This window comes from Mirounga angustirostris, unplaced genomic scaffold (genome assembly GCF_029215605.1).
Source record: "Mirounga angustirostris isolate CCGP_5_RB_7025 unplaced genomic scaffold, mMirAng1.0.hap1 SCAF_16, whole genome shotgun sequence".
NCBI classification, from domain to species: Eukaryota; Metazoa; Chordata; class Mammalia; order Carnivora; family Phocidae; genus Mirounga; species Mirounga angustirostris.
This window is the reverse complement of record NW_026991724.1, coordinates 7,351,560-7,639,917: the sequence shown is the minus strand read 5'-3', so window position 1 is coordinate 7,639,917 and position 288,358 is coordinate 7,351,560. Positions and strand designations below refer to the sequence as shown.

General features: G+C 43.1%; 2 protein-coding genes across 2 annotated transcripts; one reads left to right on the top strand and one right to left on the bottom strand.

Moving 5' to 3' along the window:
* Nucleotides 1–73,259: 73,259 nt before the first annotated feature.
* Nucleotides 73,260–80,381, top strand: DYNLRB2 (dynein light chain roadblock-type 2). The gene is made up of 4 exons (XM_045890697.1): nucleotides 73,260–73,334; nucleotides 75,538–75,613; nucleotides 79,104–79,271; nucleotides 80,139–80,381. Exons 1-4 carry the CDS (start codon nucleotides 73,332–73,334, stop codon nucleotides 80,180–80,182), a joined length of 291 nt encoding a protein of 96 aa, XP_045746653.1. The 5' UTR covers nucleotides 73,260–73,331; the 3' UTR covers nucleotides 80,183–80,381.
* A 38,684-nt stretch (nucleotides 80,382–119,065) lies between these two features.
* On the bottom strand, nucleotides 119,066–274,223 carry CDYL2 (chromodomain Y like 2). Its single transcript, XM_045890692.2, has 7 exons — nucleotides 274,052–274,223; nucleotides 168,234–168,822; nucleotides 146,391–146,608; nucleotides 138,811–138,983; nucleotides 132,543–132,753; nucleotides 127,889–128,032; nucleotides 119,066–125,203 (listed from the first exon to the last, which is right to left on the bottom strand). Exons 1-7 carry the CDS (start codon nucleotides 274,073–274,075, stop codon nucleotides 125,045–125,047), a joined length of 1,518 nt encoding a protein of 505 aa, XP_045746648.1. The 5' UTR covers nucleotides 274,076–274,223; the 3' UTR covers nucleotides 119,066–125,044.
* Between the last annotated feature and the right edge of the window lie 14,135 nt (nucleotides 274,224–288,358).

The window sequence follows — 288,358 nt, the reverse complement described above, 5'->3', positions numbered from 1 at the left end:
TTATCCTTTCCTTGGAATGTTCTTTTAGAGTCTATGTTGTATACTTTAGAAACCTTCACAAAGAGAGAAAGAGCTGATCTGAGAAACAATCAAAAGTTCCAAAACCAAGTGAGATGAGGAATGAAGGTGTAAGCCTGGAACTTTCTTCTGTGATGCAGAACGAGTAAGGTTACAACCCAAATTTTCCACCACAGTACTCCTAAACTGGGGGACACACACCTCCACACTTTGGCCAAATTAGAATGATGAGAGGATTCCTAGAAAAAGCATGAACTTTCTTTAAAAGATTGTGTTTGCTTTAAAAAAAAAAAATTGCATGCTACTCTATAAAATATAATTTTAATATAAACATTTTTTTCTGAGTTTTAAATCACATTTGAAGTCAAGAAAGATACAAAGTATACAGCATCATATAACCTTTCCTGTAACTCTTGGCAGGAGTCAAAACCCAGATTGAAAAAACCCAGGGCTACTAAGTCAAGGAAAAAGCAAAGGAATTAGCAGTCTGCACACAGAGTCCGGCTGATATCAGAGCACAGAAATTTGTAGAGGAGCTGGTCATTCTCTACCTGCACTCACTCCCATGGGATATCATACACTGTAATGGTTTTAAATGCCATCTATTTCCTGGAAATTCCCAACTTTATATTTCTAGCACAGACCTCTCTCCTGAAACCTGCTTGACTCTAGCTACTCAACACATCCACCTGGAATCCTAATTAGACATCCCACATACAACATGTCCAATAGAAACCCCCAATCCTCCACCCCAAAGTCTGCTCTTCTCATAACCTTCCCCATCTCAGTTGACAGCAGCCTACCCCACCAGCTGCTCCTGCCAAAAACCTTGGAGCTATCCTTTTTTCCCTCTCTTTCTCTAAGACCTGAAATCCAGTCTAGCAGTCAATCCAGTTGGCTGTACCTTCAAAATATATCTAGAATCTCATTGCATCTCCCTACCTCCTCTGCTGCCACCCTGAACCTACTATCCTCTCTACACTAGCCCTGCAATTGTTGCCTAACTTCTACCTTTGTCCCTCTGCAGAAGCTCCTCATTATAGCAACCTGAGTGGGCCTTTCAAGACCTGGGTCAGATTAAATCACTCCTCTAAGGCGCCATGCTTGTGCTCCATTCTCCCATTTCCCTCAGGGTAAAATCCACACTCCTTGGGTGGCCTCTCATGGTCTGAATTCTCTTAACCTCTCCAGCCTTATCCCCCCTCATCTCCCCAACTATTGCTCCAATCCAGCCATTGCCCTCCTTCCTGTTCCAAGAGCATACCAGCTACACCCTAGCCTTAGGGCCACCTGGGGGCTGTTTTCTTCACCTGAATGCTCTTCCTCCAGGTATTGCATGTCCATCCCCCTCACCTACATCATGTCTTTGCTCAAATTTTACCTTTTTATTGAAGGCTACCCTGACCATGCCGTTTAAAATTACAAGTGCCCTCCCACCTCTGATCTCTGCTCTACTTTTTCTTTCTCCACAGCACTGATGCCTAATTTACTTACTTAGTTTGTTTACTGATTACTGTATGTCTCCCCCATAGAATGCAAACTCTACGAGGGTAGTGGTAGTGGTGGTGGTCTTTCTTTGTGGGCATATCCCAAACATTTAGAATGGTACCTCAAACACAGCCAATGCTCAATGAGTATGTGTCCAAAAAATGCACTGAACAGTTCCACATGTTTTTTTTTAAGATTTTATTTATTTATTTGCCAGAGAGAGAGAGAGAGAGAGTACAAGCAGGGGGAGCGTCAGGCAGAGGGAGAAGTAGGCTCCCTGCTGAGCAAGGAGCCCAGTGCAGACTCAATCCAAGGACCCTGGGATCATGACCTGAGCCGAAGACACTTTTGAGATTCTCTCTAGAAGTGCTCCCATACCTAAACACGAGATGGGTGCGTTGAAGATTTGGGATGGGCCAGATAAAAACAACGGAAGGTCAGGGAAACGAGGCTGTCAAAGCTGATGCTGAAGTGACTACACACAGGGTCACCACTGAGCAATACCCCCGCCAACATTTATATAGTGGTTTGCAGTTCCCAAAGAAAATCTGGAGGCCCAGAATAAAGGGCTGACATGAGGAAATGAAGATCACCAGAATGACAATAAGTGTACTCAGAGGGGAGTGAAGGCACAGGGTGGGGTTGAGATGGAGGTTACTTAGAAAAGCCATTTCCAACCAATTTAAAAAACACCAACAAATGACAATGGTAGAACTAAATAAAAGGTAATCATAACTATATCAAGGGAAGCCCTAAAAGTATTTTGAGTTATCAGTAAAAGGATATATAATTGGAATTGAGTATTTTCAGAATGTAAAACATAAATAGTATCATATAAAAAAAATTTACCTTGAATAGTGACCTAAACATGCTGATTAAAACAAAAATATAATAGGGGCACCTGGGTGGCTCAGTCAGTTAAGCATGTGACTCTGGATTTCGGCTCAGGTCATGATCGCAGAGCCCTGGAAACCAGCCCAGCGATGGGCTCTGCCCTCAGCGGGGAGTTTGCTTAAGGATTCTCTCTCTCCCTCTCCCTCTGCCCCCCTTCCCCCGCTCTCTCTCTCTAAAATAAATAAATAAATCCTTAATAAAAGAATACCATATTTACATATCATCATAGGAAAGACTTAGAACAATATACAATGGTTTGGGGAGTGTAATAATTATCTTCATCCTCAAGGTAAAATATATATCGGAGAATCCTTTCAAAGGAAATTGATAAAATGAGTTGAGACCTTTAAACCATTAATATGTTTTGGCCAGGAATTCTACTTTTAGGAATCTATGCCAAGAAAAAATTAAAAATGTAGACAGAGATTTATGTATAAAGATTCAGTATAATGGAAAAATTTTCTAATAACCTAAATATTATAATGATTATATAAATTATAGCATTTCTATATAGCAGAATGTTATGCAACCATCAGTAATTGCATTTATGTTAAATGTTAATGACATAGGAAGTGCTCATGATATAAGGTCAAATGAACTAAAACAGGGCTAATGCCATATATGACATATGGTATCAACTAATATGAATTCATTTCAAACCAATTCAAAAGTGGATTTTTTCATTTAATCTCCATTTCATTAGGGTTATCAAAAAAACTTCTTAGATTTTTTAAAGAAAAGCAAAGACAGCCATCCTTTTTTTAATGCAGAGAAAAATAAATGATATGTTAGAATTATATAACTTAGCCCAGTTATGCACATAGACCCTACCTAAATGGTTAATGGCTCACCATACAGCTTTGCAGGAAAATCATTTTCTATTTTAATGCATACTCCACTGGTCTGGTCTCAGTTTCCGGGTTTTCAAATGAAGCATAGCCCATCTAGATTAAAGGTCAGCAAACCTTTTTTTGAAGAGTCAGACAGTAAATATTTAGGTTTTGTGGGCCAAATGGTCTCTTTTACAACTATTCAAAGCCAGTGTTAGAGCATGTAAACACTACGTAGCCATGGCCACATTCCAATAAAACTTTATTTATAAATCCAGGCAACAGGCCAGATTTGGCCCAGGGGCCAGTTTGCTGACCCCTGGACCAGATCACTGATAGTCTTTGATTAACTGACAGCTCAGACCCTGATGCAGAGTTCTAAACACCCACAGGCACCTGAGAAGACATGCTGTGTACCAATGTGGGAATCCCATGGACTTTTGTGTTGGAAAAATCTGGGTTCAAGATTTAACTCATTTCCTGGTTGCATCTCTTGTTACAAGATACTTCCATAACTGAGTTTTGGTGTCCTCTTTTATAAAATGGGATAGTAGCACCATCTACTTCACAGGGTCATTCTGTGGCTTAAATGAGATATTTGAAGTCAAAGCCTAAAACTCAGATTTGGTAAATGAGGAGTTCTCAATGACTGGCTGAGTCTTATTAGAATAGCTCTGAAAAAGTGGGCAACACAGAAACCCCAGGTGCTGAGTGATTCAGAGCCCACAGTGTAATAGGAGGGAGAGCTGATTCTGCAGCAGGAAACAGTTGAGATAAGCTAGGTTATGATATAGTACAAATTACCCTCAAGTCTCGGTGGCTTAAAACAATGAAGTCTATTTCTAGCTCATGCTACTTGTCCATGGCTGGTCAGCTGGGGGCTCTGCTCTATACTGTTGCCCCTCTAGGTCCCAGATTGAAAAAGCAGCCACCATCTGGAGCTTTGCTGGTTGCAGGGGCAGAAAGAAAAAGAGGGTGGCTGAATAATGCACTGGCTCTTAAAGCTTCCACCCAAAGTGATATGCATCAGTTCCATTCCCCTTTCATTGACCAGAACAAGTTATATAACCACATCTAACTCGGGGATGGGGATTAGGTGTGGCATGGGGGGGCTTAGAAATGCTTTGTTCCTGAAAGGGGTCAGGGGGATTTGAAAATACCTGGTTACCTGCACTAATAACTATCATAGCAAATAGGAGAATAGTAGTTAACATTCATATGCATTTGGTATAACCTAACAGTGCCAACTGCTTTACCTACAACTTGGGGAAACTAAGTCACAACGATAAAAAACAGAGCCAGAGCAAATGGAGCAGGATTATCAGGCCTTGGTTTCCCTATAGCAAAGCAAAATCAGGGAAACAATGTTTCAAACGAGACTTGCTTTTCCTAAATGCTCTCACCAATGCTCTCCCTATCATCTTCCCTTTTGTAGCTGGGCCTTACCACCGTTAAGGAGGCTGCGATCAGAATCCATAATCTAGAAATCATGTCTGATCCTGTGACTGTCTGGACATGTCTGGACACTGTATTCTTGACATGAATACTGTTGTAACTTGAACGTCCCCCAGATTTATATGCTGAAGCCCTAACCCCATGTAACTATATTGAAGACAGGACCCTTTAGGAGGTGACTAAGGTTGAATGGGGTCATAAGGGTGCGATCCTGATCCCACAGGACTGGTGCCCTTATAGGAAGAGGAAGAGACACTAGAGCTTCCTCTCTTCCATATGAGGACGCAACAAGAAGAGTGCAGTCTGCCTCCCGGGAAGTTAGCTCTCACCAAAAACCAGACTCTGCCAGAAACTTGATCTTGGACTTCCAGCCTCCAGACCTATGAGAAAAAAATCTATGTTGTGTAAGCCACCCAACCTGTGGTATTTTGTTATGGTAGCTGGAGATGATTAATACTAAGATCTAAAGTGGACAGGCCTTCTCTTCGAATTTGATTTTCCAATGTGAACTAAGGTTATTCAAATCTACATTATGACATTCAAACACAGGTCCTTGGAAAACCAAAGCTAAGGTTAGGTTGCTAAGAGAAAGACATGGCCTTTGAAATCAGAAAGACCTACGCTCAAAACCCAACTCCACTTACCAGTTGTATAAGCTCTCTAGGCCCTACCTTCCTTATCTGTAATGGGGGTAATCCTCTCTCTCTCTCTCATGGGACACCTCTCTCTTTCAAGCATAGGGACACGAAGTATGGGGACAGGTTTTGTTTTCTCTCCTTCCCTCCCTCATCATGGTCTTTGGTGTCACAACTGAAGGCTGAGAGAAAGAGTGAAAAATTCTTTACCCAAAGAAGTCTCACCCATGAAACATGCTAAGGAGAGGTTAATCTTGGCACACTTCTTCCATGTTGCCTACCCAAGAGCCAATGGTGCCTCATGACCCATGCCAGGGGCTAAGCTGAATTTGTGGGGCTGAGGACCTTTGCCAAGGGCTAAGCTGAATTTGGGGGCAGGTGGAGGTGAACAAGGAAGGTAAGGCATGTGGGGAATCTAAAGTTTGTCTGAATTCAGGCAGATGGATGAAATGAAGTGATTCAGCAACCACTCTTGTATCTCTACCACCTTGGATTTGGTTGTAGCTGGAACAGGAAACAAGGATTATATTCAAGGCCTGTTTTAACATTCTCCTGGACAACATGTGCGAACATGAGTGACCTCACCTAAGAGCTTTCAAAGAAAGATTCCACTACTCATCCCTTCTCCTGTGAAGAACATCCTGGAGTTAATTACAAGACGGTTCTAGAACCACATGGCCTGGTACACAGTAAATGCTCAACAAATATTCCCCTTTCTCTCTTTTCCTGTCTTGGGTATACCCCCAAGATTTCAGGAATCTCAAAAGTGAACATAATTAACGTGACAAATCTGAACCTAAGGTGGAGGAGGAGGAGGAAGAGGCGAGGCAGCCAATGTGCAGTGAGCAAGCATGATGGTACGAAGTGTTTCCCACATTCTCTCATTCGTACCTCACAACTATCCCATGAGAAAGGTTAGTATTAGGCTCAATGTACCAATGAAGAAACCAAGATGCTAGAAAAAGAAGTGACTTGGCCACAGCCCCCCAGTCCTAGGTGACTAGGTGATGTTCACACGTGACAAAGTTGGCCCTGGATCTGAACCCCAAGCTCCCTCACTCAGCATCTTGTGAATGTGCCTGGGACCTAGTGTCTGGCCTGGTTTGTTGTGTTCCATGTGATTCCCTCTCACAAAAATTAGCCAGAAAAGGACAAAATCCCAGACTATTTGGACCTCACATTCCTACTCACTGGGTTTAGACCTGAAAAGAAAATATTTGCAGGAGTGATACAGGGACACACAGAGAAGGGATGGGTGGGAATGGACTTGGCGATAGAGGCCGGGATTCTAGCATAGCATCTGCTAGCAATGTTCTCTGAAATGCTGACCAAGTACCTGGACCTTAGCAGCCCCTTCCAGGAAAGGGTAGCTGAATAAAGGACACACAGCCCCCACCTCCAGCATTTTATCATTGGCTCAGTCTTCCAGATACGCTGAGCTGAAATCTTTGGAGCCTGCATTTTCCAGAAGATTGGCTCAATTCACAACTCTGTTTGCTGGTCCACACAGCCAAAACAACAGCAGCCACGGGCTTTCTTAAGAAAGCTGAATGGAGACCAGGCCAAACACAGAGAACCAGTCCAGCCAAATGGAAAATCACATTCCACAAGTTCCTGGAGGGGGAGAAGGGGGGAGGAAGCCACTGCTTCCAATAAGGACTTCATTCCAGAAATCCCACATAATGGCCTCACAAGCACCCTGGTGTGATAAAGAGATGACTATTTCGGGTGAGAGAATCGAGTCCTCCTCGGGGGAGTGGTGGGTGGAGGATGAGGCAATGTTCTTTCCAAGACAAGTTGAATTCAACTTTTTAAACAGGAATATTGACTCTTCCGTTTCCAATGTAATGACTTGAACCTGGTGAATACTTGGCCCCTGCCAAAAACCTGTCAGTATTCAGCATGTTTTCAATTGGAAAATGGCAGGAAAACAGGGGAGCAGATCTTTATTAGAGTCTGGAGTTCACACCAGTATCTGGTCTTTCAGTGTCCCTGCTGCCAACACAAGGGAGCATTAGCCCTGCCTCAGAAACTCAGAATTTGGAATGAGAGGACACCAAAGCTAATTTTTTTCTCAGTAGATTTCCAGATTTTTTTTAAACTGTCTTTTCATTTTCAATTTTTAAAAAAATATAAGCAATTCCCCTATGTTTGCATTACTCCCTCTCCTAAGTCCCCCACTCCTAAGTCTGTACCCACTCCACACATGGCCCAGTGGGCAGAGTTGAATGCTGCTTCCATGTTGTGTCCTTCTAGTGGGGCACATAATCCCGTGGCATCACCGTGTCTTCATGTGTCTATTTCCTCCTAATTTATAAGCCCCTCTGACCTTCCTTCTTTCTTCCTTCTCTCTGTTAACCTATGACATGATAGGAAGACCATAAGCTCTGAAGTCAGACAAAGCTGGTCTAACCTCAGCCCCATCATCTATAACTCTGGGCTACATGGTTTTACATCTCTGTGACTTTCCCAATCTGTCAGAGTATGAAGGACTTCATGCCAGGCCCCTTTTGTGGACTAAATGAGAAAATGCCTGTGAGGAGCCTAACATCATGATCTGCTCTTCTCTCTTTCTCTTTCCAGGCGCAGAACTAGATGCTACCCTTGCCCTCAAGGAATCAGGCTTCTGTGGAAAGATGGTCATCATGGCTCATGATCTAAAACGGGACACACAAAGAAACTGATGAGAGCTCATCGGGCAGGGAACCTATTAGAAGATGAACTAATCAATCTAAAAAGGTATCATTTGGTTTGCTTAAAGCTTTCCACATTCATTACTTTGATCAAAAATAACAATACATAGGGGCACCTGGTGGTGGCTCAGTCAGTTAAGTGTCCAACTCTTGAGCTCAGCGCAGGTCTTAATCTCAGGGCTGTGAGTCCATGCTGGGCATGGAGCCTACTAAAAAAATTTAAAAATAAAAAAGATAACAATACATAACGAGAAAACAAAGAAAGGGTGCACAGAAAAGGGGGACAGATGGAAGAAAAAGAATTACATTCAAGTATTTATATATTTGCATATATGTGCATACATATATATATACATATAAACTTGTTTTATTGTTTTCTTTTGTTTTCATGCAAAAAAGATAACTATAATTGCTCCTTCTCCATGAATCAGGGCAGCTGCAAGCACGTGCTCATGTATCATACAGCACACCGTGAATCCCTGACACAAGGGCATTTCCCCTACGCAGTCCCCTTACAGGACTTTTCCACAAAACATGCAGCTAAAATTAGGCAACACAAGAAGAAAGGATTTTGTCGCTGTTGCTGTAAAACTAGTACACAGTAACTGCAGAAAGACTCACACACACACACACACACACACACACACACACAGAATGAGAGAGAGAGAGAGACGACATAAAATTCTGCCTCCCAGATGACCACTATTCCCATGCTTGGTGTACAACCTGTAAGAACTCCCCCTTGCACCTGGGTGCACAGCTCTACATCACACACACACACACACACACACACACACGCACACACATACACATATACAGACGTGTGCACGTTCATATTTACGTTCATATGTACTGTCCCTGCCAGAGCTGTCTTCAGAGTTGAGACATGCGTTAGAGGGCCCCAGGGGCAGAGCGGGGGCACCACCACCTGCTGATATCCATGACAGGTCTACAACAGAGACCAGGAAAGTTGTTTTGTAAAAGGTGGGAGAATAAATGTTTTAGGCTGTGTGGGCCTGAAGGTGTCTGTTGCAACTACTCAGCTCTGCCACAGTAACATGAAAAGCAGCCCTAGACACACGTATTGACTGGAGCACTGGGTGTTATATGCAATGAATCATGGAACACTACATCAAAAACTAATAATGTAATGAATGGTGACTAACATAATAAAATAAAATTTAAAAAAATAAAATTAAGAAAAAAAAGTAGCCCTAGACAATGCGTAAAGCAAATGTTCCAATAAAGCTTTATTGACAAAACAGGAGGTGGGCTGTAATTTGCCCACCCCTGGCTTAGAACATGCCATGAACTGAAGGGCCTCAGAAGGGTGAGGGATTAAAGCACACTGCCCACTGGAAGGCAAACTTCATTTTCAGGGGTCCATGTTATTCTATTTTAACAAATGTTTCTGGTTTAAAGTACATCCCCCAATAAAATAATGACTACAGATAATTAGATTAAGTGAAATTCCCATTTCTCCCCAAACAAGCATTATGAGAGTGCCAATTCCGCCTGTCCTCTAGCTCCCATTTCAGAGAGATCCAGAACAGAAGTTATCACAGACATGTCAAAGCAAGGTACTAAACTAGGGATAGGGTAGTGTTCCATTCATGTAAACTACCCTGGATCACATGCAATCAGCAAATGATTTATTAAAGGCTACAAGATAAATACTGATAAAGTCTTCAAATAGAGAGGCGCATGACATATGCACAGGAGGAGAGAATCGGAATGATTAATAGGAAAGCAGACAGGCTGCAAATACAGAAAACCTTCTCCACCTGTGGGGAGAATCCTGGAGAAAGCATTTCCAGTCTCCAAACAGCCTTCCAAACTACAGTAATAAAATACATTTCTAATAACAAAAGCCGTTTCACACCACTTTTTCCCATAGGTTTTGAGACATAATTCATGAGTCCTTCCACCGTCCAGATCTGTGCTTGTACAGTCTATTCTCAATAGGCATCTTCAAGACAGAGAGACTCTGCTTCTCCCCTCTGAATCTTAATGACCAAGCAAATCTGAACACGCAGCCACGGGGCTGGGAGGTTTTGCTGACACGACGTACATCCTGTCCCCTCTGGTCGCCCTCTCTCTCTGGCTGAGCTGGGTCTTTCAGGGATCAGCGCCTGCACTTAACTCAGTGTTCTGCTCAGCTGCGCACTCCAACCTTGCCCTTTCTTACAGCTTCTGTAGAGATCCAAGACGTCTTCTGGGAATTTTAGCAACGTGGGGAGGTCACACTCCAATTATGCCTTCCTCTTACGGTTTTTACCTCCACACCCTGCCTTGTCTTTCTCCCCACCTCACACCAGCAAGCACACACTCAACCAAACCTGTTTGCTGGGCAGCTACTTAAAGAAACACACCCCTTGTGTGCCTGGCTTTGTGCTGGGTCCTAGAGATAAAAATAAGACACAATGGGTGCCCTTTAATAGTGTGTAGCCTATTGGGTGGGGCAGATATGGAAACAAGCCATTAGACATAATGCAATAAACGCTGTTACCAGGGTACATAAAAGAGTGCTAAAGATAAGCACACACAAGCACAAAATCATGTGATAGCAAAAAGTCTGGAAGGATACACTTCAAAGAGGTAACACTGGATGCCCTGCCCCACCTCATTCCAAAAATGGATGTGGGGAGTCAGGATTAGGTGAGGAAGGTTGTCAGAGAATCTGAGACTTAGATTTAATGTTCGACTTTTTTTTTTTTCTTTTACAAAAAGGTAGTGGTATTCTTTTTCTTACAATGTAATTTAATGTAATGTTTAAATGTTCTAAGCGCAGGAGGCCAGGAGGGGATGAAATGAATGAGGGGTCAGGGCACAAAACTCAGGAGGCATCACCCTAGACTCGTAGGGGTGGACAGGGTGGGTACAGGAGGGCAGCGGCCTGGTTAAGACCTCAGGATCGAGTGACGCAGAGATAGGCCTTGCAGAGGAGGGGGGCTTTCCCTGAGAGAGAAGAGAGCACTAGGCAAACAGGAACACAAGTGTGTTGGAAATAACAATGAGTGATTACAAATGTCCAGAACACAGGATGAGGATGGGAAGGAGAAAGAGAAAAACACACATGACTGTGCACACACACATCTTAGAGCTAGTAGTCTTTTCATTATAGGCTCAGTGTCCATGGCTCATCAGCAGTATTAAGGTCAGACTGAGTGACCAGCAGCCTGCAGCTCCTGTCTCGTGGTTCCAGTCCAGATGCCTTCATGAAGCTCACTGCCACTGCTTTACTCCATTACTCTAAATGGTGTCTATTTCCATGATCCTGAGATCCAACCCAAGGGTGCCACTCAGACCTCTTGTCTCTTCTTCCTCCATCCCTTCCTTGAGTTTCTTCCTTCCCAGGACCTTCTGACAAGGCTAAGTCATGCGATAAAATTCTCTACTAAGTATGCAGACACTGCTCCAAGTGCCCCACATATATTATCTCATTTACATTTCCCAACAAACTGCCAAGTAGGTAATTGCTTTTATTCCCATTTTACAGTTGAGGTAACTTCAGATCAGAGTGACTGAGTAACCTACCCAGAACACATAGGAAATAAATAATGATGTCAAGACTCAAACCCATGGCCAATGCCTGATTTTATGTTAACTAACTGTGCTGCCTGCTGATGTTAATTACCTGGGGACATGGAGGTAAATACAGTAGAGAAGAGGTAAAAGGCTCAGTTTGGGGTATCTGAACAAGTAGTCCAGGTCTAGACATGACAAGCAAAGGTGGACGTGAACAGCTCAGAAAAATGAGTGGCTACAGAGGGGAACTAAAGCCCAATGTCAGCATCATGTAAGCTGTAGGGAAACTATCTCCAAGGTGGCTAACATCCTTTCTCAGTTTCAAATCAGAGGATTTTGCCTGCAGTATGTTTCTGTTCTCAGGCAATTCACAGTTTATTAGGAACTCTTACACCTCAAACTGTGGGAAGTGGTTTTACACTCATATTATGGAAGCTAATTGTTGGGGTTTCATTTATCAAAAATGGGGCCATTTAGATAAGGAAGAGAGAAATGAAAACTAACCAAAGACAGAGAATCAACTGTTTGACTCCTGTGAGCCACTGGACAAGGTTCCAAAATCGGATCAAAGCTGTTAGCAAACAATGGCTTGGCCATCTAGAAATAAGGAATGTTGCTTTCCTTGGGCCAACTCTGAATGAACTCTGTGCCTGCAGGGGCATGAGATTTCTACTGAGAGAAGGGGGAGTTGTCCTGCCCAGCTCCCAAAGATGAACCATGGGGACATCATGACAGTCAGCAGGGAGACCTGGTCCTGGGAGCAGAAAGCTTGGGCGCTAAAACCTGGAGAGTCACTGGGCCTCTGGGTGATGACAGGGAAATACCGCCATCTGGTGGCCCCATGACAGATGAGCTACATTCCTGTCCATTGTCTAGGGAAGGGACAAAGTTAACTTCAGCAGGAAAAAAGTCACTGGGAGCATTTGGAAAACAAAGGTCAACCATGCCTTTGTTGACCGCATGGGAGGTAAGACCTGGCCCAGGCCCAGTCTGTTGGACCGGTGGCTATGAGAGAGAGAAATGACAGTCTAATTTAAGGCATCCATGGCTGAAGTCCCACCACATGTGGGCACTCCTGGAGACAGCCATGCATCCCTCAGTTGGCAGGATGAGGGGCGTGCTCTTGACGCAAGCTTGGAAGGCCAAAAGGGGACAAGATCTAGACTAGATGATCACGTGGAGGGGAGAGAAAGTAACCTGACGACGTTGGTGATGGTGGCTGCAAAGAAAAAGCACCTGAGATCTGCCATTGATGAGGAATAATAAATTAATACTTAATAATAACAAATAATTAAACAAGCATTTAGAACTAACTCTCACGGGATCCCTGTAAGAGGCAATGTGTTATTACCATCTCCATTTTACAGATGAACAAACTACAACCCTCAGAGACAGAGATGATAGAGAATAATCTAGTCTCTGTCATTCAGGTCAAGGACTAAAGCCAGAACTTACAGTCTCATAGCCCTAAGAATAACCCCTGGGTTTCTCACATGATGACCCAGAGACCATCTGCTCTGGACACACCTGGATATTAAAACACGGAATCTGTGACCTCACCCCAGATATACTGGGGAGGATGTGAATTGGTATTTTAACAAGTTTCCCAAGTGATGGAATAACCAGCACACTAGGTGCTATGGAATGAATTGTGTTGCCCCCCCTCCCTGGGAAATTAGTATGTTGAAGCCCTCCCAACCCCACAATATGATGGTATTTGGAGACGGGGCTTTGGGAAGGTAACTGGGTTTAGGTGAGTTCATGAGGGTGGAGCCCCATGATAGGATTCGTGCCCTTGTAAGAGAAGGAAGAGACACCAGAGCTTCCTGTCTCTGCCATATAAGGATAGAGCATAAAGGATACAGCAGGTCAGGAAGAGTTCTCACCAGAACCCCACTATGCTGGCATCTTGATCTTGGACTTCCAGCCTCCAGAAATGTGGGCAAATAAATTTCTGTTTTTTAAGCTACCCTGTCTGTGGTGTTTTGCTATGGCAGCCTGAGCTGACTAAGACACTAGGCTATCTCCCTACACCATCTCATGCAAGATGCTTGATAGATGCCTGTTAAATTAATTAATGGCCAGGATATCCCACTGCTCTGTCCCTCAGAAGAGATTTGCTGAGGACGTATGTGTACAATTCCCATGATTTAGCCTCTTTTCCAACTTCCAGGTGATGCTTACTGGAGTCTGTCTTCTTCCAAAACCAGGAATAGGCATCCTTCCTATATCACTAAGGATGGGGGTGGAGGGAAGGCTTCTGATGGCTTTACTCTGTGTAGTGCTTTATAATTTACAAAGCACTTTTGCATTCATTATTTCTTTAGATGGTTGGAATTGCCCTGTGAGGTCCAGAGGCCAGATAATTATGATCTCAGTTTAACAGATGATAAAGCCAAAGCTGATGGAATCATGGGACCTTGCCCATGGCCATCTCACCAATAATGTGGGAACTTGGCTCAACCAGAAGGCAGAAGATGAACTAGGAGAAAAACTTGAGGTCACCAAGGAATGAAATTAGAGCAGCCGACATAGCATGGAAAAGGGGTTTATCTATGAGGGTACTAGCAGCAAGGACATTCAACCCAAGTAGTTGAAATGACAAGGAAAAGGCCTTTATGAAAAGACGACATACAAGGTGTAGGCAGGGACAAGGGACAAAGCACAGAACGGTGGTGTCCCCTGGGATCGGCAATAGGGTGAAACCACTCCCACTCCTGAGACTAATAAAGCAAGAGGAGGAGGAGGCAGTGTTCCAGACTAAGGAGGGGGGCATGAAGTACAATACAAACATCAAGGACACCGAATATAGAGGCTGTCTTTGAAGAACCACTTCTGGCCTCAGCCACCTCATTTTCCCACTGTTTCTAAGAAGTCACCTGGTGGCCTTACGGGAGAACCCCAAGGGGGTCTGATTCTCAGCCTGTCACCCTGGGAGTGGGCACTGGGAGCCCACTATCTAGTGACCAGGACGATGCGGGCTTACTATGCTGGTCATCCTTGAGCCCAGCCCACCCCGTGCAAAGCAGAGAGTTCAATGGTTGAGAGTTGAGACAACATTATATCTCTATTCAGATGAAATGGATTCTTTTTTAACACAGGGGGAAAAAAAGTGTATCCCTACTACTGAGGTTGTTTACCTCTGCCGGACTTTCCTTGATAAATTCTTTCTAGTTACACAGAGCTTTTATTTTTTTTTTTAAGATTTTATTTACTTATTTGAGAGAGAGAGAGCACACAAGCAGGGAGAACACCAGAGGGAGAGGGAGAAGCAGACTCCCCGCTGAGCAGGGAGCCCGATGTGGGGCTCAATCCCAGGACCCTGGGATCATGACCTGAGCCAAAGACAGATGTTTAACCAATTGAGCTACCCAGGCACCCCCATGCAGAACTTTTAAAGACAAGGACACAGTATTTTTTAAGTTACCTCTAAGGCAAGGCTTATCACTTTTGGCACCATTGACATTTAGAGCCAGATGGTTCTTCATTGTGGGGGTTGCCCTGTGCATAGTAGGACATTTAGCAGCATCCCTGGGCTCTACCACCAGATGCCAGCAGCACACCCCTCCCACCCCAGTGTGACACCCAAAAGCATCTCCAGACACTGCCATCTGTCCCCTGGGGGGGGGGGGGGGCAAAGTCACTCTCCCTCCCCTTGAGAACTCCTGTTCTAAGTGATTATAATTTGCTGAGCTAAATACCCCCACTGGCAATGGGAGGAACAGGACTGGGGTAAGGTGAGTAATGTTTAAATAAAGATCTTGTCTATATTTCAATTTTGACATTTTGTTCATCATGGATTTTTTATATTAATTTTGATCTTTTTTTATTGCATTGCAAAATTATCCTCCTTACTGAGTGTTCTGGCACTCCCTTAAATTTTGCATCCGAGGTATATGCCTCATTTGTCACCCCTTAGTTCCAGCCCTGGGCAATGTTCCATTGGAGCCATCAACACAAGGAAGGAGAAAGTTGTTCCCTTTCTTCAACTGTCACTCATACATGCATGCATTCATTCATCCAGTACTCCTAAGTCCCCTGGTACATGACTAGCTCGTTGTTAGCAATGGCTACATAGTATCTCAAAGTGTGGGTCACCAAGATTTACATTAGCATTTCCTACATAATGGGAAAGAGGCATGAACAGAGCTGCGCTGGGAGTTATGGAGAGAGCATAACATAAGAGAACTACTAAGAGCCAATGGACCAGTTACAAGAGCAAAGCAATAGTCCTGGGCAGAGATGATTGTGGTTTCAGTTTGTGGTTCTGGCTGTGGACATGGAAAGGATTGGAAAGAGGAAGGAGACAGAATCAACAGGTATCAGTGATTAATCAAATGGAGAGGATGAGGATGGACTGTCCAGCTTTGTAACATGAGTAAGTGGGTGCAGGCCATGACAACTGATGAGGTAGGGAAGCATGGAGGGTCCATTTGGGAGGTGCTATGCATCAGGATGGCAAGACAGGTATGGGGGTGGTTAGGTGAGATGCCCCTGAATACAGCCACACAGAATCGTCTCAAGAGGAAAGCCAGCCTGGAGGTGCAGCCACAGGAGCTGGTGGTATTTAGATGTAACTGAAGCTAGGGTGTGTATGAGATGTGCTAGGTAGGATGTGGAGAATGACAAAAGGGCCTAGGGCCAACCCTTAAAGAACTCTCAAGCCTAAAAGGCAGGTGGAGAATCAGTAATGGATGCTGAAATTAGTGGGCTGAAAGAATTATGCAAAACCGGGATATTTGCATAATCTCAAAGACTCTCCCTTCAGGATAATTAATTGCAAACGGTAAAAGAATAATTTTAAGCTGGAGAGATCTGGCAGATGCTACTTTAACCAAATAATCAAAACTAACCTCACAGCAATGAGACATACCCATATCATGTGCCTGCTAGTATGATACACCAAGAAGGACCCAGCATCACCTCTGCGATTTCTTGCCAAAAATGCATAACCTCAGTGTAATTGTGAGCAAACATCAGGGAAACCCATACTGAAACACGGTCCACAAAATGACTGGTTGATCTTCAAATGTACCAAGGTCACAAAAGATGTTATCTCTAGAACCAAAAGGTTTTGGTGTCCCAGGAGAAGGGAGGCTTAGGTTATGATCCCCCAGAGAACAAACTGGATTTGCATTCTCGTAAAGTGAAACTGGCATCTTTTCAGAGCCTGGTCCCCTGATTCCAGAAAACGCAAAGAACCTGAACAGCCAACAAGAGAAATATGTAGTGAACAGATCCATTTATTACTTCCAGCTTACTTAGCAAAGGTCACCGGGTGGCCTTTGAAAGATACACAAAAATGCTGTTAGATCTTGCCAGAGGTGAGTTTATCGGACAGCCAGTTGAAGCCTATAAAACGTTGCTAGTCGGTTTCTTTCATTCTGAGGGGGAAAAAAAATAAGACCACTGGATTTAAAAACTACTTGTATGTTTTTTCTTTCCTAATATGACATAAAGGAGTCCTTTTCTTGTACAGAGAGACATCTGCAGTCAGACTACTAGAGTGAAAGTGTGAAAGTGAAAGTCAAAGAGTAAAAATCGCCAAGTCCCAATTATCCATTCATTTCTTCATTCTAGATTTCAAAGGGTGGTCAAGGAGCGGGGTGACTAAGGATATAACCTATTTACAAAAGGGCATGCCTACAGCTGCAACCATTTTCCAAAGCTCTGCTCATGTCACATATACTAGCAACTCTTTAGCCAAAACAAAGTGCATGGCCAAAACTAAATTCAAGAAGCAGGAAAGTAGAGTTCACCCACCATGAGGTCTTGGCAGGAATATGGCTATAAAATACTAGTGCAGAATACTGAAGAATTGGGACCAGATGTATAATACACCATATTAAGGTAGAATAGTGGATATCACTATGAAAAGAAGAACAAAAAAAACCTGACTATTGATCAGTAGTAGTTAACATGGTAACATGAAAGCAGACTTTATATGTGGGGACAGGGAACAGGGTTTATATGGACCAACCCAAACAATGGCATTTGGACTTGCGGTTTCTACTACGTGAGTGAGGTTAGGGTTGATGATGGAGGTTTCAAGGCCTACATTATAAGAAATGTTCAAAGGGAGAAAGAAATCTTAGATAAATACATTTTCCAAGTTCCACTTAGATACGCAATTAGAGATCTAAACTAGAAGGTTCTCTGGAGTCCCTTCCAACTCTACTTGGCATGGTTCCCAGTTGTACCAGACATTAGGCTGCCTCTCAATCATAATGGTCACAGCACGCTGACTCATAGCTAGTACCCCCAGCAGCAGGCATGGCATGGCAGAAAGAGCCAAGGGCTTAGAATCAAGCAAGATGGGGTCACACTTCAGCTGGACTTATGACTGTTGGGTGAGTCCTTTGCCTGTCTGGCCCTAGTTTTATCATCTCTGAAATGAGACAGATGGACCAGATGATGTTTATGTCCCTTCTGGTTCTGAAAGCTTATGATTTTATGACAACATGGCTGCATGGAGGGATCTGTAACGCTCTGGGTGCAGAAGTGGCCTAGGTAAGGAGCACAGTCCTGAGGAAGCAGTGGAAACTGTTGATGAGTTGCAGTGGCATGTGGTCGGGCCATAGGGGTCCATGTGCTTCCAAATGATCCCCTTATCGACCATACAGAGGTCTATGTCTTCCCCTAGACTCCACCTCTGGGGTTCAGACATGGTCTCTGGAGTGAGATAGGTCCTGGCAGAGCTTCCAGCTCTCGACCTCACTCTCTCCCGGATCTCATGGTGCCACAAAGACCTGAGTTTCCACAACTCTCTCCCCCACAAATGAGACTACAGTATCACTTTTTCTAGCAGCCCAGCAGATAGGAAAAAAATAACAATACAAGCAATAAGAGGAATTTTTATACAGAAATGTATTTTGAGGCTACAATGTAAAGTCCTTTTAGCAGGAGCCATAATTCTCTTAAATAATTGTTCCCATAATTGGCTACTTGTGGGGACAACTAATTGTGCATGTAATCATTCGCCTGTACAACTCAGCACCAACTAGTAATTAAAGACAGAGCTGTCCTTGCTAAATTTGGCTCCAGAAATAATAGTAATATTTCCAAGTGTCCATTGCCTCCCTGCCAAGGCACTCTAAACCCTGTTCAAACAAGTTTGCTATTTTTTTTAAACATCTTGGAAAGGGAAGACCTGCAACCTTGCCCAAAGCCAACACACACTCAGAGAAGAATGCTTCTGGAATAATCTTCTGCTTGTACTTATTCTACCAGCATATGCTGATGGTATGTTGAGCATCTTCTACATACTGGGTCAGATCCTTCCCTGAAATAGTATCTTCTTGCTCTTCTCAGCCCTTCTCTTTGCACACACTCTCCGAGAAGGGCAGGAAAAATCACCCAACTTTGCAAAAGACCCACCTTACGTAACTTCCTTCAGGCCACAAATCAGCCCTGAGAAAGCAACTCCCACCCACAGCACCTCCCTAACCCCTGCCTACCACGGGGTTGCCATGTTTGGGAGTCTCTGTCACCTCCCATCTGGAAGCTCCCAGCAGCCTCGTAAACATTTTTTTAAAGATTTTATTTATTTATTTGAGAGACAGAATGAGAAAGAGAGAGAGAGAGAGCATGGGGGGGAGGGTCAGAGGGAGAAGCAGACTCCCCACTGAGCGGGAAGCCCAATGCGGGACTCAATCCTGGGACTCCAGGATCATGACCTGAGCCAAAGGCAGTCACCCAACCAACTTAGCCACCCAGGCACCCCACCCCAGCAGCCTCTTAGCTCCAATTCCATGCTTGTGCCTCTTCAGCCCAATCTCCTGTCCCAAGAAAGCAGGTAGTAGTCTTAAATTCAAAAGCAGATCAAGTTATCTCCTATATGGTGGGTTGAATTGTGTCCCCCAAAAAGATATGTCCATGTCCTAATCCCCACTACCTGTAAATGGAACATTTTTTGGAAATAAAGGTCTTTGCAGATGTAATTAAAGATCTTGAGATGAGATCATCCTGGATATCAGATAGGCTGCAATCCAGTGACCGCTAGCCTCATTAGAGAAAAAGCAGGGAGATGACACACAGACTCAGGGAAGACAGCCATGTGAAGACACAGGCAGCTGGGGAGTAATGAGGCCCAAGCCAAGGAACCCATGGAACCACCAGCGACTGGGAGAAGCAAGGGAGGATCCTCCCCTAGAGCCTTCAGAGAGAGCAAAGACCTGCCGACACCTTGATTTAGGACTCTGGCCTCCAGAACTGTGAGAGAATACATTTCTGTTGTCTGAGCCATAAAGTTTGTGGTGATTTTTTTGTGGCAGCCCCAGGAAATGAATATACCCAACTTAGAATCTTTCCATGGCTTCCCTTCCCTCGGAATAAATTCCAAACTTCTTGCTTGGCCCCTGACAACAGCCCCAACCTCAATTTATGCCTCACTACCACCCACCCCTTTGCCACACCACTCATGACTCTGGCCTTCTTTCTTTTTGTGGAACACACCAAGCTCTCCCACCTCAGGGCATTTGCATGTGCTGCCCTCCAGCCCATAGCACCAACAGCATTCAACAACCCTCTCCCCTGAGCTGCTCTATCTCATCCTTCAGGCTTCAGCTCATATTTCTCCAGCAAGGGGGCCTTCTTTGCCCAGCTTACCTTGGGGGTTACCCTGAGTTAGTCAGATAGATAGATAGATAGATAGATAGATAGATAGATAGATAGATAGATAGATAATCTCCTCCTGGTGCTGTTTCTCTGGAGGATCCTCCTCTCCCCTGAGACACTGTCAAGATTTAATGAGATAATTCACTTGGACTGGAGGATTGCATGAAGGCAGAGGGGCCTCATCTCCTCTCTCTATTTCTGCTTCTTCAGTGATGGTGTGTGGAATGAATGATGCATCAACATATTCTCTATAACCAAAAGCCCTCTAGGAATAAATAACGTGTCTGAGTGGTGTGAAGAGAGGCCCCCATTTGTTTCCAGACATGAGTTGTTTCTATGCCTCCAGTGAAGGCTATAAAACAGAGCTGAAAGAAGTAGAAGCAATAATACTAACAGAGGTGAGAGCCGGAGGGAGTGCTGAGACCAGGCACTACATCTTGCTGACTAGGAGTATCCCACTCTAGAGAGGTGGGATGCAAGGTTTCATCTTGGAAACCCCCTCTCCTCTAGGTTCCTATGGCTAAGCAGGAGACACTAAGCACCAGGCCCCTTGGGGTTATGATGCTAAACAAGACAATGATCCTGCCCTGGAAAAGCTAAGTTGATTTGTGGACAATATAGGGACAGAGACCATTACAAGTCAATATAGACATTTCTCTCATAGGGGATTCCCAGAGGATGAAGGATTCAGAGGAAGAGTCCTGCTAATACCACTAGCACTCCCCTGTCTCTATGCTCCCCTCGCCATCACCCTCCAAACTCCCCTTCCCAACCCCAAACAAGCCTGATCTGAATCCCACATAAGGCTCAGGGATTTTATCATAGAAAGCTGTGAAGTCCTTGAGAAGTTTTAACTTGAGGAGTTTTAACTTGCGGAAAGGAGGACCTGACTGAACTTTTCACTATGAAATTATTATAATGGCCTTTACAGCCCTTGATAATATGCCTAACCTCTGGCCTTTGATAATATGCCTAACCTCTGGCCTTTACACACAACCTGTTCCCCCTCACCCCTTTTTAAGCCATTTAGACCTCCCCTCCACCCCTTGAAAGAGCCATGCTTCCTTCTGCCACAGGACCTTTGCATGCTCCACTTTCCTCTCCCTCATCCAAATCATTTTTCTCTTGCCTTTTTCCCAGATAAATGCAAGGAACCTGGTTTATAGGCCATTAGAGCCACAGAACCTCATATTTGAAAATATTTAATTTACATTCTTAAAATAAACACTGTCTATGTACCGCTGTATTGAGTTTAAATTTCATCAAAACCCTCAACATTTGGTAAAAGAACATAAAGTTTTAAAACCAGGGCTGGCAAACTTTTTTGTAAAAGGAATTAAATAGTACATATTTTCAGCTTTGAGGTGATATTGTTTCTACATTTACTATTCAACTTTGCCTTTGTAGTGTGAAATGGTCATGCGCAATATAGACGTAATTGGGCATGGCTGTGTTCCAATAAAACTTTATAAAACAGGCAGTAGGCCAGATTTAGCAAGTGGGCCAGAGTCTGTGGACCCCTGTTTTAGAAGAAAAACCTTTAAATATCTAATGGTAGTCCATCTTAGTTTTGATTTCTCTCTAATTCAAGCTAGCTATCAAATCACTAAATTGGCAAACAGTTCCAGGATGAGGGTACAAATGTACATCAGCAGCTATGGTCTGAATTGAGAGCTCTAAGAAGAAAGTTTTGAAAGCAAAAACTTGCAAGAAGAAAGTTTTTCTTCACATTAAAAGTTAATATTTTAAATGATTTCCCCTTAAATAAATAGGTAATCTTTTGAACCAGCTAATCCTTAACAAATTAGAATCTTTACACCAAACTGAACTGAGTGAGCATCTGTGTTCCTACAGCCATGTCCCTTCACCCTGAACCTCTTTAAAGATCCATTGATTACTGCCAAGCTTCCATTGGTGGGATTAATTAATTTATGAACTTGTCATTACAATTCATTGATTAAAATGTCCCTTCTTAAAGATTTAATTATGCCCAAAGATAAAAGATCTGCTAATTATTGTCCTTTATCTAATTGAAGTTTTATATTACAAATAAAGTTCAAAGGTTTAAGACAGTTGCCCTTTCAAACAGTTGGACAAAGATGAGAATTTAATTAGAGGCAAAACACCACTTTCTCTGATCTATTCTAATGGGAGAAAGACATCAGTCTGGCCAAGATGTCTGGTCAGGGTGGGAAGACCTGGAAAATCTGTCAACCTTCTTGGTCACTTAATGGTTTGCAGCAAACAGCTCCTAGTCACATGAGTTGTAGAAACACTCTGGGTTGTTGGCACAAGCAGAGATCTCCATTGTGTCAAGAGCAGGAATTCTGCCAACCAAAACTATACTATGTATTTATTTTTTCTTAAAAATACTGATGCATGAAAAAGTCTCCCGAGATTTTTTTTTCTTCCTAAAATATTCTGGAAAGGAAATCAAACTTGTTCAGTAAACAAACCACTGTGGGGCGCCTGGGTGGCTCAGTCGGTTAAGTGGCTGCCTTCGGCTCATGTCATGATCCTGGGGTCCTGGGATCAAGCCCCACATCTGGCTCCCCGCTCAGCAGAGAGCCTGCTTCTCCCTCTCCCTCTGCCTGCCACTCTGCCTATTTGTGCTCTCTCTTTCTGTCAAATAAATAAAATCTTTAAAAAAAAAAATCAAATTAAATAAAAAAATAAACAAACCACTGAGAGGCAAGGAAGCCTACTGAAAGCACCCTAAAGTCAGATGGGTCTGGGTTCAAATCCAGGGCAAGGATTAGCAGAGGGCCCTCCTTTCCCTCTTGCTCTGCCCACACAAGTCACTTGGATTGGTGGGGGTTCACTGTCCCTGCTTGATGACTGGGTAGTCAATCTACTGAAAGAGGCAAGCTCTGGGAATTTATATTCTCTTCTCTCCCTCCTCCTTTCCCTGTCCTTTTCCCTCTCCTCCTTTCATTTTCTCTCTGATCCCAGAACAATGTGGGGCAGCAAACTGTTCTTTAATCCCTAATCTTCCCTTGAGTGGGCTCTCCCAACATCTTAACTCAGGAAAAGAGAAGGTGTCTACAAACCACATTTTTCATTCAGCTTTAAAGAACTAAAGGTAGTATTTTATCTTTATCTGTTTGACTCTTGTGTCTATCAATTAGTTCTGAATTTGTGAGAGCAAGAAAATATTGTTATTTATTGACCTGCTAAAAATCCCCAAACTTAGCAGCTGTGTTACTTTGGATATTTTGCTTAATCCCTCTGAATTCTAGGTTCCTCAACTGTCAAAGCAGTGATAGTAGAACACTTCTTTCATAGGGTTGTTGGAAGAATTACAATGCATTTTAGCCACTTAATACAGTAGTAGGTACCTAGTAAGTGCTCAGTACACAATTACTATCAATAGCATGTTCCCCACAAACTAGGGGAACAAAAAAGAACAGTGGAAGTTCCCAGATCTCAAGAAGTTCACAGTGTTACTTCCAAATGCAGAATGTTTTCATACTGATTATTCCACCAAAGTCTGCCCCTTAAGGGTATGTGATATTGAAGATATAAACAGTTCATATTTCACATCTCCTTCATCTTTGCAGTGGTGTCCCTCTGCCCCATTTCCTGAGGCTGGAATGGGGTGGAGGCTCTGAGAAGGGACCACCTCTCTGCACTCAATGGAGAACTCACTGGGTATCAAGTCACAAAGGCAGGTTTTTGTCTAGGGAAGTTAGGCAGGGAGAGGATGAAGAGAAGAGCTAAAGCCCATTAAAAATGGATAAAAATGTTAGTATATTCAGGAAAGAGTGAGCTGGATGGGGTGAAGGGGCATGAGTAGCTATCCTATGAAGTCACTCCCAAAAGAAAAAAAAAAGAGAAGACTGGGACAGGGGATCTGACATATGCAGCAGCTTTAAACTGCCACAAGACTATCAGTGTCAGGGACAAGTAATTCTGTTCCAATATAGTGCAGACATTATCGTAATTGGAGCTGACTTTTAGTGAGCTCTTACTATGCACTCCACATTACTTGTCTTGTTTAATATTTCTAACAACTGTCTGATGTGTGTTCTCTTTTATTGTACACGTTTTACATGAGGAAAGTAAGGACCAGAGAGGTTAAGCCTTTTGCCAAAGGTCACAGAGCTGGTAGGTAGAGAGGCCAGGGCTCTACAGTCAATCTATCTGACTCCTGGACCCCACGTTCTAAAGCAGATTCTGGATCATTCTGTGGAAAAACATTTTATGATGGATATTTAATCAGCTCATCAGTGGCTTTGTGACATAGTGAATTCCTAGTCACTGTCCAATAAAGAGGCTGGACCACCCAAGGGGTGAGGTGGTTACAAATGGCCCAAATAAAGTGAGGTTGGGGTTTTCCAAAACCTTAACTAAGTTCTCTTCCCAGCCTGAGAGTCCATGACTCTAGGAGCATTCCTCATTTTTTCTCCCAAGAAAATCACAGGACTTCACTGTTAGAGGTACAGTGCAGGGAATATAATCCCCCCAAAGGAAAATACTACCAAGAGCATCATGTCAATCATTAGGCAAGGAGACTGAATATTCTCTCACAGTGGAATATTATTCAGCCATCACAGATAATGCTGTAGACACATGAAAATTTACCTTCAATCTTAAGGGGAAAATTTATGATACAAAATAGAGTATTATATACATAGTATTTTATACACATTTATAGACTCACATACATATAGGAGGGGAGATGAATAAAGAGAAGGAAGGGAGTAAGAGAGAAAAAGACTCTATCAAGTTTATCATAGTGATTTATCTCTACAGAACAGAGTATTGGGGGGTTGTCTATCTATATTTTCTTTATTTTTATTACCTACATTTTCTGATTTTCTATAATTACCATGGATTTATTTACTAAGAAGGAGGGGAAAATTCTTAGGTTTCAAGATAGGCAATTTCTTATTCTAAGGATACAAAACAAGCCAGATTTGGAGCCTATTTTACTTAGTTTGACCACTTAGCCACCGTACCTTCCACCATGTGATTTATTCTTCACACTTTGCAAACCAGGATGCGAACACTTCACTGGTGACCGATGCCCAGGACTCCCTCCAGCAGCCAGTCTGACAATCATGCTGGCTGCTGCACCTTGCCTTGCACTTGCCTTGCACTTGCCTGAGTGGGCCCACCTCCCTGAGGATAGCTACCCAAACTCACTCCTCTGGGGCTTTCTGTCCCAGGAGCCTCGAGGGTGGGCGCTGCTCCAATCTCCACTCTCCAAAAATGGTAGGAATCAGGGCTCAGACACCCCTCTGCAAGTCCGATCCTCCGCATGTGGGGCCCTTTCCCTAGATCTTCCAGAATCCTGCTGTCTGCAAGCCTGTCCCAGAGCAGCCTAAGAGTATCTTCAGCCTTTTTGCTTTGCCAGCCCAATCCTTTCCCAGTTAAGATTCTTGCTGCTAGCCCGAAGCCCCTGCCCCCTCCCTCTTTGTTTTTGTCCCAGTCTTGCCTTTTGTTTGCCTCTTTGCTTTAGTTTTGGGTTTGCTTTGGTTTTGAAAGTTTCTTAACTCTGAACCTAACCCTTCCCCACGTGAAAGATGTGGAAAGGCTTCTATTGTTTACCTACAATGGGATGTTTGAGAAAAACTATAACTAAGTCACATGGAGAAACTCCAGGCAACATTAAGGATTAGGACAGCATTATGGGGCAAGTTGGAGAGAAAGCCCCCTCCCAAAGCAACACAGGGCCAACCGTGCAGGTTGACTCTGCGTGAACTTGCTCCAGCGGCCTGGGCTGGTGGTCAGAGTGGGGACATGATTCCTACTGTCCCCAGATTGTATGGTTACTCCCTGGGCTGCTCTGCTGGGGCACCAGCACTGAAGCAACAAGAATGTTCTGACCAAAGAGCATCCCTGGACCCAATTCTGAAAGGCTACAGAAGCATCAGAGGAAGCCTGTCTGCCAGCATCTGTTCACAAAGCTCTCTTTCTCTCATTGCAACGTGGTGCTGCCTCTGCCACAGCTCCACACTGGCCAGGCAGAAGACCTCTACAACAGGACAGGACCCACCCTCACCCCCTCAGAAATAGGCAAAGACAACCTGGGAGAGCAGTGGCTGTACAGTCGTTTGCCCTGCCCTGCAGTCTGAACTTCTGGAAACTTCTTGACTTCAGAAAAAGATCAATGCCCACACAATCTTCCCCATTGGCTGCCCACAACTTCTGGGAAGCATAGCAGATGTGCCTGGGCTGTTTCACGTCACAAAACTGCCACATGTGTTGGGTCTATTTTTTTTTTTAACCCACAAGAAAACAACTTGATAATTGTTATGAGTTTAAGAAACAGCCTTATTAATGACATCAAGCTATTGAACGGCACTCACCAACTGTCGATTTACACTATGTAATGGAATGTGAAGCTCGATTTCCTTGTGTCACATGTATAACGATTAAATTATCAGCAGATGGAAAGTCGTTCTGAGCTATAACAAGGTCCTATAAGGTGCTAATTAATTTGGCACCTTTCTAAAAAAAAAAAAGAACTCTGTCACACTTTGATAGGAAATGTTGCCACTTGGGGATACTTTCTGGTCCTCAGCATACTTAGGACCTATCTGGGATATTATTTTTCCTCCTTATTGTTAGTTCCTGAGAGGTATAATAATATCATAAATATACGGATTCTCCCAGTTGGGTCCAAAATCCATACGGCAGCAAACCCTTTCAATTCTAAAATAGAAGAAATCACCTTTTATTAATGATACAATGATTACTAACAACTGGTGAGAAGGTCAAAAATTGCAGCCCAGCAAACATGACTACAAGTCTCCAGAAACTTTTAGCTCCCTGTAAGTAATCCTGTGGGGTGGAAATTCAGAAATACTATGTGGTCACTCCACGGACTTGACTTTTCTCCTTTTCATGATTTTAGAATTTGCCAAATTCTTTTAATCTGCAGATTGGGGTAGAGGCCAAAATCACAAAGTGCTCAGGCTTAGCAAGTCATAATTTCTCAGTCTGCAACGGCCCAGTAGTCAATCTCTACAATCTCTATCAGTTTGCCCTTTTCCCCCTTCAAAATAATTGGCATATTTAAAATTACTTAAAAAATTTTTAAATGCGACCATTGCATTATAGTTAGATTTTTACAAGGTGCCTTTAACATTTTTGAAATATACATAGTGAAATATTCATAGATGAAATGGCAAGATGTCTTGGACTTGTCCCTGAATAATCTAACAGTAAAGAGAAAATAGAAGATACAGATCAAACGAGATGGTCCATAAACTGGCAATTATTGAAGCTGGGTGTGGAGTACATGATACTTTGATATATACTATTATTTCTTTTTCTGCATGTTTGAAGTTTTCCATAATGAAAAGTTAAAACAAATTCATCAACTCAAAAAAAAATGAGAGAGAGAGAGAGACAGAGAAGGAGAGAGGATCAAGAATTTGATTGTGATGCTTTGGATAAAGATTGATGGAATAAATTTAGGGTGATTTCTTTTATAGTCAAGATTGTTCCAAGGTGTATCTCAGAAAAGAATATTAGGCATAGGAGAGAGAAGAAAAGATGGCAGAGGAGTAGGGGACCCTATTTCAATTGGTCCCTGGAATTGAGCTGGATATCTACCAGACCACTCTGAGCACCCACAAAATCAGCCTGAGATGTAATAAAATAGATTTGGATCTCTACAAACAGAATATCGCAGGCAGTTGGTTTTGAGAATGACTAGGAGGAGGAACCCCCAAAATACAAAACACTCAGAGATTATGACTTACGCCACAGATTTACAAATGGATGCAGATATAACCAAGATGTTGGAGATGGAATTCAGGCTAGCAATTGTGAAGACAATAGCTAGAATGGAGAAATCAATTAATGGCAACATAGAGTCTCTAAGGGCAGAAATGAAAGCTGAATTGGCAGAACTTAAAAATGCTATCAATGAGATCCAATCCAATCTAGATAATCTAACAGCTAGGGTAAGTGAGGCAGAAGAACGAATAAGCGACCTGGAAGACAATTTAATAGATAAAAAGGGAAAAGAGGAGGCCAGGGAAAAACCACTTAGAATCCATGAAAATAGAATCAGAGAAATAAGTGACACCATGAAGCATCCCAATGTCAGAATAATTGGATTCCCGAAGGGGAGAGGGGAAAGATGGCGGAGGAGTAGGGGACCCTATTTCAACTGGTCCCCGGAATTGAGCTGGATATCTACCAGACCACTCTGAGCACCCACGAAACCAGCCTGAGATGTAAGAAGATCTGGATCTCTACAAACAGAGTATCACAGGCAGTTGGTTTTGAGGTATGAAGGGGAAAGCCGTGATCCTGCGGGCAGATATAGGAGGATAAACGGCGGCAGGAGGGTGCCTGGACGTGGGGATCCTACACCGCTGGTGAGTGACAGCCTCGCGCACTGCGGACGGGGCACAGATTCACAGACCGGTAGCGTCGGGAAAGAACTTTAGGGCAGCCTCCGGGGTGGAAAACCAGACCGGCGGGGTCGCGCGCACGTGAACTGCAGCCTCCGAGACAGAAACCCGGTGCGCCGGGGTCATGCCAGTGAACTGCAACCCCCGGGGGTGGAAACCCCAAGCAGCGGAGTCGCGCGTGCGCGAATTGGGAGCAGCTGGCGGTTTTAGAAGCACAAAGGGCAGAGACGTGCCCCAACCTGGAGGCAAGACTGGGAGCGCTGCGGAGGGGCGCACAACCCAGGACGCTGCAGTTTATAGCAGCACGGACAGAAACGGAGACAGTGTGGCCTGGAGAGCTCACTGAAGAACAGACTGAGGTCTCTGTGCTCTGAGGCAGAGGGTTGGAAACGGTCTCTTCTGCTCTGACTCGCAGAAGAGACGTGGAAAGCCGCCAGGGAAAGGCGCCAGAGAATAAAAGCCCCAAAAACTGATTCCAACTGAGCCTATCCCCCGCCACAGGGGCGCAGGGCAACTCCGCCCAAACAGGGTTGCATGAGTAACAGTGCGGCAGGCCCCTCCCGCAGAAGACAGGCTGGGAAAACAAGAGGCCAGCAACCCTAAGGTCCCAAGAAAACAGGTGCATCTTGCTTGGGTTCTGGTCAATAATTTCGACTATATACATTCCCTCAAACACCCATCAACAGAATGACTAGGAGGAGGAGCCCCCAAAACAGAAAAGACTCAGAGATTATGACTTATGCTGCAGATTTACAAATGGATGCAGACATAACCAAGATGTCAGAGATGGAATTCAGGCTAGCAATTGTGAAGACAATGGCTAGAATGGAGAAATCAATTAATGGCAACATAGAGTCTCTAAGGGCAGAAATAAAAGGTGAATTGGCAGAACTTAAAAATGCTATCAATGAGATCCAATCCAATCTAGATAATCTAACAGCTAGGGTAACTGAGACAGACGAGAGAATAAGCGATCTGGAAGACAGTATAATAGATAAAAAGGGAAAAGAGGAGGCCAGGGAAAAACAACTCAGAATCCATGAAAATAGAATCAGAGAAATAAGTGACACCATGAGGCATTCCAATGTCAGAATAATTGGAATCCTGGATAGAGTGGAGAGAGAGAGAGGGCTAGAAGATGTATTTGAGGAAATCGTAGCTGAGAACTTCCCTAATCTGGGGAATGAAACAAACATTCGAGTCCTAGAGGCAGAGAGGACCCCTCCTAAGATCAAGGAAAACAGACCAACACCCCGGCATGTTATAGTAAAACTTGCAAATCTTAGAACCAAGGAAACCATCTTAAGGGCAGTTAGGGAGAAGAGATTCCTTACATACAGAGGGAGGAACATCAGAATAACGTCAGACCTATCCACAGAGACCTGGCAAGACATATTCAGAGTACTAAATGAGAAGAACATGCAGCCAAGAATACTTTATCCGGCAAGGCTTTCATTTAGAATGGATGGAGAGATGCAGAGCTTCCACGACCGGCAGAAGTTGAAAGAATATGTGACCACTAAGCCGGCCCTGCAAGAAATATTAAAGGGGGTTCTATAAAAGGAGAAAGACCCCAAGAGTGATCTACAACAGAAATTTACAGGAACAATCTATAAAAACAACGTCTTCACAGGCAACATGATGACAATTAATTCATATCTTTCAATAATCACTCTCGGGCGCCTGGGTGGCTCAGTTGGTTAAGCGACTGCCTTCGGCTCAGGTCATGATCCTGGAGTCCCGGGATCGAGTCCCACGTCAGGCTCCCTGATCAGCAGGGAGTCTGCTTCTCTCTCTGACCCTCCCTCCTCTCATGCTCTCTATCTCATTCTCTCTCTCAAATAAATAAATAAAATCTTTAAAAATAATAATAATAATAATCACTCTCAACGTGAATGGCCTAAAAGCTCCCATAAAATGGCACAGGGTTGCAGATTGGATAAAAAGACAGGACCCATCCATATGCTGTCTACAAGAGACTCATTTTGAACCTAAAGATACATCCAGACTGAAAGTGAAGGAATGGAGATTCATCTTCCATGCCAGCGGACCACAAAAGAAAGCTGGGGTAGCAATTCTTATATCAAACAAATTAGATTTTAAACTAAAGTCTGTAATAAGAGACACAGAAGGACACTCTATCATTCTTAAAGGGTCTATCCAACAAGAAGATCTAACAATTATAAATATCTATGCCCCCAACATGGGAGCAGCCATATACATAAGCCAACTGTTAACCAAAATAAAGAGTCATATTGATAACAATATGTTAATTGTAGGAGACCTCAATACTCCACTCTCAGCAATGGACAGATCATCTAAGCAGAAAATCAACAAGGAAACAAGAGCTTTGAATGATACATTGGACCAGATGGACCTCATAGATATTTACAGAACATTCCACCCTAAAACAACAGACTATTCATTCTTCTCAAGCGCACATGGAACTTTCTCCAGAATAGACCATATACTGGGTCACAAATCAGGTCTCAACTGATACCAAAAGACTGAGATTATTCCCTGCATATTCTCAGACCACAATGCTCTAAAACTGGAACTTAATCACAAGAAAAACTTTGGCAGAAATTCAAACACTTGGAAGCTAAAGACCACTCTGCTCAAGAATGTTTGGGTCAACCAAGAAATCAAAGAAGAACTTAAACAATTCATGGAAATCAATGAGAACGAAAACACATCGGTCCAAAACCGATGGGATACTGCAAAGGCAGTCCTAAGGGGGAAATACATAGCTATCCAAGCCTCACTCAAAAAATAGAAAAATCCCGAATTCACCAACTAACTCTACACCTTAAAGAACTAGAGAAAAAGCAACAAACGACGCCTAAGCCACGCATTAGAAGAGAAATAATTAAAATTAGGGCAGAAATCAATGAATTAGAAACCAGAAACACAGTAGATCAGATCAATGAAACTAGAAGTTGGTTCTTTGAAAGAATTAATAAGACTGATAAACCACTGGCCAGACTTATCCAAAAGAAGAGAGAAAGGACCCAAATTAATAAAATTATGAATGAAAGGGGGATCATGACTAACACCAAGGAAATAGAAACAATTATTAGAAATTATTATCAACAACTATATGCCAATAAACTGAGCAATCTGGATGAAATGGAGGCCTTCCTGGAAACCTATAAGCTGCCAAGACTGAAACAGGAAGAAATTGACAACCTGAATACACCAATAACCAGTAACGAGATTGAAGCAGTGATCAAAAACCTCCCAAAAAACAAGAGTCCAGGGCCTGATGGATTCCCTGGGGAATTCTACCAAACATTCAAAGAAGAAATAATACCTATTCTACTGAAGCTGTTTCAAAAAATGGAAACAGAAGGGAAACATCCAAACTCATTCTACAAGGCCAGCATTACCTTAATCCCCAAACCAGGCAAAGACCCCATCAAAAAGGAGAATTTCAGACTGATATCCCTGATGAATATGAATTCCAAAATCCTCAACAAAATCCTAGCTAATAGGATCCAGCAATACATTAAAAGGATCATCCACCACGACCAAGTGGGATTTATCCCCAGGATGCAAGGGTGGTTCAACATTTGCAAATCAATCAATGTGATAGAACACATTAATGAACACATTAATAAGAGGAGGGAGAAGAACCATATGGTCCTCTCAATTGATGCAGAAAAAGCATGTGACAAAAGACAGCATCCATTCCTGATTAAAACTCTTCAGAGTATAGGGATAGAGGGAACATTCCTCAAGTTCATAAAATCCATCTATGAAAAACCCACAGCGAATATCATCCTCAATGGGGAAAAGCTGAGAGCCTTTCCCTTAAGATCAGGAACACGTCAAGGATGCCCACTCTCACCACTATTGTTCAACATAGTACTAGAATTCCTAGCAACAGCAATCAGACAACAAAAAGAAATAAAATGTATTCAAATTGGCAAAGAAGAAGTCAAACTCTCTCTTTTCGCAGACGACATGATACTTTCTGTGGAAAACCCAAAAGACTCCACCCCCAAATTACTAGAACTCATCGAGCAATTCAGTAATGTGGCAGGATACAAAATCAACGTGCAGAAATCAGTTGCTTTCTTATACACTAACAATGCAACTGTAGAAAGAGAAATTAGAGAAACGATTCCATGTACAATAGCACCAAAAACCATAAGATACCTCGGAATAAACCTAACCAAAGAGGTAAAAGATCTATACTCAAGGAACTACAGAACACTCATGAAAGAAACTGAAGAAGACACAAAAAGATGGAAAATATTCCATGCTCATGGATCGGAAGAATAAACATTGTTAAAATGTCTATGCTACCCAGAGCAATCTATACCATCAAAGCCATCCCGATCAAAATTTACAATGACATTTTTCAAAGTGCTGGAACAAACCATCTAAAATTTGTATGGAAACAGAAAAGACCCCAAATCGCCAAGGAAATGTTGAAAAAGAAAAACAAAGCTGGGTGCATCACGTTGCCCGATTTCAAGCTATATTACAAAGCTGTGATCACCAAGACAGCATGATACTGACACAAAAACAGACATATAGACCAATGGAACAGAATAGAGAACCCAGATATGGACCCTCAACTCTCTGGTCAAATAATCCTTGACAAAGCAGGAAAAAACATGCAATGGAAAAAAGACAATCTCTTCAATAAATGGTGCTGGGAAAATTGGACAGCCACATGCAGAAGAATGAAACTGGACCATTTCCTTACACCACACATAAAAATAGACTCCAAATGGTTGAAAGACCTCAATGTGAGACAGGAGTCCATCAAAATCCTAAAGGAGAACACAGGCAGCAACCACTTAGACCTCAGCCGCAGCAACTTTTTCCTAGAAACATCGCCAAAGGCAAGGGAAGCAAGGGCAAAAATGAACTATTGGGACTTCATCAAGATAAAAAGCTTTTGCAAAGCAAAGGAAACAGTCAACAAAACCAAAAGACAACCGACAGAATGGGAGAAGATATTTGCAAATGACATATCAGATAAAGGGCTAGTATCCAAAATCTATAAAGAACTCATCAAACTCAACACCCAAAGAACAAAGAATCCCATCAAGAAATGGGCAGAAGACATGAACAGACATTTTTCCAAAGAAGACATCTAAATGGCCAACAGACAAATGAAAAAGTGCTCAATATCGCTCGGCATCAGGGAAATCCAAATCAAAACCTCAACGAGATACCACCTCACACCAGTCAGAATGGCTAAAATTAACAAGTCAGGAAACGACAGATGTTGGCGGGGATGCGGAGAAAGGGGAACCCTCCTACACTGTTGGTGGGAATGCAAGCTGGTGCAGCCACTCTGGAAAACAGTATGGAGGTTCCTCAAAAAGTTGAAAATAGAGCTACCATACGATCCAGCAATTGCACTACTGGGTATTAACCCCAAAGATACAAATGTAGGGATCTGAAAGGGTACGTGCACCCTGATGTTTATAGCAGCAATGTCCACAATAGCCAAACTGTGGAAAGAGCCAAGATGTCCATCGACAGATGAATGGATAAAGAAGAGGTGGTATATATATACAATGGAATATTATGCAGCCATCAAAAGGAATGAGATCTTGCCATTTGCAACGATGTGGATGGAACTGGAGGGTATTATGTTGAGCGAAATAAGTCAAACAGAGAAAGACATGTATCATGTGATCTCACTGATATGAGGAATTCTTAATCTCAGGAACCAAACTGAGGGTTGCTGGAGTGGGGGGTGGGGTGGGAGGGATGGGGTGACTGGGTGATAGACACTGGGGAGGGTATGTGCTCTGGTAAGCGCTGTGAATTGTGCAAGACTGTTGAATCTCAGATCTGTACCTCTGAAACAAATAATGCAATATACGTTAAGAAAAAAAAAAAAGAAGAAGAAGAAGAAGGTAGCAAAAGGGGAACAATGAAGCGGGGGAAATCGGAGGGGTAGACGAACCATGAGAGACGATGGACTCTGAAAAACAAACTGAGGGTTCTAGAGGGGAGGGGGGTGGGAGAATGGGTTAGCCTGGTGGTGGGTATTGAGGAGGGCACATTCTGCATGGAGCACTGGGTGTTATGCAGAAACAATGAATCATGGAACACTACATCTAAAACTAATGATGTAATGTATGGGGATTAACATAAGAATAAAAAAAAGAAAAAAAAAATAGAGCTACCCTATGACCCAGCAATTGCACTCCTGGGTATTTACCCCAAAGACACAGATGTAGTGAAATGAAGGGCCATATGCACTCCAATGTTCATAGCAGCAATGTCTGCAATAGCTAAACTGTGGAAAGAGCCGAGATGCCCTTCAATAGATGAATGGATAAAGAAGACGTGGTTGGTATATACAATGGAATATTATTCAGCCATCAGAAAGGATGAATAGCCAACTCTTACATCAACATGGATGGGACTGGAGGAGATTATGCTAAGCGAAATAAGTCAAGCAGAGAAAGTCAATTATCATATGGTTTCACTTATTTGTGGAACATAAGGAATAGCATGGAGGACATTAGAAGGGAAAAATGAAGCGGGGGGCGGGAATCAGAGGGAGAGATGAACCATGAGAGACTATGGACTCTGAGAAACAAACTGAGGATTTTAGAGGGGAATGGGGAAGGGGAGATTGGTTAGCCCGGTGATGGGTATTAAGGAGGGCATGTACTGCATGAAGCACTGGGTGTTATACGAAAACAATGGATCGTGGATCACCACATCAAAAACTAATGATGTATTGTATGGTAACTAACATAACATAATAAAATTTTTTTTTTTAAAAGGATATTAGGCATATAAGACTCAATCTGGGGCAATCTTGACGCATTTGAGTAAAATAACTCTCAGGTGATGACTGACCAAAAATATTCTGAAATAGTCAAATGGTACCTACTGTTTGTGGACATCACATGTTCAGACAAAGTGGCAATAGGGCAGTGCGCTAAACTGAAGTGAACAGCCACCACAGGCTGGTATGGGAACAAGTGTGATCTATAGAGGAAAGCAAGCGACATGAGCAACAGAGGGATGCAGGGTCATATCCTGGCTTTGGATCTTCCTGCATCTCAGCTTGCAAAGACAAGAGAGAGAGAAAGGTCACAACGTCCCAATGAGGTAGGTAAACACTAACATTCTAATTTTGCAGGTGGAGAAACTGGGGTTCAGGAAAGTGAAATTTTTTCCCAAACCCACAGAGTTAGTAAGAAATAGAGCTCCGTTTGTTCCTCACCCCACCCTTTCTACATCGCAACTCCTTGAGCTGCCAATTTTAAGGATGAAAGGAAGAAATGAACAGCCTTTCCAGGCATTTCCAAAAACAGGGACAGAAACCACTGTTCGTGAAATCAGCTTACAAGCCCAACTCTAACACACCATAAATAGAAGCTGAGGTAGGTGTGGTGAATTACTGTGTTTAAAACTATTCCTACATTCGAATATGATTGAAAGGGTTCAGCAGAAAAAAAAAGTTGGCCTCCTTCTGAGCTAAGGTTTGAGAGAAGAATCCATCTGGTAAGTGATGGAGGTTATAAAATTCAGCATTTAGTGAAGTAAGTTCTTTCAATGTTAATTGCTGACTCATCCTAAATGAGAAGTAAGAACTGGAAGACCATGGCACACACCTCATTGTGTCTTGGGCCAAGCCAAGATTGTCTCTTATTGTAAAATGAGAAGCTTGAGATATTCTGCCTCCCAAGTGAAACAGCTATCTGGGAAGAAAAGATGTTTCTAGAAGTCATTTATCAAGCAACAATGGAAGAGTAACACATCATCCTCTAGAAAACCAAGGAGTCCAGTATTCCTGAATAAAGTCTATGGAAAACAGGTTAAACAAGATAATATATGAAGCTATATACTATATCCTCCCTTGGAAGAATAATAGAAGCGTATTAAAGGCTCTGATAAGTCCTGCACTATACTTACTGAATTTAGAGTATTTCATCTAATGCATGAAATAACCAAATATGTTTTGTCATAGAGCCATATTTCACAACACTTACTAGTATCCCATGAAACTACAATTCCTGGAGACATCTTTCATAAAAGGCAGAGGTATGTTGGTGGAATTCCTAGAGAGTTATATACAGAATCTACTTTGTAAACCAAAAAAAAAAAAAAAGTCAGGAATGGGTATTAAGCTCCTTAGTCCCAGATGCTATATCCAGGTAGACCTATAACGCAAAGTCAAGTTGTAATTCAAGTTAATTTCATAAAGAGATAATAAGTAGTATATAGACCAAGTGGTAAACTTAGACATGTATTCAGAAGAGGATGGGCTTGATTCTGTTGTAGTATTCAGAAACAACTACTTGAAGGAAATAGAATTTGAAATTAAGTATTAAAGGATAGGTTAATCGAGGTAGTAGGGGAAAGGAGGAGGAGACAAAGACTCATTTCAAGCGACAGAATGATATGCTTAGATTGCTTATGGCTTTACTCTCAATGAGCAAGCCATGTAGAGGACTCATTTTAATTATTAACTGTATTAAGTCTGGTAATTTTGTAAAATGGCAGAATTCAGGTGAAAACAATTCTGTTACTCAAAAGCAATTACAGAGAAACATCTTATTTTTCAGCCATGCAAAATGAAGAAGAGCATACAGTAAATGTGATTGATTTCCCCCAGCTTCTGTGAGTGTGCGCTAATAGATTAAATTGAACTTCTGATTAGGGGTATTTTCTTCTGTCACTTCTTCTGTGTCTATCACACTTATAACTTCATCCCAGAAGGCTGTTAAGTGATTCTTATGAGCTAGAATTTTCCCAGTAATTTTTACTTTGTAGAGTTTACTCAGACGGCCACAGTCTTGTGGGTACTGTTTCCAAATTAATTCTGGCCACTCCAGGGCAGTATTTTTCCAATAGAAGAGCCTGGGCCAATCACAATGCCCACTGTATAGTTACTTTGCAGAGGTAATTTCCTTAGAAATTGTCTCCACAAGCCTTTGTTTATATGTTCCTTCTGCCCGGAAAATCTTACCCACCTCAGCTGCCATCCCCATTTTACCTGATCAATTCCTATTCATCCATATGACTCAGCTCAGGCATTATATATTCTAGAAAGTCTTTGTACTTGCAGACAGTAGAAATCTATCTTAAACTAACTTAGGGGGGAAAAGGTGGAGGAGGGAAGCAATTCATTGGGTCATATAATAAGATGGACAGGCTTAATGCCTAGCTTCAGGCATGGTTGGATCCGGGAGTTTGGATGATACTAGGCTTTGTCATTCCCTCCTTCTCCTGGGCCTGCTTTCCTCAGTTCTCTTGTTTCGTTCTTAGGCAGATGCCCCCATAGTTCCAGACAATGTCATCACTGGAACAGGACAGGAACATTCTAAAATTTAAGGGTGTATTTTCTGATTTTAATACAAATCTTTGTAGCCAAATTTTAATTACCTTCGATTGACTGGGGGGTGGGGGCGTATCTCTTCAGCTGTTTTAATATATGTTCCATTCACTGACAAACTTGCTCCAAATGATAGAAAAGATGACCAGTGGCCACTCCAAATTTATATCCCATCAGATTATCAACCCTAAGAAAATGAATCTCTACCAATGGCTGTATGGGAAAATTCCTAGGGAAAACAATTATTTGTCTGGGTCACATGCCGGGGTTGCTAAGTCAGTCCCACGTGGAACAGGATTTATTCCCCTCTAGAAGGAGGGCTGTTAGCTGCAGGGAGAGACACAAACAAAAGCTGTCCTTGATGCCTGTCCTGAACCACCTCACCTGGTACACAGCCTCTCTCCCCAGCTCTCACACAATCCTGCGCAGACCTCCCCTTGTGCAGCTAACACAAGACATTGCTGTCGCCTGTGTGTATCCAGCACTAAATGGTCGTGTAGCACATATTCGTAGAACGAATGCACGAATGAATAAATCCCAGCCATGAAGCACCTGCCAAGCAGAGGAATCAGTAACCAGAGAAAGAGGGTGATGGCCCTCCTATAACAAGATGTGAGTCTGACAAAGAGATGGAGAGAAGGTGCTGTTGCTGGATGTGTTGAGTGTAAGAATGGAGGAGCCTCCACTAGTGCAAACCTTCTCTTACTTACATGAAGATGACTCTGTAGCATGGAAGCCACTTGCCTGTCCTTATCCAAATTGTGTCATAAATATGTTTTTCTACATCCCCCAAAAAATTAAAAATAGAACTACCCTACCACCAGCAATCACACTACTGGGTATTTAGCCAAAGAATACAAAAACATTGATTTAAAGGGATACATGCACCTCAATGTTTATAACAGCATTATCTACAATAGCCAAACTAGGGAAGCAGCCCCAGTGTCCATCAACTGATGAACAGATAAAGAGGTGGTGTATATATATATATATATATACACATATATATACATATACAATGGAATATTACTCAGCCATAGAAAAGAATGAAATCTTGCCATTTGCAACAACATGGATGGAGCGAGAGAGTGTAATGCTAAGTGAAGTAAGTCAGAGTAAGACAAATACTATATGATCTCACTCATACGTGGAATTTAAGAAACAAAACAAATGAGCAAAGGGAGGAAAAGAGAGAGAAAAACAAACCAAGAAACAGACTCTTAACAACAGAGAACAAACTTATGGTTACCAGAGGGGAGGAGGGTGAGGAAAATGGGTAAGATAGGTGATGGGGATTAAGGAGTACATGTATCATAATGAGAAAAGTAAAATAATTTAAATGATGCTTTCCTACTGTCCCTGAAAGTGCACTAATACATATCCGACCACGTATATAAATTCAAAGTTTAGAAAACACCATCCCCATGGCACTCGGCCCCCTCACTTTTGCCACACAACCACACAACCACTGGGTGACCTCTTACCACTTCCTTTCATGGACACGCAAATTATCAGGAGTACATGACACCTTAAATTTCCTTCAGTATGCAGGCCCATCTTACAGGTAAGGAAATGGACTCGGAAAGTTCAGTCTGGCCATGGTTATACAGCGGCTTTCCTTTTGAAGGCTATTCTTGTTCCTTGTCCCTGTGAGTCACCATAATCACTACTATAGTGACTTAACTGTTAACTATAATTGAAGATTACCCATGTAAAAGAGTGGGACTGTGCAGAAATGTAACAAGGGATCACATAGTTGACTGCCACATCCTGTGCTTTAAAAGGTCCTTAATTCCATGAGCTCCAGGCTTTGTTCATGTGGTTCATCTTAAACGTATATGGCATAATAACATTTAACTAGAAGGTAAATGTCATAAGGGCAGGACTTTTTGCCTATTTTTTTTTCACTGAGATGCCCCTAGAGCCTAGAATAGTACTTGCCACACAGTAGGTCCTCAAAAAAGTACCTGTTGAATGAATACTTACTGAGCACTGCTTTAAGTACTTTACATGGATGAATTAGTCCTCACAAACTGCCTTTTAAGATAAGTGCCAGTATCCTAATCTTACAGATTAAAAAACTGAGGCAGAGAGAATTAAAATAATTTACCTGAGATTACATAGTTACTAAGCCTTGGTGGCAGGATTCAAACCCAAGCAGTCTGGATCCAGAGAATACACTCGTAACTAGAGAGGAACCACAGATGACAGACTGACAGATGTACAAGTTACCCACTGCCATGTAACCAAGCACTCCAAAAGTTAATGGCTTAAAACAACTATTTTATTTTGCTCACAGTTGTGTTGGCCAGGAATTCAGAAAGGGCTCAGCCAGGCAATTTGTCTCTGATTCATGGGGCCTTAGGTAGGACAACTGAGGCTAGAGGGATCTGCTTCCAAAATGGCTTCTTCTTTCCACATCTGGAATCGTGGCAAGAATGACTGGAAAGTGGGGCAGTGCTGGAGCCCTCTCTCTCTACATAGTTTTGAGCCAATCCGCATAAAAGTTAAGGATCCCAGAACAAGATCTGAAGAGACAGGAAATGGAAACTGTCTTAGCCTAGGTCTGGAAGCTGGCACAGTGTCACTTCGACCATATTCTATTGGTCTAAGGAGACAAAGAACCCATCCTCTCAATGGACCCCTACCTCTCACTGGGAAAAATGGTGAGAATTTATGGCCATTTCTCATCCACCAAAACGGAAGTCCCACTTAGTTTGGAGATAAGTGTCCACTAACTTCAATGAAGCATCGATGGTATCCATGTGTTAGAACGTTGTTTTGTGACCAGACTTCACTATTACAGAATCTAAAGAAGCATTTTCTGATCATAACACAAATCTTTGGAACCAAACTTTAATTACTTTGATTGAGAGGAGGGGGGGTCTCTTCAGTCATTTTAATGTGTGTTTTATGTTTCCAGATGCTCTATCCTAGTTTTAGAAGGAAATGTTTCTCATTATCATAAAATTTACATGCTCATACATGTCACTGAAAGACTTATTCTTTCTAGGTGATAAACAATTCAGTAATTTGGAGGGAAAACGTCACAGAAATAATTGTGAAAAGGTACTACAGAAGTCTCCAGAAGAGAGGCAGCATGGTAAAGTAGAAAGAATGAAATTCAGTTCTGCTCCTAATACACCCATCTTAGGAAGTTCGTGCAGACTCTGGGGACCTAAGTAGAACTATATGTAAAAGACTTTTGTGCACAGAATCCTCCACTATGGCACAAAACTCCTATCTTGCTTCTAATCCTAATTCTGCCAATAACTCCTTCTGTAAACTTAAACAAAAGGTATTCACCTCTTTGGATTTGATGATGATGATGATATTGGCAAAGGTAGACCACCATGGGTGACGCCATATTTCCTAAACTCTCCTGTAGTTAGGATATGGCCATGTAATTATTTCTGCCCAGCAGACCATGAGTAGAAGCAACAGTACCCACTTCCAGACCAAGGCAGAGGAGAAGCCAGGCCTATCTAAATTCAAAGCCCAAATTTTTAAATTTTTCCCACTATGGTTTCCTTCATTTCTTTATCTAGATAATTAGGAGTTTGTTTCAATTGATCTATAAAGCCCTATCAAAATCTAAAATATTTTGTCAACTATTATAGTTTTTCTAAACAAATCTGGAATTCTGAAATTGGTGTTCAATGTGTCAGAGGTTTACACTGACAATAGGTATAAGAGTAATTGGATTTATATTGATTAAAAAGAAATTACACATAATTTTTTTTTTCCCAACACAACCATGTTCACTGAGCTTAGGATTTTTCTTTGCTGTTTGTTTGATTAATTGATGATTATTAAGCACTCTTAGGTTCTATAGATTCCAAGGCAGTGAGTTTGAATTGAAGGAGTCAGATGCAAATGATTCAGATTTGTTTCATCTTTGATCAAAATTCACTGTTCTTTATAGACACAGTTCCTACAGATTGAAACCTAAAATTCATGTGAATGATGTGAGCGTGACCCAACTCTTGGTTACTATTAAAATACCCACATTTGTTTTCCAGTATTTGTTGTGTTAACCAACTTGTTTGAATTTCAGATTGGTTAGTAAGCATGTGAGTATCTCTTGAAAAATTCTGAGTTTTGACCACTCTATCTCAGAAGAAGAGAAATCCAATGAGGTTTGGAACTCATAAACATTAGGCCATAAATGAGGATAGGAAGGAAGAAAGTAGGATTAATTGAAGTTCTACACATGGAATAGTCAACTCCCCTCCCTCATGTTCAGAACATCACAAAGGTAAGTGTTTACCTGCAATGAGAACAGCCACACACACACACACACACGCGCGTGCACACACACACACACAGGCAATAACAGCCACAAGGACTTTTCCTCTAAAAATACTGCATAAACAGAGAAAAACCAGGGCAGCTAGAATGAGTGTGGATGTGGACAGCACTCCACAAGCATTAGGAGGTACAAAGCAGGATGTCCAGATTCTTGCCCACTGTCTCAAAAGAAAAACCCCACAGTCAACCATCCCACCCATCCCATAGTTCCCACTCAGTCTTCCTGTAGCCTCATTCTTAGATATGAATAAATGAGAACCAATATGCCTACAGCTTGCCTGGAAAAGATCAAGATAAATAAAATAAATGTGGTAACAGAGAAAACAGAGATAGGTACCCCCAAAGAAAAACCCTGAACACTATCTTCAAAGACATTGGGAAAATATTTATATCCATAAAACAAGAATGGGATGTTCCACAAAAGGAATATTCCAAGAACATAAAAAGACAGAGTAGAGGAAATCCCTCAAAACAAAGTAACAAGTAGAGAAAATCTACTGGAGAAGCATCTACTGATATCTATGCTTAAAAGTAAAGAGGCAAGTATCTTGAAAGATAACACACCTGAGAGTGAACTATGTGTCTCCGGAGAGAGGGACTGAATGAATTACCTAAGGGTATTTCATCTTTTTTTTTTTTTTCCCCCAAGCAAACAGGCATTTGGGCAATTAGAATTGCAATTTGGGAGGGGCACCTGGGTGGCTCAGTCATTAGGCATCTGCCTTCAACTCAGGTCATGATCCCAGGGTCCTGGGATCAAGCCCCGCATAGGGCTCCCTGCTTGGGGAGGGGCCTGCTTCTCCCTCTCCCTCTCCCCCTGCTTGTGTTCCCTCTCTCGCTGTGTCTCTCTCCGTCAAATAAATAAATAAAATCTTTAAAAAAAAAAAAAAAAGAATTGCAATTTGGGAGACACAGATTCAGGTAGAAACCTGAACTGTCTTCCAAGGAAGAGAAAGGGAGCAGAGACATGAAGGTGAAAGGTCATGAGAGTGGTTCTCACTTAGGTCCTACATGCAAAACAGGGATTGAGACTAGGTTACCTGGGATTTGCTGGGTTAAAAAGCAAACTTGTCAAATAGAGTTGGCTCCATTTTAAAAAAAATTATAGTTGACACACAATGTTACATTAGTTTCAGATAAGAGTACTTCAACTTTTATGTTATACACTTCTATACTATTTTATAAGCATTTATTAATTTGAATTAAAAATATAATCCTTGCATTCATTCAGCCTCATCAAACAACTTTTAAGAGACCGTTGCCACATAGACCTCTTAACAAAGCATAGAATATGGTGACCCTATAGAATAGACTCCTATTTCTGTTTATCAGCTGGTCTTTCTGAGGACTCTATTAGACTGAATTAATGAGTCAGAGCAGAGCTTCTTGAAATAGGTTTGTTGGGTTTTTTTAAAGATTTTATGTATTTATTTGAGAGAGAAAAAGAGGGAGGGAGGGAGAAGCAGACTCCCTGCAGAGCAGGGAGCCAGACGTGGGGCTTGATCCCAGGACCTCAGGATCATGACCTGAACTGAAAGATGCTCAACCAACTGAACCATGTAGGCACCCCTCGAAATTGGTTTTGTCTATACACTTACCATACCAGAATTCCTAAAGATGAGGCCCTGGAGACTGCATTTTAACAAGCCTCTCAGGTGATTCTGTGCACACCAAAGTTATGCAAACATCAGGGACCAGTTCCGTCTGAGACAACTGCCAATACTGCACCAGCAAGGCACTGCCCTCCTCAGGAAGACGGCAGCCTCCCTGGTAGATACCTGCTGGAGCTTCAGACGGCAGCTCTGAAGCACAGATCAAATTCATTATTGCTTGGCAGTATCACCAAATCTAGACGTGCGGACCTTGAACTCTAAAGGTATTGGGGGAATGAGGGATGCTCAAACATGCACCCGATTTGGATTTTCCAGATGAGGAATATAGCAAAAGCATAATTATAATGTTCGAGATAGTTCTAACTCCAGGTGACCCAAGGTCCTCACCTTGTGGCGGGACGGCTAAATCACAAACTTCCCTTCTCAAGATCAGCACCATCACCTGACATTCTAACAGAAACAAAACAAGCTCCCCCAGCCAACCTAGCCTGGAATCCAAGCTCTTTAGATGCTGAGCTTTTGTTTACTCCTGAATAAATTCAATAAAGTGCAGTAACCATTATAATAAATGTAGATGTCACTAATTACAACACTAGATTTTAAGTGCAACACTAGTGTCTCAAGTGGCCTGTAAAACTGAGTAAAATCACAGCCAATTCAAATTTAATTAAAACTATCAGTTTAATTTAGTTTGCTTTTACAATAAAAACTACACTAACCCATTAACTGCATTCTCAATCTCCCATTACGCAGAACAATCAGCAGCGTGAGGGCCTCCACTTTGGTGAATGGTGCAATGCATTCATTTACCTTGTTATCCAGCAAAGTTTCTGTTGTTCTAGATCCAATAAACGACCAATTTTTGTCTTTGAAAATGAGGCTCTTAGATTCTTTTAGGTAATTCACCATGTGGTTTGAATGGGCTTTTGTCCAGCTTCTTGTGCTTTTGAAAATTCATCCCCAAGGCACCTTCTAAGGACTTGATCATGGTATCCAATCTTGAGGTGAACTTTCAGTGGCCAAGAAGGGGTCCTTGGAAACCGAATGAAAGAACATGGGGAACCTGGACAATCGTGACCTGACCCTAGTCCTGTTTCTACAAGCTGAGTTTCCTTGGACAAACTTCCTCCCTTTCCAGAGCCTCTATTTCCTTTTGCTGGAGGAGATCAGAGCAGATTGGTGCTTTCAAAGATGCTACTTTCATGATCTTTGTCACATCCAGGTAATACCTTCTGGGTAGCAGCAGGCAACAACAGGCTTGTCCTTACATGTTTTGGGTAAGGGCTTGCCTTCACTTGGTTTCTGCCCTGAGGGTCACGTTAAGTGAAGCAAATGCCCCAATATAGGCTTCACACTCACCAGGGTAAATTTGGGTGGAAGCCTTCAACATGCTTGAAATGAGGACGTAAGTAATTCAGTTGAATACATAAATGATCCAAGCCAGTTCCAGTAGTGTGTGTGCACATGCACAAGTTGTATGTATTATGTTGTATGTCATCTGCAATTCATATATACTGAGTACAGTATCTGTAATTCATATATACTGAGTACAGTAAGTTTCCAAGGTACCATCTGCTTCAGCCTCATCCTGAACAGTAATATTTATGAACTCATGCAGTTTCATGTACCATTTCTGCATTTTTTTCCAACAGAATTAAAGTAAACATATAACAACTAAAATTACTTAAAATGTTTAGCTAACATCATCCTACATACCCCAGGGGATTATGCATCACATTTGGAGAATATTAGCCTCCCTGACCCCTGAGATCCCTTCCTGCTCCAGGGATTTGCAAGTCTATGAAAAAGAATTTTATCACTTGACTCAGGTGAGCAAATGAACATTCACAAAAATGAACTGGTTACAGGGCTTGCCTGCTTCCGAGCAGAGAGGGTAGTTTCTGTAGAGAGAGAAGCACTGATCAGAAACAAAATTCAGGGGCGCCTGGGTGGCTCAGTTGGTTAAGCGACTGCCTTCGGCTCAGGTCATGATCCTGGAGTCCCTGGATCGAGTCCCGCATCGGGCTCCCTGCTCGGCGGGGAGCCTGCTTCTCCCTCTGACCCTCCCCCCTCATGTGCTCTCTCTCTCTCATTCTCTCTGTCTCAAATAAATAAATAAAATCTTTAAAAAAAAAAAATAAAAAAAAAAAAAAAAAAAAAAAAAAAAAAAAAGAAACAAAATTCAGAAGGTCATACATTTTATTTTAGAAGGAGAGAAAGGCTTCCAGTAGTTTAGCAAATTCATGACAAATGTACAGTTTGGTTGAATGTTGAGAGAAAGATAAACCCCTAGGAAGGAAGAACTAAAGTATAAAGAAAAAGTAGGCCTGTAAAAGGCTTTGCAATCTTTTAACCACACAGAAGAGAGAAGCCTGGGGCTCAGAGGAGCCCGAGCACATCTGTTCGGGCCTGAATAGAAATTTCCCCAGGTACCCTCCACTCTGGGTCATCCCAGCTCAAGGATGCCTCTTATGGTGATGAAAGTATAATGAGAAAAACTGATGCAAATGAGGTAAGGAACCATGGGAGAAGAATCCACACGTGACCTGGTTGGGTCTACCTCATGGGGAGATCTGGGAAGGAAGAACAGGGAATTATGCTGCCAAGAATGAGGTCATTCAGAGAAGAATTTGAGATTTATGCAGGAGGGTTGACTTAAGGCTGAGTTTTATAAGGCATTCAGAGACCTGGGCCGTGGCTTCTCCTGGCAACAGTGACTGAGTCAGTGTTGTGATAATCAGGTACTGTAGATCCATTCTGAGCCACTGCATGGCTGCACACATAGAAAGGGAAATGCTCTCTGTCATGGTAGCCTGTGTGTGGCGGTAAGAGCGAAGCAGAGCATCATCATCCAGGATGTGGCTGAGCTAGGACAGAGAGTCAACAGTAACCTGTTGAGACTGAATATACAAATGACCTATAGCCGGACTATTCACCACAATAGAACTCCCACCCACAAGCTCTGCAGCAGTCAGCCCAGGAAGCCAAACCACAAACTGCAGCTCTCAATCCAAAACATACAGGGCTTGATCAATAACATCCAGCTTCCCTAATTCTTCTCTCCTAGTTGACTCAGGACCAACCAGAGAAAGCCAAATATGCTCTGGAAACCAATCACATAGGCTGCCCTGCTTTTAGCCCACCTCCTGTTTCCCCATGGGAACATCCTCCAATAAAGGCATACTTAAAACACTCTCTTGTTTTTACTATACAACCGTCCTTCTCCCGTGCCTGCTTGGGAGCCTCTGCCTATCACCAATTTGGGTTTCTGCTTGTTCTCATTTGGATGGGTCATTGTTTTAATTCTTCTGCCATCTGAAACTGCCTAAAATTTTGACATGGGCCCACATCCATTCAAAGTCCACTGGTTTAACTAGGAGATAGATTACTTGCCTTTGGTAATCAATCCACACATAATTTTTAGGTTATCCTTTCATTCATGACATACAACATAATACATACAACTTGTGCATGCGCACACACACTACTGGAATTGGCTTGAATCATTTATGTATTCAACTGAATTACTTACGTCCTCATTTCAAGCATGTTGAAGGCTTCCACCCAAATTTACCCTGGTGAGTGTGAAGCCTATATTGGGGCATTTGCTTCACTTAACGTGACCCTCAGGGCAGAAACCAAGTGAAGGCAGGCCCTTACCAAAAACATGTAAGGACAAGCCTGTTGTTGCCTGCTGCTACCCAGAAACTGAATGACTGTGTTTATGTGGGACTCAACGTACAAATGATTTTCTGAGACCAAGGATCAGTAAACTATGACTGTGTATTTGTCCCACTACCTGTTTTGTAAATAAAGCTTTATTGGCACACAGCCACACCTATTCATTTACTTACTATCTATGAATGCTTTTACCCTACAATGGCAGAGATGAATAGTTGCAACAAAGATGATATGGCCTACACCCAGATCCATTCTTTTCTGACCTAATCTGTGCCTAGGAGCTCCCCCAGACAGCATCTCCCAGAGCCCCTTGCCTGCTAGCATCCAAGTGGGTTTGCTCAATGGGAAGTACCTGCAGGAAATCAGAGGGTAAAAGGAGAGAGAGGCCAGAGTATTTCTTCCCTGCTTTGCCAAGTCCACAATGGTATCTGTGTCTTTCCATGAACATAGTTCCTTCCAGATGGCTTCCCCTCTACATTGCTACACTGCCAGTTTTCATTAGCTTCCCATAATTTTATGTACATCCTAGGGGTTAAATGATCTTCTTATTACTGCTAGTCAGTAGGGAACTCACTCACCATCCCTCATTCATTTTTGTAACCCTGCCCATATCTCAGTCCTTTTGTCCCTCCATTTGAATCATCTGGGAGCAACCCTGCCCATATCTTGGTCAATAAAGTCCCACCATTGAACCTTCTGAACTCCATTTGAACCATGTATCTTGCTGGGACCCTGACGAATACACCTTTTGTCTATATTTCAATAACTCACTTAGTTAATCAACTAGCCTAACCCACTCAGGACATAAGGTCAAAACACATTCACCCAACACATGCATGAACACACAACATTGTATCAGAGAAGAGGCACTTAAAGCCTGACATTTATATTCATAAAAATATCTTTTAATCAGCCTTGCTCACTCCAATTCTGGTAATTTACTTTAAGGAGAAGCAGCTCTTTCCATGAGCAATCAGAGTTTATGTAAGACCGTCCATCCATATGAGCAGATGAACATCATTATAAGCCCGCTCTCGAGATTGCAATGTTCCCAAACATTATTGCTACGCAGTCAACAGTTATAATGAGTCAGGAGCTCACTGCTCACCAATAAGTGGCACTGGCCTTTTTGTTCTCTTCTGAGTCAATCTCTTTATTGTTTCACTCCTTTGGTAGAGATTGTTTTAATATGTCCCATTCCTGAGCAAATTCTCTCAGCTCATCTTCAAAATTCTGAAATTCCACTTGGGTTCCCACTGGGCTCTGTTTGTTTATAAGGTCACAAAAGGTTTCTTTAAGCTAAATCAAGCTGGGTAGCATTGCTGTGCCTGAAGTTTTCTGTAAGCAATATCTGTAGCAAGATGAAGTGGGTTTGAAATCATTTGTAAGAGATTGAGTTCCTTGTCCACACCGGCCCTAAGGACATTTCTTGCCTGGTTTTTTGGGTTTTTTTTTTTTTTTTTTTTTTTTATGTTGAATGACATAATGGATGTGAAAGTTCTTTGTGAACCATAAAGACCTTTCTAATGTAAGGGATTATGATGATGATCTCAGAGTTTGGGAACATCCTGTCTCCTCGGGTTTATTTTATTCCCCATTTTTCAGGGGTCATCAGATTCTAAAGGAGACCAGAACTTTTTTCCAAGAGTTCCTTTTATATTTGGGATAGGGTAGAACCTAATTAATAATACAATTATTCACTTATTTATTTACAAAATGTTTATTGGATACCTTCGATGTGCCAAATGTTGGCCAGGGTGCTGGGGGTAAAAGAGACTAAATAACACAGTTCCTGTCCTTCAGGGCTTTAACATTCATTTGGTTCTCACTCTGAGCCAGGCACAGTGCTAAATACTTCACTCACATTATCTCAATTAGTATTTATAACTATACTAAGTTAATTACATTACCCACATTTTACAAATAACACGTAATAACAAAAACAATGATATCAATGATGAACATTTATTGAGTGCTTACCATGTGTCAGGTAGTAAACTAAATGCTTTACAAGCATCTCAGTTAATATTCAAAATTCCCCTAAGAGTATTATATTGTCCCTATTTCCCAACTAACAACTAATATTTATTGACCACTTAATATTGGCAAGTATGATCTTAAGCACTTTACAAGAATTATCTCATTTAATTCTTTTTTTTTTTTTTTAAAGATTTTATTTATTTATTTGAGAGAGAGAATGAGAGAGAGCGTGAACATGAGAGGTGAGAGGGTCAGAGGGAGAAGCAGACTCCCTGCCGAGCAGGGAGCCCGATGCGGGACTCGATCCCGGGACTCCAGGATCATGACCTGAGCCGAAGGCAGTCGCTTAACCAACTGAGCCACCCAGGCGCCCCGAGAAATAAATCTGAAAACAGATGTTGTCTTTATTTACCTTATAGTCCTTTTTTGTTACATGATAGCTCCCAATTTCAAAAGAGACTTCAATTTATCTTAATTTACTATAGGATTGACACTATTAGTAAATATGGTCTCTGAAAAATCACTAGCAGAGAAACACAAAGGGCTTAAAACATTTAATTCTCCTTAACTCACTGCTAGTATCAATGCTTTCCAGGTAAATCTTTATTCTGTAATAGTTCAGATTAATCTGAGATTCCCTCCTGAGTATTCCTAGAGAGGGGTGCAGGAAATATGGAATGTCTGTCAAGTATAATGATATTCTGAAAACTATTCCTCAAAGCACACGTGTGTGTGCATTGCCCCTCCACAAACACACACACACACACACACAAGAGCTTTTTTGGTAAACCCTGCATCAAGCAAGAACTCAATACATGGCTATAGAACAGAATGGAATGAGATAGAAAATAATAGAGAAGAATAATATAGAATAAAAAGTCATCAGGTCAAATGAAACGAAACAACATAGGCTAGAATGTCTAGTAATTAAATACAACAGAATAGACTGGAATGGAAAACAAAGGAAGAGAGGAGAAGGAAAGAAAACTGATGCCTGACATCGGATTGTTTGGGTATATTATCATTTCCGTATACTTGCAGAATCCAAAAGGAGGGCTTGACTCAATAGCTGGTCCCTGAGAGCCACAGCAGCTCACGCTGGACTGTGGATCCAAATAGGGCTACTCAACAGTGAAGGAGTCTCTCCTCCACCTCAAACCCTCTGTTCAGAGCATCCAACACCAAGAATCTTCTTTTACTTCCAGGTAGGAGAGGAATTGGGAAATCCTAAATTAAACCTAGTTCCCTTTTAAACTCTGTCTTCCCTGGAGGTCAATAGCTTCCATGTTCAGGGTCCTTGCTGATGCTGGGCATGAGACACAACCAGAACAAACAGAGTTTGTAGTAAAATCACATATAAAGAGTTTTGGCTTTGGGTAGTCTGTCTATAGCTTTCAGAAATCCTATGTTGAAGGACATAGATATTTGCTAAGAGGTTATGTAAATGTGTCTGGCTGTTAGTTGTCTAATACCCTCAGAGAAGGCACAAGCATGTCCAAAGAACATTATTTTAACAGTTCCCCTGGGTCAGCTTTGGTGCCAGGACTGGTATTCTCCCAAGAAGGGCTCTATCCTGCATCACCAAGGCATCCTTGGAGATCATGTCCTTAAACAGTAGGCTGTAAGCCTGGATATCAAGAAGGAAGACTGAGCCCAAGAAACCTAATCTATTTAAGGGTGCTGGTGGGAATGACGAAGTCTCTGGTGATTAAGAGAGTCAAAGAGTCTCCATGACAGGACCACAGACATCTCACCAGCTCCCCTCATATAGATGTGTATGTATCAGTTCTGTTTCTCTAGAGAAGCTTGACTAATACACCATTGCTTTGGCCTTTCCCCTATTAATATATAATGTATTAATGTTCCACCTATTAATTCATATATGTGTATGTGTATGTATATGCACATTTTTAGAAAGTCTGTATAAACATGGGAAAAATTCTGGAAAGATACGCAACAGATACAGTGGTTTCCTCCCCCTCCCTCCCCTAACCCCTCAGGGAGTAGGGGGAGTATTACAGTTTAGTGGAGAACTTTGTTTTGTTTTGCTTTTTATAATAATCACTGAAAAACACTAAGTGCATTCTAAATGTTCAGAAAATGCTAGTGTGCTACATATACAATGTCAATTAATACACATAACAACCCTGCAAAAATGCTCACTCTATTTTGCAGGAACTCAAACCAAGGCCTTGGGGGGGTAAATAACTATCCCAAATATGTAAGACTTTAATGCTGCAGAGCCACAGTTCAATCCCAGGTCTGTCTGATCCAAAACTGTGTTCCGTCCATGATGTACTTTCTCCACAAAGAGATGATTTTAATATAAATAATATATACACCTATACATGCATATAAACATATATACATATATGTATAAAACACATGCATGCATGTATATGTAAACATATATAAAATATACACGTGTATATAGATATATATGTATTATAATAAAAACATACATATACATATGTGTATAGATACAGAAAATATTTTTTTTTCAATGTACCTATACTACTCCTACATTTTTTAAAGAATACCATGGAGGACATTAGGAGAAGGAAGGGAAAAATGAAGGGGGGGAAATGAGTGGGGGAGATGAACCTTGAGAGACTATGGACTCTGGGAAACAAACTGAGGGTTTAAGAGGGGAGGGGGGTGGGGGGATCGGTTAGCCTGGTGATGGGTGTTAAGGAGGACACGTATTGCATGGAGCACTGGGTGTTATACACAAATAATGAATCATGGATCACTACATCAAAAACTAATGATGTACTGTATGGTGACTAACATAACATAATTAAAAAAAAAAAAAAAAGATTTTAGTATTTACTCCCAAACAATAAAATAAGTAAGATCTGGGAAAGGGAAAAAGAGAAATTCAGTGAGGAATAGTAGTTTCCTATTTACTGTTTTAGTCTGCATTTCCCCAAACAGAAGAGCCTGAGACAAGGACTTGGGTACACATCACTTGTTTGTGAGGTGATCCAGGGAAATAGGAAAAACCAAGATAAGGAAGCATGTTGGGGTCACTGTTGCAGACAACACAGTTCGATTCTGCCAGGATCTCTGAGAAGCAGATAAAGTGCCTCTCAGAACTGCCCACCTGAAGGAGAAGCAGGGTCATTTTCCACTGGCTTCTGCCCCAATTCGTGGAGGGTGGTCCCCAGGGGTGTTACCTCCAGACCTGGAGAGAAAGCTTGAGGTGCGATCTGCCACTTGAGGTGTGTCTCATCTGAGGCTGACATACAGGCAGGCAAGGGGATGTGACACAGGATACCAAAGGAATCTGTTACATGCACCATGTGAAGATTACCTCAAAGGGGGATCTTTTTTGTTTTGTTTAGATCATTTTTTGTTGTTTAGTTCATTTTGTTGCTTTTTTCTAAGGAAAAATACAGGAAGTAGCACAGACTATTCATCTGAGCCAACCCTGACCGGTAAGGTGTGGGCACACAGTTCTGAATGGACACGGCTAGGGGAGGTGGGGCGCCCAGGCAGCAAACAAAGATGCAGGGGAAAGATGATCCACAAGAGAGCAGGGCTGCCTTGCAGAGAGGCCTTTCAGACCCTCGTGATGAACCTCACAAGCTCCCTTGCTCTGCAGTGATGCTCAGAGAAAGGAACAACCAGCAGGGAGAGTTTCACGTCAAATTGCATCTGAACTTTCAACTACATTCCTCCTAACAGCTGCCTGGGGTAAGGATCCTGGCAAGTGCTTGTAGATTTTTATTCATGTGCAGACAGGAGAGGAGGTGAGGAAACAATTCGGAGATGAAGAACTCCAAATTATGAGAAGAATGCCAACTGTCAATAATCAAAATAATTCTTCTCTGCATAATCAACATCACATCGGCACAGCTGCTGACAAAGAAACAATAAACTCCAAGTAAAAATAAAAATCTCTCTTTTTTTCATGCTACCTTACAAGGAAAATCTGTACTGGAGCAAGGCTTTGTGAAGTATTTCCTAAAGCATGCAATCAACATTTTCTTGAAATTACAGCTGGCATCTTGCATCTAGCAAATGTCTTTCTTTCCATATTATTATTTATTTATACCTTGTAGAGATGCTTTAACGCTCAATTGCTGAGCCATTTGCTTGACAATTGATTGTGTACTGCCTGATGGCACACCTCACACTGGAATGCTGAGAGTATGTTCCTACACGTATGTCGATGTTGTATGTGATTTGGATGGTGTGACACTTGGCCAGTGCTAGTTATGCAGGAGTCTCAACCTCGCTACACATTTCATAGCATGGCATCAATTGCTTTGTGGAGAGAGACAAACTCAAGATTCATAAACTGAACATCAGGGAATCCAGAGTCATTAGGGTGTAAAGTGTGGGCTCTGGAGTCAGACAGCTTGGGTTTGAATTATACTCTGCCATTTACTAGCATGTAACCTTGAGAACATCACTCGACTTCTCAAGGCCTCAATGTACTCACCTGTAGAAGGGGAATAAGAATGCTCCCTCGGATGTTTGTGGAAGAAGTTAAGTAAAATAATGTGTGTGACAAGATCTGCACAACACATGGCCCATAGTAAGTGCACAGTCAATGTTAGCTGTTATAACTGCTCGGGAGTTGAGCCATATTTCATCCTTCTATCTTGAATTTCCTTCCATAAAATAGTAATGGCCTACTCTCTCTTTGTTCATGGAAGGATTTCTAATTTCTAATTTCCCCCCTAGTTATTCACTGGGTATTCAGTTGGTAATGAATTGCCAAAACAGCTATTAAAATCTGGGTCCTTCACGGCTTATGGGCAGAGACACAAGAGGTAAAAAGTGCCTCAGGGCAATGAACACACATCTCCCAGTTCAAAGAGTAAGCTTGCGCAGGCTGATTTATTCCCTCTTTTCTGAACACATTCTCTTCATCTCCCTCACATATGATGCAGGTGACTTCAGTGTTGCGCAGAACAGGGCTGAAATTCAGAAATGATGGAGAGCTATTCCCCAAGGAAGAGGTTCTCTTGAACTCCATCAGCCTTGGTCCCTCTTACCCCTCATCTCCCCAAAAAACGCTTACAGATCGTAAAGTGCTCCTCTTCTTCAAAAATGCGTTAATGGCATTCCACTGCCCTAAAATAAAGGCTGATTTCACAAATATGGACTAGCTTCCATGGTATGCACTACTCTGTGAGGGCACACAGTGCTCAAAGAAGCAGAATCAGGCAAGAGTGGAGACAGATGTGAGCCCACGAAATGAACTAAAAATCTTATCCCTGGTATAATAATCCTACACATCCCTGAGAAGAACAGGCCACTCAGAAAGTGAAAAAGAAAAACAAGCCACATCACATCCAAGTCATGACCCCTCTGTTTCAGCCACATGCCCCAGCGGCATCACAGGGAATTGGTAAGAGGACTTGCTCTTTCTAACATCATGTACATCGAGGGGACAGACAGTCCTCCAGGATCCCCTGGGCTATTTAAGATCCTAGGCTCTGAGGCTGGTCAGTCCTGGCATGGATCCCAGCTCCTCGGGCAAGTTCACTTATCTCCATAAGCCTCGGTTGTTCCTCTGTACAATAGAGATATAAATAGCACCTGCTTCATAGAGTTTAGTGAGAATTTAAGACGACAGACAAAACAGTACTTAGAGCATCAATAAATATTAGTATTAATTCATACAAATATTATCATTTACTAATGGTCATTCATAAATTTCTTCTCATATTCTAAAAAATGATAAAAACCATACTACATATCCAGAACTAAGCACAGGGCCTCAAACCATATACAGAGGAATGAGGTGAGAGATGGAAGAGGGGTAACCAGGTTCATAGACTGATGCTTAAATACTTTATTCTCAGACAAGCACCTCAGCCTCAGTCACAGCTTATTTGTTCTTATTGTATGTGTTATTCTAACAGGCTTAATTATCTGGCTTCCAGTTCCAGAACCAATTCGAGGCAGCTACACCGATGGGAGTAGAGTACTGCTGCGAGCAGGCAAACCATCTGAAGACACATAAGATGCTCTATCCATACCTCCAGCCTCTGCTTCTCGTGGGTCTGCACCTCCATTCCCTTCAACGTCCCCCATACCATATGATTTCAGTTCTCTCTGTCACCTAACTCTCTCTTTTAAATCTACTCCATTCTCCATTTTTCATACCTCCTTAAATCAAAATTAAATGCAATGTTGCATGTGTGGCTTGACCAAAAATCGTTCAAGTCCAGGTTTTATGAGGAGGTCACAAATGCAAACACTTCCAGAGGCAGTCAGATAGAGTAAATGACTGAAGAAAGCAAGAATAAGACAAGAGGGCGCCTGGGTGGCTCAGTCAGTTAAGCGTCTGCCTTCGGCTTGGGTCATGATCTCAGGGTCCTGGGATCGAGCCCCGCATCAGGCTCCCGGCTCAGCAGGGGAGTCTGCTTCTTCCTCTGCCCCTGCTCGTGTTCTCATTCTCTCAAATAAATAAAATCTTAAAAAAAAAAAAAAAAAAAGAATAAGACGAGCAACGGTGTCTCTTCTGTGAGTAAATGAAAGTGCCTGGCCAAAGGCATTCCTGCATCCATCACAAGAATAGCCAACAGTCGGACCCAGGTGATTGTGAAAGCCAATTGGGACATGGCATTTGGGCCCAGTAAGACTGAAGGAAAGAAGGGATATTTCAAGTTTGCAGGACAGGTGTCTTCATCCCTCTTTCAGACACAAACAAGGAAACATGAGCCACAGACAATGAAATATGAGTCATCTTGCTCCTGGCTGCCATCTTACAACTGTGAGAGAAGCGGCCCACATGGAAAAAGTCAGGATGGAAAGAACCGGTGTCCCTGATGAAGGCATGAATTGCTGAACAACCGACCCTAGAGAGAGCACAGCCTATCTCTTGACTTAAGAGAATAAATGTTCCTACTGTTTAAGGTGGTGAGAGTCGAGGTTTCTCAACCTGCCCTTAATAGTGTCCTAGAAAATACAGAACTAGTATTTTAACTTTTCAGTACTGTGATAACCCAATAGGATTGGGAGCTCCTTGGCTGGGAGCAATACAGAACTCTTCAACACTTGAAAAGTGAGATGTGCTCTAAGTACAAAATCAGAAAGACTTAGTACAAAAAGTACATGTCAACTATCTGATTAACAGACTATATTGTTTACATCTTGAAAAAATATTACTTTGGGTAGGTTGGGTTGAATATTTTTAATCATAAAGTTAATTGTATTTGTTTCTTTTTGCCTTTTTTTAAATGTGGCTACCAGAAAATTTGAAATTACGTCTGTTCTCATCTTGTATTTCCATCGGACAGTGCTGATCCAGTTGTTGTATTTCCTCCAATCAGCCTAAGGGTATTAGGTCATACAACACTATTTACGCATATTTCACTTACTATCAGCAAAAATGTCTGAACTTTTCCTACCCTTCTGTATGCTAAATCATTTTTTCTCCATTCTTTCCTCTGTACAGTTATTTTCTTGGCCCAAGTGAGGAACTTACATTGATCCTACTTAGCTTATCTGAAGTGCGTTGCAATGGCCCAATGGTTCACCAGAGGGCATGCTGGAAATTTGTGGGGGCCAGCTTGGGTTGTCACATACGGGGAGCAGCGCTACTATTATTTAGTGGGCAGGGGCTTGCATGTCTCTTAGCAGATAAGACAACTGTCCATTTTCCCCATGCCATGATGAAAAATGTGTTCATATATAACTGGCCAGAATCAAACTGCATTTTAGTTATAAATATGGGGAGAGGGGAGTTTGCATGGGGTTAATTTAAATGAATTTTCTAGGAAAACAACTGTGTAAATCAAGACAGAGGTCTACTTTGTTTTGTTCAGAACTTTAGAAGTTATTACCATTTTAGAAAATCACATCATCTATAACAATGCCATTAATGGTGTCTGAGTCACTAGCATGGCTCAACTGCCCAGGTCCACATTGGAGCTGCTACAGAAAGGCAATTCTATGCATATGTATTAATGTAGTTAGTTCACCTTTATTTCAAAAGGTCCCACAGAAGAAAAAAAAAATCAATCCTATTCAGTTGAAAATTGTCTTACTTCTCTTAAATCCCAACTAATTCATTAGATCAGAGGCAAGCATCTAAGTACAGTCAGTTCTGACATAACACAATATATGCATTCCTAAAATGCCAGCTCACTCCACAAATCACACAACTGAAACCACAGGGCCTATGGGGAAGGTGGAACGAGGGGCACAACACTCAGGAATTTTGATAGTGACATAAAGAAAGAATGTAATAAAAGCAGTTGCATGTTAAATGGTTAAGAAATACACAAGTACTACCTAAAACGTGACACCTGACCTTGAAAAAGACCTGAGGTTTGCTTGTAGAAGTATGAGCAATGGAAGGGTTGAGGCTTGTGGGTTGTTGGGAGGGGTGGGGAGGGGAAGCAGGGCTGTCTGAATCAGAGGGAAAGGTGTCCACCAGCCGTGGATGAGTGTAGGTCACCACACTGGTGAAATGAGGCAGCTGGCTGATGTTTGGGCTGTGCTCATATGGAAGTTTTGTGTTTCCTATAAGCAAATTTAGGTACCTTTTTTCCTAATCTCTGCACCAGCATGGAAATTTATAAACTGTTTGCATGCTGTATGTATATGTGTATTCTATGCATAAACAGAATACTGTTTTTTGTCCCCCAAGAATGAATCTTTGCCCCCTTGGGGACACTATTGCCCCACCCCCGCCCGCTGAGAATGCATGGGATCAAGGTATAGAAAGAGGATGATAGGAGCACAGAGGGGGGTGACTCACTGCCTACAGTCAGGGAGGGCAAAAGAGGAAATGACATTTGAACTAGGTTTTGTAGGATGAGTAAGACTTGCCATCTGGGAAAAGGGAGGGAAGTGGTTCTAGAAGGAACAGCTTCCAGGCATGTTTGCTAAATGTTTGCATAGCATGGTATGCTCTGAGATCTACACATCCACAGAAAGAGTGGGGAATTCAAAAATACAAATTTTAGTACAATTTTAGATACAAACTGACTCTCATGAGGTATCAAATCCTAGAAACCTTTTGGAGGCAGGTGCGTATAAGGAGCAGAAACTGGGAAAAACACTGAGTTATTAAAGGTAGGTATTAGGTTCCTTTAATTTCAGCCTATGTCTCAGATGGAAAGACTCCTGAGTAATAAATAATAGAGCACACTTTGGGCACAGTTCATTCACCACACTCCCAGACACATTTCGAATACCATTCAAAGCGAGTAGTGAAAGCTCTGATTAATATACAACACAGAGCTCTCTATATATACTCTCAAGGGTAAAAATACTGCTGAAAAGCCAGTTTTTTTTTAAAAGCTGAGCATCTAACACCATCTTGTGAATGATAATAAATAGCAGGCTGAGCCAGAAGGTAGACTGGCCCTCTGTCTGGGTCTGCAAGTTTTATATGCACAGAACTAACTACAGACCTATTCTTTGGCCAACAGAGCAGGATCGTCTTCTAGTGAGATAGTATTTCCTATGAGACTCCTGGTATTTCCCAATTCTGACTTGGTCAAAAATAGCAACCCCAACTCCCATGGGTTGTTTTCCTTTTCTTTTTTTCCTTCATATTCCCCATTCAAGCTCCATTAGGAATGTGCATCCATTTGCTATTAAAATAATATGGCAGTCATTTTCCCTAAGGCCAGAGAAGTTTAAGATTTTTCCATAACATCGAGTCCCTCCCTGGCCTCATGGAGCTTGTCATCCACTCAGAGACAGGCACAAAACCACACAACTAATTTCAAATGTGATCGAAACAAGGGAGGATTAAGTAGGATCAGACACATGTAACAAATGTAACTTAGAACCCATAACTTCACGTGCAAATCAGGACACTTCATGCTGTGCAGGGCACCGTGATAAATACAAATGTATGTATAGGTGAGGAAAAAGAAAGAGCATGGCATCCTCATGAAAGAAATACAACTAGGTTTGCCCTCTCTAATTATTGTAATGAGAACTCCAGCCATCTGAGTGAGTACTGTCCAGCAGGAGATTTACTTACTGGTCATCATGGACCCAAAGAGAATTATGCAGGGACATTACAGCATTGTTGGTAGAAGAAAAAGTAATAATCTAAGTACCCAACAAAAGGAGATGAGTTACATGCATGAGGCACTCTATACAGTATTCAAACAAATGGATGACAGCTACATACAGTAATGTGCAACTACATCCAGAAAATATTGTTGGGTAAAAAAAAAAAAAGTAAAATGCAGAACGACATGTAGAGTGTACTTCCATCTGGGTGAAATTTAAGGAGAGACACACAGGTTCGAGTAAACTTCCCCATACACAAACTGTCTCCAGAAGAACACAAAACATAATGTCAGTGGTTGCCTCTGGAGGGGAACTGGGTGCATGAAGGTCTGGAGGGCCGAAGAGACAGGCCACTCATTACACCTACTTTACTATTATTGGAAATTTGCCACATCTGATTAGAGAAAAATGATCTCAAACAGTATAGGGAGAAAAGTAGTGTTAACCAACAAGAGAAACAATTCACTTTATCTGCCCTCCATCCCATGTGTTAGCTTAACAGAATTCTCTAAACGTTTAGAAATAAGGTCAGAGGAATTAGATGGGTAGAGACCAAGGTTCAAATGTGATTGGGGGGAATCAGGAGAGTCAAGAAAGGTGGCAAAATTTCACATGAGCAACAGACAAAGATACATGGGCTGCTGATCACAAAAGCTAAAGGATGCCCCTGGGCTGGGAAACATGATTTTAGGTGATAAATAGACACTGCTGGAGAAAATTGATTCACATAATGAGAAAATTATTCCCTTTTCCAATCTTTTTTTATTGCTCAGATATAATCAAAGAGGAAGTCTGAGTTTGGCACAAGTATGTCTTTATGACCTCTAGACACTTTCCTGGAGTTAAAATTTGATAACGTGTTTTGATTTGACTGTATTTCTTTTCACTCCTATCCTTCTAAGAGAAAGCAACTCCGGTTTCCCATTTACGACTTTGAAACAAAGCCTCCTTCTAAAATAAGTGTATTTAATTTTGATGTTTTAAAATGAGCCATTTTAAAGGAAAACACTAAGTAACACAAGAGATGCAGGGGGATGGCAAAATTTGTCAATGTGCTACATGAATGACAGAAGTTGAGCAAGTAGCGCCCCGAGAGAAAAACCCTTCTCAGTCTATGGCAGAGAAGCTGCACAATTGTGTGGTTGTGATTTGTTGCTGATTTTTACTTTCATCCCACTGAGCAACCACTGAATAAAAATGCGGGAGATTGTTCAGGAAGCTGCAGTTTTGTTCTCATAGCCGAGGGTACTTAACAAGAATATCATTAGTTTCCAAGAGCCGATTCCTTGGATGACTAAGAATACCGAGAACCAAAAACACAGGCACAAACTCCGAAGGCCTAATTAAAAGTGTGATTCTTGCCCCGGTGTGTAATGCGAGCCCTTTGGTTAGCATCCCAGGAGAGAAGAAACACCTCAACTGAAATCAGATTTTCCCCCTTTCTTCCTCTCCAGTTCTACCATTTTTTCATTAGCTAATCCCAATTAGAGGGCTTTTTTACTAAAGCCATAAATCTCTGCCGTTCCCAATAAGCATAAATTATATGGTAAATAACCGTATTCTTTGTCTCTCCAGAAAAATAAACTCCCTTTCTTACTTTCTTTTTTTTGGCAGTTCATGAGACTGAATTGCTAAGTCAACATTCATGCTTTCTGATTTGGGATTTCACCCTGCTTCTCATCTATCACTCGTCTATAAAAGCCACACTTCTTTTAGGAAGAAAACTACTACCAATGCACTTCTCTAAAATTCATCAAAATAAAAGTACACTTTTTCTTCCTATTTCTGAGTGATTCCAGGTAGTGGGAAAAGCTTGATCGTTGTGTTAAAAGCTACCTCTGCCATTTCCTGGCTAAATGGACAGGGACACTCACGCTGACTCAAACCCAGGTCTGAATCATCAACTGAGGACACCGGCTTCATAGAATTTTGTCCCAAAATAAATGAAGAACTTAATAGACAATGTTTAGCACAGAGGCTAGCACAGAATATGTGCTCATTAATATTAGTCGTTCATATTGTACAAACCAACGTGGTGATTTTGTTGTTGTTGTTCCTTCTGTGGTCAGCAGTTGCTTAACCCAACATTTTCTGTGTTAAACTAATTAACAGAAACATACCTTATCTGTGATTGATTTTCAAACTCATTTATTACTCGTTTCTCTATGGTTTAATTTAATTAAATTGAGCAGCATATCAAATATTGATTTTAATAAAATCTTGATTAAGACTCGAGCAATTATCAAACCACAATTTTCATACCGTTCCTGCATTTCAATGGAGTCAACCTGAAAACCAATTTGCTTTTAAAATAAAGAAGTGATTTTATATACATACACACACACACACACCCCTCAGGCCATTTTCAAAAATAAAGGAAAAAATGGCCTCCCGCTCTTTTCATTAGCAAAGATAAGCAGCAATATCTGACTAGGGTTCTAAAAAGCTGAATCCAGCTAGTCATCTCATCTCCAATCAGGAGTGGAAGGGAAAAAACAAACTAGAGCCAATTCCTTTGATAAACATTAATTTAGCAACTACTACGTACAAGCCACTATCCTACACTGTCCAACACAAGTAGAGGTAACCAAGAGCTAATCATATAGCCAATTTTAATGTGTGTGGAAAAATCCATCAACACATGCAAGTCTTTAATTTTATTGAATAATAACCAGAGAAGTACGTGTATTTCAATTCTTGAAATTACTCTGTGTAATTTATGTGTATAGACTCATTCTTAAGAGAATATAATGTAAATGTGATGGCATAAATTATCAATAGTATCATAATTAGCAATTAACCATCAGTAAAAGACATTTAATAAGTTAAATATTTGGTTTGATAGTTAAGGGCTAAAAAAAATGTCTGGCCAATAGCTATCACAGCAGCACCACCTAGAGGATTCTGAAAAGTAGCACAGGGTCAATCCCCCCACTTGCCATTCTTCCTATTTAGGTGAAGAGAAAGGTAGCCACTGACTTTCATCATTTTATGTCATTTAAAGCATTTCAAATCTATCCACATCATTTAGCATCTTCTTAAATCTTGAAATTTTTATGCAATAACTAAATGAAATTGAATGTTCTCAAAATTACAGTGCTATTAGACAAAGGATCCCAACTGTCCTCCTAGGGAGGCGGTACTGGGTGTGTGCTGGAGCATCTGGGGCCGGGAACACTATGACCTGAGCCATGGCTCTCCCCTCCCTCCAAAACACACACACCTCCTTATTCTATCTTGATCCCAGACACATCTGCGTCAAAGACTGGACATTTGGTAACATTTCAAAATCATATTCCTGAGCTACTGGCCAGTGTTTATTTACAGGAGGTAAGAAAAAATTAACTTTCTATTGTTAAAACTGTTTATACTAGCACATCCACTTACTGATTCCCTTCCACTGTCCAAAGCTGAATCAATGTTCTGGGGTGGATTGACAGAAAAATAACAAAACATCTTTTTTTTTTTTTTTTAATAGTTCTCATTCTCCTATTATTTTTGTAATTTTTCTGAACCAGGGAGCTACTTTGGAGTCCTGTTAAAAGGCCTACAACTGAGATAATAAAATATGTCTGCTATTCATAGGAACTGGCACTCTCCTTACATTATTTGGTTTCAGAACCTCAGCCAACTTCGCAGACCCTCAGCTGACTGCAGCCTCACAGGGGAATGGTGAAATTGCACATGTAGTGTGGTGGGGCCAGGGAGGCACAGGAGGAATGCTTCATTTCCACTGGAGGGCACTGTCTACCTCAGTCAGAGGGAACTAATTCACAGTTTGCCAGGCAAATAGTAGACAGAAATCCGACTTAACCTGCACTCTGAAGTCAGGATTCTGAAATGAGCACACTAGTAAAGGGCAGATGGGGCAGTGGCTCATTTGCGGTGATTCTCTAAATTTCAGGTACATGTACTTGGGTCCAATTTACCAAAGGAATATGAAGTTTTGCCTAGAGAAATCTTTTCCCCATTCTATATGCTAAAGCCATCACTAACAGTCATACCAAGCTGCAGTAATTTTAGTTCTTTCAAATTTCTTTTCTTGTACATGTTTTACCCTCTATTCTACCTCCACACCTATCACCTCACAAGTGTCTGGTTCTCCTTTATGACTCAGCTTAGATATCACTAACTCCAGGAACCCTTCCAGGATTCCTTTACATTGGGTCAAGATGACCTCCGATGTGCCTCAACCTATACTTCTACCATGAGGAAGATTGATATAATTACCTGTTTACTAACTATGTCCCCCATTAGGCCATAGGTGCCATTAAAGCTGGGGATATTTCTATCTTATTCACAGTTATATTCCCTGCATTCCAACGGTTCTGGCTCAAACCCTCCATCAATATTATTGAAGGAATGATTGCTCTATATGATTTATTTTGGGGAGTACTCTGATGTTCTGTCCACAGCCTCCATTTCTTTGCCTTCCGAATGTGTGCCTCAATACCCACTGTTATGCTTCCTCACTTACCTTGTTCTCTTGATCCCTACAGTGGTCAGAAAAAAGGCCCAAGATTCCACAAGGTAAGCTGCTTCTTGCTATCTGGGATTATGGCAATTCTGCTTGGCCATCTCTTCACCATCTCCAGAACTTATTCTAGGATCCACAGACAACCCATCTCAATTCCTGAGTCAGCTGCAAGAGAAGTGGTCAACCAAGATATTTACAGTAGGGATCTTTCTGGGGTGCCTGGTGAGTCAGTTGGGAGGGAGATGAGATCCCCTCCTCTTTCCAAGCAGCTAACAAAGTCCTATTCTCTATTCTATGCAGTTGACATAATAGCAGAGAAGGAAAACAAGGAAGTTCAACTTTGTTTCTGGCTCAGCTACTTACTGTGTCCATGGAAGGACTCTATTTTCGAACTAGAAGAGCATAGAGGCATCCAGGTAACTTGAAGAGTACACAGTAGGGACCCAAATACAGAGTCATAGCCATCCCAGGAAGTTCCACACTGGTATGAAATAAGATTTACAATTCTGGACTTTATTCTGTCAGTTGACTTTTTTGCCTCAAAGTCTACTCAGGAAGTAAACCTGCCAAGCTCAATGGGTCACTGTGAGGGCAACTGAGACAGGGCATATAAAAGTGTTTGGAAAACTATACCCAGCCAACAAAAAGTGAGAGATTATTGTTAATAGAAAGACCACAGACTGCCCCATCATCCCATAGCCATTATCCTAGTTTTTAAAGGTCTGCAGAGAATCTTTCACTGCTAACATCCTTTGGTTTAATTGGAAAATAAAACTTACAGCCAAATTAGCCAAACATATATGAAATGATAATCAGTAGATCCTGAGAGATCATTTAGGGTACAATAAAGGGGGAAAAGTATATATAGTTGTGTTGTTTTGTTTACCTCCATACTTAAAATTGTGTAGACAAGAATACACATGCTGAGTGCCAGAAGTAAACATTTTTCAGCCAGTTCCCTTAGATAAAGCTCATAGTCTTTAGTCATTCAAAAAAAAAAGTTTTTTAAATTACTGGAAACTAGCAAAACACAAGATGAGAATTTTCCAAAACAGACAAGTTATTAAGCCAGTTTCAAGACTCAGAACGAACCCCTAGTGGGATAAATACAAAGAAAACCACACAAAATGAAACTTCAGTGTATGAGTGATCCCGTCTCTCAACATCCTCATTGACATTTGGTGTCATCTCTATTTTGTGTTTAAGCCATTTTCATAGATGTGTAGTGCTATCTCATTGTGGTTTTAATTTGCATTTCCCTAATGGCTAACGATGTTGAACATCTTCTTATGTACTTAGTTGCCATCTTTATATCCTCTTCACTGAAATGTCTTTTGCCCATATTCTAACTGGATCATCTGCTTTTTTACTGTTGAGTTTTGAGAGTTCATTAATTCTTCATTCTTCATTAATTATTTTAGACACTAATTATCAGATACATGGTGTACAAACATTTGCTCCCAGTCTGTAGCTGGTCTTTCATTCTCTTAACAGGGTCTTCCCATAGTTACTAACTTTGATTAAATCCATCAGTTTTTCCTTCTATATATTGCACTTTTGGTGCTAAGTCCACAAGCTCTTCGCCTAACTCTGAAGTATTAAGATTTTCTCTTGTGTTGTTTTTGTTTTTTTTTTCTGAAAGCTTTACAGTTTTGTATTTAAGTCTGTGATCCATTTTGAGTGAATCTGTATGTAAGGTGTGAGCCTTAAGTCAAGGACTTTGTTTTGATTTGGTTTGGTTGCTTGTTTTGTTTATAGATGTTGAATTTCTCCAGCACCATTTACTAAAAAATCTATCCTTCCTCCACTGAATGCTTTTGCACCCCTGTCAAAAAATTAGTTGGGTGCTTTTGTGTGAGACTATTTCAGAGCTCTCTATCCTGTTGTTCTGACCTGCTTGTTTATCCCTCCACCAATGCCACACACTTTTGATTACTGTAACTACGTAACGGGTCTTGAAATTGGGTACTGGGTTTCCTCCAACTTTATTCTTTTTCAAAAATTGTTTCTCCCATTATATTTCCTGTGCTTTTTAATATAAATATTAGAATGATTTTCTCTATATCTGTAAAATATCTTGCTGGGATTTTGGCAGACACGGTGTTAAGCCTATATATCAATTTGGAGAGAACACACACCCTCCCCCCTTTATTTTGACCTTCATTTTCTTTAATTGGAAGTTTGTAGTGTTCAGCATACAAGTCTTACTCATGTTTTGTTAGCTTTATACATGCGAGTTTCATTTCTAGTTGTTTTTGTAAGTTCCTTGGCATTTTCTATATAGTCATTTCATGACATCTCCAAACGGGGACAGTTTTATTTCTTCATTTCTATGTTTGCCTTTTATTTCCTTTTCTTTCCTTATTGAACTGGCTAAAAGTTTCAGCCCTGTATTAAACAAGAGTAGTGAAAGAAGACTTGTTCCTGATTTTAGGAGGAAAGCATTCAGTCCTTCAACATTAGGTATATCATCTGTAGCTTTTTTGTGGATGCCCTTTATAAAATTATAAATGTCCTCTTTTATTTCTAATTTGCTGTTTTTTTAAAAATCATGAGGGTTAAATTCTGTCAAATTCTTCAACTGACAAAATCATGTGGTTTTTTTTTTCTTCTTTAGCCTGTTAGTATAGTGGATTATGTTGACTGAGTTTTGAATGGTGAGTCTGCCTTGTATCCCTGGAATAAACTCCAGTTGGTAATGGTGTGTAATTTTTTTATACATTGCTAATGCTATTAGCTAATATTTTGTGAAGGATTTTGCATGTACATTCATGGAGGATATTTGTGCATAATTTTCTTTCCTTCTTTCCACTTACTTATTAATTTTTGTATACTGTTCTGTCTGGTTTTAGGATCAGGGTAATGCAAACCTCATAAAAGGAACTGGGAAGTTTTCCCCCTTCTATTTTCTGGAAGATGTTGTGTATATATCATGTTAATTATTCTTCAAACATTTCAGAGAATTTTCTAGTGAATCTCCAGTGAAGATTTCTTTTGGGGAATTTTCAAATATGAAAATTCAATGTATTTAATAGTATGGGGCTACTCAAATTACCTATTTCATACCGGGTGAATTTTTGTGGTAGGTGGTGTTAAGGAACTGGTCCACTTCATCTAAGTCATCAACTGTATGCATGTGGAGCTGTTTACAGCATTCCCTCTTTTTTATATCTTCAGAGTATGTAGTGGCATCCCACATTTCATTCCTGCTCATCTGTGTTTTCTCCCATTCTTATCTTTGACCACCTTGTTAGAAGTTTGTCTATTGATCTTTTCGAAAAACAAACTATTTTTTCTCTATTGTTTTTGTTTTAAATTTCATTGATTTCTACTCTTATTTTTATGATTTACGCTCTTCTGCTTACTTTGATTTTGCTCTTCTTTTCTAAGCCCTTCATGTGAGAGCTCGCATTATTAATTTGTTTCATCTTTCCTAATGTAAGCATTTAGTGCTATAACCTTCCCTCTCAACATTGCTTTAGCTGTATCCCACAATTTTGATATCCTGTATTTTCATTTTCATCTAGTTCACTGTTTCTCATTAAGATCTCCTCTGTGACTCATGGATTATTTAGAAAGTATTGTTTATTTCCCAAGTGTTTGGATATTTTCCTAATATCTTTCTGTTATTGATTTCTAGCCTGACTCCACTGTAGTTGGAGAACATACTCTGTATGAGCTCAATTCTTTCAAATTTGTTCAGGTGTGTCTCATAGTGCAGGATATGGTCTATCTTGGTATATGTTTTGCGGGCACTTGAAAAGAATATGGATTCTACTGACGTTGATTGTTCTATAAATATCAACTTGATCTTATTTGTTGATGATGTTGACTTTTCTATCCCTGGTGATTTTCTGATTCTTCTATCAATTTTTGAGAAAGAGGTGTTAAAATCTTCAAATATCACTGAAGATATGCCAACTTCTTTCAATTCTGCCACTTTTTGCTTTATACAGTTCACAGCTCAGCTGTTTGGTGCCTACATTTTTAGATTTGCTATGTCTTCTTGGTGAAGTGACCATGTTATCATTATTGGTCCTCTCTGTACCTGGCAAATTTCTTTGGTTTGAAGTCTGTTTATCTAATATTAGTATAACTACTCATGCTGTCTTTGGATTGTTTACATGACATATCTTTTTCCATCCTTTTATTTTCTATATGCCTATATTATTATATTTGAAGTCAGTGACTTGTAGACAGCATGTAGTTAGGTCATGTTTTTTAATCCACTCTGATGATCTATACCTTTTTATTAGTATATTTTGATTGTTTATATTTAATGTGATTATCATATGCTACAGTGGAGGTGGCCGTCCAGGCTCCCCAAATGGACTTCACTGAAACTGTTGCAAGGTGTGGGGAGGTGCCTAATTAGTTAATACCAAGAAGGATGAAAGAACTGACTTCTTACTAAGCCTTCTCTGATATTATCTGGTGCAGGATGGGGGGAGTTACAGTAAAGTGAGAGTGGAAGTCTATACTCTCCACCTGGCCTTCCTAGTCTTTTTCTGTGGTGTTTGGCTGGACAAGTATGGTTATTTTCTATGACTTTCCATCTTGCTGGCTGGTCCCTTCCTGGTCCCTTGGCTAGAGAATAAACTTTTTTTAATTTTTTAATTTTAATTTTAAAATTAATTTAAAAAGCTTTTTAAAATTTCCATGTCTGTCAGATTTTTGGGTTACCAGCTTCTTCAGCTCCAAGTCCAGAATATATGCAACAAAAAGAAAACCCAGGTAACTTATGATCGTGTCATTCCTTGGGTCCCAAATTCCCTTGGCAATCTAATTCTTTCCATATTCCAGAGTCTTCTTGTGTTTGTATAATTTCCAGGCATTTTAGTTATGTTTAGTAGGAGGAATAGGGAAAAGTACATCTACTCCAAATTTCCAGAAACACAAATCACTGATCTTTTTTTAAAATTAATTCTAACAATCTGTCTTTTAATTGATGTGCTTAGACTATTTACATTTAATGCAATCACTGATATATCAGGATTTAATTCTACAATTATAATATTTGCTTTCTAATTGTTCCACTTGTTTTCCATTCCACTGTTTGCCCTTTTCCCTTTTAGATTATTTGAACAATTTTTAGTATTTCATTTTAACATATCTATTACGATGTTTTGCTACATCTGTATGCTTTTTTACTGGTTGCTCTAGGAGCTATATACCTCATTTTTCAGTCTACTTAGAATCACTACTTAAATACTTCAAGTGGAATGTAAGATCCTTACTCTTAGATAAATCACTTTCCCTCCCCGACTTTCTACTGTAATTATTTTACATACTGTATGTATATACTTTGAAAACTCTGAACAATGTTACAATTTTTTGTTTTCAACCACCAAACATATTTGAAAACTAAAGAGAGAAGGAACAGACTATTACAGAGACTGGCAAATTTTTTCAGTAAAGGGACAGATAAATATTTTAGGTGTTTGAGGCCATACACTATGGATGCAATGATTGGAATTGGCCATGTGGACGCTTCTGGAATACAGACAGTGTTCTATTTCTTCACCTAGTTGAGAGTTACACAAGAGTTCATTTTTTAGTAACTCACCACCCTAACTTTTGTGCATCTAACCTTTTTTGTGTCATACCTACCAAATTTAACCTAATTTTGAAACTAAATAGATCAGAGAGCTTGAAAAAAACAGATGAAAGACTTTGGGAATGGATTATCAGAAAAAAAGAAGGGGTACATAAAGTATGTGGGATTTATTGCTCCCTTCAGCCCTTCCTTCTTTGAGCAAAATTAACAGATGAGAAAATACTTAGTTTGCCCTCAACTCTGAGATACTGACAATTTCTACTAAGTGCAATTCACTGAGTAGGGAACTGCTTACTGGAGCTAGAAGTTGAAAAATAAGACTTATGGGAGCACCTGGCTGGCCCAGTTGGTAAAGCATGCAACTCTTGATCTTGGGGTTGTGAGTTCGAGTCCCACACTGGGCACAGAGATTACTTAAATAAATAAAAATAAAAATGGAGCTTGTGGGAAAATGAGATTAGGGATCAATGAAGAATATATTCAATGTGAATAGCAGGAGAAAGGGAATAAGAGAAGAAAGGGAAAGATGTCCTTTAGTGAGAAAGTCAACAATATGAATTCTGGATATTTTTCCTAGGGAGGGCATGAAGGAAAAGGAGGTTGAAGAGAAAGTGGTTAAGAAGAGAGGAAAGAAACAGGGGACAGAAGTAGAGAGGAAGAGGCTAGAGAAAGAGATGCGATAGAGGGAGAGAGAAAAGGAACGAAAGATAAAAGGAAGGATGGACTAAAGAAAGGAAAAGACACAAGAAAGAAACGTGGCAAAATGACCCATATTGGGCATCTGGTACAAGCCAGGCATTTACCTGTATGATTTAAATCTCACATCAACTCCCTAAGGTAGATACTATCTTTCCTCTTTTATAAATGAGGAAATGAAAGTTCTGAGGATTTATTTTACTCAGGGAAACACACCTAGGAACATCAACCACAGCTGCATGCAACTCCAAATTCTGCGCTCAAGGAAACCATTTAATTCCAACAGGGAGAATTCCTTTATGGCAAGTCAATGTTTATGTGACACTTGACTCCTGGAAAGAATTACCCTAGAGGGTGCCCTTGTCCTAATAAGTAGAAAATAGTTGACCTTCTGAAACCTTAAACCTATAATTCTGCAAATCTCTGGCATCAGGTTGTATTATGTGCAATACTTATTGAGATCACTGACATCCTCTAATTCTGCCTTACTACTAGGGGGCATTTTCAAAGAATCTAATGAAAGAATCTAACATTTCACTTTCTGAAGTGAAATAAGTACTAGAAGTTCTGTTTAAGTTGACAAAGAATGTCTTATCTTATGACAAAATGGGCACCAAATATATTCCATGGCCCAGTTTATAGTATTTGCCAACTAAACACGAATGCCAAAGATAGATAGATGTATGGGGTGGTATAGAAAATTCCAAGAGATGACTCAAGATTATCAAATTACCTAGATTTCTTCAAGCTAAGCAAAGAGCACTAGCAAACTACCAGTGGGAAAGAGAGACCTCAGAAAAAAATCACCTCATTTTGACAAAATTCTTTGACAAAATTATGTGAAGAATAGTGGACTTTGTCTCTGTATGTACCACAAATTTGGGGGTCACTTCAGAGTACTTGGAAAAAAAATATGCATTAATTCTTTCACTTAAGTTCAAAGTTACTTCGCACTTACTGTAGGTTAAAAGGAGGGGTAACAGGATGGCAGGAGGAGGAGAAGGGAAAGGGATAATTCACAAAAAGGCATAAAAATTAAACCAAGCTACCTCCAAGGAATAATTAGAAGTGAAAATCAATAAGGAGAAAATGGCTCATATTCTCCTCATTGATTTCCTGTGCACAGTGAGTCAAACTTGACTGTTGGTTAGAAGTCAGTTTGGCTACTTCTTATTACTTTTTCAGCAGTTGGGTACTCCTGTCAGTGCCTTTCATGCTGGAGTCTTGCTTTGCTCTAATCACAGCTGTCAGCTATTGAACGAGTTTGACACCTTGACTCCACAAACGAGGGGGGGATTCACACTCTATGCATATGCAGTTGATTCCTTCATTAAAGCTGACTGACATAAAAGATATGGTGCACAGCCACTGATTTTTATAAGCAAAACAAATGGCTACACAATCAAGTAGGAATATTCTTGATCAGAAACACCCAGAGAGCCCTAGAATTGGTCTTTATAAAATTCAGCCATTTTTATTACTGAAAATACCTATACTTTTACTATTTAAAATGCTAGATATAGGCACAGTCAAGAGCCAGATCTGTACACACACACCAGACTCCTCCCCTACAACCTCAGCTGTCCACTCCAAATAATCTTGGTTGGAGATCCAGGTGTTGGTCAAAAGGAGGATTACTTAGCTATTGTGATCTGGGGTTTTGGGAGGCATTTTTAAGTTTCTTGGAGGAAAAAGGACAGAATGACAGTGACCATTATCTCCTCCCCCAGCACCAAAAAAAGAAAGCAGAACTAGAGCTTCTCACAGTATTGTCATAATGTCACGAAATGATAGACTCTTAAGTTGAAATGGACCAACTTCAAAATTGTTTCAGAGCATCCCTGACAGGGGCCCATCCAGATTCTAGTTGACATTCTTAACAATAAGTATGACTTGTTTGGCTGGAAGGCTGCTTTTGGGAAATGGAACCACAAACCCCATCAGTAGCACAGGGAGTCCTTACAGCATGGTCCAACGGGGATGAATTCCCAACCTGTAACTTGTATCTAGCAATCAGTGTTTGCCCTCTTCAAACCCCAAGGCGTTATGACTCCAGCCACCCCATGTTCCTGCTGCACTTCTGACAATGGTTAGTCTCTGCCTCCCAGGCCACAGAGACATTACCAATGCCCTTCAAAAGGTCAAGTGACTGCTGACCATCCCTAACTGGCCTTTTCGTTTCCTCCATCAGTTCCTTAAATAGCTAGTGAAATGCTCTTCTATGGCAATTTGTTGAGCCTCCAACACTACCACCTGCAATTTCTCAGCAACTCAGAACTGACAGATAATGACCAAAAAAAAAAAAAAAAAAAACCCCAAGCATAAAACAAAACAAAACCCTAATGAATTAAACAAATACACTGGTGAGTAGAAACTCTTCAACTGAGTGGAGAGCAGTAAGGGGACACTACCACTTGAAGAGAGTCAAGATGCAGCTTACCCTACTGTCTGGGGGGTAAGGAGATATAAATCAACAAATATATACATATATGGTTGTACTATTCAATGCTGCGATATATTTTAAGGGAAAAAAAAAAAAAAACTATCGGTGGGGGACAGTGCGAAAGGAAGTACCCTGAGCGTCGCGAGGCCGCTGAGTCTGTCACCAAATCTCTAAAGCGGCCCAAGCCCAGAGTCAGACGGCCCCATCCCCTGCTTATTGGCTCCAGAGCGCGTATCACACCGGGACAGTGTTGCTTCGTGTGTCGCATTTGGTCTGTCTCCTCGGCTACAGTGAACTCAGGCCCAGAGCACCCGGCACGTGGCAGGGGCTCGAGAAAACGTTCTCGAATGAGGAAGTGGCTGTTACATTAAAGCGTACCTCAAGGAATGAATGACTGAATGGACGAACGAATGACCAGGCCTATGCCCACTCGGCTCCTCAGGCCCACGACCCCGCGGGCCCTGGCGCACCCAGGTAAGCGACCGAGGGCCACCGGCCTCAACCTCCGCCTACGGCGGCCGAAAGGCGTCAAGACCACTTCAGGGCGGAAGAGTCGCCCCCGGCTGCCGCGGGACCAGCGTACGCGCAGGCGCGGGCACCGACACTTCCGGGAGGTCACATCCTCCCCCGTCTCCTAGCAACGGCTGGAAGCGTTGCTGACTTCCCGGGCAGCGGTGGTGCCGGACTGAGTCGAGTCTCGCCGTCCGCACAATGGTAAATCTGGAGCCTGCGTCTGCGACCCGTCGCTTCAGGGGCGCCGACGTCGGGGGCCTTCCCTGTCCGGCCCCCGAGGCCGACCCCGGCCCGCCCGTCCCGGGGTCGCAGCGAGGGCTGGGGGCTCCAGAAGCTTCTTGGAGAGGCGACGGGGAGACCCGGGAGGAAGGAGAGGGCGACCTTAGAGGGGAGACGATACCTAGATGGGGAAAACTATCTTGAGGGATAGTTACCTATGGAGTTGATTCCGGGGGCTGGAATTTGCGGGGTGTAGATATCGAGAAAGGGAGAGATTGGGGGGAAATGAAAGATGTTGAGGGGGTGAGAGACGTCGATAGTGAGGAAAAGTTTGAAAAGGAAAAGACGAGATGGAGAGGAGCAAAGTCAGATCCTGGGAAGGAAGAAAGATGCGACAGGGAGAGCAGGGGAATGGGGAGAGGGGAGACGGAGGCGACACTGAGAAAGAAGAAAGGAAAATAAAGAGGAAGAGGAGGAGAGAGCAAAAAAATGAAAAAGAAGGAGAAGAAAAGGAAAGGGGAGACTGGGGATAGTTTGAAAAGGAGCAAGGTGAGAGAATTTTAAGAGGAATGAAAAGGGGATTGGAGATGGGGATTCAGAGATTGTATTGGGAGGCATTTATAAAACAACTGGAAGAGGAGAGGGAAAGGCTGACAGCAGAGAGGTATTTGGGAGAGAAGTTAAAAAAAAAAAAGATAAACGGGTGTGAGTGGTGGTAAGGAGCTGTGGACATTGTCCTTAAAGACGGCCAAAATGTAATACATTTTGGATCCCCTGTATAAGTATTTCGCTGTAGTGCAGTGTTTCCCAAAGTGATATGCAAACTCTAGTTGCTATGTAAGGTAGCTCGGAAATAACAAGTAACACAGCGAATCACATCTGAAAAGTTATTCCTCTTCCCCCGCCCCAGCCCGTAGACTATATCCAGGAGAAAGCCCCCAGCACTGTTAGGTCCTTAACACCACTGTCATTTGGTAATTTCCATTTTTCACCTGAATATCAGAGTTCAGGCTCAGACCTTTCTTTGGGGTAGAATTTAATCATATGCTCTCTCTCCATTTTGTTTGCTTTTATGGTTATTTCTGTTTATGACAAACAGTAGCAGATTTCCATTTAGTAGTGGTAGTGATGTATAGTTTCCCTGTAAAATGTGTTTAAGTTTTTAATAGTGAGATAATTTAAACAGCATGCTAGGTAAATAATAGAGATGGTATTCATAATGGCAAAAAGTAAGAGTCCAGTACACAAATGCCTGAAATTCAGAAGTACCTGCTGTAGTGGTGGAAAAGAGGACATAAGTGTCCCTGCCCACATCAAGTGCAAAAGAAAACTATCTTTTTGACTAAAGTAGGATAATGTTCACCTCTGTGATGTTGGAAGGAAAACATAAATCACAAACCCTCATCAAGAAACTGCAGGATACTGTTTGAATTCAGAAAATCCAGTGACCACTCGGGAATAATATGCAAGTTTGAAAAAGATTATTTGTGATTTTAGCATTGGTAGAGGGGAATAAAACTGGTACAGTATAGTCTGTGCATAAGATTAATTCAGAAAGCTGAGTTAATTAAGGGGTTCCAACATGATCATTTATGGTTGAACATTCAGCTTGCACTGAGACCCAGGCTCTCATTACCAAGAGAATCCTGGAATATGTTGTGTTTACAGAATATCCTGAATTTAATCATCTGAACTCCCAAGTAGGTAATATTTAGGACTAAAAATCAGATATCTCGTGAAGGGATACTTTTAGACAGAGGGAGGTAACCATATATCTCTATAACTATTTGAAGGACTATAATACAGAAAAGGAATTTTTCATATGAATACAGAAAGATCAATGAGCAAAGCATGAGTGGGAGAAGATTTCTGTCCAATTTAGAGAATGCTTTTCCAGCAAATAGAGACATTAAAAGTTGAGTGAACTCTTGTGAGGCAGTGAGCTTTCCACTCCTAGAAGAGTTCAGGCCAAGAGATGTGTCAGGGTTGTATGTAGGAGTCTTATATAGGCTTGGATACAGGACTTGACCATTTCAAAGCTCTCTTCCAGAGGTCTGAGATTATAGTATCCAGTATTTTAGGTTAAGGAGATTGGGGGGTAGGTGTCTCTCTAAACATTATTCACTTTAGGATTGGGGTTACCACAAAAACCCCCTTTGGTTAATTGCCTTCCTGATCTCTTCAGGCAGAGGTGGAGGAAACCCTAAAGAGGATCCAGAGCCATAAAGGGGTTATCGGAACTATGGTCGTAAATGCAGAAGGTAAATATGTAACAGGATGCCTTCTTGACATGCATAAGCCAACCAAGAACCTGTTTGTTGTGCCAAGCCTAGGACAGACATCTTAGCATCTGAAATAAAAAGTATCATAATCATAAATATATCCAGTCACAAATACACACTTAAAAGACATATGGAAGAAAAGGCAGGGATGTGTTACGGTGATCATCTCTGAGTGTTGGAATTACAATTGATTTTTGCTTTACTTTCCTGAAGTTTCTCAGTATTTTTCTTATCCAAAGGCAACAAAATATCATTTTTAATACCAATTAACTTCATCTAATTAACCCCTACTAGGATAAGATTATATTAGGATTCAGGGCACTCGTCTGAAAGCCAAATTAATTTTTTCCCAAACATATAAACGAAAGGTTTATTTTTATGGTCAGATTATTAACAACCAGAGTGTATAACAAGCATGTTTATTAATAGCATATGGTATAAGTTGTGTGACCAGAATTCATAAGCTATTCCATTTCAGCAGCCTACTCAATTTTAGATGAAAGTACCATTTATTATAGCGCAGCTTTGCTGCTTTCAGAAGACCCATGAACCTTAATACTGAAAATATTTAACTAAGATGGTGTTCATGTGTTCTTGTTTACTACTAGTGGTTTTAGTGTCATTTTCAGCAAATCATTTTAACACATCTTCAGGTTTTATTCATGAAGAGGTAGGCCTTCTACCACATTTATACATTTAGATCTCCTCATATGATGTGTTAACCAGAGTCCTTTGGTTTCACCGTTACTGAAACATAAGCATCCTATCCATGACGATAAGGTAGACTTATCGGTTTCGCCCACTGCAGAGTGGTACAGGTTTTTATTAGAATAGATTCTTTGTTAATGTTGGTTTCTCATTTATAAAACCATTCATTGTTTACAATACTGCAGCACTGACTGTTGAATTAGATACTGGTGAATATACATATTTGTGTCCCAGGCAGTCATAACTATTACATATTCTTATGTATATATAAGCCTGATTTCTGTTGGCTCTTAATTTTAAGTGTTCTTGACATCTCTAACAATCTATCACTTGAATTTCACTAGATTTTATTAGCCATCCAGCCAATTCCTTATACTTTTGAAATACAATCAACCAAAATACAAATGTACAGTTGAAGACTACCAGCTTACTGGGATCATAGAGAGTCCTATTTTAAAGTACTACCATAAATTCAGCAATATCAAATTCATATTCGTTGTTCTGGAAGTTCCATCGTAGGGATTTATCCTACCCCTAGACACAAATGTGAAATGGCATGCACACAGACATATTCTGTAGCCTTGCTTATAAAAGTCAAAGATTGGGAACAGCCTAAATGCCCGTCAGGAGGATTTATTAGTTACATGTTCATAAGGCATCCATTCAACAATCATGTTATGCAGTCACAAACCTGAGTGGCCCAGCCTTATGTGTACTGAATGGGATAATTTTCCAAGTCTTGAAATGAAAATAAAAGTACAGAATAGAGAACAATACAATTAAGGAATGAAGAACGCAAACACAAACATACTTGAACACACTTAGAATGTCTCTGCAAGGTTACCAAAGAAACCAATGACTACTTCTCAGAAGAAGACGTAGGTGAATTTTCTACCATGGGCTAAAATTGCTTTCTTAATAAATTATTTTTTAATTACCTCACATGGTACCAAGAAAGAGCTCAATAAATATTTGTTGATTGGTTTTTTTCAAGCGGTCTGTAGTGGATATGAACAACTCCCAGGGTTTCCACGGCGTGCACTTATTATTCAGAAAGGCTAACTGTTTTATTTACTGACTTGGATCATGAATAGACTAACTAAATAGGCCTGAGCACTGGATTCATAATCTTGTCATCTATATTTTAAATAATTTATTCTGGTTGTATTTCTTGTTTTGACACTGAGCAGTGCAGACTTTGTAGGTAGTCACTCTTCAGGATGCAGAATGAAACTAGTCCACGGGATGTGCTTTCAAAAGATGGAGTGCTTGCCACATTTCAGTCTGCTGCTTGTTAAAGACACAGGCCTTGCCATGTTTCATCAGCTGTGAATGACATAACTGACTTCAGGGCACAGTGGCCAACAAATAATTATACAGAAATGAACACATCTGATATAAAAACTTATTTATTGAACAGGTTCTCCTGTAAATATTGTCCTTGTCTTGTTTGGCAAGACCCATTCCGGAGGTAATGGTTTTCTTAAAAGAGAAAAGCAAGTAGTCTGTTTCATGGTCAGAATGGATGTTCTCAAAGAATATGAAAAACTGGGAAAATCCTTAGTTTGTAATTACTGTTCCACACCTGAAGTCCTCTCTTGTGTAACAGTTTCTGGAATTGCATTCTCTGAGGGAAAGCCCAGAGCTATGTTCGCCTCTTTCACTGCTTGGCCTTAATTCAGGTACTTGTAGAATCTGAGCAACCCCAAACTCACCTTTATATGTCCCCCTAAATAAAAGGCAAGTTGGCAAAACAAATCCTTGCAATTCCCTGGCTATCTGGTAGTTCTCAAAATCATCTGAAGGCCCTCTCAGATTCAACACAACTCCCTAGCACAGCACCTGTTCAAAAATAAGCCCCAAGCACCAAGCAACCTGAATTGAGCTAGATTGATTTGAACGGAATTGAATTATACTTGCATATTTGTCTAGCTAGATTTTCCCAGTTAAATTAATAGGTTCAGATTTAAATGCACATAATGGAACAATAGAGCACACAAGCAACTAAATTTAATAATGCTTAAGCCAAGAATGAGCGCAAACCAAGGAATGCCCAGCAAAACCAGAGTGCCCTCACTGCTGTGTCCTCTACTATAAAATTTAAGGTATGCAAAATACTGTATGAGGAGATACAAAGAAATGTTGTTTAAAATCCCTTTTTGATACACTCTTCAACGTGGGCTGTGATATCCCTTTCTATTTCTAGCCTTAGGGGAGGAAACTAGCACCAGGTCACAGACCAAGCATTTCGAAGCACAATGGTTGTAGACCAGCCGCTTGGAGGTACATTTTGTAGAGTAATATGTTACCTTAGTTCTGAAGTAATCAATTCACAGCTTCCAAAAAACGTATGCACCAAAACGTTCATCACACCATTAGCTACAACAACAGTAACAACAAAAACAGTTCCTAACAATCTAACAATGGGGGATTGGTTATATTATGTTTATAAAATAGTGGACAGCCATTAAAACTAATTTGATGGCATTATCACTGACAAGAACAGCTTGTATATGCTATCATTTAAATGAAGAAATAAGCAAGAGTCAATTTTGTTATGATAGTTTGACCAAGTATATTTTAAAACCCACGTAAAGACAAAAAGATTGGCAAGGAATAAGCTAAAATTGTTACCAGTGAGTAATCTCGGCCATAACTTTTTCTTCCACTTTACAACCACCAGTATTTTCCAGTGTTTCCATCGTGTGCATATTCCTTTGATAGTCAAAAAATGTTAACCCAAAAGTGAATCTCGTAACAGGCATTCCTATCCGAACAACGTTGGACAACTCGACAACGGTTCAATATGCAGGTCTTCTTCACCAGCTGACGATGAAAGCCAGGAGCACGGTCCGTGACATTGATCCTCAGAACGACCTCACTTTTCTTAGGATCAGATCAAAGAAACATGAAATCATGGTAGCCCCAGGTAATGTGGCATTTTGTTTCATATTTAAAACATCTTTCTGCTTTACCGGATAGAAGCTTTGTTTCAATGAACTGGAAGTATAGATTTTAACATGCAACATGGCTCATAATGTTCTTCAATTACAAAATGAAGATGTTTGAATCTGAAAAATCCAACCTGGAAATTTTGTGAAATTAGGGACAAATGTAACCTTTGAAGAAGTTGAAATTTTTGCCCATTTGCATTTATCAGAAATCAAAATTTTTAGGAGATGTAGGTCCCACATTAGGTGAACTTAGGACACCGAGACTTTCAGGAGAGTGGAGAAATGTCTCCTGTCCAAAGGATAAAATAGGGAGTGGATCAAAGGCCTGTAGGGTCTTACACCTTCCCTGGGAGAGAACCCATTCACTTGGTCTATGGACAGACAGCAGCCATAGAAATACTTCTTTCCCTGAAGGAATTACATGCACAGTATTAGCCAATGTCTGTATAAAACAGGACTCATGCTCCAAAATCTAGTCTAGAACAAACTTCTCTATAGAACATCTATAAAATCAGAATGACCCACAAACTGAAGCTTTTTCTCCACCTGTGTCCTCACTCTGGCTACACAGTAAAAGCACTTGGAGAGCTTTACAAAAACAATTACTGATACCTGAGGCCTCACCCCAGGCCAATGAAATCAGGACCTCTGGAACTGGGCCCCAGGTCATGGTAGCTTTTGAAAGCTGGACGGGTGATTCCAAAGTGCAATGAGGATGGGAAACCTCATTGGTCTATAGAAAGTCCAAGTGATGTTTTGAAGAGAAAAGCAGGTTAGCTGAAGTATTCATTTATTAAATTTAATTTTTCGGGTGGGTTAATTTTGTCCACCTCTCTCCACAGATAAGGAATATCTTCTGATTGTCATTCAGAATCCATGCGAATAGCCTTGCTACGGCCCAGCTTGTCCTGTGACTCCCGGCCGAAAACCTTTACTCTTTATTACTAAAATTATATTCCAATCGAACTGACCTTTTGGATATTGTTTTCTCTTTTTACATGTAAACTACTGTGCACGTCTCATTTAGTCCCTTTCGAATGTATTGTAAAGTTGTGATTTAGCTATGTAATAAATGAATTCTGGTATGTGGGTCTCTCTTTTTTTTCTACAAAACAAAACTGAAGGATTCTCGTGAGAAGACAGGCTTCCTTGCGACAGTCTTTGCAGTCTAGAGATACACCAAGAAGCAGCGGGACTGTGTCATTTTGCCCATTTCCTTAGCATGTGGGGAGATCCGGTGGAGCACAGCAGGAGCGACCAGGGAAGTAGGAAGTCCTGACCCTCTGGGGGCACTAGATGCTTTCCCAGGTTAAATAAGGGAAGTAAAAAGTCGGAGGCTTGGTTCTGGGCAGGGTCAGCCCCAAGGCTGAGCGCCTCCTCCCACCTGCCCAGCAGACTCCTCAGAGCACAGCCTGCGGGACCAGCAGTGGGTCTGGGGCCAGGTGCACACTTGGAGGGCTGACCAGAGAACTCCAGAGGGTGTATTTTTACTAGGCATTTCAAACATTCAGAAAATAATGAAACTAATAATAGAACAAATATAACAGATTTCCAAGCCCCATTAGAACAGATGTTAATATTTTGCCATATTTGCCTTCTATCCTCTCTTTTCTCAATCAAGCCTTTTATTTTTGAGATAACTGGGGACTCACATGAAATTGTAAGTAATAACACAAAGATCCTGTGTACCCTTTACCCAGTTCCCTAAACTATGGCATGTATCTAACTTTCAAGTCATTTTCCCACACTTTTTATTTTAAAAGACTTCAAACTTGCAGAAGTGTGGAAAGTATAGTACAGCCAACTCCCACATAAGCTTCATTCACATTCACCAACTCCTAATATTCTACATTTGTTTCATCTCTCTCTCTAGATAGTCTATCTATTAGATATATACATAACCAGAACCCCAGTTTCACATTTAAGACAGTTAATATTGATATAATATCATCTAATACACAGTCATATATTCAAATTTCCCCAATGGTCCTAATAATGTCCTTTAAAGCTTTTTCTTTTAAATCCAGAATTTTTTTTTTTATTATGTTAGTCACTATACAGTACATCATTAGTTTTTGATGTAGTGTTCCATGATTCATTGTTTGCGTATAACCCCCAGTGCTCCATGCAGTACATGCCCTCCTTAATACCCATCACCGAGCTAAACCATCCTCCCACCCCACTCCCCTCTAAAACCCTCGGTTTGTTTCTCAAAGTCTATAGTCTCTCATGGTTCATCTCCCCCTCCAATTCCCCCCCTTCATTTTTCCCTTCCTTTGCCTAGTGTCCTCCATGCTATTCCTTATGTTCCACAAATAAGTGAAACCATATGATAATTGACTTTCTCTGCTTGACTTATTTCACTTAACATAATCTCCTCCAGTCCCATCCATGTTGATGTAAGAGTTGGCTATTCATCCTTTCTGATGGCTGAGTAATATTCCATTGTATATATGGACCACATCTTCTTTATCCATTCATCTGTTGAAGGGCATCTCAGCTCTTTTCACAGTTTGGCTATTGTGGACATTGCTGCCATGAACACTGGGGTGCATATGGTCCTTCTTTTCACTACATCTGTGTCTTTGGGGTAAATACCCAGGAGTGCAATTGCTGGGTCATAGGGTAGCTCTATTTTTAATTTTTTGAGGAACCTCCACACTGTTTTCCAAAGTGGCTGTACCAACTTGCATTCCCACCAATAGTGTAAGAGAGTTCCCCTTTCTCCACAACCTCTCCAACATTTGTTGTTTCTTGCCTTGTCAATTTTTGCCATTCTAACTGGTGTAAGGTGGTATCTCAATGTGGTTTTGATTTGAATTTCCCTGATGGCTAATGATGATGAACATTTTCTCATGTGTCTGTTAGCCATTTGTATGTCTTCTTTGGAGAAGTGTCTGTTCATGTCTTCTGCCCATTTATTGACTTGATTATTTGTTTTTTGGGTGTTAAGTTTGAGAAGTTCTTTATAGATCTTGGATATCAGCCCTTTGTCTGTAGTGTCATTTGCAAAAATCTTCTCCCATTCCGTGGGTTGACCCTTTGTTTTGCTGACTGTTTCCGTTGCTGTGCAGAAGTTTTTTATCTTGATGAAGTCCCAAAAGCTCATTTTTGCTTTTGTTTCCCTTGCCTTTGGGGACGTATCTTGAAATCCAGGATTCTATCAAGGGTCACATGCTGCATTTGTTTGCCGTGTCTCTTAATTTTTAGCTATTTTTAGAACCCCGTTCTCTTTTTTCCACCTCTAGGTGGGATCAAATTTGTATTTCCTCTCCGCAGAGTCCCCAGTGCCACCTGCTCCCCAGCCTGTAGCCCCTCCCAGTTGGACCCAGATGCAGCCTGTAAGTAGAGGAAATTCAGCCCAAGAGAAGGTCTCAGTCACAGGCTTTCCCTTCCTTCCATGCCATGACTTGGAGACCAGATATACCACCTTGGACCCAACCTCATCCTTCAGCCCAGCGAGGTGTGGATACCATAACTCACTCACCCAGGGACAGCTTCAGCATCCACTGGCAGTTCCAAACATAAACAAGGCCTTGTTAGAATCCAAATGGCAAGAAAATGCTTTATTGAGGGAAAAGACCACAGAGATGATCTATCCAACCCCTCAATTTTACAGGTGAGGATTTCACCTGAAACATGGGTCAGGTGTCTTCCAGGAATTGGGTATATGGGCTCGTATCGGACTGATCTTGCCTATGGAATTGGTGCTTATCATCTCTTCAGAGGGCTTATGCTCTTGTGAAACCTGCTCCACACTTCCCCCCAAAAAAAGTGTTTTTAGGAAGTAAAAATTAGCTCATTGTTATAAAATGTGCCAGAGGTAACATTTTATTCCAATACCTAAATCTGTCATCTCCCCATAGCTTCCCAGCCCACCCAGAGCTCATCAGCAGGTGCATGGCTGAGTGGTAAAGCCACTTCCTTCCTTCTGGCCCAGCCAGAAATTTCAAGCCCCATTTGAGATGTAGCAGTGGGAAATCTCTGGCAGGTGCAGGTGACACCATTGCAAGTGCCAGGGCTCTGTGTGGGCTCTTCCTGGGAAGAAGACTCTTCTGTCTTACTGGGCAGGGAACTCTGGCTGCACTTCTGCATCCAGAGGACACCGTAACCCTTTGTTGGAGACAGAGACCATGGCAACAAAATGTAGAACCGGCCAACACCAATTGCAACGAAGGAGGATATGATCTTGGGGAATTTGTACCACCCCTCTCTGCCTTCCAGCACACAGACATTCACATTCCCCCCTTGGATTCATAACAGCATAGTTAATTAGCCCTATTGAAAAGATGCCTGAACCCATAGACTAAAGAGCAACAGCCATACAAAACCACTGCCAAAGCTTTCGTTTCCTGTGAGAAGTACAAGCCTGGACACATTGCGGCCTCCCCTTAGACCAACTTGCTACAAATTTTACCCAAACAATAGGAGAGCTATTTGCAGACTCTCTGGAGGAACATATCCCAGCCATAAATATTAATGATAATGAACCTGGAAAGGCCAGCTTAATAAAATAGCTGAAAATGCATTTACACATCGTTAGCGTTACAAACTCCCAAACTTCATCACTGAAGAAGAGGACCATCCCCGTAGAGAATGTGTGGGAGCCTGTCCAAAGCTCCAGCAGGTACTGCCTCTCTCAGTCCCTTTTGCAGGGTACATTCTGGCTTTTGAGCTAGATTGCCTATCATCTTTAAAATCGAAAATTACCATAGACTAAGACTCGGATTTCTGCCCTCTTTCTTAGTCTTCGACAGATTACAATTATCCCTAGTCTGTCTTTGACATGGGACAAAATATTCTTACTTTTCTGACATTAGAAAAGAATGTACTGCCCTTATATAGGACACTACAGCATGTTTAGGTGAAATGGCCAAAGATATTCAATCAACCAATATTTGGTCTTATATTCCATTTCTTTAAAAAAAAAAAAAGTAGATCATGTTTGAGGCCAAAACTGAGCTTTCAGAATGGTGCTAACATCTCCAATCAGAAGCCTTACAAATGATAAACTGGTACCTGAAATCCCGGGAATCATGGGGCTAAAAGTGCTACCATAGTAGGAAATCATCTCTAGTAATGGAAACTCAGGCATCTGCATGGCAGTTTGGAATATTCTTAATATCTTGAATATTTAAGGTTAGTAACACATTAATGTATATTTCTTATGAAAATTTGGTATAGAAGGTTGAGTTAGCCATGTACCCAGCCATTCCTTGAACACAGAGAAAAGAAGACTGAACCCCGTCCTTTCTCCTGGGTTCTTCCTCTGGGAAACCTCCACGCCTTGTTTCCCTTCACCATATGACCTCAGGACTCACTCTCTGGAGGTCGCCAACCTTAAACATTCCTGCTACATGCAGAAATGATTTTAAAATTCTCCTTCTTATGTGGTATATCTATACAATGGAATATTATGCAGCCATCAAAAGGAATGAAAGTTTGCCATTTGCAATGACGTGGATGGAACTGGAGGGTATTACGCTGAGCGAAATAAGTCAATCAGAGAAAGACATGTATCATATGATCTCACTGATATGAGGAATTCTTAATCTCAGGAAACAAACTGAGGGTTGCTGGAGTGGTGGGGGGTGGGAGGGATGGAGTGGCTGGGTGATAGACATTGGGGAGGGTATGTGCTATGGTGAGCACTGTGAATTGTCTAAGACTGTTGAATCACAGAACTGTACCTCTGAAACAAATAATACATTATATGTTAAAAAAAAAAAAAGAAGATAGTAGGAAGGGAAAAATGAAGGGGGGGGAAACCAGAGGGGTAGACGAACCATGAGAGACTATGGACTCTGAGAAACAAACTGAGGGTTCTAGAGGGGAGGGGGTGTGGGATGGGCTAGCCTGGTGATGGGTATTAAAGAGGGCATGTACCGCATGGAGCACGGGGTGTTATACACAAATAATGAATCATGGAACACTACATCAAAAACTAATGATGTAATGTATGATGATTAACATAACATAATAAAATAAAATACTAATTCTCCTTCTTTGGTCAACCTTACAACATGAGGTGCAATACGGTGCAGTTGAAAGAGCATGAGGCCTAGAGTCTGACTTTACTACTTACTGGTTAGCAGGGTCCACACCTCTCTGGACCTGAGTTTACTGGCCCACAAATGTGCCCACCTGCTGTGGCCTAGCACTCCAGACTACAACACAGCATAGATGCCAATTATTATTATGAATAATAGCAATATCAGAAAATAAACCAACTTTACCAGAATACGAGCCATTTAATACATCTCACTGTGGCCTCTTCTAATATTTAGCCACATGCATAAATAGATTTAAAGAGTTGTAATGCTATTAAGGACACAATTCTGTCAAATTCCTTTATTTATCATTTAGTAAGGATTTCCACATTCCTATGTACGGGTTTTTCTTAATATTGGCCAGAGGAGGCCAATGAGAGACGCTCCCTTGGTATTTAGATTTGGAAAAGAGTCAGAGAGGAAGTCCCCATGTGGCTGGACTGATGCACAGGTGTTGGAGGTGCCCCTATTTCCAGCAGAGAGTAGCAGAGAGAGCCAGTTCTCAGGAGCGAGGAATGCATCTGCCACGCTTTATAACACAAATTCCCTGCAAATGTTCCAGGTCCTCAACTGCAGTTTCGCCTTGGAGTTTATGAAGCACCTCCAAAGCCTGCTAGTAAGTTTCCCTCTTTTGTGTACACTACCAGAGGGGGTTTCATCTGTTGCCCGAAACCAAAGCATCCTTACCTAACCACTAAACTATATCTGGCTCACCCCTGGCCGCTTTCATCAGACTTAGTCCAGGAGCCCAGTGGCTCCCTAGGAAGTGTATATTCATCAGAGGCCCTGAACAGATGGATTGTGGTCACCCACTCCCTTGCTTCAACACACAGCCCGTGGCTTTGGCTAGACAGGAGGAGAAGCCGTTGCTGGACTCCTCAGGAGGCAAAGCTGTGGCAGGAAAGAGGTACTGAGACATCCCTCTCATGAGGTGCAGAGTCTCTACTTCATTTCCACCTGGTGAGTGGCCTCTGCCTCTGAGGTTGGCTACAAAGAGACGTGGCCACCTGGATTCCAGGCAGATGCATTCTCCAAGCACCACTCCGGGTGGCCCCGGGTGTCTGGGGTGGCAGAGAGCCATATGGGAGACAGAAGGGATAAAGAAATACAGCCCAGACCCACCTGACAACCAACTATCCCCTTGGGCCCAGAACTCAGTGTGGAGTCGAGGAAAGGACATTGTTTTGTAGCCAGACACTTCTTTGACTCCCAGCCCTGCCACCAATAATAATAATATTAATAATAAGAAGTTATTATTATTTTTGGAAGAAGAAAAAGAGGAGAAGGAAGGGGGGAGGAGGAAAAGAAAAGATAAAAGAAAAAGGACAGGAGTAGCAGAGGTCAACATTTGTTCCTCACTTACTATGTAACAGGCATGTTGGACTGGCACAACAGACAGGAACAGCAAGGCTGAGAGAGGTCTCACAGCTTGCCCGAGGTCAGTCAAGCTTTTAGGTGTCAGTGGAGGCACTGCAAACCCAAAACTTGACTCAGGCACACACTCCTAACCACTCCCTTCCATCGCTGACTCACCAGACCTGTGCCAAGGAAATTAAAATTGCTGAGCCTTAGAATCCTTATGTGTATAGTATGGACCATAAAGAAAAAAATAATATAAAGCACCTGGCACTGAGTAGATGTTCAACAAAGGGTCTTGGCAATTATCACCATCACCCTCATCAATACCACATCATCATCATCACCCTCATCAGTACTACCTGGAGAAGCACTGAGTGCTGGGAGATGCCCACCACAGCTGTTATGTTATCATTATAAGTATAATCAGTGTCACAATGTGGACATTTGACAATATTCCATGGAGGTCATTAGATAGAGTAGTTGCTCCTAATCCTTTAATCAATCCCCTCAAATCCCCAGCGATCAACCATCCGTCTGGGTCTAGAGGATGTCAGACCACCATCCCCTTCATGGAATGTCATCAGATCCAGAACAGCTCAGGGGACTAATCTCATCAATAGTGCATCTTCTGTTGTGTGTGTTCACCAAGCCTATGCTTTATCTGCCCCCCACATTCTGTCTACACTTGTAACCAGTTTGAACCATTCCTTCCTTCCCCCTCCCCACTCTGCCTACACATATAACCAGCTTTTCTATTTAGCCTGGATTGATAAGTCAATTCAAACCATAAGACTGATTTTCTGGAAAGTATTCACTGACTGCATTCACTCAACAATCCATTCAAGAGAAGCTATGCATTTGACAGTCTGTGGGGCTTAAGAACACAAACTCTGTCTTATTCCTACACTCCCCCAGCCTCTGACCTCAATGCCTGCCAGAAAATCTGACACAGGGTCTGTGGGGTAAATAGTCAATATCTATCCCTACCCAACCCCATCTTAGAAACACTGTTCCCTGGATCACAGGATTGGCTGCAAAGGGGTTCACCAAGTTAATGAGCACCTTTGAAGTAGACATAATCAGCTACATCCCCCAAGAATACTCAAGATGGGATTCTGACCAAGTAGAAGTTTTAGAACTTCTCAATTCAGATCGCAAAATGAATTAAGGCAGGTCACTGACTCTCGTGGGCCTCCTTCTGCATCTGGTCCTGGACAACCTCCTGCTTCCTGACTAGCCCCAAGGAGCTCTCTGGGGCCTCCCCATCAATGCCGGGGGAGCAGAAGGCCTGGCTCCTCACAATATGTTCCAGCACTCACAGCTGCACCCTCTGTGGGGCAGGAATGGGAGGCCTGTATGGGCAAGTCCCACACCTCTGGGGAATGGGCTGGCGCCAGCGTCACATTACAATGGCCCAAAGGGTGCTGTCAGCCAGCTCCTTTATCCAACATGACCTTCAAGTTGTTCACAAACTCTGAACCTTTCAGTGGGCATTTGATCACATCTCAGGGAAGTGGGGAGAAAGTGAATGTCTAATGTCTCTAAGGGAGAAAAAAAGAAAAGCACAACACCATCAGTGATGTCAGGAGGATGGGAAAGAGGATATTATTTGAACATGTTTACCTGCCCTTGCCAAGCCCAGCAATTTCCGGGAGATGCAAGCAGAGATTAATAACCTTTTATGAAATCTCAAATTAATAAAAATACAGGCTCCATTTGAGAATTTAGAGAAGGTGTGCTTCTTATTCAGGGAAGTATTAACCAGGTAGTGCCCACTTTGCAAGCATTGAACCAGGAATTACTTTATGCTAGGCACACTCTGTGCCCAGAAGCAGACATGGGTGATGTCATCCTGCTCCCCAAAAGCTCCTGGTCTAAAATGGAGATATGAGTGCAGAATACATTTTCAATATAGTGAGATAATAGGAATCAGCGTAGCATGTGTAAGGGACGGTGATAACGCAGTACGGATAAGGGGCTGATAATGGCTTGGTGTTTAAGGAAGGCTGCCTTCAGGCAGACATACCTGAGCTGGATGTTAAAGGCAGAAGAGGAGTTTATAATGCCAGGAAGAGGGCAGGAGTGATCTGGGCAGAAGGAACTGCAGAGCGAGGCTTCTTCTAGGCCAGCGGTTTTCAAACCTTGCTTTAAGAACAGCAATCTTCATTCCCACACAGCCTGAATCAGAGGCGAGCAAAGCTGTTCCCTCCCCATAAAGCACGGCGGGATCCTCTTCCAGTCTGTCCTCTTCTCCTGCCCTTCACCACCCCACACATCCACACAATGCTCCTTAGGGGGCTGAGCCCCGACCTGCTGCTGAATCGGGATCTGCATTTAGGAAGATTCCCAGCAGACTCCTGTCCTCATTAAAGTTTGAGAAGTGCCTGCTCCAGGATGCAGAAATCTGTTTCCCCCCAACAAGTACCCCCGGGGGAGAGGGACTATGACTGGGCAGGCTTAGGAACACTCCGGCTCTACTATCTTTCTCTTCTTGAAATTTTCTTCCATTGTCAAGCCCAAGCCACTCAAAGCCACCGCTAAGGACAACTAGGGAAGAAGTACAATGGTGTCACCCCAATCCTGACTAAAAGAAAAAAACAGGAGACGCTCTGTAAAATCCAACCAAAGCTGATTCCCCAGTCTGGTTTCCCCCTCCAAGCATTTGGGGATCCCCAGGGTACCTTAGCCTTCCAATAAGCCAGTCCAGCTAGTTTCCATGTGGCATCTCCATGATCATTACCTTCACCTGCTCCAAACTTCTTCCCTCGGCACTGCCATGTCCACAGGACGATGGGGCTCCTATGGGAACGACTGGTACCTCTGGGAACCACCACCCTGGTGGGCACTACCCCCTCATCTGCCACCACCATCTCCTCCCATGCCAGGCATAATGCCCCACCCAAGAGGTCTACTCAGAAGTAGCGGAAGGAAATGCCTCACTCCCCTTTCTGGAGTCCTTCTGCTTGGGCTCCGGGTGAAGTCAGCCCTTCAGTTTTTACAGACAAATACCTTACCTGGGTCCAGACCCCGTTCAATAATCAGATAGTTCTTCCACACAGAGAAGTGAGTCTCCCCTGGCAGATTTTACTATCCCCATTTTCCTGATAAGAAAAATGAGGCTCCCGTGAAGGCGGTATCTTGCCCAGAGTCACACTACTCAACTCAAAGCCCCGTGAGGTCAGAACCCAAGGGTAATTTATCACCACAAGCCCGTGCATGAGGCAGAGTCAGCATTTAGTCTATCCGCGGCTTAGAAAGCCTAGATGGAGAATACACGGATTGTGTGTGGTGTAATCCACACTGTCGGTTTGGAGGGGCACATGGGGGCACACACTTTAAATCCATAAGGGCAGATTTATCACTGGACCCTCCACCTCCCAGATGCATGAAACATCTACAGTCTCTCTCAGACCTCTTCCTTCCCAGCACTTGCCTGAATATCAATTCCTAACTTGGGGTTGCAATTATTATTTCTGTTGCTGTCAGTACCGAAAACAGGCTGTTCTACTCTCAAGATGAGGATAATCGGCTCCAACACAGGCAGAAATTCTGTCGCATGTGTTTGTGTATGTGTGCGCACACGCATGGAAAGATCTTGAGAAATACACACCAGGCATCAACAAGGATGATTTCTCAGTGGGCAGGATTATGCTTTATTCTATTGTCTCCCTTTTGCCCTTCTTTATCTTCTGTTTCTTTCACTTTTTTCTGTAACTTCAATTTTTACTGAAGCATGCATGATATGCATATAAAAAGCACACATATCAGAAGGACCTAGTTTGATGAATTTTCACAAACTGACCACACCCATGTAATGAGCACCCCCCCGCCAAAATAAACTAAATGCAACCATCCCTTCCTCAGGTCTCTAATGCACCCAAGGAGCACTAAGAGCCTGGCTTTTGTCACCAAAGGTTAGCTTTTTCTCTTTGTGTGCTTTATATACATGGACTCTGACTCTTTTGTGTCCAGCTTCTCCTGACCATCCATGGTGAGACTCATCTGTGCCGTGTGTGAGTGGTAAATCACTCATTAACATTGCTTATTCCTTTTCTCAAGTAGAGAAAAAATTACTTAAATTTTTTTTTTCCCTTTGGTGGCAGGAAGGAGTCAGAAGGGTGGAGCCAGTTCTCTCCTCCGTGCAGGAAGTAGGTCTGGGAAACCAGGGCAGGAGTATCTGAGAGCGATCGTAAAAAGAAGCAAGAAAGGTCAACGCTTGCAGCCATGGATTCCCAGGCACCAACAGGTATCACCATGTCATGGAAAGAACATCCACGTTGAAAGCCTAGGTTCAAATCCTGACCCAGCCACTAACCTCTCCAGGGAGTGCCAGTTCACTCTCTGAGCCTCAGTTTGGTCATCTGTACAATGGGAGATCTTAATTGTTCCCTGTAGAAGATACTGTTGGCTCCCACCCAGATCCCCTTGAATACTTTATTATAATTTCTATGTACTCTTCTGCTGGCCTGCGAGGTGGGGTTTGCTCCCGCCTGCCCTGGGGCTCCCGAAGCCACTTTGTAAGCACAGAGAGAGAACCCTCAGTGTCTGGGCATTTGCTCGTGCTGACCCTCAAGGCCCTCAGCCAGCGGTGCTGGGTGCAGGGGTGTGCAAGGCCAGCCCCTGCGCACCCAGGGGAGGTACACTTCGCCCTCCAGAGGCCCCTGCAGCAGACTGCAGCCCCCCGCCAAAGGGTCTTGGCCTGAAATCCCACCTTTACTGGGCAACTTCTCCTTCCCACCCAGCTCCCTCTCTCCTGGCTGGTTTCCCATGAGCTCCTCCTGAATTCATCACATGCACAGGAATCCTTGCAGAGGGCCCACTTCTAGGGCACCTGCCTTCAGACACGCTAAGGGATGTTGTGAGGTCTACGTGGATAATTGTGTATGAAGCACCTGGCCAACGAGAGTTACTGGCACCTGTTGAATCTCTTCCTCATGTCAGCTGCCGGCTGGCCTGGCTGTGTGGCCGCACGCCTTGAATCCTAAAATCCCTGGGGTTAGAAGGAACCATAAACATCCAGGACTCCTAGAGTCCTGAATTACCTTGAATCACTGCCATCTCTCCCTGAAGAGTATTACAGTAGCCTCTAAATGCAATAACCAGGGACAGCAGAACCACCCCCCTCCACAACGCCCGCTTTATTGTGTTACAATCAGCGTGGCCATCTTGAGTGGAGACAAAGCTGGGGAGAGCGGATATTAAAGCCCCGGCGGCTGAGCGTCCCCAGATCGGAGGCCAGATTCCCCACCAAGTGCTCCACAGCATCTGCACCCCCTTGACCCTACGCGGGCTGGCAGGGAAGGCAGCTCTGTCCTTGGGCAGTGGTGGGCAGCCCCGTGTGTTAGCATTCACTCCTCCCAAGAAGGGGATCTTTCTGTACCATAAGCTAAGAAGTGCAAAAGGATATCAAAAAGAGAGAGAAAAAACATGGCATGCATGGAATTATCCTCTCTTTCAAAAAGAAAATTCGTTGCTTTTGAATAATCCATGGCATTGATCTCTATTGGGGGAATATTTTAGAGTCACCGCCCACCCCCCAACAGGATGGGACCATGGGAGCCAGAAACTGACAAGGGGTAGGTGTTTCATGTCAACAGTGGCCGTTTCTGTGCCAGGCACTCCTTTAAATGTTTAACTGTCTTTTTTTTTTTTTTTTAACATATAATGTATTATTGGTTTCAAGGGTACGGGTCTGTGATTCATCAGTCTTACACAATTCACAGTGCTCACCATAGCATTCCCCAATCCATCACCCAGCCACCCCATCCCTCCCACCCCCCTCCACTCCAGCAACCCTCAGTTTGTTTCCTGAGATTAAGAGACTCTTATGGTTTGTCTCCCTCTCTGGTTTCGTCTTGTTTCATTTTTCCCTCCCTTCCCCTATGACTCTGTCTTGTTTCTCAAATTCCTTATATCATTGAGATCATATGACAATTGTCTTTCTCTGATTGACTTATTTCGCTTAGCATAATACCCTCTAGTTCCATCCACGTCGTTGCAAATGGCAAGATTTCATTTTTTTGATGGCTGCATAATATTCCATTGTGTATATATACCACATCTTCTTTATCCATTCATCTGTTGATGGACATCTAGGCTCTTTCCACAGTTTGGCTATTGTGGACACTGCTGCTATAAACATTGGGGTGCATATGCCCCTTTGAATCACTACATTTGTATCTTTGGGGTAAATACCCAGTAGTGCAATTTCTGGGTTGTAGGGTAGCTCTATTTTCAACTTTTTGAGGAATCTCCGTACTGTTTTCCAGAGTGGCTGCACCAGCTTGCATTCCGCCAATGGTGTAGGAGGGTTCCCCTTTCTCCACATCCTCTGTTTAACGGTCTTTGAAGGAGATATGTTCACCTGGGATTTACAGATGAGGAAACAGAGACTCCAAAAAGGGAAATGGCCTATCCTGACCCCCACAGCTGGTGGTGATAGAGCTGAGGAGCCTCCAAGGCTGGGTTTTCCAGCAAAGCTACTGGCAGGAGCTTAGGCACAAAGGACGTTTTAGTTTCCTAGGGCTGTTGTAATAAACACCACAAACTGGGTGGCTTAAGACGACAGAAGTTATTCTCTTGCAGCTCTGGAAGCTAAAGTCCTCCTTTGTCTCCTCCTAGCTTCTGGTGGTGGCTGGCAATCTTGGGCGTTCCTGAGTTTGTAGCTATGTCACTCCGATCTCTGCCTCTGCCATCCTGCGGCCTTCTTCCCTGTGTGTGACTCTGTCCTTCTTCTCTCCCTCCTACAACAAGCCATATACCACTCTTCTTTAAAGGACATCTGTCACACCAGATGAAAGGTGCACGCTGCTCCAGTATGCCCTCATCCTAGCTAATTACATCTGCAATGACCCTTTGTCCAAAGAAGCTCACATTCTTAGGTCCTAAGGGTTAGTACTCCACCATATCTCTTGGGGGGACAAAATTCAATGCACAGCAGAGGACAAGCAGGCAGAAACTCAGTTTCTAAACAAGGAGATTCTGACAGAGTGAGGAGAGGCTTGGCCTTCTCCTGCACCCAGGGACCCCAGGATGGACACTCAGTGCCTTTGACCTCAAGTCAACATCTCCATTCGGTCCCCCTGCTACTAAGGAGATGGCCCCAGAGGAAAAGACGAGCTCATCACTGCACTGCAGCAGGAAGGAGTCAGAACATCGGGAGGGAGAGCGGATCTCTTAAAACGCGGCGCTCTCTCTCAGGCAAGACCTCTATGAACCTGCCCTGGCTAAGACTCTACTCTTATGAAACACTTCGCATTAAACGGAGACAAGGCTTCTCAACTGCAAGCATAGAAACAAACTCTGGATGATTTTAGCTAAGAGGGGATCTATTTTCAGGATAGGGTCTGGCTCACACGACAGCTGGGAAGGCTGGAGGACCCGGCGGAAACCAGGGTCAGGAACGAGGGAGTCTAAGAGGTAGCCAGGACTGCATTCAGAATCAGAGCCAGCCCGGTGAGGACAGGGGTGCCACTGAGCATGGCTCTACTGAACGGACCCACCGCCAAAGGCCTGGGACATCACTGCTGAGGCCCCCACAGCTACCGGCCAAGATCCTCCACTGTCCTTGCTTCTGGGGGGCCACTAGCTCCAGATTCAAAGTCATTGGTTGAGCTAGCTCACACATCTGAGGTCTAGCTGCAAGGGACTCTAGGAAAGCACATTTCTAGCTTTTTGCTTTTTTTTTTTTTCTTTAGCTTTAAAAGAGAGAGATGGTCTCTTGCTCCTAGGACAAGCCATATACCAAGGAATTCCACAAACACGAGAAGGACGTTCAAATGGTGGGCAAACAATGGAATGTAGCTCTTAGGTAAGATGAAAACTGCTTCCTGAGAAAGCAAAGGGAAGATGGGGATGGCAGGGCCAAAGCGGTTAGAAATGGAGCTCATGGCTCACAGACTTGAGATACTGGTGCCAGAAATTTCTGAGGGGCCATAGACACAGAAAATAGAATCATGATTGCCACGGGCTGTAGACGGGGGATGGGGAGTGGCTGCTCATGGACACAGGGTTTCTTTTTCAGGTGAGCAAAATGTTCTGGAATTAGTGGTGATCATCACACAACCAAACTATATACTTTAATAGGGTGTATTTTATGTTATGTGAATTATATCTCAATTAAAAAAAAAAAAAGGAGTCTCAGAGAGTGATCCAGGCCCTTCAAATTTGCAGGAGGAAGAGGTCTCCTGGTTATAGAAAAATAGTGGGATGGGCATTGAGGCATGTGTATATGGGGAGAGGTGCATTCCCTCAAATTTTCCCATGATGGTAACACAATCTGATAGACAGGTGTTTGTCTGGGCGAATGGAGCAGAGTGGGCCAAATATGTCAGCAGTCCCAAACAACCCATTTTCTTCTTGGAAAATATTCCACCTCTCTGCTCATTGGATCACCATGAACCCACACATTCCTGCTATTTCTGCTCAGGATTACAGAAACATAAAGCCCAGTGGTGATTTGAGATGGAAACTTTTTCTCTAACAAACTCATGTGAGAGCAGTCAAACGTAGGTCATACACTACTAGAATATGGATTATACCATAAATGGCCTAGACCGTGTGTCAGGTCACCCCACTGAATCCTCTCCCCAATTTTGCAAGGGGTGGGGGGTTATTATCTCCCTTTTGCAGATGCAAAAAAAGTGAGCCACAGACAAACTAGATGATTGGTATCTCAGTTTAAAGCCCTACTTCCTTCACCAGCATGGCTTTCTTGAGTATATTTAGAAAAGGATATAAACTTCCATGAGGGTAGCTGAGGTTGGGGGCAGGCAAGGCACCAAGAAAAGGGGGCAAAAGAGTAGCTACAGGAGACAACAAATGACTTTTAAGAACAGGAGTGTTTAATTTTCAACAATTTACTTTATGGGCTGTGCCATAAACCTTTAGCCAAGTTTGCTGGACAAAGGTCCTGGGTGAGCATGGACTTTTTTTTTTTTTTTTTTTTTTGGCAAGGACTGGTTGACTGGTTGATAAAAGAAGATGTTTTCCATTTGGATCCATGCTGGCAGAAATAAAGCAACAGAGATAAGATTTAGAGATGGGGACTTCCCAACAGAAGGCAGAAATCTGATCGAAATTTGAACTTGAGGTTGGAAAACTGCCTTGGCACTAACAGGCATTGCAGGTGACTATAACCAGATCTTAGGGTACAGGGAGCCCCATTTGTTATGATTTCACACTTCTTAACTCTCATATTAGACTCTGAGCCCTTTCAAGGTAAGATCAAAGTCTGAATTGACCTTTGTAGTGCCACTGTCTAGCACATGGTAGGGACTCAATAAAAGTTTGTGGAAGTAATACATTTGGGGATAAGGCCCCAAGTGAACAGATCACTATATAAGTCAGAAACTATATTTGCCTACAAGCAAAAGAAGTTGATTTCAGTGTTTAAATGGGTAGGAAGTCTGAAGGTGAGCAGATGCAGTCTAATGTCACGATGCCACAAATGTGCTTCTACTGTTCTGTTCTTGCATCTTTATCATACACCTTCATGGTCGCAAGGTGGCTGCTGTGCCTCCAGACATCATGACCTCGTCCAGAGGAAGAACAGGGGTGTGACCAGTTGTTTTCCCTGAGCCAGGCTCTAGTTGAAATGGGAAGCTTTTTCCAGGAACTCCTATCTACATTTCACTTGCCAGAACTGCCTACAAGAGGTGCTGAGAATTTAAATAGAAGAGAGTTAAGTAAATAGATGATGAGAGCCAGATACAGTTTCGGCGGGTGATGGTGGGGGGGAGGTATCTCCCTTCTCATTCTTTCCAACTGAACTGGGAATCTATTTGGAATTCGAGCACTGTTCACATCACTCCGAGAGTGATAATTGCCATGAAAGAGAATGGCAGAGGCCTGCACACAAGAAGATCTTGGCCTGGACAGATGAAGTTGCTTGAAGGTGCACAGCTGGGGCTCAAAACCAACTCCAGGGCACTTAGAATCTCCCTGTCTTTCTGTCCCCTCCCCGGGCCAGGCCCATGGGATTCTCAGGGCCCTGGGAGAGGGTGGCCCAGGAGGGAGACATAAGCAGGCCCTCGTTCCCTTGTTGGCTTGTCCTCTAGGCTCTGTCCTGTGAGATCCATGCATGCGCTCCTCAGGGGCCAGGCCAAGCCAGGCCTTGCTGGCATCGTGCACCGTCTGGTGGAGAAGTCTTACATCAAACAAGTTCAAGGCCTCTCAGCTCTGCACCCCGCTAGTGCCTTGCAGCCAGAGATGGAGGGATGCTGCTGGGGCCACCGAGTCTCTGACTCATCACCGGGGGCTGGCAGCATGGAGCCCTGCTGCAAATTCCACAGGGGCAGCCCAAGCTCTCAGGGAGCACGGTCTGGACCGGGCCAGAGCCAGAGGTACGGAGAACTCTCGGGGCCTCCCCCTCAGCCCTGCCATGGTGGCTCGGGCATGGTTCACAATACTGCTTTATGAGAAAGCGGACGGCACTCAGAGAGTGGGGGACTGCCTCTCCTGTGACTCATTCCCAGACCCAGCGTCAGCAGGAGAGGGGGCGGAGGTGAACGCAAGGGCAGCCTTTCCAACCTTGTCTGGGCTCTGTGTGACCAGCCACCAGGACGACGTTTTACATCGCAGCCTGGCACACCCACCTATGGATATGCATACAAAATGGAAACAAATCTGCAGGAAGCCTCGTTACCTTTACTACGTGCAATACCCTGTGCTTTATTTTATTCTATCCTGGTTTTTCCTTCCTTCCTTCCTTCCTTCTTTCTTTCTTTCTTCTTTTTTTTTTTTTTTTGCAAATGTTGGTTCTGACCCACAGAAATGCTGTCAAGAATCCATGAGGGGGAAACCTGCAGTTAGAATTTCGGTGCCTTAGTACAAGGGCTTCGCAAGACAACTGAACTGGGTTTGAACTTGCTGGCGTGTGAATCCAGCCAAGTGACTTAGCCTCTGGCATCCGACCACTTTTCTTAACCGCTAACACCAGGATCCAAGTTCCTGGCCTTCCTTCTGGACCACAGCATGGCTTCCTGATGGGTCTCCCTAAAATGCATCCTGAAACCCCCTCCTCACACATTCCATGTGTAGCCTGTGGCATATTTCTAAGTGCAGGCATGCCAGCCCTTACTCAATGCCTTCATGCTTTCCCTTTGATCTCTCAGTAAAGACAAAGCTCCTACCTTGGCTGACAAGCCAACAAAGCCTGAGCGGTTTGGCTCCTGCCCACCTGTTCCATCCCCCACCTCTCCCACCCCTCCCCACCTTAGTCACACCCTACCCTACTCTCCCTCCCCCTTCTCACATCCCCTTCCAACCCATTCTCTGGCTCCAGCTACACCAATTCCTCCTGAGGGCCTTGTCAGTGTCCTCACTATGCTGCCTCTTGCCACAGGGCCTTTGCATGTGCTTTTTCCTCCTCTTTCCCTGGTTCACTCCTACCTATCTGTCCTTCAGATCTCAACTCAAAGTCACTTTCACCGAGAAGCCTTCCCTGACTTTCTAAGCTAAGTCAAACCCCCCAGATATCCCTTCTGGATGCTACTCCCCACCCCCAGAGTGGTTATCAAGTTTGCAGTTTTACACTATTTAGAGAGTCATTAGGTTAACCCATTGGACCCCCATTGGACCCCCAGACCCCACCTCAGTCCCACTGATCATTAGAATCAACCACAGCCATTTCAAACAGCACAGAGGCCTGCCTCCCCCAACTCTATCATAACACCAACCCCCGCCCCATTCCAACTCAGTCACTCTGGGACATGACTGGACATCTGCACTTTCTACCAGCAAAGAGAACCACTGGGCTTGACCTTCAATTGCATGATGGCGGGGACAAGGTCATCTTTTCACACCACTGTATGCCCCAGTGCCTCCCTCTGCTTCTGTGTTTGTGGAAGGAAAGGAGGGAGAGGAGAAAAGAGAGGGGAAGGAATTGTGCAAGTTCCAATGCAAAGAAGCGGTGGCTTTGCTCTTCTCAGTACCGGCCCCTGGAAGATTCTAAGGGCCTGTTGAGGAATGGAGCGGGCTGACACCATGAGGACCTATTCTCTTGATGTCCCAGTTCACCAGCCCTGCAGCCTCCCCCAAAGCAGAGAGGGTGCCCCCACAGGTGGTTGGACAGTGCAGGTTGAGGGGGGATGGGGGAGGGTACAGAGCCTGGAGCAGCTGGAGGAGAGGATGGGATTTCACCTCTGTCCCCCTCTGACCTGACTCTGTGTCGGGTCCTGCCCAGGAGAACTGCTGGGTAGGGACAGAGCCAGTCCCTCAGCGAGGGGTGCTGGGGGGCAGAGCACGACAGTCCTTGACATGACAGACTTTGTCCTCCCCAAGCTTGTAGTATGGTGGGGAAGGAACACGTCAAAACGTTTATGATGGGCGCCTGGGTGGCTCAGTTGGTTAAGCGACTGCCTTCGGCTCAGGTCGTGATCCTGGAGTCCCGGGATCGAGTCCCGCATCGGGCTCCCTGCTCGGCAGGGAGTCTGCTTCTCCCTCTGACCCTCCCCCCTCTCATGCTCTCTGTCTCTCATTCTCTCTCTCTCAAAAAAACAAAAAAACAAAACAAACAAAAAAACGTTTATGATAACCAATGAATTAAACATTACAACTGTGCAAAAAAAAAAAAAAAAAAAAAGCTGTGCGGAGCGAAGAGTAAGGAGCACGGGCCTTAGAGCCACTCAGACCTGGGGCTGCAGCGCACCTGCGAGCTACGGGAAGCTTGGCCGGGTGGACCCCCTCCCCAGCCCCAGATTTCCTAACTCTAAGATGGAGATAATATGTCCGCATCCAGTCGTTTGTGGGGCCGAAACGGGATCACGGGTCTAAAGCACTTAGCACTCTGCCTGGCCTGGAGTGAGCGCCCCGTTGCCGGGAGGCAACAGCTCCATTCCCAAGGGGAGATGTGGAAACTAAGGCCCAGAGAAGGGGGGTGTGCCTGGGCATTGGGGCGGCATGGTCAGCTCTGTGGTTTAGGAGCACTGTTCTTTGGCTGGTTTCTCCTTCTCTGCTGCATCTTTAAAAGCCCGTTACCTTCTTTTTTTTTATTTAAATTCAATTAGCCAACATACAGTACATCATTCGTTTTTGATGTAGTGTTCAACGATTCATTAGTTGCGTAAAACACCCAGTGCTCATCACACCCCGTGCCCTCCTTCATGCCCATCCCCCCACCCACCTCCCTTTCCACAACCCTGTTTGTTTCCTGGAGTAGAGTCTCTCATGGTTTTTCTCCCTCTCTGATTTCTTCCCATTCAGTTTTCCTTCCCTTTCCCAATGATCCTCCATGCTATTCCTTATATTCCACATATGAGTGAAACCATATGATAATTTACTTTCTCTGCTTGACTTATTTCACTCAGCATAATCCCCTGCAGTTCCATCCATGTCGATGCAAATGGTGGGCATTCATCCTTTCTGACGGCTGAGTAATATTCCATTGTATATATGGACCATATCTTCTTTATCCATTCATCTGCTGAAGGATATCTCGGCCCCTTCCACAGTTTGGCTATTGTGAACGTTGTTGCTATGAACATTGGGATGCATCTGTCCCTTCTTTTCACTACATCTGTATCTTTGGGGTAAATACCCAGCAGTGCAATTGCTGGGTTAGAGGGTAGTTCTATTTTTAACTTCTTGAGGAACGAGCGCTGTACCAGCTTGCATTCCCACCAACAGTGTAAGAGAGTTCCCCTTTCTCCACAACCTTGCCAACTTTTGTTGTTTCCTGTCTTGTTAATTTTAGCCATTCTAACCAGTGTAAGGTGGTATCTCATTGTGGTTTTGAATTGTATTTCCCTGATGGCTAGTGATGTGGAACATTTTTTCATGTCTGTTGACCATCTGTATGTCGACCATCTGTATGTCTTTGGAGAAGTGTCTTTTCATGTCTTCTGCCCACTTCTTGACGGGATTATTTGTTTTTTGGGTGTTGAGTTTGATAAATTGTTTATAAAAGCCCATTACCTTCTGCTCTTCTTGAAACTTTACTCATAGGGGGTCTCATCCCATCCCATGGTTAAATTCCATCTATAGGCTGGTGACTCCCACATTTATATCACCACCCCTGGCCTCCATCCTCAATGCTAGGCTCATCCTGCTGACTACTTGATATTTCCACTCGGCTGTCTAGTGGGCATCTCAATACAGACACAGCCGAGAGAACTGCCTGGTTGGCCCCCACCCCAAGGCTGCTGCCTTCCCATTTCAGGAAAGGACCTCCTTGATTCCTTGCTTTTCTTTGCAGTCCACAGCCCATCCATCAACAAGCCCTATTGGTTCTGCCTCAGAAAGACCCCCAATCTGCTCACTCCTCCTCACCCCACTGGCACCATCCTGGCCTCCATCATGGCTCACTTCCTGTGGTCAGCAGGGTAATGGCCTCCAGAGATGCCCACGTCCAAATCCCTGGAGCCTCTGGATGTGTCACCTGACATGGCCAAAGGGACTCTGCAGATGTGATGCAGTTAGGGATCCTGGGATGGGGGGATATGGCCCTGGATTGTTTGGGTGGGTCCCATGTAATCAGGAGGGTCCTTACAAGAGGGAGGCACGAGGGAGGGTCAGAGTCAAAAAAGGAAATATCAGGGGAGAGATTGAAGATGCTACAGTGCTAGATTTCAAGACACCAAAGGGGCCCGAAGCCAGTAAATGTGGGTGGTTTCCAGAAGCTGGGAAAGAAGGGCAAGGGACAGGTTCTCCTCGAAAGCCTCCAGAGGAACCAGCCCTGCCTTCACCTTCTCGCTGATTTTACCCAGCGAGACACATTTGGGACCTCTGACCTCCAGACAGTGGGATAACAAATTTGTGGTGCTTGTTACAGCAGCAAGAGGACCCTCACCCACCTCCTTACTGCCCCCTGCTAACAGGTGCCCCAGGTTCCCTCTGCTCCCTCCCGTCCACTCGCTGCTGGGCAGCCAGCCTGGGCTGTAACGTGCATGCAGCACATCGCACCATCCGGGACATCATGCCCCCAGTGGTGCCCGCTGTACTTAGAATAGAATTTCACCTCTTTACCGTAGGCCAAGAAGCCCTTCAGTTCCTGGCCCCTGCCAGTCTCTCTGGCCACCTCCTCCTTCCTGGGACCCCCGGCGCGCCGCCCCCAGCTCCTCCAGGTTCTACTTTGCCCCAAACACCTTTCTGTTCCTTGAGTAATTCAAACTTGTTGCCACCTCCAGGCATTTGCTCTGCTGCTTCTTCTCCAAGAATACTTTTGTCATTTTGTCATTAAGGGCTTGTCCCAGGGTCTTCTCTGACGACACCCTCATGTTGAAGAAAGAAGGTCTTCTCACCTTAGCAGATCTTGGTCATATTCCCCCATTTTATTTTCCTCACAGCATTTACCAGGAACTGAAATTATCTTGTCCATTCAATTTTTTTTTTTTTTTTGGCCTACAATTGTGGGCTCGTAGGAGGGGACTTGTATTTTGGTCTCCCCTCTACATCCCCGAAATTGTCAGCTCCCTGGGAGCTACTAATTGTCTAATTGCTTCTCACTGCTCTATAATGATGGCTGGGGTAGAGCAGTACTCAACATCTGTCTGGTCTCATGTCTGAATGAATGAATGAATGAATGAATGAATGAATGAATGAATGAGGGAAGGAACGACCGAACAGCGAGGTGCCTGGCACGGAGGCAGTGCTCAGTACAGGTTTATTTAATATTATCCTTATCATGATGATCACCAGCAGAAAGCTTGTTGCTAATAAGGGAGCCCTGTACACATGGGTGGCATCGTCATTAACTTCATTAGCCCCCTCTAGGGGGATAGCTAGCGGGGATAGCTTTGAGTTTCTGCAATCCCCTAGAGTCCAGTTGGAAGCCACAGGGGCCTGTGATGGGGTGCAGGAGGTCTGGGCCAGCAGAGACCCAGTCTGGTGGCCAGATGTGAGGGCAGCAACTTCCTTGGGGGAGACACTTGTGTTATCACAAGTGCTAAGTCAGAGAGGCGACAAATGTGCACTCTCAGCATGTGGGGACACGGACACACAGACACACACACACTCCAGCCCCACCAGGGCCCTGCCAGGCAGATCCAGCAAATGAGGAACTTCTGCAGGGTGGATTTGTAGGCGCCTCCCCGGGCGCCGTCTGGAGCGACCCTCCTATCATTAATACCCCATGCAGCTGAGCACATGCTTTTTATTGGGATGAGTATAAATAAACAGCAACAGGAGCCTTGAAAGAAATGACCCCCAGAGGAAACCTGATCCTCAGGCAATTAGAGCACTTCTGTTCAGATAATTGCCAACTGAAACAGCGAGCCGGGTGTCAATCCTCAAAAGGCACCAGCAGGCCACCCCAGGCTGATCTGATCGTGGCCCCCTGCCCGGCCTCGCGCTGGGATCCCTGCCTGGGTCTGCTGCACGGGCAAGGGGCACAGACAGCGTTCCGGCCTAACGGCATGTGCCATTTGCAGTGAATCGGGTTGAGCATGGCTCAGGCAGGGGTTCTCACCTAGAGGGTGGGCGGGGGGCACTTCCTCCCCCCCGCCCCCAGGAAAGTTAGCAAAGTCTGAAGACATTTTTAGCTATTCCAACCTGGACTTAGGAGAAGCCAAGGATGCTGCTAAACATCCTGAGATGCACAGGACACCCCTGCCACAGACTGGCAGCTCAGAATGTCAGCAGTGCCGAGGCGGACAGACCGTGGGCTGGGGCGATGAGAAACCTACAAGGGCAGAAGTTTCTGATATGCCCAGACACCCGCTGTGGGCCACAAATGCTTTGTCAAACACAGACCTCAGTCATCGAACTCTAAAAACATCATTATGAGGTTTAATCACCGTCCTCATTTTACAGGTAGAGAAACTGAAATTTAAAGTGGTTTGTATACATTTTTAAGCAACTTGCCCAAGATCTCATTGCTGGTCAGCACAGACCCCGACCTCAAAGTTGAACTGATACCTCAAAGCCTTGAGCTTTCACCTCCAAGCTGGACTGTCATCACAAACTACCTCTACCCTGTGCTAGTCACGCTCACATGAGCATCCTCTGAGCCCCGCAGGAAGTGTGGCATGGTGGGAAAAGCAGGACCTTCGGCTTGCTGTACACTGGAATTCAATTCCCTCCTCTGCCATTTCACCTGCCATGCAACCTTGGGCATGTTAGTTCATCTTTCTGGGCCTCAGTTTCCTCATCTGTAAAATGAGCTGAGAATGTGGCTCACCAGAGGGTTTTTACAATATTGTATGTAATCATCTTTGAGCAGTGCCCAGTTCGGCAAGGACCTCAACAAACAGTAGCTATGATTACGATCGCCACTAATGGTTTTGGGATTCAGAGCCACAGAGGTGCCGATTTTCATCAGAGGGTGAGGGTGGAGGGTAGAAAGGAAGAAGTCTAAGGGGGTGTTGCTGTAACTCCCAGGACTCTGGCCCCCAACTCTCCTCTGCGCTCTTTCCTTTGGGGAAAGTGTTGTATTTTGTTTACTGGTGAAGGTACCATTGATTCTCTGACTCACCAAATACCCAGACCTATAAAAATAAAGTTCTAACAGTATGAACAGGACTAACCAGCTCTAGAGAGGCAGGCTGAAGTGTGTGTGGCGGAGCATTTGGGTGGCTTGCTGGGCTACCCGACTCTGATCTCCACCCCCCCAGCCTTTTCTCAGGTGGAGGGCAAGAGAATGAACACTTCTTCACAACCTGCTCTGTGCAAGTGCTTTGACACAGCTCATCCAGTGGCAGAGGCATAGCATACCTGTTTCACAACTGGGGAAACTGAGGCCTGGGGAGGTGTGTTAATTTGCCTACAGTTGCACAGCTGGGAAATGGAGATGTGAGCCCTGACTCCAATGCCGGGCAACTTTAACCACTTCCCTTCAAGCCCAGTGTGCTTATAGGAGCTGCCAGTAAGACTGATGGGTGCCCTAGAAGCTTCTCTCTGGCTCCTCTCTCTGTCCCACTGGTATGTTGGCCACAATGAGCACATTTCCCGAGCTCCAGATCAGCTTCCTGGCCTGGAAAGATCAGTGTACCCAGAGGGGACTGAAAATCAGGACCTTCCAGAACAGCAGGAAAAACACTTCCTACAATGATACTAATGTTCTAGATGTACACCATCCAATATGGTAGCCACTAGCCACAGGCGATGGTGCATTTGAAATGTGTAACTATGGAACTGAGTTTTCCATCTTATTTCATTTTAAATAATTGAATTTTTTAATTTAAATAGTCACAGTGGCTTCCATATTGGACAGTGCAGAGAAAATGTAGGACTCTTAGTCTCTGGGCTTTTTGCTAACCATGTGCTTCTCAGAGCTCCCATCTATAGAGATTTCAGGTTTAAGATCCACAGCCCTCAATTTCTCTGGGTGCAGGAGTAAGAAAGCCTCTTGGATGAGTTGAGTTCTTAGAGGATTGCCCCATTTGTGTTTCAAGTCAGTCATAGGTTACTCAGCCAATTCGCATACACAGGCTGAGACCCTCCTGTGTTCCAGGCCTGAAATGGCTCTACCCCGGAGGAGCCCAGGGCTAAGAGGAGCAGTTACAGAACAATAATAATCATGATAGAATGATAGTGATGATGATGAGGGTAGTGATCATGACAAAGGTGATGATGGTGGTGATGATGGTGGTGATGATGATGGTGATGATTGGATGATGATGATGATGGTGGTGGTGGTGGTGATGATGATGGTGATCATAATGGTGATGACAATGGTGGTGATCATGGTAATCATGATGGTGGCAAATAAGGCAATGACGGTGATGATGACTAAGGTGATGATGATGATGATGACAAAAGCAATAGAGATGAGGGGAGAATATGGACTTGGGGTCACTCTCTGGATTCAAACCAACATTCTGCCATTTACAAGACCATGGGCAGGTCATTGCCCTCTTTTTACCCTCAGCTCTCTCTTTTGAAAAATAAGGTCGATAAAAGCATGTCTCCCTAAAGCGGCCGAGAGCATTAAATAAAATACGTACTGTGCACAGCATAGACTGACACATAGGGAGGATGGAATAAAAGTTAGCTTTTACTGTTATTCACTAACATTTATTTGGGGTATACCATTTCCCAAGTTAGCGTCTTACACAGTCGAGGCCTTCACACGAACTCTGCTCTCATTCCCATTTGACGGGTAAGAAAACTGAGACGCAGATAAGTTTAGAGGATTTGCTCAGATTCTTAGAGCAAGTGGCAGTGCTGTGATTTGAGCCCCAGTTTACATGACTTCAAAATTTTTAAAGTTGCTTAACTGCTACAAATTAGAGATGACAGCAGCTCTCCACATGGCATGCGGAAAGAGGAAGAATTTGGTGCACCAGCTGTGCAACTGGGACCAGTCATTTCTCAGATCCTCAGGTGCTTCCCCGGGGAAACAGGACAATTTCAGTCCCTGGATCTTGTACAGATTATATGGAATCACATGGGTAAGAACGACAGTCCGTGTAACCAGTGTGGCATGGAGCTGGGACACATGTGATACCGACTAGCAGCTCCCAGTATTAACCAGCATTAAATCATTGAGCACAAGCCTGGCACAGAGCACTCTGTATGGATGCTCCCCCCGGGATCTTTCCTCCACGCCCCCAGCCCCTTTAATGACCAACAGCACTAACCTCCAAACCCCCCCATCTGAGCGGTACCAAGGAAAGTGTTACTTCCCTGTATGACTTCTGACGGCCTGTCGAGGCCATGGCGAGGAGGAAAGCACCCTGCCTGGTCACGCCGTGCCTCTGCCGCAGGGACCTCCCTGAGGTTGGGGGTGACCCGCCACCCTCAATTATCACCCCGGGGAGTCGGAGTGCAGAGGCTCCATGAGAAACCCTGAAATTACTGACAATCAGCTGGGGTCAGAACTGCCAGGGAGCAGAGAGGGTATTTATAAACCTAGCGCCGTCTGAGCCCTCGGGAACCTGAGAGGGGAGCAGCTTCCCCGCCCCACAGGGAAGCCAAAGAGGAAAAACACCAACACGCTCTGAGCTTGGGCTCCAGTCAAAAGCTGCAGAGGGCACATCCAAGTCCTCTTCTAAATTTAGAACATTCAGCCAAACCCGTTCTCCGGCTCACCCAGCATCTCTCCCTTTGGCTGGACTAGGACTTTCTTCTGAGAGCCAGGGACACAGATGGGAGCCCAGATCCCAGCCCACTTTGTCTCCATTTTAAAAAGGTCCCATCACGCTGAGCGCCGGGACCTCTGGGGCCTTTCTCCCACCTGGGACAGCACTGACCGGCAGGAAGGGATTTGAAGGCAGAGGCCAGAGTTCAGAAGGCGGCACTCATGGCTGACTCTAAGTGGCCTACAATCTTCAGCAAGCTTCTGGAGCCTCCTCCGTCTCCATCACTGCCTCTCTGTGTGAACAGGCCCTCAGGCAAGCAAGTTTGCCTGCACTAGCCTTCATGTCACCATCTCTTCTAAAGGCACAATGGGACTCCCAGGAGATCTCCCGGTCCCTGAGCTTCAGATTCTCTACCTTTCACAGGGGGAAACCACCGCTCAGAAGAATCCTGCAAGGATTAAATCGATGGGAAGGAGAGAGTACTTAACACGGGATGCACTCAATCCGTGTGGCTGAACCAAGACGGGAAAGTGGAACCTGAAAGTCCCTTGTACTGAGTTCAACAACACATTTATTCAAATACGACCTGTGTGTTCCAGGCTCTATTTTTAGCCTGGAGATAAAAACAGGGGTAATGGTAATTATAACCAAAAGGGATTTCCCTATCCTGGACCCCATCTACAACTGAGTAGTATCTGGTCTATTTTTAAATGTCTGCTGCTCTTCTAGTACCACGATCTCCATTAATAATTGTAGTAACAATAATTCATAATGATAATAATAACTAACAGCTATTGAGCACTTACTACGTATAGACATGGAGTTGAGGGCTTTACATAAATTATCTCATATAACTTAATTCAATTATTAACAGCTAATGTATATCAAAAGCGAGATTCATTCGACACAATAAAAAATATAAAACAGCAAGAGTGGTACCAGAGCTCTTATTCTCTCATTTAATCCTCACATCCGCCCTCTGATACGCTACTCAACACCCTAGCTGGGCCCATAGGGAGCATTGTGCGTGAACATGTCCCTCTTGGATACTCCATGGAGTCCGCCATATATCCTTCGTGGCCGGGTCTAGCTTCATCTCTCTACAGGAGGGTCACGGTAGTGCCCCAAATCCCACTGCCCTGCAGCATGCCCTCTAGTGTGACGTCATTCAGTGCTTCAACAGCCACCCTGACTGGGAAAGTACCTGTCCCCATTTGTCTACATCCTGTGTCCCTCGTTACAAAATACTGCAGCCATGGGCTCTCAGTGCCTCACCAAGTTTTGACGTGTAGCAACTCTCTAATTCTGTGCTCAGGTTTTACTGTAGCTGCCTTGCCCTTGGGAGTTCAGCAGGAAAGTGTGTTCCTTGCACACGGACCTCTGTTCTCAGACCAAGTTCCTTGGTCTAGATTCAGTCTTTCCTCAGAATGGCTTTTCTCAGAGGCCTCTAGCAAATCACCCCATGAAGCCACCGTTTCATCCTCTCGACTTGCCCCGACATTTGACTCCCGACAACAGTTTGTCCTCCCAGCTGGGACTTCCACTCAGAAGACGGAGCTACCGGCCGACCACACAGAAGCTCAGATCTTTCAGTTATCTTCTTAGTACCTGGTTGGTTTCACAATGACTCATCCACAGCTTCTCTCTGCTATTGTCAGGAACTGTGCATTGTTGAGGCAACTGGTTAGCATTAGGAATGCTTCTGTGCTCATGATGATTGTTTGGTAAGGGCTCGATGATTGAGACAGCATTTCCGTCATGCATCATGCATCCATCAGGAAGGTAAAGTGTTCATGTGAGGTCAGACTCATGCCTTCACCTCTTCGGTTCCATGTTTCAACCCCACGGGCTAACTGGAAGGAAGGTAAGTTTCTCAAATATCAACCAGGAACTCCAAAGCAAGATGTGCTAGAGTTCTGCACATGTTTGGAATGAAGAAATGTCCCTTGGTGTGGACCAGTCATCAAAACCTGTGAAAACAGCCTGACCTCTGAGACCAGCCGACACAGCCGTACCAAGATGGCAACGGGCTGATGAAATGTTCTTGCAGAAAATAACCCAGGCCCCTTGGCTCCCAGCCTGTGAGTCAGCTGCACTGGCTGCTGCTTGTTACTCACCACAAAACTGCACGTGCCTTGAAATTTGGTGACATCTGGAGTTTCCGTCTTAATCAGGCTGCTTCTGGCATTTCCTTTCCTGGCATTGAGCTGCTTCTGGGTATTTTTTTCAAACATGTATATAGGGAATTCCATAGTAAAACCCCTAAACTGAGTCCTGCTAAGGCCACAGCTTAAAATCCCATGACTTGCACATTTGTCTCATGGTTCGATGCTCAGGTTTTGTTGTAGCTGCCAAAGACTGGCCAGAGACAGTAAAGGTAGGGTGCCAAGCTATAACTAGGCAGAGCAATTTCCTTCCAACCCCCCCACGCCCCGCCACCGGCCTTCAGACCCAACTCTGCCATGTACCAGGTGTGAACTTGGCAAATCACTTCTCTGGGTTTTTCTCACTTTATCTAAAAACATGGGGGAAATGGTATGAGACGTAAAGCACATAGAAATTTAATGCTTAATTACATATTTCTAACATATAAGGACATTTTAAAAAAGCATAACCACAGTATCATTACGCCATCAAAAAATTAGCAATAATTTCATAATATTCATAATCACACACACACACACACACACACACACTGTTTTTTGTTCAAATCAGGATCTGAAGTAGTCTATACATGGCGATTGGTAGATAATGTCTCCATAGTTTCCTCCTCTCGTTTATATATTTTTCTTTGAAATTCACTTGGTAAAGGAATCAAATGCTGCAACACTTTGTTGTGTGGTTTTCCACATTCTAGATTTGATTAATTACACTGATGGAGTTTTGTTTACAATATTTCTTTCCCCTGTATTTCTTGGACATTGGAAGTTCAATTTAGAAGCAGGTGGTATTGTGTTCTGCCATGAGGAGGGAAATAATGTCTCGTTGTCTCCCTTTTGGTGAAGTTACCAGGAACGGTGATCATTATCTAAATCTAACAATTCATTAAGGGTTGCAGCTCAATCCCTATTAAGAGCACAAAAGGGGCCTGAGACCAACAAAGTATAAGGACCACCATTATGGAGTAAAGGCCCCCAGGGTTTAAGATGACATGCTCCAAATTCAGCATGCTATTTACTAGCTGGGACTTAGTTCTAGACTTGGAAAAGTTCCTTAAACTCTTTGAGCCTCAATTTCCTCATCTGTATAAAGAAGAGCATAATATTACCCAACCAATTGGGTTGGGTGATAATTAAAAACCAGTGTGTGGCATCCAATGCATGGAAGGTAATAAAGTTCTCCCTCCCTTGATAACAATATAATCTAGAAGCTGATAGGGAAAACCATTCTGAGTGAGGCCCAAGGCAAAGGATCTATGGTAGACAGAAGAAAGAGAGACAAAGAACTGCACCCCCTCACCTCCTTCCCCCTCCTCCACATGCTGTGACCTCCAGAACTAGTGTGGGCTTTGACAACCAGAACAAGGTTCAAGGTTCAAGGTTCACCATTTCCCAGCTGTGTGGCCTCTGAGAGCCTCAAGTTGCTTGGGGGCAATAATATACAACTCTTGGGTTCATTGTGAGGATTAATGATATAGCACAGACAGTACACTATGGGGCCTGACATACTACAGACAGTCAATAATGGTAGTGGCTGTTTGCATACTGTGAATAATAACTGTAAGAGGAATAATTATTGTTGCTCTAGGTGGTGGTGGTGGTGTGGATATTACTGAGGATTTGGGGAAGCCTAACATCTCTCAGTTTCTTAACTGAGAAACACAAAGGGTAAAGAAAAAAAAAGTGGCCTGTCAGGATTGATTAATGGGATATGACTCTCCAAGTTGAACCCCCTGATAAAACATGACTAGAAGCCGCCACGGGACCCCCTACCTACCTGCCACCCCAAGTAAACCTATTCCTTTTCCCCTGAAAGAATGGCAGCTCTCTGCCTAAGGGGGCATACCCAACCCTGGGGGACAGATGCATATTTTGTCTCTGACACCCAGTCTTTCCTTGGAAAACAAGGCCCAGTAGATGTTGGGCTTTCACTGATCGGGGGCACCTTCCTCGCCCATTGAGACATTTAAACAAGGGGTAGAAAGCAGTGGGCACTGTTGCCACAGCACCCTGGAGGTGGCATTTCTTCTAATACAGGCAGAAGTAGGAATATGGGAAGGGGGACAGAGGGCTTCCCCTGCAGTAATAGAAATCCAGAAGGGCCTTCTGTGGCTAAAATCCCCCAAAATGACACCATCCAATGCTGGCAAAGCATATGGAGCAACAGGAACTCCCGTTCATAGCGGTGGGAATGCAAAATGATATCGGTGCTTTGGAAGAAGACCCCTGACAGTTTCCAATGAAACCAAACATAGTCCTGCTATGCCATTCAGCAACTGCACTCCTACCTTTACTCAAGGGAGTTGAAAACTTGTGTCTACACAAAAACCTGTGCCTGAATGTTTGCCAAGACTTGGAGGCAACCCAGATGTCCTTCAGTAGGTGAATGGATAAGCAAACTGTGGTACATCCAGACAAGGGAATATTATTCAGCAATAAAAAGAAATCAGCCACCAAGTCACAAAGAAATGTATGTTGCTGAGTGAAACAAGGCCATTTGAAAAGGCTACAAACTGTAGGATTCTAACTCCATGACACTCTGGAAAAGGCACAGCTATAGCCATGTAACAAGTTACCACAAACTCAGGGACACAAATTTATCATGTTACTGTTTCCATGGGTCAGGAGTTTGGGCCCAGCATAGCTGTGCTCTTGGCTCAAGGTCTCACAAGCCTGAAATCAAGGTGTCCATTGGGGCTCGGGTCTCATCTGAGGCTTGAGTCCTCTTCCATCCTCACTCAGGGTGTTGGCAGAACTCAGGGCCTTGTGCCAGTAAGACCAAGGTCCCTGTTTTCCTGCTAAGAGCCATTGACTGGTGGCTGATATCAGCTCCTAGAGACCTTCCTGACATGGGACTCTCTCCATTTGGTCCTTTTAGGCCAACAGGGGAAAATGTGCTTTGAATCTCCCACTTTTTCCATCTCTGACCTCTAGTCCCATAAAGGTTCACCTGATTAGGGCAGGCCCACCCACACTGAAGGGCAGGGCATGACCATCAGGGGGTGGGAACTTTAAGGCAATCTCAGAAACCATGGCCCCAAATCATTAAGCAGCCTTCTTAAACTAAACAGCTTTGGTCTCTATCTGCCCAAAACACCAAGAACACCCAAAGATGAGAAAACTATTTACTTTTACACACCCAGGATCAAAGCAGGAATGCCTGTATTTAGAAAAGAGAAAGAGCTGCACAAAAAAAAAAAAAAATTTTTTTTTTTAGATAAAACAGCCATTCTTTTCTTCCTCCTATAAGTAAAGAAATATCCACCAGGAGGATTTAGTTTTATTTACTCAAATTTAATTGAGTACTTACTGTTTGCAGAAAATAAAGGGATCCTTATGGTATATTTTCCTGCCCTCAAGGAGGAAACCGAACAGAGAATCTCATTCATTCATGTGTCCATTATTTTATTCATTTATTCATTCAGTGAACATCATCTTGGCATTTTCTCTGTGTGAGGCACAAAAGCCCCAGAAATTTAAAATTGGTGTTTCCCCTCAAGGGAACTCCCAGTGTAAAAGCAACATTTTGAGTTGCAATATCCTTTAATATGATTTTCCAATGCTTTAACAGCAGTATCTAGTCTGACAGCTTGAGTACAGTACACAGACATCAGAACGTGGGCCGCATGGTGCAACAGAAAGAACAGAAGCCTTGACATCTAAACCCAAATGGATCGAGTTAATGTCCCCAGTGAGGGAACAGGTGCACATGATATGCCTCTGGATATGAGGCACTGGGAAAGACAGAACATCACTTCTGTGATTGTTCTTACAAGACATGCATAGCCTGAATTTAATAACGGGGCAAGGTGAGACAAACCCAAACCTAGGAGCATTCTACAAAATAAAACAAGCCTGTTACACTCTCTTCAAATTGTCAAGGTCAAGAAAATCTCAGACAGGAGAAGGACTGGTTCCAGATTAAAAGGAGATGAAGGGAAAGTAAATACAATGTGTGATCCTGGACTGGATTCTGGACCAGAAAAGGATATTCATGGGACAACTGGTAAATTCTAAATCATTGGATCATAATATTGTTATTAAAGTTAATATCCTGATTTTTATAATTATGCCATGCTTATATAAGATGTTATCCTTGGGGGGGAATCTAGGTGAAGGGTGGGTGAGATATTGGAGGGTACCATTTTTGCAACCTTTGTGTTAAGTCTGGAATTATTTCAGAATGAAAAGACAAACAAGTAAGTTGGAATTCTTGCTCATTGCTTACCACTGTGTGTCCCTGGGCAAGTCGCTTTGCCTCTCTGAGCCCCAGCTTTCTCTCCTATTACATGGAGGCATTAAAAGAGATTGGACATGAAAATACCTTATGAATAAGGAACTAGCCTAACCTAAGTGCACATTATTCAACAGCAGGTCAGGATGCTATTTCTGAATCCTTAACAAAACAAAACAAAACCTAGAAGTACCGAAGCCAGGAGGAGCTGAGTTATCACCCGATGTCACATGGTGATGGAGGGAGAATTTGAACCTGGCTCTATGTGATTCCAAATGGCACGGTCTTCCTGCCACCCTGGGGCTGTTGCTATGATGAACAATGCACAGTTTATGGCTCTGGGAGGAGGAGAAGGGGGAGAGAGACTCCACCTTCAAACAGGAAATATGGCCAAGGGTAGACACCGTCTTAAAGACACAACAGCAGGACTTCTAAAAAAAAATTCAAGCACAGATCTATTCCTCCAGGAACTGGCCCACAACATCTGAACTTTCTCCGCTTTCTCAGTCACTGCTTGTTACTATCCAAGGGGCTAGCTAGGAGAGTGGCTCACATGCCTCTCTTTGGAGATGAGTATGAACAAGTGTGTGTGAGCAGGTGGCACCCTGGGATACTGAGTGTGCCACGAGGCTGGGACCCACCAGGTCCCCTGTCACCTGGAGACAGCTCATTTGCCATCTGTCCTGGCAAAGCCTAGGGCTCTATATCTGACAATAGGTGGAAAATCGCAAGGACCAGCCTCCCCCTCCCCACCTCACCAAATGGGCATGGCCCCAAGTGCTGGAGGAGCGCTGCGTGTGTGTTCGTCCGCACATAGGGGCTGAACCTGTGGATTCCGACCATCCTACAGCCGCAGATCATTTCTAAGGCCCTTAATCCAGGAGGCTATTAAGTTACAACCCCCAAGTCACCATCTGGCTAGGGGATTTCCCATGTGGGTGGGGTCTCCTGGCACTTCTCAAATGACACAGCTTGGATGTCAGTCTCTGATGTGTCAAAGGGACCGTGTCTGCCTCCCAGTTGGCCCCCATTCTTAACCAGGTTTCCACTGCTTTTATGGGAAAGGAGAGAAGGTAGACATCAGGGAATCAACATTTAGGGGACACACCTGCTCCCCTCTTCCAGGCGCCTTCTGCCTTTAGCTCACATAGGCCTCAGGATAAGCTGTGGTAGGAGTTACTGCGTCCACGGTAGAGATTGGGGAATCGAGACTTGTCATTCATTGAAACTACATGAGACATTTCAATCTCAAGGTTGTCTGACTTCAAATCATGCTTTCTGCCACAGCCTGAGAGTCTCTACCATTCTTGCCTTTGATCTCTGCAGTTGCTTCTCAGTGAAATCTCCCCACATTTCTTACAAATCGACAGTCCTAAAGGAGGAATTGTTGATTCATGCACACACTGCCGCTTTCCGCCCACCTGGTGCCCTGGATGGCCTCCTCCCCGTCCTTGGGCAAGAAGGCAGTTGTCCTATGAAAGTGCACAGTTTCCCACCTGCCCTCCCTCCTGGATCTCCCACGGTGGCTCACGTCCCTATTGCCAATTCTGTCCCTGGGTGCTGGCTCTAGGCCAGCCACTCCAGCTTGGTGCCCGGATCAGGCTTGTCCCCTCCCTGATGCTGACATCTCCACCTGGCTCTGTGCCCGAAGGGCTCTCACTCTCACCCCAGCTTATGAAGGCTCCCAGTCCATCTCTGGTCCAATGCCACCACATCTGCATTTCCGGGAAGGAATCTGCAGGATGGAGAAGTACAGACCTCCCTGGAAACCTCAGAATCCAAGAGCTTCTGACGCGGTCGCTCTGTGGAATCCTGGAGGGAAGGTGCACCAGGTCTCAACCGGCTCGCATTTCATCCTCACGACCCTGAGAGAGACCAGGACACACGGCCAGGAAGGAGGAGGACGTGCCAGGTGTCACCACCAGGGAGGTTTTCTGGGGACAACACTCCATTTGGCTACCAGCAGAGACAAGTTCTCATCTGAGAGACCAGAGGGACTTGACCCATCCTGCCCGACTTTCTCCTGAGCCCGGGGTGGGGGGGAATGTATGTATGTGGGTATCTATTCATCTAATCTCAAATAAATCTAACACAAATATAATCTCACGCATATATGTAAAGCTCATTTCCTCACTACAGAGTGACTATGTGCCAACTTTTCAGAACATTTTATATTTAGATAAAATCTCATTTATATATATACATAATCTCATTTATATTTTTCATATATTTGTATAACTTTTATATATATAAAACATTACACATATATGTAGATCACATTAAATCGTTTGTATCTATCTGCCAACCGTCCTAAAAATTATATAATATTTCATTTATATATATCTTATATATATAAAACCTTCCTTATATATAAGAATCTCATTTAATCATTAGTGACTATATGTTAGCAAATGTTTTAAATACTATATATATAATTTCACTTATATATATCTCATTATGCAAATCTCATTTAATCATTAAAAAAGATATATGCCAACTGTGTTAAATATTATATATACAATCTAATTTTATATATTAATGTCATTTACATAAATAAATCTCATAGATATAAAATCTCATATATAATACAAAGATATATGTGTGCATGTGTGTGTGTGTGTATGTAAATGTCATTTAATCATTTAAAAAAACCCTACAAGACAGGCACAACTGTAATCCTCAAAGACTGAGCAAGGTCAAATATCTGCATATGATACCAGGTCTCAGCAGAGCTCTTGGGGCCCCCACTCAGACCTGCTCTCCTGAAGCCCAAAGCTCTACCTGCCTCAGAGGCAACTCCAGTTTTCAGCCATCCATGCCCCCCAATCCCAGGCTTGCCCTTGACCCCACGCTCTCTCTGACTCCACAACCAACAACCAGAAAATCTTGGTCTGCCTTCGAAAGCAGCTCAGGACATCACTCCTTCACTCCTTCACCACCTCAACCACCCCACCTCTGGTTCAAGCCTTCATTAAGGGAAGATGGACAATTGCATGTCTCCTACTGGCCTCCTTGCCCTCACCCCACTTTTGCCTATTGTCATAGAGCAAATCCGTTAACGCACAAGTCAGTCCAGGTCACTCCTTCCCAGATCCTCCAGGGGCTCTCATTTCACTTATAGGGAAACCTTGAGCCCCTATCACAACTCATAAGGCCCTACGACATATGCCTCCCATACAAGGGCTCCCCATCATGTTGAAATCACCACTTACAAGAGCCTGAATAGTTTCTAGGGGTAATGCATCTAACATTTATTAAGAAGGGTTTGTAAGAGCTTCTTTGGAATTCTACTCATCGTGACACACATACTGGGCAAGTAAGTGAGGAGGACTCCCCTTTCATCTGAAATCAAATGGGGCTTCAGTGGACCCCAAAAACCTTAAGGGACACAATGGATTGGCATCTGACTCATGCCTGAGAAATTCTGTGGACAAGAGACCTAGGCTGACTGGCTACTCCACCAGTGAGGCAGTCGCCGATGTTCAGGAATTACTGTGCACCCCTGTATCTGCTTGGGTAGAAGGTGCCCCAGTGAGCCACATGTGGTCCACGCATGGCAGAGAGCAGGCTGGGGACTGTCCTGCCCTAAAGGGGCCAACAGACTTCATCTGGAGGAACTGGTAGTGGAATCAGACTCCTAGGGGCTGAAGAGGGATCAATAGGCTGATGATATAGGGTTCATTTAGCAATTATAAGAGACAGGCCATCATCAACTGAAGGAAGGTATCAAGAAACCCATACAAGTCCCCTGTGGGAGATAGTCGGCTGTAAATATCTGTGAGGCCCAGAGAATGAAAACCCCTCAGGCAACAGCACCATTTGGTCCTTGTACAACCTTTCCTGGTCCCCGCCAATACAACAGAAAAGACAGTGAGGTTCGGCAAGAATAAGTGGAACCTTAACCTTGAATGAAGTCAAAAACATTGATTCTTAACTGGGACATGGCCATTTTTTAAATTATCTTTTTAAATTCAAGTATAGTTGACATATAATATTGTATTAGTTTCAGGTATAATACCATGATTCCACAGTTATGTACATTACACATTGCTCACCATGACAAGTCTAGTTATCATCTGCCGCCGTACAGTTATTACAATACCATTGACTACATGCCCTGTGCTGTACTTTTCATCCGTGATTTTTTTTTTTAATTTTTTTAGAGAGAGAACGCGCATGAGCATGGGGGGAGAGACAGATGGAGAGGGAGATAGAGAATCCTAAGCAGGTTCCACACCCAGCATGGAGCCCGCTGTAGGGCTCGAACTCATGACCCTGAGATCATGATTTGAGCCAAAATCAAGAAAGAGTCAGACGCTTAACCAACAGAGCTACCCAGGCACCCGAATTTATTTATTTTATAACTGTAAGTTTTTGCCTCTTAATCTCCCTCCCCTATTTTGCCCATTCCCCACCCCCATAATTATTGAGTTGAGACTGTGTTTGTGACTTTATTTTTTTAAGATTTTATTTATTTATTTGACAGAGAGAGAGAACACAAGCAGGGGGAGCGGGAGAAGGAGAAGCAGGCTTCCCGCTGAGCAGGGAGCCTGATGCGGGGCTCGATCCCCAGGATCATGACCTAAGCCGAAGGCAGACGCTTAACCAACTGAGCCACCCAGGCACCCCTGTGTTTGTGACTTTAAGGAACATTTACCAGAAAGTTCCTGCAGCCTACTTGTGTTTTCATCTCGGATTAGGACTATCCCATTAACCAGACTTAAAGGGACAGTGAGAAAAAAAATAAAGTTCCTTTTGGGATTACACTCTCCTCCTGCTTATTCACTACACTGGTGAATCATTTAATTGTTGCTCTTGATGTTGGACCAGATGCAAGTCCCAACCCCATCTCTGTTTATTTCCTCTCATTGTTGGTGAAGAGGCTCTTGAGCAGAATGTCCCATCAAAGTTAGCCTGCGAGAGGCAGTCAAAGGAACAAGGTTTGGCTTATAGACGTCACATTCGGAGTATCCGAAAGGCCTTCTACGCTACTGGAAGGATCAGAGGCAGTTAGAAGTAAAGGACTTTTCAGGAGTGACCTTGACCACTTAGGATGGAATCAGGACCTTGCAGAAAGGCCAAAGAGGCTCACAAAGCAACAACGGGGACAATGATGACACCAGAAACAACAGAAAGAAAAAGGGCGGGAAGGCCAGCAGAGGGAAGATCCTGGGCTCCAACCAAGGCTGGCTGGCCCACGGGGACTGAAAGGTGACCCGAGGGAAAATGAGCAATCACTAGTGCACCCCCTTCTCCACTCTGAGGGTGTTCATAATTGGGCAGGAAGGTGTTCTCTCCAGTACTGCATTGTGGACAGTTTGAGAAGCATGGCAGGATTACCCACCTTTCCCACATTCCTAGACCCTGAGCCCCTTTGCGACAGGGACTGAGTAAGCTCCGCCTTTTAGCACCTGCGCAGGTCCTGCAACAAAACAGGAGGCTCAATCCTGCTGCTGGATGGACAGTTAGACGTTGACCTTGTGCAAATCCCTTTCCCAGGATTCTGTTGCCACGAACTCTGAAAAAGCTCCTTCCCTGCAATGTCGCTGGAGCCAGGCCTTGGAGGTCAGCGGTCACCCCCTCAGCGTCCCTCTCCTAAGAGCCATGTTGTGATGATCGAAGCAACAAGATCGTGTGTGTGAAAGGATTTTACACAATTCCACAGTGACAAATATTGTGGTAAGCCACGTACGGCAGCTGGGGTCATGCAAGGTCAAGCTCTATGGGGGTTTATCTTTGGTGAGGAGTGAGCCCTGTGCAAGTAACCTTCCACCTGTACCAGGGAAGGGACGAATGCTGATATCAACCCCCCTGAAAAATAATCCCTGGGCCCCCCCATTCTACAGTCCTCTGGGGTCATGCTGTTGTTGCCCAGTGGCTACCGGCCTGAATCACTGAAGCCTCAAGTCAGGAACCCAGACACCACCTAGAGGCATCAGGTGTCTCAACCCCTTCTCTATTGAGAAACCACAGGTTTGTGAGTTTCATGTACACAAGCAAATGCAGACGAAGTTTCAACCTTTTTATTCAAAGCAGCTTCTCACAATGTATAAATACTGCGTATTAGCACACATGAAAAATACAACTTCTAAGGCACCCAGAAATGTGTTCATACACGTTACAGGACCATTCACAAAGAGAGTGTACAATTTGCTCTAGACAGTCAGCATTTGATAAGTCAGAAGATTATTATCCCTCAGTACTGCACCCAGTCTCAGGAAATATTTACAACGCAGTGAGAAAGGGTCAGCTGTACCTGCTTTTATAATTCTATGAAGTACTCATACTTACAAATATTCAGAACTAGTTAAAGACTCTCCCATGATAACCTGGCAAAATAAAACAAGTAGCCTAATTTGCAAAGGTCTCCTTGGATTTTGGTGTGTGTGTGACACCCAGGATCAAATCCACACACTCCTAGGGTGGGCTGGATAAGTTTTTGGTCGCCTGCTTCATTATCAGAAGTTTGGTAATAAGCCTTACCACTAGAATGCCACTTCTTCAGCATCAATCATTTCTCAACCAGTTAATGGATTGGTGACTTCATCATGAATGAAAAATGGAGCATCCCTTGGTGTGAGAATTGAGGGAAATTCTTCTCGTGCCAAACAGGAATTGGAATGGGTCAATGAAGAACAAAAGGAGGTGGAAATTTAGCAACTTCAAGATGCTGCTCAGTGTAGACACATTTTTAAAAACTCACGCTGGAAGTTCCTACTCAGATGGAACAGTCTACACTGGTGAGATCATCTGGAAGAATGCCAGACCTCCACCTTTTATGATATGGATAAGGGCTGGGACTGCACAGCAGAAACACCCACCTGAGACAGCGAGTTTCAATCTGAGAAACTCATCTTTCAGAGCCTTCTCAAGGTGATAACAAATCCCTCCGCATGGCCAGCCAGGTCGGTGGAAGCGAGCAGCTTCTCTGTGCCATAAAGCGTGCACACCTCTGTCTGGATGTGCCCACAGTCTATGAAACACGTGCTTTGTTGGATTAATGGAATTCTTTGGTCCTTAAGTTTTATGAAAGGCAGTATTTTCACAATCCTGTCAATGTGGACACCAGCAAATAACTTCCAGCTGGGACTAATGGCACAGGGACAAGTTTAATACCAGATGGAACACTCTACACCCTTCAAACTTCCCAGAGTCCCCTGAATGAGCGAGCTCCAGCATCAGGTCAGGTGCTGGGCCAATGAGGCATGGTCAACCCGGATAGACACCAGGTGAGGCTTCAGATCCGACATCTGTTCTTTGGACTGCGCACACACTGCAAACACGGGAAGCAAATCTCCATCTTGATGATAGACCTTATAAATGCTTACTAGAGATGCACTCAATAACCTGACGTTTAGCCATACGAGAGCCCTGGTCTCCAGTCATCTTTAAAGCCTTAGTAAGGAGAATCAGTTGGTAGCTAGGGAAGTGTGGCCAACCGAAAGGAAAAAATTTTAGAAAAAATTAGAAAAAATTTAGAAAAAATTTAAGTCCAAACTCCAGATGGTTTTATTAGATCCCAGACACAGTGGATGCACCACCAATGAGCTCCATGACTTAGACTCCACTAAAACAGCCCTGGGTGACTGGCCTCAGCTGATGTGATGCTCTTAATCTAGTTTGCCTTTGCCCTGCTAAACTCAGTTTTAAGTATGGCTTCACACACATAGTTCATTAATAAGACACTCAGGACACATGGGAATGCTGATTATGTAAGTGAAATGGACTTCAGATTGTCTACACAGTAAGACTCACATGTAAACTTTGTTAACACCTCTCAAGGAGTGCTGACCTCAGCCGGGCTGGATGGTGCCAGGTCATCCACGAGGGACCTGGGGTCAACCACCAAGGTCAGGAGTAGGAAATGCCATTTGTTCAGAACAAATGATGGACCAGCAGCCCTCCCTGTGACCATGTCTAAACCATGTGAATAGTGCGAAGGAGGCTCCATAAAACCTATCCTTGGTCCATTCGTATGGCCAAAGGCAATCACCAAGCTGCCTGTCTGGCTCCTGCTGCCATCAGCTCAACCAAACTCTTCACATTAGCCATGACTTTCGGACTGCGTTGAGTCCATCAACATGGCTTACGTTGCTTGGAAGAAACAACAACCCGTATTACCCTTTTTTTTTTTTTTTTTTTTTTTTTTTTTTGCAACAAGCTTAAGGCTCTGTTCACAGACTCCATCAACTGCCGCACAGTGAGACTTTACGGGGAGGTCCTAAACTACATATGTAGTTGCAAAGGTTGCAAAATTTACTGATCCTAATGGTAAGGCTTATCCACAAATTCAGTACATTTTCAAATTATACTTCAAACTCAATTACTCTGAGAAAAAGAAAATTAACCTGCTCTCCAAAAATATAAGAGCAGTAGATTCTAATGAAAAAAATAAAACCATTGGCACCAAACCAGTATGCTATTTTTTGAAAGAACAAGTGATGTTAATGGAAAAGATTGCCTAAAACGCATATCCTAACTTACCACAGAAATATAAAAGTTTATATTCTGAAAATATATACTGTATTAAAGTCTGTAAGCATTTCAACCAAAATTTGCAGAAATAACTGAGCAACACTTATCTACAACAAAAATATACATGCAAGACAACCCCCAAATGGTTTCCCTTAAATATCTACAAAGGCAAAGTGTAGATTTTTAAAGATTATACAAAACCATTTACAGAGAATAAAATAAAATACTTATGAAATCTCATTTGAGTCTTAAATACTGTGTATATTAGTGAGAGTGTCTAAACTAATATGTACAACAGATCTAAGTGTCTGAATACAGAAACACAGAAGAGAAGCAATTCTGCATTTTAAATATTCACTTAGGAAGATTTGAAGATGTTTCTATTTGTTTCTCTTTAAAAAATTTCCACAGAAACTAGATTGGAAAATTGCATGAATGTGACTCAATTTCAAATTAAAAAAAGTTTACAAAATCTTTTAAGCCAACAATTAATGGGAAATGCAATTCAGCATTCAGTCAAGGCTTTTTTTAAAATGTGGATATTTGGAGCTAAATTGATCTCTGCATTGATCAGAGTCCATTTTAATCATTATTTTCCCATCCTCATACTAAACTTCATATGGAAGAAACATATTATCATGCTTCAGAGAGAACATTTCCTAGTTTAATCTACACCAAACAAGTATAACATTTTAAATCAATTCTCTACTACCTTCTCAGAGCTAGCCAATTCCATTCTTAGAGGGTAATTCTTAATGGTTTTTGCCCACAGACATTATTTAAAAGCAGGAAGGGACACGTGGGTACATCAGCAGTCTTGTGTGGTTTCCAAATGATGAGCAGCTCTGACCACCTTGGCAAAGTTTGCAGAGTCCTCTTGGAATGGGGCTGCTAACTCCAGTGGTCCCATTACAGGACGCTGGGTGCTAATCACCTGAGGCTGGAGCGGAGCGGGGAGGGGAAGTCTAACGTGGGGCTTGCGGGACGGCAAAGAGTGCGTTACCTACAAGGTTCCTCGACTGAAGAAGTACCCTCACTTGCCACCCACGGCGGTTCTTCCAACTCCAAGGTGAATTCTGGGCTTGGGCTGCCAAGACCAGGCAGCTCCTCAAAGACCTGCCCAGGCTCTGGGAAGGGACAGAGGGTGGGGGTGGAGGCAAAGCAGGGTGAAGAGAGGGGAGAAGCGATCCTATGGATGGAGAGAAGGCGCTGTGACCAAAGATAAAAAGTGAAAACCTGAGCCCCCTGTCTTGAGAAAGCTCTTAGGGTAAACCCAGACACATGCACAGATCTGGCATTTTCCATCCCAGGTCAGTTTGCTAAAAGTTACCTGGATTTCATCTCCATATTATCAAAACAACTATCCAGAAAGTGGAGAATTCAGCGATGCAGTCTACCCTGCAGCAAGCAGATTTAACCTACTTTGGCCCAATTTGTGGAACATCCTCCTTGAACTGACTGTGTAGAAACAACCAAAATACAGACCGTCTTTCAAAACACCTCCTCTTATACCCAGAACCTACAAATTAACAGCAGAAATTCTACCCTAGTAACAGTTTCACATTCTTACCCTATCATCAGAGATCCTTCCAATGGGGAAGGATAGTAAGGAGAGGGGCTTTCTATAGAGAGAACCAAGGCCATCTTGGGGATCGCATCCAGATGAACTTCACATTCACTATCTACAGGACCATGTCTCGAGCCTTAGTGCAGACACTCAACCCACTCTTGAAACGCAAGGCAGACAGAAAACTGTGGCAACAGCCTCCCTGTTCTCAGCCAGCCTCCCCTCCCTCCACCATGCTCCCAGCACTCCCTGGTCCACTCACTGTCTCCAACAAGGGCCAAGACAGGCTGGCGACCACAGAGGGAAAGAGAAGAGGAGGGAGGCAAGGAGGTCTCTGAGAATACTCATGGGCTGTGATGGATATGGAACAATCCCACCACTCCGATAACCTAACTGACCCACAGAAGGGTGACGCCTCATGCAGAACATGCTCCTGTCATTTCACTGCTCCAAACCCGAGGTCTACCTTTCTCTTCGTCAACCCAAACCCAAACCAAGTCCCGCCCCTTCTCTTCAGCTGATCCATGGACTTTGGGGTGATGGTCTAAATGCAGATGTGGGCAGGCAGCCCAGGGACCCTGGCACAGGAGGCCTCATCCCTGGTTATCTCACCCTGATGTAAGTAAACAACTAGCAACAAGATCGTCTGCGCTTCTAGACACGAAATGATTCAGACCAACTGACAGCTCAACAGAGTGGGAGCTCTTCGCCCACCTCCCCTGGAAGGCCAAAACCAGACAACGCTGTCCACATGGAAGAAATGGACTCTGAAATCCAAGTTCAGTCATTTGCCCCAAAGACAAAGGGCTCACTCTAGACAATATGCAATCCCTAGGCAGGGCCTATTAGCTCTTCCTGACATCACGAATTAGGGAGTGGGTATGTCTCAGTACCATTCAGGCTGGAGGCCCCTTTATCTCCTTCAAGGCAGCAGAGTGAAGAGAAAACTCTCCCATAATTTCTCCTAAGAGCAGGTACTCAATTATTACAGCTGAGAACCGTTTTACATGAAGAGGATCTGGTGCAGAGCTATTCCTTTTATCCACGGGGATCCTTCCATTTACATCTCTCCGAATTTTATTTCTGCGTGGTTCATTGCTAGAATGCACCAAACAGCATGAACCTTGTACGGGATTTGGTCCAGGGCAGTATGAAAATAATATCTGTGTCAACGACAGATATCATAATATATAAACAAAAATAAATAAATTAAATAAGTTTGATTAAAGAAAAAAATCTCCTAGTAGTTCATGTTTTTGTAAAACTAGCTTTACATATAATACACATAAATTATCAGAATTTTCACTTACATTGTTTTAAAAATATATATTTAACAAAACATTCCTAAACGTACAATATCTGGGTTTGCAAATCACTCAATTGGGTTTTAAGACCAAGCCCTAAAAGTCACACAGATTTGCATCAGAGAGAAGACTGAGGCTGGCTCTACACAACTGTTTTGCTCAGCGGTCTGGAAATTCCCTAAGATTGATTGTCCCCTGTCACCGGATCTGCACTTAACCGGAGAGAGCCATACAGCCACGTCTCCAAAGCAGAGGCACTGTGTAGACACAGCCTGAGTCAGAAGGATGGGGAAAACTGGCCTTCCCCCTCCTGGACCGGGATGGTGCATTTCAGCGAGTGGGGAGACGACCAACAGTACCTGGCAGAGGCCTGGGAAGATATAGCCCTCGATACCTCTCTGGCCAGTGGAGGGACGGGGGTGGGGGTGGGGGGACCCGGGGGAAGCCAAGTATGCTGCGTTTCCCATCTGTTATACAAAATCAAACCAATGCGGAGCAACCAAAGGACAGGAGAAAATGGACACAAGAGAGACACCTTGACAAACGCCTTAGCCGGCGCACACCGTGCTCGGATTTCTGAAGCACAGGGCAAAGATGGAAGTCAGGTGCCCTCGAGCGCTGGGGCAGTTGGGCTGGGGCTCTTCAGACTTCGTAAATTTTGTCCTGCAGGTAGCTGAACAGGGAATCCAGGCCCTTGGAGGAGCTCCAGAGCTGCTTGAGCATGAGGCATTCTTTCTCATTCACATCTTCAAGCACGGACTTCAGGAAGCTCCGAACGAGGCATTTCGACTCTTCTAACACCTGAAGGGAAACGCATAAGCCTCGTTAGCCGGCCCCAGGGACTCTGCTCCAGAAGAACGTACTTGGCCTAGGAGGCACCAGTTAACCTTCCGATGTCCAAAGCCAGAGGAGACTGCCTGCTGTTGTCCAGAACTTCCCAGGCCCCGTGTCCCCAGCAATGCCAGGAATGGGCTCCAGGCGCGCCAAGGTGTTGAGCCCTCAGTCCCTGGGATGGCGCAGTGGGGCCTGTGTGACCCCCGACCACGAGAGCTTTGTCCTTGACCCAAGGGTGACATACGCTCAGTATCATTTTCTATGGGTGTCATGAAAAAGTTTGGGAAACACCGCTCTCACCTCGCATGCTTCGTTCTGATTATCTGCGCCCACGTGACAACAACGCCTACCGTAAGGACGGCTGGCGTCACAGAGTAAGAGAACGAGCTGAGGGCTGTCAGAGTATGCAGCGGGCTCACCCCAGCAGCAGTGTCTCTTGTTTAGGCTTAGTAGGAAGAGCCACGGCAAGAGAACTAGCGATCGTTGCAGTAATGAGTAATACCAGCTGCGGTAACTGTAGGGATGCCTAGTAACAGCGAGGACAACAGTAATAACCCTAGAGTATTACAGCAGCAACAGTGGGAGTGTTAGTAATGCCACAGTGAGGACGGTCGTGGCCATGTGGATGCCACAGGGTTATGGCAGCAACGCAAGAACGACCGCGATATTAGGACTACGGTAGCGACAATGGTGGTAACAGGGAAAATCATCACGGTCGTGAGTGACAGCAATTGTACTGCTCACAATCCTAATAGCAACGCTGTTAGAAGTAGATGTGAGAAGTACTTTCCCTGCTTTCTCTCATTTCGTCCTCATGCTAACTCCAGAAAGAGGTAGTGATTTTACCTCCACATTATGACGGAGGACCTGAGCCCAGCGGAGTAAAGGCGCCCGAGCTGCCCAGCGCATGTGGCCTGAAGACGCCCGGCTGACCGGGGCGGGCCAAGCACAGACACCGCGGGGGACTGAGGCACCCGAGCATCCTTCGTCCTTCCACCGGCCTCCGCCCTCCTCTGCTGATGTCAAGGCTTCGCTTCACACTTTCCCAAGTACTTTCAAAGAGAAAAAGCAGGACAAGGGCTTTCTTGCTCAAGCAGGCTGGAAGGAAGCTGGGATCTTCCTACTCGGCCCGGGCTGGAGGCTAAGGGGAGTGAGAAGGGGCCGGCGGACCAAGGCCGCCTCCCGCCTCACAAGAGCTCCCCTGAAGAACCCCAGCTCCCAGGTCCCAGAGCAGAGTCCTTTCTCGAGCAACTCACCCCCAAAGCTCCTGAATTCACAACTGGAGAGAGGAGAGATTTCCTTGCAGTATTTCTTCAACAGCTTGCTTGCCTCTGTACCTCTAACTGCCCATGACCAGACTCCTTCATGGAACTTTGAGGCCTTTCTTCCACCTTCCTTTTCAACCTTATTGTCCCTCACTCACCCCGCGAACCTGCTTCCACCACAATAAGCCGCTGCCTGAACTCCATGGGGGTTTTCGCACTCGTGTGCCCTCACTCAAACCGCTTCCTCTGCTTAGAATGTCTACGTGCTTCTCCGTGCAGCTGATCCTAGGCTCATCAACCATCCCTGTGTGCCCAGGACACGGGGATTCCTGAGACATGGATTCCAGCGCTAAAACCAGGAAAGTCCCAAGCAAAATGGGACGAGTGGGTCACAGCAGTTATCAGGAAGATTAAAAGACAATCCGCATAAAGAGATTAACATAGGGCAGGGCCCATAATACGCGTTCACCAATGATGCGGACCTCTCCCTCACCATCACTGGCACTGTCAGGTTTCCTGGGAGCGGAGCTTACACACAGTAGGTGCCCAGTCAAGGCTGATGAGGCAACTTGGGAGAGGCTCGGCGGCTGGGGCAGGGGGGAGGGGGAGAGGCATGGCGGCCGGGACATTGGGGGCAGGGGGTCAGTGCAGACGGAGAGAAGGAAGGGACACTCACGGGTCTGACCCCAAAATTCCAGCCCAGCACCTCCCTGACTCCGAAGCACAGACAGAAGCGCCCCCCACCCCGACCTTATTCTGCCAAATCACCTTTCTCATTTCCTAGACTGGCCCCGTGGCTCCAGGAGCAGCCTTTACTCCACCTTTCAACAGGGTATTTCCATACTGCGCTCAGAGTGACTTTTATGAGATAAAATCGACATTTAATTAAAATCCGGCGCCTCTACAGAGGTGTTATTTATTTATCTATTTTCCGATGTGTCCTCAGAGTCAAACGGCGACGGTTAAACGTGCCATGCACTCGGTGGGTAGAAGAAATGAAATATGAGGACGGCGTGTGCTGGCTTCTCTCATCTCCAGGACGGTTTAACACCCTTTGTCCTTATGTGCCTTTGTTTTTCGTATTCTTTGAAAACTACAGATGTTTTGTGCTCCCGTGTGTGTCTAGGACTTTCTTTTAAGGCAACGCGCTCTACCCCAGGGTGTAAATCTCTTCTGTGAGGTTTTCAGGCTGGACATGATGGAGAATCTCTAAGAATACCGACTGTCTGTCTCCGGATGTAAGCTCTCGACCCCGAGAGGAGGCACTGACGGCTTTACACATACACCCTGCATGACCTATGGCAAGTCAGTCCCTCTCAGCCTCATGACCCTCATCTGTAAAATGGGTCTGTTGCACGGACAAGCACACAAAGACACAGGAACTCACCACTGCGCTGCAGGAGGCCATCTCCTTGACCCGCAGCATGACCTCCTGGCTGAAGGTGGTTGGCCAGAAGACCTGGGACACAAGGCCCCTGCTGCATGCCTCCTGGGCGGTGAGCTTCCGCCCACAGAACAGCATCTCGTTGGCCTGAAAAAAGCAAAGGCAGGGGAAGGCTGAGGGCCCAGAGTGCCTCCCACATCTGTTAGCAAGGCCTGGGCTTGACGTGTACACCACTGTCCTGGTTCTCTAAGGCATGGCTATCAACTGGGGGGTCAGATAAGCTTTGGGAACTACCTGCAAACATCTGTGTCTGTGTGCATCTTTCTGAGCAGAGAGTCCACAGCTTTCCTCCAATTCCCAAAGGAAGCCACGTACCGACTGTGGGTTCGTCTGCCCAACACCCCTCCCCACATCTGGCAGCAGGCCCACAGGAGTGAGCAAGCACCTCAGGCTGGGTACATTTCAGTGCTGACATCCCAGCCATGACGACTGGTCCACAGAGGAACAGCTATGTGCCCTGTGTAATAAAGCTCTCCGCGAGGCTTCCCAGCTAGAGGCGATGGGGTTGCATGCGAAAGTCAAGGAGCCCATGGCCACCCACTGCTGTGTCCCCACTCTTTGGAGAGGTGAGACCACAAAGAAAGGAAGGCTGGAGAACAAGAGTCCTGACTGAGCTGGGATTCCTGGATCCCAGCAACCCCAAAGAAGGCTCCACTTATGCATATGCAAGTTATGGCAATCACTGCATTCTTTTCTTCCCGTTTTAAGCCAGTTAAAAGTGTCTCCATCACTGGCAGCCAGAAAGGTCCTAAATAATACCATCATACCAACGCAGAGGCACACATCTCTCCTAGTGACCCAGGGCTGTGCATACCTCTGCCCAGTTGGAAAGGGTAGAAAGCACCCTCCCCACCTGACCATCTCCCTCCCCGCCTTCTGCGGTTTCCTCCACACCCTACTCCCCAAAGAATTTCCTTTTGCTTTGTAGTTCACAGCTGTTATACGTGTTCTGGGAGGAGGCTGATGGATAAAGTCCTAGGCACAGATAGCACAATGCAGTCACCACTAAAACTTACCAAGTGACTCTCCAGCTGATAATTAGGGTGTAATGGTCACCACCATGTGATGGGGTCCCTATCTCCTTCAGGATAAACCCTCACCTCCTTCACGCAGCAGACAGGCCCTTCCCTGACCTGCCATCCAGCTGCCTGCCCCTATATGCTGAGCCGCTCTTGGATCCATGTGGAAACGCCAGGCTCTCTCAGCTGCTGGATCTCTACGTGTGTTTTCCCCTTTGTTCTCGTTGTCACTGATGGGTCATGAAGACCCAAAGGACAATCTTTCATGCCAGAGTAGAGAAATTTATCAGGTTGGTAATGAGCCTACAGCATGCATTTGGTTAGAGGTTTGGAGACAAATCTCTGTCATTATGCTTATTTAGAAACACCTTGGTCTCGGGAAGGAGAAATGAAAGGAAGGAACGCTACAGAAGCAGCCAAACAGGACACGGTTGGCAAGAACATGTCTCAGTCAGCAACATTCGTGGAGTTTCAGAAATGATTGAAATAAAAGAGACAGAAAGAGATAAGACTGTACAATGTTCACATCTTTGCAACCACAAAGGACAGGGAGGAACGGGAGTGGCACTGACTTCAGGCAGAGCACGGTGGCCGAGATCAAAAGGGCAAGTGTTTGCTTCCTGGGCTCCCCGCCTGCCTCATTTTTCTGCCATTGGTGAGACTGTGAGTGACCTCAAGCAGCCCCAACCCCAAGTCCCTGAATCCGAATGGCCTCCCCAATTCCACCCGCTGGCCCAGCTGCATAGACAAGGTGGGGCTGGTGGGTGTGGGGCTGCTGGTGGTCTCCACCGATCTCGTATGTTCTTCCTGTTTCATGCTACCATCAAAGAGGGACAAGCCCACATTCAAGGGGTAGAAGGGGGGTTCCCATCCTTCCAGACTCACCTGGGAGGTGCCCCTGTCAGGAGCTTTCTCTAAGCACCCCTGAACCTTATCACAGTCCAGCAGTAGGGCCACTGGTGTAATTTTCCCACCTCCCCAGGTGGGAAGGCCAAGGTTTCAGGACCAGGGCAGAGGAAGGCACAGGCTGCAGGATCAGAGGCCCTTGCTCTGCCTTCTGCTTTCCTCTGGGACCCTATGTAAATCTCTTTGCCTCTCTGAGCCTGTTTATTCATCTCTAAAGTGGGTACCAGTTACCACTCGGGAGGATCCAATGAGATAACGAAAGAGCAGGGCAACAACACACCAGCCATGCATCCGCGGCCACAGATGGGACTGTCAGGGATGGAGCCCCCCTGTTACTCATCTTTGTACTTCTAAGCAGGTAAGGCAATGCCTGGTGCCTACTGGAAGCTTACTTAGGTTTGTGGGCGCAAAGAAGGAGCAACACCTGCCAGAATTTCACCTCAACTGTCCATGCGTCAGTTTATCTGTAAAATGGAGAGCAGTAGGACCTACCTTTGCAGGTGCTCAGAAGAGTGAATGAGACCAGCCCGTGGGAAGTGCCCAGTAAAGTGGCCGGCAAGTAGGAGGTGATCAGTGAAAGCTTAGAGAATCTTGCTGGGACAACCTGCTCAGCCCTTGGTCATCAGAATGCCCATGTGGTTTTAGAGTGTAATGCAACCAGGGGACATATTTTTCAGAATGGAAATCTCAAAGAGACAGCAGGGAGCGTCAAAATGATCGGGCATCCCCGCGCAGAATCCCAGTACCAGCAACACTTTAGTGAGGACCCACAAAGCCCTGAGTGAAGCTGACACCTGAGGGTTTCACCCACAGACCTCAGCCTGGGGTGCGGAGAGGGAGAATCTCAGGAATCCTAAGGGTGGAAAAGACACTGAACTCAGTCCGCTGGGTCAGGAAAGCAGGTGGTGAGTATGCTGAGCCCACAGGCCTTTGCAGTCACCTGGGAGTTACCTTTTGGAGTTGGGGGATGTGAACATCAAGGCCAGAGACCAAACAGGAAATGGAACAAGAAGGGCTGGGTCATTAAAACACTCTGAGCTTTGCCAAATACCTCAAACTCAAACCAGAAGACCCATCAAAGGCTTTGTAAGAGATGAACAGATAAATTATTGGAGGGTCAAGGAGAAGTCAGGAATGGCAAGGATGGAGGAAAGTGTTTCCAGGAGCATCTGTTACAGCAGAGTGAGCAAACAGTGTTAGAGCTGACCACGGGCCCACTGGGTTCAACAAACAGGAGGTCACAGGTGTCCCTTGCAATGGAATGTGGCAGGTTTCTTCTTCAATATTAGAACGCCCACACCCACACATGTGGGTGCTGGGACTTTCTAGAGCTGGTCTGGAGGACGCACCAGATCTGCTTGCCCCCCTTCTTAGAGGGACAAGCTCTTACAAGGAGATGCAAATTGATTTCAGACAGTTCTGTCTTTCAGAGACCCCCAATTTCAGACTCATTCCTTGGATGTTGGTCCTACTTTATGACCTGCTGGTTAAGAGCACAGACTCTGAAACCCGATAATCTGTGTTCCGATCCCACGACTGCCACTCCCACTTTGTGACCCTGGACAACTCACCCTCTCTGAGCCTCAGTCTCCAATCTGTCAAGCAGAGATAATGACTGTCCTCCCTTCCCGGGTTGTAGGAGGATGTACTGAGTTAGCGGCTCTCAAGCGCCGGCCATGGTGTGTGCTTTCTAAGTGGGCCCTGACCACACTACCCTCTGGCTGCTGGTGCAGGATTGACTGCAGCCTACAGTGGACTCCACCACTCGCTCAGCACCACTCTGACGGCTTGCTGACACGTGGCATGGCGAGTTCCTTACCTTCTCCAGGTAAGCTTGCCCTCTGTGTGATGGAGACCATAACGCAGGTTCTCCAGGTGGGACTGCCTGTGATGATCAAATCCCTTCCTGCTTCTGGGACACGTGGCAAGACTACATTTCCCAGCCTCCCCTGCAGGTAGGTGTGGCCACACCACCGAATCCTGGCCTGCGAAATGTGAGCGGAGGTGAAGAAGCCCCTTGCAGGCCTGGCCCAGGAAAACCTCCAGGCTCTCTCTTCACATCCACCAGCTGAAAGCAAAGGTAGGTCTACCAGATGGAAGATGCCTGGGCCCCCAGTCAGTGTGGACAGCTACATCAACACGGGACTGCGGCAAGAACGAGAAAGAAACTTTTGCTGTTTGGACCCTAGGATTGCGGGATTGTTACAGCACACGGTCCCCTCTAATACATGGTCTTATCAGGTTGTTGTGAAGAATAAATGAGATAATGTAGGCCAAGTGCTTAGGTAAGCAAACTGAACTTAGTTTAGTTAGCTTAAACTATTATGTGCTTTAACTAGTTAAGTGCTTAAGTAAGTGAACTAACTGAATTAAGTTAACTTAGGTGAACAAAGTACACCTTTGATAAGTGAATGTCCCTGTTGACCTCTCGACCCTTGGCCACACCTGCCACTGGCATCTGGCACCAGTGGTTGAAGGCTCCGAGATCAGCCTGACCTCAACCCAGCTCCCCTGCAGAGATACTCAGCAGATTCCACAGGGCGGGGGCACCCCTGAGCTCCTTACTCATCTGAAGGGCCATATCCTAAATCCAGGACAGAGAAGGGGTCTTGTTGGGACCCAAAGCCACTTATCCCAGCGAGAGACCCTGCCCGAGGAACGAGGGGGCTTACCAGTGCGACGCCCAGGATCTGGGGGAAGGTGTATGAGGAGCAGCCAGCGGGCGTGAGGCGGATGGTGGCATAGGGGGTCTGAAACCAGGCCTTCTCGCTGGCCCACACGATGTCGCAGAGGGGCAAGATGGAGGCACCCAGGCCCAGGGCAGGCCCATTGATCGCAACCACGATAGGCTTCTTAAACTGGATAAAGGCCTTCACAAAGTCCCTGGGAGAAAAGAGAAGACCCTTTTTAACAGGTGGGCAGGCCTCCCGAGACCTATTCGATACCCTTTAACCTGCCAAGGCTGAAATAAGTTTCCCTGGTGCTGTGAAGCACCCTCAGGTGGTCAGAGGGAACTGGGTGCCAGGCAAGCATCTCATTCTCCTGAACACCGAGCCCACTGAGCTGCAGCCATAGGCCTGGCATACTCGGTGGTCGGTGGCACACTTTCCGAAAGAGATTTGTGGGGTGACCATATGTCCCACTTTTCCCAGAGGGTCCAGAGTCATGCCCATTGTCCCAGCACTGCACCCAGTTAGCATTCCCTGGATATTGACAAATTTTAAATATCCTAAGAAAGACAACCTGAACATCAAGGTCTAGAACCAGAAAGAGAACCAAAAGGAGGGCATTACAAGGAGGCATATTTGAATGCAAGGAGACAAAGCATGTTCTAACAGCACTGGCTGAAGGTGGAATGGCTGGCATTGGGAAGTATGAACATCTCATTACTCGAGGTATTCCAGTTTTGGCTGGATGACCACTTTGGGCGATGCTGTACAGGGAATTCAAGCTTCAGATGGTGGGCACAGGTGATATTTAACCTTTTTTTAATCCTATGATTGATTCTGAATCATCCAAAGGGATGCCAGGCCCGTCAAGGGTGGTTCTAGAATGCTGACAAGGATCTATATATTATGGTGGCTTCGTCCAAAACTGGGGAAGGACACTGAGCTCCCCTGGAGGCGTGAGGCATCTGGGGTCATGGCTCTGCAATTAGTAGACATTTTATCCCCCTCCCCTTCCTCATCGACCAAAGTTCAGAGTGCATCTGTACCTATTAAGCAGAGCCAACTCCACTTTCTTTGCCCTAGAATGCTTTTCACCTCCCCCATAGCTGCTATCTAAGATCCATAAAATGTTAATACTCATCTGGACATGGAGGAAAGATCCAAGATGTCTAGTAAAGCCTGCATCCTTCATTATTCGCAGGTGGAAGACTGGAAACTACCAAGAACTCACAAGAATAAAATCCATACTCACGACCATGACCTTGGTCTGCTTCTGCTTACTCCCCCAGGCTCATCTCTTATCTCCCTCAAGCGTGCTCACAATGCATGAGCTGCAAGGGCCTTCTGAGAGTTCTCGGAAAACACCAGTATCACAATTTGCAATTATCCTAATTATTTGCTTGCTTACTTGGTTTTGGATTTTCCTCCCTCTTCAGCTCCTTGCAGAAACCCACAGGTCTGCCTCGTGCATGGCTTGGTGCCCATACCTACTGGAGTTCACCCTCAGTAACTGCCGGATAGATAAAGGAGTCTTCCAGGACGAGAGTGAAAACTGCAGATGCGCGGCAGGGATGCACTCGCCGCTTGCCACACCTGCTTTCCCTTCACTCCTCTTCCTGAGTCTGCTGTTGGAGCACATTTCCCCACCTCTCTCACAGTTGGCTGTGGCCACGTAACCGAACGCTGGCTGATGGGATGTGAGTGGAAACCTAAGCCCACTTCCAGGCCCGAGCACAGAAACCTCTCACCATGCAGCCTGCAAACGCTTTCACCTTGAAGAGCACGGCTGCCTTGGAGAGCCCGTGTGCTGAGCCACAAGATGGAAGGAGTCTGGGTTCTTGAGTCACACTTGGAGGACAGCCACAGGCTGATCAATAGCATCCGTTTTAGGTTCCCAAATATAAGAAGTAAATTTCTATCACAACTGAGCCATTACACATATTCAGGGTTTATTCATTACAGCAGCTAGTACTTCACTAATACAAACGTCTGGCTGATTTATGCCTTCACGGCTGCTACCATTTCCCTGCAATCCTTACCAAAACATGTGGGCATCACAGTGATACGCTGGGATCGGATTCCACTGTGAGAAGCCTGGGGTGGGGGGTGTCTCACGACCTGCGTGTTGTCATCTAAGTACGCATCCTTGCCCATGCTCGAGGCAGCCCATCTCCTAACTCCTGTACAGTGGTTTGTGAGTAGAAGGCAGGGCTCTCTCAGCCAATGCTGACCCCCCAAAAGGACACTGCTGCACTCTGACACCACAGCCCTCTGATTCCTCTGATTCCAGTGGCCCATTTCCTGGTCTGACTTCCTAACTTCATGGCCTCAGTCACCGGCCTTAACATGTGCTTTTTAACCAAATGCAATTTGGAGCCTGCACCATATGTGGGGTTTCTTGGCAGGATCCTTGGAACCACAGGGTCTGAGTGATTTGGGACCAACATTCCACATCTAAACCCCTTCATACAATTCCAGTACCTTGAATCTCCAAGTTGGAAAGGAATTCAGGAGCCATCAAGCCAAATCTTCCACTAAGTGCAGGATTCCCTCCCTAGCATTGTGAGGATACGCCATCCTCCAGCCATTGTGGAATACTTTCAGTAAAGAGGGTCCTTCCTATCAAGATGCCTCCCCACTGTGGACCTCATGAGGGCCTCTCTGACACTCCCACTCTGCTCCAACCTCCACACCACAGCCCTTGAGGAATTCATCTCCACCCTCATGACTTTATGGGACCATACTGTTCCAGAGCCCAGAGCCTTCCTTCTGCAGTCTCCAACCTGAGCCCTGTGCAGAGGGATCACACATCCCAAGGAGGGCTAAAGGGACCGGGTGTGCCCAGCTCTACCCCTGCACCCCCACGCCATCCTATTTCGGTCCACGCTGCCTTGCAGGCTCATGTCCTGGATATGAAAATGCAATGCACAGACCATTCTCCCCATCCTCTTCCTCTCAAGCAGAAGATCTCTATCACAAGTGCCCAGTGGACACAGAAGCCTGACAGCAAACAGGATATTGCATTACAGATGCTGCCGCTCAGATATCTGATCCTGACTTGGGTGGCGGGACAGTGCGGGGGAGATGGCTTGTCATCTTCTTCAGCATCAAAGTCCATCAGTCATGCTGACTCCAGCCCCCGCAGCTTCCTCCACTCAGCCTAGCCCTGTGCTCTCTGCCTGCCTGAGTGTTGGGCTGCTCCGATGTGGCAGAAGGAGCAAGAACTTGGGGTCAAGTCTCCACTCTGTCGTCCCTAACTAGTAGTGAGATCTTGGACAAGTTACTCACTCTCTGGAATCCCATTTTCCTCCCCGTCAAATCGGAAAGCCAACGGTTTGTCCTCGTCGGGCCATATGGGAATTGAAGGAGACAGTGCCTGGCCCACAGGAGCCCTGGGCCACGGCTGCTTATAGTATTATAGTCAGTGCACCTGCTGGGGTGGGGGAGCTGCTCTCTCCATTCTCAGGGGTTGGTGATCCGCCCTCCAGGCCCAGAGGACTCTCCAAAGCAATGACCTGTATACAAATGCCACCTGGGGCCAATGGCCTTTCCTGTGTGACCTGGCTACCTATTCCCTTTAACCAGAGCGCCAGGGTGTAGCTCTCCCACTGCCAAAGTTTCAGAGCCAAGTCAGCCAGTACGAGACCTCTGACCACCAGATACACATGGTGATGGTCATCCTGGAGCTGTCAGATGGGGGCTCTTAAAGCCCACTCCACGGTCAGAGCAGGCTTAGCTAGAGCTTCTGGCCGGACATAACAGTACTAGCAATGAAAATAATTCCTTACCCCTGTCCTGAGGACTAACTATGTGCTGGGTCCATCCAAGTTTTTCACATGGGTTATCTGATTCATCTTCATCGGCAGACCATGCCATCACCTGTGAGGGGTTCAGGTGAGGGCAGCCTCTCTTTCAGGACGGGGCTGACAGCTTTGTTTGGGTCCTGGACAGAAGCCTGTGCTGAATGAATCATCTGAGCTCTTCTCACATCTGCTAGTTCATTCAACAAACATCTGCAGAGTGAATACGGCGTACTGGGTCATGTGTGTGCATGTTTTTTCTAGGAAGCGATGAGGTTGGGGCAGGAGCAGTGCTGGGGGTGCTGTGGCCGTGCAGCGTGCCCGGATCCTGGAGGTCAGCCCAGCCAAGAGCATGCAGGTCCCCAGAGAACTGCAAGGGCTGTCTGTAGGTTATAAGGTTCTGTGGCCAAAGTACGTTTCAGCCATGCTAGACTTTGAACAAAGTTCTTTCACAAGAGACTTCTCAGACTGCAAATATGTTCCTATGCCTGGAAAATCCGCAGGAGCAGGGATAGAACTTGCAGCATAGCCCAAAGTAATTTATGGACAGTGCCCTTCACTCATGATACTTCTCTGGAAATCTGAACATTCTCTGGGAAATGCTTCTCTGCCACCTTGCGTCCCAAACTCTGGAGCGTGGGTGCTGGGGCGAAGCACTCGAAATTTGGTGGAGCTGGAGCCTCCCCTAGGACTTGGTGATGATGGGCAAGGTGCGTTTTCTGACCCCATGGGCACTCTTCACTATGAGGGCCATACTGTACACACCCCCATCCGTCCTCGTGAAGCTGCTCATCCACCCTTGGTCCTTCCAAAACCAAAGACGAGCTGGCCGCACCCCACACTCCCTGATTCGGTGTCTTCTGGGGTTGTCAAGCAGCTGGGTTTTAGAAAAGCTCCCTGTGGATTCTCTGTGCTGTTCGGGCTGTGAACTGCTGGTCTAGGGGGCATCCCCCATTCCCTCTCCCAGTGTCACTGCAGGCTCACAGATTAGGAACTTCCACTCCCTTTGAGCATTGGGAAGAATTCCCTCAGCTACAACCCCCTCTACTCTGCCTAAGAGAAACTCACCTTCCTGATGAGATAGCAAATGTCTTAAATCCCACTGACTGTGTTTCTCAAGACGTTAGCTAATGCAGTCAGCATCTCCTCAAATCTGGGACTCCTGGAAATCCAGCTAATGCTTCCGCTGAAGTTCAGAAACCACATGACGGCGATGGCCAAGGCTTTCCTCAGGCCCCAGAGATGGGCACCCCATCTCTGATGGTCCCACAAATGAAGGAAGCTTACGGGGGGACCCTGTTGCCCCCCTCGCCATGTGACGAGGCAGCTATTAAAAGGGATGGCTGAGTCCGAGCAGAGAGTAAACTGCTGAGGACGCAGCCAGGGCTGTCTGTAGCCAGGAAGCTTGGGAGCAGCGTGCAACCACGATGCCCTTTCCAGTAACAGCATTCAGCCTTTTTGTGTCTCTTTGGGCACGAATTCTGCAACGGGAAGCACGCATGTGTTTTAGAGCATACTTCACTGGATGCTTCACCCCGAAGAGGGGACTTGGAACCCCACCTGTGACAGCATCCCCATATCATCTCTTGGAGACCGCATCCTGGGGAAGGCTCTCATAGCCACATGACAATCAGCATCATGTGATGCTGCCAGGCACAGTGAGACTGGAGGCCCCAGCAAACTCCTCCCATGAGGCCTGAGGCTCCATGACCCCACATGGAGAAGTGTTCCTTTCCCAGAGACCAGGTGGCATTACCACACTGTGACTCTTGTCGGAGCTTGGGGCAAGGTGCAGCAGCAAGCCTGAGTCCTTCCCAGGGCGGAGGCTGAGTGACAGCCCTTGCTGGAAATAACACTTACTTGCTTTTGATAAATCTAGAAGTAATGGGGAAATAACTACCCTTCAGGGTCCTGAAAAAGATACCGATTGTCGGGATTGTTGGGATGTCAGCCCCAGGATCCCAACTTTTGTTCCAAAGGCAACAAGAGAGGGGGAAGCACTCCTCACCCCACTGGGTCTGCAAATGCACAGCTGCCCGGGGTACCCCTTCCATCCTCTCCCCAGTGCTGGGCCATGTCAGCTTCGGGACACAGGAACACCCAGAAAATCGACAATCTCACCATCAGGCAGAGGGCGAGAGTAGCATGGATAACACCTGCACATTACCAGCTGCTGGGCTTAATATAAAGAAATAAAATCTCTTTTTGATCCAAAAAAAAAGTAAGCTAGAGAACAAAGACACCCCTAATTTTGGCAGAAAAATACAGGATGCCCAATTAAAATCCCAATTTCAGATAAACAACAAATTTTTTTTTAGTGTAAATATATCCCAAATATTGCACGGGATAGACTTATGATTAAAAAAATGGTGTTTGAAATTCAAATTTAACTGAGCAGACTGTATTTTTATGTGCTACATGTGACAAGAACGAGGCAGGTCCCAAAGTGTCCAAACATGAGCAGAGCTCACCTGATGGCTTCTGCAATCCGGGTACTCTCCTTTCTCCGGTCACTGGACAACCGGCCAATTAGGTAGGAGTAATCTAGGCCACTGCAGAATACGCTGCCCACTGCACTGAGAAGCAGCAGTTTGCTGTCATCCGTGGCCGCGTTGCACAGTGCTCGCCGGACCTCCTTCATAATCTGCAGGCAGAGATGGATTGGCGGGGATGTTAAGTGTCTGCTTATACGCCAGTGGCTTTCAGACCTCAAGCCCGCCATAGGCCTCACCCTTGAGGGCAGAGGTGAGTACATCTTTTCTTCCTGTGCAGGAAGACTCTCCCAAATTCAAGCCACATCCAGACTAAGCAAAGAAACACCAAAACCAGAGCTCCCCTGCAGCATCCCCAAAGCAGGCAGAGTGCTAAGAAGGTGGCAGTGGGGTCACTGGCCTCAGACTCGGAAGTCTGGCTTGGAGCCGTGTAATCCCTGGTAAATCTCTGCAAATCTTCTTCCAGCATTAGCCCTTTTCAAGGTGTGGGAAAAAAATTCCTGTGCACAGCCCAGGTGAGGTATGTTAGCCTTTTTTAGAAGGCTAGGTTTAATTGTACTCTTGCTCATCCTTAATTCAACTAAGACTTTTGATTGGCTCATAGGTAGCACGTGGGAAGTGGGCTTTGGCATCAGAACTCATAAAATTTTCAAGGTGCCGCGGAAAACAACCATCAGACACAGATTCTGTATCCAGCTAAACTATCATCCAAAAGCAAGGGTAAAAATGAGGCATTTTCAGCAAAAGAATGTTTACCACTCTTAGACCCTCGCTGAGAGAATTTAAAAAGGATGCACTTCAGAAAGAAGAAAACTATATTCAGAAAAACGGACATGCAAGGAATAACAGCCAACAAAGAAACGTGGTGAATGTGCTGATAAATCAATATAAGAATGACTATAAAATCATCAGACAGATATTGACCAACTGAGGCTGAGGGTTTGCACAAAGGAAGAATGGGGTCCAGGTGGTAATAGCACATTAGTGAGAGAAGGAATGACAACCACATGCTGGGGTTCTAGGTCTGGGCGTGGTGGAGAGGTGAGGGTGATGTTTAGGCTTCACTATGTGTACAGAACTTAAGGATAACTTCTTAAAAGTACATGGATTACAATGAATGGGGAGGGAGTTAAAATAAAGAAAGCTCAATCAGTCCAACTGAAGTGACAGAAGGATGGAAAAATAAGTGAATAAGTGCAAAAAAGGCATGGTAAGAGAAAACAAGGCATGCACTTGCCTGGGTGGAGCTGAGAGTCCAACTGGGGAGACAATAAGTGAATAGGCTTTTAAGGGATCGTTATTAGTTTTTCAATAGGCATAATCATAGGGTACAATGGGAAACTATTATGGGAGCCATGTTTTTAAAATTATACTTTTTAAAGAACCCATTTATTAAGCACTTGGAGGTGCAAGGGATTGCAACAGATAATTTCCACGTATTTTACTCTGAATGAAAATCCCATCTAGGAGGGAATGGTATCCTAATCTTGCAGGTAAATCAAGGGAGACTCAGAGAAGGGCATGAAGCTGCCCGAGGTCAGCAGCAAGAGACAGAACCATGATACGAATCTCACCCCCAAATCCCTTCTCTTTCTACCACTCCATATTGTAGGATGACTTAAAAAAATGGGTGAAAAAAAATAGGGCTGGATGTCAATTTGAATGGAGAGTCTCTCAGCCTGTGCTCTGTGAGGATGGGAGAGGCACTTTCCATTCTAACAGGGTATGAGCCACAGATTCATTTTGAACATCAAAAAAGCAGAGGCCACTATCTTGTGGGTCCTTTAATCTATCTGCCTCCAGAAATAGACACACTCTGAACAATCCATGAACTCTATTTCTCTGAGAGGCAAATAAAAGAAAACCCCACTGTAAAGACGTGAGCTGACATTCCGCACATGACTCAGAGAGTTGCCTCTCTCTCTGAGGCCACATTTACTTGTCAATTAATAAAGACAAAATCAAACAAAACAGCCACCTCCTTTATGAGTTAAATGGAAAGTAAATTTGTGTTTCATTCATGTGACAAAAGTACAAACTATATATATATATTTTTTAATTTAAAGAACGTTATATCTAGTTAGTATAGCTTTCTTTTGCCTTTCTTGTGTCGATAACCCAATTTGGACTGATGGCTGAGGTTCCACCTCCTTGAAGGACCCCAAATTGTATAACGTACCTGGTTTGTTTAAAGTAAAACATTCTAAAATGATTACTCCCTTGCTCTTAAATTCCTCTGCTGCACCCACATAACTACCTCTCGATGGTCACTTGCTAGGCTGTAACCGACCAGTGCCCTCAGAGGCTGCTGGGGAATGCCTCTATAACAAATGGTCCAAGACCGCTATGCATTTTGAAGCCCTAAATATGTTCTTGAGATTTACTGCCCTTGTGAGACCCTTGCTAGCTGTCACTTACTCCAGAAGTCGGTATCCGCCAGAGAAAACACACGCCCCTGCTACTTCTACCTTCTGATCTGCCATGGGTTGGAACCAGATAACCAAATTCATTAGAAGTAGGTTGAAAGGGGGAGTAGACCACAGTCCCTCTCTCTACTTCATCTTTACTTGCTGAAATCAGCCACCCAGGGCCCATCTCACCTGTGACCACCTTCCTGAACGCTTTCCCAAATATCCCTGACTAAACGCAAACTCTTCCTTCTCCCAACACCCCATGTGTCCCCCTATGACCCTTGTTACAAGCCCCCTTGTAGAATGTGAACATCCTTGCCTTACCCTACCTCCTGCTTAATGATGATCCCCTCCATGGGAGTCATACCCTTATGGAATCCCCTCCCCGTGAGTGTAGACTGGATCTAATGGCTCATGCCTAACCACAAGGTACAGCAAGAGTGACAGGATGTCCCATTCAAGAGGAGACTGGGATACAAAAAGACACAGCTTGTCTTGGCTGTCCTCTTATGCTCTCCTTCCTCCTTGGAGCTCTCAGTCTGGGGAAGCAGACCATGTCATGAGGAGCCCACACGGAGTAGCCATAAAGGGGGGACTGATGTCTCTGGCCAGCAAGGACCTGCCAGCAGCCACTTGGGTGAGCTTGGAATTGGATCCTCTTCCACACCTTCAGCAGAGACCGCAGTCCCAGGCAACATGCCTTGACTCCAGGCTTTGAGAGACCCTGAGCCAGAAGCATACAACTAAGCCATGCCAGGATTCCTGACCCAGAGAAACTGTGAGATAATGTTCATTGTTTTAAGATGCTAAGTTTAGGACAATTTGTTATGCAGGAATTTACAATTCCTTAAAAGCTAAAACAGATGAGACTTCTACTTATCTGTATAACCCTTGTAACACCTAGTCCAGAACCTCACACATAAAAAAATTTAATAAATGTTTATTGATTTGAATGAGTAGCATAATATTTACCTCTTCAAGAAGCTTACAGTGTAATGGGGGGGGGGGAACCAGATATTTAACAAATTATCACACAAATACATGTACATTAAAAACAGTAACAAGTTCCAGAAGGGAGGGGCGCCTAGTGCTGGGAAAGCTCCTGAGAGGGGCATGTAACCTGGGCAGGGATCTGGGGGGTGGGGACGGATCCCATGGAAGTGGTGGTTGAGCTGAGACCTGAATGAAGTGCAAGGCCACTAGGCAAGGATGTTTCAGTCAGAAGTACAGGTATATGCAAAGGCCCTGGGGCAGGTGTGAGCATGAAAGAAAGCCAGGCTGACTGGAGTGCAGGAGAAGAGAAGGGGGATGTGTGATACGAGGCAAGGAGGCTTGCACAGGTGGGCAGGTCAGAAAATACCAGCCTCGCAGGCCACATGAACAGTTTTAATTCTTAATCAGAGCAACTAGGAATCACTGAGGTGTTTGAAGTATGTGCGCACACGTGTGCGTGCGTGCATGTGCGTGTGTGTATGTGTGTGTGTGCGTGTAGAAGGGGTGACCTGATCAGATTTGCATTCCTGGCAGATCACTGTGCCCACATTGAGGAGAATGGACTACAGGGTAGGAAAGATGAAAGAGCATGCTTGTTAGCAGGTTATTACAACAATCCAGACAGAATATAATAGTCCTGATGGAAACAGAGAGAAGAAAGCCTATTAGTGGGCTATTCAAAGATGAAAGTTAATAGGTCTCAGGGGTGTGTGGATGTGGTGGGTATGATCAAGAGGGTATGAGGTGTGACTCCCACATGTCTGGTGTGTTCCCTCAGACAGGGGTGGTGCGGTTCACTGAGGCTGGGAGCACTGCAGAAAACCGGGAGTTGAGAGAGGGCTTGGCGTCTTCAATGGGGAAGTGGATGGGCTTTTAATCACCAACACTTGGGGCAATCTATTTTGCTGGTTCTTTCCTAAAGGGGCATTTTCATTATTTTCCTGGTTCTGTGCTATGTCCCAGACAGGAGCAATATTACCACATACCCACTGGCCTCAGAATCTAGTTAACACACTCAGTAATATATGAATTTCTGCCCATGAGGCCAATCCAACCAATGTCCCATATACAACTAGAAAAAGAAATTCAATTATGACATGCAGGGTGGCCTCGTCCCAGTTGCTCCATGAGTAAGTAAGGCTGGGCCTGCTGGAGGCCGTTAAATCACCTCTGCTTCATCTTAACAATGATGGGAACACTTACTGAACACTTCCTATGTGCCAGGCATTCTGTGAGTCTCTCTGCAGACATTATCTCTAATGCCACAAGCAAGATACACTATAACTTCTACAAATGAGGAAGCTCAAAGAGGCAAGGTGACTCCCCAAGGCGAGCTGGTGGAGGCAGGAAAGGAACCTAGTCCACCAGACTCCAAAATCTATATTCCTCTGCTAACATCACCTCTTCTTTTCACTGAGATCTTTCTTTCAGGGTTACTTTACCCAGTTGGCCAGCTTATCTATAGAGTCAATCCACTTTGATTGTCGAGACGGCTGAAAACACCAGATCAGTATTTTTTCTCCATTTTCCTCCCATTCTGTTACTGACAGACACCAATTAGGAATGGAACCCCTAATTCACCAAACCTCCATCTCAGGAATTGGAAGCCACACATGTTCCGTGGTGAGTAGGCAATGGTTGACACATAAAGCTACTCCAAAGAGACAGGATGAACTGGGAGACCCCATATTGATTCAATTTATTGAAGGAAAATGCTGTGCCTTTTAAAAGCATGCTTTCAAAAAGTACTGAAGGGGAAAAAACTCCAAGAAGAGTTGGTCTCGTACAGATGTTTCACAATGAGCTTAAAATAACAAGGCTTCCAAGTGTATAAACGTGTGAAGGGCAGCCTCTGGGGTAAACCACCGAGGTCTATGCAGCAGAGAACCCTGAGGTGGTTCCTGAAGGTGTAAGAGAGAGACCCCAAAAGACCATGCTTAGAGGAGGGGCAGCAAGTGACCAGCAGCCCCACAAACTGCAAAGGCTTTAGCTACATCTCTTGCCTTAAGGCAATCATTCCTGACTATCACACACACAGTCCCTTGAAGGAACTATAGTTTATGTAAATCATAATGATAAGACATGTGATTACGAGTCCAAGGACACAGCACCTCCCGCCCCACCCCACTTGCTGGGCCTCCCCAAGTGTACCGGATACACTGGGCAATGCCTGACCACCCTGCCGAGCCCAGTCTGGGCAGATGGCCACTCCTTGACTGTGTCCCTGTGGTTAACACACCTCTGTGGTGAAGCCTCTGTGTCTTCACTACTACTGTGGAATCAGTGCAGGATATCACAGGACAGGGAAAGGGAGGTGGGGACTTTGCTGTCTTCCACGGGCCAGGTGCTGGGCTGAGTGTGAGAAACAACATGGTGGGCACAGGTGGCAATGGTCCTGCCCCTTAAAGCTGACGGGACCCTAGGCCTAAGTTCTCTAAACCTGCATTGTCTCATCTATAAGAGGTGGATCACAAGAACCCTACATCAGAAGGGTCCTGGGAGAAGGAAATGGGATAAGCAGCAAATACAAAAGAGGAAGAGCTGCTGATAGATGGTGCAGTCAAGGTTTTTGTCATTGACCCCTCCACCGCCCTGTGGCAGGTCGGTCTAGTTGGGGAGGGCTTCTTGAATGAGTCTTTTCCCACATTTGCACCATCAAGAATATCTTAAAAAACATTAATCATTTTTTCATTGCTCCCCCTCAGTACCCCAGATCTTAAACAGTGCTATGTAACAGCATTAAGTATCCATTGTCTCCCCGTTCTGTTCACCTAAAATATAATTATGATTAGCATTAAAAAGGTAAGGTGGAAAAAACAGGTAAAAGGGACTTCATCAAAATTTTAAACATCGTACATCCAAGGACAGCATTGAGAAAGTAACAAGTCCCAGAATGAAAGCGTATTTTCAAATCATATGTCTGACAAAGAAGTCTTAAAACTCAACAGTCAAAAACAATTTAAAGAATAGGCAAAAGATGTGAATAGACATTTCTCCAAAGAAGACAGACAGACAGACAGCCAATAAGCTCACGAAAAGATGCCCAATATCATTAGTCATCAGGAAAATGCACATCAAAACCTCAGTGAGATGCCACTTCACGCCCACTCCAACAGCAAAATAACAAGAACAGATAATAACAAGTGCTAACAAGGATGCAGAGACACCAGAGCTCTGGGCCAGTGGGAATGGAAAATGGCACAGTCACCGTGAAAAACAGGCCGGCAGTTCCTCAGAAAGTTAAATACAGAGTTAACCTATGACCCAGCAGTTCCACACAGAGGAATATAGCCAAGAGCACTGAAAACACGTTCACACACAAACTCGTACACAAACATTCGCAGCGATACTCGTCATAACACAGTAGTCAAAAATGGAACCAATACAAATGCCCATCACTGAATGACTGATGGACAAAATGTGGCATCTCCATACAAGGGAAGGAAGGAAGCACAGATGTGCACTACCCCATGGTTGAACCTTGAAAACACCATGCTCGGTGGAAGGAGCTGGTCACAGATCACATATAATACACTTCCATTTACATGAAATATCCAGAATAGGCAAATCTGTACAGACAAAAAGTAGATCTGTGGTCGCTGGGGACCATGTGAGGGAAAATGGGGAGGGGATGGCAGTGGGCATGGGGTTTCCTTTGGGGGTGATGGAAATGTGCTGGAACTAGATCGTGGTGATGGTTACATGACCTTGAGAATATACTTAAAAAATGTACATGTTAAAAGGGTGAAATTTATGATGTGAATTCTATCTCAATTGAAAAAAAAGTGAGTGAGCTGAGTGAATAGGATTCCTTCCAAAGCAAGGAAATTTGACACACTTGGAAAAGCCCAAGATATGGTGTTTGGAGTCTGGGGCTGCCCTCTGACTAAATCTGGGACCCGGATCAGTTTTCTGAAACTCTCCATTTACTGAGGTCTTCATCTGTAAAATGGGATAGTATCATTACTTGGTCATAAAGATCAAATGGATAATGTATGCAAAGTGATTAGCACATGGTGTCCCAGAGTCAAGTTTGCATGTGTGTTGGCTATCGTCACTGGCTCCCTGATGGAATAAAGAGAGAGCCAGTGCCCCATTCTGAATGAGAAGCCCTCTCCAGCCTGACCCTCCCCTCAGGTCCCCCCCGTCTCTCACCTCGGGGGTCAGTGCGTTGTTGTCCGAGGTCTGGCTGGACAGCAGGATGTGTGTGAACCCCTCTTCCTTGCGCACGACAATGTCCCGAAACCTACAGTTGCTTTCGTTCTGGCGGACGCTGTACCTGAGCCTCTTGTCAAAGACATAGTCCTTCTCTGCTTCCAGCTTCCTCTTCACGGGGCTGTGCAGGTTTAATCCCCCGTTGGTCAGAGCAGAGCCTTCCAAAATCAGATAACCAAAGTGAGAAACTGACATAGGAACAACCACACAAGAGGGTGATCACAGAATGTTCAGGCTGGATGTGGCTGGGACCTCCATGCACCCTCTGTTCTTGGGTGGAGAAGGGCCCAGGGCTTAACTGCTTCATCTCCAAATGTGAACTAGGACAGAGAGCACTCTCTGTGGAGGGCCCCAAGGGATGACCCTTGATCCCCCTCCCACACATCTACCGTGAGCCTCCACCCCTGCTCATGCGCCTTCACCAGCAAGGAACCCACTACTTTGAAAACTGATGGCCACAAAACAAAACAAACAGACCAACCAAAACACTGCAGCTTTATTCATAATCACCAAAAACTGGAAGCAACCAATATGTCTTTCACTAGGTGAATGAATAAACAAACTGGTACATTCATAGTGCGGAATATTATTCAACCATAAAAAGAAATTTGTTATCAAGCCGTGAACGTACACAAATGAATCCTGGATGCTATTTCTAAGTAAAAGAGGCCAGTGTGAAGGGCTACGCCTGGCACGATTCCCATTACACAGAATCAGCCAAATGATCAGTGGTTTCCAGGGATCAGGTAGAAAAAGAGGAGATGGAACGGGGGAAACACAGGGGATTCTGAGGGCGGTGAAACGACAATGATGAATGTGGGACATTAAACCTTTGTCAAAACCCAAAGAACTTTGCCGCACAGACAGTGAAGCTTAAAGGATGCAAATTAAAAAAAATAAATTTACAAGACTGGGGGAATCCAAGGATGGCACGCAGCATGTGATCAAAGAATCGAACTGTATGACCAACGTGTGAAACCACCTCACTGAACGGGGTAGGAGGCCCTCGGCACCTCAGAAACCCTAGGAATGACTGGAGTCTGTAAAACTAAAGCCAAGATAGCCCATAGAGAAAGTTTGTGCTCCAGCTGGCGAAGCCCATTCCCATGGAGGTGGATGAGAGTTCAGATTCTGATACCATTATTCACGTGTGCTGGAACTGAACGGTTAAATGAATGGATGGCAGATGGTAGGAGTAACGCTTCTCACAGTTGGAGTGGGAGTTTACAGATCAGCAAGGGGAGGGGGCTAGAAGGATCCATGTGGCTGTGGGTTCAGAGTGGAAGACATCAGCATGAACTCACGTTTAGCTTAACACAGATCCAGACGGTTACATGCGGACATAGTTACAGGTACATGTGTGTACGCAGGGCACTACACACACGTGTATTTCCTCCAACTGTCAGCTGAGAGGGCCCAGAACCATCAACACCCCAATAGCAGCGAGCATACCGAGGGCCCAGATGTTGGTTTCTGATACCATTCTCAGTAAAAGGAACCAGGACTCCCTGAAGAAATGGCAGATTCCAGGCCTGGGGCAGGAAACACACAAGATAAGCTTATAGTGGTGGAAAGGAAGGAAGTAGTAAAAAAATAAAAAATAATAATCTCTGCAGTGAAGAGACATGTCAAAAGGACAGAGGAGCCAACTGAAAGAGCTCCCAATGGCCAAACGTGCAACAACGTGAGCAACACAATAGACTAGAATTGCATTTATAACTGAAAGTATAAAATCAATACCCATGAGTCCATACTGATGTCAGTAAATAATCAAATTCATAAATAAATGGGGGGAGAAGAGACAAATACCCATGCAAAAGAAGTCCAAACAGTTTCTGTAGATTCTCTGCCTGCAGAGAGGTGGAGCCTAAGTCCCCAGTCGTTAAGTGTGGGTTGAGCTGGTGACTTCCTTCTGCACCACACAGCATGGAAAGTTGGGGGGCAGGGGTTGTAACTGGATGGTGGAGAAACCTGACTGGGGCAGACGGAGAAGCCAAAGCCCCTCAGCCAGGTGACAGAGACCAACATCAACAGTGATGAATCACAGTGATAGCGTGTGCCCTCAACACAATGTGTGGTCTTCCCCTCCAAAAAAACCTACATCCCCCATTTCTAGGCATGAGAAAAAGATCGAACAAAACCAAACTAAAGGGCACTCTATGGAATACTTCATCAGTACATTTCAAAACGGTCAAGGTCATCAAACACCAGGAAAGTCGGAGAAACCATCACAGCCCAGAGGAGCCTGAGGAGACATGACAACTCACTGTAATGTGAGATCCTACATGGGATTCTGGAACAGACATTAAGCAAAAACTAAGGAAACCTGAATAAAGTAAGGACTTTGGTTAATGACAACATATCATGACTGGTTCATCAACTGTAGCAAATGCACCACTCTAAGGTAAGATGTTAATAATGAGAGGGAGCTGAGTGTGGCGTATAGAGAAACTCTCTGTATTACCCTCCCAATATTTCCGTAAGTCTAAAACTGTTTTAAAAAGTGAAGTTTACTTTATTTTAAAATTAAGTTAGTAATTTTTTAAAGACCCCACAAAACAGTTCTCAGGCAATTCTGACATGCAGGCAGGTTTGAGAACCTGGACCAGTGGTTCTTACACTTGAACATGCATCAGGATCACCTGGAGGACTGTTAAAAATCCACCTGCTGGGCCCCACCCCAAACTGCTGCCACTGCTTCAGCAACCAGGCTCTGAGAACCAAGGTCCAGACAAATCAGGGGGTCATCCATCACTAGGCGCCTCCCTGATGTGCAGGTGAGCCCTCTGCTTGAACGCTGGTGAAGGTCTGAAGATCTTGCTGAGTGTCCCCATTGCTGCTGGGGGTGGTGGGTGACTGCCCCATGCAATCGGTGACCTGGGCGCTGCAGGGAGGTAGGAGGAGGGGGTACAAGGAAACACAGAGAGGAACTTACTACTTGTTGGAGCCTTCCATTTAGTTTTTGGCAGGGACGCTGGAACCCAACCAGAAGCTGGCCCCCCAAAGCCCACCCTGCCCCCTACTTGGGAAAATTACTGCGTGGACAGAGTGAACATGCCCTGGTGGCTGATCCTCTGAGATCAGCTTATGAGTATCAAGAAAGAGAACATATATAAAAGACCTAGGACATAGTAAGCAATGTATGAATGGTGGCTCTTACTTGCTTTATAATCATTATTGCCTGGCTCAGCACAAAAGTAATCCAGCAATATTTTCTGCATGAACCCTGTCTCCCCAACAATACCGTAAGCATCTTAAGGGCAGGATCACTGTCACACACAACACAGCCCAGCATACCTGTGCACCAAGAAGTCCACGGGAATTATTCTGTGGCTCCTGGAACCCTGAGTCACCCTGGGGGTGGACTCAGATCCTTACTTAGCCTCGTGGGCCTCAGCATCTCAAGAACCAAGTCCAAGGCAGGGAGCAGGAAATGACTCCCCGGAAGGACCCCTCCTCCTGCACGCCGGGTCCCCACCCAGGTGGGCGCCCAGCCACAAAGTGGCAGAGAAGCAGCGGGGCCTGTGTTGTTGGGCAGCTTCCCTGAAGCCTCCTCCTTTTGTACTTTTCCATTACTCAAAGCAACTGGGCTTTGTCAAGCCCCACGATGCGGGTAAAATGATTCAATGAACTCCGGAAAGTAAACGCCAGCATTTAATTAAAAGGCTGGTGTAGAGGGAGCTGTGTCTTCAGGGTTAACCTCAAAACCTTCGGCTCCTCGGAAGAGCTTCCTAATTGGAGTTCGCCAGGGTTTCTGCAGCAGCCCGGGCAGATCCATGCCCTGGCCTTGCTGGAAGAGGTTGGCATATCGTAGTAGGAGCTGCTCTTGGAGGGCACTGGCTCCCGCCTGTGGGAAGTCAGAAGCTCAGGGCTTGTGCACGTCAGTGCCTTCCAGGTCTGGGAAAGGTTTGACCAAAATCCTCCCGCCCCCTCCCCCAATCAAGTCAAGGCACTAATTAACAATTGCATGAGAGAGGAGGACAGGAGGCTTACCTTTTGTGAGCAGTTCTCTAGGTTGTCTATAAATTTCTCAACAGTCCTGTGAAATTGCTGGTCTTTGTCTATTTTGCAGGTAACGAAAAGTGAATAACTGGCTGGAAGTCACAAAGATTTTAAGTGGTGGAGCCAGGGCTGGAGTCAGCTCTCCCTCATTTTATTTGTTCATTTGAAATCTGATTATTTAGCACCTCCTATGGGCCGGCTAGATGCTAGATGATGGAGATCCAACAAAAATCAGAGAGCTAAGGTCCCTATCCTCACAGAGTTTGCTTCGGGTCGGGGAGATGAAAAGTCAACAAGTAAACTATTACCTAAAATTGGGACACATGAGAAAATATCAAGTGACGTGACAGAGAATAATGGGGGCAGGGGTCTCTGAATTCAAAGCCTGTGGTCTTTCTGCAAGAGCACAGGATAAAGCAGCCCCGAAAGGACCATCTGACCAAATAAACCACAAAACTACCTGAGGAAAACAGACCTCTTTATTCTCTATCAGGCCACTGGGCTCCCTCCTCTGATGGTGACTTGAAGGATGTACCATCTCTGGGCCAAAAAGAGGAGGAGAGCCTCCTTGAGAGCCTGAATTCACATCTGAACCTAAGTGGGTAACATGGGCCCTGCATTTTAGGAGATTCGGAGCAAAGCTGCCCCCCAGAGACCCTCAGGTGCTGGCCTCACACACAGCTGCCCTCAAAGCCTCTCCCCCTCTGTGGCATCATGCTTCCTGAGACTGTGGCGGGCTGACCGGGAAGACACCATGGGAACAGAACATGCTGGAAGCATGGAAGTGGAGGGCTTTGCAGCCAGATAGCATGGAAATTCCAGCCCTGTATTTGCTAACTGGGAGAAGCTGGGAAGCCACATGAGCTCTTGAGCATTAGCCTCCTTGATGAGAAGATGGGGCTAACAGGACCTGCTTTTCAGGGTTGTTTTGAGTTCAGTTAAAGAACCAATAGGGGATTAGCAAGTGCCTAGCTCATCTTAGGCACTTCACAAACGTTGGCTGAAGGACCCCAAATCATTCCAAAAAAGAGGAATTAACTGCTGAGCGCTCTTCCTCCCAGCCTCTAAGGCTGAGGCACAGACCCAGGCCAGGATGTGGCGTTCCAGGCAGAGAGAGCTGACCGCCCTGTGAATCCATAAATCAGGGGGAAACCCAACAATGGGCTAGCCTTCAGCCCCCCACACGCCTTCTCATGAGCTGCAAGGCTGGGCGGCTCACTCATCCACACTCTGTGCCCTCATTACCCATGTGCAGATTGGGAAAAAAACATTTCTGCCTCACAGGATTGTTGCCAAGTAAAGGAAGTGATGGCGGCTGCATTCCTGGGACAAAGGACAGTTTCCTTCCTTCTTTTCCCTTCAAACCTTCCCACATTCCTTCCTTCAGGGTAAGTACAAAGGAGTTTTTGACGTTAAGAAGGTTCCATAAAATCACGCTCTGACACAGCCCCTCTGCTCCAAACACGCGGAAGTGGCAGATAAATACCGGGCTCGTAAACAAGATAATCATCTCTGTGCATGAGAGGCAGAATGTCGACACAAAGCACTACGTGGGGCTGGGGGCTGGGAGTGCTGGGCAGGAAGCACACTCAGGGTGGCAGAGACCAGTGTCCCACACAAGACGGGAGAGGGGACCCAGGCCCAGGGCTTGACCCCAGGGGATGGCCCGAGGCCCCCTCTGTGAAGGCAGGCCAACAATAAGAAAACCACCTGCTGCCCACAGCCACAGCTTTGTTGGGAGCTCCAGGCCAGGTGGAGGCAAACACAAACTATCAGAGAGGGAGGGGGGGGAAGAGAGAAAGCAAAGAAAAGCAAAACACAACTTTCCCTCTTAACACGAGCCTGTACACCAAAATTCCAAAACCTGCAGACATCTAACGCTTAGACACCAAGCCAACAAAATCAACACTTATGACATGAATTACTCCAAAGAAGATAAAATGAGTATCATGAAACAATCTGACAAGGACTTTAAAACAGGAATGTCTCGAATGCTCAAAGTGACAGATGAAAGGAAAAAAAAATAGATTCACTGAAAATAAACAAGAAATTCTCAAACAAAAACAGAAGAAAAAAAAGAGTGGTAGTAAGGTAAAGAACAAATGAGAAGAAAAATGGCAAATGGGAGAAAAATATTTGCATATCATGGATAAAAGACTAAGATCCCCAGATTGTAAGAAGTTTTAAAGACAAGTCAGAGGCCCCAAATTCCTCCTTTAACAAAGAGTGGACAGAAGATATGTGCAGGCACCTACAAATATTACATGAAAATAGCACTTAAACATAAAACCTCAACTTTCTTGGATAATGCAAATTAAAATCCCAAAATAATGGAGTAAGAATTAAAACTATACTGAGACACCATTTCTCACCCACCCACTTGGCGAAAGTTCAAAATCCTGACACTCTGCTCTGCTAGAGAGGATGTGGGGAGTCGGCCATTCTCTTAATTGTGGGTGGAAGGCAAAATGGCATAAAAGCAATAGAAGGGAATTTGGCAACATGTGACAAAGCTGTTTATGCGCTTACTCTCAAGCCAGCAATCCAATTCTAGAAATGTGACATCAACATAAACCTCTAACAGTACAAAAATATATGTGCCTACGATGACTCCTTACAGCACTCTTTGCAATTGCAAAATATTGGAAACTATTTAAATATTGAAGCGTGGGTTGGGGACAGAAACTAGGGTGCATCCACAGGATGGAATACTATGCAGCTGTAAAAAAGAATGAACATTCTCTCTATGAACTAATAGGGAGTGGTTTCGAAAATATATCTTCAAGTGGAGAGAGACCAGGTGCAAAAGTACTTTACGTTTATTGTAAGAAAAAAAGGGAAAGAGATAAATCTGATTTTTTTTCTCAGAAAGAAACACAGGAAGAATATACCAGAAGATGATGAAAATACAAGTGGGTACAAGTCATTTGGCAGGGAGAATAGAGGAGAAGGGGGAGGGGAAGAGATGACACTGTTCTGAGTACATTTTTCTGTTTTAAGTCTTGTAAGTATATTAAAGCATGTCAAGAAAATAAAATCAGGGAGGATGAAGAAAAATAAACTGAATGCAAAAAGAAAGAGAGGAATCTAATCCTATCTCAAATGAATAACATAAGCACACTGGGGGAAGGTAGAGAACCAATATGAGTAACTTTTGAATGCAAAATTATGACTTATACATCCTCAAACAAACCTTGAACTCTCCCTAGTGGGTTTGTTTTCACAGCGCTTAGGGTGGAACAACTCCAGAACTATTTTATAGGCAGTATAGGGTTGAGCAAATGAGTAAATGTGTGATGTTGTGGAGAGACAGGGTTCACTCGATGGAAGAAGGGTCAAATAAATATGGAATGGGGATGGTGAGGAAGAAATCAGTGGGATTGGAATGGAATAAATTTGGACCATAATAGAAAAAACTGGAAAATGGATCATAGATTAAATTATTGTATCAATGTTAAGTTTCTGAAATTTCTAACTGTACTGTAGTGGCTTAAGAGAGTATCCTTTTTCTTAGGAGATACCCATACTGAATATTAAGGGATAAAGAGGCATGATGAATGTAATCCATACTCAAATGGTTCAGAAAAAGAATAATAATCTGTATATAATTTATAGTAACTTATCAATTATAGTAACTTATGAGTGTGTATGTACGCGAGTCTATATCTAAACATATATACACATACATATACATAAACATATGGAGAAAGGGCAAACATGATTAAAATGTTTTAAAAAACCCAGTGAATGTGAAAAGAGCCTCTTTATGATGTTTTCTGTAAGTTTTAAATTACTTTAAAGCAAAAAGTCAAACACACTTTTAAAAACAAATATCCTGCAAAATAAGAATCAAACTAAAATTCCATTCATGGGATAACTCTAAGAAAAGAATATTTGAAGAGGTAATAGCTGAGTATTTTCTAGAACTTAAAAAAAAAGGGCAAGTTCTTAGTTTGAAAGAGCACTCTGGTTACTAAGCAAGATGAAGACACAAATGATAATGAAACTGCAGAATGTCATGGGTAAAGAGAAGATCTTAAAATGTAGCCTGGAGGGGGAAAAAAAAAAATCACATTATCACAAAGGGTTTACAGACTGATAGCAACAGCGACAACACTGGCCTGGGAAGAAAAGGGAACTTCTGCCATCAGAATGCTAAGAAAACCAGTACCAACCAAGACTTTTATACCCAGCTAAAACAGCATTTAAAGGCCTGAGTATGTGGGCATTTTTCAGATACCCAATGCCAACAGCATTTATCTACCAGAGTCTGAAGGAATTACAAAGAGAAGCTTCACCATGTAAAACAGTTAATTCAGAGGAAGACATAGGACTCAAGAAACAAATTTGGTCTTAAAAATGTTCAAGATATGGGGACGCCTGGGTGGCTCAGTCGGTTAAGCGGCTGCCTTCGGCCTAGGTCATGATGCCAGGGTCCTGGGATCGAGTCCCACATCAGGCTCCTTGCTCAGCAGGGAGTCTGCTTCTCCCTCTCTCTCCCTCGGCTTGTGCTCTGTCAAATAAATAAAATCTTAAAAAAAAAATTTTTTTTCAAGATATGAAAAAAAATTTCATAAATGCAATCACTTGCTATGAAAATAATAAGCAAAGTCTTTGGTGTTTAACAACATTGGGTGTACAAAACAAAAACAAGATGTCCTATGAGAATTTAAAGCCAAGTAGTATCCTCCTTGCTATATCCAATAGGAGGACATCCTATTTGTTTGAAAAAAATTCATAGTTGAGCATGTACGCTAATATTTAAGAATACAAATTCAATATGTGGCTGACTTCCAAGTCAGCCTAGTGCGAGGGAACCTATAAAATGTGCAGTTCAATAAAAAAGCTTCAAAATGTCAGGGAATGGGGATGGGAGAAGGAGCAGAGAAACAGAATGCAAAATAGAAAAAAAATCCAAATATATTAATAATTGCATTAATCTGTAAGAAGATTAGGTTAATATATTAAAAGATAGAGATGATCAGATTGAACAAAAGATGAAAGAATCCAGATGGGTGAAGGATTCCTTAAGGAGAGACCTTTAAAGACAGAAAAAGTCATCTCAGCTCAGCTACAGGGAGGAGGAAACTGGGCCAATCAACTGAGAAATGGAGGGACGACTCCAAAACTATCAAGAAATGTTGTGCAGCTATCAATCACAGGAAGGAAAGGTGTGTCAGGAAATGCACTGCAGTTTGTAAGATACACAAAGAGAAATAGAAAAACAAGGCAAGCTGCATTGGGATGGGGGAGGGCAGAGGTAAAGGGCTGGAGGGGGCCACAGAGGACGGCACAGATGAGCAGTGGACCACAGGAGACTTCCATCACACAGTGTCAGCTTTCAAGAAACACGTCCAGTCCAGGCAGGGATCGGGGTCTCTGCCCAAATTCCCCACCAAGACTATGTCAAACCTCAGGTGCAGAAGGGCACAGGGAGGAAGGAAGGGAAAGTTCAGACAGATCACCAGAGGATCCCAACTGAGGGACGCACTATCCATGCTACTTCCACACTTACATGGTCTCTCTCAGGAACTCAGGCAACTCTTTGATTATCACGGGCAGCGGGGCTAGGAGAGATCTCTACACCTGCCCAGAAACATCCAAAATGGAGACTTCAGGGTCAGTACAGCCTCATCTTCAAAGTCCTTTCTCTCGATGGCTCACTATATGCAATACCTATATGTTGTTGGGTACTTAGTATGCAATTCACACAGCTTACCTCATCTAACTCTAACACCAACCCTGTAAGACACAATTTTATCCCCATTTTACAGAAGAGTAAACCAAAAGCCAAGGTCATCATGCCAATCAGACAGTGCCAGGATAGGGTTTAACCTCCAGCATCTTGATTTCAAACCTGATGCTTAAATCAAGCACCAAGGCTCAAATCTAACACTAGTCCTGGGCCATCCCACCGGTGTTGGCTCTGCTTTTCTTTAAGAGCCCAGTCTTTAGTGAACAGAGCAGGAAGGAAAATTTGGACATTAAACCTGGACAGGTGTCATGTGATGCTATTACCAAGCCAAGCTCATTTTGCTGTGTTATCATCATCTGTACACCTGCTTGATGCCCCCACTGAACTCTCTGGGGACAAGCCTGAGAGTTACTCACTTCGCAGAAGTCTGCAGGACTGAGCACAGTGCCTGGTAAACAGCAATTGCTCTATGAAGTGCTCATCAGGGAAATGAATGAGTGAAAAACAAATGGAGCAACTCCATTGTACCACGTGCCAACTTCGTAATTAACACTCCTGACGTTGGGATGCATTCCATATTCATTTCTCAATGTGCTGGTCATACTCCCACACCTTTGTACTAGTCTCGTGCGTGAAAACATTTGTTTTTTTGAAATCAGACTGATCTTACACCTAGATGACTCATATCACACCTGGCCCTTCTGCTTCATGGCAGCCAAGCGAGATCTCACCTTTCAGAGACACCCAGGGAAACAACACAATGTCAGTGCTATGAACTTTCCTTCCCTTGCACAGAAACTAGTAACACCATTCGTGGTCTGAGCCATCATAACACAGAAGGAAGAGGTCAAGAAACCGGAGCCCCTCTCTGTTCTGGAATAACCATGTGCTAAAGGCCTCACTCCTCTCAAAGCTGCTCTGCTGTTACCTGCTTGGGAAGTCTTCCAGAGCAGCTCATCCCTCTTCTTGTGGCTGTTTGTACATCCTTCTTCTTTTTTTTTTTTTTAAAGATTTTATTTATTTATTTGAGAGAGAGAGAATGAGAGAGAGCACATGAGAGGGGGGAGGGTCAGAGGGAGAAGCAGACTCCCTGCCGAGCAGGAAGCCGGATGCGGGACTCGATCCCGGGACCCTGGGATCATGACCTGAGCCGAAGGCAGTCGCTTAACCAACTGAGCCACCCAGGCGCCCCTCCTTCTTCTTTTACAGCCTTTACTCTCCCTTCTACCATCCACTCAGCACATAATTAGCGAGTGCCTAAGAGATGCCTGGCACCTGGGACATGGTGATGGGCAGAAACAGACAGGGATCCTGCTTTTCAACAGAACGTGCCGCCATGATGGAAATGTTCTATGCCTGCACTGCCGAATACAGTAGCCAACAGTTGCACACAGCTATTGAAATTTTAAAATTTATGTTTAATTTTCATTAACTGAAATCTCACCACATGTGACTGGTAGTCACCATATTGGACAGTGCAGGTCATCATGCTGCAAGATAATTATCTTGCATACCTTGTAAATCCTGACATACCTTTTCTGGACTGTCTGACTCCCACCTCACCTTCAGACAGAGTCATAAAGACAAGGGCCGTGTTGGTCATTCTTAAATCTCCAGGACAGTGCAGCCCAGCACAGAGAAATTGTTCAGGCATTGCTGAACCCAGTTAATGAGTGGATTAAGGAATAAGTGCTAGACATATAATAGAGGATCTACAGAAGTTTCCATCTCCTAACCCAAGGAGAGGGAGTGAGAAAAAGAGGCTGGAGAGCAGGATAGGGGTCTGCTACTGGCCCCATGGAAAGATTCAAGCCCAGGCATCACCCGTCCTGCCCATTCTCCCTATTATTCCAGTCGTGATCAGTGCCTCGGGAAGCAGATAGATTCAGAGAGGAGGGATGGCTGGGACCACCTTAAGGGCAAGTCACACTGGACCACCTTCAGCTACAAATTATGGCAGAGGGGTGGGTGGTAAGAAGGCTTAAAATAAACGAAAGAGAAGACTCATCAGTTCCACAGTTGAGCGAAACCATCACTTTGTTGACTGCAGGGTTAGGGTTTTCCAGCTGCAGTTCTTAGAAGAGAAAGTGATAGTTCTCGTGCATGAGAGCCATTTCCTGGTCTGTGGTTGACTCACCCAAGATCCCTAAAGCATTGTGGACGGTTCTGACAGCACCCCGAGAGGGGAAGGCGGGGGTGGAGGGGTGCAAGGTTTACACGTCCAGTGCATCAGAAGGAAGCAGACCCAGCAGTTGGGGACAGCAGTGTCTTTCAACAGAAGCATGGCTGGGCAGTCAGGATCTTCAGAGGGGTTGAGGGGGGGACCTGAAGTTGAAAACACCCTCTGTCACTGCACCCACTAGTGTCGCAAAGAGTTCAAAGTACCCAACCTGCCCCTGAACTCAATACGTGTGTGTTATTTCAAGCTGGTCACAGTCCCAGCCCCTGTCCCCAAGTACAGAATCCCTGAATTCAAGGGCAAAGTCCAAATTGATGAATTTTTAAAAATCATACTTAGTCATGTTAGCCATCATCTGGCATATTATAATGATGCCTGTTGACATGTCATGAATTTTAGGAAAGCTGAGGTTCCAACATTACTTAGAATTGCTCGGAGGGATAGAGCCTCCGCAAGAGGCAGAGTTTGTCCTTGACTCACAGACCCTCTGTCTCCAAGGCCATCCTTGCCCAGCTGCCTCCAGAGTTGACGGCAAGTTTAAATGAGAAATCTAATCCTTTCTGCAACTGGGATTTCTATTAAGGAGTCCACTGCGTATTCTCTTCCATAGCAAAGGACTACACAAAACACAGAAATGCACTCTGAGAAATGGACCTGCGGTACCCTTGACGGGGGGGCAGGGCTGGGAGGGGCAGGGCCGGGGGCGGTGGAGGGGGGAGCCCAGGCGTTTAATTAAGAGCCTTCGAGACAGCAGAATATTAAGGGAGAAGAAGCGTAGCAAGGAGGGCCCTCGCGGTAGATGGTGAAAGCAACTGTCAGAAAGACAAGGGAAAGGGGGTGGCTGCTGCAAAGAACCTGACAAAACATTAGCTCTCCATGTCACGTCCCCAGGAGAAGGGAGCGAGATGTGAGAACGCGGGACAGCCCGAAGTGGGGGGGTGACACTGACATAGTGAATGGGGGGGCGGGGTGAACCTGGTGCAGGACCCACATCTTACAGCAGCGAGGGATTCCCACTTTCTCCCTTTTGTCCGTTCATGCATCCACTCCCTCATTTGGCAGGTGTTTCTTAAGCACCTATAACAGGCCCAGCACTGCGAGGTGCTGGAAACACAGCTGTGAGCAGAATAGAGACCACACCTGCCCTCGTGGAGCTCAGGATCTCATGGAGTGAAGGAAGCAGAGAGCACCTACATGATCAGGTTGTGACCCTTACACGCCGAGGTACGTGCTGTCCATGAAGAAATAGTGCTCTACACGTGCAAACAAACTAGACTCCGACCTACACGGGGAATCGCTCTTTGGGTGAGCCACAAAGGAGGAGGAGAGGTCGATTGCCCACATGAGGGCTGGTGGGAGGGCAACACACACACAGAGCACAGGGAGACAGGTGTGGACAGGGCGCCAGGCAGGCTGAATTGGGTAGGCTTTGCAGGCCTTGCAGAGTGTGGGCTCTGCGAAGGACTTCCTCAGCCTCTTCCAGAAAGAATTCAAAAACACCCTCCTACTGCAGGCTCCACCTGTCTGGTTCTCCGGCCAACCCTGACAGCACAGGGAAATCCCTGGAGCTTCAGCCTCCCCCGCGGGGTAGACTACAATTGGCTGGACTGCCACATTCCTTGTGATATGGCTCCAGGCACCCACATGTGGATCCTTGGCTCTACAGCCCCGTGCCTTCCGTCAACAGCCCCACCATCCCTGCCTTCTTCCCAGCTCATTCTGGCTCCTTCTATCAGACTTCAACTTATGCCTCACCTCCTCCAAGAAGCCCTCTCTTTGGAAAACAGTGTGGAGATGCCTCAGAAAATTAAAAATAGAGCTACCCTATGACCCAGCAATTGCACTCCTGGGTATTTACCCCAAAGACACAGATGTAGTGAAAAGAAGGGCCATGTGCACCCCAATGCTCATAGCAGCAATGTCTGCAATAGCCAAACTGTGGAAAGAGCCAAGATGCCCTTCAACAGATGAATGGATAAAGAAGATGTGGTCCATATATACAATGGAATATTACTCAGCCATCAGAAAGGATGAACATGGATGGGACTGGAGGAGATTATAAGTCAAGCAGAGAAAGTCAATTATCACATGGTTTCACTTATTTGTAGAACATAAGGAATATCATGGAGGACATTAGGAGAAGGAAGGGAAAAATGAAGGGGGGGAAATCGGAGGGAGAGATGAACCATGAGAGACTATAGACTCTGAGAAACAAACTGAGGGTTTTAGAGGGGAGGGGGTGGAGGGGATGGGTTAGCCCAGTGATGGGTATTAAGGAGGGCACAAAACAATGTTATACAAAAACAATGAATTGTGGATCACTACATCAAAAACGAATGATGTATTGTATGGTGACTAACATAACATAATAAAATAAAATTAAAAAAAAAAAAGAAGCCCTCTCTAACTCCCTGCCCAAGATGGCTTAGGCATCCCTACCTATAGCTACTTCAAGATCATCTGCTTATCTCTCCATGGTACTAGGAACTAGAGTTATTTGTCTCAATAGTGCCTGGTATATCACAGTCACTCGATGAGGATTGGATGAGTTAACATCTATTAGAAAGGAGTGATACGCACAATCTGTTAAGTGCTCTAAAACGCAAGTAGGAAAATACAAAGATCCAGTTAGAAAACCGGGAGAGGTTTGAAATAACAGGAGCTAGTATTTATCAAATGTCTACCCTAGGGCAGGTAATATTCTTAGGGCTTTCTGTGAAGGAGTTCACTTATTCTGTACCCTAGTCCCATGAGACAAGACTGTATCTGCCGTTTATGAATGAGGAACTTGGCCCAGAGAGGCTGAGCCACTTGCCAGAGGCGACGCAGACGAATGCCTTGGTCTACCCACCACACTGAGCGTTGGTGGCCAGACGAGGTTCGGGCCACTAGCAGGGAGAGAAACACCCCCGGCAGGAAAACAAGAAGAGGCTCATGCTCATTTGTAAACTGAAATCACAACGACGGAGCTTGGAAAAGCATGACGAAGACTTGGCAAGAACTAGGGTGGGCGAAAGGGTGTCTCTGGAGGCAGCTTAAAATGTCTTATCAGAGGGAGGACAGTCTGGACACTGGAAAACTCTGGGCAGCTCAAAGGGGAAGCAGATCCACATGCCTGACACAAATGGGTTTTTAAGTTAAAACAAGATGTTCTCACCATTTCCAGTCTTTATTTGGATGTCACCTTCTCATCGAGGCCTCAGATTCTTGTTCTGTGTGTGTGGTGTGTGTTCCTTTTAATCTGAGGCCCACAGGGGCATCGCTCACTACGAGCCATTCCTGGAACGCCAAGTCAGCATCTGTGGAACCACTACAGATGTCTCAGAGGCAGGCCCCAGGGGTGCTGACCAGACTCATGCCCCAGGACACAGGGAAATGTGTGCTGGTTTGAACTTAAATCGCTGCAGTGCCTTTTTTCCTTCTTAAAACTGTTCATAGACCTCTTTTTCCTTCTTAAAACTGTTCATAGACCTCTGAGAGTGTTAGCATCGCTGGGCCTGGCACCACGCCCCAAGTCCTACCCTTGGCTCCCTGTGTCTCAACCTCTTTGACTGAGCCTCTTTGACTGACCTAGAGGCAAGGCCAATCATGGCAAACCTTGTTGTGTGGCTATGTTGTTCCATTGCTAACTCAGAGAAACGCTGAGGGGAATGAATACTATCCGGTATGCTGGACACAAAGAAGGAGCTCAGCACCGCCAATATCATAATCATCAAAGAAGACTGGCCTTTCGTCCGAGTGCTGGGGGTGTGGGGATAAGCCATGGGCCTGGGGGGTCCACCCCAACGGGGAGGAGGAGCTTTTCACCAAAGTTGGCAGGCTGATTTTCATTTCTGTTCTGAGACCCTCTGTAGACAATGCACCCCCTCACTGCTTGTACCCTCCAGGGGGGACAGGGTGGAGGGAGCTTCCACTGCTCACCCACTTGCTTGGGTTCACCACTGATGAATGGCGGCTTGGGAACAGTTCCTAAGACTTGTTTTGAGGTAGTTGAGAGGGGAAAAGAATATCTGAGCTGACAAGGAAAGTGATGAGTCGATTTCCGAATCTTGACATCAGATTCTCTGGATGCCAAAAATCAAATCCAGGAGTGGGGAACTGACCACAATGTTGATTTCCCCCTTGGACTCGCCATGGGTCAGGTGACAGTCAGATTTTCCATCCCCGTCTGGTGCTTTCGCTCCGAGGCAGCGGCCAAGTTGGAAGGTCTTCACATTACCCCGTAAGAGAGTTTTAAGTTCATTCATTAGCACCCATCACTTACTTGCCACACTTTGAAAGACAAACCGGACAAACCCCCTAGGCTGCAGTTGTTGCTGTTACTGGTTTGGAAAACGACCCACTTTTGAACCACAGAAAGGTTGGTCGGAGTCTGCGGGCCTGGGAGTGGGTGTCTAAAGTGTGTCACAAGAGGACCTGTACCAGGGAAAACAGATACCTTCGTTAACAAGAAGCCGCTGATGTGATTCACTCCGTGGCTGGGAACCGCAGACCGTGACACTCGGAGCCAGCTTCCCCTCGGCCTCTTCCGGAGGCAGGCTGGGCACTTCAAGAAGCAGTGGTGATTCTAAAGGTCATGAACAGGGGTCATGTTCAGGACACGGAGTGCGAAGTTTCTTGAGGTCACAATTTTGAGGAAGTATCTGGGACTGTGAGCACTATATCCTTAAGTAGAATTGACCTATGATTTTCCTTGCTCTTCCACTCCTTGTCTGGTTTGGAAATCCAGGTTACACTCACCTCGTCAAAGGAGTTGGAGTGTCTCCTTTTTCTTCTCTTCTCTGCAATCATTTGGATAAGACAGGGATTATCGGTTCTAAAGTATTTGGTAGACTCGCCTATAAAACCATCTGGGCCTTGTGTGCCTTCTTCCTGCTATTTTTATGAGAGCTTCGTAATGATGGAGTTAATGATTTCTTTAATAGTTATGGGTCTATTCAGGTTTTCTGGTCGTCCTTGAGTTCATGTCCTTAAGTTGTATTTTTTTAGGGAATTGACCATCTTATCCACGGTTTCAAACTTAATGGCACAGAGTTAGTCACACTGTCTCAGGCTTAGGAGTCTATCCTTCCAGTAATAAGCAACAAGGGTAAGTCCAAGTGCCCCATCAGCACCCCCGCCCTCCCAAATCAGGGCATGCGTTTGTCAGGGATCAGGGTTTTAGGAACTGTCTTATACTGCTTGCGAGCTAGAGGGGCAGTGGTGGAGAGGTCAGCTCCGTAGTCAAATTGCCTGGATTTCTCTCCTAGTTCTGACCTGGGCACACGTACCCTTAGTTTCCTCCTCTGTAAAATGGGTAGAACCACCAAAGCTAGCTCTCACGACCGTATGAGGATCATAAAAAGTACTTCATAAACCCCAAGGCCTCATCGTAGGGGAGTTCTCATCCTCTAAAACTTTGAACTTAACTTTTCATTTCACAAACTTTGAACTTAGGATTCTTGTGAATACCAACTCAAGGTCCAGAGCAAAAGCGCTTCCACTCTGTCCATTACCACCAACTGGTATTCACAACCACCATCTGTCATTTTTGTCTCAACCCTCTTGGTGCTCATTAGTCTAGAGCAGTAGATCTGCAAGTGGGGTCCCCGGACCGGCGGCAGCATCTGGGAACTTTCTAGAAATGCAGACTCTCAGGCTCTACTCCACATCTACTGAATCAGACACCTGGTAGGTTGGCATAACAACCTTGTGTTCTGACACCCCTTCAGGGGATTCTGATGCCGGCTCCATGTGTGAGAGCCCTAAGTTCTTAAAAACCACAGGACACTACCCACGATCCTCCTGAGTCCTGAGGTGCTTTTAAAACATGCTTACTCCCCGATGATCAGTGAAGGGCAAAATGATAATCATGCAGGCAAAGGAGTGGGAAGAGATAAACAAACATTATAGAAGTGAAAGCTGAGATCATTTTAAAAGATCAATGGACAGAAATGGCAAATGTTGCCTGTTTGTGTGCGGTGACTCATTCAATGATAGGAACCATTCTGAAAATACTGAATCAAGCAGCATCTGAGCTGCAGTCCCCGCACAACAGGCAACAGTTATCGGGACGCAAGGAAAAGGATTCTCAGAATTCCAAGAAAAGCGAACGTAGGGCCACAGGCTTGGCATCAACACTGGAAGCTCACTGGCTTCACGGACATTCGGGAGAAAGCTGGGCACCTGTGGGTTGTGCTCGCCCTCAGGGTGGAATGCTAGCTCGCAGTTAGGGATGTTTCCACAGGTTAGAGGCTCATCCGAATCTAAAAAGTACTGATGCTTTGGCCCATATCAGACAAGAGTAAGCTAGCCAGTTCTCCTGGACCAGGCCAGGAGAGAAGCCAGCCAACTCAACAGCTTTTCCATACGGATGAAACCGGTCTATTTTAGAGAAAAATAGAGAGGGAGAGAGAGTGTAAGAGAGAGAGAGATGCCTGGTGGAAAAGTGCATCAGCAAGAAGTGATGTCAAGTTTTAAACCTTTGGAGGACCAAATCACATTCCCACTTCCATAAGCTTAACATGTAACATGTAACTTTGGCTCTACCAGCAAATGGATCCATGAACCACTGCTGAGAAACCAAATACTTCCTCTGCAATGACTGTATAGTTAAAATTCAGCATTTAAAATGCATAACCCACACCCTGCCCCTGAGATCCAGATTCATTGGATTGGGGTGGAGCCCATTTTTAACAAGCTCCCCAAGAGATACTGAGGCAGATGGTTCCGGACCACAGAGCCATTTGTCATTACCAGAGGAGTCAGAATCGAGAGCAGTACTCAGTCGCTGCACACATTTCACAAACATCGCTGGGGAAAATGCAGGCTGAAACCAAAACACCACCCGCCAGAGCCCCAATTTAGCATTTGTTCCCACAGCACAGATCAGGGAAGTCAGCAGTAAATGAGTAACGTGTTACATAAGTTGCTTTTCTGTATGCAGAACCTTAATTCACCAATGAGAAGTTAAAATCATATAAAAAGCAACAGCCCACCCCCAAAACAAATGCTGGGAAGGCGAAGCCAGGATCTCCCCAGCCCCTTCTGGGAGCCAAGGATAATCCCTTCTCTGTGCTGCAAACCCGACTGGATCACCTTGTGCCGCTAGGCACCAGATCCTTTGGTGGAGGTGGGGAAAGGTGGAGTGAGGGAAATGGGGAGGAAGACAACAGTCAAGTTTCCACATGGGCATGGACACTGGCCTCATCGAGACTTTTCTCTGGTTGAAAACATAAGTGGAGCCCTGTTTTACTTGACTACACCTCTGACCCCTTGCTGGCAAGTTCTGGAACCACAGAACTCCTCTGTCTTGAGTCTTATCTAAGAACCCCGAACCACCTTCTCTCTTTGGTGAAGGATTCCCAGTCTTTTCTTTTCCCCAGCTATCCTAAGACCTAAGATAGTAAGCTAGTTCTAACTAGAATGTTAAAGGCTGACAGTGCTTGGAGAATTTATCAGCGCAGTGACCACCGAGGATGTGAATGTGGGCATGGCAAAGCTATACCATGTATGTAACATACATGTTACTTCTTCCACTGAACCTCTCAGGAACCTCTCAACACTGACCTGGAGCCATCCACTCTCATCTTACTGGGAGAAGTCCTTACCTATCTTTTTATTGCTCCAAGCACCTAGTGTGGTGACTAACCCTTAGGAAGTGCTAAAAAAAAAAAAAAAAAAAAAAAAAAGCATTGAATTGACTTAAATTGACATCTGATGTGAGCCTTAATTGCCACCCCCGTTTTGCCACAGAGCACGTTTCAAAATGCATTAGAGTCACCTGGGGTGCTTGCTAAAAACCCATCTTCTGGGCTCCACCCCAGACTTAATAAGTCAGACTCTATGGGACCGTCATTTTTAACAAGGTGCCAGGTAATCTTAGACACATAAAACATGAGAACGGCAGCTTTAACCTTACAGGGGAATCTCAAGGACACCAATACCATGGGATGTAATTAAGCCAAAGAGCCCTTTGAGAATGCCCAAAACAGAACAAAATAGAAGTAGGTAGCTTCCTCCTCTCTGTCCAGGTACATGCCCAAGTAGAGAGCATTCAACATCGGTGAGAAAAATGAGGCCAATAAGAGACCAGAGACAAGAAAGGTCTAGAGAAGCATTCTGGAGTTAAGAATGGGATTTAACAAGGCCACCTCGGATCCCAGCAGGCTCATCCTCACCCTCCCACCCTGGTTGTGGGGTACCGTGCCCCATCGGCAGATCATGAACCAGAGGGCATCGACGAGGCCCAAAATGGAGAGCAGACGGCAAGGAGCTCTGCCCCACTTTGGAAAGTCATGTGGAATGAGAGGTGCACCTCCATCTAGACTGCTCTACAAGCCTGGCTTCTCTGCTTCACCCTGCAGGCTGGTGGCTACAGTCAGCAATGCTTCTCCTCACACTCTTGGGGCAGCTACATTTTGAGCCGGGCAGAGGACTGCTACCCGCCAGGGTGCGGGGCATCATGCGCAGGTTCCTTGCATCCACACCCAAGAAACCTCAGAAGTTCCCCTCACCAGCCGTCCTCCCCGAGACAGGGAATCCCTCTCCCGTAGGCAGCTGTCAGGGGAACGTCAAACATGGATGTTTATGCCAGGCCTCATTGACACAAGCCCACTCCTCCCCGAGAGATGAATTTTTAAAACAAACAGTTTTTACATATGTTAGCAGGCAGAGTCATGTCAGCATCAGGGATCCCCAGACGGAAACGTGAGTCAATCTGGGGCAGACACTGCTAAATAAATCTTGTTTGGGTGAAATTCCTCTCTCTGGAGAAAGAGGAACCTCAAAGCAGATCGCTCAGATTCCCTGGCAAGATTCCCTAAAGACGCCCCAGCTCTCTGCAGCGAGGCATGCCCTGAGCACTTTGCACTCTGAAGTCACCATCGCTCTCCTGTGCACTTGCCCCCTCCTGGGAGTTCTGAGCCCATCCCACCTGCGTCCCACACCCCTACGCCCACATACACTCAGGTTCCATCCAGGGCATCAGATGTCCCTTCCCTGTTGGGCCCGGGTTGTGCACGCTCATCCCGAGGCTTAGGTTCTGGCAGCTAAAGAGAAGAATGCCACCACCTAGACACACGGGTGTCTGAGAAATGAGCGAGGGGAGGGAACGCGTACAGATGGCTAACCTGGAAGATCCGGGCCGCTAAGGCTTAGTCAAGGAGTAATTTCACTATTAGGGATATGTCAGGTTTGGGAGCTTTAATTACCTGCGTCATTGCCTCCTCTTTCCTTAACTTTGCCTGTGGGCACCTGGTAAAACGGAGGAATTCTGTAACCTTTGCTGGGTTGCTTCCAGGGTGGAAGAAGAAGGTGCAAACCCAACGAATTAGCAGAGGATGTGATCGGGGCAGCATCCAGAACCTCTACAGACATGGGGCCAGATCCCCCAGGCCAGCAACAGATGAGGCGTGAGAGGCTCCAGCTTAAGGACGGGTTTGGAGAATTTCAGTCCAAACTGGGTCTGAGAAGAGGGGCAGACCCCACCTTTCTGGGCTACACTGTGGAAGGCTCAATGAGATTGAAAGCATGCTCTTCCCTGGGAAGTGCATGCGACCCCAGAGAGACACTGGCCCTCTGGGGACATGAGTCTCGGGTCCCAGCGGGTGAGGACTTGGGAGCTGCCTTCACAACAGAGGCTCGAGAGTGGTTACCATGGCCCTGGGTATGTTCAAGTAGACAGAAATTTTCAGCCCAATTACAGGCCTTGGCTGGAGCACCAGTGCCTTGGCCTCCCCCCATGGACAGGTGTCTCTAACCAGTGTGGGCCTATGACCAAGGCCACACGGCCCTCGGTGAGAGAGACAGAAGGAGAATTACTACCTAGCTAAGAGTCAGGGTTGTTGGGGTGGGGGTGGGGGTCTTATGTAGCTTCCTAAGCTGCATGAAAAGCCCCAGACACAGGAGGGAAAGACAAGCCACGTACCGAGCCCGTTCTCTGCCAATGCCCCATGGTTGACACCACATTCGGCCAGTTCTTGTTCTCCTACATCATTCAAATCCAAGCCAGGCTGGTGGGACCCGTTTCCAAAGTGCCTCTCATCCTTCTCGGAGCCGGCGTCCCCATTCTCCATCCCATTCTGAGCCTTTTTCAGAGGCATTATCTGCAAACCGCTGGGGGTAGTCCTGTAAGACACCGTCTTGGTGGCCCTGTCACCTCCCGCAGGGGGCTTGGCTGAATAGCCTTTTTTTGGCTTGGACAGGGAAGGGTTGATTCGCTTCCTTTTATGGGAAGTCCCTTTGCTCTTTCCAGATTCTGAAGGTCTGTGGGAGAGTTTCTCAACCGATGGGCCTCGGCCGTCACGCAGGAGCTTGGAGGCGCTGGCCTGCTTCCCTGACTTGATCCTTTTGTCCTTGGACATGTGCAGCCCGTTGAATTCGTCGATAAACTCCTCACAGTGCAACAGATGGTGCTCTGGCTCCCACGTGTCCTCCGTGCTTCCGTAGCCTTTCCATCGGATAAGGTACTCCCATTTCCCTTTCTTGTTCTTCCTCTTGTCTACAATCCTTTCGACCTGGGACACAAGATGAGAGAGCCAGAAAAGAGAGAGGAAAAAAAAAAAGGAGAGAGGAAAGAAATCAGTCCCAGGCAACAATAGCACAAAGCCCACACCCAGGACAGAAGCACCTGCCCAGCCCTGGGGCGAGCCATTCAACACCGGAAGCTGACACTTCCAGGAGTGTCCAAGAAGGCTGGTTTATTTTAGGACACCACTGAATGGAACCAGAGGCCCTCGGCCATCCCCTATGACAACCATGTGATGCCATGCCTGGCTGGTGGCATCTGCCTGTCCATCCAAGGCTTACTCTTGCTTGAAATCACAGTGCGAGCTTTCACTAAAGGTCTTTATTCTTTTCATTGCACCAAAGTAAAATCAGACATATAAAGACCAATTTGGTGTGACTTTTTCACCCTTACTTATGGTAAGTAACATTTATGGAGCACTTACATGGTAGGCACTATGCTAAATGTATCCTTATTTATAATAATACAAATGCTTAGGCACACTCATTGGCCAGGTACTAAATGCCAGGCATGGATGGTCCCATTGCATTTTCCCTGACGATAACCCAGTGCAATAGGTATTCTTTCTACCTCCCGTCTATACTGAGGAAATGAGGGAGATCAGGTCACTCAACCAAGTCCCAAGCTGGTAAGGGCAGAGCTGGGATTTGACCACTCTCACCTCCAACTTATTTCCTTAATCACAAGCTACAAAAATCTTCCATACTGACCCACACTGATTTGAATTGACAAAGCCCAATATCCCTCCCTGGCCCCTCCCACAGTAAGCTCCCCCAGCCTACAATGCAGGGCTAAGAGGTGAGACCTGAACCTCTATCTGTCTGGGTCTAAAGCCATGTGCTACTGTCTACGTACCTTCAAAGGTACGAAAATCTGCCCTGTCTTCAAGGATTCTCATGGAAGAACACACTTAGAAAAAAGCCAGTCCTGATGCTAATAACTGGTCCGTTGAGGGGAAGAATACATGAGGGTTCATTTATTATTCTTTCAACTTTGCCTTAGATGTGAAATTCTTTAAATTAAAAAAAAAAAAAGACAGAAAATTCCCAATACTCTACACCCAAAGAGCTAAATTTTAATGAAAAAGTGAAACAACTACATTCAAAAGTTCATTACATTTCAATGTCAACATAATGGAATTCTGGCCACGTGAAATTAATGAGTGAGGAATATACCCTTGAAACTCATGAACAGAAAAACCAGGTCAGAAGGGAGAAGTGAATACAGGTATAGTTGATCATTTTTCAAGATGGGTACTAAGTGCATGAGGGTTCAATATATGACTGTTTACGTGTACATGTCTGAATATTTATGTTTAAAAATTTCCACAATAAAAAGTAAAAAAACGCTGAAAAGTGAGATTGCCTCCCAATGGCTGAAGTACAACAGAGGCTATGCAAAATAATTAAATGATTTTCACTGCTCTGCACTTAATAAATATGCAAATGACTAGGCCATACTGCCTCTTCATAACACTGCTTCTTCAGAGACAATTTAAATGGTTTCCTTAATTGATTTATCTACAATCAAATTGGCCTATTTCTATTAAAATTCCTTTCCTTACAAAATGCTCTGTGAACATCTGTTTTAGATTTATTACATAATTTTTAGATGTATCACACAAACTCTATAACAGTTTAAAAAAGTAAAACCATGCCAAACTAATCCAACTTCCCAATCTCTGGATCAAGGAACGGGGCAGGTTGAGTTTTAATTTGTGATGATGCTTCAGAAAGTCAGGAGTGTTTCTGGAAGAGTCTGAAGCCTTGCACATTTGGAGGTCTTTCAAGGGGAAAACGCTCTGCAGGTTTATAGAGGGAGGAAGGTGAACAGCACCCTGGCCCTACCTGAAAGAGCAGCATTCTCAAGAACACCAACCTAGGAGTATCAGAAGAAAGCCCAGATATTTCTCAGGAGCTAAGGGATTTGTGTTGGCATGGAGGTTTCCAGCTTCAGAAAGCATATGAAGAAACTTTTTCCCCAAGAGAAACTTCTTCCCCAGGATGAGGCAGAAAACTATGTTAGACAAACAGCCAACACAATGGATACATGGGTAGGTGGATGAATGAATAGATGGGTGGATTGTGGGATGGATGGATGGATAGAAAAATGGATGGCTGGTGGATGGATGGACACATGGGTGGAAACTGGGATTGTGAGCGAATGGAAGGATGGATAAATGGGCAGATGACTGGATTCATGGGTGAAAGGGAGGGTAAAGAGGTGGGTTCAGAAATGGATGGGTGGATGGCACTCACTCATCAAAACAAACCTAGTATAACGCTATGGAACAAGACTATCTGGTTTAAATCTCCTGTAAGCCTTTTATTATGTGTTCTTAAGCAAGTTAAACCTCTTTAGGCCTCATATGACTCATCAAGCAAGGGGGAAATAATAGCACCTACCTCACAGGGTGGTTGTGGAGAATATATAAATAAGTAGTTTTTCATTCCTTAGTAAAGGTCACTTAATCTTGCGTATCCTCCTGAGAATACAAACCTTGGTGGTATCTAAAGACAGAATGTTTCTCCACCCTGCAGCATATGACCCCCTAAGGATATCAATTCCTCCCTGGGAAGGAGAGTCAACCTACTTACTTAAGTCCTTCTAAGTATGGGAGACAGCTATGCCGAGCAGCCTTACTCAAGAAGACTGGGGAGTCAGCAAGGGCACAGTGTCCACACAGCTACTGAGGGCCACACTGCGGGTGGGGGGCTTCGTTTCTTCCCTCCCAGCTACTCGAGGATTGAGTCACAGAGTCACAAATCCAAACAGAAAGGTTACTGCCGCCACCTCTGGTCCCATCCACAAAGCCACTGGGTGGCTTGACAGCCATTTCTATTCAAATTAACCCAATACCAACAACAAATAGTATTTCTTTAAAGATCTTATTTATTTATTTATTTATTTATTTAGAGAGAGAGAGAGAGAGTGTGTGTGCACAGGTGAGCAGGGGGAAGGGCAGAGGGAGAAGGAGAGAATCTCAAGCAGACTCCACACTGACCATGGAGCCCAATGAGGGGCTCAATCTCACCACCCTGAGATCATGACCTGAGCTGAAACCAAGAGTTGAATGCTTAACCTACTGAGCCACCCAGGCGCCCCCAACAACAAACAGTATTAACAAAACCATCCCTAATAGCCTGAGGTGTGCGGGGAAACTGTTGGTTCTGCCACTTTCTATCCACATGACCCTAGGCAAGTTGCCCAACTTCTCTGGGCTTCAGTCTCCCCATCTGTAAAACAGGTTCATAAAGCCTATTTCTTTCAGGTTCACAAAATGAACTGCTCTTATTGAAAGACCAAAATGCTCACAAGGAGCTTAGAAGAAAGCTGGCTCCGAATTTCCCATCATACTTGGAATCTGTAATCTCCAGGGACCTAATTTCCTTCTTTACATCCCTGTATAGGTTTTCTGACCCTCTTTTCCTCTTCTTCTCAGGAGATTCTCAAACAGAACGAGAATTCTAATTTGTGCTGGTGATAACAAAAGCCCACATAATTTAGGACGTGATCTTGCTAAGATTGCAGCACTCTCTGTCTGGGAAATCCTTTCTTCCCCTTAAGGTCTCCCAGCCTCTTCCACTATCCTCTAACACCTCACACCTGCTGAAAACACAGACCTAGGCCTCCAGGTCCACCCTCCCCCTCACCAGCGCAAGGCCTCCTACACTCCCTAAAGTCCAGTCCCTCCAAATGGAGACAGTCATCAATTCCCTCCCCTTGTAATTACTGACAAACACATGAATGATATTAAAAACTTGTGTGTTCACACACACCCACAGCTCCTTTCTTTCAAAGATAAGCAATCTGAGACCTTGAACTATTTCTCAGAGTTCAACCAAATCATTAATTAACATTTACTCCCTGTGATCCCAGCCAGCATGAGACACTCTCCTAGGGCAGGCGAGGGCAGGGAGCTTCCAATGCAATTATGACCACCACCGCAATGATGAGCGGATGGCTTTCTCATTAGGAAAAGTAATGATGATAATCACCTTTACTGGTACATGCTGTTCCAGGAACTGTGCTGAGCACTCATGAGGTTTTAGACTTCACCTTCATACCCAGGCCAGCAGCTGGGCATGACTCTCACCACTGGACAGGTGAGAAAGCTGTGGCTCAGAGAAGGTAGGTAACTCTCTCTGGATCACAGAGTCAGTAGGTGGTGAGTCAAGATGGGACCCCTCGCTCGTCAGACTCCTCAGCTGGAGTCCTCAGCCCCCGGGACACACCTCACCAGTGGGAAGCCATCGGGCTGGGGGGGGGGGGCACACAGCCCTTAAATAAGCCAGCATGAAGTCACATGTGGTGACAAATGACAGTGAAGAGAAGGTGAGACAGGAAACAGTGATGGAGGGAACGGGGCCACTCTGGATCGGATGGGCAGGAAAGGCTCCTGCGAGAAAGATCAAGTTAAGCTAACACCGAACAGGGCCTTCGGAGGTGGAAAAAATTTGAACCAGGGAGAGGCCTTTCCAAGCAGAGAGAGGTCACTCCCCACCTTCCTCTTCAACCTTCCACTAGCAGGCCAGTCAAATAATACACCACCTCACACGCATCCAGCATTTATAAAGTGTCAGCCGCTGCTGTATGTGATACCTATAGACTGACTATATATTATACACACGAACTCAATCAATCTTCACAATCTTCACAATCTTCACCCCAACAAGGCAGGTCATTTTATTCTCTCCTTTTTTTAAGAGAGGTTAAAACTGAGGCACCCAGAGGTTAAGGCCCTTGGCCAAGACCCTACCTCCGACTATCAGCAGAGAGCTAAGACTTGGCCCAAAGCATCTTGGCTCCAGACCCCACGCTTTCAGTGAGTGCACTATACCCACCACCCACTTCTGTCCAGTGGGCCCAACCTGGCTGAGGACCCAACCTGACAGTGTATCTACAGCTTAAGATGCTTGCCCTCAGTGCTGCCAAGGTCACAGAAGACCAAAAGCACCTTTACGTGCCTTCGGAGTAGCCTCCTGGGCCTGACTCTCCTTGCTTGCCATGGGGGGCCTCCCTCCCCTTCTGCTCCAATTCTCCATTGGTTCAAATGGAAACAGACTAATCATCAATCATATTCCTATCCCAGCTTCCCACCAAACAAAAACAGCATATGAAATTACAGTAACTCAGAAACCCAGGGTGACCAAAGGTTTTCCAGACTCTTGAAGGAATGCCTCCCACCCCAGATGGGACTGGATTGATAAACTTTGTGTTACTGAGACATGATTGCCCTGTGAATGCCAACAGCAAGAGCAAGAAAGAGTAAAGGAAGAGGCCCATGCCTGCTGTGTGCCCATACATTCACCAGAGCAGCCATCCCTACACATCCCCAGATTCTGGACCTCAAGCCCCACACCTGCAAGGACCTCTCTCTGTATCCTTTCAATATCCTGGGACAACTTCCTTGGGGGTAGAAAGGCACAGGGACCCCATCATTAAACTTGGGGTACGAGGTCCTCAGCAAGGATAAAGATAGGACAGGTCCGGGAAGCAACTAGGTATGGACTGTTTCAGGTCAGGAAGACTGATTGTTTCAGATTATCTCATCACAGAAGGCAGTATAAATAGGCAGCGTTTCCCACTCAGTTCAGCAAACCTACACTAGAGAAATAGCTGCTGGACCAAGAAATTCGGCTCAGAGCCATGTGATTTAAGCTAGCCTCCAGATGAGAGTCTGAGAGGGGAATTCAGTAGCATCCAAGTGATGAGGGACCAAGAGGAATTCCCACACCCCTCAATTGGAAAACACTGACCCAGAGAGATCTCCTTTTGATCACGAACACACAGGCAAAACCTGGCAACAACATCCGTCGCAGACACATTTGTAAGAACTTCTAAAATGTATCAGAACACGATCATCACTAAAGGTTCTCGGAAAATCGTAACTGGGAAAAGCACTACTGCACATTTTTACATAGGGTTTGTGCCGTGTTTTCAAAGATGGCAGAAAATATGAACTCTGTTTTTAGAAGAGAAGGAAAGGTAAATGATGAAATGAAACCAACCGGTTGAGCAGGAGACTGAAATGAAAGACTCATTTACATAAGAAAGGATGCAAGGAAACCAAAAGAAAAACACAAGCAAAGAAATAAAATTCCCATCAGAACCAGGAAAGGACAGAATCAACATGCAGAAAATCAAATCTTTGAGAGAGACAAGGTTCTTGAAAAGCTTTCCAAGGACACAGCAGTTTTTAAAGAAAACCTTAAGGAACATGAGAAACAAACATCCAGGAGGGTCAACAGAGATCCAACCAAGGTAAGTCTGGTAGAGGGAAGAAACCAAAATGGGACAAGAACTCGAATAAAGCCTACCGGAAGAAATCTCTGTCTCTTGAGTCTGTAGGTCAAGGAAAGATCTCAGTGATGGGGGAGGCAGAGGTTGAGAATAAATTGACTTTATTTCTTTATTCCTATTCTTGCAAAACTACTCTTTTTTAAGATTTTATTTATTTATTTATTTGAGAGAGAGAGAGCATGAGTTGGGGGGAGGGGCAGAGAGAGAAGCAGGCTCCCCGCTGAGGAGGGAGCCCAACACGGGGCTCCATCCCAGGACCCTGAGATCATAACCTGAGCTGAAGGCAGACACTTAACCAACTGAGCCACCTAGGTGCTCCACAAAACTTAATTTCAAAAAATTAAACTCCTCACTCTCACACCCCAACTCTCCCTTATCCAAAATGATAGGGAAAAAATGATGCAGACTTCAGAGAACATAAAACACCAGAATAAACACTGAAAAAAATAAATATTGTAAACTTAAGAATTCTAAAACCATTGAAGTGGGCCTTCAGATGAAAAGGAAGGAGGAAGACATCTCATGTGTTAAGGAACAGAATATATATAACTACCCATTTAAAAAATGACCTTGAGGATCCTGCAGTGCCAGAAAATAAGAAAGTATTTAAAAATTAAATAAATAAGCTCCGAATGATGGGAGAACGCCAAAAGGAACCAACTGAAAGAGCTTCCAGTGGCCAAAGCTAGAACAATTTGAATAAGAAAATAAATAGTGAGAGTACTACATTTATAACCCAAAGAGTAAAATATATCCATGAGTTCATTTGATATAAATAAATGAATTACTTATCAGAAGTTGCCTACAGGCCAAATCTGGCCCAAGGCCTGTTTTAAAAATAAAGATGTATTGGAACATACTCATGCCCATTCATTTATGTATTATCTATGGGTGTTCCAAGCCACAAAACTAACAGAGACTGCATGACCCATAAGGTCTAAAATGTTTGCTATCTGGCTTATTACAGAAAAAGTTTGCTGACTCTGGAATAAATAAACAAACGGAGGAGAAAAGACCAATATTCTTTACAAAAGAATCCAAATAATAAATGTAAAAAGAATAAGGCACACAGAAAAAATCACTACTGGAATACCGCAGAAATAATTGCTATAGATAGATCCTAAAATTAGTGCGTAAAACTTTAAAGAGAAATCAGATATTTGCATAGCATCAAAGTATCTCCCCAACATACTTATTAACTACCATGGTAATTTTAACAGATGCCCATCAACTGATACCCCTCCTTTAGGCGGTGGAGCTGAATTCTTCTCCCCTTGAGTGACAAAACTCAGTAACTTCTTTCCAATGGGAAGAGTATGTGAAGAGAGAAACAGTAACTGTACAGTGGAGAGACCTGGCAAACACCAGTGCTCAAGGCTGTATCACCCAGAGTAAATCCTGTCAATGCCATGCATACTGTGACACGATTCCCTCAGAAGGGTGTTTCCCTCTGCAGGATAACTCTTCAAAGCCATTACCTCTTGAGGAAACATCAGACAAACTAAGACTGAGAAACAATCTACAAAACACCGACCGATATTTTTCAAAAGTGTTAAGGTCATGTAATGCAAGGAAAGATGGGGTACTGTCTGGGATTAGAGGGGCACTGAGAAAGTAATGACCAGATTCATTGTGGTATCCTGGACCAGATCCTGAAAAGGAAATTCACAAAATACTGGTGAAATCCTGATGAAGTCCACAGTTTAGTTCATAACGCAACACCAATGTTAATTTCTTAGTTTTGACAGATGTACACGGTGTAAAATGTAAATGACTGTGAAAACTGGTTAGGGGAGTATATGGGAACTCTGTGTACTATCTCCATAATTCTTCTAAAAATCTATAATTATTCCAAATTGGGTTGTTTTTGTTTTTTTAGATTTTATTTATTTATTTGAGAGAGAGAGAGAGAACACAAGCTGGGAGGAGAAGCAGAGGGAGAGGGAGAAGCAGACTCCTCACTGAGCAGGGAGCCCAATGCAGGCTCAATCTCTAGGACCCTGAGATCACGACCTTAGCTAAAAGCAGATGCTTAACTGACTGAGCCACCCAGGCGCCCCTCCAAATGTTTTTTTAAAAGTCCAAGCGTAGCATTTAGTATACACAACTGTATACTAAAACTAAAAAAAAAGCATCTGAATATTAACAACAATCATAAAACCTAACAATTTTAAGCACTCATCATATACTTATTTACTTAGTGATAGAAATTAGAAGGATAAGCAAAGATGTGGGCACATGGGTGGCTCAGTCAGGCTCTAAGCAGCTGGGATCTGCTAGGGCTCTGTCTCTCCCTCCCCCACTGTCCATCCCCCAACTTGTGCATGCTCTCTCTCTTCTAAAATGAATGGAGAGGGCGCCTGGGTGGCTCAGACAGTTAAGCGTCTGCCTTCGGCTCAGGTCATGATCTCAGGGTCCTGGGATCGAGTCCCGCATCGGGCTCCCTGCTCCTTGGGAGGCTGCTTCTCCTTCTGCCTCTCTCTCTCTCTCTGTCTCTCATGAATAAATAAAATCTTTTAAAAAATAAAATAAAATAAAATAAAATGAATGGATAAGGGGCGCATGGGTGGCTCAGTCAGTTAAGCAGTGGCCCGTGGCTCAGGTCACGATCCCAGGGTCCTGAGATCAAGCCCCACATTGGGCTCCTTGTTCAGCAGGGAGCCTGCTTCTCCCCTACCTGCTGCTTTCCCTGCTTGTGCTCTCTCTCTCTCAAATAAATAAAATCTTTAAATAAATAAATAAATAAATGGATGAATCTTAAAAAAATTTTGTACAGAGTATCAAAGTAAAGTTGAGGAACAAAATGCATTAGATAGAAAAGGAAGATTTTCTTCATTAAAAATACTAAATATATAACAGGCACGAACTTTTCTGCAGCAAATAACAGATCAAAAAATTACTAAACAATTCAACAGAAATTGATAGAAGCAATTTGAACTGAAGACTTAAACTCAATACTTTCAGATATGGAACGATAAAGCAAATGGAAAATTGGGATATAAGAAATCTGAATAATATAAATATGATGGTCATTCTAGTAAATATTGCAGGTATTTGTATAAACAGAAACTTTTAACTTCATAATTTGTAAAGAAAATAAAATCTACAAAATTTAAAGAAAACCACTTTTGGAACACTTATAAAAATTGATTATGTACTAAAATATCAGAGAAAAACTAATAAATGCCAAAAAGAAAATATTATGTAGACTGCATTCCACATGCTATAATACCATGCTATAATACTAGATGAAAGCACAATTTAAAAATAAATCCCAACCACTTTTACAAATGAAAAAAATAACCCTCAGGACCATCAGATAAAGATCTAAGGAAATTTATAATAATGATATTTTGAGAAGTAAAAACTAAGGACACACATATTATGAAAGTAGTTGGGATGCGGAAGGAAGGAAGGAAGGAAGGAAGGAAGGAAGGAAGAAGGGAGGGAGGAAGGAAAGAATTCAATATCGACTCTGACTAATCAGTAAAAGAAAAAATCGCTCTTGGGAAGTAAGAGGAAAGAATAAATATCAAAGTAGAAATTAACAAACTAGAAAACATATAAAAGCTGAACCGACTGACCTTCAAAAACTAAAATAAAGAGCAAAATGGCAGAGTAGAGAGCTCCAAAAGCCTGTCCCTCCACAGAAATGTTGAAAAACTCAAACAAAAAAGTCGGAATCAACTCTTTAGGAATTCTGGAAAACAAAGTTTATAGCAACCACACAAACACTGAATCAAGAAAAACACAACTTAAAAAAAAAAGAAAAACACAACTTAAAAATAGAAGGAAAACTCTGCATCAGTTTTGCTCGCCCTTGACCCTCCCACTCCCCATCTCATCAGCAGTCTTGAATATGGTAGCCCACATTCCCAGTGTAGGAACATGGTCCTTGGTTCTGGAGAGCGCAGAGCAGACCTTATCCTCAGAGAATTGTGTTTGTTAACTGGTCTATGGGCTACGTGAAAGACAGACACAAGCACTTGCTTTTGTTTTATTATTCCTGAAACTTACTCAGGTTGGAAAAATGGCTATGGAGAGTCATTCTTTCAAAACAATGTAAGGCAAATGAACAATCTGCTGCCAAGTGGGGCAAAAGAGTGCTGTTGAGAAAAACAATAGATGCACAGAAAGCCTGGGAGGAAAAGCTACAGAGTTTCTTCAGAAAATTAAAGCATTCAAAAATGCCCGTGTATACTGGAAATTTAGAAAGTTGAGCACTTGCCCAGGGCAGAATGCATGCTGGGAAAAGACTTGAGACAGCCCTACACTTTTCACTTCTGGCTGATCTCTAGGCTTACTGCAAGGACAAGTGACAAGAAGGCAGTTGTAAATGGCCTGGCTAAGCAGTGAAGGAATGTCCCAACAGAGTCAATCTAGGAGAATCAGTCTTTCTCTCCTTCATTCTTTCTCTTTCTTGCTCTCTTTCTTTCTCTCTTTATTTCTTTCTTTCTCTTTCTCTCTTTCTATTCCTGATTTCTATATTTATTTCTCCTGGAATACAAGGAAATCTGCCACAACTAGCTTAACATAAGCTAAAGGAACAGAGACTTCAGAGACCTCTACAGATGACTAAGAATACAGATTTTACAAAACGGGCTCAGAGAATTCTCTAAACAAACAGCAACAGCCCACAAGAAGAAACAAAAACAAACACTGAGAAGGGGGAGGAATCTGATTTTCAGAGTTCTAACTGCCCAGTTTCCAACAAAAAGCTATGAAACATTAAAATAAAGAGAAAAGGGGCACCTGGGTGGCTCATTCAGTTAAGTGTCTGCCTTCAGCTCAGGTCATGATCTCAGGGTCCTAGAATTGAGCCCTGCATTGGGCTCCCTTATCAGTGGGGAGTCCGCTTCTCCCTCTCCCTCTGCCCCTCCCCACATCATGTGCTCTCTCTCTCTCTCTCTTGCTCTGCTCTCCCAAATAAATAAAATCTTAAAAAAAAAATAAAAATAAACAGGAAATATGACCCATTAACAGAAGAAATTAGCAGGCTACCCCTGAGGAAGGACAGACATTGGACTTGGTAGACAAAGGCTTCAAAGCAACTATCTTAAATATGCTCAAGGAAGTAGAGGAAACCATGAACAAAGAGGTGAAGCCAGGGTAACAATGTCTCAACAAATAGAAAACATCAATAGAGATTTTAAAAATCATAAAAAGGAGCCAAACAGAAATTTGAGAGCTGAAAAGGATAATAACTTAAATGAAAATTCCACCAGAGAGTTTCAGTAGAAGATTTATGCAGGCAGAAAGAAGAATCAGCAAACTTAAAGACAGCTCAATTGAAATTACCCAGTCTGAGCAGAAAGAAAAAAAAAATGAAAAAATAAATAAATAAACACAACCCAACAGATCTGTAAGACTCCATCAAGGGTAACAATGTACACACAATGGGTGTTCTAGAAAGAGAGGAGGAAAAGAAGAGGGCAGAAAGAATATTTGAAGAAATAAGAGCCAAAAATTTCCAAATTTTATGAAATATGTAAGTCTATACATTCAAGAAGCTCAACAAATTCCAAGTAGGATCATCTCAAAGAGATCTACAAGAGACACATTATAACCAGATTGTTCAAATACAAATCCAAAGAGAGAATCTTAAAAGCAGCAAGAGAGAAACACCTCACATACAAGAGCTCCTCAATAAGATTAACAGTCAATTTCTCATCAGGATCGATGGAGGCCAGAGGGCAGTAGAATCACATTAAAATGCTGAAAGAAAAAAACTGTCAACCAAGAATTTTACATCTGAAAAAACTACCCTCCAAAAATGAAAGAAAAATTATGATATTTCCAGATAAACAAAAACTAAGGTAATAATATCACTAGTAGACGTGCCCTAAAAGATATGCTAATGGGAGTCCTTAGGCTAAAATTAAAAGATACCAGCTATTAAATTGAAGCCTTATGAAGAAATGCCATACTCCAGAAAAGATAACCAATAAGTAAATATAAAAGCCAGAACTACTGTATTTTTCATTTACAACTTTTTGTTTCATATATGGCTTAAGATAAATGCATTAAGCAATAATTATATATGTGTGTTAATGGGTATACTATATAAAGATACAATTAGTGATAATAAAAACAGTGGGAGGGAGCTGTATATAAGCAGAGTTTTTCTATGATATTGAAGCTACACTGATATTGAAACTTAGGATGTTAATGGTAAACCCCAAGTACCACTAAGATAATATCTTAAAAATGTACAGTCAAGGAAATGCCAAGGCAATCAAAACATATATTACAACAATTGATCCTTGAGACAAGGGAATAAAATAGATGAATTACTGATTAATCCCATTGAGGAAAAAATTAGAGCAATACAAATAAAATGAATCAGAAATGAAATAATAATATAACAGATGTAAATTAAATGCATGCAATACCATGCATTCTAACATGCTGAAAAGTTTGGAATACGGGGTGAAATGTATACTATAAAATAATATATGCATTAGCAAAAATGACTCAGAAGAAGCTGAAATTGGAAAGAAACAGATACAGTTACTAAAATTAAATATCTGAACAGAATGATAACTAAAGGAAAAAATGAGTAGTTACTAAACAATTTCCTAAGAAAAGGTTCTAACATAAATTAGTCTACCCAAGAATCTTTCAGATATTTAAAATATAGGTAGTTCCAATAGTACAGATATTATTTTAGTGCATAGAGAAAAAAATGGAAAGCTTCCAAATCCACTGAACAAATTTAGTGTTGCTTTCATGAAAAATCTTGACAAAGACAGCATAACAATAAAAATCTATATAAAAATTCCACCGAACAATAACAAATGTCTTAAATGGAACTAGAAAACAGAAAGAAATAATATATTTAAAGAATAAAATATCTTGAAGTTACAGATAGTTAAATTTTAAAAGTACTAAGATAAGTTTCATATTAATTGGTAAAAGAAGGAAAAATGACATGTTCTTAATAGATGCACCAACTCAACTACCCAAATTTTAAATTCATTCCAGAAAGTTTCATATTAATTGGTAAAAGAAGGAAAAATGACATGTTCTTAATAGATGCACCAACTCAACTACCCAAATTTTAAATTCATTCCAGACCATCTTCTCCTGCAAAAAAAAAAGGACTAAAAATATATATGACAAAGAAAAGCTGTATTAAATTAGAAGTTTGCATTAATGCTAACAGTAAAATCTAATAGGCACTCCCACTGAAGTCAAGATCAAAACAAAGATATATACAATGATTTCAATATTAAGCTATTTGGGGTGAAAAGAACAGCACAAGAAAATAATAGGAAAAGGAGACATGAATATAGGACAAAAGGGTCAAAATTACCATTTTTGTAGATAATATGATTACATATCTTCTATGCCTAGAAAACATGAGATAGTAGAAAAAATTGTACTTGACCAGAAGTTAAAAAGTTTAGCAAATGATTATGTATAAGATAAATATGAATAATTCATTATCAACTTTGTTCCAGAATGAAACTACATTCTCTTCAATATGCATTAATTACTCACAAAAACAAGTATATATTATACTGCAAGGAAAATCTCAATACACAAGAAAAACAGAACAGAAATCACACAGTCCATAATTTTTAATTTGTTCTAATAAAATTCTGAATCAACAACAAAAAAATAACAGAAGAAAAATCTATGGATTAGCTTCTAGTTACTACTCAAAATGTGGAGTTGGAAAAAAGCACTGCTCCCTACTTCACAACAACAAAGATCCAGACAAACCTATGTTCCTGACTTGTCTAGAACTCATCAGAGAGCAGATATTGAAAAGAAAAAAACAACTAGCTCAAAATCTCAGATGCTGGCAGAGAGAGACTGAAGATGATACCTTGAGTAGGTGCTCCTGGATACCAGCTCTAATGGAGAAGGTGAAAAATGCAAGATCAGATGGGCAAATTCAGTGGAGTTAAAGAAACTATAAAAAATAGTCAAATAAAAATGCAAGAAATCAAGATCATAATAAAAGAGATGAGGATTGCAGTTGATAGAATGATTGGTAGACTCAACATAGCTAAGGGAAAAAATCAAAATATTTGAAGGTAGATCAACAGAAATTAGCCAAATTGAAACATAAATTTAAAAAGTAGGGAGAAAAAAGGGCATATAAGATCTGTAGAATGAAACCAAATACTCTAACATACATATCACTGGAATTCTAGGGGGAAAAGAAAGGGAGAATGGGCAGAAGAAATATTTGAAATATGAATAGCCAAAAATGTTCAAAATTAATGATAGTACCAAACCACTAATCCAGAGTTCAGAAAACAGAGCAGGATAAATGCTGCCCCCACGAAAGATCATGATATAATACAATATACCAAGTCATATGATATTGAAACTGCAGAAAATGAAATACAGAGAGAAAAAAGGACACATTTCATAGCAAAAAAAACAAAAAAAAGAATATATCAGACTTCTTATCAAAAACCATGCATGACGTCAACTTGGTATCCAGCAAAAATATCTTTCATAAGTGAAAAAGAAAGATTTCTCAGACAGAAACTAAGGGACTTCATCACCAGCACATCTACTCTACACAGAATGTTGAAGGAAGTTCTTCAGATGAAGAAATAGGCCACCAGACAGAAACTTGGATCTACACCAAGAAATAACACTGAGAATGGGATAAATGAAGGTAAAACTAAAAATTTTTTCGTTACCTTGAATTGCTCTAAAGTTAAATGAGTGTCTTAAGTAAAAAGAGCAGCAATGTACTGTGTGTTCATGGCAAATGTTAAAGTAACGTGTTAGATGACAATAAGACAGAAGAGGGAGGGAAATGGGAAGATATTATCACAAGATCATCAAGCGACACGTGAAGCAGTGTAAGTTACACGTAGGTAAACTGGGTAAAGATGTATCATGTAAGCTTTAGGCCCATTACTTTAAAAAAATAAACAGGTATAAATAATTGTGAAGATTAAAAAGCATCATGAGAAATGCTAAACTTTAAAAAAATATTTTAACTCACAATTGTGCAGAAAAAAATGAAACAAGGAACCGATGGGGCCAATAAAAAACAGCTAGCAAGATGCAAAATTGTAATACAATTACATAAATAAGTACATTCATGTAAATGGCATAAACATCAAATTAAAAGACTCATGTGGGGGATGCCTGGGTGGCTCAGATGGTTAAGCATCTGCCTTCGGCTCAGGTCACGATCCCAGGGTCCTGGGATCGAGTCCCACATCGGGCTCCCTGCTAGGCGGGGAGCCTGCTTCTCCCTCTGCCGCTGCCTCTCTCTATCTCTCTTTCTGACTCTCATGAATAAATAAATTAAAAAAAAAAAAAAAGACTCATGTGGTCAAACTGGATGAAAAAGCAAGACTCCACTATATGTTGTTTTAAGTCATCTACTTTCAATATAAAGACATAGCATAATGAAAAGAAAGCTCGAATAGTTATATTAATATCAGACAAAGTAGAGTTCAAAACAAAGAATATTACTAAAGAAAAACAGGAACATAACAATGAGAGTCAGTTCTCTAAGAATATATACTAGTCCAAAATGTTTATGCACTTAACCAAGTTACAAATATATGAAGCAAAAACTGCCTAAACTGGAGGGAGAATTAGACAAAATACACAATTATGGTTGGAGACTTCAACATTACTCTCAGTAATGAACAGAACAATAAAATATAAAATCAGTAAGGATACAAAATACCTTAAAAACACGATGAGCCAATTTGACCTAAAGGACATTTTAAAAATATCTTACATAGAAAGAGCAGAATACACATTCCTTGTAAGGGCACATGGAACACTTACACACTTGGGGCCATAAAACAAACCATAAAAAGTTCAAGAGAATAGAAATCATCAAAACTGTGTTCTCTGACCATAACAAAATTAAACTACATATTAACAAAAATATATCTGGAAATCTTACTCTTAATATTTGGAAATTAAACCACACACTTCTAAATTAACCCATGGGTCAAAGAAGTCTCCAGGAAAATTTAAAAATATTTTAAACTAAATGATAGTGAAATGAATGCATCATATCAAAGTTTGCGGGAGGAAGGTAAAACAGTGGCCAGAAGGAAATTTATCGCATTCTATGCTTATCTAAGAAAAGAAGGAAGGTCTAAGCTTCCATCTTAAAAAAAAAAAAAAAAAAAACCTACAAGGAAGAGCAAATTAAACCAAAGGTAGCAGAAAGAAGAAAGTAATAAAGATAGGAATGAAATGAAATTAAAAACAAAATTATACAGAATATCAATGAAATCAAAATCTGGTCCTTTGAAAGCATTATAAAACTGTTAAACTTCTAGCCAGATTTAGCACAAATTTTTTTAAAAAATGAAAATACAAATTACCTATAATGGGAATGAAAGAGTGAAGAGACACCCACAGAGACCCACAGATACACATGTAGGTCTATGATCCATGATTCTCATGGGGTTGGGGAGAGAGAGAGATGAGTATGTGGAACACAGAGGATTTTTAGGGCAGTGAAACTACTCTGCATCATAATGATGGACACATGTCATTATACATCTGTCCAAACCCATAGCATGTACGATGCCAAGAATGGCCCTAATGTAAATTATAGACTTTGAGTGATAATGGGCTCATCAATTAAAAAAAAAAAGACAAATGACAGATCATGAAATACTGACATTTGTACAAAGGGTTGATGTCTAGACTGTTAAAAAGAAACACCTTTTATTTTTTAATTTTTTATTATTATGTTCACTTAGCCAACATATTGTACATCAGTAGTTTTTGATTCATTAGTTGCCTACAAAACCCAGTGCTTATCACAACATAAAACACCTTTTAAATCAATAAAACAATGAAAAACCAATAAAAAAATGGGAAAAAAACAGATAAAAAATTCAAAGAATTAAAAACAGACACAACTTATTCAAAGGCAGGGTCAATCTCATTCCTAACCAGGAAAAGTGAAAACAAAACAATGAGAAAGGCAGAAATAAGGTTGATAATATGCGTCGGGAAGGGTGTGGGGGAAAAGAAAGCCACCAGTGCCCTTGGTCAGAGTATAAACTGGTACCCCCTTTAGGGAGGGTCATTTAATAAATACACAAAAAATTTTAAATGCATATTTAACAGACATCTTAAAAATTTTTCAATGCCCCCCCCTTCCCCCGCCACACACATGGTATATAGTCATGTGACACTAGTTCAGGCCAAGGGACCCTGAGCAGAATAAATGTGGGTCCTCCCTGAACAGAAACATTTCACTTCCTGCTCTCTCCCTTCCAGGCCAGTAACCAAGGAAGCCGTGAGTTGCTTTTGGTTGCAGCTAAGGGACAGTTCAGCCACCAAGATGGGCCCGGGCCCCTGAGGGACTGGGTGGAGCTCAACGCCCCACCAACCTTCCCTGCATGTGCAGCAGGAATGAGAAATAAACCTTTGTTGTATTAAGCCACTGGGAATAAAAATCTGCACAAACCGGGGCACCTGGGTGGCTCAGTTGGTTGAGCAACTGCCTTCGGCTCAGGTCATGATCCTGGAGTCCCTGGATCGAGTCCCGCATCGGGCTCCCTGCTCAGCGGGGAGCCTGCTTCTCCCTCTGACCCTCCCCCACTCTCATGCTCTCTCTCTCTCTCTCTCATTCTCTCTCTCAAATAAATAAATAAATAAAATCTAAAAAAAAAAAAATCTGCACAAACCCTCCACCCAGCAATTTGCATTCTGGGTATCCAATTCTGGGAAAAGAAAGAGATGTGAACTATAGGTAACCATCTATCAAAGGAGAACGGTTAAAGAAATTAAAATAGACCTACATGCTTTGACCTAATAGTAGGATCCCACTTATGTCAAAATATGCATGTGCAAATGATAAAGGTCTAGAATAATCCAGTTGTAATTATTGCCTAATTATTAACAAGGGCTGGCTCTCAGGCAGCGGGTGGGATAGGGAAGAGGCAGTAAGGGGGTCTTTCATTTTTATTCAATATTCTTCTGTATTGTTTAACTTTTCTCAATTGCAAGCTATTTATAAAGCATCAGTGCCATATTTAAATCAATAAAAATATTTTTTAAATGAATGCATTTCCCATACAACTTAAATGACCAGTGAGAAGACATGAGGGGAGGCATGAACACATTCCAAAAAAAGCAACCAAAAAGATTAAAATAGCGAAGCCAAACTTGAACAAGAAATATTGAGAAACTAGAAGAAGAAAAGCCACAAAATCCGGCAGAGATATTTTAAAAGGCTCAAATGAATGGAGCACTATGCACAATGTGTTTGGATGGAAAATCTTCATATATTAAAGGTGTCAGATTGCAACAAACTGATCAATAAATATAATGCAGTTACAATCAAAATCCCAATGGGTCCCATTTTCAGAACTGCACAAAATGATTCTCAAGTGCCTCTGGGAGAATTAAAGAAAAATAGTTGAGAAGTTCTGAAAAAGAAGGAAAATGAGGAGACAATGCCACAACTACATAATAAAACACAATATAAAGCTGCGATCATTATCAGTGTCATATTGGGGCAGGGGGAAAAGAATCAGCTGAACAAGAGAGAAAGTCCAGAAGAAAGTCCTTAGTAAACAGAATTATTAAAAAAATGGTAGCATTAAAAATTAGTGCCAAATGGAAGAATTCTTGAGTAAGTGGCACTGGAACAATTAAATAGGGATGGGGTGGAAAACACATCTTCACAATAGAGGGATCAGAGTGCGGGGTTTGTTTAAAAATTAATTCCAGGTGGTTTCAGGAGTCAGCAAGTTGAGACACATGCACACACACCACCACACACAAAACCACGAAATCCAAGGGGGTTGCGGGGGAGAAAGCAAACAGGTAAATAGCCATCCGATTTTTAGTTGAAAGATAACCTACATCACTCAGAAAAAAAAAAAAATTGTATATAAACAGAAACAAAATTAAACGGCACACAGTAAAATGGAAAAAATCAAGACAAATGTCAGACAAAGCTTAATTAATCACCGTATGAGGATCCCAGGAATATCATCAAGAGAAGTACTGAGCAAAGGACAGAAAGAAACTACTCACAGACATAATACAACAATGGTTATTAAATATGTAAAAACATTTTATCTCAAAGGAACAAAGAAATATAAACAAAAACAAGAATGGGGTTCTGGTGTTTAAGCCATCAAATTAATGATGATTTCTCTGAAAATCAATAATGCATAATGCTGACAAGGCGAAGGTGAGCTGGGCGCTCCTGGTGTCCCGTTGTGAAGTGGACAACTTTCAGAAGGGAATTTTATGGTATGTAGTAAGAGCCTTAAATGATCCCTATGCTTTGACCTAGCAAGGTCTCCTCAAGGACTCCAAAAACTTGGCAAAGCATCATGCATGTTTTACATTACACGGAAATGCACTACACGGAAATGCACTAAAACCTAACTCTCTAACGAACACGTTAAAAGGAAACATGCATGCCCTGAGAATTATCTCTACAAAGAGATAATTGTGGGAAAGTGATGAAACATGAAATGAAAAACCATGATTTTTCATAATTGCAGGGAATTCTAGGTCGTTCCAGGAATCATTCTCAATGAAATCAATCTTTCTGTGTCCGTGTCCCCTTTGCAATGCGACTTTGCCTCTCTTCCCATCAAGGGTGGAGCCCAGTTCCCAACCCTTGAGTCTGGACTAGCCTTGTGACTTGCTTTCGCCAATGGGAACGTGGTGGATGTAACTTCATTCAACTCCAGATGCTAAGTAAGCCTGAGGACATTCTGTGGCTTCTCCTTCTGCCTCCGTGGTTCACTGCTCTGAGACCACCATGTGAAAAAACTGACTGAGTCTACTAAAGAATGAGAGGACACGAGGTGCCCAGGCACCTGCTGTCACTGCATGCCAGAAGGGTGGGTGTGGCCCCCTGGGACCCTCCATGCCAGCTACGTGAGTGAGCCCAGAGGGTACAGCACAGGCATGGCCCAGCCTACCCACTGAATCAGGAGACATGATAAACTTATTTCAGCCACCAAGTCTACAAATGATACACCAGGATACAAAATTTTATTAAAGAGTTAGCTCGGTCATGTAGCATATCACACACGCAGCCCTCGACAAAAAGAAGAAAACGTGAACAGGACTACAAAACCTTATTTATAGAATTATCTCAAACACGGAGAATACCCACGAACACACGTACCTGGGCGAAAAGGGAGGAAGATAACTATCTTCTTTATATTCTTTTCTTTTATATTTACAAAGGGTCATTTTATTCATAGAAAATGTATGTATATAGCGTTATGCTTTAAAAATTAATTTATCTCCCCAACTACACTGTGAATTCCTTGTTGGTAGAGGCTATGTCTTTGGACCCAAAGGCTGGTCACAGAGTAGGTGGCCAATAAATGTTTGATAAATGAAAGAACATGAGGAGCCTTAAGCTTGTTACCTTCCCAAATTCAGGACTGGGCTGCAGCTGCCGGAGTCCTCACAGTTTCCTGGATTGCCCCTAATGTTCACTGGCGCACATCAGCGCCCGCGGGTCAATGGCCACCCATCCAAGCTGCCCAACAGCAGGCCTCCTGGTCAGCCTGTGCTGGCTCAGGCCATACAGCCTTCCTGTGGGGTCCCCTAGGGACCATTCTGGCTACCTGCATTATCCTCTGACTCAAGGAGAGAGACGAGTGACCAGCCCTTCTTCCAGAACTGGAACCTGGGGGCCAGAGTCTGCTCCATGCCTGGTTCCTGGGTACAGGATCCCTGGAGACCTGCCTCCCTGACCTCCCACCCCCTCCCAGACCTCTGTTTCCAGAACCACACCTAGCCTTGCCCACCCTTGGATAGCAATCTCACCCTGTGGAACCAACATATTGGAGTCAAACCTTGCAGCCAAGTAAGGGTAAGGGCCCCCTACCCCCTCTCCTAGCTGCACAGCACTGTGTGTGCCCCTCACAGCACCTTGTACTCCACCCCAAAGCTCACATGGGGTGACCCTTTGAGCTGCAGAAGGTGGTGGATGTGTGCATGTGGTCAGGGGGGATCGGACATGAAGGTGACTAGTATAAACTCAAATATCTGAGGTGAGCAAAATGTTTGTTCCTACCAGTCAGATACATCAGGCAGTGCTCTTTGGATACTCACCAACTAACTCCCTCCTTTCCTTTCTTACCCTCCCCTCCCCCCTGCCAGATATTGCTAATCAATCACAGTCCCCACCCCAATCACCCAGACCTACCCAAGATGCTCGGCACAGGATGTAATACACAAAAGCACTCAATAAATTATCTTTTCAGTAGAACACTCTAGACAGTCAGGGCTACCCTCTCTAGTTCTGTGATTTTAAATGTCCCTAGTAGGGACGCAGCCTCAAAGAGGCCAGAACCCAAAGCTTCCTCAGGTTGCATTCTCCAAACTCCAAACATTGTACTGGCATCATTCTGATGTCCAGACCCAACACTGAAGTCATAATCCTTTCCTAATTTTTAAAAGAATTCATGTTTGTACAAAAAAAAAAAAAAAAAAAAATCCTTGCTTGTAACAGAATGACCAAGTCCAGCGCTACACAGAGGTAGCCCCATAAAGTTAGGGGAATGCAGGTTATGGGAACCCTGGCATGGGTCAGGTATTGGTACTTGAAGGGGGTTATAATAAAAGGCACATTGGTTCCTCACCTTTCACTGGGAACATTCCAGCAAGAGATTGTTGATGTCTCTTGGACTGTGAGTTTTTCTCCCCAGGAAAATGTCAGGACCCTGAAGAAGGCCACATGACCTTATAGTTACCCAGAAAGCAAGACAGATGGTGCCTCTTCCAGCAGAAGGGCTCAGAGGACCAAGCTCCTCAATGCTGAGGCAAAGACAGGGCCCTTCCCTCCTCCGTACCCCATGGGAAGGCTGAGGAGGATGTTAGGTCAATGGAAAAACCAGAATGGGATGGGCACATAAAAGGAAACTCTCACTCACCCAAGAGGAACTGAGGAAGTCACATCCTTATCAGGGGACAGCCTCACCACTCTCCCTCCCCTAAGGGTGACAACACCAACCCATTTTGAGGATGAGGCTCAGAGAGGATTTCCATCCAGGAGAAAACTCAAACTGTCCCTTGACAGTAAAGGGTATCACTGTACCAAGAGGCAATTGATAAATATTAGCTGAGAGTCACACTTCCCTTGAAAACTGAATGAATGAAAGAATGAATGAATGAATGAATGAATAAAGGGCATGCTGTTTTTTTAACTTATAAATGGAAAGTACTAGAAGCTCATTTTGTAGTTTAAATTGTTCTCTGTCCCAAAATACAAAGGCAGAGCAGACACGCATCAGGTAATGATGGACTCTTCATTATAAAGTAAAATTGATGCAATCTTTATTTATTATAAAGCAAAATGAGGCAATTACCTTCCTACATTCTGAGTGTTAAGTCTAAAGATAAAAATGCTCTTCTGACAACACAGCTCCTGTTTGCAAATTGAATAGCAGCATAAGTCGCCAAACAAGAGGAAAAACAAATAGAAAAGGTACAGTGAGTTCTGCTATAACTCGTTTTGAAAACACAAATTTGTTCCAACGCAATTCATATGAGGGGACAATTTGAGCATAATGTGATTCCTGTGTGTGCTTGTGCAGATTTTCGTCCACGGGAAACACTAGGGCAATGTAGAAACCCACAGCCAGCTGACCAGAGCCCTCGAGGGTGCCCCAAATGCACACTCACACAGCTCCCCGTGTGTGCTGTCCACTCTGTCCGCAGGTCAGACAGCTCTCCTCGCCCCTCCTCACGGTCACTCACAAGCTGCTGGCCTTCCCACACCCACTTTCTGCAGTTCACACGTGCAAAACTGTGCACCCCCCCTTCTTTCTTTACTGTGTCACCGACAAAAGTTTTGAGTTCTGTGGCCTAACCCCCACTTTTAGTCACAGGACAGCACAATTTACTGTACGTGGAAGAATGTTCTTCCACGGTTGATTTGATTTCCAAAGGAAATACGTGGCATTATAAATTGGTACAACCCTTCCAGCAATCATTTGGCAATATTTACCAAGTGATGTCCATGTCTTTTGACCAAGGAATCCCATATCTTTTGACCACGTAAAATATAATTCAATGAGGATTACGGTCATAATTCAATACTTCAACAGGAAAAAGGAAACGAGATGTGTGCATTAAGATGTTCATTGTGACACTGGTGTGTGTGTGTTTGTGTGTGTGTAGGTGTGTGCGTATGTGTGCATAAAAGCACCAAACACTGTTATTACAAAAGCAACGCAACCAAATAGTAAATGATCATAACATATTGTTTGTTAAGCGAAGAGGGAAAAGAAGTATGTAAACTGATTAATAGTATGAAAACAAAGACTGGGAAGACGATGATTTTGCTCACATGCGCGCACACACACACACGCACGCAAGCAGAGCTGTGTTTTAAATTTTTAGAAAGCTAAGTCACCAAGAAGCGTTTTGAATATGCTAATTTTCAGTTTTGCTAAAAATCAGAAATAGTTCTTCGCTGCATATCACATACCCAACGCACTATTTATTTCAAGATATGAAGGAAGTGATTTGAGATTTTAGTTTCACGAATACATATTTTTGTAACAGTACAAATCTGAATCCTGAACTACAGCTGGTTATCTTCAGTATGTCACTAAAACCAATTTGCAGCCCTGCTGCTTGCTGTAAATATGGAAACAATAGTCCTTTTGCAACATGCAAACACACAGGGCAAAACATACCAACAGAAAGTAAGGGTTTTGTTGAAAGCCTGGGCAAATTGCACAATGCTTGCACGTTGACTGTGTTAATGGGAGAGAAACGGGTGGGAGGGTTTGAGTCAAGCAGGGCTATTACCGGGAAGACAACTTTCTGGACAAAACAGACGGCCAACAGGAAGTGGGGCGTTTTCGTGGTTAGCACAGGAGGAATCACCCAATGGAAAAATATGAAGCCCGTATCTTGAACCACTGGGGTCAAAATCTCTTTATCAGCCCAATGTCTCATGCAGGGAACCAGACGTTGACAGCGCGTGTGGGGGCTGTGGGTGGGCAGACAGGCCAGTGTGCACACCTGAGAAGGGCAAAAGATGGGATTGCTTTGAATGCTTAACAGAAAGTCCTGTGTTTATTAACATTTCATGAGTCAGCCTGCCCATACCAAAAAGCTCTCTCCTCCTCTAAACACCTGGGATGTATTATAGAACAGAGCCCTCAAGCTTTGGATCCTAACAGCTATGGGATTTAATGTAAGATACGTGCTGTGTGCCCTGAGCAAATTACTTTACCTCTCTGAGCTTCCCTTTCCTCCTCAGAAATGCAGGTGTAACAGTATCTCTCACATGGTTGTTCTGTGGAAGAGATGTTTCTAGAAGTAACACACCTGGCCCTAAGAGGGGCTTAATAAATACTCACTACATCTGAAGTTCAATTTTTCAAGACACACTCGGTACTGCTTCTCCTCCCAAACTTTACCCCATGTCTGATGTCCCCCAGAACAACACAGTGCCCCTGGCTGATCACACTTGAACAACAGTGAGGGAGAGAGACCCCAACAGGATCCTGAATTATCCATTATCCAACCAACATTGGATTAGGCTGATGAGCTTCACCCCTATGTGCGGGAGATGGTGAGATTGGGAGGCAAAAGGGAGAGTGTTAAGAAATGTTCTCCTCACTTAAAAAAAAAAGAAAAATCCAACCACTGCTTGTTGTGATTCAACTGAATGTGATTAAGTTTGTGTCTGTTTTAAAGCAATGTCTAAAAAGTCCCTTGAAAACAACCACCTGGTCACCTGGAGTCTGTGCATGAAATTGCTGGTGCAAATTATTGCTGCCGGTGTCCTTCATTTGCCCTTGTACTTCTCTGATTCATTCGTCAGCGACACGAGGAGGCTGGTTGCTGACTCCTCTACACATCAGCTAGCCCCTCATGCCTCCCAGTTGCCCAGCCACGGCAGCAAGAAACTGACCACTTGTAGGAAGGATCCCATCCTGGGCAGCAGCATGGGGGCTCGGGCACCTCCCTCCACGTGGGGGAAGGCAGGTGGCCAGAAGGAGGCAAGAAGGACTCTGTAGGCCTAAGCAGGGTTCTTGGGAAGGAAAATCTTAATGTCCCCACCCTGAAAGGTGCATGTGGTAATGGAGCCCTGAGCTGCAGGGCACAGCTCTGAGAGGAGAAGAAAGTGAGTGGCTAAAAGAAAATGCAGTTGCCACCGGACACATACATCTATTCCGCACCCCCCTTCTGATTTTATGTAGGATGCTCAGCTGGCTCATCAATTTGATACCCATTGGGTGTCGCCAGCTCAATAATGTCCAGCCTAAAAGGGCCCTGACCTCCTTGGTAACAAAGGTGAACTGTCTGCCATTACCTAAGAGGGGGCCGAGCGGAGGAGGTCACACAGATATTGGAAGACAACGACACCCCAGTCCAGTGGATGTGGCTTCATTCATAAAGCATGTAGCGGCTCCCAAGTGTCTCTCCATGGCCGCCGGCAGCCCCACCTACTTGAACAAGAATATCTCTCTAAGACGGTGCGGGTGTGGTCCGGAGGATATGGCCTATGACCTACTGAGCTCTGTCTTCTCCTCTACCTCCTCCTGCTTGTAATGTCCCATGCAGTGTCTGGCACAAAATAAGCACTTACGAAGTGCTAGGTGGATGTGTGCAAGAGTGGGTGGATGCAAGGATGAACAGGCGGATGGATAAAAAGCTGGATGACAGAGTACCTGGGTGGCTCAGTTGGTTAAGCAACTGCCTTCGGCTCAGGTCATGATCCTGGAGTCCCAAGATCGAGTCCCGTATCGGGCTTCCTGCTTAGCAGGGCATCTGCTTCTCCCTCTGACCCTCTCCGCTCTCATGCTCTCTCTCTCTCAAATAAATAAATAAAATCTTAAAAAAAAAAAAAGCTGGATGACATTTTGAGACAAGCTAAGAGGGGCTGTGAGTACAGTGCACTGAGGAAAGACTGAAATAATTCCGGTGACTCAATCAGATTGGCATCTGGCATTTGTAGACAACCATTCAGAAGACTGGCAATCTTCTAAAAATTAAATCAAATGGCCACTTAGATGCCCGGTAGCAGCAGCCGTGGGTTACTGTTCAAGATGTTCCATTTGGATATTGAGGCTTAGCCCAGAGCTCAAGATATCCCTCTGAACCTTTGATTAGCTTCAGTCAGAGAGTCAAGAGTCATCTAGAGATGACCAAGACCTTGACATTTGCTCCACCATCCAGCCTCTACCCACAGAGTCTGTGGAAGTGACCCTGTGTGACTCCTGTGGCTAGATCATAAAGTGCCATCCATTTCCACCATGCTGTCATGGGACCCTCATTCTGAGAATCCAGCAGCCATGACATGAGGAGGCCCAAGCAAGCCCACGTGGAGAGACCACATGTAGGTGCTCTAGCTAACAGCACAACTCAGGTCCTAGCCAACAACCAGGATCAGCCACCAGACATGCAAGTAAAAATGCTTCCAGATGATTCCAGTCCCCAGCCATCAAGCCACCCCTGGTTTCAGGTCTTCCCAGCGGAAGCCCCAGACACTGTGGAAGAGAGACAAGCCATTCCCACATTCCCTGTCTGAATCCCTGATCCACGGACTCCAGGAGCACTAAAATAAAAATGGTTTACAATTAATTGACAGGGTGGATTGTATTGCAGCAATGTTAACTGGAACACTGGACCTGAAACATTGTCCCCAGGCCCAGACCACTTAGCTTGAGCCTTGACGCTGAGCCTCTATCCTGTTAACCCCTAAAGCGCAGGGGTGGCCCTTTCCTCCTACAGCTTTAGATACTTTTTAGGGTCTTACAATCCAACTCCAATAAAATAGATAAATCAAGAGGCTGCTGCCCACCTGGTTTGTCGCCCACCATTTATACATCTGTTCTATGTCTTGTGTGTTAGATTAGACTTGGCCACAAGTTCTGGTCACTTCAATAAAGTCATTTACCCTATCCTCAACCCCAGCTCTCTCTGCTTCCCGGCTGTTCTGGTCCATAAAATCCCCACCTACCTCACACAGATGCTAACCTGGGGACCTTGAGAAGAAATACCATCTCTCTTCTTCATATTCAATCCAGCTAACTCTAAGGCTCACTTGAGGCTGCTCAGGGAAAGGTAAGTGAGTCCAAAAATAAATGTGACTATCGTCACATTTAATCAAAAGCTCCACTTTTAGAGATCAAATGAAAGGGGAGCATTTATAAAGCTCCTTGAGTGGACAGGCGGATTCCAAAGAGCAGCACCAACATGGTGTTTCAATCCATCTGGCCAGGTGGGAGGTAGCCAGAGCCTCAGAACACGCTCTTGGCCCCTGAAGGCACACGGGATCAGACATAATCCCCAGTTAGAAACATCAATAGGCACTGAGGGGGTGGTTAAGCTCCTGCATATGAGTGGACACATCTTACTCACCTGAAGGAGCAACTGAGAGGAGACCCAAGAGAGCGTAACTGAAGCTTGATGCGATGCACAGACATAACTGGGCCCCTGGTCCACGCCATGAAGCTAACTATGGCCACAAGGACTGGAGCAGCAAAGAGAGGAAGAAATGTTGTGCCTGGCTCAGGCCCCAAAGGAGGAAGGACTTGAGAGTACACCCCACTTTTCTTTATCTCGGCACTGGCTGAAGATACAGGAATCCTTGTGGGCCCCAAGTCATAACCCCCTCACAGTCAACAGTGACCCATGGCTTTAGAAGACCACAGGCACCACCAACACTGCAACTAAGCCAGCCATCCAAGGAGAGTAATTATCTTGATGACCAGAGGTTTTTCATCCCTACCTGTCATATCAAAGACCTGCTGTTTTACCTCTTAATTTCCTTCCAAGACATTTAGTGCTCTCCACTGGCGTCATGCAAGGGCAGGCCACGGCCTCTCAGAGCAGCCTCCAAACGGAAATCCTTATTCCAGCTCAGCCACCTTCTCCACATTCTCCACACTGCCTCCAGAGAGATTATTTTTCATAATAAAAATCTAATCATGTCACTCACCCCACATTCCCGCTTAAAACTCCAGTGGCTCCTCAGTGTTCAAAGGAAAAAGTGCAAAATCCTTCATATAGTCCACAGGCCATTGCACAGTTTGGCATCTACATCTACCTACACCTCCTGCCCCTTCATCCTCCCACCTCCTCCTCACTCTCTACTCTCCACCCACTTTCTGGAATCATCTATGCCCCCCCACCTTGGGGGCTGTCCCTGATGCTCTGGAGGGTGCTTTTATCTCTTGTACCTCTTCCCCTGATTAACTCCTACCCACACCTTAGATCCAAGGAGAAATGGGTTTCAGCTGGACTTGCGGGGTTCAAAGTCCAGCCCTGCCACTGACTTATAGTTATGCCCTGGGGGGCAGAGGCCTATGCATCTTTGTGTCTCAGTTACTCAAGGGGATGATAATCATTGCAGCTTCAAGGGGTCATTAAGAGGATAAAAGAGTTACATGTGTAAGTTAGGTAAAAACAATTGCCACAGGGCCTAGCACACAAAAAGCACTCAGTAACTATTAACTCCTTATTCTTATCTCAGCTCAAATATCACTTCCATGGAGAGAAGCTTCCTCTGTGGCTCCCCACACTAAGATTCCTTCTTAACTGTTCTTGGCTTTAAGCACTTACTGCTTCATGATTATGCATCCTTTAGTGGGACTATTTGATTATTGTTTGTCCCACCCACTGGTCACAAGAGTGGGGTATATGTCTGTTTTTGCTCATCTAATATGCTAGTACTTAGCATGGCTCCTGATATACAGTAGATTTTCAAAATCCTATTAAGGATGGACAGATGGATGGGGGGATGGATGGATGGATGGATGGGCAGATAAAAGAGTAAACAGATGATAGGATAGATGGATGAACGGATAGATGGATGCATAGATGAGAAGATGGATAGGTGGAAGAAAGACAGACGAATGGGTAACTGGATGGATGGATGGATGGATGGATGGATGGATGGATGGATGGAGATAGTCCAGATGACACAGAGTGTGGAGGCTAGCCATTCTTACTACCCAACCTTACACCCAACAGTCTCACCCTCATGAGTTACCCAGAGTCCTGGACTACCTTGTGCATTTTCTGTGATGATCTTGAATATGACCAGTTATCTTTCCCACCTCACTATTTTTGGTAGTCTCCACCTTACAATCCAGGGGGGCTGGATTTCCTGGTGGCACTACACTAAGATACCCTAATGACAAAACACTGAACACTGCCACTGCCTCAAAGGAAGGTCAATGGAGACAGAGGTAGCCTGAGCTGGGGCAATCAAGAACCTCCAGCCCTCCTTCCAAGATTCTACCAGGGTGGCATCTAAGAAGGCTGTTTGCCCCCCTTGGAGCCAGAAAGAGAAAACCCCCATGGCAAGTCAGAGATTGACCCAGATCCCTCCTCAGGTCTCCTCCACTGTCAGAAGGCAACAAGTATTCATGAGACCTGCTGGGGACATGGAGCAGGTAAGTGGACAGATGAGATCCCTGACCCTGTGGGTTAGCCATGATAAGTAGAAGACAGATGGGAAATTGATAATTAAGATAAATGATTAATTACAAAGGTGCAAAGAACAAGGCATGCAAGTGAATGTGGGGTGGGTCAGGGGGGGAAATTTCAAGAAAATATCAGAAATTCCCTGGCCTGCAAGACATGACATGGCTCTTAGAAGAGGTCTCCCATGTGGTTTGTGGAGGCAAAAGAGGTGGAGCATTGAGCAGGTCTTTTTCTATGAAGTTTCTCACTGGAAAGGCCAAGCAATGCTATGAGGTACTCTAGAGAGGGGCAAAAGGTGCCCAGCTCTCCCTACACAGGTACGTGCCTCTGCTGTCTGGTGTAGGTTGGGTGCTTTCCCAAGCGCTGTCACCAAATCACCCTGACAAACCCAGGAAAGGTGATTATCCCCCCTTTAGAGATGTAGCACCTGAGGCTCAGATGGGGTTAAATGAGTTGGTCACAGGGTTGAGCCAGTAATGAAACGCAAGACTGCACCCAACAAGCCATGCTCTTACTGCTATACCAATGCACAGGGAGTGACACATGGGTGTTTTGTTCTGTCTCTGTACAAAATCGAGGGACTGAACTTAAAATAAAATGTTAATGTACAATAATTGTCAAAATAATCTGCAAGTAAAACTCACAACTTGTTTAAAGATGGATGGGAAACTGTCATATAATAGATAAAACAGGGATAACCACATGGCTACCATGACTCTAAGCACATGATATGCACAATTCCATTTACTCATCACATCAATTCAGTGATGAAGAGGTTAGGACCATCATACCTGAGTTACAGATACAGAAATGGAGGCTTTGAGGGTTAAAGTACTTGCTTATGGACAAGCAGTTGAACCCAAGCCTACCCATCCCAGTGCCTAAGATGTGTATCACCTGACCATCATAAACAGAGCTGACGTATACTCTGAGGCAAGGCAGGCTGGAGTAGAATTGGCCAGGTAGACAGACACAGTCCTTGCAACCCCATGAGCTTGAAGTTCAGGGTACTGTCTCTCAAGCCAGAGTCTGGGGATCCATTGGGGGTGACTGTAAAGATGCAGATTCCCAGGCCCTGTTCCAGACCTGCTGAAGAAGGCTAGGAGTGGGTGCCTGTGTTGGCCTTGAACAAGTCATCTAACCTCTCAGAGCCTCAGTTTCTCCATCTATAAATGGGACCAGGAACAGGACTGGGTCATGGGCTGCTGTATGAAATGATTATACTCAGCACATAACAAGGATTCAACACAAGCCGAGATCATCATGATAATCATTCTAATTTTATGCATCATCATCTAGGAATAGGGTCTATGAGTCTTCATTTTAACAAGACCACTCACTAGTCACTGCCATGCAGTAAATTTTGAGAATCACTGCATTGTTTTTAACTCTGTGGGCAGTTCCTGCTTCTCCAACATAGGAACCAGCCAGCAGTGGCTCAAAATTGAGACAAACAAGTGATCTGTACCCCAAGCTGCCTGGCAGAAAACAAGGTCACCTGGGGTCCAAATTCTGAACCTCCGTCTCTCCTAGGAGGCTAGATCCAGTGACAGGAAACAAGGAGGACGTCCCCAACGAGCTTCACACTGTGCAGCCATGGAGGACAGGAAGCACTTTGCTCATAGCTTGTGTCTGTCTGGGCAGAGGTGATGACAACAGAATCAGCCCAAGGGGAAACCGAGGTCTGCCTTGCCGCCTTCTTTCCCACCCCGGCCCTCCTCTGGCATTTCTGCATCTCAAGTCCCATCGATTCAGAGGGACTTCAAAAGCACCATCAACACTCCCTGTGCTGGATCGTTTCCCAACAGTGTCCCTTCTCCCATGCCTCAATATTCTAAAGCTACCAGGCTTTAATTACAGAGCAAAACAAATTTACGCAGAAACAGGTGGGTCAGGAAGGAGAGTGGGAAGAGAGGAAATTCGGGCTTCTTGGGGCCCTGGGACTAGACCAGATATGCCCACAGACTAAGGAGATGAGCCCACTCAGCTGGTTCAGGGAGCACACCTCCACCTCCCCTTACCACTTCCCTCCCCGTGGACCCCTGATCCATGCTGGATCCCGGAAACCACGGACGTCACCAGGACCCCAAATGCCAGGAAACCCATGAAGCAAGGAGACAAAAAACAGGGACCAGGCTTGCCTGTGAGGATTTGATGCTAATTCCTGCCATGTTGGTGAACAGTCACCACTCAGGGCCCAATGACCAGGCGAAGCAAAAACATCCTCCACACAGAAACGCCGCCAACGAAACTTGTTGTCATTTTCATTTGATCCCAACAGGAAATACTCTGGCCATGAGTGTGTGCTCTTCTAAAGAGCAAGGAACTCGGGGCTCTGCTGACAGTCTTTCAACACTGAGGGCACTGTGCCAGGAACTACCCGCTCGTGCCCTCAGTGTGGCTTCTGAAAAACTAGCTGTTGCCTGGAATACCTGTCCCTAGCATTTCACCCGGGGACCCAAGATGCATTTTCCTCCTGATCCAACGTACAAATGAGTGTCGGCTGCAGCTACGCACGCATCAGTGAGGGACCATGTAGGTGGGGCTTGCAGTACCTGCAATACCGTTTCTGGTTTAAAATTAGACCCTGAGAACCCAACCACTTCAGAAATTGAGCATGTGTGGTTGCTTAAAGGCTTTCTTTAGAGTCACCGCTGGGGTAACATATCTTAAATAAGAGAATAGACTGAAAATAACCAGAGAGAACCCACGTCGTATCGTCATAAGGAAGTGGCTACAGAGAGAAAATGATGTGCTCATACTGAAGAGACTCTAAACATAGTACACACATTTCCGCTGAGACCCCAGAAAAATGCCACCTGCTTCCAGGCACTTAGAGGCATCCCCTTCAGTGTCCCCGGTGCTGGGCCAAAGCAAGGAGTACAATCGATCACGATGAGAACAGCGCCCACAGGACAAGAGCCCCAAGGAAAGCAATCACTCCTGTTCGCCAGCCATCCCTGTGGGCGGGGTCCTGGGAAAGGCTTCACAGGCAGGAACTCACGGACTCCTGGCAGCTGTCCTCAGGCTCAACCACTGCTTTTGCTCCCCTAGGACAGGTGAGCAAACTGAGGCTCAGGAAGATTAAGAGGTTTGCCTAAAATCACGTCCTGGAGCCTGGATTCAAACCCATAACGGACTCTGAAGCCTGAGCTCTTTCCCAAGTCATGAGCAGGCCTGAGCAGAGAAAGGTTCCTCCCGCAGGGAAGTCCCCCCATTGGGACAGAGAACTGGCCCTGTCCACCTTTCCACCTCCCCCAGAACCTGAGTCCAGGAGCAAGCCCCGCCCCCAGCCCACTGGACCCTTGGGCACTAGGCACCAGGAAAGGCTAGGGAGAGATTCCGGTCATTGCCCAGTTCTGGCATCTACCAGCTGTGCCAACGTCCCCGTAGAGACCCTCCTTGATGAACAGGGGGCTAGGGAATGCCTCAGGAGCTGAGGGAACTTCTAAAAGAGCTCTCTAAACAAATCAAAACCAAAGCGCCTGGTGATAAGGAAGCACTGAGTCCTCATACGGTGGACAGCAGTATTCTTTTTTAGTGCAGAGGTTCTTGGCTGCACATTGGCATCACCTGGGGAGTTTTTAAAAATACCAATAAAATATAAACAAATAAGGAAAGACATGAAGGACTAAATGGAGGAATGAGTGAAAACCAATGCCCAAACCCCAAAGCACTGAGATAACTGGTTTGGGGTATGGCCTGGGCATCGAGATGTGAAAGCTCCCCGAGTGATTCTAACGTTTAGAGGTACGTAAAATAATGGAGCACCTTCTGATCGATGGTGTCTCAGAGTCAGTGAAAGCAAAAGTAGTGCTGGACGGTCAGGGTTTACCCAAGGAACTCAGCCAGATCCCCCAAACACTGCAGCTCCTTTTGCTGAGAAACTGTATCAGGTCAACAACAGCATAGCTGTCAACAACAGAACGCGTATGCAGGCTTCATACATCAATTTGTCTGTCATCCTCAGAACATACCTAATACTGGTTTTATTAGGCTCATTTTGCATATTAGGAAACTGAAATTCAAAGAAGTCCAATTACCTGCTCAAGGATATAGAGGAAGTCACTGGCAGAACCCCCCCCACGCCCCCCTCACCAAAACGTATGCCCTTTCCAAAACATGATACTGGCTCTCTAATATATCATGTTCCTTCTACATACAGGGCTAGGAAACAGAATACAAGGATAGATGGGCCACAGACCAGGCACTCCAAGAATTTATAATCCACTCCAACAAGCAGAAGCCACCCAGAGCTTTCCAGCATACTAAGGGCTGAGGAAGTCCACAGAGGAAAATTTGTGACTAGAAGAGTCAGTTTCCATAGAGAGGAGCACTCTGGACTTTGCCCTTGGAAGGTCAGGAGGGTTTCTACAAGCACAGCAGAGGGAGAGGGTAAAGGCACTGAGGGGCTCAGGTGCCATGACCCCCTCCTGCTGCAGGGCAAAGGCCTCTCCCCTGCCAAGGTCAGTAGGAGGGCTGTATACCTACCCTCTACAGCCCCATGTGTCATGGAACTTGTTTCCAGCACCTGCTCAGGCTTATTGTTTGCCTCTGTGTGCATTTAGGTGCACAGCGTAGGTCTGGGAATTCCTGGACAGGAGAAGAGCAGGCCCAAGAGCCATCTCAAGCCATCTCCTCTTAGGAGCTGCTTCTCCCTGCACAAAGGCTACATTCCTGGTGCGCGGTCCCAACAGCAGGGAGCTTTGCCCAGAAGGGTTGTATTAATTAATCCTTGGCCTGGTATCAAGCCCAGCTTTGGCCTCACGGCCCTCACAAACTGAGTCAAACGTCCAATTTACAGTTTGTATCCTGTTTGTGGCTGAATCTGAGGGTGGGAGATGGGATGTCTCTAAGAAAGGACCTTAAGTCCAACCGCTCCTGAACCCCAGACTCACCAAATGCTAACCTCAAATGTCAGAATGCACCCTGGCCCCACTGGGCCTCTCTTGGGAGGAACCACCGCCCTCCAGATGCTGTGATCTCCTTGGAGGACCAGGTGGGACAAACAGCCCTCCTCCACGGGCACCCTGATTTTATCTACACAAGTCCTCCTCTTTTCTTGTTGATCCTACAAGTTATTCCCCTCTGTTCCTCAGTGCAGGCGTCGGCAAACTACAGCCTACAAATCTGGCCCGCTGCCTGTTTTTGTAAATAAAGTTTTATTCATAACACAGTTACGCCAATTTTTTATATATATATATATTGTCTATATGTAGCTACTTTGCCATCACAAGGGCAGATCTAAGAAGTAGACAAAGAATGAATGGCCTGTAAAGTTAAAAATATTTACTCTCTGGCCTTTTACATAACAAGTATGCTGACCCCTGCCAGAAACAAAGAAGAAAAGGAGGATGAAGGGACGGAGAAATTCCTATGTCTCGGTGTTTCTGTCACAGGGCTCTTTTATCCACTGTTAGGGTTCCTTCTCTCTTCCTTCTCGCAGAGAACATATCTGTCTTAAACCTCTGGAGACATCCCTCTTCATTTAAGATGAAGATCCTGATCATTAGTAAGGTTCATAAAATCCTGTAAGACCTTCTGTCCACCTCAAACACATGACACACACAGGGCATGAAACATATGTGTGCCCTGCCTAGAGTAAAGGGCATTGTTTTATGACGCTTTTATTTCACACACATATGCACACATACACATCTGTGCACTGAGCTCATGATACAAATTGCTTTTGGTAAGTCACAGTAAAAAATTCTGAAAGCTACTACACTAAAAAAACCCTCTGTGAATTAGATATCAAATATGCCCACTTTTCTGCATCACCGAGTCACAAAACCTCTCACCTAGACCTTTGCTGCAGCCTCCTGCATGGGCTACCTGCTTCCAGCCTTGACCCCCTCCCACTGCCTTTGGCACACAATGGCCAACTCTGAAAGGCCCTGTCCTAAAACACCTGGGTGGTTTCCCACTGCCTTAGGAATTAAACCCAGGTTTCTTATCACAGCTCATAGCATTAGCCATGGTCTGGATCCCGCCTGCCTGCCCCACTCTGCCCCACAACCCCAGCTGTGCTGTTTTCTAGCAGTTCTTTGGACATGTTCAGCTCTTGGCCACTGTAGAGGCTCTGTGGGTGGGCATTCTCCCTTTGGATACAGGTTGAATTGGGCTTAAATAAGTTAGGTAAATACATTAACTTACTATGTTGGGGATATAGGGGGCTTGAATATTCTCAATTCCCATACACACACATTCGCACATGTCTCACCAACTCCTATTCACCCTTTTGTTCCTCCTTTAATGTCACTTTCTCCTAATACCTTCCCTGACACCTTGTATCAGGGACCCTGTATTTTTAGCTCTCTTTTCTATCCCTTACAATACTTACCACAATTGTAACTGGTGATGGATGATTTCTGGTGACTGTCCCCTTTCAGTCCTGGACAGCATGCCCCTTGTAACAAGGTCTAAGTGTGTCCTATTCACCACCGTGTCCCCAGCATAACCCCTGGCCCAAAACAGATGCCTACGAAACACTTATTGAATGACTGAGTCAACAAATCTCATCCTACTTTCTACAAATCTCGGGTCACAAATGTCAAATTCTCATTTTTGCATTTAGGAACTCTACTCAGTCACTGTGCCTAAACTATATCTGAAGTTCCAGCAGTGCACAAGAAATTGTAGGAATGGGTGTGTTTGACCAAACTGAGAAACCTGAACCTAGGCAGAATTGGAAAATACTTGGCATATTCTTCTCCTAAAAGCCTACCAGCCCCATGTGAGCAGGATGCTTCTGTGACAAGCACATGCCCTGCTATTCAAGGGGCATGAGGATCAGAGTTTTATGGCCCAGGTGAATGAACCCCCATTTTTTTCAAGTTCTCACTTGCCCCAAACATTCTTGGTGTCATTCCATCCACAAGCTTCCAATGTGCTGGGACATCAATCTTTCAGATGACAATTAGTCACTGATTGGCTCTTAAAAAGGGCAACTGTGAAAGGTCCCTTAGCACATATTTAAGCTTCTTCCATTATGTGTGTCTGAGTCACAAAAAAAAGCAGTGACATCTACTTCAAGTTCGAAAATGATGTGCTAATTCACAAAAAAATGTCAAGTTCAGATGAATTAAGACTGGCCATGAGCTCAAATTGTGGAGGCTGGCTAATAGTCCTTAGAAGTTCAGTATAATATTCTATTTTTGTGTATATTTGATATTTTCCATGTGAACACTGAAAAATTATTTGATGAGCATTTAGTGGCTCTAATCAATATTCATTCATATGTTTGCTCCCAATAATAATTTGCTTTTAAAATTCACAATGAAATGAAGGAGTGTGTAAAATAAAGAGATTGATTTTAGCACAACAAACAATAACTATACAACCCTATCTCTAATTTAATTTAATCTTTTACATTAAACTATGAATGAATTTCTAATTACTATATGTAAAAAAGTAAAACTCTATTTAGAGCAAGTTTCAAATAACTAAAAACACAACCCCACGTACAGAGCTTGGCATTTAATACATATTTACTGAATGAAGACCAGCTGAGGCATCTTAAAAAAATGAAATTATTTTTAACTTAAGCAAAATGAAAAAGCAGATTAATAATGCCTAGGGTTTAGATCCTAGTTCGGATATCATTCTCCAATAAAAGCAACAAGGACTCCTTGGAGAAATGGCTGATTCTAGGGTTGAGGCAGGGTATATACAAAATGAACCTGGAGCATCTTATGGTGCCAAAAAGTTAAAAAAGTGACCACAAAATTAGGAACGGGGCAGGGAGGCCGGGCAGGTGGGGTGGAAGCATATCAAAAAGACACAGGAGCCAACCTGAAAGAGCATCCAGTAGCCAAAACTGGAACAACTTGAGCAAACAAAACAAATAATGTATTGGTAGCTTATAACCCAAATTATAAAATATCCATGTGTCTAATCATATAAATTAGTGATTAAAAAATTAGATAAATTAGGGAGAAGAGACAAATCTCCCATAGAGAAGAATTCCAAATAATTTATGTAGCTTTTCACCCCTCAAGAAGGGGATGCTTAGCTCCCTGTCCTTGAGTGTGGGCTGAGCTTCATATGAAAAGAGAACCATCACAGTGGAGAGACCAGACAGACACAACCTCAGTCAAGTGATCAAGGTCAACACTAATAATGACGAGTCATGTTGACAACATGCACCCTTGATATGATGTGATGAGAAGGGCACTTTCCCTCTGGGGTCTTCCTTGTAAAAACTCATAACCCAATATCATCATGAGGAAAACATCAGACAAACCCAAATTGAAGGACATTCTGCAAAATACCTGCCTGGTATTCCTCAAAACTGTCAAGGACACCAGAAATGAGGAGAATCTGAGAAACTCATAGATTAGAGGAGGCCAAGAAGACATGCCAACTAAATGTAATGTGCTATCCTGGATGGGATCCTCGGTTCCATAAATGAGCCAGAGATGGCCTCTGTCAACTGACCTCTAGGTTGTTCACTTCTTCAAAGCAGGTTGTGAAGCTTGCTGATGCAAAACTCAAAATTTTACACATCTAATTGTTTTAAGTACAGCCCAAATGAGCAGATTTTAGCCATGTACAGTCTGCTTGTTTTGCATACTCTGTAAAACTCTGCCCATTATTTGCTAGTGATAGGTAAGATAAACTGTAACTATAAAGACTGCAGGCTCCTGTTGCCCTTTGGAGTTCTCTGACCCAGAGACTCTCCATCGGGCTGGGAGCAATACCACCTCAACGCAGAGCCACCTCACCTGCCCTTTCTCCCCTGGGAGTCCTCTGCCCTCCCCCTTCTGAGTAGTGACCCCTGTGTAACATAACCTCCGGACAGTCCCATGCTGTCCAGTCACATGCAAAACTGTCAAAGCATCACCCAAATAATGCTTGTGTATGCTGCTCCCACCTTCACTGTCATATCGTTTTCCTTGACCAGCCCCCCAATCCCTTGATTTGAGAACAAACAAACAAACAAAAAAGATATTAGAGAAAATCCAATGAAGTCCAAATGGAAGGTAAAGTTTAATAATAGTTATCTACCAATTCCAGATCCTCAGTTGTGACAAATGAACAGGGGCTATCATTCTTTCTCCAGTGTTCATGCATAGAGAGTAAGTGTCATTCCAGGAGACGTGAGCTTCGGTCCCTAGCCCCAGCCTTGGTGCAGTGGTATAGAGGTTCTACCCAAGTGGAGAGAGGCCATCAGGACTGGCCTGGGGAAACTGACATTATTTGAAACAGAGCATGGAGAAGATAATGCCTAGGGACATTGTGGAAAACAACAGAAACTTTCATGACAAGCAATTAAGAGGGAACAAGTAGCTCCATGAAACTAGTAACAACAAACAAAATGGCAGACAAGTCATAAGTTTAAAAGAAAGAAGCAGAGAAAGGGAAAATCAAGAAGGGACCTTTTGGGGTTATACTCATCACTAGAAATCCAGAAGCCTGGGCACATGTGTGAGGCTATACCCATTCAGCAGCATTCAGAACTGGATGTAGATTGAACTTGAAAGCATTTCCCACGTGGACCCATTAGCAAGGGGCAGGAGCCTTACTGATTCAAGGGGTTTTAAGTATAACTTCTGATCAAACATTGATTGAACAATAAACTACAATACCCCTAGGAAGCTAGGTTTAAAACCATACTCATCCCTGGTGGTCTGGAAGACCATGCATATGCCTAAGCTGTACCCTTTCAGAAGTGACCAGAGAGGGAACACCCCAGATACCAGTCCCCAGCATAGAGCAAAATCATAAACCCTCTAAATAGTGTTAGTAGTCTCTAAGCCACACAAAAATCCAATGGTAAAGAGTGGTTGAAAGCACATAAGCACCACTTTTGGCCATTAAGTATCTTATACTGACCCAGGAGGAATCCTCAAGGAACCAGGCTAAAAAATAAGAGGGAAAAGCTGAGCAGAGACATCAGAAGCTGCACATTGCAAGGAAAATAGACTTTACAGAATTAGTTCAGCCTAGCTAATAAACACATTAATAAATGGCCAAACATAAACAACAACAAGCCCTAGTGGGGGCTGAATAAGGAGAATCAGTATCCAGATGTGTCACAATATATTATCTAAAATGTCCAGTTTTCAACTAAAAATTATGAGACATGCAAAAAACCATGAAGGTGTAATGAATACAAGGCAGGGCGGGGGGGAAGCAGGCAACAGAAACTGTCTTTGAGGGGTCCCAGATGTTGGATATACAAGACAAAGACTTCAAAACAGCTGTTATAAATATGTTCAGAGAACTAAAGGAAACCATGTTTAAAGAATTAAAGGAAAGTATGATGACTATGACATACCACATAGAAAATATCAATAAAGAAAGAGAAATTATGTTTTTAAAGAAAGAACCAAATAGAAATCTTGGAGTTGAAAAGTATAATAACCAAAATGAACATATTATTAGCAAGGCTCAACAGCAGATTTCAGTTAGTAGAAGAAAGAATCAGCAAACTTAAAGATAAATCAATAGACATTACTCAGTCTGAAAAAAAAAGAATGAAGAAAAATGAACTGAACCTTAGAGAAATGTGGAACACCATTAAGCACACCAATATATACATAATGGAAATACCAGAAGAAAAGAAGAGAAAGAGGAAGAGAAAATATTAAAAAGAAATAATGTCTGAATCCATCTCAAATTTGATGAGAAACAATAATCTACCAGCCCAAGAAGCTTAACAAACCCTAAGTAGAATAAACACAATGATATCACATGGAGACATATCACAGTTAAATGATGAAAGCCAAAAATAAGGAGAATTTAGGAGTAAGAGAAAAGTGACTTTAAAGGAGTAAGAGAAAAGTGACTCATCACATACAAAGGAACTACAAGAAGATTAATAACTGACTTCTGATCAGAAACAATGAAACCAGAGGGCAGTGGAGCAACATATTCAAAGTGTTGAAAGAAAAACTGTCAACTAAGCATCCCATATCTAGCAAAGATAACTTTCAATAATGAAAGGAGGGTAAAGATATCCCAAGATAAACAAAAACAAATTATGTTTTGTAAAGCTGCCACTTAAATGACAAAACAAAGACCCATTTCTGGGTCTTCTATTCTGTCCCATTGATCTATATATCAGTGTATGTGCCAATTCCATACTGTCTTGATGATTACAGCTTGGTAATATAGCTTGAAGTCCAGAATTGTGATGTCTCCAGCTCTGCTCTTCTTTCTCAAGATGGCTTTGGCTATTCGGGTTTTTTTCTGGCTCCACACAAATTTTAGGACTGTTTGTTCTAGCTCTGTCAAAAATGCAGGTGGTATTTTTATAGGGATTGCATTAAATGTGTAGCCTGCTTTGGTTGTATAGACATTTGAACAATATTTGTTCTTCCAATGCATGAGCATGGAATGTTTTTCCATTTTTTTATGTCATCTTCAATTTCTTTCATAAGGCTTCTGTAATTTTCAGAGTACAGATCTTTTTACCTCTTTGGTTAGGTTTATTCCTAAAGTATCTTACAGTTTTTGATGCAGTTGTAAACAAGATTGATTCCTTGATTTCTCTTTCTGCTGCTTCATTACTGATGTACAGAAATGCAACAGATTTCTGTATGTTGATTTTGTATCCTGCAACTTAATTCATGTGTCAGTTCTAGTTTGTAGTGGAGTCTTTCCATTTTCTATATATAGCATCATGTTGTCTGCAAATAGTTGAAGTTTGACTTCTTCCTTGCCTATTTGGATGCCTTTTATTTCTTTTTGTTGTCTGATTGCTGAGGTTAGGACTTCCAGTACTATGTTAAGTAATGGTGAGAGTGGACATCTCTGTCTTATTCCTGACCGTAGAGGAAAAGCTCTCAGCTTTTGCCCTTTGAGGATTATATTAATTGTGAGTCTTTTGTATATGGCAAAAGCATACATTCTTATAAATATCTGTACATGAATGTTCACAGTGGTTTTATTTGTAATAGCCAAAAACTGGAATCAGCCCCCATGCCCAATACTACATGAGTGGATAAACTACAGTGTATCTATGCAATGGGATATCACTTAGAAAAAAAAAATGAACTAACTATTGATACACACAAGAACATGGACAAATCTCAAAACAATTATACTGAGTGAGAGAATCCAGATGAAAGAGAGCACACACTGTATGATTCTATTTATATAAAACTATGGAAATGCAAACTAACAGAAAATAGATCAGTAGTTGACTGAGGTGGGGGGGGAAGCAGTGGGAGGGGCAGGAGGGATTACAGTGAGGCAAGCAGAAACATCTGGAAGTAATGGATATGTTCATTAGATTGAAGTGATGGTTTCATAGGTCTACATATGTCAAAACATTAAATTTTATACTTTAAATATGTATGATTGATTGTGTCAGTAGTATCTCCGTAAAGCTGTTAGATAAATACCCTCCAAGAAATAAGAAAAGATAAGATCACTCATATGCAAAATAAGAACAGGATTCTATTAAAATGGAATGTTCAAAGACTCAAAAAATAAAGTTCTTGAAAAATAAAAACATGCGGACAGAAACAAAAGGGTTGGAAGATGAAGATGAGGAGACACAGAATATAAGACAATAAGACAATCAGAAGGAACACAGGAGAGTTAACACACAAAAAAACCTAAATCCAACATCTGAGTAACAGTTCTAGGAGGTGAAAACAAGAGAAATTTAAAAGGGAAGAAACTGATTTAAAAAAAATTCTGGAAAATTCCCACAACAAATAATATGAGCTTCTAGATTCACAGAGCCCCACCACGTATCTCATACAATAACCAAAAATGGACTAACCAAAAACACATCCCTATTGAAATTTAGACCTGGATTTCAAACTTAAGATTCTAAAATCTGTCAGAAAGGAAAAAGAAAGTCTTACATCCAAAGAACCAGGAATCAGAATGGCTGCTGCATTCTCAAAGAGCAATACTGAACACTACAAGCAGGAGAGCAGTACCTTCAAAATCCTAAAGAATTTAGGACTCTAGAATTCTATACTTAGCCAAATCAGCAACCAAGTGGAGGAGCAGAATAAAGTCATTTTTAGAAATGTACAATCTCAAAAAACTTAACTTCCCATCAACCTTTCTTAAGAATTGGGGAGACAAACCATGAGAGACTATGGACTCTGAAAAACAAACTGAGGGTTCTAGAGGGGAGGGGTGTGGGAGGATGGGATAGTCTGGTGATGGGTATTAAAGAGGGCACGTTCTGCATGGAGCACTGGGTGTTATATGCCAACAATGAATCGTGGAACACTACATCAAAAACTAATGATGTAATGTATGGTGGTTAACATAACAATAAAAAATTTAAAAAAACTAATGATGTAATGTATGGTGATTAACATAATAATTTAAAAAAAGAATCTACTTGAGATTGTGCTCCACCATCAGGATGTATGTAAATGAAGAAAGAGACTACATTAAAGATGCAGCACAGTTGAAAAGGCAGGGACTTGCCATGCTGATAGTGAAGGGACTCCAGGGGACAGCTGTGCACTAGACCTTAAGGGAATGCAGTCCAGACAGCAGGTGAGACCTTTTTTTTTTTTTTTTTTGCCTACGATAGTGCGAGGCTCTGTGCTCAGAGCCACTTTCTCTCCAAAATAAGGGGACATAATGGAAGTCACTGGAATCATCACTTCTGTTGATGACCTCCATAATGATGACAGGGTATGGATGGGACTAGATGACAGGGAGATAGAGCACTATATCCACTGATGCTGAGGCCACTTTTTTCACATTTCAACATCTCCAAAATCAGGATATATATTACAACTGAGGGAGTATCATATTTGGCTGCCTATTGGGTCTGTCTTCATGGCACATCTTATCATTGACAGCATTTTAGATTCAGTGAAATAGGGTATGTTCCCTACATGAGTAGGTACACTCAACTCTGGAGGCCCTTCTAATCATGGTCTTGGCAAGAGCCTTCTGCTCTCCATCGGCTGCAATACAGAGCAAAACACCAATCTGCCCAATCAAGTCTCCTCTCTAAACATACTTAAACGTGCACAGAATTCCTTGTAGGAAGCTCGTAACTCATCCTAGTCTTACCTGGGAGATGTTTGAGGAAAACTGCCTTCCCTAGTCACCATTTTGCTCCTTTTGAATTTGGTATCATGAGCATGCTTTTTACTTATCATAAAAATGAATAAGATTTTTAAATACCTAAGTAAATGCATACAGACAAAGTATATAGAAGAAGTCTAAGAACCTGGGCAATCAGCTGTGATGAAGATGACTTTGAATTGCCAGACGGTGGTATAAGGACTTCCTTTTGTTCCATTTGTTCTCAAAAAAGTAAACTAACCTCTCTTAAGGTTCTTTGGATTGGTAACAATCCTCCTTAAACAAGAGTCAAGTTGGGAATACCAAGGAAAGGAGAAAACACACACATACACACACACTTTTTAATTTTGTTGCCTGTCTCAAGTTGTCATAATCTACTCAGTCTATCAAAAGACATGAAAAGTCCATTGACCAAAACAGACCCAAAGACACCAACAGAAAAGGGTAAAGGTTGTAGCAGAAAGCTGACGTATCTTTAGGTGATGTTCTTCCCACGACTAATTCCACCAACCCTCATACCCTGGTGACCCTGGTGGACAGGACCAAGACAGTTTACCAGAAGGAGTATGAAGTCAGGAGGAAACTAAGGAAATGGATTCATAAAATCAGCTGTCAAAAAAAAAAAAAAGTTAAAACATTATTCCAGAATCTCGGCTATACATATTTTAAGACACCCTGAAGCCCTTGAGGAGGCCATACTGCAGGCTTGGCTGGAGAGTGGGCAGGGATGAAACCCATTTCTGTATCTGTTGAAAGCACCTGGAATAGTTTTTCACAAAGCCACCTCAGCTACATGATGCCCTAGCCTATTCCAACGTTTCAGAAACTTTGAAAATTCTGGACATTTTCCAAGGCTCCCTGGACAGGTTTGTGGAAGCTTCCTGGAAGGCAATTATGGCTTCTCTTGATATCCAGTATGGCATGGCAGTTTCTAAACCCCTGTCCCCCTGGGGAGTATCAGTGGTATGCCAAGATGGAGAAATGCCCGTCTGAGCAAGAGGAAGTGGAGCATCTTGGATGTGCCTCTTCTCCCGTACTGTGTCAATAAACTCAAGCGAAGCAATTTTGGCCAAAAAGGAAACTATCCTGGGCACTCTGAAGGTAAGTAATGCAGCACTGAGACTGTCGAAGGTTTGAGATGCTCTCCTAGTGGGTCATGTACACAATGATTATTGTCATCATCATGCAGAACTAATGTGGTGGCTCCTAACTGATCTTCTACCCTCCGTCTTCTTCCTCCAATCTTGTCTCTGCTTAGAAGCAGGCTGAGCTTTCTAAAATACAAACTTAGGGTCTTATCCCCCTCTTAAAACTCTGCAATAGCTCACCAATGGGATTAAGTCCCTTCCTGGTAGCAAGACATACTACGTCTCCCAGAATTATTCCGAATGAGAAACTGGCTTTGCTAACTATTTATTGCCAGGAAGAGGTAACAGATAAATTAGTATATACCAAAAAAAAAAAAAAAAAAAAAAGCTATATTCAATGGACCTAATGATACCAAACTGCCATACTTCATTTTATCACCTGGATGGACATTTCACAGTGGTTATCTTCTCATAGACTATATTAAAATTGCCATCACCCAAAGTTTGGTATTTTGGTAGTGTTATGTGGAGACTTTATTTGGCCAATGTATAAGTCTTGTTGAATCTCCTGGGGAAAAATAAAGCTTTCAAGTTACAACCATGGTAGCCAGGCTACATGGAGTAGAACGTTGGGCTCATGACCATCTATGTGTCAGTATTATGGAGTTTTTGAGGGGCATTTTACCTGGGCCATGGGGACAAGGGAGTGCTCAAGGTGCATAAGGGTGAAGGCAGAGCTGGAAACCAGACACACTGTGCTCCTGAAATAGCTGGGCAGAAAAGACGTCCAGGTAAAAAGCAACTGGACAAAAACTCAGCAAAGGGAAGTAGGTTTGAGAAAGGAGGTAAGAGGAAGCTCTTCTAATAGGAAGTCAATCTATCTGGCAATTAGCGGCAAGGGATTTGGACTCATTCATTCAACAAGGCTTACTGCATTTGCACCTACTATGTGAACGACACTTTGTTGAGTCTTGGGGATATAGACATACTCCCTTAAGTTTAAGGATGTATCCCAGGAAATGGAAGCATTGGATGACACCCTGCATGGGTACATTCCCACAAGAGCTGGTCCCCAATTTTGTAAACTGTCACTACCATTTCTTTAACTTAAAGCACAGGAGGTCATGATGGATCTCCCATGACAGTATGTTCCAACTTTCAACAATCATTGGACACCCCAGCCTACAGTGATATTGCTGAGGCCCCTCCAGTCGAAGACTTCCCAGATATCACTGAGCACTGAGCTTCATACTGTCTTCCTCACCCATCCTACAAAGGTGCACCCGCCTCAAGTCAGCACAAACTGCACTGCTCGCCCAGCTCAATCCTCTTTCCTGGTACTTGGTTGGTTCTTCTAGCCATGCCACTTGCTCATCTTCTCTCCACTATCAAGTCTTAGGAACTCTTCAAAAGAGCATGAAATGACAGCAGAAAGACAGGCTCCAATGAAGTAAATGGACTGTGATATAACTCAAAAGCAAGGGACATGCTAGAACCCAACAGCCAAGAAGACAAATGGTGCCCAAGCTACTGAACTTGCCAGTAAGCCATGAAGAAAATTTACATTTGTTGTACTCATCCATATTATAATGGGTCTGTACATAGATCATAAATATGTCTGAGACTAACAGTGCTGCATAGAGCAATACAAAATGAAATGCAGTCCCAACACATCCATACAAACTTTAGCAAGCTTCCCCCCACACTTTGTGCTGCAGTTTCCTCATCTGTAAAATAGGATTAGTAATGACCATCTCATTGTCAGAAATAAATGACATAATTCCTAGAAGCACTTTGCTCTAGTGCAAAGTGGTACAACAAAGCAAAGATGGTTGGTACAACATCGGCACTCATTGAATGGGGGTGATCCCCGTCATCACCATGCCTGGAGTTATGAGGCTCCAGTGGCCTGGCTGGGCATGGGAAGGGAATTCTCAGAGACAGCATGTACCCCCCAGAGGACTGCTCCAGATTCCAACTAGAGCTCTGAGGGTTTGGTCGAGAAGAGCACCCTGGAAGTTTTGCTCATAGACACTTTTTTCTCAAGGGACCTTATAGAAATAATAGCTGGACTCCCTAGAGAGTGCTCTGCAAGCCACAGTACTGCTTTCAGCCCACACCTTCCATTAGCACAGTGTCTCCAAAAGAAACCTAAGTTAGTCAGGGAGCCTCAAACAGCTCCTACTTTTGGACAAGATATCTGTCCCTCACCAGTCTCCAACAGGGCAGGTCCACGACAAAGGCTACAGAGAGCAGTAAAAGAGAAGGGACTCTGGAAGCACATAGGCCCCAGGGCTGCACTTACTAGCTCAGAGGCCTTGAGCAGCTCAACAACCACTCCCAACCTTGGTCAGCTCAGGCCTCTGGACTAAGGGTCACCTGCCCAGCTTGCCCTCAGTAACCAGCCCTTTACGGTGTAGGCCAGTGACCTTGAGACCGTGGGACACCCAGCTGTCACATTGGCCACAGGCCCAGGGGCAACGTGTACAAAACTTCTTGCAGGCATTTGTCTGCTCCTGAATCTAATCGCAAACAGTCACACATCCTTGCCATCAATACATTTATGATTCACATTGTTTCAGAGCTTTTAATGAACATTTTCTCATCTGTCTGTTCTCATTTCGAATGGCAAAGCATGGCACATAGCTGCCATGCACAGAATACTAATGCGAATGACCCCTTGCATGTATTTAGTTTACAAAATGGTTCAACACTTAAAAAAAAAAATGGTTCAACACAGCATTCGACAAGTGAAACACTTATTTTTCATTCACTAATTTTTAATTTACTAAGCGCTTACTAGGTGCCACAAAAGCAGTGAGCAACAGAAGTACAAAGCTGAATCCCTGCCCCATGATCTGAGGAGGAGCTGGGAAGATACAGCCAGTAAACATGACTGTCTATGAGTGAAGGGAAGGCAGGACAGCAGTGTGGTTGAAGTATGGGACTCCAGGTTCAGAAAGTACCTCTGGGCCCCCAAAAGGAATAAATACATGCTACAACTGAATGAACCCTGAAAACACGATGCCAGGTAATCGAAGCCAGTCACAAAAGGCCACACAGTGTATGATTTCATCTATAAGAAAGGTCCAGAATAGGCAAATCTACAGAGACCAAAAGTAGGTTTGTGGTTGCCAAGGGCTGGAGAGGAGAGGGGAAGGGGGTGAAGGACTGCCAATGGGTATGGGTTGCTTTTTGAGATGATAAAAATGTTCCAAAGTTGACGTGGTCATGGTTGCACACATGTGTGAACACACTAAAAACTACTGACCCGTTACCCTTTAAGTGGGTGAATTTTAGCTCAGGAATGCTGCTTTTAAAATAAAGTAACTCCAGGGGCGCCTGGGTGGCTCAGTTGGTTAAGCGACTGCCTTTGGCTCAGGTCATGATCCTGGAGTCCCGGGATCGAGTCCCGCATCGGGCTCCCTGCTCAGCGGGGAGTCTGCTTCTCCCTCTGACCCTCCCCTCTCTCATGCTCTCTCTATCTCATTCTCTCTCAAATAAATAAATAAAATCTTTAAAAAAAAATAAAAAATAAAAATAAAAAAATAAAATAAAGTAACTCTGGGCAAAAGAGCCTCCGAGCCTCAGTTTCTTCATCTATAAAATGAAGATGATAACAGTGGCAAATTTAAAATGATGGTGGAAGGGACACCTGGGTGGCTCACTCAGTTGATCAACTGACTCCTGATTCTGGCTCAGGTCATGATCTCAGGGTCATGGGATCGAGCCCCGCTTGGGATTTTCTCTCTCTCCCTCTCCCTCTGCCCCTCCCACCCACTCTCGTGCACACACACACTCTTTCTCTCTCTTTCTCTAAAAACAAGGAATAAATAAAATAAAATGATGGTGGAAAATCAGAGGGATAACTTTGTAAAAAGCACTGAATGCTCTGCCCACTACTGTTATCCGCTGCAACAGAGGGGGGTCGCTCACAATAGGCAAGAGGTGGCGACAACTCAAGTGCCCATCGAGGGAAGAGTGGAAAACAAAATGAGGTGTACACACACACAATGGGATGTTATTCAGGCCTAACAAGGAAGGCAATCCTGTCATATGCTGCAACGTGGATGAACCTGGAGGACATTATGCTGAGCGAAGTAGGCCAGTCACAAAAAGACAAATTCTGTATGAGTCCGCTCCTAAGAGGTGCTTCGAGCAGTCAAATCCATAGAGAAAGAAAGTAGAACGTGGTTGCCAGGGGTTGGGGGGAGGGGAAGTCAGTGTTTAAGGAGAACCCAACTCAGTTTTGCAAGACGAAGAGCTCTGGAGATGGACGGCGGGAATGGTCGCACAACCACGCGAATGTACCTCCTTCCACAGAACTGCATGCTTACAAATGGTTAAGACACCAAATTTTATGTTATGTGTATTTTAATACAACAAAAAATTAAAATAGAAGATAGAAATATTTAAGATAGAAGAGCTGGAGAAAGGAATGCTGTGAGAAGGAGGGAGAAATCTGGGGAAGGCCTCACAGGACAAAAGGCCCAGAGCTAAAGCCTCAGCAGTGCAGACAGATGGAGCATCTGCGTGCCAACAGTCCCAGGACAGACCTGGGCACTGCCTTCCAGAAGTGCTCTGGCTTCCTCCTGCTCCACCATCCGCTCCACCACCCAGCACCAGCCCACAGAGCACGATGTGCCAGCTCAGAGCTTGGGGGCGTGGGATCAAGCGTGAGTCATGGGAGCTCTGCTTTCAGACAGACTCACTCCCTGCCAGCCGAGGGAACTCCCCAGAACAGAAGCTTCACACCTGGGACCTCCCATCCACGCACAGGCCTTACAGCCCAATTCCCCAGAAATGCCCAATGGAACAGCCCAAGTGGGCCAAGAGTGAAGATGAATCACACTGATGTGTGGGAACATCAGACTTTGGGTTAATCTCACAGTTCCCCTTTGTTTGTTGGGTTTTCCCCAGTGTGGCTGTCCAGGGGGTTAGTGCAGGAGGTAGGACAGGGGACTAAGGAGAAATTACAGAAGATAGGAGAGCTGCTCTAACTCAGAAAAAAAAAAAGACTAAATTATGTAGGGTTAACACCCACAGGATGTTTGTCCTCTTAGTGTCCCTTGTTAAACCTGATGCAGCACATGGAAGTAGCATATCCCAGAAGATGCAGCAAAAACCAAGATGCCTGAAATCTGTGGCTTGTCTCCTACTACAGCCCCCATCATTTAAAGGCCCAAGATATATTCTCATTCTTTATTTACTTCCAAAGCAACAGAGGTTGGGGGAGGGGTGGAGGAAATACAGAAACAGCCAGACATAAGCATAGACATACAAATCTGGGAAGTACTTGGAAGGCCTCATCCAGAGGTACAAGTATGATACCCACCATTTCAAGTTCTATAATGCATAGAATTCCACCATTAAAAATGCAGCCCTGATGTCCAAAACCATTATTTTAAATATTGTTTTAGAACTTCTAGCCAATACAATAAGGCAGGAAACAGAAATATGGATGTAATCTATAGGAAAGAGTCTAAAAAAATATTATTAGAATAAATGATCATTCATCTAAATAAATAAATAAATAGCTCAAGAGAAGTAATTGAAAGAATTTAAAATGACTAAGAAAATTCAGAAAGATGTCTGGTTTCAAAATAAAGATCTAATCAACATTCAACAACAACTGGTTAAAAAATACAATAGGAAAATAGTTCTATTTACAGAAGCAACAAAAATATAAAACGCCTAGAAATAAATTTAACAAAAAAAAATGTGCAGGATTAAATGAAGAAATCCACAAAACAACTGTGATACATTAAAGAAATAATTTTACCAAATGGAAACACTTCTATTACTATAAACATGTTAATTTTCTCAAAATTAACTTTAAATTTAAAGCAATTTCAATCAAAATCTCATCTGGATTTTTAAGTAAACAATTTTAAGTAAATAAAAAGCAGGCATATCCCAGAAGTTTTTTAAACATAGAGAAAAATATGGGGTGCCTGGATGGCTCAGTCAGTTAAGTGCCTGCCTTGGGCTCAGGTCATGATCCCAGGGTCCTGGGATTGAGTCCCACATCAGGCTCCCCACTCAGTGGGAAGTCTGCTTCTCTCTCTCCCTCTGCCCCTCCTCCCACTTGTGCTCTTTCCCTCTCTCTCAAATAAATAAAATCTTAAAAAAAAAAACAAAGAGAAAAATAAACTCAGGACTTGTACTACCATTTATTCAAACATAAAACTATAATAAAGTAATAACTGGTATAAGCACAAAGATGAAATTGTATAAAAAGCCCAGAAACAGATCTGTATATACATTACATATATATATATATACACACACATATAGTGTGTGTGTGTGTGTATGTATAACTTTGTATATAATAAAAATGGCATGTTAGATTCTGGATTCAGTAAAGAAAGTGGGTTTGAATAACTGGTTAACTATATAAAAGAAAATTGTGAGGTGCCTACATCATATCAAAAATCAACAAGAATACAGCTTAATTCAAGAATTCAATGTAAAATAAATAAATTAACATGTGATTTAGGGTTAGAGTTCTTTCTAAGCTTACAGGAAAATTTTAAAGCTTTTTTACATAAATATTTTAAATTTCTGTATATCAAAGAATGCCATAATCTAAATTTGAAAAAACATTATGAGGGAAAGACTCATAAATGGTAGATAAACATTTTCAATATTGAAATGAATCTTATGATTCAGTAAGAAATAGATGAACACATCAATGAAAAAGATAAGGAAAAGAAGTGTAGGAGGTAAAAAAGAAACATGAAATGACAGGGAAACAAATAAAAGATACTTAAACTCACCAGTAATAGAAGTTCGAAAAATAGAACAATTAATGGGCATTTTTCACAAAATTGGCAAAAGTTAAAATAATTGACCAGTGTTGGCAGATGTTCAGGTAAATATACTGCTGGGGAGTTGTAAATGCTGGACTAATTTACAACATTCCTGAAGGGCAATTTGGCAATGCCCATGAAAAACCTTTTGAAATAGTCACTTCTTTTGATCAGTAGTTCCACTTTTAGAAAATAGCCTAAGGAAATAACCAGAATTATGTGCAAAGTTTCAACATCATCATCACATGTTATGGGCACCATGTGCACTTACTTATTAGGCACAATTCTATGCTTTCAATTGATTCTGTAATTTAATCCTTTAAAAAATAATATCTAGATCCTGATATGATCCCCATTTCTACAGATGAGGAAACTAATGCCCAGAGAAATCAAGAAAATCATCCAAGGTCCCACAACTAATATGTGGTGGAGCCAGAATTCATAGCTGGGGGGGTGGGGAGGGTAGGGGGGAACTGTCTAGGCCCAGACTCTTAATAAGAAGATGCCAATGGAGAAGCTTCAATACCAACAGCAAAATTTTAACCCTACCTAATGTCCAACAACAAGGGATTGATTAAATACACCCTGGCATATACACGTAACAGAATTAATGGCTGGATGGATGGATGGACACACAATGGATAGATGGGTGGATGTGTTAACAGATGATGGATAGGTGGGTGGGTGGATGGATGGATGAATAGATGGGTTGGAGGATGGATGGGTTGAAGGATGGATGGGTTGGAGGATGGACGGACAGATGGATGGATGGGTGAATAGATGATGGATGGATGGGAGGATGGATGGGGGAATGGGTGGGAGGATTGATGGCTCAATTCACAAAATACTCATTTGGGACTCTGTCCTCATATTTCTTTCCACTCACATGCATTAAACATTAACTTCATGGCCAGCAAATTTTCAGGTGCCATTTAGCCCTTACCAAAACAGGTGGGAAAAAACTAAACAGCAAAACCCAAGGCTTCTGCTCCCAGGAAGAAACGGTGAGCACAGACATCACGGGGTAGCCCTCAAACCAGAAGTTGTTCTCTTTCCAAAGTTCTTAAAACTTCTTTGTTTCATAGAAGAGAGTTCAAAAGAAGTCACAAAGTGTGAAACCTTTAAAGTCTAGGTCTCAAAGACCAACAGACAACAAGCCTGATAACTTTCTGCATTGATACAGTAGCTCCAAGAGAAGGAGTCAGTGTGCCACTGTGGACTGGAGTTATGGGATACATAAGATCTGCCAGGGAGAAGGTAAAAATGAGGACAAGATAAGAGAATTCAGAACAAGTCAGGAGAGATGCTCCCTACATCCTGGTGTAGGAAATGGATCTCAACTACTTCCTAGGTGAGGAGGGACTGACATCAACCCCCAAAACCATAGGGCATTGTGAGCTCTCTGTTCGTTATTTGTTATCTTCATCCAAGTAAGATTGCTTTCTATGATAAACATTATATTACTTTAATTTTTTATATTCATTTTTTAAAACATGTAACCCCTTCAAATACGATTAGGGAAAAAGACATTTAACAACTAAAGGCAACATCCTGGTGACCAGGAAACCAAAAGAAAAATAAAGTGCCCTAACACAGAAGTGGCACCTTCTAAGTGCTCGAGAAATCATAGTGGTTAGGTAGTGGTGGGATTATACTGCTCCTGCTTGCTCTGCTGATACCCCTAAGTGGAAAGGGAACGTTCTACTCTTTGAGTGTGTCATAGGGAAACTTGACACCCACTGACGCATTTATTCACTCATTTAATACTCGCAAACCCCTGGGAGTTAGGTATCATCATTCCCATTTAAAAAATAAAGAAACCGAGGCACAGAGGAGTTAAAGCAACTCATCAAAGCCACATGCTGAAAGCAGCAAGAGATGCAAGCCAAATCAAATCAAATCAGTGCCATTCTAGGTCTAGAGATACAGAAAAGGCATGTGTCCCTAGGAACTCTGGGAAGGGACAAGCACATGTGGAAGAAGCTACCCAGGTCCCCATGCTTCTCCTTTCCTGCCTTGATTTCCCCCACATTCCCAAGGCAACTCTAGAAGCCACAGAAGAGCTCCAGAAAGCTGCTGGGGATTCTTCCCTTTCACACGCTGAATCCTTTAACACCCGCTTCACACCAGACACCATGAAGATCTCCTTCCTGCAAGAAGCCTGACTCTGGAGTCCTGACCTCAGAAGGCAACAAGTCTTGACTCAGAAGTCCTGACCTCTGGAAAGGAAAATGAAATCGACATGCGGGAGCACCCCATACTAGGTAATTCCCATCCGTCATTTTATCTCATCCTTTCAACAACCTTCCAAGAAAATGTCACTGTCCCCAATTTACAGGTGAAGAAACTGAGTCTCTGGGAGGTTAAGCGACCTGCTTAAGCAATAGTTGTCACACCAGCTCACCAAGACCCATAGAGAAAAGGCTACATGGGGGCCTCGCCCAGACGAAGATTTTGACCACATGTGTCTACATGGCAAAAGGACTTTCTAGGTAAGTGAGCTCAGACAGGCTCTCTTCCCAGCTGACAGGGTAGCAAGGCAGTAACTTTGTCCCTGTGACAAGAGGCAGCACACTTATTCATGATCAGGAAGGTGACAATCTTGGACCATCCCCCCCCCATTATCAGTTGTACAAGCCCAGCAAAAGAGACCTGCAGCCCTGAGCCACCTGTCTTCTCTCCCCTCGGGAAAGCTCTACAGACAGGCACCCTGGGGCCCTTCTGGTGCCACAAACATGCAAAATCCATGACCTAGGGGTGAGTGACAGACATGCACCATTGCTAGAGGCCCCCCAGCTGATGAGGTGCTTCTACAACACTGGTCTCCCTCACCTGCACAAGCACCCTCAAGAGCCAGGCATTGTGAGCATCCTGCCCGTTAAACAAGACAATCAGTGTAAGATGTTCCAGCAACCTGCCTGGGGGTCCTGCAGGTATAATGTAGGGGTGTGGGATTGTTTTTTTTTTAATTTTTTTACTTACAGAGAGACTGTGTGTGTGTGAGCAGGGGGAGCGGAAGAGGGAGAAGCAGAGAATCTCAAGCAGACTCTGCACTGAGCATGGAGCCCAACACTGGACCTGATCTCATGACCTTGAGATCATGACCTGAGCTGAAATCAAGAGTCTGACGTTTAACCAACTAAGTCACCCAGGCGCCCCAGGGGTGTGGGATTTTTAACGAAAAACCCTCTGATTCCAAATCCCAGGGTCTGTGCATGACACCAAACAACCTCTTTTCCATGAACTGAGCATCTGGAAAGTCAGATGTCCACTTCCTATGACATTTGTGACCCTGAAACCAGGAGAGACAAATGAAACCTTGTCGACAAATACTCAAAACCTCCAAGGCAAAAGGTAGTCAGCGGAGTGGAATCAAGAGCACCTGGGGTGCATAATCCCAGCTCAAACACTTACTAGCTGTGTGACCTTGGGAAAGCCACCTCACCTCTCTGCGCTTTAAACTTCTCAGCCAAGAAAGATGATAAGAGTACCCACCAATCAAGGCTGGTATGAAGATAAGGTGAGCTAATATCTGTAAAACACTTCAGACGACGTCTGTTACTGTAAGTACCCATCATGTGCACAAGCATTACTAGTATGACTGTAGCTACAAAGAATGACAGTGCACAAGTTAGCAGTGTGTAACAGGAGGCGAGGTGGCCCCTACATCGGGCATCAGCAGCAGAACGTCACAACTGTAACATCACTCCCTGACGCCTGTGGGGAATGTGGGATCGACTCTACCCATGACTACGGCTTTCACACCAAACACCGAGGTGTCCTTCACTTGAAAAGGCTTCTATGCTCACCTTCCCTTCATGCTGCCCCCCTTGCCCCAGAGGACCGGTGACACCACCGGTTCACTCAGAGAAGGTAGCAGGTTGCCACCCCCTACGGAAACAGCCTGGTGGCTGGTAGGCTGCCACTTCCTACCATCCGTCACCAAGCCCACCGCTGAGCCGACTCAGCATGACCCACACCCGATTCCTTGGAATTTGAAGAGTGGCATGGAAAGGGAAGGGAACAAGACTACTCCTGTTCTCAAGACCTTCTTTGTCCCTTGGCTCTGGGACGAGGTGCCTCTTTACCAGGTCCCATGCCAGGGTGAAAGTAAGGGCGATCATCCACCCATCCCCATTAAGATCTGCACATGGTGGGAAGCTGAGCAGAAGCATGGGCTGAGTGCATAATAAACTGACACAAAATTATCCTACCCCGCTGACCGGGGAAAATGTGACTTGCTAATCCCCAGCGCTACGAATCCAGGAGTGAATTGTGCCACGGGGAAGAAAAGGGCTTCTTAAATGTGCTCAAAATGTTCCATTTGTCCCTGACCCCAGTAGTCACCTCTTATTTTCTTCTTGCAGCCAGATTTTCAAGGTGCAGATTCTGAGCAATTTTCCTTGCATCTCAAGTGTTCTGGAATCTTCTGCCTGTTCTGAATCGGGTGTTGAGGACAAGGAAAGTAACCCCAAGAACGTAAGGCACAGGAAGTCAAGTGCCCAGGACATACTGAGAACAATTCCTGGCTCCGACAGCCCGGGCAGGATCTTCGCTTGGCCACCAGCCATGCCAGGGAAGAACTATACGATGTAGGTCAGCAAGGCCCCTTCCCGGGGTGGGAAGGAGCCCATGAGGTTGCAGGAGGGCCTCGGGCAGGACAGCACAGCATAAAGGCCACTCACTAGGAGACTGTGCTCTCCTCCCACCCCTATTATTGTTGGCTCAGGGTCATTTAAAAACTGAGCTGACTTAAAAACTGGTAGACTTTACTTAAAATCCAGATTCCCAGCTTCTTTAAAAAAAAAAAAAAAAAAGATTAAGACAAGGGAAGAATTGGCAGCCTTGCGTCTACATTCCAACCACTGGCTGGATTTTAAGAACTGATTACCCCTCCTGGATTTGCTTCCCACAATCCCCACTATCCCCACCGTATCCCCAAAGCTCAGGGCCAGTCGCCATTCACCACCATACGTGTGCCGTCGATTTTCTTAGGGCATGGAAATATCTCTTGTATTCAAAAGCATCAAAAAAATACAAGTAAAACAAAAGGTAGCCAGAAAGACCACGTATTTCCAGAAAAACGGGAAAAGGTCCAGCATACCAGTTTCCTCATCTGCGTTACCAGCCTGGACGCCAGGCCAAGAGCATAGCATCTGGTGTCAGAGGCGTCTGCGCTCCAGTCCCAGCTTGGCAACATCTTAGCTTCTGGGGCCACAGGTACGTCCCTACCCTCTCCGAGCCTTAGCATCCTCATCATTAAAGGAGTAGGCATCACGGGGCTCAGGAACAGACTTAAAAAGATACCGTATCCAAAGCACTAGGCACAGGGCCTGGGACCCAGTAAGTGTTCAGTAAAGGTTAGCAGCCACTGTTACCCGTGCTGTCAGGAGTGGCCATGGCAGAGATAGCTGGTGGGAACAAGATGGGAGTTTGCCATCCAGAGCCCCTTCTGGAATCAAGAATGAGCTTTGTTTCCCTCCCAACTTCTGAGGCCAGAGAAGCACACTCAAAAGGGGCGTGGCCACAGCCAAAAGCTGTCCATACAGATTTCCTCCAGAACCACCGAACACGCACCCTAGTTTCTTTGCCTCACGGCCTCATACACCGCTGCCACGTCTCCTTTTTGCGTCCTGCATGCATGCCTGTTTATCTGGCTTCTGCCTTTCCCTCTGAACGGAGCACCCTTCCCCATCTCTGTCTCCCTAGCAGGTCCTTACTGGCATTTGAAGATTCTGATCAGACAGGGGCACCAAGAAGCCTTTCCTGAATTCTTGGGGGAGATTCCTGGACCCTGAATTCTGTTCTATGCTTGTTCATCTTCCCCACTAGAGTAAGAGCCCTTCAAAAGCAGAGCACACAAGACCAACCATGGAGCCGAGTCATCCCGGTAGGTGAGTCTCAGAAAACAGCAGGGTAGATAAAGGAAAGATCACAGGTTTGTATCCTGCTCTGCCATTTAAAATTCAGCTGGGAAATCCTGAGCTAGTCTGCTTAATCCTTAGAGCCTGGGTTTGTGCAAATGGAAGACTGAGTTAACAAAACACACCACGGAGGAACGTTGTGAAAAATAAATATCAGCAAAACAGCACAGTGAATTATTATTGGCACTCCCTAACCATCATCAGACCCAACACCACACTACCACCAAAAACAACTCCTCCTTTCCTATCCCCAACTTAATCTGGGAGCCCTAAACTTGAACTGTGCCCTGTCTCTCACTCTCCTGACTTCCAGCTCTATGCTGAGAGCTCTAAGGGATCCAGTATGGCCACAGGCTCCAAGTCAGCTCACCCTGCACAAAGAAATCCATCAGAGGGGAATGTCAAAGAAGGAAACTAAGTGGAAAATACATTTTTCCAAAGAAGACATACAGAAGGCCAACAGACACATGAAAAGTTGCTCAACATCACTGACCATCTGGGAAATGCAAATCAAAACCACAGTGAGATGTCACCTTAACCCTGTCAGAATGGCAAAAATCAAAAGACAAGGATACCTGGGTGGCTCAGTGAGTTAAACATCTAGTCAGAGGTTGGACCTCAGCTCAGGTCTTGATCTCAGGGTCGTGAGTTCAAGCCCTGTGTTGGGCTCCATGCTGGGCATTGTGTCTACTTAAAAAATGAAAAGAGACAAAAGAGGAGGTACAGGAGAATAAAAGACAGGAAGTAACAACTGTTGGCAAGGATGTGGAGAAAAAGGATTCCTCTGTGCACTGTTGGTGGGATATGCAAACTGGCAAAGCCACTATGGAAAACAGTATAGAGATTCCTTAAAAATGTAAAAATAGAATTACCATATGATCCAGTAATTCCACTACTGGGTATTTACCCAAAGAAAATGAAAACAATAATTCCAAAAGATATATGCATCCCTATGTTCATTGCAGCATTATTATAATAGCCATTGATCAGTAGATGAACAGATAAAGAAGATGTGGTACACACACACACACACACACAGAATATTACTCAGCCATAAAAAAGAATGAAATCTCGCCATTTGCAACAATATGCAACCTAGAGATTATAATGCTAAGTGAAATAAGTCAGACAGAGAAAAACAAATACCATATGATCTCACTCATACGTGGAATCTTAAAAAAAACAGGGGCGCCTGAGTGGCTCAGCTGGTTGATCATCCCTCTCTTGATTTTGGCTCAGGTAGTGATCTCAGGGTTGTGAGATTGAGCCCTGTATCAGGCTCTGCATTGGGTTTGGGGCCTACTTGGGATTCTCTCTCTCTCCCTCTGCCCCAACCTGCCCTGCCCTCTCACACTGTCTCTCTCACTCTTTCTCTCTCTCTCCCTCAAAAATAAATAAAATAAAATAGAATAAAATAAAAAACAAATAAACAAAAAAGAGACAAACAAAAACCAGACTCTTAAATACAGAGAACAAGCTGGTGGTTGCCAGAGGGTAATGGGTGAGGAATGGAGGACATAAAAGGGATTAAAAGTACACTTTTCATTCTTGAATCACTGTATTATATGCCTAAAACTAATAACTCTGTGTATTAACTAACTGATATTAAAATAAAAACTTAAAAACAAAACAAAAAACACCCATTTCTAGTAAGGGATATTTGGGCCTAAACCACTATATTTATATATACGTAATCATTATATATATGGAATTATTAAAAATCTGTTGATGTTAAAAAAAAGAATACATTCATCATGATGACCACTGTGTAATGTATAGAATGTTGAAATATGATGTACACCTGAAACTAATATGCTATATTAAAAAAAATGAAGCTAATTGTATGTCTTTCCGTACATGTTTAAATACTGCCATAAAGAACATTTAAAATAGAAAAATATAATCAAGATATAAGAGTAAGGCTTGAAATATAAAGTGGATATAAAACTGTATGTATAGGGGTGCCTGGGTGGCGTTAAGTGTCTGCCTTCAGCTCAGGTCATGATCCCAGGGTCCTCGGATCAGGCTCCCTGCTTGGCAGGAAGCCTGTTTCTCCCCTCTCCCTCTCCCCCCGCTTATGTTCCTGCTCTCTCTATTTCTCTCTCTCTGTTGAATTAATAAATAAAATCTTAAAAAACAACTGTATGTACAATGTGGTTCTATTTTGTGTCTAAATAAAATATATATAACAAACTAGTTTCAAAGAAATGACCAAAATGTTAAGATAATGATTAGGGGTCACCCATGTTTATTACTTATACTTTCATTTTCCAAATTTTCTCCAGTAATCACATTTTATTTTATGATTTAAAAAATTAAAACTCTACTGAGTGCCTAGCAGTGTCATATTTAGTGTAAGTAATCAATTAAACGATTGCTTAAAATCTAAATAAATTACTGAAAATATATAAAGCAATTGGTGATTTGCCTATAGTAGTCTTAGGTTTTTCACAATAATAAATGCAAAAAAATTGAGCAAGTACTCATCCACCAGAAACGCTCAATAAAAATCAAAACCCAGAAACTGACCAGCTATTTTTCTGTCTCCAAAACAATAGAAAGCAAAATCAATCGCCAAAAAATAAACAAAACCTAAAAATGCTCCAATCAAGAGTTAAGTCTTGGCTAAGGAAGGTAAGCCAAATAAATCATGGGATACTGTAAAATAATGATAACAGCTCCAACACATATCAAAATGTATAGTATTCAGACAAACCTGAGCTCAGAGCAAAAAGAAAAAAAATTAACCTTATATGAAACTTTCAAAATGAAAGAATTAAAATATGTTAAGTACTTAGTATAAAAAGCTGAAGAAAAAACCCAACAAAATGATCCTAATCAAAGCAAGAGAAAGGGATTAATTTTTAAGCACAAAATAATTAAGAAAAATAAAAAGTAGAAAGGGCAGATTGGGTCAGAAAAGAACTAATAATTGGTTCTTTATAAAAGGACCAGTTTAAAAAAAAAAAAGACAAACCTCCAGCAAACCAAACCAGAGTGAGAAAGAGAGAGAGAGAGACAGTGCACAAAACCAGAAACATATGAGAAAAAGGCTATAAACACAGAGAGATCTTAAACTATTGTATATCCTCTGCAGCCAATAAACTGGAAAATACAGAAGAAATTAATGATTGTATTAAAACAATACCCAAAAAATCAGTTATCAGAAGACCTGACAAAACTAATAACCAAGAAAGAAATTAGGAAAAGCTGCCAGCAAACAAGCAGGGGGTGGGGGGAGGATGTGCCACGCCCAAATGGTTTCATTAGTAAGTTCTTCAAACTTTCAAAGGATAATGTAAAAACTAATCAACAGAATTTAGATTATAGAAAAATATGGGAATCTCCCAGTCTATTTTGTAGCTGGCATAACTCTAATTCCAAAATGAACACCAATAATCAGTAAAAACAAAAACAAGAAACTTTAGACTTCTATTCCAGCCAAGACTGAGCAACTTTTAGGAAACCAATATTCCTGCCAAGAACAACTAGGAAAGCTGCTAAGATATATTACCTGTTCTGAGACACTCAAGAACTGCCTAGGCAGCCAGGATCTAAAGCACCAAAATCCCAGAGAAAGGAATTCATGGAGGTGTGCCTGATCTTCTGCATCCTGGTCTTCCCCTCGGGTTATTTACCAGCACTTAAATGGTGTGGGGTTAGATGCTGAAAGGGTTGGCAGAAATACAGACAGAAAGCAAAGAAGCACAAGGAAGCTAAGGAGAGCTTTATACAGTCTTTCAGGGCTGGGAAGACGAATATTGGGGCTAGCATCTAGCAAGGGCTTACGGGTCCAACCAAGACTTGAGGTCCAAAACCTGGGAGAGAAGGCAGGCAGAGAAAGGTATGCTTGCACTCTGCACATGCTTTCTCTTCAAAGAATATGACGATTCTTATCACAAAAGGGTGAAAGACTAAAGTGACTCAGAGACTATCTAAGCTTAGTTTTGAGGACATTTGTGGTTCTGGGAAATGATTTTTTGAGGTCAGGATTGACCAAGGCAAAAATAAACACACAAGGCTCTCAGAAGTAACCAAGCCTCACAAAGTCTGCAAACCAGCCTCAGTGTCTGATCACAATAAGATGATCTACCTCTGCCCAGTGGAACACAAGATAAACCCTCTAAGGAGACAGGCTGGGTGGATCTTCTTTGCAAGAAGGGCGCATCATCCATCACATGAATGTCCAGCATTCAATCAAAAATTACCAGGCACACAAGAAGCAGGACCAAGAGTCAAATTAAACATTAGACACATGGGCAATAGAAATAGTGGAGTTATCAAACACAACCTTCAAAATAACTGAGACAAAGATAACCATACAGAGAATTTAACTAAAATCATCTAAAACTGAAAAACAGATAGCCGAAATCAAGAATTCAATACATGAGTTTAATAGCATATAAAACACAGATACAATCAGTAAAGTGACAGATTAGATGATGATACTCAGGTAGAAATGGAGAGCAAAAACAGAAAGAAATTCTTTTTTAAAGTAGGCAAAGTCTAAATAGGTGTGACAAGAATCCAAGAAGAGGAAAAGAGAAAGAATAGTGTAGAAGCATTATGTGAAAAGATAATTACCAAGAATCTTCTAAAAATAAAGAGAACATCAAGTCACAAAGATCCCAAGCAGAATGTATAAAAAGAAAAATATACCTAGAAACACCATAGTTAAACTTCAGAAAATCAGGAGCACCTGGCTGGCTCAGTAGGTAGAGCATGCAACTCTTGATCTCAGGGTTGTAAATTCCAGCCCTTCACTGGGTGTAGAGATTACTTAAAAAAATAAAATCTTAGGGACACCTGGCTGGCTCATTTGGTTGAGCATCCAACTCTTGATTTTGGCTCAGCAGGGTGGTGGGATTGAGCCTGCATTCCACATGGAATCTGCTTGGGATTCTCTCTCCCTCTTCCTCTGCCCCTCCCCCCACTGGTGCATGCCCTCTTTCTAAATAAATAAGCAAATAAAATCTTTAAAAATGAATTTAGGGTGCTGGGTGGCTCAGTCGGTTAAGTATCTGCCTTCAGCTCAGGTCATGATCCCATTGTCCTGGGATCAAGCCCATGAGGCTCCCTGCTCAGTGGGGAGTCTGCTTCTCCCTCTCCCTTTGCCCCTCCCCCTGCTCATGCTCTCTCTCTCTCACTCTCTCTCAAATAAATAAAATCTTTAAAAATAATAATAATAAATAAATAAAAATAAAAATAAATTAATAAAATAAAAATCTTACAAAAAAACTTCAGAAACCAAAGACAAAGAGAAATTCTCAAAAGCAGCCAGATGAGAAAAAAAAAAGCCATATTATCTGCAAAAAAAAAGCAACAATAAAACCAACAGCTGAGGTCTCAATAAAAACAACAGAAGAGCTGAGAGAAAATAAATGCCACTTAGAGTGTTTTATTCTATGGAAATATCCTTCTAAAGTGAAGTAAAATAAAGATATTTTGAGATGCACAACAACTGAGAGAATTTGCCACCAATCAGTGATGGGCTAGTAAATATTTAAAAACTGGCTTTAAAAAAAAAAAACAACAACTCTGATTTGTAGTTGCCGATTTCTTGGATCTAAGTATTGCCACCATGGCTGAGTTTAAGCTACCAATGTGGTATCACTGAATGGAGAGTTAGAAAGAGATGTACCCAATCAGTTTCTCAGGAGCACACTACTGTCACCAACAGAACGAGAAAAAAGAACTCTTTAGGAAGAAGAAAAATTTTCCCATACTGAAATTTGGAAATGCAAGAAAGAGTGGAAATCAACAGAAAGAATAAATATGAGAGTAAATATAAGTGAATATTCATGGTAGAAAACATGGCATGTGGTATCAAAAACAGAATTAAAATGAGAGAAGATTAACAAACAAGACATGGTATAAATCAAGTCAATGTTTTCTTTTTTTTTTTTAAGATTCTATTTATTTATTTGAGAAAGACAGATAGTGACAGAGATAGCAAGAGTGAGCACAAGGAGGGAGGAGAGGGAGAAGCAGGCTCCCAATGAGCAGGGAGCCGGAGGTGGGACTCGATCCTAGAACCCTGGGATCATGACCTGAGCCAAAGGCAGACGTTTAATGGACTGAACCACCCAGGCACCCCAAGTCAATGTTTTCTAAGGCCTCATTTACATTAGTCTTTAATAAGTCAAAGAGACAGAACCACACATATATGGCCAATCAATTTATTATAAAGGGAACACTGCAATAGGGAAAGAATGGCCTTTTCAATAAATAGTGGATTCCCAACATTAAAAAAAGAGAATATTGACCCCTACCTCACATCATATACAAAAAATCAATTCCAGATCCCCCACCTATCTAAACACAATAGGTAAAACAATGTGACTCTTCCAGAAGCTAACACAGGAGACTATCTTCATGATCGTTTTCTTGAACTAGGACCCAAAAAGCATGAAAGAGCAACAAAAAGGAGACTGATAAACTGGACTTTATTTAAAATTAATAACTTCTGCTTATCAAAAGACACAAGAGAATAACAAGGTAATCCATAGATGGTGAGAAGATATGAAAAATACACATTCCTGACAAAGGATTTGTTTCCAAAATATAGAATCCATTTTGTCAAAAGCCAGGGTAAATACCTAGGTTTCTAGGAAGAACAGATGAAGGAGACCCCAGGAGTGTGGGTTACTCTGGGATAGTGATGATGTAAGCATGCCTTACGCACGATCTTATTTAATCTCCACAATAATCCTTTGAGGCAACCTTCAATTTTTAGCCCCATTTTACAGGTTTGGCACAATCCTAGTCTCCAACACACACTCAAGTGCCACCATTATGCATGGAAAAGGGAACTGAGCTACTATTTGGTTAGACATAAGCTGCAATCAATCATTGCCCATCTGTGATGCATTAGCAAGGAGGTGAATATATCACAGGTCTACCTGGGATCAACCAACACAGGGTCAAAGCACAAGGTGAAATATTTAGACTATATGGCTTTCTGAGGGCTACCTGGACAAGAGTTTGGGATTCAGGACAAATGGAGATTAAGCCAAGAGCTGAGTCCTCCCCAATATCAGAAGTTAGGGGGCACTGCCATTAGAGAGGAGGTTTTTTGCAGAGAAACTTTATATAGTTTAGAAAATACGCCAGAATCTGAGAGCTGTCACATCTATCATGATCCACAAAGTGTGGCTTCATGTGGCCAGGGGTAATACCGTGGAGAAGGACAGTCCAGAGTCAGGCCACGAGGCTCCGCGGCTTGTCAGTGGTGTGACTCTAGACAAGTCACTTGGCCATTCTAAGCCTTACTTCCCTTATCTGCACAATGGAGGTGGCAACAGCCCTCTATCCAGGAGGACTTGGCAGGGGAATTCACGGAGAAACCCAGCATAGAGTATGAGCTCAATATATTACTGTGTTACGGTTTTAAAGTTCATTTGGGAGCATGATGGGGTTTGGCTCTCTTTCTTCCCAAATATTAAAGAACTAGGGAAGCAATGGGCTACCAGGGGATCCTTGTGCAGCAGGGAAAAGCAGAGTCTCAGATGGGAAGGGAGACACTGCTAGGTGGGTGAGATGCCCACCTGACTTCCCAGAAGTATCCTCAGAACTGCACTCCTGAACTTGGGCAATGGCCCACCTACACAACCCACCCTTTCAGTGAGTGGAAGGAGCTGAGGCTGGTAATGGGCTCCAACCAACTTCAGGCATCAGCTCTCACTTCCCCTCCTCGGAGTCTTGGGTTCCTCACCCACATGCTATTTCATGCATAGAGGTATTTTAAGATGGCAAAGCATGTAAAAGGCTGTCCATTTCCTCATTGCTCAGCAAGTGTCAGCACACTTCCGTGTGTCAGCAGGGAGGCAGGGAGGCTGGGAAGCTGCTCGCATTTGCAGAGTGGAGAAAACTGTGAATTCTTACCCCTTACTCTACCAAGGAGTCTGGGCATCTTGGTGTAAGTCAGGATGAATAGGAAGGACTTCCTGACCCTCACCCCCAGAGTCCTTGCTGGAAAGAAAAGAAAACAGTGGGGAAGCAGAGCACACACTCAGCACGTCACTGTCTACAGAGACCTGGCAGCTGTGGGGAATGACTCTTAATACCTACAACCAAGAAGAAGCACAGATGTCCTTGATGGCTGACACGGCCTATAAAGAATCTAGCCATATCCATCAAAGACCTAGAAATACTCTTCCCTCTGACCTGCTAAGACTCCACCCCCAAATTGCTAGAACTCATACAGCAATTCAATAATGTGGCAGGATACAAAATCAACACACAGAAATCAGTTGCTTTCTTATACACTAACAACGCAACTGTAGAAAGAGAAATTAGAGATACGATTCCATTTACAATAGCACCAAAAACCGTAAGATACCTTGGAATAAACCTAACCAAAGAGGTAAAGGATCTATACTCTAGGAATTACAAAACACTCATGAAAGAAACTGAAGAAGACACAAAAAGATGGAAAAATATTCCATGCTCATGGATCGGAAGAATAAACATTGTTAAAATGTCTATGCTGCCCAGAGCAATCTATACCTTCAGTGCCATCACGATCAAAATTCCAATGACATTTTTCAAAGTGCTGGAAGAAACAATCCTAAGACTTGTATGGAATCAGAAAAGACCCCGAATCGCCAAGGAAATGTTGAAAAAGAAAAACAAAGCTGGGGGCATCACATTGCCCGATTTCAAGCTATATTACAAAGCTGTGATCACCAAGACAGCATGGTACTGGCACAAAAACAGACATATAGACCAGTGGAACAGAAGAGAGAACCCAGATATGGACCCTCAACTCTATAGTCAAATAATCTTTGACAAAGCAGGAGAAAACATGCAATGGAAAAAGGACAGTCTCTTCAATAAATGGTGCTGGGAAAATTGGACAGTCACATGCAGAAGAATGAAACTTGACCATTCTCTAACACCATTCACAAAGATAAACTCAAAGTGGATGAAAGACCTCAATGTGAGACAGGAATCCATCAAAATCCTAGAGGAGAACATAGGCAGTAACCTTTTGACATGGGCCACAGCAACTTCTTTCAAGATACATCTCCAAAAGCTAGTGAAACAAAAGCAAAAATGAACTTTTGGGACTTCATCAAGATAAAAAGCTTCTGCACAGCAAAGGAAACAGTCAGCAAAACAAAGAGGCAAACCACAAAATAGGAGAAGATATTTGCAAATGACACTACAGATAAAGGCCTGGTATCCAAGATCTATAAAGAACTTCTCAAACTCAACACCCAAAAAACAAATAATCAAGTCAAAAAGTGGGCAGAAGATATGAACAGACACTTCTCTGAAGAAGACATACAAATGGCTAACAGACACATGAAAAAATGTTCATCATCATTAGCCATCAGGGAAATCCAAATCAAAACCACATTGAGATACCACCTTACACCAGTTAGAATGGCCAAAATGGACAGGGCAAGAAACAACAAATGTTGGAGAGGTTGTGGAGAAAGGGGAACCCTCTTACACTGTTGGTGGGAATGCAAGTTGGTACAGCCACTTTGGAAAACAGTGTGGAGGTTCCTCAAAAATTTAAAAATAGAGCTACCCTATGACCCAGCAATTGCACTCCTGGGTATTTACCCCAAAGACACAGATATAGTGAAAAGAAGGAACAGATGCACCCCAATGTTCATAGCAGCAATGTCCGCAATAGCCAAACTGTGGAAAGAGCCGAGATGCCCTTCAACAGATGAATGGATAAAGAAGATGTGGTCCATATATACAATGGAATATTACTCAGCCATCAGAAAAGATGAATACCCAACTTTTACATCAACATGGATGGGACTGAAGGAGATTATGCTAAGTGAAATAAGTCAAGCAGAGAAAGTCAATTATCATATGGTTTCACTTATTTATGGAACATAAGGACTAACATGGAGGACATTAGGAGAAGGAAGGGAAAAATGGGGGGGGGGAACTGGAGGGAGAGATGAACCATGAGGGAATATGGACTCTGAGAAACAAACAGGGTTTTGGGGGGGGGGGGAATGGTTAGCCCGGTGATAGGTATTAAGGAGGGCACGTACTGCATGGAGCACTGGGTGTTATATGGAAACAATGGATCGTGGATCACCACATCAAAAACCAATGATGTATTGTATGGTGACTAACATAATATAAGAAAAATTTAAAAAATAATAATAATCCTGCTTCTGGAAACCTATCCTAAAAGAATAATTTTAGATATAAAAAAATGCAAAATATTCATTGGGAGGTTGTAAAAAAATTACAAACATATAAACAAAACTGTCGGCCATTTAGGAAAGACTCTCTTAAATGATTATTGGGTCAACAGGGAAAGAAATGAAATCACAAATTAGTCAGAAAATAGCCATAATGATCAGACCATATAAAATACTCCAGAATAGAGATATGGCCAAAGCTGTAATCATAAGGAATTATTAAATGGTTTTATTATTGAATATGAAAGTGTAATGTGCCAATAATCCAATGCAAGAAGATGGAGAACAAAAGAAAACCTAAGAAAACCAGAATCAAGGCATTAATAAGGTAAAAGCAGAAATGACTTCATTAAAAACCAGCAGTAGAATTCAAGAACTGGTTCTCTGAAAAGCACTACTAGAAATAAAAACTACAACCAACAGACAAACCTCTATCTAGTATAATTAAAGAAAATGAGAAAACACAGACACAATAAAGAATGAGAAAGGATATTTAGACAAAAATGTGGCAGGGATTCAAAAATGAGGGGAAATTATTTAAAACTTAGTAAATCTGAAAATTCTCAATGAAATAGAGAATTTTCTTAATAAATACAAATGAACACAACTGACTTAATAAGAATTTAAGAACATCAAAATAACCAAAAGCTATAGACGAATATGAAATGGTTGCTAAAAAATATCTCTGAAGCTTTATAAAATATTCCAGATGCAGTAAAAAAAGGAATGGTTCCCCTCTCATTTCATGACCGTTAGTGACCTTGATAGAAAAAGCCCCCCCTCCCCGCCCCAACACACGCACTACAGCCTGGTGTTATTTAGAGATATATAAAAAACAATTCTAAATAAAATATTTTCAAAATCCACCAGACCAGTGAAAGAAAATACAACCCTATCAGCAAGGATTTGTTCCAGAAAAAAAAATTAATAAACTAACAGAATCATCACATTACTAATTAGTGAAAAAAAATCGCATTATCTCAACAATTTTTAAAAGGCATCTGATAAGTTGTTACCTATTTTTAAAAAATAGGAAAGTAGAACCAGAAGAACATTCTGTCTTAAACCACCAGCCAACATCGAACTTCAGGTGCTACGATACAGGCATCTCCATTAAAATCCCGGGTAAGGTGCCTATCACAACTAGTAATTCATCCTGGTAAAGAAACCTAGAAGTACTCAACATTGGTAAATAAAGTAAGTAAAAGAAATTAGAGCTTCCATTAATGGAAAGGACGGAGAAATTGACCGTGATTTACTTAAGATAAAACTGAACTTAAAAAATGTACAGGGCGCCTGGGTGGCTCAGTTGGTTAAGCGACTGCCTTCGGCTCAGGTCATGATCCTGGAGTCCCTGGATCGAGTCCCGCATCGGGCTCCCTGCTCGGCAGGGAGTCTGCTTCTCCCTCTCCCACTCCCCGTTTGTGTTCCCTCTCTCGCTGTGTCTTTCTCTGTCAAATAAATAAAATCTTTAAAAAAAAAAATGTACAAAAAAAAGAAAACCATAATAACTAATAAGAAAGTCGAAAACGGGCACCTGGATGGCACAGTTGGTTAAGTGTCCGACTCTTGGTTTCAGCTCAGGTCATGATCTCAGGGTCATGAGATCGAACCCCACATCAGGCTCTGCACTCAGCATGGAGTCTGCTTGAGATTCTCTCTCCCTCTCTGTCTCTCTCTCTGCCCCTCCTGCTTATACACTCTCTCTCTCCCTCTAAAATAAATATATAAATCTTTAAAAAAAAAGTGGAAAACGGCATGTTATAAAATAAGTATTCAAGAAACAATAATTTACCCTATAAAATTAGTAAATAAGAAATATAATACAGAAAGATGCATTTCTCGGGCGCCTGGGTGGCTCAGTTGGTTAAGCGACTGCCTTCGGCTCAGGTCATGATCCTGGAGTCCCAGGATCGAGTCCCGCATCGGGCTCCCTGCTCAGCAAGGAGTCTGCTTCTGACCCTCCTCCTTCTCGTGCTCTCTGTCTCTCATTCTCTCTCGCAAATAAATAAATAAAATTAAAAAAAAAAAGAAAGATGCATTTCTCAATAACAACAAAAACAAATGAGAATACATACGAAAAAGTATAACCAGAAATATGTAAAATTCACATGAAGAAAGCAAACAAACAAAAATTACTAAGGGGTATAAATGAGCCCTGGGATAAGCCAACTGATCTATTATAAATAAGCCAATTCATCCCAAGTTTAATAAATTAAGTACCATTCTGATCCCCAGCTTCCAAGATTTTTTTTTTTACTTGAAAATTGATTCCATAAATTGATATGGAAGATAACTGGGCTAGTGTCATCAAAAAAAGTTTCAAACATAAAAATAAAGGTATTATGTAATATAGTAAGACATAATTATGTAATAGGTATTGACAATTGTTAAATACACAACAAAGTTTAGTCCTAAGCAGTGTGGTTTTTTAGCAAGCCCTTCAACGTGAACCAGCTTCACATGTGTACCCTGGGGTAACTGAATTATTTTAACTACTGATAAGGGTTGTGACCCATATGCCAATTGAATACGATCTCATTTTAAAGCAACGTGCTGAAAGAATGGCCAGGAAAAAATAATAAATCATAATCACTATAAATATTGGAGTACTTTTGTGCTGATGGCTATGAGACCAGCAATCAAATTATTCTTTGTGGTTGCGGACAGTGTTTGCTGCTTGAAGGTAACAAAGCAGACCACACTCAGGAGCACGAGACAGTACCTAGAAGCAAACACATAACTACAAAGATGCAGTTGTATTGAAGGAACTGCGCTGAGAAAAATAAACACACAAATCTATAATACTAACCAATCCAGGGATTGCACAAACCACTTCAAGTGTAACCACACTTGCAAAAGTTTCCCTAAGACCAGGAAACTATCAGGGGAATTCTACGATTCCCTGAAGTATGTGGAAAAATCTTGAAGTGTATTTTTTTTCTTTGAGGTCCTGTCCTAAATTCTATGAGAATTGACTCAGATGATTTTGAAATTACTAGAGTTACTGGAATTCCTAGAAATTACTGTCTTCGGGTAAATTAACTGCAGAAACACAAAAACTCTGTTCACAGATCAGTGCTCCAACCTGCAAGGCATATTTCATTTTAAGGAAAAGGTGAAAACCTAGATTTTTAAATTGGGTGTCACCATGCACTTTACAAAGATGGTTTGCTATAGGACTCCTTTAAAAATAGCAGGTTGCCAAAAAAAAAAAAAGCAGGTTGCCCTCATGCAATTACAATATCATCCAACTTGGGAAAGCATCCACCTACTGTACAGGCAAGGCACACCTAAGCTAGGCAAGAACTTAATGTCAATAGAATTACCCCTAAGGAGGCATCCTGCTATATTCCCGAGAACATGCACTGCCTCTGGTATGCTAAAAAAAAAAAAAAAAAAAAAAATGTAGGGGCGCCTGGGTGTCTCAGTCATTAAGCGTCTGCCTTCGGCTCAGGTCATGATCCCAGGGTCCTGGGATCGAGCCCTACATCGGGCTCCCTGCTCCACGGGAAGCCTGCTTCTCCCTCTCCCACTCCCCCTGCTTGCGTTCCCTCTCTTGCTGTGTCTCTCTCTTTCAAATAAATAAATAAAATCTTTTTAAAAAATGTAAAAAAGTTCCATAATGTTTGTATTCCTTGCATCATCTCCCCTAGACTTCTATTATTGGCAGGAGGACAGAAATCTTATAAGCTGAATAGATCACTAAGTACAACACTGGGCAGTTCATCTAGAATGCAGGAGGAATGAAATGAGAGCAAGAAAATTCAGAGGTGACCAGTTATCCAGGGCTGTATTCCCAAAATCATAGAAACTTAGGGTTGGACTCACCCTGATAACAAGTTCTCTCTCAAAAGTTAAAAGAATCACTGAGGACAAGTGCTTCTGTGGATTTAATGCACAAAGGTGACAACGTGAATTAACTGGGCCAGTGAAAGTGACAGGAACCACACTCTGTGTCAACTTCAGACCCTGTGGACCACACCATGTCAACTTTAGAATGGAGTTGCCCATTAATGAAAAGCTACAAACTCACTCCAACAAAAGGAAAGATGGTAAGAGACTTTAGCCAAGGAGGCTATTAGAAATGCAAACTCTCAGGCCCCACTCCAGACCTACTGAATCTGACGCTCAGGTGGTAGGGCCAGTAATCTGCTTTAACAAGCCCTCCAGGGTATTCTGGCCAGTGGAAGCTCAGGTTGAACCACTGGCAGTTGAGTAGCCATCTGGGTTCCAATCCTTTGCCTAGAAGCTAAGTGACTTTGGAAAAGGTACTAAGGCACTGTGAACGTCTGTATCCTCATCTGTAAATCTGGGTTCAGGTATCTGTGGCAAACAGTTATAAGACTGAGACACACATTGCTTGACACCCAACTGAAGGTATCATTATAAATGCTGGTGGTCGTGGTTCTGTATGGTTTCTAATTATTGTCGTCTTCCTCCTAGCTCTCAAGAGAATTGCCTCTCAAGCTTTGCTCCAGAGTCACCCATGGAACTTTCTCAGCAAGTCTATACACGGGCCACGCCCTGTGCCACTGTTGACTCAGGAGGTTTGGGGCGAGGCCAGGACAACGGAAGTTCATAAAACCCTGCAGGAGGTTTAGCTGTGCACCTTCTACATGTGAGAACCCGAACTCAGAAAAGCCAACTCAAAACATGTTGAGATTCAAAGGCTATGTCTACTCTCCAGGGATGCTAAGAAAAAAGATGGTTCAAATGAACTCCAAAAGAGCCCCCGCCCCGAGGAAATTCTGACCATGGAGGTGCGGGACAATTCCAGGAAAGAGAAAAAAAGCAAGTATCTGAGAGAGAATGCGAGGTGAGTTTGGCTGCAAAGGGACATGAACCAACGGGGGGAGGTGGGGGGTGAGAGGAGCAGAACAGAACGGTGCACAACGCTGAGACCCGAGGGAACCCATGGCTGCCGAGCTCTCAGGATCAAGTCATTTCAGATAGAAAGGCCATGCAAGGAAGGTCGCTCCACCACTGGGGAAAAGATGCTCCAATCATACCAGATGAAACTACATTTCATCCTCATTATTCGCAGATTCCCCACTTGCAAATTCGCAAAATGGGACTCATCCTACTAGCACGTTCCCAGCTGAGATGGGACAAGGTGATGCTCTGCCTTTTTGTTTTGGCTCATACTGTAGATAGGTGTCCTTTATGGGGGTCTATTTGTGTCGCATTTTGCATTTTTGTGCTTTTGGATGATTTTGCTATTTAAAATAGCCCCAAGAACAGTGCTGAAGTGCTGTCTGGTGTCTGTAAGTGCGACAAGGCTGGGATGGTCCCTATGGAGAAGACACGTGTGTTAGATGAGCTTCCTTCAGGCATGAGTTATGGTGCTTCTGGCCATAGTGAGTTCAGTGTTTGTAATGAATCAACAGTGTGTGTTAAATAAGGGGTCTTTGAACAGAAACACACATAAAACAAGGATATATATCGATAGGTTGACAGAAATGTGAACAGAGGATGGAAAGAACAAAACCCTCTGCTTCCTCTAAAGGAACGGTTCAGCACTGGTGGATTCCACATTCAGGGCAACTTCATCAAGAACATAACTGCTAGAATAAGCAAGCACTGAAAGAAGCAGTGAGAACCAACTGTAACTACTCAAAACCTTGTTTGCTTCTACCGCATCCAACAGAGAAAAGGACCTTCTGGTCAGAAAGGGCAAAACAAAGGGTAAGAGACAAGGGAACACCAAGCCACCTTAAAGGTTCAGACCTCTGAGCTCAGATTTCATATAATCTGGAGTTCCAAAATAATGCAGATGCATTCATTCAACAGGTATTTACTGGGTACCATGTCTTAAGAGATGCGATGGTGAAGATGAACAAAAAACCCTACCCTGAAGGAGCTTACACTCCACGGGGAGACCATAAATAAGTTGTTTTTTTTTTTAAATGGAAATATACATTTCCACCACGGAGTGTTCAGAACTGGGGAAAAGACAAAATAGGGAAGGGGCTATAAGGTGAGAGAGAGGGGTATTGAAAAGAGAATAGGGTGGGTAGCCAAGAAAAGCAGTGGAGAAATTACACTTACAAATATTGAAAAGGACGAGACCAAAAAAAAAAAAGTGCTTAAATATGGTATGATCTAATATGTTTTGAAAAACAATAATGTGGTGGAGCCTGGGTGGCTCAGTCAGTTGAGCGTCCAATTTTGGTGGCTCAGGTCATGATCTCAGGGTCGTGAGATCGAGCCCCGCATCAGGCTCTGTGCTCAGCAGCTTGAGATTCTCTCTCCCCCTCTGCCCCTCCCCCCACTCATGGGCTCCTGATCTCTAAATAGATAAAATCTTTAAAAAAAAAAAAAAAAAAGAATAACGTGAAATATAGGCATTTGATAAAAATAAGCATTTAATAAAGCGGGTAGGTGTAAGATGAATGAATAAAAATCACTTGCTGTCCTACATTCCAGCAACGGCTATTATAAAACATGATTTTAAACATTCTTTACGGGTCAGCCTCAAAAGCTATATAATACCTAAGAACGGCCTTAAGAAATATACATGACCTATATAAAGACAACTGCAAAACTGTTCTACAGGATATAAAAAGAGATTTGGAACAATGGAGCTAGGTGTCTTATTCCAGAGAGGAAGACCGAAGAGAGTAATATATCGAAATCTCCCCAAATTAAATTTTAAGACTGGATCAATTCCAATCCCTATCCCAATGGGAGAACAGGAAATAAAATCTTTTACTGTGAGTAATTAAAAGAGACAAGCAGTATCAATACTAAAATATTTATAGTGAGTAAAAAGGTATGTTGCTGAGACAAAAACAGATCCACAGAAGAGAACGGAGAGATTAAAAACCGGTGGTGGGGGCGCCTGGGTGGCTCAGTTGTTAAGCATCTGCCTTCAGCTCAGGTCATGATCCCAGGCTCCTGGGATCGAGCCCTGCATCGGGCTCCCTGCTCAGCGGGAGGCCTGCTTCTCCCTCTCCCTCTGCCACTCCCCCTGTGTTCCCTCTCTGGCTGTGTCTCTCTCTGTCAAATAAATAAAATCTTTAAGAAAAAAAAAAAAAACTCGGTGGTGTACATTTATGTGCTGTAGTAAGATACCAGTTCACGCGGCCTTTGATACCTACTGAGGGAGTCATCTTGGTCAGTGGAGAAAGACACGTGGCAAATAAACGGAGCTGTGTCCACTGGTTAGGAACACAGAATGGGATGAATTCCGCTCCTCACAGAATATGCCTGAATTCATTCCATACTGATTATAGGCCAAGGAAAGCTAAATTAATATTGCATAAATGAGTTCTTAAAGTTCCCCTGTTTTTTTATCTCAATGTAGCGGATGAGCAAAAAAGGCAGTCAGTCTGGCAACAGAGAACGGTGCACAAACTACTGTTATCATGGTTTCCCTTTGGAAATACAAGAATTAAAGACCAAAAAAAACGAAGCATGCTGTCTACTTTTAGGGTCTGATAGGACATTTTTGCTTAAATGTGCAATAAAGCAGAGTTCATTGTATCATGGTCACACTATTCTGATTCCCCCTGAGTAAAATAAAGTAGCGGGACCAACATCATACATAGACCTGGACTGTCTAAAGGGGGTTTTGAGAAATGAGGCGATGAGGAGCCAGGCTGATTCAGAGAGAAAAGGCTGGGCAGATGCCAGCTGATTTTTGGTGGAAAGACACATGCGGGTGGGGACAGCATGGGGGGGGGGGACTCTTAAGAAAATAGAGGCCCTAGGGCGCCTGGCTGGCTCAGTCAGTTAAGTGTCTGCCTTCGGCTCAGGTCATGATCGCGGGGTCCTGGGATCAAGTCCCACATCAGGCTCCCTGCTCAGCAGGAGAGTCTGCTTCTCCCTCTCCCACTCCCCCTGCTTGTGTTCTCTCTCTCGCTCTCTCTCTCTTTGTCAAATAAACAAATAAATAAAAACCTTTAAAAAAGAAAAGAAAAAAGAAAATAGAGGTCCTGCCAAGAACTGAGGTGGTCTTAGTACCCACCTTGTTATTTCAAGAATGCTCTGGGAACCGACTTAACTCTGATGACTTCTCTCATGAAAACAAAAAAGCAACTGGAAAGAGGACCCAAGGGAAATGCCCTCCCCCAGCCACTTCCATCCTGAGAGCACCTGGCCTGGGAGACACTTGCTTGGTACTGAGGGAGGGGAATGGAGTGGGGAGTGGACAGGGGGTGCCACCTCTGCCTTGTACATCTTTATACAGAGCCCAATAAATAGGCCTTTCTGCCTTTTTACAGGTCTGGTGTCAAGGGTCCTCAGTGCAAAAGCTCTCTGTAAGGTGGGGCAGGTGAAGTCTGGACAGACTGGCCCATATCCATCCTGGTACTCATTCATCTAACATCCATCTAATCCCTGGTGGCAGAAGGTTTCTAAGTTTAAAAGCAATGGAAGAAATGACAAAAGACCCAAGTAACAGATTTAACTACACAAAAATTGTAAATATATATATATATTAAAAAAGATTAAATGTTTTCAACAAATCTGACAAAGATCTGAAATTCTAAACATAAAAACCAAAAAAAAAAAACAAATAAACCAATAAAAACAAACAAACAAAACAAAACAAATGCCCTATAAGAAAAGCACTTCTACCCAAATAAAAAAATAATAGGTCGGGGAAATGCAAATCAAAACTACAAAGACATATGACCTCACACACATTTAGTCAGAATGGCTAAAATCAACAACATAAGAAACAACAGGCATTGTCAAGGATGTGGAGAAAGGGGAGCCCTCATGCACTGTTGGTGGGAATGCAAACTGGTGCAGCCATTCTGGAAAACAGTATGGAGGTTCTTCAGAAAGTTAAAAATAGAACTACCCAACAATCCAGCAATCACACTACTAAGTATTTACCCAAAAAACATAAAAATACTAATTTAAAGGGATCCTGCACCCGGATGTTTAGGGCAGCATTATCTACAATAGCCAAATTATGGAAACAGCATGAGTGTCCATCAACTGATAAATGACAATGGATATCTATATATAGATATATATCTACATACATACACACACAATAGAATATTACTCAACCCTCAAAAAGAATGAAATCTTACCATTTGCAATGACATGGATAGAGCTAGAGAAAATTATGCTAAGCAAAATTAATCAGAGAAAGACAAATACCATATGATTTCACTCATATGTGGAATTTAAGAAACGAAACAAATGAGCAATGTGAAGAAAAGAGAGAGAGGCAAACCAAGAAACAGACTCTTAACTCTAGACAACAAACTGATGGTTCCCGGGGGAGGGAGGGGTAGGATGGGATGGGGAAATAGGGTACGGGGACTAAGGAGTACCCTTGGCTGAATCACTATATTGCACACCTGAAACTAATATTATGTTATATGTTAACTAAATGGAATTTAAGTAATAACTTAAAGAAAAAATAATAGGGATGCTGGGGAAAAAAGTCTGGCAGTTCCTGAAAAAGTTAAACATAGACTTACCATATGACCCACTAATATCCAAGGGAAATGAAAATCTACCTCCACATAAAGACGTGTACATGGATGATAGGCAAAAAGTGGAAACCATCCAGATGTCTACCACCAGGTGAATGGATAAGCCAAAGGATATGTCCACATGCATTGGAACATTAATCAGCAACCAAAAGGAATGAAGAACTGATAATTCTGCAACATAAACCTTGAAAACACTGCTAAATTTAAAAAAGCCAGGCATAAGGACCACAGAGTGCATGATTCCATTAATAGGAAATGTCCAGAATAGGCAGATCCATAGTAGTTGGTAAAACCACTGCTGAAGGTTGGGGGAGGGGGGTCATATAGACAGTGACAACTAACAGATGCAGGGTTTTTTGGAGGGGTGATGGTTGCACAACTCTGTAAATATGCTAAAAACCATTGAATGGCATACTTTAAAGGAGTGAATTGTACATTATGTGAATCATCTCCTAATACAACTGTTACTGGCAAAAGACAAGGAGAGGAAATTCGCAAAGGAGGACATGCAAATGGCCAACAAAACACAGAGGGGAAAGTATAACCTCTAGTATCAAAGAAGAATGAATATGAAGTGAAAATCCATTTTTCAACTATAAATTTACTGATGGCTTTTTAATAGTAATAGTGTTGGCCAGTGTTTAATGAAAACGGCATTCTCTAATTGGTAATGAAAGTTAAAACGGTATAAGCTTTATAGAAAAAAAAAAGGATAGTAATAAGTATCAAAGCTTTAATAAATAACCCAATCTTAACACAACCCACCGAGGTAGGTACTCCTCTTATTTAAGCTCTTATACATATGGGAAATTTGGGGTTCGAAGAGGTGCAGAAATTACCCAAGATGACACAACCAGTAATTCATGGAGCTGACTCCGTGTGTATCACATATCTGACCACAGATTCTGAGCTCTAGAACACAAGGCAAAACTGCCTCTCCAAAAGGAAGTATAAAAAGCAACACCACAAAACAGAGATCCATGTTTAAAACCTCAGTGGGGAAAAAAGGAAGAAGTAACAGTCATGCAATCTTTGCAGGTGTAAATCACAGTGAAACGTACTAAGTGCTTATTATACACTGGGCACTGTTTTTTTTTTTTAATATATATATGAGCTCACTCAACACCTTACGACCACCCTATGAAGCCTATTATTACTCCTGTTTTGCAGATGAGTAAACTATGGCACAAAGTGGTTTAGAAAATTTTCCAGTGGTTACACTGCTACTTAGTGGCAGGGCTGAGTTCTGAATCTACCCATGTGGCCCCAGAACCCGTACAGCCCCCTCTACCACAGTACCTCTTACACTCTCCCAAAAGGCAGAGAAATAGAAGACAATTAGCCTTCAAAATGAAAGAACTTTTACTCGACTTTAAAACAACTATGCTGCCCAATTGCCAAACTACATCGAGAAATACCCCCAAGTACTTTTTGCATAGCACTTTTCAAAGAACTCTCTGAGCATATTCTACTTTGGAGAGACTAAATATTCCACGCTGCATTTCTCAGGGAAGGGGAGCTTCATTTGTTACTTTTAACAGGTATTTAACACAATGGGGAAAACCTCTGGCCCTTTATTCTGGCATGGGGTTGGCATGGGGGTTCCACTGTGCTCAGATCCCACTATTCCATTTACAGAAAATGAAACATCTAAATGAAAAACCATCAGAAGGTCATAAGATCTGAACACCTCATGGAAAATAATTTGGTTTCTAATCATTTCTTTCTTGCCCAAGATACCCCAAAGACTTTTCAAATAATGAACATGGCAGATGAGGCATGAGCGGAAGTGGCCAAAGCTACTCTCATTCACTCTGTAAAAGCTCACATCTATGCAGTCACAGGACACCAGAAGGAGATGCTGACTGGTGCCAAAGAATTCATTCTACCAATTATTTACTGAATGCCTACTCTATGTCAGGCACTGGTGGATCTCGAGCTTTCTTAAAATGCAGGAAAGGAGCTACAGTTAAAGTTGTCACCGAATGGTACCATGTTGCCTGTGGAGTGTCACTGGTCGGCCCTCCGCTCCCTGCTCTTGTTACCAACCCCGATGTCAATGCTGCAAGCATCTCTCGCCTGCACAAACTGCTGTCCACACCTCCAGGGCTCCTGCTTGACAGGCAGCACAAGAGCTCAGGGCAAAACCCTGCCTCCTCCATCTACCAGCTTTGTAACTTAGTTTTATGGCCTCTGGGTGTCTCAGGTTTCATGTCTATAAAAAAAAAAAAAAGGTGCTTGAAGATTAAACAACATGATGCAGATAAAGCACTTTAGATGAGCAAATGCCATAAAAGTATTCATACACACTAGCTGTTATTACTAATGTGATTCTATTACTCAGAAAGCCTGTACTACCAAAAGCGTAGTTCTAATCACCAGCGCCCTACTTAAAAACCTTCAAGGACTCCCTAATACCTATGAATAAAGTCCAAACTTCTCAGCTGACATTTGAAAGCCAACATGAAGCAGGCACCAACACTCGTATCATCTCCCACAACTCCAACCCAGGTACTTCAGCCATGCCCAGAGCCAATGGCTCCATACTTCATGAGTAAATGGAAAAAATGGAAGTGTTTCAGGTGCCAAAGGTCATGTGTATTTGGGTATAATCAGTTGTAATATATTAAGTCATCATGTGATTGAGATGATGGGCCAAAAAGCTATAGGACTAGAAGAACAGTAGCCCAAGCATGAGCTGAGGGAGGTGATGGTGGAGGCCAGCATTTACTAGGTGCAAGTAGTAGTACAGAAGCTTAACAAGCACTGTCTCAACTAATTCTTTTACTCTAAAAGGTAGATGCCATTCTTATCCCTTGGTCTTGGCATGCTAAGTAAAAGAACAGTCACTCTGTGGCTGCAGCTAATGAGGACAGCCTCACTGGTTAGAGAAGGGATGCAGTGCCTGCTGATATGAAGCTGTCACCACGAACATAAGAAGGAATCCTTCAACAGAGACTGGAAGCTTCTGGTCACATAAACACTCTGGCTACAGTTCCTTCTTGCAAGAAGTATAAACTTCTCCTGGCTCCCTGCATCTCAGCCTGAAAATTCTGAACAGAGACCACTACTTTTACTGGTAGGATCTCAGCTAAACTCCTAACACTGGACAAATAAACAGAGATAAAGACACAGAAAAAAAATCAGACATATTTGCATAGATGAAATTAGGAAGACAACAGAAGAATCAGGTTGTTCATTTCCCAGTCCAGTAGTAATGAGAAAATTCTTAAGACTCTACAAAATTCTTAAGAAAATTCATTATACATTGTGTATTTTCAATGATTTTGAAAATACAATACCCATGACAAGGAAAGAAGGGTTTGAGAATAAATTAACTAAAGAAGTATTAAATAAAGTGGATGTTTCCACATTTCTTATAGTATAGAGTACCAGGTTTTATGAAAACAAACTATTTTACAAAACAAATGAAGCCAGTTAGCAATGGTCGCTGCAAAAAATCAAATGATTGAATTAAAAGACCAGCTAAAAAATTCTCTGAGAATTAAAGAGGAAAAAAAATGATGAGCAAAATGTTAAAAAAAAAAAATATATTGAGACTATATCCAGGAAAACTACTATATATTAATCAATGTAGTACAATTTAGGGAAGAAAGTAATACCCAATGACATAATTCTGAAGGACTTCACTACAGATGAAAAGACTAGGTAATAACCTATATTAATGAAAACCACATATTAGATATATACCTCTGAAATTTATTAATTTGAAAGATGAAAGAACAAGTCTTTTAAGAATCAGAATGAAAAGTTATTAATTGTTTAATCATGTTAGCATCAGACTTCTCCTCCACACCATGGTTTTCAAAGAAACAAACACGCAACAAAATCTTCATAACCAGCCAAACTAAATATTGTTCACATGGAAGGACAAACACATTTTCTATTTTCAGATCTGCAAGCACGCAGAAAGTACGCTACCCATACACATGTTCTTCCTGAAGAAAATATATGTATGTATATATGTGGACCAAAAAATGAATCAAAACAAATTAAAAAATGAGACTGAGATGCCATGAAATAATTCATGATAGGCACAAAGATAAAATATCTAATAATGTCTAATTCTTATCAATTATCAATAAAAGCTAATGAGTTCCTTAAATAAGATATAATATTTGAAAATCTATAAAAACAAATATAAAACCCTTGATTATTCCAAGAAAAACTGGTTAAAAGTTTACATAGAAGACAATCACTAAAAATTCTACTTCATGGGGCACGTGGGTGGCTCAGTCAGCTAAGCATCTGACTCTTGATTTCAGCTCAGGTCATGATCTCAGAGTCATGGGATCAAGTCCTGCATCAGGCTCCATGCTTGGAGCCTGCTTAGCATGGAACCTGCTTAAGATTCTCTCTCTCCCTCTCCCTCTGTCCCTTCCCTTGCTCGCATGCTCTCTAAATAAATAAATAAATAAATAAATAAATAAATAAATAAATAAATAAAATCTTTAAAAAAATTTTTAAATTGTTTCATTCTTGACAAAACAGAAGAACAAAACAATTTTTTAAAACTACTGTCCCATTTGTAATTTTGCTCCTTTTGAATTTTCTGCCATGAGTGTGTTTTACCTTAACAAAAATGAATAAAATTTTCAAATAACTAAATAAATGAATGTATAAAAAATACTTAGAAAGAAGTCTAAGAATCTGGGCATCTCCAACATTTCATCTGAAATTATTTCTTGAAGAACACTCTTTATTATTTCCTTTAGGAAGTAGCTGATAACAAATTATCCTTATTTTTGTTCATCTGAAAAATCTTTATTTCACATTGATTCTTGCAGGATTTTTCTATTGAGTGGAGAATTCTCAGGTTGCAGTGATTTCTTTTAGCAGATTAAAGATGCCATTCCATTGTCTTCTGGATGGCATGGTGCTTATTGGGATACTTGAATTTATGGAGTTGATATTTTTCATCAATTTAGGGGAATGCCCAACCCTTCTCTCTCCCTCCCTGCTCTTCATCTTCCTTCTAGCATTCCATTTGAATTCATATTAAACCTTTTCACTGCATCTTCTTTGTCTTTTAATCATTGTTTTCCATTTCATTTTTGTTATATTCCAAAATCACCTTCCAATCCACTATTTAATCATCTGTGTCTAATTTGTCTTAAAATTCTTCCACTGAGGACTTAATTTTGGGTACTGTATTTTTTAGTTCTAGAAAGCTGTTTTTCAGTTTCCATTTCTTTGCTGAAATTTTCAGTGTTCTCTTTTAGCTCCTTGAACATACTAAGCATAGTTATTTTAAAATCTTTGTCTGACATTTCAACATCTTGAGCCCCTGTAATTCTGCTTGTACTGTCTGGTATTTCTTCCAGTTCTCACAAATGTTGTCTTCTCTCCTCTTGTGTCTATTTATCTTTGATTGTGTTCTTGGAATTGTATATGGAAAAAAAATGTTTGCAGAACTAAACTGAGGCCTGGAATGATTTTACTTTCTCTAGATTGGAGACGGAAGCCAGACATCAGCTAATGATGAAGATGACTTTGAATTGCCGGACAGTGGTATAAGGACTTCCTTTCGTTCCATTTGTTCTCAAAGAAACTAAACTAATCTCTCTTAAGGCCCACAAGCTTTCTTTGGATTGGTCATAGCCCTCCCTAAACAAGTCAGGCTGGGAACACAACAGCATGTAAGACATAAGAGCACATATTGGAACACAAAGATTTCTAAGACCTCTGCATTATCTGAGGAGAGTGTAACTGCCAATTAACATTAGAATTTAAGTCAAATGTGTATGTTGTAATCTCTAAAGTAACTACTTAAAGGAAAAATAATGGAGGGAAAATGGAATAATAAAATTTTCTTAATCGGGCGCCTGGGTGGCTCAGTTGGTTAAGCGACTGCCTTCAGCTCAGGTCATGATCCTGGAGTCCCGGGATCGAGTCCCGCATCAGGCTCCCTCCTCGGCAGGGAGTCTGCTTCTCCCTCTGACCCTCCTCCGTCTCATGCTCTCTGTCTCTCATTCTCTCTCAAATAAATAAATAAAATCTTTAAAAAAATAAAAATAAAAATAAATAAATAAATAAAATTTTCTTAATCAATAAAAAGACAAGAAGGAAAATAAAAAGGAATGTAAATAGGACAAAGAACAAGCCCAGTAAATGGTGGTTTTAAACCTAAATATATGCATAATTATATTAAATATAAATGGTTTAAATATTCCCATAAAGTTTATCTGATTGGGGTTTTTTTCATACTAACTACATGCCATATACAAAGACACATCTAAAACATTTGAATACAGAAAAGCTACAAGTAAAATGATGGATAAAGAAATGCCATGCCAACACTATTGAAAGAATATGCTGTTTCTACTCATATCAGACAAGGTATTCTTTAAAAGAGAAAGCTCTGCTAGAGTTAAGGGGGATTCTTTTATAATGGTAAAAAGATCAATTTCCTAGTACTATATAAAAATTATAAATCTGTATGCACCTGGTTTTATAAACTCAAAATATATACTGTAAAAATGGACAAATCTATATCAAAATACAAATGCGACAAAATTACAGGAGAAATAGACATATCCACAATCAGAATAGAAATTTTCATACACTCCTCTCAATAACTGATAGAAGAAGCAGACCAAAAATTCAACAAGGTTAAATATTTGAAAATACAATTAATAATCTCGACACAAAGGACATACATAGAATTCTGTACCCCAAAAATTGCAGAATATGACTGCTTTAACACATACGAAACAGAAAGAGTAGCCACATACTAGGTGAATAAGGCAAGGGTCAACATTAAAACATGACAATATCATTCGATGGGAAATAATCAACAAAACTAAAAGATAACCTACTGAATGGGAGAAGATATTTGCAAATGACATATCTGATAAAGGGTTAGTATCCAAAACATAAAGAACTTATACAACTCAACACCCCAAAACACAAATAATCCTATTACAAATGGGCAGAAGAACAGACATTTCTCCCAGGAAGACATACAAATGGCCAACAGATACATGAAAAGATGCTCAACAACACTCATCAGAGAAATGCAAATCAAAACTACAATAAGATATCACCTTATACCTGTTAAAATGGCTAAAATCAAAAACACAAGAAACAAACAAGTGTTGATGGGGATGTGGAGAAAAAAAGAACCTTGTATACTGTTGGTGGGAATGCAAACTGATGCAGCCACTCTGGAAAACAGCACAGTGGTTCCTCAAAAAATTAAAAATAGAACCACCTTATGATCCAGTAATCACACTACTGGGTATTTACCCAAAGAATACAAAAATACTAATTCAAAGGGATACATGCATTCCAATGTTTATAGCAGCATTACCTACAATAGCCAAATTATGGAAACCACTTGAGTGTCCATCAACTGATGGATGGATAAAAAAGATGTGGTATATATATAAAATAGAATATTGCTCAGCCATAAAAAAGAATGAAATCTTGCCATTTGCAACAACATGGATGGATCTGGAGAGTATGATGCTAAGTGAAATAAGTCAGAGAAAGACAAATATCATATGATTTCACTTATATGTGGAATTTAAGAAACAAAACAAATGAACAAAGGCAAAAGAGAGAGGCAAACCAAGAAAAACTCTTTTTTTTTTAATTTATTTATTTGAGAGAGAGAGAATGAGAGAGAGAGAGCATGAGAAGGGGGAGGGTCAGAGGGAGAAGCCAACTCCCTACTGAGCAGGGAGCCCGATGCGGGACTTGATCCTGGGACTCCAGGATCATGACCTGAGCTGAAGGCAGTCACTTAACCAACTGAGCCACCCAGGTGTCTGAAACAGACTCTTAACTATAGAGAATTGATGGTTACCAGAGGGGAGATTAGTGGGGGGATGGCTGATGGAGATCAAGGAGTACACTGGTTGTGATGAGCACCCGATATGTATGTTAGTGTTGAATCACTATATTGTACACCTGAAACTTATGTAATATTGTATGCTAACTATACTGAAATTAAAATAAAAAACTTAATAAGAAAAAGAAAAAAAATAAAGTGTGAATATCGGAATATGTTCTCTAACAATACAATTAATCCAAAGCTCAATAAAGAGAACTAAAAAATCATGTTTGGAAATTAAGAAATATACTTCTAAATCAAAGGTAAATTATAAAATGTTTTGAACATTTTATGTTCAAACAAAACATTTCATGTTTTGAACATGAATATGAAAATATTACATACTAAAACATATGGGATATGGCTACAGTAATCCTTAAATAAAAATGTATAATTTTAATTGATATACTTAGGGGGAAAGGTAGGCTGAAATTTAATGAACTAACAACCATGTTAAGAATTTTTTTAACAAAAAAAATTTTTTTTAACAAAAAAGAAAAACAAACAAAAAGTAGGAGAAAATAATAAAGATAAAAGCAAAAATAAATAAAAGAGAAAACATACAATAGAAAAATCTACAAAGCTAACAGCCAAAATGTTAAAAAAAAAAATTAAACCATTGACAAGAAAAATCAGGAAAAAAAGGAGAAAAGGGATAAATATAAGCAGTCTCAGGAATGAAAAAGGGAAAATCACTACACAGCTTAAAAAAGTAAAAGAATAGTAAGAATGAATTTTATGCACATGGGACTTCCAGGGGCTGACAGCATTCTATAAGATGAAGACCTGATGATAATGAGACAGGTATTCACCTTATAATACACTAAGGCACATATTTATAATTTTGGCAATTAATAAATAAATATTTAAATAAATGGATAAAACAGACCAAAAAAATGAAAACAGAAAGAAATCAAAAGAGACCAAGACAAAGCATAACTAATTCAGTAAGTACTTAATGCATGTTCCTATGTATCACTCACTAGACTAGGGGACAGGATCATACAATAGTGAGACAAACTTCTTTCCCTCATGAACTTTAGAGGAGACAGAAACAAACCAATAGTCACGCATATAAATTCCAAACATAATAAGTCCTATGAAAAAAATAAAGAGAAGATACTAGAACATAAACAAGAAAATCTAATCTGGCCTTAGATATGAAGGAAGATTTCCTATAGAAAGAGACATCTGAAATAAAAGTCAAAAAATGAATATAAATTAACACAATGAGAACATTCCAGGCAAAGATTCAAGAGTATTTTGAACTGTTCATAAGATGAAACATGATACAATCAAGGTCAGTAGGAAGGTCAGAAAGGACAAAGCACAAAAGCCAAAGGTAAGATTAATAAGATACAGGCAGAGGCCACAATAGGAAGGATAGGAATCCCAACACCCAGATTTATCAGAACATTAAACAAACAAGCAAAAAAACATCACCACCAAGTAGAACTTATTCTAAGATAAAAAGGGTTAGCATTAAGAAATTTGTTGTAAATTGGGGCACCTGGGTGGCTCAGTCGGTTAAGCATCTGCTCAGGTCATGATCCCAGGATTCTGGGATCCAGTCCCATGTCGGGCTCCCTGCTCAGTGGGGGGGTCAGCTTCTCCCTCTGCCCCTCCCCCTGCTTGTGTTCGTGCTCTCTCTCTTTCTCTCTCCTACTCTCTCTCTCTCTCAAATAAATAAATAAAATCTATTTTAAAAAAAAGGAAATTTGTTGTAAATTACATCAAGTACTCAAAAGAGGAAGATTTAGTTAAATAGAAAGAAAACTTTTCTATATTAGAAAATTATAATATGTTCAAGGATTCAGAAGACTTTTCCAGGGGTGCCTGGGTGGCTCAGTTGGTTGGGCATCTGCCTTTGGCTCAGGTCATGATCCCACGGTCCTGGGATGGAGCCCCACATCAGGCTCCTTGCTCAGCGGGGAGCCTGCTTCTCCCTCTCCCTCTCCCCCTGCTTGTGCGCTCTCTCTCTCTCTCTCTGTCAAATAAATTTTAAAAAAGCCTTTCCCATGCATTCTTCCCATCTGAAAGAGCCACTTGAGAAAATACTCCAACATCATGAAACACAAGTCCAAGAAAAAAGAAAATTTGAAATATATAAAAGAGAAATAAGTGAGAAGATAAGTAAATTTATATTTAAATCTAAATAGTTGCTGATAATTTAACTATTATACTTAAGGAAATGTTAAAAATGTAATACTAAGAAAGTTGGTACAGTATAATAACAATACTAACAACAGTCTGTATATAAAATTAAAATAATTAAAAGACAGTAGAGGGGTTGAGGAGAAAGATAACAAAGAGCGGCTAAGTTGCTTACCTTGCTCAAGAGGGAGATTATAACAATTGTTTACTCCTAGACACTACTAGAAAAAGTAGTTTCAAATATGTTTGTTAAGAATTTAAAGACAATCATTACAAAGGTAAGAGGCATATATATAACTACCAGAACACTAAAAAAAAAAAAAGATGGGACACCTGGGTGATTCAGTCAGTTAAGCAACCAACTCTTGATTTCAGCTCAAATCATACCTCAAGGTCCTGAGATCAAGCCCTGGGACAGGCTCTGCCCTCAGCATGGGAGTTTCCCTGAGGTCCTCTCCCTCTGCACCTCCCCCCACTCGCACTTGCTCTTTCTCTCTCTAAAATAAATAAAAAATAAACCTTTAAAAAAAAAAGAAATGTCACAAAATAATCAATCCCAAGAAAAAGAAAACAAAAAAAGCATGATAAACAGAAGTATGATGTCAAATTTTTTCAAACGTATCAGTATTCACAATAAATATTACCCATATGCATTGACATGGAAACCTATCCAATACATCTACAAGGAGACCTTGAGAGTTCCAAGCTGCATCTCATGACAAAATCAATAAGGTTCTAAGCAACTTACCTGCTATAATTAATCAGCTTTATTTACTATGAATATATCTTAATTATCAATACATATTTATTTATATAATATAGATACCAAATTTTGTACTCTCCAAAAACTACACATTTTTCCAATATCAATAAAATACTGATCACATATTAAGTCACAAAAAATTCAGTAACACTGCAAAAAGAAGTTAAATATACATCTTAGCCCCCAACCATAATGCATAAAAACTTGAAGTTAAAAACAACAAAAAGAGAATCAAAAGGATAATATTAATTTGACCATATGGAAGTTGTAAAACACTCTCCTAAATAACTCTTGGGTAAAAGAGCAAATAGCAACTGAAAATACACTGTACTTAGGGGAAAAAAAATCAATTAGAAGACACCATAAGACTTCTGTAGTTAAGACCAGACTCTGGAAAAAATTCACAGTTATAAATGTTTTCGTTTCTTATTTTCGATTACCAAATGTGAAAATAAGTAAGTTAAATATTCAACTCAAGTAGCTAGAAAATTAGAAACAAATGAAGCCTAAAGAAAACATAAATATTTTCGTATGATCTAGTAAAGGTGAATATTTGAGTACACTAGGACTCAGGAATTCTGCATCAAAGTATTTACCACGGATAATCTCTGGTGTGGATGTACCAGGAGACAGCTACCAAAAATATTCACAGCAACACTGTTTGTAATAGCAAAGCATGAAAATAAAACAGGAAACTGAAGTAAGTCCAAATGTCCATCCATAATAGCATAGATAAATGAATTCCATACATTTGCTTATCTTGTATTTGTATATTACATACTAAGTATTGTATTTTAATAGATTTCTGCATTTATATCTGTAAATATATATATTCATAAATTCTTACAGAGAAATATTATACTCCAGTAAAAAATGAAATACATTAACATGGATAAATCTCAAAAGCATAATACTGAGCAAAAAGCAAGATGCACAAGAATTCACACAATTTGATTCCAATTCTATAAGATTCAAAACCAGGGAAATTCAAGCAACGTAAATTTTAGGGATGCAAAATTGTAAAACTGTAGAGAAAATAAAGGAAATAATCACAAATTCAGAATAGTTGCCTCTTGGAGAGAGGGATGGGCATACACTGAGAAAGGAGCACCAAGAGGGCTGAAAATATATTATATTTTTAAAAGTATGTGGTTAGTACACTCATGATTATTAATATTATTAAATTATACATATACACTATGTACATTTTTGTTGGCATATTATAGTTCATAAAAGTAGAAAAGGTAAATAGATGAAGGAATAAATAATGATAAATAAGAAACTGACTAATGTAAAGCAGAAAACAGTAAAATGGGAAAAATAAAGCTTAATTAAGGGTTGATTTTATGGAAAAAATTCAATGTAAGAGACAAACTGCTGGCAACCTCAAAAACAGGAAAAAGCAGGAAAGCATGAAGCTACAACCTCAGGAAGAGAAGAGCATCACCAAGTATATGAAAGAGATACTTCGAAAAGATAAAGCTATTTACACCTCTTCAAATAAATGTTAAAATAGGGACAATAATGAATGGTATTCTTACTAAATATAAATTACCAAAAATTACTCAAGAAGAGGACATATGAAAAAATATCAACAATGGAAAATACTATAAAAAATTGTCTCCAAAAATATTCCAGACGCAGAAAATACTGTAACCAAGTTATTTCTTTCAAAAAACACTCAAGAGAAAGCTTAATTGGCATGTTGTATAAACTATTCTTGAAAACAGAGGAAAATAAAAGGTTAATCAATTACTTGCATGAAACCAGCATTATCCTGACATTAAAATTTGACTAAATTGGTACACACACAAAAAGAAACCAAAGACCAACCACATTTCTGAATATTAATGCTAAAATTCTAAACACACATAGCAACTGGTCAAACTTCGCAAAATATTAAAATTTAAAAATGCACTGGCACCGAGTGTGTTTCTTTCAAAATATGGAAAGTTAGCCTCAGGAAATTACAATTACTAAATTACAGCAAGTTTATGATAAAGAGAAAGATTATATGATCACCTCAGTAAGCATGAAAAAATCACCTAATAAAGTATAACACCCCTTCATTGTTAAAAAGAGAACAGTTAACAAGGTATAGGAACTTTAATTAACAGCAAACATACTATCTACCTTTTATCAACAGGCACTGCCTTAATTAATGGTGAAACAAAGGGCAGTTTTATTAAATCAGAAGCAAGAAACAAGACACAAATCCTAACTATTGAACCATTATGTAGTGCTTTCTGAAAATTCTGGCTAACAAAGTAAGAGTAGAAAAGTACATAAAGGGTCTGACTAATAGAAAGAACAGGTAAGGGCGCCTGGGTGGCTCAGTTGGTTAAGCAACTGCCTTCAGCTCAGGTCATGATCCTGGAGTCCCTGGACTGAGTCCCGCATCGGGCTCCCTGCTCGGCAGGGAGTCTGCTTTGCCCTCTGACCCTATCCCCTCTCAGGTGTTCTCTCTCATTCTCTCTCTCTCAGATAAATAAATAAAATCTTAAAAAAAAAAAGAAAGAAAGAAAGAACAGGTAAGAGGGGCACCTGGGTGGCTCAGTTGGTTAGGCATCTGCTTCCCTTCAGCTCAGGTTGTGATCTGGGGATCATGGGATGGAGCCCCCCATCAGGCTCCCTGCTCAACGGGGAGTCTGCTTCTCCCTCTCCCTCTGCTCCTCCCCCCCCAACCCTCGCTCATGCTTGCTCTCTCTCTCTCAAATAAATGAATAAAACCTTAAAAAAAAAAAAAAGAACAGGTAAGATAATTTGAGGATGATGTGACCAGAATTCCAGGAAGAAATGAATGAAATATATTAGATCGATAAGAATTCAGAAGGTGAATAGTTAAAAACAAATATCCTAAAAAATTATGCTTCTAATATATAAACAATAATAAATTATATATAAAACCCTATTCACAAAAGTAACAACAATTTCAACTACTTAATAATAAATTTAAGATCTGTATCAAGAAAACTAGAAAGCTTTGCTAAAAAAAGAGGTTTAGTAAATGGAGAGAAATAGGTTCTTGAATGAGAAGACTCAAACTCACAAAGATGTCAACTCTCCCCAAAGTGATCCGTAAATCTAGTGCAATTAAAGGAAGGCGCTCATCTGGATTTTATTTGGGAACTTTATCAATTGAAATTACCAAAAACCGTTTGAGAAAAGAATTATGAAAGTGGACTCACATTACCAAACAATAAAATGTTCTCTAAACGCACAATAACTAAAACTGTATGCAAGAGAATGCCTGTAAATAAATTCCTATTTACTTACTATCTGCAATAATTTCATAAAAGATAAACCTGGCATTTCAAATCAGACGGAGAACAATGAATTGTTCCATAAATAGTGTTGAAACAACAGATTAGCCATGGCATTGACCATATCCCTACTTCACGCCACACAGCAAAATAAATTACAGTTATATTAAGTGTACAAAAACTATCCCATAAAGAAACAGAAGGGACTACAGATCAACAGCTACATGCTTCAGCACAAGGAAGACCTTTTCCCTACTTCAAGGAAGGAAAGGAGGAAGTAAAGAAGGAAGGACGGAAGTTGGAAGGACAGAGACAAGAAGGAATCTTAAATACATATGTATTTAATCTAGTATGAACATTTAAGTTACTCTCCTTATCAAAAAAATCACAACAGGCAAAAATAACAACTAACCAGAAAGAAAACAAAATATTTTTGGTTAATGTATGTTATAGACAATGATTAAATTGTTTTTAAATCTTTATAAATCAAGAAGAAATGAAAAACACCTCTCAAATTGCATTTTTTAACAATAATACCAGTAATGCTAAGAGCCCAGTAAAATAAACATGCCAGTTACTGCTGGAAATATCTTTTCTGGATGGCAAGCACGTCCTTTCTGGAGAGCAATTGGCAGTATTAGCAAAAGTCTTTATAAAAGGCATACTAATTGAACTTCCCCTTCTAGAAATTTATCATAAGGAAGTATCAGCAACAAATACAAAGATTTTGACTTAAAATACTGAAAATTTAAAAACAAAGCATGTGTAGAATCTAATAGACTACAGGGTGACCAATTACATGATATAGCATATTGATATTTTGTTATAGGATACTACTAAATAAAAGAAATACATATATTGTCTAAAAGAGCTGCATAATGCTTTGTATAGTATGGCCATAATTTTATATTTTGTAGTTATCATATATTGGATATATGATAAGGAACTTTGATATTCCTTATGTAAGTAGAAAAAGATCAGAAGGATATATATCTATGTTAACAGTGGACTGCTAAATAAAAGAATTGTGAGCTATTTTTTTTTTGTTTTTTCTATTTTTTTTAAAGATTTTATTTTATTTATTTGAGAGAGAGAGAGAGCACAGAGGGGATAGGGTCAGAGGGAGAAGCAGACTCCCCGCTGAGCAGGGAGCCTGATGCGGGACTCGATCCCAGAACTCCGGGATCATGACCTGGGCCAAAGGCAGTCGCTTAACCAACTGAGCCACCAAGGTGCCCTGCTTTTTCTATTTTTTAAAACTTTTTGACAGTGAGTATGTATTTGCTTTATAATCTTATTTTTTAATGTATTAAGAAAACATATAACGGGGAGAAGGAACAGAGTTAAGATACTTGAGAAAAAGACATATGAGCTCCTATTACTGTAGCTGATTTCAAACCTCCAGACCCAAACTTATAATCTGAGGACCCGAAAATCTTCTAAAGAAAGTTGTAGAAGTATGACTGGCAATTTTTTTAATACTGAAAAATAAGAATTGCATGCACAAAAGAAACACATACCCTGATTTTCCTGTTCTACAAACTTCTAACCTAAGAGCTTTCTGTGAATTCTTGGTAAAAATCCTAAAATTGTTTTTTTTGAGGTCAGCTGATAGGTCTACATTTAAGTACAGCAATGATCTAGCAACACCAACACGGAACCACAACAAGCAGGAATATTTTCTGGCTCCTTTTGTTCTCGATGCATTAAAAACCTACTCATGCCTGGGATTCTGTGCCAAGCACAGTACCTGACAAGCTAGGGCAGCAGTACCCCCAAGGAACAAAAGGAGAGAAGTTGGAAGGGAAACCATGGGCATTTTATAATTTAACAAGAGAGAAGTAGTGGTCCTCCCAGAAGACCTAGTTTAAATCTTGGTTCTACCATCTGGTAGCTGTGAGTCTCAGTTTCTGAATCATTAATGGGGATAAATAAAACTAGTACGCATCCCATAAGAAGTACTAAAGGAGATTATACCAAGAATTTAGACAGTGTCTGGCATATAGTAAACACTCATTGAATGCTACTATTACTGTTTTTACTCTTAAGATTATTTTTTGCAAGCATCATAGGAAGGTGCACTTCAATAACCTCTTTATGCATCAGCAAGGATCAGAGATTAGATTTCTTCAAAAGACATACCGATTCATGACGTCAAAAGCAAACAGGATTACACAAGCTTCCCCAAAATACCATAATACCATAGACATGGTCATACAAGAGTGGGAGGGTCAGGGGTAATAAAACAGAAATGCCTCATGATATCAAAGACATTGCCATCTCTTCCATGTGTGATAATCGAGGCAAGAAAACAATCTATGACTTCCTACATAGTACCAAAATACGCATCAATTCAGAGAGAAAATTAGCTCTATCATTTGAAGAAGGTCCATATGTGTTTGCATCCCCAAGGCAGCCACTGTGTGGTTCTCTTCCTCTTCCTATTAACTACAAGACCCCTAGCAAAGTCCGTTTCACAGATCTCCATGTGTACCATAGTCTTCAGAGTGAAAGTGGTTTTAGGTGGCAACACAGACAACAAACACAGCAACGTAAACATCAAGACACTAAAATCTTACCCATTCACCTTTTAACCAGTAGAAGTTCACAAATAAGTTTGGGTTTCCAGGAAAAGTTTAGACATCAAGTGTTTCCCATAATGTCAAGGCCTGTGGTATCAGCTGGTGAAGTGGGTCCTGACCCCATTCTTCATCAACAAGAGAATTAAACGAGACTCAAGGCTGTGTTGAGCCTTGCTGGCCTCCTTTACTAAGCCTTGCATAAAGCAGTAATGACGTCAAGATTTTCAAGGCAACTTTCCGGAAGAGTCCAGCAAGATACTGTCTGTCTCATGTGTGATACACTCAGATTTTAGTGAAGGCAAATAGCCAGTTTCAGCCTTTCAAGCATTTGTCTCCTTCAAGAGAGTAAAAGAGGCCCTCACTTTTGATCCCTTCTCGGAGATGTTGGTGAAAGACTAAGCAGATGACTTACAAACTTCCACCCAACCCCAAGACTCAGCAATCCTTTGACTACAAGACTGCATTAGCTTTACTGATAATACAAAGCCAAACGCTGTCCATGAGTTTTGCTTATGAGAAACCAAAGTCCACTGATCAACTGATCAATGAAAGACACAGAAAACAGACTTGAGAGTTATATGCCCTTAGGAAAACTGAAAGACTGACAGTCCAAACTTCATGCAAAACAGACTGTCAAGATCAGTGTCAATTTTTATGTAAATGGAAGTTCTGAATATATTTATTCCTTCATTACACAGATTGCTTTTTGTGTCCTGCACTGGGCTGGGTGCTAAAGCTGAACAAGACAGAGAGAATACCTGCCCCCCCCCCCAAAAAAAACTTACAACCTGGTAGGAGACTTAGAAAATAAGATGATAAATTACAACATACTGAAATGAGTACCATAATGAGGGAAGAATGGGGTCCTACAGGAGCCCAAAGAAAACCCCTGATGAGCCAGGGAAGGTTTGCCAAGAGTAACATCTAAACTGAGACATAAAGGATGAGCAGGATTTAAGGAAGCAAAAAGGTGGCAGGGTTAGTAACAGAGAGCACCCTAGTCATTTGGAAAGGCACAAATAAAAGAGAGCATGTGGAACATTCCGGTAACCAAGAGCCAATCTCTGGACAGAATACAGCTGTAAGCAGAGAACCAGCAGGAGGTGAGATATGGCCACACTGGTATTTTAGAAAGTTCCTCATGAGTACAGTATGGAGAAAAACTGGACTAGATGCACAGATATCAGCTGAGAGGTTCTGGAGTGACCCAATTTGTGGGAGTTGCCTCCTGAATTCAAGTGGGGAGAGATAATATGAAGGGAAAAGGTCAGATTTGGGAAATACGCAGGATACTGATCCAACAGAACATACATGGTGTCTGGGCAGCACAAAGGAGGCCATATTTCTAGCTGTGGGACTGATGGACAGAGGTACTAATGAGGCTAGGAACCAAGGAGAAGAGGTGAGATTTACATAGGAGCTCAACTTTGGATATTTTGAGTGTAAAGAGTCCCAGTGGAGTAAGAGGGGTAGCTCTGGAGTTGAGAGGGAAAACCCAGGCAAGTGTCAGAGACTTGGAAATCATCCATACAGTCACTCATCACAATGAGAGAGAAGAACCTTGGGTCAAAACTCTAAGAATCTCCGAAGTTTAAGAAACAGGCAGCAGAAAGTGAGGACACAGAGGCAACTCAGGAGTGGGAGAATCAGTCAAGGAAAATGTTTCAAGAGTAAGGGATGGAGACCCAGCAGAAATGACAGCATGTGAACTACTTCCCTGCACGCAATGCTGTGCTACATGCCAAATGGAAAAACAAAGGAGTCACAAGCACGATCCTAACACATGGCCAGTCTGTCAGTACTCAAGACCTGGGCTGCCCCAAGAAGCTGGCAAGTGACAAATGATGTCTTCAAGTGAGGCACCAAAAACCTAAAATACAAGCAAGGTGACAGATGTGTATGCTGGAGGACTGAGAGCGGAACTCACCAATCAGCTCACCAATCAAAATGGCAAGAATTGATGGTGCAGTGGATCATATGTACTACACCCAGGTCCCCTTGTCAGGGTCCATGTGCCCATCCCCTCAGCTTCTAGGAATATCTCTGCCGCAGAAGGTTCACAGATGTGTCCCTCGAAGGGAAATGCCCTGCCCAAGAATACACTCCCCACCTCTCCCCACCCCACCGTGGGACCGCCTGCTAGCAGTGACTGGATGATACAGGCAGATGAGGACCCAGTTCCCTGCCCTCAATGTAGGACATTTCTGAAGGGCTATCCCAGATCCAGAGGCTTCCATAGCATCAGGTGAGACCTCAGTTGTGACGTCACTGCAGGTCAGCTTCTCCATCTGTCCCACCTTGCCTTCCTCACTTCCTTACACGTGTTTCTCCTGAGAGCCTTCAGTACACCCTCTAGATAGAATTCTCCATTTCTGAGTTTGGGTCCAGGCAGCTCAACCTAAAATGGATGGTGTATATCAAACTAGGCCAAGTCACTGAGGCTAGAGCAGAGCTATGAGGCAGAACTGCAAGGGACAGAGGTAGCTGTAAAGTACAGTTTTGTGTGTGTTGGTGTGAAAGGGGCTCTGTCACATGCCAGATTCAGAGAATGGCCACTCGCAATCCAGTTATCACTCATCATGAGGACAATGCCTTAAATGTTTCAATTTGCTTTAAGGGACTTTCATTACCTAATAAATCTATACAGGATCTGGTGGAAGGCAAAAATGGAATCTTGAATGTCAAGGACAACCTGAAGGAATCATCTTAGAGTAAAACCCTACAGGAAGTAGTAAAGGAAGCTCACTCAAGAGAAAGGCAAGGTGGCCTAAGGGCATACATTGGTTTCAAATATTTTCAATCACTCATTCGACAAATATTTAATGAAAAGCTACCATGTACCCAGGAAAGGGCCACGAGTTAGGAATGCCATCACAACTAACACAGACATGGTCCTGCCCTCATAGAGTTTAGAGCCTTGCAGAAAATGCTGGAACTTAGCTATAGAACCCTTTTCCCAATCAAAAATGGTTCGGGGAAACCTAACACATAAAACCAAATACGTGCAATAATTTCTTAGTGTAGATGTCTTTTGTAAGTTTAACTTCTGCCACTTTTTTAGCACTAAGCTAATTCATGAGAGCAAGAATGCCTATTTTGATTAATAATGAAATTTTTCAGTGAGGTCCAAGACTGTTAGCTGTCTTCCTGTTACAGCCTCAACAATTTATTTCTGCATTTGGTTTGCTTGTAAATAAGAAAACAATCTTTAATTTGCTAAGAAAAGTGGTTGTAATTGGTATCAGGTTTGGCTTGCTTTGTTTTTATGATCTTGTACTGTAATCTCAGGGTATTCTGCATTCTAACAGATCCTGAAGTCTGAAAGAAGAAACAAAGGAAATGTTTGTTTTGTGGCTGACCCTCTAATACATAACAACTACTGATATTCCTTCTCTCAAATTAAAAAAGGGCAGAATGACCTAGAACTCTCAATAAACCACCAACACTCTCTTTTACATAATATAAGGAGGCAAAGCATTAGATGGTCAGTTATCACACAATGATTATTAAACCATGTCTAGAACATTCACTAACCACCATCATTTGAACTTTGAGTGGTTTTTAATTGAGTGGGGTGTACTGTGCTGTAAAGCATATTTGCCTGTATAATCGTATGTGAGGAGCTATAAACAGGTCCGAATTTTTTTTAAGAACATTGCAGACCTACAATGTTGCTAAAACAGTGCATTTACCAGAAGTTCAAATATATGTCCAGAGATGGCAAGAAAAGCTCTATTCTGAGGTCTACTCACAAAAAATAGTTGACCTGGCTGTTCCTTTTAATGTACTGAACACTCCAATGTGTTAAAAGTGTGGTATATAACCATATGTGGGTGTTAGGCCTTTGTCACATTCTGAACAACAGCTTAGAAGACATTTGTGGCTACAGCCTCAGCATCTGGCATGGTTCTAGGCACACCGTTGACAAATAATAAATCCTTGATTGATGGATTATTAAACAAATGACTATTTCTTTAAAGAAAATTCAAATCCAGACTTTGTATAAGCTCCATGGCTTGTTAGTAAGGCCCGCTGAAACGTAATTTTTAAAACACTGGACTAGAAGACAAGGACATGAAAATCAGAGAGGAAAACTCCCTGGTCAAGAAACTGAGAATAGCGTGGTGGCCCCTTGGCCGGGAAATTCCTGGCATGGCAGTGTGTGCCATGCTCAGGAGCAAGCCCCGTGGGCCAGAACACCAAGGCCTGGCAGAGTTCCTGAAGCTCTTCACACATGCAGACAAACAAGATGATGACACTCCCTACTAAGTGAGGTTTATTTGAAGAAGTAACAGGCACAACCAGAGGGAGAGATTTCAAAAACAGAAGAGATCTCCCTGTACAGCACAGGCCATCCAGGTTCAAAAAACCTAAAGGACACATCTAGGAGCACGCTGTTTTCAAGTGGTAGAGGGTGGACCAGAAACCTGGCTGTTAACAATCAGGATTCAGTCAAGGAAGCAGAACCACTAGGATATACATTAAGAGATAGACTGCAAGGAATTTGCTTATGGTGGGGGGGGGGGGGGGCTGGCTAGGCCAGTCCAAAGTCCACAGAGCAGGTCATTAGGGAGAGCAAGCTGGAACTCTTCCCAACGGCACCTGCTATCCACAGGTGGAATTTTTTCTTCTTCAGGTAAGCCTCAGTTCTGACTGAATCAGGCCCACCAAGATTATCTAGACTATCTCCCTTAAATTCAACTGATTATGGACTTTAATCACATCTACAAAGTAGCCTCACAACAAGACCTACTTTGGCATTTGACAGAACAGCTAAGTTGACACCTAAAACACTCTCATGCCCATTTATCTATAGCACCATGGTGATCTGTCCACCATCCCTCTCCTGCCAGAAAAATGCTGGTATGACAAACCCTTAATGAAGAAATTTATCTCCTTGTCCTCAATTTAGCAAGATCTTTTCCTTGACCAAGATCTGTAGAGACGTTCTGTATCACCACATTATATATGTTCTACTTTTTTCTCCAGCTAAAATTACTGAAGATGCCAGACCCCACTGTCATAGGTCAGCAGGAGAGGGGTTTGTAGGGCTTATGGAAAATCCCTTCCTCACAAATGCAAGTCCCATAACCCGCTGTCTACATGACAGTTGTTATCCAAGTCATCCAAAGTAGCAGAGCCATGTGCAGAACCAAGGGAATGGAGATGGCTGATCCATTCTCCCACTTCACCCCTGCATATCATATTCACTCTCTCTACACAATCATGCCCAAGATTCTTAAAAGTGCTGCCCACAGACGATGTCTCTGTATCCACATTCCCCAAACCCCCTTGCTCATCATCATACTGCAATCAGGCCCTCCCTCACCACCAACACACTCTATGGAACAGATGCTCCCTAAGGTTATCAATGACTTCCTGGTTATTAAATCCAAAGGACACTGTAGACTACACCTTCTTTCTAGAAATACTGTTTCCCACTGCCTTCCATAACAGCAGAGCCTCTTGTTTTTCCTTCTGTCTTCCTATTCCTTAGAAATCTGGTATCACTTCTTTCTCTTCTTCCATCCTTTAAATGTCCGTTTTCTCCAGTATCCCCTCACTGGACCCTCCTCATGTTTACACCTGGTCCTTCGGCTTTATTATGATCTATACACTAATGATTCCCAATCACCCATGCCAGGTGCTCCTCCCAGCTTCAGGCTCACATGGCTACGGCTGTGGACCTCTATACCCCGATGTTCCACAAACACTCTGAACTCACTGTCCTTTCCACCACCCCACTGCTTTCAATTAATGCTTCTTCCTGGGCTCTCCATCTCCATGACTGGCTCCACTATCCACCTAATGGACCAAAACAAAAATCAAAAGAGTTATCCCTCAACTCCTGCCTTTCTCTCAATTTGAAGGGATGAGGGGTGGGTAGAGCTCATTTTCTTACACTCCTCCATGGCCACCACCTCTCCTAAGAAGCCTTCCACTCCCCCCAAGGCTAGATTCCCCCCAACATCCCAGAGAGCCCCATCTTCCCCTGTATTAACACTTTTCCCATTGCACTATAAACTTCATATTTTCCTTTTTTTTTTTTTTAGATTGTATTTATTTGAGAGACAGTGAAAGTGAGAGAGATCACAGAGGGAGAGGGAGAAGCAGTCCCAGAGTCCCAATGTGGGACTCAATCCCAGAACCCTGGGATCATGACCTGAGCCAAAGGCAGACGCTTAACCAACTGAGCCACCCAGGTGCCCAAACTGCATATTTTCTTAACTATATCTCTACCAGACTATGGACTTATGGAAAACACAATCTCATCTTCTCCCTAGTGACTGGCATATATTTGGGTTCTAGTAATATATAATGAACAAATCAAAGATGGTGCTATGAATTCAGCCATATCTATATCTTTCTTCACCATCCAAGAGACACAGAAAGACCTGTAACTTTGGAATCTAAATGTGTGTCTCTAATACTTCGATCTTAGATAATTACCATGTCTGAACCATTCCTTAGCAATTGGTCAGATTGCAAGGAGCTGTATAAATTCCTTTCAAGGACAGTTTAAGCCCCTGAAGAAATGATCTTATGCAATGAAGAATGACTTGACATAAAAGTCTATCTGAAAATAAGCTGATATCTACCCACAGGGGATAATTTAAAATAACTTTCAAAAGACAGGAGAATCATAGTTCCATTCAATATTCACCAGGTGCCTACTATGTGCCAAGGAATCAATTCAACTCAACCAATATATTCTCTTTGAAGATATCTGTTTCTTCAAATAGTGGTACAGAGAAGATATATCACTGACCGCCTATTTGGCTACTACACGTTTGACAGGAATTACCTCGGGTATGACTGGTAAATAGGGAAATGATGTCAGTATAACAAGTAAGTTGTATTGATTCTTATGTTTCCTAGCTTGTTAATATTCTGAAGCAATCTAGCAATGCACACTCACAAAGAAACAGAAAGACTTAATGATACATGAAGACCTTGGAACAAAGCTGAAAATGCACTCCAGTGCCTTCCTTTAACACGAGTGGTGGCAGATTATGGCTTTCAGAACCACTATGCTTTCTCCTAGGTTAACCTGCCTGGCGAAGCTGCAGATGAAGAAGCTATGAAAACATTTCTCCCAATAAAGAAGAATGAAGAGGCCTATGCCCTAGGCCAGATGTAATTTTGATGAAAATGGTGTCTATTAGAAACAAATGCCCCCTGCGATCTATAGAGAGAAGGCATGAGCCCAAAATTCCTCCTTACAAAATTCCGTAAGTTTTCAACAGTCTGCCTCAATCCTATTTTTCCCATAAACCCATATTTTCCCATTTTTTAGTGTGTGATTTTGCAGAATACAAAGGCAGAATGCGCACGTTCATCATTGTAGCAGAGTCGATTTTTAACGAAAGTAAACTTTCAAAAAACTAAAATTACCCTATTATTATTGCTATTCATCTTATTGGGAATGAAAGGAAGGCAGTATTTTCATATGTACACACACAAACATACACATAATCACACACATACATATATTAGAGATGGATGGATGCAGGCATGCTTATCATTTCTCCCCCCAAAAAAGACATATGACACATTTCATCCTTTTAAGAAAGAACTCTGGGGTGTATAAATAAACTGTTGACAAACACACAAGGAACTATCCCTGGCAAGTCCATCTTTGCTACTGACTTTGTCTACAGATACACAGCATTCTCTTTGAACAATTTTGCCAAAGAAGGAGAGAGAGACCTCCTCCACCATTGTCAGCTAATCACAAGGGAGTGTTAAACACCACCCAACAGTCACATGGAAAGCCACATGGTTGAAGCTTAGTTGCATTCAATCCTTCTAATGAGTAACAGTCTGGGTCTTTGGAAAGGGACTCAGCCACACTTCCTTCCAGAGAGAACTGAGAGCCACCCATACACATGGTGTTACCACCACTGAGTGATCACAAGCTGGGGAGGAAAAGAGAACAGAAGGTAAACACTCAATACAAGGATAACAAAGGTCAGCCAACATACTTTATAAACCCTTAATTCGGTCTTCTGTTCACTGATTCTGTCAATGAGTATTTGAATGTGCAAGGAGCTAGGGACACAGAGAGGGACTAGACAAGAGAATTGGGCTCGTTATTCCCTGATTATGTCTTCCTCATACCCAAACATCTTAGTGAATGATGGACTATATTCCTGGGGTTGCAAACTCTAATGCTTGCTGGAGCCAGGTAAGTAATGTAAGAATGGGCACATGGTAATAGGGAGCACTGGGACAAGGACAAAATAGAGATGACACGCACCATCTAAAGATACTCAAATCCATTTTTCTTATCTACCATGGAGGCAAAGCAAAATACATAGATAGCCCAGACCTGCTCACAGACTGCCACTTTATGACACTTACATCTAGCAGAATGTAGACCAGAGCATCTGGATGAGAATTTCATTTTGTATCCAGATGCCTGACTCTAAGTTAATCAGCCAATATTTAAGATCACCTTTCTATAAGTGATGACTATAATACACCAAAAGAGGGTAAGAACTCTTCTATACGGGAAACAAAGCAGAACCACCTATCAAGATTGAAAATTTTGGAAAGGGAGCTTGATTCTGTACTTCCTCATTATGACTGAAGAGTGCCATTACATAAAGTTTTTATTTTCTGACAGTTTTTAAATCAGTATCTATTCCTTAAAAAAAATGCTATCTGAGGAAGGTTTACTCTTTACAATTATCTGAAGCACCAATGAGAATATGAAGAATCTCTATAATCCAAAACGTATCTTCACTATAAAGGGTCAAGGATGGTGTCAGTGGATACACAGGTAAAATATATCAATTACAAATATCATTGTTCTTAGCCCACTCAAGGTATGGTTTCTTGGTTAGAGGTTATAAGAAGCCATCTTTATATACTTGAATATAATATTTAATCAATGTAATACCATAATTAAGAGTAAGACCAGTTTTCTTCTTTTTTGTCTTTCAAGGTCAATATACTAGGTATTCCAAGATCTGTCCTTAAATCAACATCCTATTTTTTACACACACAATTTTACAGTTAGAAATATATACGCTAATGTACATCTCTCCGCACTTAATTGTTTTTAAAGCTAAATTTGGACAACAAATTAGATTCTTCTGTATATGTTATATAATGTAGACACAGCCCATAAAAATGTTAACATTGGTTATAGTCTCATAATGCAAGTTAGCTCTTTTAGTAATGACAATACAAATAATCAGCTATAGGAAAACTACTTCACATCTAGTACAATTACCTACTATCACATAAGTAATTATTATTATTGTCCTGTTTATCGAACTCCAGCAATAACTCCTGAGGTGCTAAGATAGTTCCAAGGCCAGTGTGAAAATTCCCCTTAACATATTATGATTACCAATGTTGAAGATAGTTTCAGGTGAACATTAAAAAAGAAATTATCCCCAGAAGGTTCATAAGTTCCAAACTTCAAATGCAGAAATACTGACAGCTCCTGATACAGCCTTTTAATACCTTCACAATGCACCCAGGCCATGTGAGCAGCTCTAGGTTGACTCAGTATCAATGGGCATAAAAATCCACACTGCTCAGGAGATAAGCTTTGCCCCTAAAGAGTGTCTACTCTTGACCAATGTCCTAACAGTGCTGGTTATACTTTGAAAAGCTCAATCAGACCTCCCATTTTACTGTGCTTCGACTTTTGGTTTCAGACATTGTCCGCCATCTTGAAATAGACCTAAGTGCTTGCATGACACATTGGCCATGATCTGTCAAAGTTCTTCATCAGATTTCTACCGAACTTCACCTTCCTTATTAGCATAAGGATGAGGAAGGCAGTAGGGTTGAGGTCAATTTGCAGCATTCTTTCAAGGAGTGCTAAGATCACCCACCTGTTCCATCTGAGCCCACTGGTTAGTAGTGTCCATGACTGGGACTCACCAAGTCCAGCATCATCTGAAAGACCCCAGTCACACAGGACGCCAAGACACTAACTTGCCTGTTCTCCATTCTTCTCTCACAACAGCCAGCAAATCTACCATCTGAAAAGCTTCAGCCGCCCATAGGGCCCACAGGAAAAAGCTCATGGTAGGTGAATCACCCCTACAGTCTCTTGTGGGTGAATCACCCCTGTAGTTTCTAACCCATTAGGTTAATTCCACCCCTTCAGGGTGCTCATCTCAATTCAGCCAGGAGCCTTGAGAAGAAGGGCTGGTGTTCACAGACTTATTTATTTAGGGGAGAGCAGGTCCAGGCCGAGCGCTGACGCTGGTTTCTTGGAGGATCAGTGGGCCTTCTGGTTGAAGATGGCTGGTCTCTTCCGTACTCTGACCCTCACCTTGGGGCCAACACCGTTTTGGAGGCATTCTTCCCAGGGAGTGGGGCTTGTTTCTCGTTTTGTCCACTTGTTGGGAACCCAAAAGCTGGAACAGTTGTGTCCAGAGCTAGCTACAACCCAACTCCGGGAGGCCAAGGCTATTCCTCCATTGTTTCACAGACGCCAGACTAACATCTTCCTTGACCACTTTTAAGACGCTTTCAAAGTCTCCGAGGCTGGCCACTACCTGGGTGGACCTGGGTGGGCCTGGAGACAGGTATCCATTGAGGGTGACGCAGAGTGTCTGGAGCAGGGCTGACATCCCAGGTCCTCCAGCAACATGTTACCACCCACCTCCGACTTCCATGTTCTCCTCCCTTCCACACAGGGCCCTCTGCAGCGCCCCCTCTCGCCCCCAGCGAGCACGACACCCGCAAGGACCTCCCCCACGCCCCGGCCTGGAGGGCTTCCGAGCCGGTGGCGGGGGCAGCAGGTGGGGGGAGGGAGGCGGCGGCCCGGTGGCCCCGGGGATTGGTTTGGCGGGTGTCTCCCGAACCCCAACCCGGATGCCCCCCTCGCAGTCTCCCTCCATCCCCCCCCCGGACCCCGCCTCGCCGGGGCTGGGCTCCGCTCCCACGCCCGCCCCCCTCCTCTCCGGCGCCCCCGGCCCACCCCGGGCCGCGCACCCCCCGCCCCGCACCCCCGCCGGCCGCCGCGCGGCCCCCAGCGTTCCCGGCACGTCCGGCGCCGACTTTTACCTGTACTTTCTGCACTCGAGGCGGCTCGTCGGGCGAGAAACACCTCCCCGGGACCGCTACCTCCCCCGCCCCGGCTCCGCCCGGCTTCCTCCTTCCCCTCCAAGGCCGCAAAGTAGATGGAGTAAGAGAGTGTGTGTGCGAGAGAAAGAGAAAGAGGGAGCGGGCGCGGGCGCCGCGGGAGGGCGGGCGGGCGGGAGGCGCGCCCGGCCCCCGCCGCCCTCCGGCCGCCGCCGCCGCCGCGGGCTCGGCAACTCCGGCTCGCGCCCGGCCCCGGCCCCGGCCCCGGCCCGGTCCCGGCCGCCCGCCGCCCGCCGCCGCCCGCCGCCCGCGGGCCGGGGCCGGCCGCGCCCCCGCGTCCCCGTACCTCGTAAAGGTCCCCAGAAGCCATGCCAGGCTGCGGAACTTGGCTCGCCGGGTGTGCGCGTCTGCTCGCTCGCGCCCTCCGTGCGTGTGCGCGAGGGGGCCAGTGTGCGCGTGTGTGTGCGCGCGTGTGTGTGTGAGTGTGTGTGGTGTGTTGAGTAAACTGTGTTTTTGCAGAATGACAGGCTTGGGGGCTGCCTATGCGCAGAATCAGAGCGGGCGGCGGCGGGGCTGGCGTAACCGGCAGCGGCGGCGGCGGCGGCGGCGGCGGCACGAGCGCGGGCAGCAGCGACGGCCGCGCAGCGCGCCCGGGAGGCACCGACGCGGCCCGAGCGCCGCGGCCCCCGCGACCCGGCGACCCGGCGGCGGTGGCTGCAGCGGGCAACGGCTCGCCCCGGCGCCGCCTGCAGGAAGCCGCCCCGCGCCCGCCGCCGGCCCGGACGCTGCTGCCACTGGGCGAGTCCCCGCCCCCCGGGAGCCCGGCCCGGCCCCCGGGGAGGGGGGGCGGGGGCGGCTGCCCGGCCGCGCCCCGGGGGACCGGTCCCGGGGCCGTGGAGCGCTCGGGCCCGCCCCGCCGCCCCGGGCCGGCTCCGGAGGCGGCGGCGGGGCCCCCCGGGGTGGCGGGCCAGGTGCCCGCTGGGCGCACCCGGCCCGGGGCAGCGAAGGGGCGGCCGGGGAGGCAGGTAGAAAGCTGCCGTGGCAGGTCCCAGGGAAGGGGCCCCGGCTGGGCTCAGCCGGCCCGGGGCCTCACCTCTTCCACTCCCCACCCCCACCCAACCCAGGCAGGGAGTGGGCGCTGTACTAGAAGACCTGGCCCCTAGGGGCTGCGCAGCCCCTCCCTGGCTGCATAGCCCCTCCCTCCAGTCTGGTTTGTAAGACGTGTAGGCCCCGGGGAGGAGGAAAGACGTGGCCCAAGCAGAGGCCCCAACACGACACCCCCCATTAAATCCTGGAAAGTCTTTAGATCCAGGCGTGGCCTCCCATCTACAGCTGCCCTCCGTCCCCCATTCATTCAGTCATCCACTAAAACATTTTCCAAAGCCTACCGAACTACACAGTGTCCCTAGATAGGCATAACTGGGACCCTGCCCTCGAGGGGCTTTGAATCCAAGAAGAGAGACTAGCCACAGGCATGTGAACAGGATTCAGTCGTTCAACAAAAAGGAGTTCCTACTACGTGCCAAACTCCAGAGCTCAAAGAACTGGAGAAGTACTCTCAAGTACAAACTCCTTAAAGTCTCTCCCTACCAAGATCCTGGGTAAATGTTCACCCTTCTGTTTAAAGGCTTCTCTCTATAAGTGATACGGTTAAATCAGAATCTGGAAAGACAGGCTGTTCTGAACTTAGAAGGAAGGTCTTTCTCATCCCAGCACCAAAAATGCCCAGTTGGTCATTTTCTCCAGATGAGAAGTGGACATAACTCACATCCTCCTTCATTTCCTATTTATGAGACTTTAGACAAGTCACTTTACTCATCTCTAAATTGGGGATGGTGATAAACACCTAAAATGAAGTGAGAATTAAGTAGAGATCTATGTATATATATGATGTGGCCTATAGCAGTGGAACCCAATAAAGGTTATTTGTGTCTGAATCAGGACCCTGAACTGCCCTGGTGGAGAGAGAGATGGTGGAGAAGAGTGTATGACAAAGAGAAAGGGTTTATTTATTTTTATTTTTTTATTATTTTTTTATTATTTTTTAAAGATCTTTATTTATTTATTTGACAGAGAAAGAGATAGCGAGAGAGGGAACACAAGCAGGGGGAGTGGGAAAGGGAGAAGCAGGCTTCCTGCCTAGCAGGGAGCCCAGTGCAGGGAGCCCAATGCAGGGCTTGATCCCAGAACCCTGAGATCATGACCTGAGCCGAAGGCAGTCGCTTAACCAACTGAGCCACCCAGGCGCCCCAAGAGAAAGGGTTTAATCTAGAGGCTGTCAAACTTTTAAAAGTCACCAAATTTTTCAATAAAAAAAAGTTGCTTAGAATCTGAACCACAGAGTTTTCATGTCTGGCTCATTCCAGGACACACAAGTTTGCATATGCTGTTCCCTCTGTCTAAAATGTCCTTCCACATGGAATCCATCTGGAAAACTCTTCTTCTTCCCACAGGGGCTTGTTTATCTTTGTATCACAAGTATCTATCACTATTCCTGGCAGAGAGTGAGTACACAATGAATGTTTGTCAGGCTATGCCAATACAACAGATTTTATACCAATTTCTAGTTAAAATCTCATATTAAAACAATGAGGGGGGAAGGGTGAATGTGCAGAAATAAAGTATATTTGGTTTAAAAACTGTAGAAATTGTTATAGCAGTCCTCTTCCCTTTTTATACTATTTTCCCAATGGTTATGGTTTTAAATAATAACATTAATGATAAAGTTTTCAATCTGTAGGTCACAAAACAAATCTTAATGATCCTTAATTTGTACTTGGGAATAAATGCACCATCATAGCATGAGGATGTAATTTGGAAGTAGAAGACAAGAAAGAAACTCGGTTTGGAAATAATCTGCTCAGACAAATTTGAATATATAATCAGTAGTTTTACAAAAACACCAAAAACTTGACTTGTACTGGCCAAATTCTCTTTGGGAATGTGAGCACACTTTGAAAAAAACCTTGTCTAGACAAAAATTGTTACAGAATTCACAGAAGAGTATATTCACTGTGGATTGGCATGCTCAGGGAATATCTTATGAAGGAGGTAAGTTGAAATGTATCTTGAAGACTTATTGGAAAGGAAGGACAGTATTTTATTTAGGGAAAGAGGTAAGAGTAAGTGGTAGGTGATGCTGCAATGGGAGGGGTGCTAGAAGACTGGAAGACTGATCCATCAAGGTCATAGGACATTGGATAGCAAATGTGGATCAGTTCATGGAGAGTCTTGAATGGTTTGCAATTTAACAAGTCAGCAGTGAAAAACTGGAGAAGACTTTTTTTTTTTAAGATTTTATTTATTTATTTGACAGAGAGAGAGATAGTGAGAGCAGGAACACAAGCAGGGGGAGTGGGAGTGGGAGAGGGAGAAGCAGGCTTCCCGCCAAGCAGGGAGCCCGATGTGGGACTCGATCCCAGGACCCTGGGATCATGACCTGAGCCGAAGGCAGACGCTTAATGACTGAGCCACCCAGGCACCCAGGAGAAGACTTTTAAATCATCAAAAGCATGTACCAATCAAAAGTGTGCTTTAGAAAACAAATTCTAGAAGAAATAGGAGAAATGGACTTTAGGGGTTGAGATTAGAGATAGGGAGACCAATTGCAGTGGTCCATAGAGGTAGCAGTAGAAAGGAAGAAGAAAAACTGGATTTTGCAAGGAAGAACCCTGCCAGCCACCAACTTTCATTATGGTCACTCCATTTACTTCCATAAAGCATTTGATCCACATCAACAAGACTTGATGACTAACAGGATGTGTGTGTGTGTGTGTGTGTGTGTGTTGAGAGTTGGGGGAGGGGTGAGCAACTAAGGAAAGAAAGGATACAGAGATGACTAAGGTTTTAAACTGAGTGACTGAACTACCCATCCGTCATAACATTGTTCTATTTTGAGCTTGCCTCCAGACCATCCCTGGCTTCCAGAAAATCCAGATGCTTCCTGAAGGATGAAGGGAAGGTTCTTCATCCTCTGTGGGAAGGGTGACCCAACCAATGCACAGTTCTGTTCCAGATTCTTCAAATGACATAGAACCATTGTTGCTTATGGAGAATGGGAGATACCTATCATATTCCAAAAACTAGGACAGACTCTTCATACTAGTCATAACTTAAGGGCAAGTGATAAAACTCAACTCAAACTGATTTAAAACAAAGAATTTATTGACTCACATAGATTAGAAAAGGATGGAATTGCTCTCAGGGTTGGCTGGATTCAAGCTCTCAAAGGACATATAATATAATATAATATAATATAATATAATATAATATAATATAATATAATATAATATAAATCCAGGGAAAGGCTCTGCTTGGCTGATTGTAGATCATATGCTCTTATTGTGGCCCAATTACTGTAGTCAATCACTGATAGTACTCTATGATTGGCCAGCTTAAGTCACATACCCACCTGTGGGGCAAGAAGAGTACAATATTTGGCAGCTTTACCAGAATTACATGATTGGAAATGGGAATGAGCAGAAGCCCAGAGGAATGGACAAAGACATACTGGTGAGATAGATATCCACTATATGGTGGAACAAACCTGGGGCAGAATGAGGACTTAGAAGCAAGGGCAGTGGCTGCCTAGAACATGACCTTGTGATGGAGCAAGACCAGCCAGTTTAATAGCCAAGAACAGATTGTATTCACTACCCTGACAGTGGATTAGAATGTGGCAATTACTTGAGACATGATCTTGACCTTCTATATAGTATGGTGGTTGAACCTGTAGACTATAGAATCAGAATGCCTGGATTCTTGCATCATCACTACTAGCTATATGCTGTGAGCTTCTTGACTTAACCATGCTGTCCTTCCATTTACAAATGTATTTGTTATTTTTGGCCGCACAATCAACTATCCCCAAAACTTAGTGGCTTAAAACAAAAGGTATTTCTTATCTCATAGTATCTCTGTGTTGGAGATTCAGGAGCAGCTTACCTGGGTGGTTCTGACTTAATAATCTCTTATGGGATTGCAGTCAAAATGTTGGCTAGGATGGCAGTTATTTGAAGGTTTTACTGAGTCTGGAGGTTCTACCTCCAAGATGGTGCCCACACATGGCTGACTGGCAGGAGGCTTCAGGTCCTAGCCATGCAGATCTCTTCATAGGTTTGCTTGAGTGACCTCATGCCATTCTCATCTAGTCCCCCAAATCCAACAAAATAGAGCAAAACTGTGGGGGGTGGGAGGATGGTTAGCCTGGTGATGGGTATTAAAGAGGGCACGTTCTGCATAGAGCACTGGGTGTTATACACAAACAATGAATCATGGAACACTACATCAAAAACTAATGATGTAATGTATGGTGATTAACATAACAATAAAAAATTTTTAAAAATAGAGCAAAACTGTCAAAGCTTCAGCTCTTTCTAGAATAGAGCCCCTAATTAATATGATGTGTTGATCCATGCTAAAGCTATTTGATGCAGAGGCAATTTACAACACGTCAGACTGTGTGACTGGGGATGTCAGGCCCATGACTTTTGCATCAAAGATGAGAAAACTAAGACCTAGGTTGGGTGATCCAAGAGAAAGAACAAGGAGAAAGTCACAATGGCTTTGACCATCTAATCTTAGAAACCAAGCATTGTCACTTCCACCATCTTCTATTCTTTAGAACTGAGCCACTAAGCCTAGCCCCCCCTCAAGAGGAGGCAAATTAGCTCCCACCTTTTAAAGGGAGGTCTATCAAAGAATTTGTGGACGTATTTTAAACTACCACACCACATCTGTAAATTGAGGTGATAAATACCCCATAGAGTTGTTTTAAGAATTAGATAAGATAATCCATACAAAGCACCTGTCACTGTAATAAGGGCTGAATAATGGTATTTGTTATAATTACTATTAAAACTACTAAAACTAGCTTCAAACTTGATATGTATCACTAATATCCTTGAATGTTCAGGATTCCTATAGAAAGCCATTAAATCAAATAACACCTTCAAAATGAATATTTTTCTCAAGCCATACAAAAACTCTTGCTACTAATTAAACTTCATTTTTAGCATTAATTTAAAAATACTTTGCTTTTGTAATAATATTAAAAATTGAAGTAAAGTCATACTTATTCAGTACAACATGCTAGGTATTATTCTCACTGAACACAACAAATAAAGCCTTGCCCTCATGAAGTTTACAGTATAGTGGAGGAAAGGGACAAGAAAACAAAATGCATATATAGTATCATTTCAGGTATTGATAACAAGTATGAAGAAAAATGAAACTAGGTGAAAAGACAGAGCGAAAGTGAGTTGGGTGTATACAGGGGCCAGGAGGGGAGAATTGGTTTAGATAAGGTGGTTAGGCAAGACCTCACTAAGGCGGTGACATTTGAGCTAAAACCTGAACAAAATGAGAGAGAACAAATCAAATCAGAGGGCAGAGAATGTCAGCGGTAGAAAACAGCAAAGGCAAAGCCCTGAGGTTGAAGAACTTGGTATGATCAAGGTCCCACAATTAAGCTAGTATAGGTGAAGCTGAGGGAGCATAGGAAGAGGGAAATCAAAGAGCTAACCAATGTCCAGGTATATGTTGGGACTTGTAGGTAGGCGAAGAATTTGGATTCCACTCTAAGTGATATGAGAGGAAAGGTCAGTGGGGAAGCTTTGAACAAGAGAATGACATGATTGGATTGGCTCCTGGGTAGAGAATGGAATGGAGAGGGACAAGAGGGATGCTGGACGCCATTACAGAAGTCCAGGTAGAAGATCCTAGTGATGTGGCCTAAGAAGGACTGCATCAAGATGAAGGGGAGTGGTTGGGACTGGGGAACACAGGAAGATATGTGTAGAAGCAGAAGAACACTAAATTTTTGGTCTGAGAGTCTGGAAGGAGGGAGGTTCCATTTACTGAGGGAGGAAAATGGAGGATGGTGCATTTTGAAGGTGGCATAAATGCTGGGTGGAGGGAAATCGATGGTTCAGTTCTAGGACATGCTAATTTTAAGATGTGTATGCAAGTACAGATAAAGGGGTATTCAAGAGGTGAGTCAGGAACTGGGACTGGACATGTGGCAGGAGTGATCAGCATACCAATGGCAAGCAAAGGGACTAGTGATGGTCACCGGTGGAGTGGGCACAGACCTGAAAGAGAAGAGGGCCTAGAAACATTTGGCATTTAGAGGTCAGAAAGAAGGTGAGGAGCCAGCAAAGGAGTCTGAGAATGGGAGGCTTGAAATAGGAAGGAACCAAGAAAGCATTGTGTCCCAAATCCAAGTGAGAGACAGGACTGATCATTAAATATCACTGGAAAGGATTTGGCAAGATGGCAATCTCTGGTGACCCTGACAGGGCTAGTTGTATTGGAGCAGTAAAGTTGAAACCTAGACCAAAGTGAGTTAAAGAGAATTTGGGCAGAGAGGAAGTGCAGATGGTGAGCACAGGTGACTCATTCAAGGCCTTTTGCTATAAAGAGCAGAGAAGTGGGTCAGTAGATGGAGGGGAGCCCTGCATGTGGGAAGGGTTTTTAATATAGACAATATGACAGCATGTCTGTGCCATGATAGGAATGACACACTAAAGAGGAGGTAATGGTCAAGCACCAGAGAGAAGAGAGAACTGCAGGAACAGAGTCTTTGAAAAGGCCAATGGGAAGGGGATGCAGACAGCCAAAGTGGAGGGGTTGGATTTGGGAGTCCATCTGTACTGGGTTGAATAGTGTCCCCCTAGAATTCATGTTCCCCTGGAACCCTCGAATGTGACCTTACTTGTAGATGTAGTTAGTTAAGATGAGATCATACAGGATAAAGCTGGTCCCTAATCCAATAACTGGTGTCCTTATACGAAGAGAAAATAGAGACAGGGACACATCAGAAGAATGCCATGTGAAAATGAGAACAGAGATTGGAGCAATGTGTCTATAGCTAAGGAATGCCAAGGATTGCCAGCAACCATCAGAAACCGGGAAGAAAGAATTCTTCCCCAAAGCCATTAGAGGGAGTGTGGCCTTGCCAACACCTTGATTTCAGACTTCTAGCATCCAGAACTGTGAGAGAATACATTTTTGTCATTTTTAGCCACCAAGTTTATAGTAAGTTAATATGGAAGCCACAGGAAACTAATACACCATCCACTGGAAGAACAAGGAAGGCCAAGAACACAGCTGCAGATGAAGTTGTTGTCAGGTTTGGAACTCATTTCTATTATTTCTCTATTCTCCATGAGATAAGCCATGAAATCGCCAGATGAAAGTGAAGAGAAAGGAAGGTATCAGATAGGAGAATGTGATTTGCCTGGAATAACACTGCTTTAGTCTGTTGTCTCCCAAATCTATTAATAGCACCCCTTTTTACTCCCAAGGGTACCCGGATTTAGACAATAAATGTATGGTTTTTTAGTGTTTGATGTTTCAGGACAGATTTGAAAATATGAGAAGTCAGGTCAGAGAGAAGAGTGGAATGACTGGGAAAATACAATGGCATTGCTGGGAGGTAATGAAGGCCCACTGGATATTTGTATTTGTAAGTTAATCAGACCAGTAAGCATGGTGGTGATTTATCCAGTCACATTCAGTTGTTCAGGGGCAAGCTGGGTGTTGGGTGTAACCAAGGGTGGAATTAGTGGGATTAGCCATGTGTGTTCAATGGAAGGAGAGAGGTGAAAGGGAGTTAAGAGTATATGTAAGGAAGTGATCATAATGACAGAATAATGGGTGTTATAACAGGAGGGCTGGGTTGGAGGTGACAAAAACAAAGGTGTTGGTCAATGGACTGGAACAAAAATTGATGGAGTAAGGAGTCTCTAATGGGGCAGTCAGTAAGGAAGGCTAACCACTCATGAGCAGCTACCTTGGGCTACATGACCATCCTGTTTCCTTCACCACTTTCTAGCTTCTCCTCCTTACACAGTAAGGAACTACTGCTGTCCCAACACGGCAACAGGATCAATGTTCAGAACCTTGAAGACATTAAGAATAGAGGGTGAATCTGGGGTGAGGACTGAGGGGTGAAAAAGACTAAGTATGTTGGGATTGGGAGAGGGGCTCAGGAATGAAGGAAGGGGAGGAAAAAAAAAAAAAAAAAAAAAAGACCTTCCAGAAACCCAACCAAGATATTCTTTGAATGACCTTAAGGAAGGGAAAAGTAATGTGTTGAGCCATCATGATCTCCAGTGATTTCGGATAATGGAGTAAACCGGCCATTCCTTACAGTCACTGTAGGCAGAACCCAGTTATTATATGCATGTTGCATTATTTCATCATTTCAAGAAGGTAAGAGCCATTCATTGTCTGCTATTTTATAGATGCAAAAAGAAAGGGCCATGACCCAAGGATATGCTCTGGAAGGGGCAGGTAGAGGTTCTGTGGCCTAAAGTAGCCCAGACTCCCCGTGGGCTATGTGTTTGAGGAAAAGTTACTTTTTGCAGAGACCATCAGGGGAGAAAGAAAACCCAAGTGTTTGGCCTTGAGCCTTAATTAAGAATTTGTCCTATGACTTTGAAATCTTGGGGTAGGAGGTGAGTGGATTCTGGGAAGCAAATAATATCAATTTGTGTGTGTGTGTGTCTGTGTGTGTGTCTGTGTCTGTATGTCTGTGTGTCCGTGTTTTGCAAGAAGAAGGAATTTGGAGATGTTACATTGAAAAAAATTTAAAACACAGGAACTCAACCACATAAAAATAACACACAAGCTCACACTCTGTTAGCTGCCAGAGCAATCAAGATATCTAGAATCATGTACCTTCTAGAAAAGTCTCCAGTACCCTGTGAAAGACTGAGTGAAAAAGGCAAATATATCTTAGTATTATTATAAAAATAGTTTTGACCATATGGATTCCTGAAGTGGTTTCAGGGGCCCTGAGGTTGCCTGGACCACACTTTGAGAATTCTAGTTCTACAGAATCCTGCAAAAGCCTATCTTTGTTATAGGTAAAGTTGCATCTTTGAAGATTATATGGAATTTTTCTTCACTAAATAGACTTAGGCTGCACTGTTCTTACATCTTGGGAGGTGAGTGTGCATGTTTTCATTCACAAAGTTCCCCCAAAGAATCCCAGAATAGAGACCCAGAGGCCCGTGCACAGGACTTGAGTATGCCCTTCTTCACCACAAGCTTCTGAAGAAAACACAACTAAATGTACTGGTAAAACCCTACAGGAAGATTTCTCCTCCCCTTCCTCCTCCTTCTCCTTTTTTTCTCCTTCTCCCTCTCCCTCTCCCTCTCCTTCTCCTTCTTCCCTTTTTATATCATGAAAATTCCAAATATATGCAAAAGAGAGAGAAAAACATGTGAACCCACATGTACTTGTTACCCAGGTACAAAAACAACAGTCCAAGGGGCACTTGGGTGGGTCAATCGGTTGAACAACTGACTCTTGGTTTGGGCTCAGGTCATGATCTTAGGGTCATGATTTCAGGGCCATGGGATTGAGCCACAGCCATAGGGCTTTGCACTCAGTGGGGGGTCTGTTTGAGATTCACTCTCTCTTTCCTCTGCCCCTTCCCCCCATGCTATTTCTCTCTCTCTCAAATAAATAAATAAAGCTTAAAAAAAAAAAAACCAGTCCAAGGCCATTCTTATTGCATTCTATCACCCCATTTCCTCACCCCACATGCTAGATTATTTTGAAGCAACCATACAATTTCTTCTGAAAATGTGTCAATATGTATCTCTAAAAGATAAGGACTGTTTTCTTAAATGTAACCACAATACCACCACCACACCTAAATTAACACTAATTCCTTGATATCATCAAATATTCAGTTGATGTCTAAATTTCCCCAGTTGTCTCATAAATACTTTTTGACAATTAGTTTGTTTAAATCAGGATCTGAACATCCATATGTGCATTTGCTTGCTATGACTCTTAAATTTTTATTAACCTTTTGGTATCTCCTTCGTTTTTTTCTTGCCTTTTTGTTGTTGTTGTTGTTAGAGAAACTAGATCATTTGTCAGCAGTGTCACTTAGCATGTGCTTCTGTCCCCAGTATTTTCTATATGTGGGTAGCTAGATCTAGTTTGAGTTTGTTCTGGGGGCAAGAGTGCTTCATAACTGGTGTTGTGCGTGCCCACCAAAAGGCACATAGTCTGCTTATCTTTCCTTTTGTGATTTTAGCAGCCACTGATTCTTCTTGACTAGATTCATTTCACTGGGGTTGCAAAATGGTGATTATCTATCATTTCTTCTTTATTTATCAGCTGGATAGTTCTAGGAAGTCTCTCCTGCTCAACACTTTGGCTGTCCTAAGATGCATTTGTACAGGAAAGGCTGGCTAAATGTTTCATTCTTCCCTTTTATTTATCAGTTTTCCAAATCATGAGTTGGTTCTCTAACATCTCCAAAGGATCATGATGTATTTATTTGTCGTTATGAATCCATGAATTTTAACACGTTTAATATATTTCACCCCATTGCCATTGTTCCTCTTCTTATTGTTCAAATTGCTCCTGTTTTGGTCAGGAGGAGCCACTTCCAGTTGGTTCTTGAGACTTTAAACACATCCTAGATTTCTGGTTTGAAAAGATGCTCAGACATCTGAACCACTTCTTGTACCAGACCTGGAATCCACCATTTCACCAATGATTCCTGGTTCTTTTTACTGAGAAATAGCATTAAGACACCATAAAGTGAACACCAGCTTGTGGCTATGGATTGGTCATTGCTTTCAGGCTTTTTCAATGGACAAATCTAGAAATTTTTCATAGGTCTTTTAGCCCTAAGGATATATGCCACAATGGATGTCTGGTCACCTTACTTTGGTTTATAGCCTCTTCAAATAACTTCTCCATGCTTGGCTAAGTCACCAACTCACTACACATTTAAATTCATTTGTCTCTATTTTTATTTTAATTTTTAGGGATAATATTTTTATTTTTACTTAATTTTTAATTATGTAAATATTTACATGGTTCCAAAGTTAAATCTACAAACAAGGTATATTTAGGGAAGTCTAGCTTCTACCATTTTTTTCTCCACTCTGTTCCCTCCCTCCCCTTGTAGATAACAATTTTATTTCATGGTTTATAATTGAATTTTTAATATAATCAAATATGCACATACATTCATGTATCCTCATTTCCTAGACAAATGTTAGTATACTATGCACATTTTTCTCTACCTTGCTTTTCTCACTAAGCATTATATCTTGAATATCATTCTTTAGCATTATTTGGAATTATTCTTTTTATAGTTGCATAATGCTTCATGATGTGTCAGTATCATAGTTGTTCATCCTGTTGATGGACAGCCTTTTGCAGTTATAAATTGTACAGCAATGATTAGCTTTATGCCTGTATCTTTTCCATTTTCTGCTAGCCTGTAAGGAGATTTTAATTTTATACTTAATAATCTGACTTCAGGGGCGCCTGGGTGGCTCAGTTGGTTAAGCGACTGCCTTCGGCTCAGGTCATGATCCTGGAGTCCCGGGATCGAGTCCCGCATCGGGCTCCCTGCTCAGCGGGGAGTCTGCTTCTCCCTCTGACCCTCCTCCCTCTCATGCTCTCTGTCTTTCATTCTCCCTCTCTCAAATAAATAAATAAAATCTTTAAAAAAAAAAAGATTTTTTTAATAATCTGACTTCAAAAAAGTACTAATCATTATGATTATGTTGGGAGAGAGGGTGTCCAAAAACAAGCCCCACCACTGTGGGCAGAACACTAGGTTTATTTCTATTTCTGAGAGGAGTGGCTGCTGCAACTGTCAATCATCATGGCAGGGAACCAATCTAGAGATGACAAATGAGTACTTTCAGTGGGGAGGGAACTTGAGGCTCCAAGAAAGAGAAAGGCATTACAGGAAGCCATTGAGAATGGAGGCAAATGAGGTGAACCACTACCAGAATTACCCAGTCTCGGAAGTGGCCCTGGTAGGGCCAGCTGGGGACTCAGATGAAAGAACCTGGATACGTGGTCTCAGGGAATAATCCAGTAATTGATTTTAACTTTCTCTTTGTTCAATTTATCTTCTTTCACTGTAAGGTCTTTGCCCAGTCTTTGTGAAATGTTAGAGCAATATCTTAGTCGTGCTATGGAAAATTCAGAGACAGGCCTGTATATATGATTGGAATGGAGTGATAAAGCGGAAAGTAGCCATCCCTCCTATTCCCTGCCCCAAGGCTAAGAGAGTGGCAGCAGCAGCAGCAGTGCCAGGCTGCTGTGGCTCACAATTCCAGGAAGTAGGGCGAGTACTAATCCTGTAGAAATCCTGTGGCATGGAGAATAGAGCCATGGAAATAGGAGATGGTCCAGAGTTGGGTGTTTATCAACCTGTTGAATGGAGTCAGAATGCTTGATGAAGGAAGACTGCAGAAAAGACATATAGATGCATGGGCGCTCATTCCCAAGAGGTCTTTGCTTTTAAGTAGAAAAGGACATTGTGAGTTGGTTGAGGAAATATTAATGATATAACCCTAAGTGATGAATAATCAGGCTACAGAAGAAGGAGTCAGTGTATCATTTTTCTAATTAGCCATATATAAAATGTAAAATATTGATTTCTGGTGTGTAAATAGACACATCAAAATGAAAATAATAGCAATGAAATCAGAATGAGTGATGAGATCATGGGTAATTTTTTTCTTTGTATTTTTCTTTGTTTTTAGAGTTTTCTATATTGAATACACATTTGTTTTCAAAGTATAATATTATTTTGAAACAATAAAAAAAAATAAAAATACCTAACAAAAAAAATAGGCAAGGGTATTAACAGGCAATAGAGAAATGAACAAATATAATGTGCAACTAATTTAGGAAAAGGCTGTCCAAACACACTGGTAATAAAATAAAATCAATGTAATAAAAAAAACCCAGCAAGATGCCATTTTAATTAATTGATTGATGATTTTTAAAAATTATCCCAACACCTCGTATTGCTAAGGATGTAGAGAAAATGGCTCATATACAATGATGACAGGAAGCTAAATTGCTGCTATCTTTTCTGGAAGAAAATTTTTCATTGTTTATCATTCTCCTTAAAATGGTCATACCCTAGGGCCCAGTGATTTTATTTCCATAAAATATTCTAAATAAAAATCAGGTATGTACTTAATGACTCCTTAACTTTAGCAGTATTTATTACCATTACTTATAACACCAAAAAGTTATTAAAATGTAAAAGTCCAAAAGGCTAATATTCTATAGGTAATTAAAATCATGACCTTTAAGAATAGTTATGACATGGAGGAAAAGCTCATTATACATGGTTGAGTGGAAAACACAGATCACAAAATAGTATAGCTAGTGTGATTACAGTTTTGTTCATAAAATTGGGGGGGACTGTTAACAGTGATTGAATATAGGAGATTTGGGCTTTCTTCCATAGACATTGTTGAATTTTCTAAATATTCTACAATGAGTATGTAATATATACACACATAAACAGGCATATTTATAGAACCAGAACTTTTTTTTTTTAAAGAAAAGGTTATTTTAAAAGTAAAGCAAGGTTCCAGAGTGGGAGTTTACAGAGCAGCAATAGGGGGAGGCTAGAATGATTCATATAGTAATGAGCTGGAGTTGGAGACATCAGTATGAACTCATGTTTAGCTTGATATAGATACAAGTAGCTACATAAAGAGATATTTACAGATGTATGTATATACACAGGTTAGTATACACACATATATCTCCTTGCTCTGTCAGCTGAGAAGGTCTAGAAGTAATGACACCTCAGTAGCATTGAGCACGCCTAATGCCCAGATCTTGGTTTCT

Coding starts and splice junctions, on each gene's coding strand:
- CDYL2 (XM_045890692.2), bottom strand. CDS start 274,075: ATGGCTTCTGGGGACCTTTACGAG. Junction 168,823..274,051: donor CTTCTGGGGACCTTTACGAG/GTACGGGGACGC, acceptor CTTGTGTCCCAG/GTCGAAAGGATTGTAGACAA. Junction 138,984..146,390: donor ACAACGCACTGACCCCCGAG/GTGAGAGACGGG, acceptor CTCTGCCTGCAG/ATTATGAAGGAGGTCCGGCG.
- DYNLRB2 (XM_045890697.1), top strand. Junction 75,614..79,103: donor TATGGTCGTAAATGCAGAAG/GTAAATATGTAA, acceptor ATCTCGTAACAG/GCATTCCTATCCGAACAACG. Junction 79,272..80,138: donor TGAAATCATGGTAGCCCCAG/GTAATGTGGCAT, acceptor CTCTCTCCACAG/ATAAGGAATATCTTCTGATT.